The 280,933-nt window shown below is 50.5% G+C and overlaps 7 protein-coding genes across 21 annotated transcripts; 4 read left to right on the forward strand and 3 right to left on the reverse strand.

Annotated features, from left to right (window-relative positions):
* Positions 1–2,069: 2,069 nt before the first annotated feature.
* On the forward strand, positions 2,070–154,969 carry DLGAP4 (DLG associated protein 4). Of its 9 annotated transcripts, none has more exons than XM_084538415.1 (15): positions 2,070–2,148; positions 24,278–24,415; positions 81,096–81,189; positions 90,829–91,870; positions 93,220–93,390; positions 98,145–98,362; positions 101,464–101,578; positions 104,566–104,616; positions 105,426–105,669; positions 146,123–146,484; positions 147,843–147,934; positions 148,389–148,798; positions 150,472–150,563; positions 152,153–152,305; positions 153,125–154,969. In XM_084538415.1, the coding sequence occupies exons 4-15, from the start codon at positions 90,920–90,922 to the stop codon at positions 153,338–153,340; spliced, it is 3,075 nt and encodes a 1,024-aa protein (XP_084394541.1). In that variant the 5' UTR covers positions 2,070–2,148; positions 24,278–24,415; positions 81,096–81,189; positions 90,829–90,919; the 3' UTR covers positions 153,341–154,969. The 9 variants fall into 9 exon arrangements, with proteins under 9 accessions (XP_084394541.1, XP_084394543.1, XP_084394544.1 ...); XM_084538417.1 differs by lacking the exon at positions 93,220–93,390 and adding an exon at positions 92,493–92,546 and having other exon boundaries at positions 2,072–2,148; XM_084538418.1 differs by lacking the exons at positions 93,220–93,390; positions 104,566–104,616 and adding an exon at positions 92,493–92,546 and having other exon boundaries at positions 2,073–2,148.
* An 842-nt stretch (positions 154,970–155,811) lies between these two features.
* TGIF2 (TGFB induced factor homeobox 2) lies at positions 155,812–162,130 on the reverse strand. 3 transcript variants are annotated; one of them, XM_084538425.1, is made up of 3 exons: positions 161,919–162,130; positions 160,879–161,117; positions 155,812–158,435 (listed from the first exon to the last, which is right to left on the reverse strand). In XM_084538425.1, the coding sequence occupies exons 1-3, from the start codon at positions 161,953–161,955 to the stop codon at positions 157,866–157,868; spliced, it is 846 nt and encodes a 281-aa protein (XP_084394551.1). In that variant the 5' UTR covers positions 161,956–162,130; the 3' UTR covers positions 155,812–157,865. The 3 variants fall into 3 exon arrangements, with proteins under 3 accessions (XP_084394551.1, XP_084394552.1, XP_084394553.1); XM_084538426.1 differs by lacking the exon at positions 161,919–162,130 and adding an exon at positions 161,756–161,849; XM_084538427.1 differs by lacking the exon at positions 161,919–162,130 and adding an exon at positions 161,230–161,373.
* Positions 162,131–167,763: 5,633 nt separating this feature from the next.
* Positions 167,764–175,183, reverse strand: MYL9 (myosin light chain 9). The gene is made up of 5 exons (XM_084538428.1): positions 175,093–175,183; positions 174,139–174,212; positions 169,473–169,676; positions 168,646–168,807; positions 167,764–168,473 (listed from the first exon to the last, which is right to left on the reverse strand). The coding sequence occupies exons 3-5, from the start codon at positions 169,654–169,656 to the stop codon at positions 168,301–168,303; spliced, it is 519 nt and encodes a 172-aa protein (XP_084394554.1). The 5' UTR covers positions 169,657–169,676; positions 174,139–174,212; positions 175,093–175,183; the 3' UTR covers positions 167,764–168,300.
* A 2,592-nt stretch (positions 175,184–177,775) lies between these two features.
* RAB5IF (RAB5 interacting factor) lies at positions 177,776–181,699 on the forward strand. Its single transcript, XM_084538429.1, has 4 exons — positions 177,776–177,956; positions 178,642–178,745; positions 180,311–180,440; positions 181,082–181,699. The coding sequence occupies exons 1-4, from the start codon at positions 177,828–177,830 to the stop codon at positions 181,121–181,123; spliced, it is 405 nt and encodes a 134-aa protein (XP_084394555.1). The 5' UTR covers positions 177,776–177,827; the 3' UTR covers positions 181,124–181,699.
* Positions 181,700–184,215: 2,516 nt separating this feature from the next.
* Positions 184,216–205,189, forward strand: GGT7 (gamma-glutamyltransferase 7). The gene is made up of 15 exons (XM_084538424.1): positions 184,216–185,228; positions 189,081–189,307; positions 190,129–190,280; positions 191,070–191,184; positions 191,731–191,798; positions 192,443–192,516; positions 192,931–193,124; positions 195,226–195,313; positions 196,030–196,157; positions 196,587–196,675; positions 197,394–197,546; positions 198,306–198,423; positions 199,677–199,814; positions 200,535–200,634; positions 202,304–205,189. Exons 1-15 carry the CDS (start codon positions 184,781–184,783, stop codon positions 202,465–202,467), a joined length of 2,256 nt encoding a protein of 751 aa, XP_084394550.1. The 5' UTR covers positions 184,216–184,780; the 3' UTR covers positions 202,468–205,189.
* A 3,453-nt stretch (positions 205,190–208,642) lies between these two features.
* Positions 208,643–250,845, forward strand: NCOA6 (nuclear receptor coactivator 6). Of its 4 annotated transcripts, none has more exons than XM_084538431.1 (15): positions 208,643–208,818; positions 218,941–219,093; positions 219,187–219,461; positions 221,902–222,057; positions 222,638–222,760; positions 224,091–224,219; positions 225,233–226,048; positions 228,874–229,020; positions 229,899–231,018; positions 236,493–236,614; positions 237,422–240,397; positions 242,388–242,456; positions 244,161–244,197; positions 246,900–247,048; positions 250,249–250,845. In XM_084538431.1, the coding sequence occupies exons 3-15, from the start codon at positions 219,197–219,199 to the stop codon at positions 250,293–250,295; spliced, it is 6,156 nt and encodes a 2,051-aa protein (XP_084394557.1). In that variant the 5' UTR covers positions 208,643–208,818; positions 218,941–219,093; positions 219,187–219,196; the 3' UTR covers positions 250,296–250,845. The 4 variants fall into 4 exon arrangements, with proteins under 4 accessions (XP_084394557.1, XP_084394558.1, XP_084394559.1 ...); XM_084538432.1 differs by lacking the exon at positions 208,643–208,818 and adding an exon at positions 209,234–209,333; XM_084538433.1 differs by lacking the exons at positions 208,643–208,818; positions 225,233–226,048 and having other exon boundaries at positions 218,960–219,093.
* An 8,788-nt stretch (positions 250,846–259,633) lies between these two features.
* TP53INP2 (tumor protein p53 inducible nuclear protein 2) lies at positions 259,634–272,596 on the reverse strand. 2 transcript variants are annotated; one of them, XM_084538439.1, is made up of 4 exons: positions 272,471–272,596; positions 266,717–267,044; positions 263,428–263,557; positions 259,634–262,000 (listed from the first exon to the last, which is right to left on the reverse strand). In XM_084538439.1, exons 2-4 carry the CDS (start codon positions 266,838–266,840, stop codon positions 261,748–261,750), a joined length of 507 nt encoding a protein of 168 aa, XP_084394565.1. In that variant the 5' UTR covers positions 266,841–267,044; positions 272,471–272,596; the 3' UTR covers positions 259,634–261,747. The 2 variants fall into 2 exon arrangements, with proteins under 2 accessions (XP_084394565.1, XP_084394564.1); XM_084538438.1 differs by having other exon boundaries at positions 263,428–263,734.
* Positions 272,597–280,933: the final 8,337 nt, after the last annotated feature.

The raw sequence follows: 280,933 nt of genomic DNA on the forward strand, positions 1-280,933 counted from the left end.
CTGCATTCCCAACATCCTTCCTTATTTCCCTCCTCCCCATGTTGAAAGCATACAGGTAGCCTTCATTGCTCTGCAAAAGGAGCCAGGCACCCCTGGAACTTGGGAGAGGAGATTGCCTGGGTTAAGAAAGCCTTTAGAGGGTGCAGAGAGCACTGTGGGGCTTGTTGTTCCTCTCTACTTGGTTATTTCCCCTTGGGGATGAACTGAATGGTCAATTCTGTATTCAAGGCTGTGAAAGCAGCTGCACTTTTGCTGAATCTGCTGCAGGAAGGAAAAAAAAAAAATCTTTATATTTCCATTTTCCTTAGAGAATGAAGCTTTTTCCCCAGAAAGCCAAGCTCTCCATTTGGAAAAGGACTAGGGTGAAGTGATGAGAAAATATCTGTGCATCTTGTACCCCTGTTATCCCTCAGGTCTGACTCCAAAGCCTCTGAGCCGCACAGCAGCTGCAGGGTTAGTCTGCAGAGATGACCATGGTTTGGATCCCCAAACGCCTCACTCTCATATGGGGCATCCCTGGTCATCAGGCCTCCCAAACTCCTGAGTTAGCAGCCACCTCCAAAACCACAGCTAACCGAACTGCCCATGGCCAGGCTGTGAATCCATAGCAGGGGAAGTAGCCCAAGAGCCAAAGTCCTGCCCCTGAGCACAAGCAGAGCTGCCCCCTTCTGCCTCAAGCTGTCCCCTTCTGCCTTGGGCCCACTGGTACTTAGGAGCTCCTTGCTTGTGCAGCACACACCAAAGGGGCATCTGGACAGAGGGACCATCTAGGTGCCGGTGCTAGTCCCCAAATAGGATCCTAGGAGGGGGCTGTGCAGGGGCAGGGGGAATTCCTCCCACCTGGCTGAGGATAAAGGGTGCTGGCAGGGATGACCAAAGGACGCTTGAGGAGTGGGGCTCCTGCCGCTGCCCACCGCCGGCTGCCAGGCCGGGCAAGGTCACCCCCAGCCCATGGCAAGCTGGTGCCTGGGAAGACACCAGGCAACGGAGCCATGGGCGAAAGAGGAGAGACAAGTGAACAGTTGATCCTAATTTGTGTAAGGTTGTAAATGAAAATCGCTGCGGCAGATGGTCAGTGGATTAATTTCCAGAGGGTTAAGAAGGCCTCAGATTAGGAAAATCTAAGCAACTTTGATGTGGGGTGCAGGATGTCGTGCTGGGGTCCAAGACCCACAGAGGTCAGTGCTTTCTGAGGGGCTCCCAGATGCGCGTGGGGCTGGAGCCTTGGCTCCGGGATGCAAAGAAGGGGCAGGGGCAGGGGCAGGGGCAGGGGCAGGGGCAGGGGCAGGGGCAGGGGCAGGGGCAGGGGCAGGGGATGGCCCATCATGCAGGCTCCCTGGCAGTCCTCACACTGGCCCAGCTGCACGGAAAGGGTGCCCCTGCACTTGATGCACGTTGGAAGCCAGGCTGCTGGCTGGGGAGGCTGTGCCCTGGCTGGTGCCAGCCCTGTCCTAGGGGGACACGGTCCTGTTTCATGGGGGGGCCCTGATGCCAGCCTGCCCTGACGGCTGCCCACATTCCCCAGGCTTTCTCTTGCCCCTGCCACCGCCACAGCACCCCCGGGCGCAGTGCTCGGCCCGCTGGGGGGGCTCGTGCTGGCCCAGCTCTGCTCCCTGCTCCAATTTCCTTGTGGAAATCCCGGAGTCTTCTCCAGATCCAGCTCTGGTTTTGGGGGCAGCCATCGCCCGCTGTCTCTCCCGCTCCCTCTCTCTCTCTCTCTCTCTCTCTTCCCTCTTCCCTCCTTCTGCTCTCCTTCCTCCTCCTCTCCCTCCCTCCTCTCCGCACTGTGCTCTCCGGGGGCTCCGGGTACCGCTGCAGTATCTCCAGCCACCTCCATCCAGGAGGCTGGGAGCGCGGGGCGGAAGGGGAGGGCTGCGGGGGGGACAAGCTGAATGAATGGGCATCGCCTCGGTGCTGCTGGAGCCTCCGCATAGGGGCGAGGCGGCCGGACCGCGCCGCGGGCAGGGGGGCAGCGGCTGCCGGCCAGCGGCCGGGGCCGGGGCCGGGGCTGGGGCCGGGCCGGGCCGGGCCGAGCCGAGCCGGGCCCCCCGCCTGGCCCTCCGCTGCCGGGGCGCTGCGAGGAGCGGGCGCTGCCCCGCCGCGGGACCGCTCCGGCACGGGCGCTGCGTCCCGGCGCTGCGGATCGAGGTGAGCGGGCGGCGGGGCTGCGGCGGGGCCGCCCGACGGGGCGGGTGCGGCTGCGGCTGCGGCTGCGGGCGCGGGTGCGGGTGCGGGATGGGGCCGGCGCGGCCGGGGAGGGGTAAGGATTCTTAGGGTGCGGGGTGAAGCCGGGCCCCAGAGGGGCTAGACGGGGCGGGCACGGGGCTGGACGGAGCTGGGGCCGGGATGGATGGTGCTGGGGCCGGGCTGGACGGTGCGGGCACGGGGCTGGACGGGGCAGGCACGGGGCTGGGTGATGCTGGGAGCGGGGCTGGACGGTGCGGGCATAGGGCTGGATGGTGCTGGGGCTAGGATGGATGGTGCTGGGGCCGGGCTGGGTGATGCTGGGGCCGGGATGGATGGTGCTAGGGCTCGGCTTTATGGTGCTGAGGCCGGGCTGGGTGATGCTGGGGCTAGGCTTTATGGTGCTGAGGCCGGGATGGATGGTGCTAGGACATGGCTGAGTAGTGCTGGGGCCGGACTGGATGTTACTGGGGCAAGGCTGCAAGGTGCTGGGGCCAGGCTGGATGGTGCTGAGCAGGGCAGGATGGTGCAGGACCAGGCAAAGAAGGAGTTAAGTGTGTGCGGAGCATTCGGTCTCTGTGTATGTGTGATCGGCACCCCCCGGGGGGCGTGGTCCCTCCCACCCCAGGGTGTCGGTGCGCAGGGTGAGCACGAGGCAGTGGGGAGGCCGAGGCATGCAGGTGCTGGGTGCAGCGTGTCAGAGCTCCATGGCTGCACAGGGGTGTGCGACAGCCACGGCGAAGCGTGGCCCTGTCGCTGTGTCCCTGGGAGCCACACTGCACTTGCGTGTGTGAGAACCCCAGGCTGTGTTTGTGTCTGCGTGCATGCGTGTGTGAGCCACTGCGGAGCCGGTGTGCGCGTTTGTGCCGGGGTGTGAGCTCCACAACAAGCCTGTGTGTGAGATGCAGAGCTGAGCGTGTCCTTGTTTCTGCAGGCATGCAAACTGCACCGAGCCTGTGTGTGGGAGCAGCCCCAGCCTGAGCGTGTATGTGCATGTGTGCGCGTGCTGGTACATGCTTGTGCACTGCTCCCCTGGTGTGCAGTGTGTGCATGCGTGTGGGCTGGTGGTGATGTGGGTGTTGGGGTGTGTGTGTGCTGCAGGGTCTGTGTGCGCGTTGGTCTGCGTGTGTTTTGGGGGCTGCGGGTGGGTGCTGGGCAGCACACAGGTGTGGAGAGAGCAGGCGCATGTGGGGAAGGCAGGGGGGTGAGCGTAGTCTGCGAGCACCCATGTGCAGGACTGTCCACTTCCCCCGTGGGCTGGGGATGGTGTCTGAGAGGAGCCCCTAGCCCCAGGCTGTCTCTGGGTTCCTCTGAGTGAGAGGGGCTGGGGGCTCCTCCAGCCAGCTGCCCCCTCTCCGGAGGCTGCTGGCACGGGCTTCAGGTGCCCCAGGGGAGGGAAGCAGGAGCTCAGCCCTCCCTTCCCTGGTGGCCCCCCTCCTTTTCATGTGTGTGTGGGCAGGCAGGGCGGCCAGCCTGCACCTCAGCCTCTGCTGCGCTGCTAAAGGCACTCCTGCTGTGTGCTGGACAAAACTGACCTGGCGGGCCTGCGGGGAAATGAAACCTGCTGGCAGCAAGCAGTGGGGCTGTGCTCTCTGTTCCCATATGGATGCAGCTGCAAGTAGGCCTCCTCTGTGCATCTCTGACAGTAGCAATGGCACGGATGAGCCCTGCAGCAGTGGCAGGGTTGCTACATTTGCATTAGGCTTTTGGGGGGTAGACCATGCCCCTCCAGGAAAGATAACAAGCTCCCTTGTGGGCCTTTGCCGTGACGCAGTTAGGAAACACCAGTCCAGGATGAGGCCCAGGCAGAAGCAGGGTTTAGAGCCTTGTTGCCATCATTTTGATCGGTTTGGCACTGAAATGCCTGTGAGAAGCTGCGTCTTGGTGATCTTCCCACCACCATGCCACCATCATGACGTCGGGCTGGTGTTGGCTGTCCTGTGCACAGATGTGACAGGGGACTGGCAGCCCACAAGACCTGGGCATCTTGCAGCGCCTCCTGCAAAATGGACTCTCAAAGGCTTGCAAATCCACCTCCGACTGCTGCTCCTCCAGTGAAGCACAAGGCAGAGCTCGCCCAGAGGCTTCCTGCAGGAAGCTAATGCCTGGTCTGAGCACCACTCCCGCTCCTGAGACCTGGGGCTGCTTTGCGCACCAGCAGGAATACGGCGCTTTAACAACCTGGGGCTTGGCAGCTGGTGTGTGCGAACCCAGGTCTGATCTCCACGGAAGCTCAGCTCCCTCACTCTTCTTTGTGTACATGACATACCAGTGCAGTTTAAGTGGTGAAGGAATAGAGCAGTTCAAGGGAAATGTGCCACTGTGCAGCGGGAGACCTTCGTGCCTTCTTACACCCTCATGCCAATCAAATGGCATTGGGCTGAATTTCACCCCTGGAGCATAAACATCTGGCAAGACAGAAAAAATGTAAATCAAATAAACATCGGTAGTAACTGGAGACCTGTTTTGAAATTGATTTGATACCTGCATGCCTCCCAGGCAAGCTTTTCTCATGTTAACCATTGTGCATCTTTGCATGAAAAATGAGGCTTTATTTTCAGACTGGGTAATAGCAGCACAGCATGGACAGAAATGAACACGCTGTTTCCCCTCTAATCTGTCCACAATCAGCCTTCACCCAAGCACTGAGCTGATGCTGCAGTCGTCAGAGATGAATAGTCCTGTACCCAGATGGCAGCCTGCTTTCCTTGGTGCCTGCAACATCCCTTCGCCATCCGCAGAGGAGGGGAGCAGCATGCGAGGCAGTGTTCCCGGGAGGACCACGGTGCCTGTAGATGCCCTCGTCCCTGGTTTTGCTGGCCATGTCTCGGGCCAAAGCCGTCAGCTTGTGCTTAGCGGCATAAACCACAGGCGAGGCATCACCTGTTTGCCAGAAGCTGTGCTGACTTCCGATTTGCTTTTGGCCACGATTCAAGGTGCTGATTCTGAGTTCTGAGCTCGGCATGGTTGCTTTTCTCACCGCCTTCCAGCCTGTGTGTCCCGCCAGGGGCTGAAGCTGCAGCTGACAGGTGTGCCCCTGCCGGCCGGCTCCACCAGCCCCTGGCTCAGGCTCTGCCACCCCGGGCAGCCTTTTTGGCCCCCTGGATGTGGGTGAGGAGTGCTGAGTCAGACTGGGCCAGGCCAAGCAGTCACCCTGCCCTGCCCACGGGAGGCTGGCTTGGAGGAGGTGACTCTCAGCCATCTCTACCGAAAGCAAAGGGGCTGCAGGCAGGCCACAGGCCGCAACTGGAGAAAGCTGGGGGGATCATAAAGAGTTATTTTGATCCGGGAGCCAGCTTGATTATGCTAAATTTTGGAGGGTATTTTAGGTGTGTGCAAAATAGATGGACGTGAAGATTCAGCTCTTCTGCTTAGGGCTGGGCTGGGGGTGTGAGGGAGGTCCTCAGCGCAAGCAGCTGTTCCAGGTGCTTTGTGCTGCTGCGATTTGGTTACGTGACAGTGAAGCTTTGCTGAAACCACACTCCCTGAGATTTTTACCAATCTCAGCTTGTACTTGATGGTGTATCCCACTGTCTGTGGCATAAATATGGTGATGCTTTGTAGAATGTATCCACACTTCACATTTCATAACTACTTTCCATGTCTTGTTCGGGAGCTTAGCTAGGTTCCTCTGTGGATGCTGTCTGACAAGAACCTTGCAACTGCTAGCAGTTGTCAGTGGACTCCTTGTGTGAATTTGCATTACAGTTTTGTGTGCTCAAGAAAAAGGGCACCTCTTGGTTGCAAAGGCATTATGCAGGGAAAGTTCCCAGAAGGCTGGGCTCTAACATGCCTGCTCTGCTTTTGCTCAGGCTCTCATGGATGTCATCCTTTCCTGGCTCTAATGGCTGGCTGTTGGGCTTAGATCATGGGCTGTCAGGAAAATTACCTTTCTTGAGAGCTTTCTCTGAATGAGGCCTAGCTCACTGCAGCTCTTTCCAGCAGCTTGAAGGAAGCACATTTCAACTTCCAGAGCTGCTATGGCAATCTCTGTGGTTCCTGAAACTTTATGTCCTCTAAGGACAGAGGGAATGTGTGACAAGCAGCCACAAACCTACACTCTGATGACTGCATGATCATTTAGGCATGTCCCCTGGGTCTGGCTCCTGCACACCCTGGCAGGGCATGGACCCTTCTGCACATCCCTTGGGCAATTCTCACATGGGGGACGCTGCTCCCTCAGGTCCCCATCAACTGCATTCGGGTTTGGTACCCCTTTCTTCTCCAGGGCTGCCTATAGATAAGTCGCTGAGTAGCTGGAGAGCTCTGCTGGGAGGGACCCAGGAGCTTGGAAGAATGGTGTTGACACTTGCGGGTGGGCAGAGATCTACCCTGTGGGCAAGGCAAGTAACTAGCAGCCTGTGTGCGCATAAAATATGTACAAGGCAGATGTATTAAAACTACTCAGCACTGGCTTAACCCTGTGTTGAAGAGGGAGCAGTATGAGACCAATGACAAATGTCATAAAAGTTCCTTTATATAATATCCATAATATTACATGACATATATATATTCATAATATTATATGATATATATATATTCATAATATTATATATTATATGATGCATAATATTCAAATCCCTCAGCCATTTGTTGCAATGTGCCCTGGCAGGACAGGGGCCACCCACATAATTTTCCTTGCAAGATGACAAATGCGTGACAGAGCAGCAGTCCAGCTATTCCCCTCACTGCGCAGCACTCTGGCTGGCTGGCATGGCCAGGTTGCCTGGACCCTGTTCCACCCTCTTCCTTTCCATTTGTCATTCACCTCAGACATGGTATTTTCTTCATCCACATTATCTCAGGGCCTTGGTAGAGGAGTAGACACTGGAGGTGGGTTATTGAATTGTCATGTTTGGTGCCCAGGATGGCCCAGATGATGCCCAGGGCTTTGCAGGGAGCAGCTTCCCTCTGTGCTGTGTATGCTGCAAAAAACTTGTGACAAATGTCACTGGGATATTTGAGGGGACCTGCTTGTACCTGAGGAACCTCAGCTGCTCTTGTGTGAGAAGCCCCTCTGCTACTGGGGAGCATAGGGAAGGGCTGGCTGGGTGTATCAGGCTGGTCTAAGTCAGTCTGAAGTCCTCAGATGCAGAGACAGGGAGCCTCACTGTTTGCTTTGCAAACATCCTTTGAGTGCCAATGCTTTCCATCTTCTTACCTCCATCCCCTTCAACATCTCCAGGGCCTGTACAGCCCATGTCACATCCCTGCCAGCCACAGCTGTCACCCAGCCAGTGGGATGTTCCAGCTGCCCCAGGTGAGCCCGGCCATAAGGCGTCCTTCTGTCCTTGGGTCCCCTCCCCTCGAGGAAGGGCCAGGCAGCTGCCAGCTCTGCCGATGGCTGGGGCTTCCCCGTGAGGCTGCTGGGACTGGCACTGTGGTGGGCAAGGGCCATGTCCTGCTGCTCCATCAGCAGAGCAGCACCCCACGAGATATTTATAGGCTCCATAATGTTATTCCCCTGCCAAACTATTACTGAAATAGGCTCAGTGTGTGTCATAGGAGAGAGGATTTTAATGGCACAGTTTCTTCACTGCAGGAATGAAGTTGATGCTCCCTCACCATTTCCTTCGTCTGATTAATCCTTTTGACACAGAGCAGCTATGAGGGGATGGCTAGTCCCGTGCCTTGGGGGGTGTTCAGCACCTTGTTTGCCACACTGCCCTTCGTGAAGTCCCCGAGACAGGCAGCCCAGGCACATATTCCCCACCAAAGGAGGGCTGGGCAGGAATAGGCCACCTGAGCTCTTCAGCCATTCCCTGGGGCTGGCCAGGCATTGTCGTCTTTACTAGGTAGTCCTGGTCCCAGAAGGTCAGAGAGGTCTGTGGGGTATGAGCCCTGAAGGCAGCATGCTGAGGAGACAGCAGCCCAGCACATGATGTGCAGCAGCACCGGAGCAGAGGTGGCCGTGAGTGCCCTGAGGTTGTGGGCTCTGAGCCATGGGGAGCTGCGTGATGTGGGAATGGGAGGTTTTTGGGCACTGGGGCTCCCTGGGGCTTGTAAATGGTTTTTCCTTGGGACACTGGGAGAAGCAGCTCTCGTGTAGCTGGTGGCCATGAAACCCTTGTTCTTGAGATCCTGCTATACGCTGGGGACAGAAACCTCCCTAACCCATTGCTCCCAGTCCCTGGTGGCCTCTGGCGCTGCCCACGTGTGACACACGCAGCCACCTCTCCTGGGGGTCTGGGGCTGGTGGCCAGCAGCTGCCAAGCACTGGGCCCACTGGCCACGGCCACCCCACAGTGCCGCTGACAGCACAGCAGACAGGCCCTTGCAGAGACAGATTGGAAACTGAGAACCAATGCGACGAAGAAAAATGTCCTTCCCACACAGCCCAGCCTGTCCTCCTCCCTCCCCCAGCAATGCTGCTGGCGAGCTGCAGCCGTGCCAAGCCAGGGCACTGGGGGCCTGGCAAAACACTAGTGCCTGTGGGAAGGAGAGAGCCGAGGGCAAGGGCAGGGAGCGCAGATGGAGCAGGCAGCCTCAAGAAGGCTGCTCCTGTGATGCAGCAGGCACCTCCTAGAAGAAACACCTGGGGCTCTGCAGGCCTCCCTCTGCCTCCTGGCTCAGCAGACTGCCTTTCGGTGGAGGTTGCTTTGGATGGGGCTCTGGAGGTGGCTGTGTGGCTCTGGAGGCTGCCTCCTTTCCCTGCCCTCCTCCTGCCCACCCATCTTTTGCCTCCACCTTTGCTTGCACCTTCGCCAGTGGGCCAGCTGGGCCCCTCATCCTTTCCTCCCCAGTTATTTTCTGGATGGTTGTTCCTCTCCTTCCAGTGGCTGTATATCCTGAGATCAAGCACTGAGTGCTCTCCTCCTCCTCCTTGCTGTGTTGTCCCCTAGGACAGACCCATTCAGCTTGCTCCTCCTCCTCCTTTTCCACTTCATTAATGAGTCTCTGTGCACTAAGAAGTAGCTGCTGGGGGACCTGGGAGGACAGGCTGCACTGGGACAGCAGCGGGGCTGTCAACCAACCCAGCTCCCATCAGGATCTAGGCTTTGGGGCACTGGGCGCTGGCTTGGGATTCTGCTGTGGTTGCCCAGTGCTGGCTGAACATGGCACTGGCTGTGCAGGGCTGGAGGGAGGTGGCAGGCAAGGAGTGCTTTGTGCTTCTCACCTGCAGTTGCAGGAGGTAAATGAGTCAGTGATGGGCAGCTCCCAGCTGCTCCACTGTGATTTTGTACTGTCGCTGTGGAGCGCAGAGCTCCCCACACTGCTTCAGGGCTTCTCCGTCAGGGTTGTCCTGGGCAGAGGGTGTGCAGCCCCTGGGATGCCCTCCCAGCTCTATCCCCACTGCAAAACGTAAGCTCCTGCAAAGGCCCCTGCCTCTCACAGGGGTCTTTCCACCGACTTTGGTGGGCTTTGGAGCCAGTGGGCTCCGTGGGGGTGTGCAGCAGCCTCCAGACCCTCACCCAGCAGCTGGTGCTGCAGCCCAGTATGTGCTTGTCGGCAGCAGGGGGACCTGTCCATCAGCTGTATGTGGTTCAGAGCTTTCTTAATGAAAATTACTTTCAACGCACATTTTGTGGGCAAAACGTTAACTTCACCATGTCTCAACACTCTCCAAAACCTGAGAAACAGAGATGGTTTCTTCTCGGTGGGGAGGGAGGCTCTTGTTGTCACTCTCTTTCATATGCACACACACGCAGACACACACACAGTGGCTCTTCTTTCTCTCCCATCCCACTTTCCTCCTCCAAAAGACTTCGAACACTTTATGGAAATGTTATTTTCTCCCCAAACTGTTGCCTTTCTGCTGCGTTCTCACCAAGCAGCCTGCTTGCTGGCTTTCCCTGGGCTCCGCTCCCAGCGCAGGCAGTTGCAGCCGTCCCACAAGTGCAACGTCAGCGACGTCCCTGTGGTGACAATGCTGAGCCTGTGGAAGGTGAAGGTTCTGGGGTGGCCGTGCGGAGCTGCCAGGGTCCGGGCCACCCCATGAGCTAGCAGCACACCTCCCTTTGCTTCTGCTGGGGCTGATCTGAGACCTCTTAAGTTACTCTAGACACGATTAAGGAAAACCCTCCTTCCACCATCCAGCCATGCTCTTCAGGGTGCCAAGGAGGTCCTGCTCACTAGAAGCACATTTGAAGACATCCACAGCCCTGCCCACAGCTGGCCTTCCCTGGCAGCTGCCTTGCCCCAGGGGTGCTCTGCATGAGCCTGCTCCCCTTGCACATGCCCAAGCGTGGGCTTCATCCAGGGGTCCTGCAGGAAGGGACAGGGCCCAGAGACAGGCTGGAGGTGGGCTGGAGTTAAAAAACCCTTTGTTGTCTTGTATGAAGGGGACTGACTCACTGCTCTCCCGTGCTGTCATAAGCAGATGGATGATTTAATCACCTAGCAACCAAAATAACGTCAGGTGAGGAGCGCTACCCCAGCCGCTCTCGGCCCACAGCCCTTCCATCAGCCTGGTGGCAGGGGCCAGGCAACCTCCAGCCTCTCCCCAGTCCTCGGGCTGCCCTGGGCTGAGGCTGGCAGGAACCCTCTCCTGTCTGCCCCACCATGGCACAGTGCAGGGCTGTGCACATACAACTGGCAGCCCAACAGAAGAGGCTCCCAAAGCCATGGCTGGAGTGGGGTGCACAGGGCTGTGAGAGGAGCCCCCAAGGCCAGCTCCTGGGAAGGCTGAACATCCTGCCAGCATCCACAGAGTGGCCAAACCTCCAGCACTAGTTCAGCAGGTTTCTAACTATCTGGAGCATCCAGAGGTCCCTTATGAGAAGAGGGTGGCTGGTGATGGCTGGGATCCACGAACTTGTCTGGACCCCCTTGTCTGCATGCACTGTTCCAGCGCCAGCCCTGAGCATCTTTGGCTCCTGCCAGGTCCTCTTGCCTGGCACCTTCAAAGGGTGAGAATAACCCTAGGAGCCAGTGTGTTCCTTCATCTTCTTCTGTTAAGGATAGGGAGGTATTTGCCTCCCCTGCATGTGCTCATGGCATAGACCTGATGCTGTCACCCCTGTCCTGAGATGTCAGGTACCCCCTGATGGCTCCAGTCAGGCTCTTGGCATGAGCCATTCACTACAACCCATCCTGGCCCAAGCTGGGGCTGCAGGTGACAAGATCTCATGGAGCAGATTCTGAGCTGAGAGGGATAACCAGTACTGGGCAGGGAGAGGGCTGCCACAGCCTGACCTGGTGAGGCTCAGAGGCGAACACAGACATGTGGCTACTGTCACCATGTGCAAGGTGAGGACGCATCTGCTCAGGCTATGAGCACTATCTTCCTTGTGCATTTCACACTGCAGGACTGCCGAGGACTCTTTCCTTGAGTACCTGATGCTTGGACCTCTGTGTCAATGTGAGATTGCTCCCAGTCCTGGGCTGGAGAGTGGGATGGGGCAAGGCTGCTTGATGAAATGCTGACCTAGTCCCGTGCAACCATCTCCCTCCCTCCAAAACAGCCAGCAAATGTCTGGACTGGGGATTGGGTTGTGCCTCACTGCCTCGTGGATGTGGAGATGTGGGTGGTGGGGAGCAGTTACTCCCCTCCTCCAGATGATAGGCCCGAAGGATGCGGGGCCACCATGGCACCTGGCTTAGGGACAGGCTGGCACCAGCATTGCATCTGCCAGAGGCCACGTAAATAGGGCACCCTGTCTCCCAGATCCTCTTTGTGGGACAGAGCTGATAAAATTAGCCAATACACCCTGTTCTGTGCAGCATACTGAGGAAGTCTCTGTGCCACCATGGCCCAGGGGAACCAGGCAGCCCTACTTCGGTGCCTGCTTGTCCCGGTGAAGGTGAGCCACTTCCAGGCGACGAGTCCCAGCCAGGTTGTTCCCTGTGCTACTCCAAGAAGTTGCAGGTCTAGGCAACCATGTCCTCTCTCCTTTGCTTTGGGGCTTGATGGCTTTGGTAGACTCTGCTGACTTAGGAGGGAGGCTGATGAGGGGATGCTGGCTGGAGCTGAGCACAGATCAGCAACTGAGGCTCTATACAGGCTGATCCAAACCCCTGTGGGTGAACCAGGAAGGGTTCTGTATGTCATTATTTCACATCCCAAACAGCATCTGCCTTGCCCCTGGAGTTCCGTGTCCCTGAAAATATGCATGCAGCCATTCTGGGGTAGCTCAGAAGTGCAGACTCCTGGTAGCATGTGCTCCTGTCCGTCTGATTGGGATCTGTGAGTGCTCCCCATGGAGCTTGGTCTAGGAGCATCTCTTGTGTTACCTCTGCCACAGTCTGCCTCAGAAACAGCTGAAGTCTCTAGAAACCCAGGCAAATTTCAGACAGAGAAAAGGGTTTTGAATCCTGTTTCCACAAGTACATGTTTATCCTGGTCTACTGGTTGACACTGGAGAAGTAAAGCTTCGTTAACCTCCCTGTCTTAGAGGGGTGTAAAGGGTTGTTTACATACATCAGATGAGGTGCTCAGCTCTTCAGGCTGCTCTCCCCAGGAGTCAGGCCCAGTCTCCTGTCTGAGGACAGATTTATTAACTCACTCAGAAGCAGTCTCCACACAGCATCACTGCCTGCTCCTCTAGCAGGTCAGCCATGGCTCCTGGGTCACGCTGGTGGAACAGCTGAGTGACCTCGTGCACAGGGGACAAGCTGTGCACTGACTGCTGCAGTGCTGCCCATCCCGTCCCATCCCATCCCATCCCACCCCCTCTGGGGTGCAGGCGCAGAGCTGTGGGCAGATCCAGAGCAGGAATGAAGACTGACAGGACCCTGGCTGAAAGGTCAGGAGCAGACAGGGGCTGACTCTGCTCATCCTTGCAAGCTTCTGCAGCCTCCCCATGGAGATGTTTCAACTGCACTGGGGAGGATCACAGCAGTCTCTCTCTCTCCAGACATGCTACATACAGCACTGACTGACCACCAAGCCTGGGAGGACATAACCGGTGGGAGAAAAGAGGAGTGAGAAGGGCAGTTGTTTTGATGTTTCCCCCCGGGCAAGGAAATGACCCCATGTGGGGAATAATGGGACTTTTTTTCCATGAGAAGAAGTCACAGCACATTGTAGCCTTCAGGGAACCTCAGGCTGGTGCAAGGAGGGGCCCTCACTCACCTCTGGCCCTGGGGGGTGCGGTGCTGGCAGGGTGCCTTGGGTGAGCCAGGTGCAGGCAGGGCCCTCCTGCCTCGGTGCTGGCACAGGGACATGTGGATCAAGTCCCATCAGGGTCATACTGGGGTGGAGGGGAGGAGTATGTCTGCCTTTGTGCCTTGAGCGTGTGGGTAATGCTTTTGAGGTCTGTCTCTCTCCTATGGCAAGTCTTTGCATGGAGCTTGGAGCCCTTCTGGAGGTAGTTGAGGTGGTGGTTATGTACTTGTCAGTGGTTTGAGTTTTAGAAGGCGTGTGATGCTGGGGAGTGTGAGTCAGCACTGTTGGGCGCACCATCCTTTGGATGGCTTTTGGGAAGGCAAAAGTTGTAGAGCAACTCCTGAGATGGTCCTAGACTCACTCGCCTGATATACTATTTGCCCTGGAGCAAGGAGCCCAGGAGAAAGGAGCCAAGTCCCACAAGGATCTACATAGGAAATAAGGAGTCTAAGACCCCGACTAGGGACAGCAAGGGCTCCTGTAGGGGCAAGACCATCTCCATTGTTTCTCTTTGTGTAAGAGCTGTGTCTGGACTCCAGACACTGTCTAGAGGAAGTCTTTGGAGAAGTCTCCACACACATGATGGGTATCCCCCAAGACACGTGCATGAGTGCAGCTTCAAGCCCTGACTTTGGCCTCGGGGCTGGAGTTGTCTCTCTGGGGTGCAGTCAGGCCTGACACACAAGGACTGTATTGCTCCACGGCCCTCAGGGCATCCCAGCAAAGTGCAGAATGGCCAGGCTGGGCTTTCCTCTTGCAGTCCTTCCCCAGTCAGAGCTGCTACCGCCCTGCAACCTGCAACTATGTGGAGAAGGAGACAAGGGGGGAGCTCCAGGAAAGGTGGGAACAGCCTGCGGCGCTTGCTGTGTCCCTGTGGGACTTGGCAGCAGGAGGGCAGGAGGGTCTGTGTCCTCCTAGGGACAGCACAGGTGGCTCCAGCCTGGCACCAGGCTGCCCTTCTCTCGGAGCAGTGTGAAGATTCAATTTGTCTCCCCTGCCTTAGATTGGCCCCACTAAGCAGGTTTTAATTTTGTTAAGTAAATATAAAGTAATGGCAGCGGGGATAGGAGCCAAATGGCCTGGAGACATCCTGGAGAGCCAGACGAGATCTGCAGCAAGGCAGGGCTCCCTGCAGGAGCTGGGCATCCAGCAGAGCCTCCCAGGGAGAGAGGGAGCGGGACTAGTGGGGCGGGCCTGGGTTTGCTGGCATGGAGCAGATGCAGCTCCATGCTGCCGTGTGCTTGCAGCACCTCCCTGCCTTCAGAGCAATTTCTAAATGGCTGCTAAGCATCACTGTCAGAAGCATGCTCATCTTCCACTCCTAATTAGTGGATCAGGCAGTAATTTGTAATCCTTTTGAATAGGACTATCTTAGCATCTAGCACTGGAGCCTGGGAATGACATGGGGGAGGGCAGAACAGAACAGAGCAGAGGTTGCTCCAGCAGGCAGGACTGAGAGGAGTGGAAAGCAGAAGGGCTTTCTTCAGTTCCCTTGGTGTGCACAAGTATCACTGCCTCCTGCTTCTGTGGTCCAATGCACCTTCCTCTTCTTTCTCTCCTCTCCAGAGTTTTGACATTTTCATTTCTCTCTGTGTGAAGTAATCAGCGTGGCAGCCCTGGCGGGCTCGCCACTCAGCTTCTGCTCCTCATCGAGGCTGGTGGGGCTGCAGAGAGGTGCACCCGGCTGGAGCTGGAGACCCGCACCCATGGCCAGGCAGCGGGTCACAGCCGTGCCAGGGCAAGGAAGGCTCCCCAGTGCAAACCTGCTCCTGTGCAGCTGGGAGCAGGTCTGGCCTTTCCTGTGCTGGTTTGCATTTTGCATTTTCAAGGGTGAGGATAAGATGGCACCTGGGAGAAGAAGAAGCAGCAGCCAACAAGCTGAAAAATAAGATGCAAAGAGTCTGAGCTCACAGGGGCTTGGGAGAAGGTATGAGGGCAGTGTGTGGCTCTGTCGTAGATGGGCAGTGGGTGATGGCCCCGGGCCAGCATGGAGATGGGTTGGACTGGCAGCAAAGTGCAGCAAATGAAGGAGAGGCTTGATGTGATGGGCACAGCCAGTCCCAAGTGTTAACAGCTCCGTGTGGCCTTACTCATGCTCCAGGGGGTCAGAAGAGGTTGGAATGGCAATGGAGGCTCACAAAGGGAGTGCAGCAGTTTCTGTGCATGTGCTAGAGCAGGGGAGGGGAGGGCGGTTGTGCTGGAAATGGGGCTGAGCCAGGGAGGTCTGCAGGCATGGGGTGACAGCTGGTGTAGGGCTTACGGAAAGCTCTGGGTGACAGCGGTGTTAGGCAGGAGTGAGGCTTTGTGTAGGCTGAGGGGGCCAAGTAGTAGTCCTGCTGTGCTGCATGCAGCACTGAGCAACTCCTTGCTGTTGGTTGGTGTCTTTAGCATCAATCCATCTGGTAAAAGCTTATCTGTCCTGAATGCATTAACCTTTATAAATGACTTAATGTAAGGTACAACCACAAAGAAGGGGAAGGGTCATGGGAGTGGTGCAGATGCATTCAAGTTGTTGCCTTGGGCCTCAGTGGCATGAGGGTCCTGGCCCCAGGGGCCACAGCCTTGTGGGGGCAGGTGCCTGGGGGGCAGGCGGGGGAGGGGGAACAGAGGGGGAACAGAACCGTTCCAGGTCATGGAGCAGAGATCTTGCTAGACGAAAACAGCTACTACCAGTGACTTCAAGGAACACCGCTTCCCTACTTTATTTCTTCAGCCTTTAGAAGAAAGTGTTTATAATAGCATCAGTGACTCACTGAGCGCTCTTTACTCACCAGTTAATGACTGAGCAGAGTTCCAGTGCTCTTAGTGATTTTGGCTTAAATAAACTCCATCCTTCTTTCAGATTTCCAATAATATGTGAGAGTGGTCTTGGGCATTCAGAGAGGGCAGGAGATAAGCACACAGAAAAGGAGAGCATCTTCTTACCCCAGTGTCAGCACCCCAGCTATTGTGGTGTTGAGGGTCTGCATCCCAGCTAAAGACAAAAGGAAAAGAAAGTGAGGCCAGGCAGTCTCGTATGTAGAGACTTCAGAAGTCACACGTTCTGGTTTTGGTGTTCATCGTTGCAAATAGGTTTTATTCACCTCCCCAGCCATCCTCCATGCATCTCCACCCAGAGGCAGCTGCCCACATTTGTGGAGAGGGTGCTGAGAGCCACCCCATCCCCAGTCCTTCCATCTTGGCATAGCCTGGCTCCAGAGAGGGACAAGCTCTGGCTTTCTGTGAGGGAATGTGCTTGCCCTGCAGAGATGACCAAGCTCCTTGAGACATGCTGCTGCCCCAGGGAACTGCTGGTGCCATTCAGTGTGTGCTGACTGCAGGGGTCCCAGCTAGTTCCACTGGCACCGGGGGTGCCACAGGGAGCCTGTCCACTGCATGCCAGCCAGCACGGTGCCAGTGACCTTCCTTGTGCCATGACTGCTGGCTGCTCCTGCACCCACCTTGTGCTGCTGGGCTCTCGCCCCCAGCCTGCCACACTGCACTACCAAAGCAGTGAATCACGAAGCCAGGGTGAGCAAGTGCTTGCAGGTAGTCGCAAACCTGTCATCACGGTCGTGGGCTTTGCCCTCCAACCTGCCATGCTTGTCATGCTCTTCGGGTTTGGTGGCCCCCGGCACACCAGAGTCAAACCCTCCCCGGGTCCTCTTGTCTTGGTGCAGCTCTGAATAAAGCCACTCTGCATGAAGTGGCAGCACTGACATCAGCAGTGGCACTGATGAGATAAACCACAGAAATGGTGCAGTCAAAACCCTTGTGTGCCCGCAGCACACACAGATTCAGTTCGTGGGGGGCAGGGCTTGGATGGATGCAAGGGCTGCTCTTCTCTGCCACACGCTCTCCTGGCCTGTTGTGAAGCCAGGATGTGAAGATGAAAATACAACTGATGCTCAAGTGCCTGGGATGGGGAGGGGACTCCTGGGAAAGGAGATGGGGAGGGTGAGCTCTGCACTGAGACCAAGAGCCAAGGAAAGGGCCCAGTGTCTGCGAATAAACTGCGTACTTTGGGCTGCTTATTCTGCTGTAACAGGGTCCTTTGTGGCTGCCCTGCAGCCTCTCTGGGCTGCAAGGTGTCATCTCTTCCATGTGCTGGGATCTGCCCTGCATGTCCCCAGCCTGGGTCCCCCGGGGACATCAGGCTGTCCCATTCACCCCCAGCCCCCAGCCAGGTCACAGAGCTCACCTGAGCCATCAGCCACAGCTCTGCATGCGTGTGAAGGATGGGGAGGTTGTCTCAAACCTTTGCACCAGGAAGGGGACAAACAAATATTTATAGAGGAGATAAGTGGAATGAAGAATTCATTTCAAGATTTTTTTTTTCCCGCTTTTCCTTTTTCTCTCAAAATTACCAAATCTGAGCCAGAGAGCTGGCTGTTTGCATTTGTCACACATACACACGATGTTATATCTATACATTATCTTGACATCAAAGGGAAAGTGTGACATTTTTCTGGCTGTGCAAGAAAGGAAGGACACCGACTGCTTTTGGGAGAGAAGCAGTTATTAACAAAGAGTTAAAAGACAGCTCCTGGAAAGGAGAATGAGAAATAAGGAAGGAGAGCACAGAACTGGGAATGACAGCCAGGAGCTGCAAAAGTAAATTTTCTCCTGGCCTTTTCATCTTCCCTCTCTATTAAAGCAGGGTGACAGAGAGTCTCTCAAGGCACTCACTGAGTTATTATTTTAAAGAAAAGGCAGCTGCAAATGTGGTAACAGCAGAGAGTTGGGGGATTTTGTTCGAGGAGGAGACCAAAGGAAACCTGTCTGCACGCAAGGCATCTCCACAGTGAGGTGTGAGGTTAGGCCGACACAGCCATGTCACGCAGCAGGCCCAGCCCAACGCTGCGCACCTCATGCTGGTGGCAGTTGTGTCACCGGGGCCCAGCCACAGGGATGGTGCAAGGCCCTCATCCTGTGCAGGACACTAATCCTGCCCTGCCAGCAGGCATTGGGCAGGTCCCAGAGGCCAGCTGGTCCCAGGGTGACTTTGGTGTCAGCGTGTGTTGCTGCGTGTCAGGTAGCTGGGCTGGGCAGCTCAGGAACCCAGCGCTTTAGTGCCCGTCTGCTTTCAAACAAGAGAGAATTGCTTAAATCCTTTTCCTTCTTTTGTACAACTTTGACATGAATGTTTTCAACTTCACGAGGCCTGCATGAAACCAGACTTGTGTCAAAGAAGCAGGTCTGGGCGCAGCTCCCCCAGGGCTGGTGAGCCAGTGCATGAGGACAAGGGGTTAATGGCAGACACACACCCAGCTGCAGTGGGGGATGCAGAAAAACCCATCTGAGCACAAACAGTGCATGCATGGGCAGCTGTGTGCCTGGTGCAAGAAATGTGCCTTGCCCCAGCGGATGTTTCCCCAGCCCACCCGTGCTGCACGCTGCCAAAGCAGTGCAGCTGGCAGAAGCAAAGCGCTCTCAAGGCAGAAGGGGCAATTCCTAAAGTTCCCAAAGCTGCCCTGTCAGCTCCGGCCAGCTCCAGCAGTTCTGGGTACTTGACAGGGCAATCACTCCTGATGCGGAGAGCTGCAGAGCCACCATCCTTCTGCTCCGTCTGCCCCAAGGCTGTGGTCTGGGTAGCCAGGAAGAAATGCAGGGCCGTGGCTGCTGCTGCCCAGCTGGTTGTTTCCTAAGGGACCCCACTTTCAGCCCTTGCTCTCCCCTGCTGGTCACTACATCAAAGCAGTGTGGCTGAGCTCCCCTCTTCTCTGTGCACCCGCTGTGGGAATGCAAACAAACCCAGGGATGCAGGGAATCTGGGTATGAAATACAGTCAGGAAGAAAACTTGCAAGCCTGAGGCCAAGGGTAAGCCCTCGCGTTGAGTTTCTGCGGGAGCAGCTGTATCCCACCCGGCACGCAGCACGGTCAGCTTGCAGCATTTCTGTGGAGGCAGTGGCAAATGGAGAGCAGCAAAGCAGGCGGGCAGGGTGTGCTTGTTGTCCCTCCTGCTGGAGCTTCTCATCCGCCTCTGGGGGAACCTGGAAGGTGAAAAGGCTCCTGCTGTCCTTGGAGTGGCCAAGGTCATTCATGGGAGCCGGAGCAGATGCCACATGTCTCATGGCTCATGCCAACGGCACTGCACGGCAATCAGCTGGAAAGATGGTCAAGCAGCATGGGCAAGGAAAGAGGGAAGACTACAGGGCAATGCCCGCACAGGGGCAGAGGAGGAAATCTCTTCATGAGGGGCTTGCACAGTTAGATTTTCAGACCCTGGAGGTATGGGAGGACTAGGTGAGATGAGGACGTGGGCTGTCTGAGCTGCCCAAATGGCATCTTGGTTCTGCACCAGGGTAGCATGGTCTGCCCATGGGGCCTCTGCTGTGCCCCCAGACATCCCTCCCCAGCCCTCCATGGACAGATTGTGTTTGTTTCAGCTCAGCGCGCTCATTAGATTAAAGTGGAAGAGTCGATCTGATCAAACTTGGAAACAAAAATAAACGTGCTGGGTTCAGCAGATGGAGGGAACAGTCTGGCAAGTCGGGCGAGCCCTGGCAGTGCCCCGCAGCAAACACAGCAGCTGTGTCGCAGCAGCCCCCTCAGACACATCTTCCCTGCACCGGTGTGCACAGTTCTGGCCCAGCAGGATCCCAGCTGTGGCCTCAGAAGGGGGCTGTGGGTGATGGGGTGTGCGCTGGGGGATGTCTGGGCCCAGTGCAGGCATGAGGTTTTTCCTCCAGCACTCGCAGCTGCATGCTGTGGAGGGGTTCTGACTCACACCTTTCTTTTCCCTGTTTTGCTGTCCCACCGCTTTGCTTCTCCTGAGCCCCCTTGGCCATGCATGAGCCCAGGGCACTGCTGCCGCTGCCCCCAGATAGCCTGTGCTGGGGATCCCAGGACACCCACCACTCCCACAAGCATTTACCAGGGGCACAGATTTGCTGTGTGCTTCCATCGTAAACTGCAGCAGTGCAAACAATTATTCTTGATCTCAAAGGATTGTGCCTGAAACAGAGATGAATGAACCTATGTGCTATAGTACAGCTGCCAGATGAACATTTTATGGGGTGTTTACTTTGCTATGTGATGCTGAAGTACCTCTGGAGTTCAAGCACTGCTGAAACACATCTCCTCTGTTCATTACACATCTCATCTGCTCATTAACACCCATACCCAGCCAGGCCCACAAAAGAAGCAGCAATGCCTCTCCTCTGGGGACCTGATGCATGCTGTCTTAGCAGAGAAAGCCCCCTCCAGCAGGGCAGAGGAGTCAGGGGGAGTCTTGCCCTCAAGCCATGCCCTCGTCCTTTCCTGGATCTCACCTCCAGGCTGGTGGCACTAAGAGCCCTCCTGGCAGTGTCCTGCCCTGCATTCCTGTGAGCTCCCCAGCACTGAGGGGGTGACTACACAAGCAAGAGCTCAGCCAGCAGAAGGGAAACTGCTTCTGCTGGAGACATCTCTGGTCTGTCTCAGCTGGGATATTCCCATATATTTTGCCCCTTACGTTTGGAGTCGCCTGACCCCCAGTTACTTCCCTCCTCCCCCAGCCCAGTGAGGGCTGCTTGTGCCTAGACCTTCTTAGTTAAATCTCTGATGGGTTTTGCCCGAATGGGGGGGGGATCCCACTGCCTTGTGCCTGGGGGTGACAGGTATATCTCCTCAGGGTGCACAGTGGAGATCTGCCCAGGGTGGAGACACTGGCTGCTCCAGCGTGACTGTCCTAGAAAGTAGGTCCTGCTCTATTTGCATGCTAGAGGACCAGGCTCCAACACTGATACTACAGTATGGATTTTACATCCTTTTTGGTGGATTTGAGCTGTATTTAAGAGATAGCTCCTGACAGTAGTGATCCCAGGAGCTCTACTCAGTGGCTGGATCAGGATCTGGTAGTTCTCTGTTAAGTGCATCTTGCTGCCCAGAGTGTGCTGCTGCTGAACCAGAGTGGTTTTTGGGGAATGGTTCTGCACAGACCATGTACCTTCTTATCCATAACCCCCTTGCCTCTGAGATGGATGCACTTGGGGTCACTCTGGGTTGCAGCCAGCTTGTGTGCTGGATAATGAGGCTAAAAGTGTGGGAGCTGGGAGATGCAAACTATTCCTGGGTCTTCTGTTTGCTCCCTGATATCTCCTGGGCAAGTCATTACTCCTCTGTGCCTTGTGATACCTAATTGCAAGGCAGTTGTAAGGATCATGAGACATACTGGGGATGGTTTTGTGCAGTGGTGGGAGCTGTAGCGTGGTGGAGCATTTACAGCAGAAGCAATACAACCCCTCTCTGTAGAGTGGTGGGACAGCCTGGGCCAGCCTAATGCCATTGGCCCCAACCTACTCGGAAATGATGGGGCTGGGATGAATACCTCTCCCTGAGCTTCTCTGGGAAACCTCCCTACTGGCAAATACTTCTGGGTTTGCAGACCCCCTCATGGGTCTGCAAATACTTGGGGTTATCCAGGACACTGAAGCAAACTGGTTTTTAAAGAAAAGTAAGACTTCAGGTCAAAACTATACTTTGCATTGTAGCAGGTGGCCTGCTTGGGATCAGGCAATCACATCTGCTTGCAATTTCAGCTGCGTTATAGAGTCAATAGAGAATGAAATGACTTGGGAGACAGCTGGACAGGAGGACTCTGATTATTGCTTGGTACTGAGGGAACAAGAATTGAAAGCTCTAGGGAGCTGCCTTGATCCTGACAAAAATGGAGGTGAAGCATGGGGACACTCATCCCTGGGCTGTGCCAGGAGGGTGTGGAGGTGCTGGGGAGGTGATCAGGTGCTAGGCAGGGAGGCTGGTACAGCAGTTTGCATTTTCTAATGGGCCTGGGGGCAAATAACTGCAGCGTTGAAGGTAGGAGGTGGAAAGTCATAATGCTGGGGGAGACGGAGCTGTGACCTCCCCTGTCTGCCCATACCACCACAGGCAGAACCCCCTGCCCCATGGATGGGACTTATCTCCAGGCTGCTGAGCAGTTCGACTGCTGGCCACAGCTCCTCTTTTCAGGGGCGGCCTCTGTCTGCTGTATCCTGGAACAAAGAGGGGAGTTTTGAACTCTCTTCCGTCTTATTAACTCAGTTTGTATTTTTATATACAAATGTCTTTCTCTCCTCTTGCCAAGAAAGCTGTCTGATCAGCAGCAATTAACAAAGCAAACTGCAGTGATGACTTTTATAGCGTGTTCTGTGTGGCCTTGCTGAATGCCCTCAAGAAGAAGATGCCAGAAGTTTGGGAATTTCTGCTGTGCAAAGGCAGGGCCAGGACATGACCATGTGCAGAGGGAGGTGTGCAGGAGGGGCTGTGCTGGGCAGGCAGTCGTGGTCACTGGTCTCTCTTGGCCTCATGCTGCTGAGCTGTGCCTGGGGCAGGCCTCCATAAGCGTAGCATCTGCAGGCATCCTAACGCCAGCTGGAGGATGCAGGACCAACACTGGCTGCAGGGTCTCTCACCAGGACTGGGAAACGTAGAGCTCAGCAGGGACTGGGCCTCCTGAGCTGCATAGGTCCTGCAGGCACCTGTGGCACCCCGGGCGCTTTCAGTGGTTTGATCTCAGCCCTCCCTGTCTTGCTGCTGTCCAGGAGTACATCCAGGAAAATGCTGGACTGCTTTTCCATCCATCAATGATGATTCTCTTTTCATTTGCTTTTTGGGCTTCACCCTCTTAATCCAGCTGTCTCTTGCCTTACAAATGTTCTTTCCTCAATTACTTATACCAAGCTGCGGGGCTGTTTCGGTTGGTCTCAGGAGCACGATGAACCTTTGCTGTCCTGCAGGCACAAGCCTAGTGTGGGAACAGATCGCCCACCTCTGCCTTCATCAGAGGCTTCATCATTATTCCCTCCCTTCCAAGAAGTGCAGATGCAGGGTTATGTCTCAAGGCAAAAGGAAGAAAAGGTGCCTGGCTTTTTCAGAGGAGCAAGACGGAGAGCAAGGGGCTTGTGTCTGTTCTGCTGCAACTGCTGTTGAGCTCCTGTATGGCCCACGGGGCACATGCTGGTGTTAGAAGTCACCTGGGTGATGGTGGCTATGGGTGAATACCAATAAAGGAGGAGCAGGCAGAAGAAGGACTTCCCGGAGGAGGGAATCCAGTCCCAACTTGGAGCTGAACTGCAGCCGGTGCTGGGAGGTGCCAGATGCCCTTACAGAAAGGAGGGACTACGGGGAGAGATCCCTCCCCACTCCAAGATGGGGAGGGATGGTGGGGACTGTGCCATCCTTGTTCCCACTTGGGATTTCAGGATGCTGGTATGAAATATGAGCTTTGTGAGCAATCCTGACTCCTTTGCCTCACCCTCCTTAGAACTCGTCCACCTCTTGCACTGAGGCATGGAAACACAGGTCTTGTCTTTCTAGCCAGCTCTGATGTGCAACTTCCCAGACAGGGGACCAGTTCAGGCCATTCCTGCACCAAGGCTGCTTTATCCCCACTTCATAATGCTCTTATCTTGAAGGCTCTGCTCAGATTAAAGCCCAGGCAGTCAGTCCCCTCCCTAGATGTTTTGCAATGAAGTTTTCTTCCTTTAATCCGATGAGAGTGTAAGCTGCTCTTTTCAAAGTGCACGGGGAGGACAGATGTACATGTCACTGGTATGGTGAACTAGACTGACTGAGGGCAGAGGGAAGGTGCCTTGTGCTTCAGCTTGGTGGCACATGTGGCTGTTGTCACAGCTTGAACCCCATTTCTCCTCCAGGCCTCTGGGAGCAGCTGTGTAATGCCCAAGTACACCAGCAGTCATAAAGGCTAAAGGCTCACGTGGGAGCAGGATGAGTTGTTCAACAGACAAGTCTGTTGACCTTCCTGGACACCTTCAAAAAGCTAAATCCCAATTTTGGTCTCAGACAGCCATGGAGGTCCTAGAATCAGGGGAATGGTGCCAGCCATTTCAGTGAGAACCCAAGGGTGGAAACCTCAGCAGCTGTTTAGGTGGTATCTGAGGACGTGGCCTTAGCTGTGTGACTGTCACCTAGCCACGGTGGGCTGTTTTTTCTCAGTGAGCTCGTGAGTCCATGGCCATGAGTGGGCTGTGGAGAGGCTCGGGAAGATGGTTCTCTTGCAGCGGGGAAGGGACTGGAGTTAATCCATGCCTTCCTGAACTTATAGCTGTCTTTGTCCTCCTCAGCCCAAGGAGCATTGTCAAACAGCTGCCGCCTGGCTCTGCCTGCCCCACAGCCAGTGCATGGACCAGCAACATCCTCCAGCTCATGCATGACAGCAGTACACTGGCAGAAGAGGCACCTCAGACAGCAACGCTCAGACTGTGAGTGCTCTGGGCACCATGGGCGGTGCAGGACCCGGGGGTCATGATTCTGCTCCTGCATGGAGTGTCCCTGGGGTGAAAGGCGAGAGGAGCCTGTGGGTCTGGGGAAGCTGTGGGGTTCTCCTTTCCCATGGGGACGGTCCAGCATGCAGAGCTGATCTGATGTGAGATGCGGGCATGGCCTCAGCAGCCTGGAGTGAGCAGATAACTTGGGCACAGGGTAGCTCAAGGACTGTGTTACTGATGGGCGGGGGGGGGAGAAGGAAGAGCTGTGATCCTCTCCAGCAAGCCAAAGGAGGAGGTTGTTGCAAGGGAAGGCTGAGGTTGCCTTCAAGCCACTGCTTTGCCATGTGGAACAAGCTCAGTACGTCTGTGCGTGGATGCAAAGCCAGGTACCGCTGCATATTTGCTGAGAAAGATTGTCCAGTTCTGCAGCCCTCTCAAACACATGGATAACCTGTATTTCTCCCCCGTGGAGACAGATGAACTTGTGCCAAGGACAGGGCTCTGGATTTAAGGAGTGTTGTCGCAGCTGCTGGGGTCCATTGGGAAGGAACTCTTTCTGGAAGCAGCAGACACTTGAGAGGTGGTAAATAGGCATGGTAAACCTATGGAGGAATTAATTACATACCTCTCCTGCATCAGGAGCAATGTCTTGCCATGTTCTGGGATGTGACACCACCAGCTCAGACAAGCCCAAGTTTTCAAACGGTCTTACTTTGGCCTCCCAAAAGTACATGGCCATAAAATCCAATAATCACCTTGAATATGTTAGGAGTCTGGTTCGATTTTCCTTCACAGCCCTGCAGCCTCAGTCAACAGAGCAACTAAGGGATGCCAAGGGGTGGTCGAATGGAAGACAGTGCATAGGCTGGTGTGGGTGCTCTGTCCTGGCCTTGACACTGTTTGGAAGCAAATAGCTGTTACTCCAAAGATCACATACTACGAGGAAGCTCCTGACCCTCACAGGACATGGCTTTCTCAGCAGTTACAGCAGCTCCTAAAATCCTTCTCTGAGCTGTTGTTGCAGAAAAAAAAAAAAAAAAAAATCCATGACACTTTATAAATCAAGTTGATCTTTTTGCCCGCCATCTAGGTCAATAAAAGAGCATCTTTGTAACCTTCTGGGGTCATTCAGAAAGAAGAGGCATGTGATTTTCTGCAAGCCCAGAGCTGACATATACGGAGATTTCTCTTTGAAATTAAGTCTTTGGCTGGTGGTGCAGACTTCAAGTAGATCTGAGGATGGGGTAGAGGTTGGGTATGTGTGCATTGAGGAAGGAGTCGTGCACCTGGCACGGCTGCTGTGTTGGGTTGTGGTTGTCACACACAACCCTATCCCCTTCTGTACTTCAGGAAAGACCTTCTCAAACCTTCCTACTGAATAACACATGCGCAAACACAACCCAGCCAACAAATTGAGCATGTGGTTTGGTGTTGAGTGAGACTCAGCAAAGTTCTAGGTAGCTCCTGCATGCTGTAGTGCTATGGACAAGGAAAGGCCAGAAGGAACTGAAATCTGATGGGCTTGGGTTCTTCTTGGATGTTACATCCAAAAGAATGGGTGAGAGGGAGTCTGCTGTCTAATTTGGGAAGGAAACTGGCAAACCCACATCTGCACCAACTTGACTTCTGTGCCTGCATACTGGAGTCTTCCCCTGGTCTGCACTGGGTGGTGCCGTGCTGTGTCCCACACCTTTGGGAGGAACATGTGTCTCTTCTGTCTTTTCTGATTTTAAATACTGGGGAAACACCAAGGAAGTAAAAAAGGCACGTCAGTCCCCAGCAGAGACCTGAGAGCAAATGGTCACAGTTCCTATGGGGCACAAAGGTGGATGGGTGTGGGGGGGGGCAATGATGTCTTCAAGGTAGGAGAAACTTCTGGGGTCACTCCTGGGCACTGGGAGGCCTCCTCACTGGGCACACGGCTGGGACTGCCCCTGTCCCACAGGACCCATATGGCAACACTGGCCCTGGTCCCTGGCCAGAAGAACACTGGGCAATGGCAGCAGGGACTTCCCCACTTCCCCCCTCCCTGGTAATCACCCACCTGCCTCTTTATTCTAATTGCAGTTATTTGATCTCTCTCTGGGTTCTCTCTCTCTCTCTCTCTCTCTCTTTTATTTTTTTTAATGTAGGAGACACATGTTTTGTTCCATGCACTTAACTACCTCTTGGGCTGTGTTTCATTTATTCACTAGGATAGAAATTGGAGTTGTCAGGTTTGCTTTTTTTTTTTGCTGTTTTTTTTTTTTTTTTCCCTTCTTTTTGCTCCTTCTCTATTTTGTAATGAAAGCGATAAAAATCCCTGCATACTCCAGCATGCCCAGCCCATCTCCTGGCCCCAGCTCCTCCTATGGCTTCGGAGCAGAGGAGCAGCAGTGGGGAGGAGCAGTCCTCCCTGGCAGGCTGCTGGCTCACATGGCTCCTTGGGAACTGGGAGGTTACTGGTGGTGCCAGTTCAGCTGCCACACTGATGGAAGTTGCTTGGAGGTGAGGGCCAGGTGCCAGGCACTGTAGCACAGGACAGTGCTCACGAGGGTGCTGTTGGCTGAGACCCCTGCCCCCACTCCAGACCTCTGTCAGGCTACAGAATTTGTCTAGGGCTAGAGAGGTGAGTGCCTGTCTCCCTGCCTGCAAAGCAGCACTCCTGCTCTGGGTTTGGTGTCTCTGCCTCATCAACACCGTCCTGTTCAGTAAGCAGCCTGTCCTCCTGCTCGTCAGCCCCTGGCACCTTCCCTTACCAAGAGCCTGCACAAATACTTTGCACCTCCTGTGCTTGAAGTTCAGCAAGGTTGTGAGGCAGTGCTGGATGGCCCAGGGCCGTTCCCCACCTCTGTCGTGCAGCCATGCACACCTCTTCTCCTTGGCTCCATAGGACAGGCGGTGGTGTTTTGGTTTGATTTTCACACTCTGAAGGCCACTGGTGGAGACAACTGTGCTCATTCTGGGAGCTTGCTTGCTTAGAGACTGAATAAAAGCAAATAAAAGACTTTAAGGCTTGGTGACTTAGTCACCAAGCACCCAGACCTCTGCATTTTCTGGCTGGCCCAGAAGTAGAGCACACTTTCTTCCGTGTAGAGAAACACACAGACGCGTATTGGAGCTAATAAATGGAGATCTTACTAGTTGCCTGGCTACCTTGCTTGACAAACAGCAATCCAGACAGCCAATGGATTTGGGATGTGTATAGATAAAAGAAAACTACAAAAAGACTGATGGACAGCCGTGCAGGTGGATGAATGGATGGATGAATAGTTTGTTCTAAAAAGATGAGCTGAATAAATTCTGACATGAAGAAAGCCTATGGCTGTAGTGGGGAGGATGGGACTGGACAGGCAGATCTGCAGGCTAGCTTGAACAAGGGCAGATGGATTGGGCAGCCCCATGAACCTGCACATCCTGATGGTGCTTCTTATCAAAAGTCTTGGTGCACAAAATCCAGGACCTTGTCCTTCTCATGAAAGGGTCCCTGGTCCAAATGTGGCTCTCTGTAGAAAGCCATCTGCACACCTACTGGACCTCAGTTCCATAGTGCTGCTGAACCTCCCCAAAGGCTTGTCACCTGCAAAAAATCTGCAGACACTTTCCCTGGACTTCCAGACTCTCAGTCCCTCAGCACCTGTGTTAGGGAGCACAAAACCAACCTCTCCTTGGCAAACGTTGAGTAAGTTAGCTCCCAAAAACTTGGCAATGGAGGAACTTGTACACCAGTAAACACAAGGATTGTTTTGCTGTGGATTCCCAAAAAAATCTTTGTAGCCAAGTAGTGCTGTGTCTCCAGCTTGAGAACTTGCTGTTCAAAGTGGGAGCTTGCAGTTGCAGATGAGCCCTTCCATGTATTTCTAGGTAAGGACCGTGGGTCTGCTCTTCGTTATTCTCCGTAAACCTCAACAGTTTGCAGCATACGGTCACTCCTCGGGGAGCCCCATGCTCTAGGGGCTCAGGCCACAGTCTCTCATACAGACCAGGCAGAAACAAGCAACTTGCCCAACTTCACATGCCAAAAGGGCAAAAAATCGCACCAGTCCTCATTCTTCCCATCCCGGATCCTCCAATGTGTCGATCAGAGGGACTGCACAGAAGCACAGGGCATACTGATGCATGGCATGGCGCTTCCCAGGAGCTATCTGGGCCTCACTGCTAAGGGGCCGCAGCCCTGCACAATGAGCCCTTGGCTGTGTCGCTCCCACCATTTCTCACAGCTCTTGTTCTGCTGCCAGCCAGCCTCCGCAGACCTGGAAGCCTTCCTCCCTCTGCCTTTTCCTCCTCTCCTCCTGCTTCCTAAGTTTGAAGAAAGAGCCTAGCCAGGGCTATCAGTGCCAGGGACAAACACAGGAAAAAGGGAACGGATGGTTCTCACTCTCAGCCAGGCTCTCTGCTAGGGAAGCTTTAGCTTTATCTATAGAGCTAGGCTCTCCTGGGGTCAGTCCCTGGACTTGCTTTGGGCAGAAGATGCCAGTGCTATTCCGGACCCCTTTCCTCTCCAAAGTGGTTGTTTTCCTTCTAAGCAGCACTGCAGTGCTCAAATAAGAAGGGATTTGCAATGCAGAGAAAAACCTCCCACCCGCCACTCAGCAGCGTGTGGGCTGAGAGCAGAGCTAGGAGCAGCTGTGCCACTTTGCTTTAACTGCTCAGGCTCAACAGTCCTCCTGTCCGTACCCTCAAGCCTCGGCCACTTTACAGCAAGTTCTGGGTCAGCCTGTGGCTCTGGTACCTCCCAGGTAGTGCCCTGGATTGTGGAGTGCTGCCCAGGGACCATGGAGGTGCTGGTTTAGGGCTTACTGCTTCCTTGCAACATTCCTTATTTTCCTGATCTGCTGAGCAGGGACAGTACAGCTGGCTTCACTCTGTGCCTTCCTAGGCATGAAAAATGCTATAGAGGGAATAGAAGCATAGAAGACAGCAAGACTTTTATGTCCACGATCCAGGAGATTACTGTGTTCGCAGAGGAAGTCGGTGGGTGCTTTGGGGCCCCAGGGAGAGGGCCAGGAGGGCCGAGAGGGACTGCAGGTTAATCCTGCACCAGAAGGAAGGACCCTTGATACTCAGGGTCCTCTCAGGTCTGGGTATACTTTGTTTTCTTGCAGGGAAAATGAGGATGAGTGATGGAGGCTGGTTTTGAAGGGTCAGTGTATGTTTTGTCTTGGCTGTCTCCCCCCATGCTGGGCCAGCAGAATTTCAAGCAGGCCAGGTGGGATAGGGCCCCGACCCCAGACTTGGAAATTCAGTGCTGACCATATGTCCTCTCCTGGGAGGACCACCACGCTCTGTTCCCTAGGGAAGCTTCAGTGTTATTTACAGAGAGAAGGAAGCTCCCTGCTGGACACAGGAAAGCTATTTGTGCACTTCCCAGTCTCAGGGGGACAGGAAAGGTTTGGGTGATCCCAAGGTCACCCCCTGACTGGGGCTGTGATGAGGGAGAGCACAGTGGTGATGCTTTGCACTTTGGGCTGCCCACCCTGCTTCCAGCCTGAAAAAATTGGTTGTGGTATCTTACGTTGCTCCACCCTAAAATGAGAGGAACCTGGGGATCAACTGTAGGTAACATGCTGTAATTGCTTGGTTCAAGGGAGCCCCTGAGCCCATGCAGGACAGGCATCGTTTCTCCAGCACTGGCTAATGAGCTCAAGCATGGAGTCCCATCTCTCTTCCACCCTTATTTTCGTCTTACATGGCTGAGTGTGGGGTCTGAATGTTTGCTCTGGGCAGCTGGAACAGAGGGGGAGCACTTCCCTTCCCCAGGGTGTCGTGCTGCTCTGGTTCCTTGAAGAGTCATAGCGTGGCCATGGGTCCCTTGTGGCCCAAGCACCCGCTGACAGTGGCTAGGAGCACTGGAGGCCCAGCTGCTCCTAAAGCCTCTGAAGCTGTACCATGAAAGCCTGGGGTTTACCTTCCAGGAGTTAAAGAAGCTTAGCTTCCACTACTCCCCTCTTGGTTTGCCAGTGGCTGCTAAGTTGCCTTTCCTCACTACCCTGGGGGGAATTTCTGGGGAGCTGGAAAGAGGGCAGCTGATAACCTCTGCGCAGATCTGCAGGGATGTGGTGGCTCAGCACAGGGGGATGCAATGGGCGCAATTCGAGGGATGCTGCACAGACTGGCAGGGACATGGTTCTTCCTTGAGAGACTCCACCACAGACAGGCAGGTGCTGTGAGAGGAGAGGAGTCTGAGTTCAGTGCTTCTTTTCACTGGCGCAAGACAGAGAAGCAAACTCCATCCCCCTCCCAGGTTCTGGTTGCTCTGGCTTGCAAGGGGACACAAAAGACCCCAAGGCTCTTGGGCTAGGACCACCTGGGACCTCACTGGAAGGATGTGTTTTCTTGCTTGGAGCACAACTGTCAATGGAAAAGTCTCAGCACAGACTTCAGTGCTCAGAAACACTGTGGGCTGGGACACTTTGGGGAAGATTTTTAGCTGCAGCAAAGAAATTTGGCAGCTTGGAAGCAATCTAATCATCCTCCTCCCATATGCTTGGTTCTATTTAAAAGGGAGCATGTACCCAATTCCTTCCGACCAGCACGGTGACATTTCCAGAGTGCGTTTGGAAATAAATTTGGCATCCGCTGTCAAAATCTCAGATTGAGCCCAGTGCAGCTAATTTGGGCTCTGAATGCCTTTGCCACTGCAGAGCACCTTTCCCTGCTGACAGATCCTAAAGACGGCAGTGGCAGGGGTTGCTTCCCGCCACCGGGATGGGGCAGGCACTGGCCAGGCTTTAGGGGCGAAGGGGATGACCTCTCTCTCCAGGAAAGAGGACAGCATCGGCAGCACAGTCCTGGTTCAGGAGAAGGCACAGTATCTACAAACTCCAGAATCAGCATCTCTACCACAGGGTTCTTCTGGCTGTGTGCAAAGCAAACCCCAGCGTGAAGCTGTTTGCTCATCCTCAGGTGGATTTAAAGCCTCAGGTGACTTTTGGCAGTATACATCCTGTTTCCAGTGAAGTTTCCATTGACTTCCCAAGTGATTTGGTTACTGAAGGTGGCTCAAGACCCTTTTCAACTACCACTAAAGCTGAGGAGGCCATTCCCAGCTGAGCAGGAGCTGCGTGCCTGGCTTTGCTGAGCCATTCACAGCCCAGCATGGAGGCAGCAGGAGCAGTGGACACAGAGGCTTATCCTGCCAGCCTCCCAGCACAGACAGGGTGGCCTCCTTCCCCTTGCTCGCTAACAGAATCCCAGAATCCCAGACTGGTTGGAGGCACCTTTGGAGAACATCTGGTCCAAACCCCTGCTCAAGCAGGGCCACCCAGAGCAGGTTGCCCAGGACAGACCATGTCCAGATGCCTTTTGACTATCTCCAAGGAGGGAGACTCCACAACCTGTGCAGCCTGCACCGGTGCTCAGTCACCCACCCAGTAAATGAGTGCTTCCAGATGTCCTGTGTTCCAGTTTGTGCCTCTTGCCCTGGCACTGGACAGCACGGAAAAGAGCCCATCTCCAGCTGTCTGCAGCTGAAAACTGGAAGGCAAGTGAGTCACTCTGTGGGTATTTGTGTTGGATACCTGAGCGGGTTGGTGGGCCTGTCCCCTTCCTGCAGATGTGGCTCTGTTCTCCTCAGGAAAGTGAACTTCTCTCTTTACGTCCTGGTCTTTGCCACCTGCCTGCAGCCAAACCTTTGCTCCCTGGGCTCATAGGCTGTGGGTGAGGTAGAGCCCAGATGGTGCTCCTAAGGAAACCTGTGGCTTTGGGGCTGGGATACACAACTCATGGACAGCAGCAGTGGTGACAATAAGACTCAATGCCACATGGGTGCTCCTGGGAACACTGCACACAAGGCACATCACTTGGTTAGATTAGAATTGATGAACTCTATCTAGAAATGAGAGCAGGTACTACATCTCTGACTGGGAGCAGTTCACCCCCCTCACCCAAAATCTCCACTCCCTTACCCGCTTTGTCTCCCTGGTCCTACCAAACCTCTGCTCATTCCGGTCTCTGACACCAGCTGCTGCAGGCTGGTAGTGTACAGAGATGGGAGTGCACATGTCCACCCCTTCAAGGGACACTCTTTCTCCTTTTCTCTTTCTTCCTTACAGGTTTGTTCTCCCCCAGTGCTTCAGAAAACATTGGGGTGGGGGTGGAAGAGTAAAGCAGGTTGAAAGCATATGGCCGGATTAATGCTTTATCTCTGCCTCCTAGCTATACATGTGTTCCTTCTCTGACTATACCATTAGCTTCGTTAGCACCACTGGAGTGATGGATTAAATCCAGTGAGCTGTGCAATGAACCTCATTGCTTGAGTCAGTTTTAAGGATTATGGCAAATTATGTAGATCAGAATCAGACAGCAATCCTAGCATGGCCAGTTGTCTCGAGGGGGTGACAGGGCTGTAGATTTGCCATTCGGGAAGTTTGCTGTAATCTAATCAGATATTCAAATAGAGCCTCCTGGCCACAGCTACGCAAATGCCTGCCTGCACTTACCATTCTCTTTTCTGTGCTCAACTTTGCTCAGTGTCTGTAAACTGCACGGTCTGGGCTAGGCCAGGGGACAGAAAGGGGCAGGATATGTTGTGATTAGTGTCCAGCTGGCAGAGGGTCCTGGAGCCATGGAGGGAGTGAAAGGAAGGAAAGAAAGGTGGGAAATGAACAGATCCCATCTGGCATCAGGTAGGAAGCAGGACTTGATGTCTCCCTCTGCCCAGGCTGAGTAATACAGGACTGAGGGGACGTGCCTGGGTGCGAGGCGCACCCCTGTTCCCCACTGTGCAGGTCTGTGTTGAGACATACATACTGTTTTTTCCTGTCTCTCTCCTTGACCCTGTTTGCTCTGCAGTGATTTGAAGTGACACCGGCAGCAGCCAAAACGCCATGGCCCTGGGGGCAGGGGAGCAGCCTGTGCTGCTGGAGAGGGCACCAGTTGCCAGCATGCCCTTGCCATATCCTTCAGCATGCTCAGCCCCAAGGACTCCAGGAGAAGGGCTGAAAGGCTGGGGCTGCAGCATGTAACCAGTGCCAGTGAGCCAAGGCCAAGGTGTAGTGGAATGGAGAGGTTTCTGATCTTGGCCAGCTCTGGGTTTCCCTGGCTGTTTCAGCCAGGTGAGCATGACAGGCTTGAGGGCCTGAGATCAGGTTTAAACATTACTGACTGGAGAGTACCTGGGCAGACCCCTGTTGTGTTCCTCCAGGCTGATGACTGTACGAACCTCATGACGTTCAACAAGGCCAAGTGTAAGGTCGTGCACATGGGCAGGTGCAATCCCAAGCACAAATACAGGCTGGGTGCAGAATGAATGGAGTGAGAGCAGCCATGAGGAGAGAGACCTGGGGGTGTTGGTTGGTGGGAAGCTCAACAGGAGCTTGCAGCCCAGAAAGCCAACTGTATGCTGGGCTGCATCAGAAGAAGCATGGTCAGCAGGGCAAGGGGTATGATTCTCCCCCTCTGCTCTGCTCTTGTGAGACCCTACCTGGAGTGCTGTGTTCAGCTCTGAGACCTCCGCATCAGGAGCACGTGGAGCTGTTGTAGCAAGTCTAGAGGAGGGCCACAAGGGTAAGGGTGCCCAGAGGGCTGGAGCACCTCTCCTATGAAGACAGGCTGAGAGAGCCGGGGTTGTTCAGCCTGGAGAAGAGAAGGCTACAGGGAGACCTAATAATGGCCTTCCAGGATCAAAGGGGGTCTGCAGGAAAGCTGGTGAGAGACTCTTTGTCAGGGAGTGTAGTGATAGGACAAGGGTAATCGTTTTAAACTAAAAGAGGGTAGGTTTAGATTAGACATTAGGAAGAAATTCTTTACTCCAAGGGTGGTGAGGTACTGAAACAGGTTGCCCAGAGAAGCTGTGGATGCCCCATCCGTGGAAGTGTTCTAGGCCAGGCCAGATGGGGCTTTGGGCAGCCTGGCCTGGTGGGAGCTGTCACTGCCCATGGTGGCTGGAAGTGGAATTAGATAGTCTTTCAGGTCCCTTACAATCTTATTAAATCTGATTTTTTTACAAAAAAAAAAAAAAAAGAAAATCCTTTCTATGACTCTGTGACTCTATGGCTCTCTTCGGGACAGGAAGAGGGCATGCCTTGCAGAAGCACAGCAGTAGCTCTCCCCCAGAGCTCAGACTGAGCAGTGAGGGCAGCCAGTGCCCAGTCCTGGGCATCCTGCTCTGGGTGGCCCTGCTCAAACAGGGGGTCAGACCAGAGGGCCTCCAGAGGTGCCTTCCATCCTAAACCAGTCTGGTTCTCTGGAGTTCTGAACAATAAAACCAAAGGTGTCTGAGGATGGCCGGGGGAAATGTACATGTCTTCACAGCCTGCTCTAGCTGCTGCTTTGCTACAATAGATCCATTAGGATTAAATGAAGAGTGAAACTTGCCCTTGTGTCTCTCTATTGTCACTGTTGTTCTTTGCAGTATGAGGCTATAAATTCTCTGCCTTGACCAGGCATTAAAATGCTCTCCCCCTTCCCTGAATGCTGGAAATAGAGCCAGGCTAAGGCTGCAGTTCAGCTGTACAAAGTGTGCACTACCTCACAGCTCCTCCTTCACCAGGGCTTCGGAGGCTGTGAGCAACGTGAGCGTGGCAGTCCTCCTGTAAGCCAAAGGGGAGCCAAGACATTCTGCAAGAAGTGTGGAGAGCTGAGGCTGACTTAGGTTTGTGCAGCAGGTCAGTGTCCTCTCAGGAAGGTCCACTGTCCTCTCTGCCAGCCATGGCTGGGGGACAACAGCTGTCCTCTGCATTGTGGGGCTGCTGCTCTCAAGATACTCCACAAATGCAACCTCTGCTGTCCCCAGCACCTCCCTGTGAGAGGTGCATGCGTGCACTGCCCACTCCCAGCCTCCCAGACCTGCTGTCTGTGGGACTGTGATGACCCCACTTGCACCCCAGGTGAAGGAGTGCTCTGTGAGCCAGGGAAACCCAATGCCCACCGGTGCTGCCTAACCCTGACTCCTGTCTAAATAACAAGGCCAGGATAGCCAAGAGCCTGTGCAAGTCCTCTAACTGTGTCAGAAAATAAGGAGGCTGAATCCTGCAAGACAGGTGCACAACAAACAGAGAGTTTCTGACTTGCGGGGTGTCCCAAGCTGAGCATTCCTTCTGAGCTCTGCCCATCCTTCCTGCTTCATTCTTCAGCCACCCCTCATCTCACTGAGCCCTACCAAATGTTTGCACCACAGATGAAGCACAGCAGAGAAGGAGCTTGTGGTTTGTATTCATTGAGCCCTAGGCAGAAGTCCTAGGGGCAACCTATACAGAGACCATCGCATGAAGTGTTGGATGCAGAAGGGATTAGTCTAGCCTGAAACATCTTTGGCATCAGTGGTAGCAGTGCTTGTCATGAGTCTGTTCCTGATTTTGTGGATGAAAATATATCTGTTGGTATGAATCAGGATAACCTCAGCAAAATCTCGGATGGGCACACCCCAAAACAGGAAAGGTCTGGCTCGCGTGGGTTATTCACAAGGCCTGTAAACAAATGGGTGACAGATGCAGTCTCCATGACAACCCACAGCTGGCTGGGCAGGCATTAAAGGGCACCGTGCTTCAATGGAGTGCCAGCGTCTCAGATTCATCTACTGCTTGTAACTTGGATAATTACAGAGGCACTTGAAAATGTGCAGATCCAAACATGTTCTCATTTTAAGCCCTTTGGAGATAAGCAAATCCAAGTACAGTCATCCAAAAGGCTTATCTGCTGCTTGAGCTCCTGCCTCCCTGCAGTTTGCCTCCACAGCCGCTTCCCCTGCGCTCAGGATGGCAATGTGAATGGCGAAGCCTCGCCTGTTCTCCAGCAGCTTGCTGGAGGAGGAGAGACACTGGTGCCAGCACACACGACTTTTGTGTTTTGCATTGGGTTGTCTGGTAAACTGGTGGTTTGCAAAGAATCCTCTGTGCTCTGAGCCATGCAAATTAGCTGTAATGGGTAGAGAACAATTAATGGCAGGTTTAACTGAACACCATCTCGCAAAAGCTCTGCCCCATGGCCTGGGCTTCCCTTGCTGTAAGGACACAAATCTGACGGATTCCTGATGCTGGAGAAGTTTGTCACTGAGATGTTGTTCTAAGGAGGGCTGCTGAGAGCAGAACCTGCCCCATTTAAATTTGTGAAGGGACTTCATCAACGTAAAGAAACAAATGGAGACTGGTCCTCTCCTCTGAAAAATCTCTTGCTTGTTATTACTATAATAAGTCCCAAGTCATGTGTCTGAAAGGGCTGAAGGGAAAAATCTATTTTTCTCTGTTTTTTTTTTAGGCTGCTGCCTCTGTGACAGTCGCTCTGCAGTCACTGTGCTGGGTTCTGCGTAGAGGTAGCCAGTTTTTCCTGTTGTTTGTGTGGGTTTTTCACATGGCAACGACAGAGAGAAAATCTTTTTTTCTTTCTTCTGTGTTTTGAAGAAGCAAATGTGATTGCATTTGCAAGGAAGAGAGGGGAAAGGGACAGGAACACAGGCATCAGTGTACTTCAGTCCTTTCTCCATTTTGGGATCAGTGCAGTTATTGTGCGCTTCTCAGACAGCCAGGCTCAGGTGTCATCTCCACCATCTCTCCAGAAAGAGACCCTGACTGAGCTGCCTGTGTATGTTTCCAAATGGCCAAGGCAGAAGGAGCTCAGCCTGATGCTGAAATTTTGCAGGCAGGCTCTGCCACGCAGTGCTAGAAAGCATTAGGGGTCTGGATGCTTTGGTCTTTGGAGACCCTTCAGAAAGCTGACATAGCAAAGGGAGCAGGAGGAGGATGCTGTCAAGGGAGTGGTGCTAAGCCCACAGGAGACACACCAGTGCTAATGCACCCTGTGCTAAGGCAGCTCTGGTGTGCTGGTGTCTGCAGGGGAAGGTGCCACCCTGCTACCCCCATGCAGGGCAGCCTTGACTGTTTATGGGCACCTCCCTTGCTGCTTGTGCCAAGCTGCTCCTTCCCAATCCTCCTTGCTCTGACCGTGGCCACTGCTGGGAACCACGTGCAGGCTCCAGGCACGCTGTGCTGCTCTCTGCCCACCAGGCTGTAACAGCCCGCCATGCTCCCTTGGGAAACTGTACCCTTCTTCAGTCCATCACATCCCTCCCACGGCTGGTGCATGCGTCACTTTTTTTCCCCTTCTTCATACAACTGCCCTTTAGATATTTATATAGTGTTATCATGTTCCCCCTCAGGCATCATCTTTCTAGGCTATACAAATTAAATTCCCTTAGTCTCTGCCCATAAGTCATCCTCACCAGTTCCTGTATCAGTTTGGCTGCTGTTTTCAGAGTGGCTTTTTACTCTTTCTCTATGTGATGTCTCTCTTCCTGTAAAAGCCACACTGGGTATTGTAGGGCACATTTACTACCACAGTGTTAAAAATAGGATTAGGACCTGTTTTGTCCAGTGAAAGATCCATCAGGGCTCAGAACTGCAAACATGCACTGCCTTTCATCAGGCTCCGTGCTGCATTCCCACCCAAGCGCTTCCAAATCTCTGGTCTATGGTTGCTCTGTAGCTGATTGTGTGCCTGCTTTTTCCTCACCAGCAGCTCCTGCCCAGCCTGTCCTCCTTCCCAGCCCAGAGGGTCTCAGTGTGAATCCTCACTATCATTCTTGGTGTGAACCCATGGGAAAATTTTGCCTGCATCTCCCTGGATGCCCCCTGGTTTGTGGTAGCCCCTCATCAAAGCACTCGACCTGCTTGCATGCCTGCTGCCTCCACTGCCGGTAGCTTGGCAGTGCCAAGTGCCCTGTGACATCCCACAAAGAGCAAAGGAAAAGCCTCACCATTCTTCTGGACACACCTGGCTCAGTGACCGAGGAGGCAGTTTGGGAAGTGCGGGGAAAGGTGGCATGGTCCCAGCTCCCAGCTCCTTGCTGCTTGATGCCAATGAAGCATTGGTTTTTCCTTAGCCTGTAAATGAGTCAGTTACCAGAACTGAATGCAATTAAATACTTGCGCTCTCTACCTCAGAAACCTGCAGCTGTGGTGGTAGAACTTGGTGACATTTTGTGCTGCAGCCATGGCTGTGGCAGAACGGACAGGGAAGAAAACATGTTAACATCGCCTACCCTCGCAGTGCAACAGAGGCCATGCCAGCGCAGTAACAAGTGCTTAACAGAGAATAAACTCATTCACACAGCAGCTACATTCTATTTTGCTCATATTTTCCCCCAGAAAATTAGATTTCATCTCCAGCTGTTGCTTCTTTTTTACATTCAGTATAAAGTTAACAGAATGATGTGTGTTAATGGGGTGCCCCAGAGCAATGCTGGCAGGGTTTTCATGCCTACCTAGCAGACAGCCTGGCTCTTACTGCCTTTCCAACTCTGCTGCAGTGAGCATGTGCAGTTGCAGGGAGGCTTCTTGGGGGGAAACTTTGTAATTTTGGGAGTTCCCATCAACCAAAATGCTTTCTGTAATTCCTGCCACCACATTTGGGATCTGTTCTTATATTTTGTCAGGCTCTATATTCAACCAAATCTATTTTTGGGACAAAATATGTGTGTGCGTGTTCACCAATACTCAGTCACAAGGAAACACCTGCAGAGGACGAAGGGAAGCAACACGATGGGCAGAGGCCAAGGGGATGACGTTCAACATGGCCAAGTGCCGGGTCCTGCACTTTGGCCACAACAACCCCATGCAGTGCTAGAGGCTTGGGGCAGAGTGGCTTGAAAGCTGTGACGGTGGTGGTGTCACTGTCCCTGTGGGTGTTTAAGGAAAGGTTGGACCTGGTGCTTAGGGACATGGTTTAGTGGGTGACATTGGTGGTAGGGTGATGGTTGGACCAGATGATCTTGGCAGGCTTTTCCAACCTTAATGATTTTATGATTCTCTGATTCTATGAACAGTGCTTGGCCTGTGCACATCAGTACCAGGGACACAGGGTGCCCACACCTGACCAACAGCATGTGGCCAGCAGGCCTACATGGCGTACACACCCTGACATATGTGTGCTTGTGCTAGTTTTTCTCCTAGACTCTGCCAGCAGGGGTCTCGAGTGTGCTGGGGTGCAGAGAGCTGCCTCAAGGCTCGACACACCACTGCAGAGAGAAGGGGGATGAATCAAAGCATGCCTGTGTCTGGTGGGTGTGCAACCACCAGCCCACTGAGCAGGGGCTTGCACCCCTAAAGGATTTTGTTTTTATCCTGGGACCTCTTGGAGGTTGGCTACTGCCAGACTTGACTTTGCCAAGCTGTTTGCCTCCTGGGCTGTCTCCCCTTTCTCTCCAAGATGTGCAAACACAGCCCAGATGCTGCCCTTCTCCAAACTGCTGCAGCACTGAGCAAAATACAGCTGAAGGACTGGGAAGCAGAGGGATGGCAGCAGGCTTGGACAGTCTCTGACTTCCACATGCCAGGTTAGGTTTTTCTCTTGTTGCACTTGGAATGTCATCTGGGGTGGTACCACCAGAGATCTGCATAACAAATGAATAGAATAGAATAGAATAGAATAGAATAGAATAGAATAGAATAGAATAGAATAGAATAGAATAGAATAGAATAGAATAGAATAGAATAAGGAACGGAACAGAAAGGAACAGAAAAAAAGAAAGAAAAGAAAAGAAAAGAAAAGAAAAGAAAAGAAAAGAAAAGAAAAGAAAAGAAAAGAAAAGAAAAGAAAAGAAAAGAAAAGAAAAGAAAAGAAAAGAAAAGAAAAGAAAAGAAAAGAAAAGAAAAGAAAAGAAGAAAAGAAAAGAAAAGAAAAGAAAAGAAAAGAAAAGAAAAGAAAAGAAAAGAAAAGAAAAGAAAAGAAAAGAAAAGAAAAGAAAAGAAAAGAAAAGAAAAGAAAAGAAAAGAAAAGAAAAGAAAAGAAAAAAAGAAAAAAAAGAAAAGAGCAGCTCATGTGGAAGGGGCCTTCAAAGATCCTCTAGTCCAACTGCCTGACCTCCTCAGGGCTACCTGAAAGTTAAGGCCTGGTAACGAGGGCATTGTCCGAATGCCTCTTGAACACTGACAGGGTTGAACACTTCATTAACCACCTTGCTAGGAAGCCTCGTCCAGTCCTGGCCACCCTCACAGTCCAGACTATTTTCCTGATGCCCGGTCTGACCCTGGCACAGCTCTGTGCCCTTCCCGCACATCCTGCCATCGGTCCCCAGGGGACAGAGACCGGCACCTCCTTGGGAAGCTGCAGAGAGCAGCGAGGTCGCCTCTTGGCCTCCTTTCCTCCAGCCTGGACCACCCAGGTACCTCTGCCTCTCTCACAGGACAGGCCTTCCAGCCCTTTTTCCAGCTTTGTTGTCCTCCTCTGGACGCTTTCAAAGCCCTTAACATCTTTTTCACACTGTGAGGCCCAGAACTGCACACAGTATTCCAGGCGAGGCCCCAGCAACAGAAAAGCATCTCATGAGACATGATGAGAGGATTACAAAGGTAAAGTTAATAACATATTTTACTTTGCAGCTTCCCTTTAAGCTGGGTTGAACTGCCTAGACAGGTGGGGACATGTGAGAGACAACATACAGACTGTCTTGGATGACTTACAGACTGTTATCCAGCAGTCTGGATTCGAGCAGTGAGTGCCTTGCTGGGGGGGCTGTCAGCCACACAGCCCTGCCTCACTCTTGCACTGTGGCAGCCTGCACATTTGGGATTGCTTGAAACCTTCTACTTTCGCCCTCTTTTCCCTTAAAGGGGAAAATCTCCACAGGATTTGTCCTGTTTTTAAATCTGCCGTAACAGCATCCCAAGTCTTTGCTCTGCATCGGTACTGCTCTGACTTCCCCTCACTGGTCACATCAAATTTGACAGGTCCTTTTGATGTCCTGTTTAATTCAGTCGGGTGGCACTGGAGAGGCTTTTTGCCTGCTGGAAAACAAAGAGTTACCTCTTTAATGTCTGTGTAAGCCTTTGGGAAGAGTGGAGCTGGGGAAATTAATCCTGAAATGAAAAACCTGCTCTTTGCATTGACAAGGGTGGCTGAAAAAGGAAACCATTAAATTACTGGAAAAGCAGACACTCTGGGGAAGACAAAGAATTAGGGTAGCATGTGTAGATTTGGAAACATAAGAGCTGGCAGAGGAGCAGAGGACAGCAAGAGGAGATATGATATGTTTTAAAACTCATTGGATGGATTCTGATCTCAGTGACAAGCATTTCTCTTGGAAGTAAGGCTGCTGGGTTGTTCCTGCCGTGCCAGACCTGTCTAGATTTTTTTTTCTCCCCCTACTGCTTCTGACTTTCTGCTCAAGGAATAAGAGCAAAAGGAAATCTTGTTTTCTGAGCTCTTGCAAAGCTGTCAGCATCAGCAGGAAAAGTACAGCATAGCCTGGATAGCTCCTGCCTGTGATCTTGGATAGTTCCTGCCTACCCAGGAGCAGAAGCCTGGGTAGCTCCTGCCTGTGCTGAGGACTAAACTGTGCAAGCAGGGCAAACTGAGCCCAGAACATGGACTCAGAGTACAGCTAGACAAATACAACACTGATAAAACTGCTGCCTGAAGGAAAAAATCCCTGAGCAGGACAATTGGTTTCCATCCCTTTGAATAACACGATTGGACCATCCCTGGGTTTTATTCTGACATAAAGCAGCACTTTAAAAAGCGAATGAGTGAGAGAGCTCATCTTGCTGCGCATGCATGACAGAGAAAGAACAGATTTTCTGCAAGACTGGCAAAGCACAATTAGAAGTTTAGCCATTATAATCTGATATGTGTGTCGTCCCCGTCCCCCCCCCAGCTTCTCCCCTGGTGTGTACAGTTGCTGTGGGTGTGTCTTGCTTGTCTCCTCACCGTGTAGGCATGCACAACATCCTGATGTGCTTTGTTTCCTAGCTGTCTGGAGGATAATCTGAAGGATAGGCAGAAAGGCTCGTACCATGGTATGCTGAGTCCTCTGCATGTCGGAGCCACTACAGAGCACCAAGAGTCTGCAGTCCTTCTGCAGAGCTGTTTTTCCTATCCCCAGCATAGTACACAGTACCTACAGCCTGCTCTAAGCATCTCCTCTGGTTCTCAATGTCTCCTTTCAGCTCACCTCATGACAACAGGCAGCAGGAAAGATGTGGTAGAATAACCTTGGAAACATTATAGGGAGGCATTGCATGAATGAAGCTCATCTACCCTAGGTGTAGACAGTCCCGGGCACTTTGTTCAGGAAGGACACTGCCAAGGCAGGGGCTAAGCAAGTGCCAGACCTGTGTAAAACATGGATCTAAGATGATAATGGGGACTAGAAGTGAACATTTCACTGTTCATCACAAAATGAGGGCTGCAAAGGAAGATGGTGACTCCCTAAATACAGCTGGGTGGGCACAGTGGAGGGAGAGAGCAGCCCAAGGTGAAGAACACTGCTGGCACCAGAGCAAGTGGGTTTTGACAAGTGCTATTGATTATAGCTGTGGAGGAGACCTCCTACTACTGGAAATGTACTGAAGCCAGCCAAATGTCAGGGCAAAGTCTGAACTGCATTTTGTCTGGATCTTGCTAAAAACACTTGGCTGAATGCACAGGACAAGCCCTCCTATCCTGTGTCCATACAGAAACTCAGGGAAGTTAGAGACATCTACTAAGATGAGGCTCCTTCAAAGGCATGTACTGAGCAGCTGTGAGGAGCTCCCATATCCATCAGATGACAGAAGCAGAGCTACAGATGGACTTTGCAGCTGGGCCTGAATCCCAGACCTGCTGAAGACAGGCACCTGACCCAAGCATTACGCATCACTGCCCACCAGTTCCATCTTCTCCCACACTCCATCGTCTCCTCCCTCCGGTGCCCGCCTGTATCACAGAAGCCAAGTTCTTCTAGGATATGGTAAAAGGGCTGCGTCTCCTCTGCCTGCAGCATTGCTTGGCCTAAGGTGGTTGATGCAAGCAGACTGGAATGGGAGCCTGGTGGCACAGGGGCACCAGCCCAGGTTGGTCCCTGGGGAGCACTGAGAACACCAGAAAGGGACAGCTCTCCAGAGCTCAGGCTAACACTGGACAGAAAAGCCTTTTTAGTTTCCAGAGACATAAACTATCCTACACTAATGCCAATTAAATTTTACAGGCATTTAAAAATTTAATCTGAGTGTAATCTCCTTTGCCAAAGCCATGAGTCTCTGATAAATATTTTATTTTCCTCCATTATGAGTCCTTTACCCCACTTTGGCCCAATCACAGGATCCTGCTTTCAGGCAATGCTACCACCTGCCCCACGCTGCCCGGCATGCCAGGCCATAGAGTCAGCAAGCAGGGGCCAGTCAGATGCTTTTTGCACTGTGTACCTCATTGAGCAATTTGTAAAAACTGCCTCTGTAGATAATGAGAGAGTTTTGCTGGTTGCAGCAACATTTGAAGAAGGAAGAAAGAAAGGCAGATGAGAAGGTCACTGCTTTCTCTTTGGAGGCTTCATTTTTCCCTCAATGAAAGAAGCTGCTGTTTTCCTGGTCATTTGGAAATTGTGCTTATAGTACAGTGGCATGCTGTGTTGGCACACTTCATCAACACTCTGCTCTCCTCAGAGCAGGGGAGTTTTAAAAAGCATTTTTTTCAAAACCCATTGTAGGTTATGGGAAATGCAGCAGTAATTAGACTCCAAATGTAGCAGCAATAGACGAGATTTTTGGCAGGGAAAGATCTTCTCAACTTGCTAAGACAGGGAAGAGTTTTCTGTGGATTCATGGACATGGCTTCTTACCTGATGAATGAGCAACAGTAGTTGCAGGAAGATGAATGTGAAAGAAGCAAGCTTTCAAGAGAGGGTGAGTGCAGCTTCATGGTAACATTGGATTGATGGAGCTTGGCTGAGTTATAATGGCTTTGTCATGGAGCAAGTGGCTGCACAGAGCAGAGAAATTATATTATCACAAAATCTCAACAGAAGGAGTCCATGAAAGTCCATTCAGTGCACACACAAGGAAAACCTGTCAGGATAAATCTGCTCCTCAGCAAGAGCAGGAGGACTGTTCTTTCTGCATTGGCAGAAAGCAAGCCAGGAGGGATACGGAGGAAACAAACTGGGCTGTTGTTAGTTTTTCCTGCTGTGAAATATTCATCTGACCTGTGTTTTTGAAGCCTGTGGTAGATGGCTGTTCCCTGGGAGCCTTATAAGAGCCATCTCCATCATCCACTCTGTGTTGGAAACTATCTCCACTGTGGCCCTCCATGGGCCTCCGGGGTCAGCCACAGCTGATCTGGGTTGTAGAGGTGGTGGGACATGGTTCCTGGTGTGACAGGTGACATTCTGCTTGCCCACCCAACATATCAGAGGAAAATTGAGCATCTTCCCCTCAGCCCATTGTCAGCTTGTCAGAGGAGGCAAGAGTAGGCTGTCTTGTGGTCCACCCCGAGCTGGTGCAGTTCTCAGTCTACGGTAATGCTGGTGGCAGACCCATGAGCCGCATTCATGGGCAGACCTTCTCCCAGCACCTCAAACCAGTCCAAAGCACAGTTTTGTAAGTAAATCCATCCACTGGCAAGTGGCAAGCAGGGTGGGTGGCAAGGCTTGCCTGACAGAGGTGTTACACTGGCCCATCAGCTGCAGCCTTGCTCCCCTCTGGGCAGGGAATGAGCCAGCATGTTACACCATGTGGACTGTTGTGGCAGCTTTTTTCCTGTAATTCTTTATTTTTTTGGCTCTCTGAGATAGTGCTTGTAAAAACAGACATAAAGAAGGTAAAAGCAATGTGCTGGCTCAAAGGAGTCATTCAATATCCTTATTAAAGATCTGCACTGCTGGAGCCGTAATAGTTCGTGGCACTCCGAGGACACCTTTCATCTCACAAGTTCAAGTCACTTTACAAGCGCTAATGAATTAAGCTTCATAACAGCTTCCCATGAAGAGCCTAGCAAACAAATTATTCATCTGTTCTCACAATATAAGCATTAAATAATAATAATAAGCTGGTTAATTCTGTCTTTCTTCTGGTCTGGGGATTGCCTCTGAGCTGGTATCAATTCCCTCCCATTTATCCAGGTCAATATTTCTAATGTGCAGGATTGGGTGAGCAGGGTTTTGCTGGCACACTCAGCAGCCAGCCTTTGTGTGGGCACAAGCAGCTGGCTTGGGGTCCTCCCCCAGGCTGGGGATTCACGCTGGCCAGGCTCTGAGCCTCGGACCCTGCCAGGGGCTCTGCCTGGCCCAGCAGAGCTGCCTTAGCTGAAGCACACGAGCAGTTAACATCCAGGAAAGCACTAACCTTCCAGCAAACAATACATGTTCTGTAGGGTTTTCCTAGCTGGAGATGGAGTGCTTCAGAGGGTGAATCCAGAAATATGTGCTTGTTAAGAGTCATTCTGAATTGGTCCAAGTGCTTAAATTAAGCACATTCTGAAGATCCCGTTGCATCAGAGTATGGGTGAATGGTCTGTTGATGGCAGATATTGCCATCAGAAAGTTGAGGTGAGCGCAGGGCTTCCTGGGGCAGTTCTGAAAGTCTGCGAGGGAATCGGTTTGGTTCGGACCAAACCAGGAAGTAGTGACACTTCTCAACCAAGCAAAAATCATAAAATCCACTCTGAAACAACTTGAAGTGTTTCATCTAGTGGAAACTGAAGACTCTTATGCCCCGTGGGACTGTCTAATCTCTGGGGCTATCTGATCCTCCTGCTTTTGCTCTTTCTCTGCTAATTTGTGAGGTTTTGATGTTTAAGCTAAAAAAAAAAAAAACCCTCACAGTTTCAAACTGGCACATATAATGTTGAATAGAATAAAGCAGCCGTTTCTGCACACCTGACACAGAAGTTATCCCTTATATACAATAAAAGGCTCTTCAAAATGCCTTTTAGATTGACACTTCCACCTTCATTTTTGGCCAAAGCTCTTCACCCAATATTTAATTGAAGCAACTAGATTTAGTCTAGATTAGTTTCAGCACCAGATGGTTTCCCTTGGTCAGGGCACATTATAGAAAGATGCCGCGTTGTATTGACGACATTGGTGGCACCCTCCTGGAGACACTTGCAGAAATATTGAGGGGCTGAGACACAGTGGGGACTCTCCTGGTCCCAGTGGGTATCTCTTACAAAGAAATCTCCCCATCTTTTACAAAGAAATAACAAAGCATGTCAGGGGTCCTGACTCAGCTGCCAGGAGTGAGTCACTGGTACAGGCCAGGGTGGCAGCAACAACTGGAAAACTGCCCAGAAATCCCAAGGTGAAGTGACTCCTGCCCCATGTCCATGTCTAGAACCCAGGACTGATAGCCATGGGCTCTGAGGCCGTGGCACTCTCAGTCCTGGCCCCAAGGGCAGTGGTGCTGCGGGCAATGCAGAAGCACAACTAGTCGGTATCTCTCCAGCCCTTGTTCTGTGAAGGTCACTGGTGTTGTTAAATGGGGTCAGTCAGCACTGGGACATGCCAAAAACCCCAGGAGCTTGCCTATGCTGGAAACTGGGACAGTTAGGCCACACAACTGCTCCTGGAGGCTGCTGGGGCCAGCACAAGCTGGCCATGGCAAACTGCAGGCATCTGCCCTTGCAAAGAGGGGCTCATGGACCTGCTGCAGAGAAAGCAGAACAGGCACTGAGCCAGATCCATCTACAAAGTGACCTAGAGCCAAGGCAGACCTCTTGCGTTCTGGGCAAGGCTCCAGCTGTCTCCCCAAGGCATCTCTCACAGCCCCTGGCTATAAAAATTGATATCTGTTTTGTGTCTCAATGTTGCCAGTCTTGTGGTGGCCATAGGGATGTGGCACTGAGGTGTCCCTGCTCTGTCCCTCACACAGCACATCGGTGAGAGCAGGGGAGTGCAGCACTTATGTTGGGCTCTTCCTTTCCCTTCCCAATCCCAAAAGCAGTAACAGCAACAGTGTGGACATGCTTGTCTTCTCCCTGGTCCCTCCCTCTCGTACCAGTCTCCCCCCTTCTGTTGTTTTCCATGGCATATATTTGGGCAGTAATTATAAGGATGCTGCGGATGAACTCACTGCTATATTAATTTGTCTGGGTGCTGAGGTCACTGTCTTCACACTAACAATAATTATAGCTATAAAACACAATAAAATAAATCTCCAGTTGAAGCCCAAGTCTAAAGGAAGAAAAAGTAATCTCGGGGGCTGTTTCTCTTGCAAGGATGTGAGATAAAGGGACGCTCACTAACAGGGATCTGCCATTTTCTCCCTGTGATCTGGAGAACACGAACACATTAATGCGCTCCTGCACAGAATTTGGATGGAATGGTATGGCAGAGCATGAACAAGTCGGGTGTTCGTATCACCATCATGCACTGGGCAGCGTATCCCAGCAGAGGGTGCCGAGCCTCCCCAGCAGTGGGTCCGAAGGATGTCTCAGTCCAAAAAGCTCAGGGGAGTGAGAGCCGCACAGAGCGGGGACACCGGGGCATTGGCCCTTGCTGTCTGCCTCCAGCACCCAAAGCCTCTTGCTAGGGGTTCCAGCACTCACAGAGTCCCACAGACAATCTGTCCTTGACACCTGCTGTGCGTGTACGTGTGTGCAAGGGGCTGCATGTGGCCCTGGGCATGGGTGTGACAGCAGTGCATGGCCTCGTGTTGGCATTGCTGGGTACTGTCACCTGTAGCACCTGGCTCTGCTCCACCCGAGCAAGAGGCGATGTTTGAGGGCTTGGAGAGCAGAGCCCGTGATCACAGCTTGATCTTGCCTGATCATTGCTGTGTCAGTGACCGGAAATCAGAATGATTTCCATGCCTTTCTGAGCATAAAAAACAGTTAGGAACCGGGCGCTGAGTGTCAGCGGAGGGGTATGTGTGCGTGGAAATAGCATAAGATTAATTACAGGAGGAACAACTACAATTGTTGATAAATCAGCTCCCGTTAGGAAAGTACCCATGGTCCTGTATCTACCATTCTCAAGCTGAGATGAATGAACTAGCTAATTGTTTGCTGTGCTGAAAAGCAATCTTCAGGGAGCAGCACATTACATTAAATGAGTCAGCTCCATGCTGGCAGGACTATTATCAAATATTATAATATTTAGCTGGACGATTTCTACTCAAGCTCGGAGTCGACAGAGAAGGGTGTTGTTTTCATCAACGTATAAAGAAAGAAAGACATCAGATACTGTTTGTTTCCTGATGAGCAGAGATCTGGCAAAAAAATGGGATCATTTCACTTGTTAGTGCACTTTTGAAATGAGTCATGCGTATTTCAGCACTGCTTTCAGAAACTTAATTGAAAGTTCTGGTGTCTGTTGTTGTAAGGGGAGAACCATATGCTATGGAAAGACATGACTTGTTTTTTATAGTCCAGAATGATTATAACAGCATCAAAACCCAACTGTTGTGGCAATGAATTCAGAGAGCAGGAATAAATCTAGGAGCTTCTACTGTAAGGAGATCAAAAACTTGACAACAACAAAAAAGGAGAGACTGTGAAAACACAGCTTTGTTGTGCTGTGTGATATATATAGGTATAGGTAGTCATTGATGACTGATCTACTTAAGGGCAAATGGCTGCAGGACTGTCTCACTCTCCATGCAGTGGTGCTTGGCTGTCCTGATTGCTGGCCCATCTTTGATATCCTGGTTAATCATCCCATACCATCCCATTCATCCTTTCTTATTATTATTTGCAAAGCTCTCTTGGCTGGAAAATAAAGTCAGTGAATAACACGCTGAGAAACAAACAAGCCTCATGATGCCAATCCCCAGCAGCATCAGGAACTCAGCCGTGAATCTGAGGAGTGTGGTGGTAAGAACATTGCTCCCGACATCCTCGTGTAACAGCTTCCTTGAGAAGTGCTGGAGTCCCTATGTGACCATCTCATCAAAGACCGCATCCAATTGTAAAACAGAAGGCTTGCTAAGACAGCCTCTGCAAAATGACTGAAAGAAAGCAAAATGCATGAAACAACAAGAGTGATGATGTAAGTTGTTTTGTGTAGGGAGAGCAGTGAGGGTAGCTGAGAGTGTTTATACAGTGCCATCCCAGAGAGACTAAGACCTCATTCATCTATTGGAGATGTGCGGACATAGTTTGCCAAGCACGAGTGTCACAGATTAGAAAAATAAGTTTACTTGGTGATGTCATTGAAGAGTGATAAGAGTTGGGTTATTGACTTTTGCTCCTTTAGTTGGGATTTCTGTTTAGGTAGACTTTGAGCAGCCCTTTCACTTACATGGCAATCCTAGTACAACCCCACACCTCTCCTGTGCCTCCTCTACCCACTGTTTCACATTTAGTCCCTTCTTTCTGCAAGTTGTCTTCAGCAAAGCTTGTAAACCAGTGCGTAGCTTTAAGGATATTCGTAAGCTCCAAAATAAATTGAGCCCCTACTTAAAGTTAGAAACATGCTTAGTGTTTTGTGTGCTGGGGATGAAAGGGACGGTCACCCAAGCAGGGGCGTGTGTCCTGGACTGCTGTATCCCAGTCAAGAACCAGTTGGAGCAGGAATGGCTCCAGACCATGTTTTCATGAGGTGGCGAAGAAGAGAGTCCTTTCAAAGTCATACTGTAGGTGGGACTGCAGTAGATACAGTAATGAAATAATAACAGCCACGTCAGAAGTGGTAACTCAGCCTTTTCCTAATTCTGCATTTCCTTCTTTTATACATATGCCATATGCTACAGTGGCATCTGTCAGAAGATAAATTGCATGTGGCAGAATAGTACATTATGTATAACTTGAACACAGGCTTCCTATCATTGATAGATTTTTCTTCCTTCTTTTTATTTCTTTTCCTCCATTGTTTATCAATTCAGAAAACCTCATTTCCCCCAAAGATGACCTGAGAGCATGCAGAGTGGTTCACTGCAAATTTAGACAAGGGCCTATGAAAATGAGCATAATTAAAGAGCAAAAAGGGGAGAAACTTGACTGAGGTGTATCAACTTAAAAGTAGGGTGATAAAATTGAACTGGGTTTTTCCATGGGTACAGATGATATCCTTGGGTTATTAGCACAAGGAAAAGGTAAGCAAATGCTCAGAGGTGTGATGCTTTGCTGTTGGAAGGAATTTTACGAGGGCCCACCAGACTTGGCTACTGAAGCAAAGGTACTGAGTTCATTTTAGCTAACATCTATTCCTCTCCTTAAAGGGGCCCTGTAGGATATTATGGAACCAAAAAACAACAACAACAACAACAAACCTGCAATTTCTAGTGCTCTAATGAGATACCTGAATAGCTGGGGGGGAGGAGAGGTGTTTTTTTTTTTGTTGTTTGTTTGTTTGTTTTTCTAGTTATTTTGTCTCAGGCACAAGAGTGAAAACTCACTTTGGCAAGGCTGATCCTGCAAGTCTGGGTTGCTATGCTCCATGAATGGGGGAGAATGACCTAGGACCTTCTGGGGCATGTTTAGCAGCTTGAGTGATGATGGGATCAGACTAAAGGTTCAGAAAAGCCCAGTCTGACCTAAAGAGACAGTGCTGGGATCCAACACTGCTGCTGGGATCCAGCAGCAGGCTGCTCTCAAGGCCTTAGAAGTTTGCCGGTCTATGAAACCTTCAGATAAAGCAGCTGCTCTGGAACACATTCATTCACTTGCACCGCAGACAGGATGTGACTATCTCCTAGACACAATTCAGAGCAAAGAGTCAGGAAGAGCATCTCTCAGAGCACTTACAGCCTGGAGTGACACAGATACAACAATCATTTTCAAGTACCACAGCGAACTCCCCACAACTGCAAATGGGAAGCCAGGGCAGGGAGGTGAGGATACAGATGGGCACCTCACTCTGAGGCTGTGCCCTGGGAGGGGGGAGATGCACCCTTCTCTGCTGGGGCCAGAAGTTGCAGAGGGCACAGCAGTGGGGAGGAAGGCACAGAGCCTGCATTTAGGTAGGGGTCTCTGTAGCCTCCTCCCATCTCATCCAAGTCACCTGCAGTAGCCATCCCTTGGAAGCGCCCTGGGTACTGTGCTGTCAGCAGACTGTCAGAGATTTTCAAGAATTTATCATTCGTTTTGGAAATCACCATCTTCCTCCCTCAGTGTTGGCAAAGCAGGGCTGTGGAATGCTTCTTCTCTGCGCTGCATATGAGAACAGCAGGAGCACTCACAAACTCAGGGTCATGCAGGAAAAGCAGATTTTGAATGGCTTGATGGGTCTTTGATTCCAAATTTATATATATATATATAGCATTATGAGTCATGACAGTGCTCTGGAAGAGCATCAGCTTAATAATCCACAGGAGGACAGTAAAAAGTGTGTCTGACCACTAGCTAATTTTAAGAGCTCCCTCTGTGCCAGATGCTCACCAGTACTGAGACACTGCTGACCTAGCAGATCACAGGCCATTTGGGAACTCAGCAGCAACCAGGATCCAGCCTCTCACCGTGTAAATCAAACAGCAGCCTGAAAAAGCCCCTGTGTGCCTATTCTGTGCAAGGCATTGAAGAATATCCTGTTGCCTTTCATTGTGAAGCACCATATTCATTTTAAGCTGCAGATATAGGAAATGGCATTTCTGAAATAACCAAGTGTCTATTCCCTCCATCTCTTCTCTGTAGAGGTAAATTCCATCTTGCAAGGGGCTCACACAAGGACAATGTCCCTCTTGGATCTCTCCTTTGCCCTTCTATGTTACAGATTTTTTGGCAAACAGCAAAGGTTGTAGCAACCATTACTGTAGGCCCGCAAGTTGATATTCCTCCTGTTCCAGTGGCTTAGGAAGTCCAAATGGTCTTGCAAACCCAGGGCTGGCTGTATTGTTTCAGAAACAAATCGCAGAGATGCTAAAGGAAGCAGACAGAAAGAAGACACACCAGTCTGTGCTTTTCTGGAAGCACATAGAGAAGTAGGACCTCTTAAGGAGGAGATGTCTGCAGGTGGCTGAATTTAAATTCCCAGTGATTAGGACACACAAACACACCATGGGAGGCATGTTTTATAGATTCGTGCTGTATGCAGAAGCAAAGCCAATTACAAAACTTGCAAACTGGAAATTTGGCAGCACCAAATAAACCAAATTCTGCCATCAGTCAGAGAAGAGGGGAGCTTTAAACCCAAGCATGAGATGTTGTCCATTTGCCTGCCAAATTTCAGTCCACATCTGACTGCTCTAATGGGCCCAAATGCTGCAACACCCCACAGGGCATGCAGGGATCTTTGTGAGACACAAGCAGTCAGTGCCTTTCCACATCCCTCCCTGTGTCACTTCTCCTCTGCCAACAGCTGAAAAGGCTTGCCAGAGGTTATTGACAGAACGTTTCTTGCCATTAGGAGTGTTGTTTTTGCCCTTCGTAGAGCCCCAGCTGTGGCAGCCCCAGGGCTCAGAGCCACCCAGCAAGCTGAGGGCAGCATGTGGGCAGCCCCAGGGTGCTGGCGCCTCCAGAGCACCCAGTGAGGGGCTGGAGGCCACTTGGCTCCCATCTGAGGGCAAGTCAGCGAAGTGGCCGAGCTCAGTTATTCACAGGCTATGACCAGGCAGTTCTCAGTGTGCTTAGATGAACCAGTTGGGTATGTTTGTTGGAGAACAATAATTTGCCCATGTTGGCAGGTCCCTTCCTCTCACTTCTCACGTAGTACTTCTGTTTTACAGTGCACAGAAAGGGAGAATGAGCTCAAGCCCAGCAAGACACTGCTGAGGAAGGAGATCGTGTGAAGGTCATAGGTGATGGCTTCCTTTACTATTTACAAGTTTTGTCTCCTCAAGAGCTTCCACATGATGCTTTTGTCCTTCATCCTGTTTTGGAGAGAAATACTGTAAGAAAGCACAATCCACAGTAGCTCTTTCCTCCTTAATAATTATTTCCCTTGCTGCAGCTGATGTATACACAGCCCAGGGCAAAGGTTTTGTGGTCTCTTTGCAAGATTGTCTATGGCCAGGATGCTCTCTGGGTCCTGCTGACATGACTGGGTGGAGGGAGGGCAGGGTTGTGTTGTAGGGCTGAGGAGGCAAAGTCACTCGGAGAAATCACCTCGAGTGAAATCCTTACCCATAGGCAGCAAGACAAAAATAGTGTGTTTTCTGAGTTGTTGAAACAGGAGTTGATCAGCTGTGCAATATAATGCTGCTTGGTAATCTACAACAGTAGCACACTCCATTTATTCTAACACAGCTAAATATTGTCCCAGTGGCACAAATGATAAATACAGCACACCACACGTCGTCTTCACCACCTTCATGGAGCAGGCAGACAAGTGTCTTCAGTCACCCAGGAGGACAGGGACCAACCACATCTGGGAGCTGCGTCTGGGGAATAAGCAGCCCCTGGGGACAGCTGACCCCTGCCTCTACCAGAAGACAAGGGAGTGAAAAAGGGGTGGGAGGAGTGGGAGGTTACAAAGAGCCCAAGGGCAGGTCCTGGGGCTCTTAAAAGAAAGATCAAGCCACAGACAGAGCAAAGATCCAGCAGCAGTTAGCCCTGGTGCTGTGCTGGAAGGAGGGCCCTGGCTGAATGGGGGAGGCTCAGGGCATTCACAGGGTGTGGGGGGGATACCCTGCAGTCTCACTGGCTGCTGGGCTGGGCACTGCCAAAGCTTGAAAATCAACTTGCTGGAGCCTGAGCTTTGAGCTCTGTGGCATCTTTTCACAAACACGGGGCAGCACGGGAACTCTGTAAGGGCCTTGAGGCTCCATGGCTTCATCTTCATTACCGGGTGTTTACACCTGTTTGCTGTCTCCTCTTCACAGTGCTTTGATTGTGCAAGCAATTAGCAGGTCTGGCGCTAGGGAAAGGTGTTGTGGCATGTGCTGTGGACAGGAGCAGGAGTTATTTTTAGTTCCGTAGAGCTGCAACCATAGCACCCCTGTGGTGCACCTCTACCCAAGGCAGCACCCTTCTGTCTGTCAAGATTAAGATCTGCCAAAGGGGGCAGAGGGCTTAGCCAATGACCCCAGCACCCCTGAGCTACTGCCTGCTTGCTAACACTTGTGTCGTGCCACACAGCTGACACCCACTGCCACGCTCATGTCTCTTCATATTGAAACAGGCAGGGAGACTGACTCTTAATGGGACAGTCAGGGGTGCATGTTGGACCAGCCAGGTAGGTTAGTGGAAAAAAGGCATCTGCACAGCCAAGGAGAAAAGTGTGTTTATCTGGACCACCAGTGTGAATGTGGAAAGATTATGGCTAAATCAGCTTCTAAATCAGCTTTTTTTTTTTGTTTGCAAAAACTGTCTTGAGTGCCCTGCTGCAAACTGTGCAAATCTCTGTGCACATTTAGACCTCACACATCTGAGCCCTGCTGGAAGGCGGCATATGTTCCTGGAGCTACTCCTGGTACAGGATCAGAAGCCTTTGGCAGCACTCAACCCTGTAATTGCAGAGTGCACACCTTCTTAGCTCAGTCTGGACCAAGAACATCTCAAGAAGGTGACCCTAAACATGCCTTGACCTGTGAGGCTGGCAGGAACAAGGTGGCACCCTGGGGCAGCTGGCCAGGCAGGACCCTCGAGTTGGATACAGTCCCAAAGGCAGCCAAGCAGAGAGCTGAAGCTGACAGCTGCCTGCAGGGGCCAGGGAGCTCTGGTGAAGGAGTCCCTCAACTATCCAGGGGAGCTGTCATCATCCCTGTGGCTTCAGGAAACTCCCAGAGCAGCTTTCTCATGCTGTGGGAATGATTCATTAGCAGCGTATTGGCCTCCCTTCTGGCTGCTACATGGGATGTGACATGCTGCACTCTGTCCCGGGAGATCTGGCTTTGCCCTGAGTGCTGAAACTTAAGGAGTGAAAAACCAAACCAGTTGGAGAACTCTGGAGACCAAAGGCAGAAGTCTCTGTAGGCATGGTGCAAAGCCTTCCAACAGGTAGCTGTGTCATCTGGAAGCTGTCCCTGCCCTGTCCTGCCAGTGGTGTTCATAGAATCGTAGAATATCCCGAGTTGGATGGGACCCATAAGGATCATTGAGTCCAACTCCTGGCACCACACAGGTTGGTGTTGATTTCCTTTTCCTTGTCAGGGGATTGAGTGGAAAAGATACAGATACCAACCAATACTTATTGGAACACCTTTTATTAATGAAGCTGTTATTATTAATAGAATCAAGCTGTTAGTAACAGGTTGGTATTCACACAACAGTAACTAACTCCTACCTGCAGTTCCCTGGCTGGAACCCCAACAGGGAGCTGACCCTGGAGGGTCACAGTGATGTGCCAATGTCTTGTACGCTGAGAAAGTCCTTCAGGTGTCCCTTGCATTCATCAGGTTTATGTATAACCTGTAGCCATAGTCTGCAGGTAGCACACACACCCTTTTGGGTGTGATCCCAGTATGATCCATACACAGCCGGCTGTGTATGGCAGTGATGCTATGCCTTGTAACCTTGAGGTTACTGGTTCTTGTGGAACCAACAGCAGTGCCGAACTCCTGACCATATCCATCTTTGGAAGGCTCCACACATATGCTTTTCTTTTCCTCCTCACAGCCCATGTGCCTGTTGGCACAACCATTCCTGGAGGGTGCCCTGGACTGGAGGCCAGCAGCTCAGGTTGGCTGATAGTTGTCATGTGCCACCCAGTGTGTGCTGTGCTGTCTCTCCTGCCACCTCAGCCTTGCCAGAACCCAGGGCAGGCATGTTCTTGGGCTTTAACCTGGTGGCAGCTTAGCACCATGCAGCCTGCACTGTGTCACTGTCCCAGAAGAAACTCCATGCAAGGTATGATGTGACTCACACGGTAGCTTAGGTTCAGAGTGTGTCATGTGTGCTGTCTTCAGGTCTACAGACCATTCCCCCAGGTTGCTGAAGTCTCCACTTCACTGTGCTATTGCAATGAAGTCCCACTCTGATCCCAGGATACCCACCCCAGACTTCTGGGACAGCTTCTGCCAAATCCAAGGTAGAAGTCTCTGGGTGCACGGGCAAGCACAACACTGCTGAGTTGGAAAGGGAGAAAGGAGGTGGCTGGTGGGAACAGTGGTGCTCCCTGGTCACCCTGTGCCACAGCCAGCCTTGTGCTCCAGCAGGCAAAGGAGCAGTTCTGTCACAGGAAAGAGGATACATGAGGTAGGAGGAGGAGGTGATGCAGCAAATTTTCCTCTTCAAAAGCAGGTCTCCGAGTAAGTAACAGGCTTAGCACTTCATCTCCACCTTGCCTGACCCAATTGCATCGGGGAGTCTCTGTCCTGAAGGCCATCTGTCTTGGCATCTGGAGGATCTTCTTGTTTGCTTCTGCTGTTATTTACTTATTTAGTCTTACATCCCCCAACCTAGAGCCCAAGTAGAAGACCTCTAGGAAAACCATGCATCTCTGTGTGCCTGACAGCTTGATTTTTCTAAGGCAGAAGGTCAAAGAACAGCACCAGCTTACAAGACCTTGGAGACATCATGAGAAAGTAGGCAAAGATGACCAGGAATAGTCAGGAGAAAATGTGACGAAGGTGATGAGAACTGTTTTTAAACATCATGAGATGATTCCTTGTCTCTGGTACACAAAAAACAGGCCCTACAGAACCCCACATGGAGCTCAGCACCGTTGATTTGAAGCAGTGTTGCCCAGTGACGAAGCAAAACAGAGATTATGAGAAGAGGGTGGTCTCAGGACAAGTTGACTGGGACTTTGAAAAAAATCATCATCTCTGGGAAAAATTGTGATGGTGGCCAAACCCCCTGCAGCCTCAGCAGGGTTTTGGATCTGAGGTGGCTGGAGGAGCTTTTGCTGTGACACACTGTGCCACAACACACTGCAAGTCTCTGAGCCACTGAATCCCTCGTGCCCTGCACCCCTCATCCTAAGCTGCAGCGTAAATGATGGCAGAGGAAGGAAACACCGCTTCCTCCTGGCAACTCAGCTCAGCCAGAGAGCTGTCATCTGGGGCCTGCCTGTTCTGACCTGCAAGCTGAGAGCCTTGGTCTGGAGCTGCTGGGGGCTTTCCACTGGCCGCATTCTCTCAGCCTGGGTACCAGGCTCCTGTCCACATTGCTCTGTTTCACCAGCTGGGCTCTAAAATGGATACAGTGACATTTGCTGCCAGAATAATATTTTCTGCAGGAAGATGCTGAAGAAAGCAAATTAGGAGGGGAGTTATTTGTCCCTGGCGATGCCACAAGCTGGTCATGGATATTGTTTATATCCTGTACAAAAGTCCCTTCCCTCCACCCCAGGGCAGAAGCAGCAGGGACAGCACAAGAAGGCTGTACGTGCCCAGGCTGTGCCCTCACATCTCCCCAGCCTCACCACAGCAGCGAGCCCGCTTCCCCAGCCAGACCAAGGGATCCGTGCTGTAAAGGCAGAAGCAGAGTCTGTTGCATCCCCTTGTGCTGCCTGTATGCTCTGGGACACATCCCTCTAATGAGGCCATGAAATCACTTGCATCGCTCACTGACCAGCTGGCCAGCCTGGCCAGGCCCTCAGCCCCTGCTGCTGCTGGCGGGTGGGTGCCTGCGCTGCGCCGTGGCTGTGATGGGACCCGAGGAGCAGACCAAGTCCTGGCCTTTCTCCACACGGCTGCTGCCAGCAGCTCTGCTCAGGCTGAGCTCCACGACCCGCAGTGAGCGGGCACCAGAGACACCCAGACCCGTGGGGGGAAGGGGAAGGTCAGTCAGCGTGAGGCTGGCGGGGCTGTGCCAGGACAAGGGCTCGGGCAGAGCAGGGCAGCCAAGCTCCCTGGCTTACCCACAAAACTGGCCCGGAGGTGCCAGACTTTGTCTGCAGGGAAGTGAAATACCCTGCCTGGCCTGCTCTGCCCATGCTGGAGAGGCTGGCAGCACAGCGACCGGAGCTGGTGGAGGGACCAGGGTTAAAGGCGAGAACGAGGCTGGTGGCAGGGCTGTGGGTTCAGCAGAGAGCTGCATCCTTGTGAGGGAATGTGGGACCCTGTGAGTGCCATCACGCGTGGCTTTGCAAAGGGACACAGCACCGGTGCTGTGCCAGGTCACTGGGGAAGTGACAAGGAGCATGTGTGTTTCTTTGTTGAAGACAAATGAACACATTTGTCAATCCCAGAAAGCAACATCTGCACTGGGCCTTAATGAAAAGTCAGGTAGCAGGTAATATAATTACCATCTGGATTGTCAATAACAAATGAAGCCCTGTTTAGGCTGGATGCTGGCTTTCCTCAGGGGTTATTTTCCACAGATAGAAGATCATGCAGGCGCCTGGGGGTCAGAGCTTTTCTGTTATTTGTGGGGATCTTCTCTCTCATGGACCAGGTCCCCAAGTTTCTCCTGCCCTGGAGCATTCAGCCTCCTGCCTCTTCTGATGCTGCACAGGCACAAGAGGCACCCTGACCCTTGATGCCCTGTCCTGCAGGGACAGATGACACCACCAGGACAGTCAGACCCCTATCTGTAGGGTGCCAGATGTGCTGTTTCAAACTCTGCTCCCAGTCTGGGCAATTGTCGACTGTGGAAGAGAATTCAGGGTATGTCCTGAGGGATGCTGAGCGTTTTCAGCACCCCATGAAGAGAGAGGCTTTGTACACACTACAGCTCTGAGTCCAGTTGCTTACGCAGAAAGTGACTGGTCTGCTACCTCACTCCTGTGCCCTGAAGAAAGACCTCAGAGCAAAGGAAGGTTGAATGTACTAAACTGGGTTGCAGTAGCTTTCTGGGCGCAAAGTTCTCCTGGGTCCCAGTTCAGCAAGATAAAGCTGGTGCCAGCGTCACCCCAGAGCAGGGATGAGCCTGAGCAGATCTTCAGCACCCAGCCAGAGGGTGGGCCCTACACAGGACCATGCGGAACTGGGATCACAGAGAGATGCAGTGATCCCTGTCTAGAAAAGACGCTTATGGATTTCCACTGGGCTTGGGCTCCTTGGCCCTGTCACTTCACTGTTGCCATTTCCAGTACCAGTGTCTGTTAAAAAAAAAAAAAAAAAAAAAAAGAAAAAAAAATTTGCTTGGCAGCCTCCAGCAGAGGTCATTAAAACTGGGAGGGACATACTAGGACATGAGTGGCAGAGCTGCCACTACCCCAGGCAGTGAGTGACAGCACATCTTTTTCCCTTTGCCTCTTCCACACTCCTTGTGCTTCCAACTCCCTTTTTTGACCATGCATGACATTAGCAGCTGTTCTTAGATAATCACAGATGTACGGGAAGCCAAGACAGCTGACGGAACAAACATCCCGTCTCTTTTCCTTCCCCTGTCTGATTCTGCTCTTGGTTCCTCTGGCGTGGAGGAGACCAGGGCATGTCACCAGGCAGCTCTGATGAGCACGTGGCCTCCCTGCACAGCAGATTTCTCTGAAAGCCCCAGTGCCAGGAGCCAGGTGAGGATTTCAGTTGTCCCTTTCCCTAAAGGAGGATTTTGTCCTGTTGGTGGCAAAAAATGTGCTTCCAAACATGCCTTCCAGTGGGTTGACAGCCAAAATAACTGCCTTTGCCTGCATCTCCCATCAGCCCCAGTCCTCTAAGTGCAGCCTGAGAATTTCCATCAGGGGCCCGGGCTACAGGAGGCCAAAAGAGAGTGAAGCATCCTGTCCCAGTGTCCATTTGGGAGGGCTCACAAGCACTTTTGGGATCTGTGGGTCAGAAAGGCTTGTATAGACAGGCTGGTCCAGTCTGCTGCTGCAGAGCAGGTGAGGGCTGAAGCCACACCTGTAATGTGCAGTCTATTCCCCTTCATTCTCTTGCTTCACATTTAGGCAAAATCTCCTCTCCTGGCCCTTTGAGTACGAGTGCTGGCTATTGTGCCAGCCCAGACCCAGGCAGCCTCCTCGGCAGCAACCCTCAGAAGTGCTGAGGGTTCACAAGCGCTTTGGCTTCTTGTGCCATATGCACAAACAGCTGTTGGGAGGATGGCTTTAAATCCCACTCTCTGAGCAGCTGGCAAATGCAAGCTGGCACACACAGGCAGACCAGGACCCTATGGAAGTGCTGGAGCATGCAGATCAGCGCTGAGCTGTGCTGCCAGTTTCCACCCTCCTGGCCTCCCCGGGCACCACAAGGCAGGCAGGGGTGTAAGCAGGCTATGCCAGCCTCTGGGGGACACTGTCCCTGGGACAGGGCAGCCCCACAGGCGGATGAAGGGATGGGCTTGGGCATAAGGGCATGTTTTTGCCATCCTGGGTAGTGGAGGATGCTCCATAGCATCCTGATGAGGTCTTGTCTCTTGAGGTGCTTCTGATGATAAATCAGCTCATCCTGCCTGGCAGTACATCACACTTACCAGGCAGCACAAGATGCCCTGATAATAAATAGTTTCAAAGACAAGACTAGGTAGGGCCCAATATATTATCTTACTATTAACACAGAGCTTCAGGTGCCAAAAAAAAGCAGCTTTCCTGGCATGTTTTCAGGGCCATTATGCCAGACCTGTATCCCAGCTGTAACTTTGACAATGACAGTCTTGAGCTGTACTTATTCAGGTGCAGCAGGCAAACAAACCACAGAGCAACCAAGCAATTAATAGGCTTCTCAGCCTGGCCTGGCCCAGATGTTATTTCTGAGCATGTCCTTGGCCAGGACTGCTCAGGGTATTTCAATACCATGGACTGAAGGTCCCAGGGATCCCTCCCCTCTGGGGCTGATCGAGATGAGGAGCTGCCTCCTGTCCCTGTTGGTAGGTCCAGCCAGCAGCAGGGCTGAGCCAGATGCCCACGCAGCTTGCAGGACTGCTGAGCACAGAGGGACTCTCAGGCATGAGGGCAGCACTGTGTGGCTACCCATGGGGATACAGGGTACACAAACAACCCCATCCTCCTTGTGAGGCTCAGTGAAAAACCCTTTCATGAGCATCCTCGGTACGCAGCTCCCAGGCCCTCCATCTCTCCAGGATTTGACTCCAGTACTGCCTTTTGCACTCACTGGCTCATCTGTCTCAAATTCACTGCTGGGTCTGGATCACACAAGGATGATCCACACACATGTGAGGATGCACAACAGGAAAATCAGAAACGAGGACAGACTGCATGCTTGTTCTTCTGTGATCACCTGGATCCCTCCCTTCTTCCACCAGGAAGCCTTCCCTTAAACCTTCCCATAACAAGCCTTGTGCAATCCCAAAATTGTCCTGTTCAGTCCCCAGACTTCCCCTACATGTCCCACAGGAGGCTCCTGGGCACTTTAGCTTGCACAGCTTTCCAGAGGGTTTCTTCTGCTATGTCCCTTCCACAGCAGCAAAGATGTGACTTCACCTCTGTGATGGTTTAGGGGTACCTGTGTGGAGAGGCCAGGTTAGCTGAGGTCAGCACTGCCTTATTCCCACTGGTCACTTTCTACTTGAATCATCCTTCTACAGCCACCTTGAAGGAAAAGCACTGGGAAGCAGCAGGGAAAGTGTGAAAGAAGGATGTTTATCACAGCTCTAGGTGAGCATAACTCTCATTTAAGGTGTTGCACTTCTGTATCATGTAAATATGTGTGAACACACAAGCACCATAGCAGCCCTGTCTTCGAAGAGTATTTGTGACCCCTTATCAAAGTCTGCAGTGAAAGAGAAAAAAAAAAAAAAGATAAACTAGTGTTTGTGAATGCTGAAGCTGAGGCCACCATACTTGTTACGTGGAAGTGCAATTTGCTAAATTCCTGTCAGCATTGTATTTCTCCTCACTAGATGCAACACAAATGATCACATTAGCCCCAAGAGAGCCCAAAGCCCCAGTGTGCAAGTCAGACACAAATTCATATTCAGTCCCAAATGGCTTATGAGTTTTCCTGGTAAGACAGACAGATGAAATATAATAAGCTTTGCTTTCCAGATGGGAAATTGAAATACCAAAAGGTTGAAGTGATTTAACTGGGTTTTGGAAAGGAGGCTTGCTGCAGCCCAAGCACTGGAGCTTCCCTTGACCACTCAGCGTCCACCTCATCTAAAATACTGGCTGGCACAAAAAGGGAGGTGCCAGCACCTACGGCAGCATTCATGCTGCCAGCCAGCTCCTCCTCACTGCAGGGAGCTGGTGGGATGGAGGGAGCCCTGGCAGAAAGCTGTGCCCCTTCCTATTCCAATCCTGTGGGCAGGGGCTGCCCCCTCCTCCGGACAGCATGCACAGAGGGCACACGGAGCAGCACACAGGACACGAATGATGCTTGCACAGAACTGATGCCATGGTTAGAAAAGCAGCTAATCTATAGATGTGAATGAGGTTCATCAGCAGCCTATATTGCTGGAAGCCTCCAGTGCACACTGGCACATGTGAGGAGAGCTCTGGGGCTGGGTGGGAGCTTGCTTGCAGGTCCCAGGGAGCCCTCCAGGTCCTGCTGAGGTTGTGCAACTCAGTTTCTCCCCTGCCAGCTGCTGTCACCTAGACACTCCTAGGGTTTTCTCAACTGATTAGTCTCCTACTGCTTTGCTTCTCCTTCTCTTGGGTACTTGCAGTGTCTCTAGTGTGTTTTGTTGTTGCCTAGGGAATTGTGTCAGCACCTACCTTGTCCCTGCTCATGTGTATGTGTGTGCATCAGCATGTGTCTGTACACACGTGTGAACGTACAGACATGCCTGAAAGGGGAGGGAGAACCCCACAGTGTAAATAATCTAGCTCGGTATCTTGCTAGTGCTGCTATTGAGAATGACTGGGTTTCGGCAGAGGCCTCGGTGAGAGCTGGAATGTAGTGCTCCCGGGTGGGGGCTGTATGCAGTGAGCAGGATCAGTCCCTGAGGACATTCAAGTCAAGGCTGATCCACCTACTGCGCACAAGCCCTCAAGGCCTGTGGCTCCCTCCATCTTCAGTACTGATCTGGAAAGTGTTGGGGGAGGAGGAGGATATGTGTAAGTCCCCTGGCACCCTTGGGGGCTGGGGTTCCCCAAAGATTGGTCACCCAGGCACCTGAGGTGGGATTACAGAGTCAGTCCTGGCTTTCTCCTTTCTCTCCAGCACAGACAGGTTTGGTCAGCACGGGGTGACAAAGCTTTCCTGCACTTTGTAAGACTTCAGGAGGAGGCCTGCAGAAAAATTAATATTCTTAGAAACAACTCGGGTTTCCATACATGGGAGATCAGGATACTCAAAGCTGGATGCTGGGATGTCACATTTGGCTTTCTAGACAGTCAGAGATTGAAGATTTTGAAAATGCTACATGCTGAGACTTTTTTGGTTCTTCCTGATTTTACAAGCTCTTTGCCATGCTGTCATCTCACTGCAATCAGAAGACCATAGCTTTGTTACTTAAAATACAGAAAATCAAGCTCAGATTTGGCATAGTCCCACAACTCCAGGAGCAGCACCGCTTGAAGACCACACCAAATACTGTGAGCTGAGAAGTTCACACGAGTCGGCCAGGGGCTGCGCATGTTTGTGAATGAATAAATCACCGGATGGACTCCGAGCAGGGGGGGAAAGAGCTTTAGAAATTTCCCGCAGAAGTGCAAAGTGACAGAAAGGCACTGCAGCATTTGCAGCCTTGGCACGGAGGCTCCTGGCTTCAGCCAGGGAGGGACATGTCTCAGAGGGGCTCCTGAAGGCTCAGGTGTGAGTTGCTGTGCAGCCAAACTGCCCCACGCTGCTTCACACCCTCAGCAGGCGGTCTGGGAGCTTGGCCAGGCTGCAGTGGGCGCATGGACCCTGCGTGCTGGCAGCACCGTGCAGCCCTAGAGGTTACCCAATCACCCCAAGCCCCAGCAGCAGTCTTTATTTGCAAACCAGTACTTTGGAGGGTTAAAAAAAAAAAAAAGTAATTTGCTGCTGTTCTTTTTCCCTTGCCTTGCCTTAAGATGTAAAGTGCTTTAGCAATAGTGGTGGATTAAGGTGCTGAGATGGCACAGGACTTGAGGAATTGCTTAAGAGAGCAGGTGTGTGGCAGTGTAATTGGAGGTGTGAACGCCGTGCTGCAGGCAGTGTTGGGGGGGGGGGGGGCGGGGAACAGGGATTTGCAACACAGCTGCTACAAATTTTGAGCAAAAGGACCTTGGTGGTTTTTAATCTCCTCACCTGATGAGGAGTTCCTGTTTCAGAGCATGAATTGCCCCTTCCCTGTTTGCAGGGAACCCAGGATTGCTTCTGATAAGCCCTTTCTGCCTTGTTTGATCCCTGTGTTTCTTTGGGACTGAGTGTTTGTCATTGTGGCTTTCTATAAATATTAAATTATTCTGAAGCTATTCTATGCTTACATGAGGGTCTCAGTTAATACCTGGCTGATCTCCTGGTCCTTGTGAAGGAAAGCCGGCCACCACAGCCTGCCCGTGGCTCTCAGCTGGCTGCAGTTCCCAAGGGCTTGTCAGGGCTGTTCCTCCCGGGGAGCTGCTATGGGAAGATGCGGTGCTCCTGGGGGGACTCAGCTGGTGGTAACTCTGCTGGCCCTGCTCATGGGTGTCTGCGGGGCACACAAGCCCAGCAGAACTGCCCGTCCTGTCCTGTCTCGTTTTGTGTCTCAGAAACAAGGCAATAACTGACCAAGAATGAGATTTTTGAAGTTGAAGGGCGACTGTGTCAGATGTGGTGCTGTCCTTTTTGAGGCATTCAGGACATCTGCAGCCCAAAGGGACAGCTTTCCTGCGGGCCCTGCCCCTGCCATGCCTGCAGGGCAGGCTGTGCTCAGCCTCCCCACAGCTGTGCTGCCCCCAGCCAGCACGGGGCCCACGGCCCCAGCCCCAAGCAGCGTGCTGTGTCCTGGTGTAGGCAGTGCTCAATTTCTTTTCTGTTCTAAAACCCAGCAGGACTTTCCTCAGTCTCCCAGATTTGCACACACCTCTGGCCCACCATGATCTGCAGATACACACAGCTCTCCAGGGACTGCCAGGAGCCAACAAGAAAGCTTGCGGACCTAATTTTGGTGGACCCTACCACTGCATGTTAGAGTTAGCATCCTGGCAGACCTGGTTTTGCCTGTTTCCTGGCTTACAAAAAGAGTGAAGCAAAGCTTTCTGGCCTCCTTGGGAGACAACTGAATTCCTCAACCAAACCGTGGTGAGAGACCTGGGAAGCTAGGAACCTGACTGCAGCCTGCAAAGCACTCCTGGGTGTCCTGCTAGGCCTCAGTCTCCTCCTTTGTGACAGGGGGTGGCTGCTCAGAGCCGCGGGCATGCGGTACTGCTGCCAGCAGGCACCCAGGGCAGGGTGCTGGGCAGAGGAGGTTAAACGATGACTTCAGCCACCCAGAGCCCTACGGCTGCAGTGTGCCCCACTCACTGATGGAGATGTGTGTGCTTCATATGAGTAAATAGTAAGAATGGGATCAAGATGCTAAAAAGTGAAATGTTAAAGAGAAAGCAAGTCCACAAAAAGGCATCAGATGGCTGGAGTCTGTTTAGTAGCAGTTGGTGACAGATCTCCTTTCTGCTTGGGTTTTTCTGTAGGAACAGTAAAGATTTCAGTTTTATTCATGCTGCTTCAGCAAGAAACCTCTTTGCCTGTCAAAAATTTAGGGTGCAGTGGTTTTTACCTGGCAACTGGCCACTGTTGGCTACCCACCTAGGGCAGTCCTGCACTGCAGGAGACCAGAGAGTTAAGGTCTAACTCATGGATAAAACACAGCACTTTCTGCTACCCAGGGCTGCAGTGGGTGCCAGCACAGGAGCAGCAGCAGCCTGGCTCAGCTACACCGACCTCCCTCACCCTGCCCCTGTCCTCCCAGGCCAGGATCTCTCCCAAAGGGCTTTTTCTCTGCCACATTTGCCAGCCATGAAGGCAGGTCCTTGAAGGCTGGTCCATGAAGGCAGCACAGCCACACAGAGACAAACAGCCTGCAGAGTTTTTCTTCTCTCTTCTTGGGCTCCTCCTGTTACTTGTTATGGGTTGTTTCCCATAGGGAAAATGGGTGATTAGGGCATTCTAACAGGGACAGAACAGCAGGAAAGCCACATCTTCATAACAGTGTGACTCAGGAGCAACAGCTTGTCAGAGCAAGGAAAGTGCTTTCATGAAGAGGGGCTTCTTGGCAGCTTCAGCATCACTGAATTAAGACAAGAGTTTTGGTGGGCCAGTAGAAACCTATCTGCGCAAAACAGAGCCTCGCAAGGCAACTGTGAGACCTGGTCCAATTTTGGCAAGGGAAGTGCCACACAACTGCTGTTGCTGAGCTGGCCTGAGCGTTTTTCCTGATGATTGAGGGACCACAGTGAGGAGGGACGGCAGAGCAGGTGCTTGGCTTCATACCCACCCAGCACAGGGCTCGCCCTGTCACTGTCCTTGTCCAATGCCAAGCACTGCAGTGCGTGCTCCTCACAGGAGGCTCCCATGATAGCAGCTCCTGGCAGAAGCAGCTCCTGGGGCTCCCTGCCTGCCCATCTCTACCACCGCACCTCCTGGCAACAGCCCTTCCCTTCCCTTCCCTTCCCTTCCCTTCCCTTCCCTTCCCTTCCCTTCCCTTCCCTTCCCTTCCCTTCCCTTCCCTTCCCTTCCCTTCCCTTCCCTTCCCTTCCCTTCCCTTCCCTTCCCTTCCCCTGAGCCCCATTTCCTAGTGCAGGAGCATTGAGCACTCCCCACCTGCCTCTTGCTAAGGCTTATCCCTTCAGGGTGGGTCCTCCTCAGCCCTTGGCCTATTTTGTTTCTCTGATTGAGTGTGAGTCACAGAACGAATGTCTCTGTGACTTGTCTCTGCCCTTGTTATTTTTTTATTTTTTTTTTTTACTGCTGACCTATTTTAATGTGCTTTGCTTTGCACTCTTCATTACCTCACCTTTGTCTTAGCAGTGGCTGAACGTTTTGAATGCAGACTAGTGCACTCCACAATAGTAGTTTAAGCTCAGCCTTTTGGTGTTCCCCGGTCTCTCCAAAACCATCCCTGTGCACATCCTATCTACACCATGCCCCTAGGTGGGGGCATCTCTTGAGCTGAGGCCATTCTGCTCACTGGAAGCAGGGGCTGGGCACCAACATCTGACTAAAGTTCAAGTGCTGGGCTATAGCGTGGAGGGGGTGGAGAAGTGGTAAGCCTTGTGCACAGCCAGGCAAACCCATCCGTGCTGTTGGGGGGAATTTTGTGCCCCTCTGCAGACCACAGGGCTCACACATAGGATAGAGAGCCCTGCAGCTGCTTGCACTAGGGCATAACATCATCCTGTAGCACCAACCCAAAGGTTTGTTTTAGAAGGTATCTCTTCATTAGGTGTGTGCTCCCCACCATTTCTGCCACCGCCACTCTACTTTCTCAAACCCTGGCAGCAGTGCTGTGCCTGCAGAGCACAGGAGTGTGCCCCATGGGGCTGCAGGCTCAGGCAGCCACTGCCCCAGCTCAAGCCGCAGCCAGCTGAATGTGGACTGCAAGCAAGAAGGAGAGCTGCAGCTTGCACCGACACAGGCAGCTGGTATGCCTCTGAGGCAGATAGCACGCAGGCCCCTGCAGTAGTCATCATAGCCAGAAATACTGCTTTATTTCTTGAACAAAAAATGGTATTCAAGTGCAGTGTGCAAATCAGGCACTTGGAGTATCAGAGCCAGAGAGTGCAGGTGCAGGACATGGGGAGAAAGCAGAGCTGGGGGTGATCCACCTGCAGGAGGGCAGGCGGGGGGAGGCATTCAGATGCAGCAGGCTCCTGCAAGCACCAGGCAGCGCCGGGCTGAGCTCTGGTGGGAGAGCAGGGCTGAGTCTGCTCACCCCCTGCTCTCCCACCCCTGATTACATGGAAAGCCCCATGGAGCAGAGGTAGATTGATCAAGTGATGAAGGGCAGCCAGTGCAAAGAAGCAGAAAGTGATGTCTAACAGTCCCTCGGTGTTGCTCTAGGCCCATTGCATAGCTGGCCAGCATCTCTGACCAGAGGACTCCTGCACTGACTCTTGATGCTTTGTACCATTGCTTAGGGACAACAAGCCTTACCTTCCCCTGGGCCCTGCAGATTCCTGCTCATGTGTGGGACATTCATCAGACAGAGCAAGAAACAAGAGACCCAAAACCTAAGTCCACGTACTCTTGCAATGGAGAGTTTCTTGTCAGTTCTGGTGTCATCCCCGAATGACATGTTTGGTCACACTCTCCAATCTGGAGATCCCCATCTGAAGATTTCAAACCCCAAATATGACTTCCAGGACCCCTCAGATTTCTTCAAGCTCCCTGCCCATCCCAGATGAACAGAATCCTTGTGACCCATCACTTTGGTCTTTGAAGTTTGGGTCAGCTCTGCCTGAAGCAAGGAGAGCAGTCACCTCAGCTTGGAAGTCACCCCATCCATTTGGGGTGACTTCCCTCCTTTTCTCATCCTCTGACTCTCCGAGTCTGAGTGACGAAGAGCTAATCTCTGCCTCAGCAGAGGTGAAGGCAAGACAGGGCAATAAGGTCCCATGCCCATAGGTCTCCTCTCCATTGCTGAGTGTTTGCACAGTCCTCTACTGGGAAACAGCTCAAAAGGCAGGGCTGGATGCATTATGAGCTGGGACCCATCCCATAAGAAGGGCTGTTGTAGGAAAGACAGCAGAGGAAATAGCAAGGTATCTCTGGGCTAGTGCCAGCTGACCTGACACCTCAAATTAGTGTGTGATCGGTGCAGGGCCCCTTAGAGGAACAGGAACTAAATGTACTGGAACCCATCCCTGTATGCAGAAGGGCCAGAAAAAAACAGTCTTCTACCAAGTGCATGTGTCTGTATGAGATGGGTCAAGGTCTACTTCAAAAGCACAGCCTGTTCTGTAGCAGGTTTTCTCCAGCCTTAACCAAGTGAAGCTCCCAGAACTAGACATAGCCATCTCCAGAAAAATTCTGTGAAAGGACTGTAAGATCTTATGCAAATGGACTGTGTCTTTCCAGACCTGTGGGCAGATGAGTGAGAAGAACCTCTGATCTCTATTTTTGGCCTTTGTACGCTGCTGTGTTTAAAAAAATATTAGGTATAATTTCGGGCACAGCAGGCAAGTCTCTCTGTGATGCAATGGACTGGTCCAATTGAACTCAACCTCCATGAAATCAGCAGGACCTTGGCTTGACTTTGGGTTTCCTAGATCCGTGGGGATTCCCTGAAATTGTAAGCCTGGAGGAGTCCAGGAGGTGAGACACAAAGAGAGGGAACAGCACCAGCTGTCAGCAGGGACCCCTGTCTCCTGCCAGCCTCAGTGGCAAGCACAGCACAGTCTCACAGATGGACATGCATCACCTGGCAAGGGGGTTTGTAGCCAAAATCCTTCCTAACAGCCGGCTGCAAGGAGGCTGAATGCAGGTCACATCTTACAGGACAGGGAGTGATATCCTAGTATGCAGTGATCCTGAAAAGGAATTAGGGGTTGAGATAGAGGAAGCATTGAATACAAGCTCCCACTCAGGCAAGTCCTAAGTGAGTACAGTCAACCTGCAAATCCCAAGGATGATAAGCTTGTTCAGGCTGTTGAAAAAAAAAAAAAACAAAAACGTGATGCAGCAGCTCTCTAGTGATGCATAATGGGGTAAACACTAGAGAAGAAAGAGTTCAGCAAGAAAGGTCACAAGAAATGGTGCAATGTTTGGAGATGTTTAAGCTGGGAAGTCATACGAAAGCACAAGCAAGCACTGCAGGGAGGTGCTGCAGCAGCCCCGGCCCCAGCTCCGTCTGGTTGTACATCAATAGTGGGTGAGTTCCGGCTTTGTCTGGGCTGGGGAATACATGTTGCAGCTAGTGATGCTAATTAAATGGTAACTAGACTAATGGAGATTCATTTTCAGGCTTCTTGATAGAAACTTGTTATACACAGCTGGGAAATTGAAATCTGACCTCCTGCTCATTTCCTCTCTTCTCCAGAACAGCAGTTAATTACTGCAGTAGCCTGCAGAAGCTATGGGACAGGCTCATCCACACTGTGTTCCCTTGGGGACACCCAGCCAGGCCTGGCAGGAAGCATCTCCCCAGCCTGGCTCCAAAGGCTGGGCCTCATCTTCCTGCATCCCAGACCTAGATCCAGGTGATCAGCCGTGGAGGCGGCTGGGGGTGGCCTGGGGTGGTCTCCCAATGCCCCTGCCTTGCCTTCCTGCAGCTCCCCAGGGAGAGACAGGCTGTTCACAAGTATAGAGATCTCAAAGCCGTGATCTGCTCCTTGACGTGTTTTCCTCCATCTGACTTTGCACACATTTCTATCTGTGCATTGCACAGCAGTCTGGAGTGTGGAGCTGCTGGAGCCCTGAGATCTTCTTGTCTACGTGGAGCTAACGGGGCACTGCTGGACCACCCCAGGTACCTCCCTGTCTCCTGGGCTGGGTGGGCTGTGAGTCCCCTACTGTGGGGCCAGCTCCACACCCCACATCTCCTTCAGTCCGCAAAGGAGAGATGGTACCAAAGGGATGCAGGCAGAGGGAAAAGCAGCAGCTGCCTGAAATAGGCCTAAAGGGCTTTGCAGCACATCTGGCTTAGCGCTGGGGGCCGTGGGTCCATCTGCTCCCCATCACAGCCAGCAGCCTCAGCCAGCAGCAGAGTGGAGGCCTGCTTGAGGAGGGGCACAGTAAGTGGCACTCAGACTTTTGGGTACCTTTAACCCTTGCATTTCAGGTGGCGTGCAAACAAAGCCCACTGCCTACACACAATCTCCTGGTTAGCACCAAGAAACGACACAGCAGTCACCCACAATGCTTTTATAATCTGCTTTCTGCAAGATGACTGTTCCCACAAGAAAAGAGGAGGAGACATGATTAATTTTCATTAGCCTTGTAAATAATAAGCTAGTTTCCGCTAGTCTTGCCCTGTAATTAGGGCTCTGGTTCCAGGGACCTGCAGAATGAAGCAGGTGACTCATAGGAAGGCAGGACAGCCTGGCCATCTCCCATCCACCCACACTCCCCAGGAAAAGGGAAGCAGCTGAGGCACCGCTCAGAAGGGGATGGGGTTAGGGTTGGGGTTGATGTTAAGGTTAGGGGAGGTTAGAGGGCAAAGCCCACCCAAAGGAAGTGCAGGCTGAGGCTGGCAAATCTTAATTATTCAAACAAACAAACAAAAAAATAATGCAAAACTTCTGGTCCAGGACTGGCAGCGTCTGACCTGAACATCTGGATGTTGTGTAGATGTAAGGTGATCTCAGGAGGAGCCAGTTACACGGAGGTGAGGTGCAGAATGGGCGCCTGGGTGCCTGCAAATAGTCCAGGACTAAATAACCAGCAGCCATCAGCACCCAAGCACACATCTTGTGTCCAAGGTAACAGTGGAAGTCACACTCAGGAACCGGAGTAAACAAACCTCTACAGCTGAGGACACCACTGTGCCTCTGTGAGAGACACCACACAATGGAGATGGGTGATCTTTTGGGTAGATATGTGACTTGAGGGAGCTCAAAAACTTTCATGAACAAGAGAGGAGTTTTTGGAACCTCCATTTCCATTTTGGTGCCTGCTAAACTAAAAAAAAAAATAAATCTGTTTTTAATATGAAAATATAATTCTGATATATTTTAAAAAGTGTTATTTTACAACAAAAAGACTGAATGGTTTAATAAACCCAATCCAAATGAAAGTATTTTATTATAGACCAAAGAAAATGGTCGTTCTCATCCCCAAACATTTTTCTTATGCCAATTCCTTAAGAAAAAAAAAAAAAAAAAAGTAATTGAAGAAGAACCTTCAAAAAATAAGCACTTTTTTTCCTAAATTTAGCCAGAAACTGAATAGTTTCTGTGCATGCAGATTCCCCTGGCCCAGTCTCCAGGAGCTGTACATATGTGGTTTGACCTTCCCTACTCGGAGTTGCTCTGGACAAGGTGGAACTCACCAGAGGAAGAAAGGACCTGGCTTACGCTCATCCAAGGGAATTGTATGAGAGGTAGACCTCGAACCCAGCTCATCTGTGCCCAACATATGAAGAGCAGGGCTTGGCACTACCTTACCATACACCCTGTGCAAAGCAGGGGTGCCATGCTCACCACAAACTCTTCTGTTTTTCCCCACAAGGAACATGCATTTCACTGCCTCTCTGATTTTATTTTTCCATAGTTTTACTGAGGCTGCATCATACCCTCCCTTGCTGGAGGCTGGATCCTATGACTCTGTGTGCCGCAGAACACCTTTCCAGCAAGACATGTTTGGACACAGGGCTTTGGCTTGGCTGGAGACAGAGGTGGCCAGGGAATGCAGTATTTGGCCATTCACTTCACCCAGTGTAGCCCTATTGCTTGGAACCAAACCTGTGTCTGAGCACTGTGTTTGCCAGGTCAACAGCTCCCCCAGGGGTAGAAGATGCAGGATATTAGGCCAGAGCAGAGGTGACACAGCCACTGTAATAGATGTCTGCAGAAAAGTGTAGTCAGAAAATGTAGTGCCTTTAGGAGATCTGACGGATAACTTCCTGCTGGGAAACAGCATTCAGGCAGCGTGTAGGTGGCAGAGGGCAGCAGTGCTGGAGGCAGGAGTGCCTTTAGCTGGTCCTGCCCTGCAGTGCGGGCTGCCGTTCAGGGAATGCTGCCCAGCCTGCCTGCCCCAGAGCAGCCACACAGCAGCAGGAGGCTCGTGGCTGAGCAGCACAACTTGTCCTGACCCAAAAAAATCACCTGGGGAGAAATACAAGGGAACTCATGGGGCTGAGATCTGTGAAACAGAGCATGTTCCAAAGCAGGGAACTCTGCTGCTTTGGTGAAGCTTTTCCCTAACACAGGGACAAGGTGAGGTCCTTTTTCACAAGCAAAATTTACCTCTGTCACTCACTGCCATGAGATAGGTATCAGAAGCACAAAGCTAAAAACATTTCAAAAGGGAAAAAAAACAAAAAAGAGAGAGAGAGAGAGAGAGAGGTGAATAAGAATGTCTCTGCCTGAATGAAGGAAAAACACTCATTGGGCCCCCTGAAAAATGCCAGGGCACTACTACCTGCACAGATCACCTCCAGGACTGCCCCCATCCTGGAAGCATGCACGTGATCCCTTCTTGGGCCTGCAGGGCTCTGTGTGCAGCTCAGGTGGTGTGAAAGTCTCTCTGTGCACCTCAGGCAGCCTGTGAGCTGAGCTGCCTCTGACATACCACAAAGCCAGCCAGGAGCCACCGAGGCAGGGCAGACCTCCAATATCTGGATGCAAGGGGATGCAGTCCTTCATCAAGGCAACAGCCTGTCACAGCTAAACACTACAGCAGTCAGGGAAGTCATCCCTTGTTGAGGTGACCTTTTATTTTACAGCCACCCCAAAAGTCAGAGAACAGCAAGTGGCTCCTCTGCTGGGCACTCATCCCTGGTGTGAGCCATGGGCTGGCAGGACACAAGCCCTGTCCTGCAGCCTCCTTGGCAGGAGCCTCCTGCTGAAAAACACAACCCATTCTGGGAACAGACTCTACCCAAAACAGCAGATGCAGTACAAACCCATCTTGAAAGAACAGTTCACTAAGGAAAAACAATTGGCACATTAATTAGAAGTGACTGATTAAAGAACTGAAAGGGAATTACTCATCTTGTTAGAGACAGGCACCTGCAGAGTTCTTGCTATCAGAGCAACAGCATCCTCCACACCACTGATAGGACACTGCTGCTCAGCAGCACAGCACATCCTCTCATCCAGCACAAACACACAGCCACCAGCCCAGTGCATTCCAAAGCCCCACAAATCGATCCACCACAAGGCAGTGCTAGCCGTGGCCATCAGGACGACAGCACAAAACAGAGAGTGTGATGGGCCAGGCTGCCCAAACAGTGCAATTCACACCCAGACACACAACACAAGCAGAGATACATACAGAGGGGAGCACACATGCATGCATGCTCCCTCTTCTGGGTAGGCTGTTCTCTTCTAACACCAGCCTGGTCTGCCCTTATTTTGCTTTTCCACATACAGCTTCTCCATGTGCTTTGTCTCTTCCATCCTTTGCAAAGGTGCAGCTGGTGGCTGTGTCAGAGCAGGATTCGGGCAAGAAGCACAGAGTAGAGACCTGTTCCAGGCAGCCCAAGTGTTTCTGTATCACTGGCACTCTCTTAGGTGATACAGGTTATCCCAGGTGTTGTGCCAGGAGCTTTGCATAAAAGCTCCTCTATAAACTCTCCATAACACCTCACTGGAGCAGGGAAGTTCACCAGTGCTTTTCCTGGCCCAATAGAGGGTCTGGCATTTGGGCCAACCCATCCATGGGACTAAACAGTACTGAGATGGTATGTCCATTTGATGCTGTTCTGCAACTGTGGTACTCACAGTGCTATTTTAAGGGGAAAAAAAAAATGCTTTAAGTCTGGTCTGTCTTCTGGAAGACGTAAACATGAAATCAGAGGTCCTGAACTTGTGTGACTGTCCCATTTATCACAGTGTCCTAACACTGAAGTACAGCCACTTCTGGAAAGGTAAGAGCAACTGAGGAAGAAATAGCTGAAATCATCTATCCTTCAGATCTCTGAACTGTGTTTGAACTAAACATCTTGGGAAAAACCTCCCAGGTAACTTGAACTTTTGCCCAGGATGGAGAATGCACTGCTGCACTCAGTGGAGAGTAATCTTTTTAATGGCTGATTGCTCTTTTTAAAAAATACCTTACCTTTCCTGTGGTCTGGACTGGCATACACTTTGCACTGCCTGTCCCTGGATGTTGTTGGTGTTCTGGAGCCTCTGTTGTCAAGCTTTTATGGACTTTTTTTTGTGTTCTGCAGTTAAGGCCCTTCTGTTCCTGGTATCTCCCTGTGTGAAGCCACATCATGCACTCACTCCCTGTGGCTCTTCTCTAAACTATCTCTAATTTATCAACACCCTTCCAGACACCACCTGCTATAAAAGGACCCTCTTTTCCCGTAAGATACCATCTTTGCCACGCACAGGTCCTGCTACTACAGTGTCCTTCACGCATCAAGGCAGAGTGCATTTTAATGATCATTTTGTACAGATGTCTTGAGTCCAGCTGCTGAGTCACCGTGGCCTTCAAGTCCATCTCGGAGGGTCATACTAGGACACAGTTCTCAGCACAGGTCACTCCAGTTAAGTTCCTTATACCAAGGCAACCTGCTTTCCATGTGTATCTGTGGTGATTTTACTCAGGAGCAAAATGCTCCAGCACAAGTCCCCCATGGACGGCAGCTCCTCCCAGACCCCTGCTCCTGCGGGGGCTCTCCATGGGCCACAGCCTCCTCCAGGCCACATCCACCTGCTCCACCGGTGGCTCCTCCACGGGCTGCAGCATGGAGATCTGCTCCATGTGGGACCCATGCGTGCAGGGGGACAGCCTGCTCCACCAGGGGCCTCTCCACAGGCCACAGGGGAACTGCTGCTGTGTTCCTGGAGCACCTCCTGCCCCACTTGTGCACTGACCTTGGCATCTGCAAGGCTGTTTCTCACTTCTCGCTCCCCAGGTGCTGTTCCCCAGCAGCTTTTTTCCCTTGGAATATTCTCTCACAGAGGCACTAACAACATCACTTATTGACTCAGCTCTGGTCAGCAGTGGGGCCCTTATCTAACATGGGGCAGCTTCTGGATTCTTCTTTCAGAAGTCAGCCCTATGGCCCCCTGCTACCAAAACCTTGCCACGTAAACCCACTACAACATCACAAAGATGCCTACAAAGCAGGCTGCTAGGCTCACTTAGACAAGCTCGGGGGGTTGGAACTAGATGATATTTGAGTCCCTTCCAACCCAAGCCATTCTAAGGTGATGAGTTGTGAAAGGCTCTGTACATCTTCTGATTTCTCTGATAGAAAACAGAACTGTGACCATTCGTTATCATGTGCTTTACAGGTAGGTATGACTCAAAAAGCTGCCCTTGCCCCTTACCAGCATCATGACATTCAGTGTCCCTCTTTGGACCCTCATTCCTCCCTAAAGGCATTGATTTTAACATTTGTTGATTTTAACATTCCAATTATATTTCTCTCCTAGCTGGATTCATGCTCGTATGTGAGCAGAGTTTATTATTCAGGCTCCTTCTCCTCAGTGTGAAGGCAATTAAAGAACTTCTTCTCTTCAAGTCCTCTTCAAGAACTCTTCAAGTTCTTTCTTAAAGTCTGGAATGACTTTATGCTCAATACCATGATGTCAGACTAAATGAGGTCCTTCCTACTTGTCCTTCTCCTTCATTGTTTCATATCCTGTTGGGTACTGGATGCCCTGTGCCCTCCTTGCTCCCCATCCCCTCGGAGGAAGGTCTACCATCATGAGCAACATCTCGTAGTCTGCTGCCATACCAGACCCACCTCATGCCCTCAGGCTGCCTGTGGGGCACTGCCACAGGAACCTTCATCATGCAGAGACATAAAGGCTCCCCAGGGCAGCTGTTGCCTGTGAGAAGAGGCATTAGTGCAGATTAATGAAACTCTCCTCACCAAGTACAGGCTGCCCAGTCTTTAGTATCAGGGCCCCAGGGAGGGAATGCACCACCTGTCTGGGGACACCTCAGTAGGAGTATCCCTCTTCCCTGCTGGGTGTCATGATTATCCTACTGCATGGACTGGACAGGATTCAGTCTTGTTCCATCTCTTGTTCCTCCACCAGAAAACTCAGAGCTGGTTTCTGCTGTTTGCACGCTAAGAACTGGTGACCTCCACTCACAGGGAATTGCGTCCTCTGCTCTTCTCTCCAGTGCTGCTGGCCTCTCTCTAGTCAGGCAGAGCAGAACCCAATTGTCTCTGTGCTAATTTAGTAAATTAATGAAATAAAATTTAATAAAGAACATTACTGGAAGGGAAGATGGTATTTCTTTCAAATAAAACAGATTTCAGTCACTCAGACTTATTCTCTTCTAAGTCTTAGTCATGATCTCACAAGCTCCAAGACTTGTTTCCTGGTGGTCTTGCTAGTATCATCTGTAAACAAGAAGGAAGAAAATGAATGCTGCTGTTGAGTCCCCACTACATCTCTTGGTTCTTCTTGATGTGGATTTTGGGTCACCCTTTAAGAGTTAATGGCTGCTATGGGTGGATTTTGCCACAGCTTCTTGCTTACTTCAATTTCCATAAATCTTGTGCAAGAATAGTGCGCATTGTCTTTGTGTCCTTGTTCACCATATCTTCCTGTCAGGAAAGTAGGAAAAGAAACAGCATATGCAGTGTTCTATAACCTCATTTTCCTCCTCCCATGACCCAAACACAACTCTTCTGCTGACAAATCATCTGTGCAGGGACCTTCACACAGCACAGCCCTTATGGACCCAGAGCAGGGAACACGGTTTAGCAGGACTTTGTCACTCTTCCCACCCTTGATTTATTGTTTCCTCTGATGCTTTCATACACAGATTTTCACATTCATACCTCCTTCAAACCAATCTCAACACTGACTACAGATCTCTTTGTTTATGAACAGACATATCTCATCTGTGCTCTCCACTCTATACACAGCATCTTTTTTTTTTTCTTTCTTGAATGTGAGGCAGCGATAGCTCTCAAATCAGGCCACAAGCATCCTTCAAATGAAATTTAATTCTTTCTAGGAGACACAAAGGAGTTCAATCTATTTGTTTTAACCAGATAAATGGTTATAGGATTAAAAGTACAAGAACACAAATATATTTATTTTCATTATTTCTGTTCCTGGTATTGCACAGAGAGATGTTATGGTCTATTATATAAAGGAGAGCAGACCAGATATTTGTAATGACTATAGCTGAACTTTCAGCCTGTAAATCTAGATATTAGGGGGAACTTGAGTTATGGATGATAGCAGGAAGAGGGGAACATTGCATTTTCAGCAGTCCCTGCCATTACTGGCAGCTGGCATGCCTCACTGTGCTCTTCACCCATTTCTTATCGCCCCTGTGTTGGAGCTGCTAGTTGTGGTCATCTCTGAAGTGGAAACACCAGGGATTACAAATCTCAGATCAGTGTCTCCTCAAAGTCTTTCCCAATCACATTTTAAAGCCAACAGGACCATGTGGGTACAGATCAGCAGGCTGTGGCCCACCTCTCCTAGACCAATGCTCAGAGGAACCAAAATCATGAGCTGATTTTATTTACGTCCCTTTTAAGGCCTTACTACTAAGGTCATTCCATATGCTGGTTACTCACAGCAGCTGAAATGATGAGGAGACCCCTCTGGAAAGGGTGCTGCTCTCCCACTCCTTCTTCCTTTGGTGAATAGGAAAACTTCCAAGTGCTAACATGGGTGATTTGCAGTACCAGGCAAAGGAAAGGCTGGGCACGTGTTAGCCTCAGACTGCAGACGGACAAGAGGAAGCAGGCTGCAGTGGTCAGTCCTGACAGCCTAAGAGGACAGAGCCTCAGCAACAGGTCTTGATAGAGAAATGGTCTCAAACATCATGCTGCAGGTGACATGCAGCCTGAAATATGAGCAGATCAGTTCCTCCAGTCTTGGAGGAACCAGGTTCAGGGCAATTTGGCATCCTAAACCACACATACAGACTCAGAAGGACTATACCTGCACCGAGGAGACACTTATGGCTCTAGACAGCAACACCAGGCTTATTTGCTCTGTCTTGGTGCAGGCACTGCTGTGAGGGTGACACTGGATGGGACAAAGTTAGGGCAGCCTTGGAAGTGGGTGGCAGGAGGACTGGAGTCCAGCAAAGCCCAGGAGATGACCAGGTTTCACCAGTGAGGTTTGGCTGCAGAACATCTGAGGCCCTAGGTCACCAAAAGTGTCTCAAACCACGTGGCAGAGAAAGATCAGTTTATCAACAGGGCAGTTCTGAGAAAACAACGTGGGAGCATACAGACCATGTTGGCAGCCTCCTGTGCCTTCACTGCCTGGAAGCTCAAGGGCCCCAACGTGCCCCCAGCTCCCCACCTTCCCCCTCACTCTGCAAACCACTTGCCTGAGGTCACACCACCTCTCATAGGTGTCTTTCCACACACGTCTCCAACCTCACCCTCTCCATGCAGCAGCCAGGAGGTGGTGATCGAGCTGCTCCTGAGAATAAGAGAAAGATGGGGATGATCGACATGGATGTCCGGTGGTTAACATAATGTAATTGTGCTGGTGGCACAGGGGTTCATTTGCATTTCCTTGGGGCGTTTATGTTGATATTAATTAAAGGTAATCATAGCACTGCTTGCTCAGTGCAACACTAACATACAAAGACAAAAGCAGTATTATAGAAAAAAAAAAAATACTACTTCCTCCAGAGTTTCACCTTTTGTTTTGAGAAACCTGCAAGGTGAGTGGAGGCCTGGAGCTCAGGCACTGCTCTTCCCACACATCACAGCCACTCTGTGGCAAGGGGCTGCAGGATCATCACCATCTCCAGAAGTACCCCGGGATACGCTGACAGTGCTGGTGGCAGACACAGAGGTGGTGGGTGATGGTGTTATGGTGTTACTGGGAGCAGATACTTGCAGCACAAGGAGCTACTGGTGGTGATACAGGATGCTGGGCAGTAGGAGTGAATACCTGGGCACGCTGGAGGGATGCTGAGAGCATTGCTAGCAGACACTGGTGACTTTCATAATGGACACTGGTGGTTCTAGTGACATATAGTGCTACCCTTTGTAACAGCACTGGTGGCATTAGAGCAGGAGGGCAAGATGCTGGTGCTGTGGGTATCTATGAGTGGCACTAGGCACAGATTCTGTCTGTGCTAATGGCTGCTGCAGTCCCTGCATGTCTGGGTTACTGCCTCAAAGGTAACCCAACTTGTCATGTGGGGAGAGCTGTGAAAGTGCTAGGTGGTGTCAATGCAATTACTGCTGCATGGCCATCTGCAGCAACCAGGCTTGTCATACCTAGTCTTATCACATGCACAGAGTGCTATATTTAGTGATGGGAGCAGTGGCCTGTGAGCAGCAACTTGCAGCCTCATTCATGTCTCTGAGCTCGGAAATGTCTGAGCTTGCAATGCGTAATTGTCCCTTGTCTTCAAGAGCTGATGCCTCCACAATGAAGGCCTCCTTGGTTAGGGAAAGCATGTTTGCTGAGGCTGCTGGATAGAGTTTCTGTCTCTAGATTTCACAGCTGAGTACATACTCAGCAGCAAGAAACTCAAAACAAACAAACAAAAAAAAGTGTTTTGGTGTAGACAAAGACAGGTGACTTCTGGGGAAGGACACAACTGCCTTGTCTAAACAACAGCTGTCTCTTGCTTGGCTCTCCCAGGGCATTTGGTTTTCCTTTAGCCACTTCCTCTGCAGCATTGGAGTTCAATTGGTACAGAACCAGTGGGAAGCAGAAGAGGGCTTGTACCAGACTTAGGAGGGCAGCCTTCTGATCTTTCCAGGCTTTCCATTCTTCTGTCTGTTGGGATATCCATTGAGAGTCTCTAAACACCTCTTGAACACCAAATACTTCTACCTGTGCTGTATCTGTCTGTGTATCTTATCTAGCCTTTCAAGACCCAAGTGGCTCTTTGGTCCAATGAACAGAACTACCAGCAGAGGAAGGCTGACTCCTCAGGCTGTTACTGTGCTGTTCCCGTCCCTCGCTTCTCAGCAGTGAAAAGCTGAATGCCCCAGATTGTCCTAGCAGAAAACACACACGCACACACCCACCTTGGAAATTAATTGACATGAAACCCAAATAATATTTAATCTCGCTAATAAAATAATGCAAGCTGTGCTCTATGTTGTGATGCATAGGCTTTAGAGAACATTAAGAAATGTTATTTTTAACCTGTATTTACTTTTTCTTTTATTTACTTTCCTAACAGGGAGTATTTTTTTCTGTTGGTTGCAGTGTGGTTGATGGTGAGTGACAATAAGGGAAGAACCACAACATTTTAGCTGAAATATAGTAGCACCTAGTGACCAGTTACAATGTGGTCTGCTCAAGCAGAAGTTCAATGAGTACTGATAAATGAAAGGAAGCTGCAGATTTTGGCAGGGGTATAGCTAAACACACCAAAGGTGGCTGGCCACTACAGGGAAGGTGTTTATCCCCAGGACCAACTTACTTCTGTTCCAGACTCTTCTCCCAGGACTCAGAGCAAAGTGAAGAGCCCAAAGGATGAGGCACAGAGGGCTGCAGAACCGTCTCTGCTCAGGACAGTAAGATCCTGGCATGGCTAAGAAACAAAGACAGAGCCATGGGCAGCAAGGGGAGTCCTTGAGGGATTATTTCAAGACAGAGAAACAAGGGAAGGAAAGTCAAAGAGCACCATCCCCCAGCCCTGTGCCCCCAGGCTTGCACAGTTTCCTCCCCACCCAGCTGGTTTCCAGTCCATCCTTTCACTCCATGTGTGATGCAGAGGAACATGGGACTCACTTCCACATCTTCCCACCACAGGCATCACCTTTGCCTTTCTGTGTAGGATGCTTTATAGCATTTTCCTTGTGCCTTTGCTGAAACTTAATGAAGACAACCTGTGTATCAATCAGAGTTGCAGCAATTTTACATCTGGGACATTTGGCAGGGAAGCACTGTTGTGCTCTGTGACCTGAGGACATTTTCCCTTTTCTCTTTGCCTGACAGGTCTTCATGAGGGACAACTCTGGAGCCCAGAGAGGAACACGGTGCACAGGATGCTGAATCTGGCCTAGTCCTGAAACCCAGCAAGCTGTGAGAGGTACGGCATGGCCCAGGGCTGGCTGCGGGGCTCTTCAAAAATGGTTGGGAAGGAGTGGGGGTAGCTCTGTGCATGTGATTTAAGAAGCGGTGGTGGGGAGGGAGAAGGAGGCTGGGGAAGGGAAGCTGAAGAGGGCGTTTCAGTAACAACCCTCCCTCCATCTAGTAGTGAATCCTGCAACACACCCATCGCCAGTTATGAAAGTTATGAAATCTAATATTGATTGCTATAGTAACATCACGCCTCCACGCTGACCTAGTTTGAGACAAAGGAAGTACTCCCGCAGCTTTGAGCATGCAGGATGCTGCAGATGAGTTTCATTGTGTTCTCTGGGAAGAATGGCAGACGGAGCTGCTGAGTTTTCCACCTGCTCCCCCTTGCCCCAGGACCCTCAGGCACCATGAGCTGCTTTGTCTCGGGCACGGAGCAAACCCAGTGCCAGGGAGCATCTCCATCCTGCCTCCCTCATGCAGGCATTAGGGCCCACCTAGCTTCATCCAGGCATTCAGGTAGCAGGAACGTCTGCCCTGGAACCAAGCAACGTCCTTGCAAGCTGCAGAGATCCAGTGGTACAGCAATAACAGCCAGTGCCATTCAGAGCACCCTGTTACTGTGTCACAAATTTTCACTGCAAGCATAGAAAGCCTCCATCCCCAGGAGCAGCAGCATACTCTGTAAGGTAAAAAGCAGATGTGTAAACTGCTCTTCATCCTCTGCCTGCTCCATGGAGGGCTTTGCAAACACACACACACACCTCCAGGCCTCTTGAACAGCACTGAACAGAAAAAAATCATATTTTTTTTCCCAAGCTGTCTTATTAGCTGCTCTTCCAGAGAAGCCACAACATGCACCACCATGTGCCCAGGGTGCCTTGTAAGAGAGGACATACATGTACCTGCAGCTAGGCTTCAAACCACAATGACCCTCACTGACTTCCTTGGTCCTTCTGCTCCATCTCATCAGCTCTCCTGCCTTCTTCCTAAAAACTCTCCCTTTCTTATCTTATTCGCCCTACTTAGTGTTTTGCATCTCCTTCTTCAGAGCAGATCCCATCTCCTGGAGAATTTTGAGAAACTTCTATGTAGGGACAGTCAAATAGGTTGTAAAGTTTCTGGGTTTTTGTTCCCTTGAGAGTTGATTATATTACCAGTGACATTTGCATGAAAATAAGTTCTCTCTCTCTGGGGCTCATCTGCTCCTCCAGATTAGTCAACATCTGAAGTCAAAATTCTTTGTCATATTGCAGTTACTGATTTTCACTGAAATTGGTTGTGCTGATACCAAAAAAAAATATGTGTCTAGCATACAAGGAAAAAAGTTATGTTCTGTCTGTTTTGGGTGTTTTGGGATGTCTCCAGCCACATCCTGTCCCTCCCCATCACCACAGTGGGCATCAGTCAGTCCCAGAAGACCCTTCCCTTTGCCCAGAGAACAAGAAGGATATGGCAGCTCCCAGGGCTGCTGGAGCACACTGTTTATCTACCACGAGACCCTGGGAGCTGTATGCAGATTCTTTTTTTACATGGACACAAAATACTCATTCCAGTGTGAAGTCGGATGTGAGTCGGTCCCTCCAGTGGTGATACGGGACTCAGTAGTTTTGAGAGGTCAGTGCTGCATGCTTTTTTTGGTCTCAAACACCAGCATAGCCATGCTGGGATTAGCTTCATCTATCTGTAGCTGCCTGGAAGGTGGATGAGTAGATGGGCTGGGTAAGCCCAGCGGGACACCTTCAAGTGGTGGGACAGACTGGCCCTTCTAAAGCAGGTAACCCACCTTCCAAGGAGGTATCTCAGGCAGATGGGCCAAATCACTTGCAGGAACCCCCTGTCCTGCTCCCGTGCTGTACAGAGTGAGGGGGAAGGGTGGGCGAGCCTCAGCTCCTGGTGATGCTGTCACACGTCTCAGTGTGACGTTAGCCCTGGGGGGGCTCCCTGGGGGACCCTGGCTTAAGCTCTCAGTAGTGGTCCACAGCATGCAGCACTTCTTGGCCCTCAGTCCACTGGAAGGAAGCTCCCTGGCAGCACTGGCAGACTGCCACGGGAGGAACAAGAGGTAGAAGGAGCCTGGAGGAAGGTCTGATGTATAATGAATAGCACTAAGCAGAAACTGGTTATTTTTATCCCCTGCGATTAGATTCTGAACTCTTTGAATCATCATTAATGCAACGCCCTGGAAGCTGGCGGCCCCCCTCGCTGAATGCCACATGAAGTGTTCCTGCTAATTCAGGGAACATTTGAAATCATGCGTGTAGGCAGACCAACGTCACCCACACCACAGTATACAATTTTAAGCTTCTTGAGGTAGGGTGTGAGGAGTCATTTTTCTTGTGCAGGTTGCAAATCATTTATTCCATATCTAGCTAGTTATTAGCATGCTGCTAGGTTGCTATATATAAAAGCCACCCATGTGTTTGCAGCCAGCTTGGATGGCTGGGCCAAGGTTTACGTGGGCGGTGATGGTACACGGAGCCCTGGCAGAGCTGATCAGCAGAGGGCACAACTAGTCGACTCCCAAGGGTGTCTGCAGCCCCATCAGGGTTGGGGCTGGTCCCTGTGGAGGGCTTACGTCCTGAGTAGCCTCGTGTTATGGGCTGCCAGCACCTGAATGGCCTCCTGGCCCTTCATGGACAGCCCTGCCTCAGGACACGTCCCTCCCCAAACACTCCTGCTCAGGCAAACCCTTCTTCGAAGGTTGTGATCTCAAGAGGTCTCTTCTACAGATGAGCCCATGATTTTTATCTGTATGCCAGCCAAGAAGGCGCTCTGACTTCTCACTGGCACCACTTGGGCCAAAGGCTGGTGTCTGGTGCATTGATTTTGTGGTACGTTATGTTTTAACAGGGGATATGTCAGAGGTTAGGATGAGAGAGCTGAGCTGTCCCAGGAGATATCCACCATAATAAGGTCCTCCTTCTGCTTAGCAAGGACAGAGGCCCCTGGGCTGGCATGTGGGTGGAGGCACAGCTTTGGTGTTTCCACAGGGAGCAGACTTAGAAGCTGGTGGAAAGCTCTGCTGCTGTAATTCACTATGACTGTGAACTGACCTGGAAGAGAGATGGGAACTGCAGGAAAAGCATGGCTAAGCTGTGAGGGGGAGGCAGAAAAGAGAGGGAAGCAAGGAAGGAGAGGAATTATGCTTTCAGTTGTGATTATGTAGCTCTTCAAGTGCCTCTTCGAGGCACCTCTCAGGCAGGGCAGCCACAGCTGTGTTTGCAGATGAGGGTGGCCAGGGGGAGGACATTAACTTCTTGCATGGAGGATGTGTGCCAAGGGCATGGTAAAAGGGAGGGAGGCAACACAGAGCCTACACCTACTGCTGGCAGGCAGGAGGTGAAACACGTCCATCCCTGCAGCTCTACAGCTTCTACAGGAGCAGAAGCATCCTCATGCATATTGCAGTCCCTCATGCTGTAGGAGCTGCAGAGGTACAGCTGGCCTCCTTCTAGGCTACCTCTAGCCCAAGCCCTGCCCATGGGTCTCCACCAGACACACACACAAAATCCGCAGCCCCACAGATGTGTTTGTCCTCATGGTCCACTCCCAACATGCATGCACAAGCAGCAGAAGTCTGTAACTTGCTCATGCAGTTCCTCCAAACAGGCATTACAAAGTGTTATGCTCCAAACATCCCAGGTAACACACACCATGTTTAGTTTTTAAACACATACATATCTCAACAACCCTGCTCTACTGCAGGGGGCACACTGCAGTATTCACTGTCCACTCTTAAGGTGAGTTTGTAGAATTCAAGTTGGGAATTTGGCCAGCAGGAATCCAAAGACATGAGAAAAATTGTAGTTTCTCCTGGCTTCCCCCTCGAAGTTACAATGCAGGCATGGTGGGAAGTGACAGCTGGTCTGCCCAAGCCCCTCACAGTGCAGAGTCCCAGTGCAGAAGGGGGTCAGAGCGCAGAGGGGTCTCCCAGACTTTGTTGCTCCAAGTCTTAGGGCTCAAGCCTGTTCAGAATGGGCAAGTAGCAGCCTCCTTGGAGCCTCCAGTGGTCCTCTGGCAGGACAAGCACCTTGTGCTGCCCTCACCATGTTAGGGCAATGCAGGAGGAATTTCTGTGGAGAGATGGAAATGAAACTGGCCAGCATCTCCTGGGCAGCTGTCCTCTTGAGGACATAGTGCACAGTCTGGTGGGGGCACCTCCCAAAGGACATGCAGTTAGTCTCCAAGGATGGGAGGGAGAAAAGAGGTCTGTTCTCCACGTGGAAAGGGGACAGGACAAGACATCACAGGCTGGAGCTGCCACTAGAGAGATCCTGGCTAAACAGAAGTAACTTCAGAGTGCTTACAGGATTGCACGGAGAGACAGACATCTTGAGAACAGCTCATTGGACTTCTGTCCTGGGTGACGTTTTGACAGATCTCTCTCACACTTTCTGCCAGGAGTTACAAACCATAATTGCAAGGACTTTTGTCAGAGTAATTCAGAGGCTGCCAGGCTGCTGGGCTGGGTGACTGGGTGGATGGACAGACAGAAGCTGAGCAGGCATGTGAGAGTGAGGACAAGACAGACAGCTGGGAAAACTGTGCCTCACTAGTATATGCACTGCGTTGCAGCTGGCTCCTCTTCTCCATCCAGTTCCTTTTGGATCTCCTGCTCTGTCCAGAGTTCAGGCCAGCCTAATCTCTTTGCTTTTAAAAAGAGACTGAAAAGCAAATATTTGCACTCAGTGAAGTATCTCTTACAACAATGGAAGATTTTCAGCTCACAATGAAGACATGATTCAGTCTTCCTGGAGTGGAGTGAACCATCTCCCAACAGCTTCAGCAGACTCTGGACCAGCCCCGTCTCCCACACAGCATGCAGCAGCTGTGGGCCCTACAGGAGGGAGAGGTTGGCAGCTCCCTGCCAGGGGAGGAGAGGACTCCCTGCTAAGCAGGAAGCTTCTTCAGGCAAAGCTATCATCTGCCTTGTTTGAGATCTCATATGCTATTCAGTCTTGGGAGCTGCAGATGTATTTTGCAGGATGTGCTGCTGCAGGTGATTCAGGCCTGAGCCTGCAAGCAGCAGCCCCCGTGCTGCTGTCGTAAACTGTGCCCAAGAGGAGGATGACTCCAGCTGGGGTTTGGAGTGGCTTGGGGCATATAAAACTGCCATAAATCAGCTCAGGCCATTTGCTGCACCTCAGGGACCTCCAAGCATCAGCAGAGCTAGTGGGAAGAGGGACCCAGAGAATGGAGTCAAGCTGTGACAGGGGAAGTTCAGGCTGGATATCAGGAAAAGGTTCTTTGCCAAGAGGGTGGTTGCACACTGGGACAGTCTACCCAGGGATGTAGTCACAGCACCAAGCCTGAGAGTTCAAGAAACATTTGGACTATGCTCTTGGTCATATGGTCTGAATTTCTGGGTAGACCTGTGTGGAGCCAGGAGTTGGACTCAATGATCCTTGTGGGTCCTTTCCAGCTCAGGATATTCTGTGATTCTATGAGAACCCAGGCTGAGGGGAAGGAAGGTGAAGGGGCCACACAGCAAAAGCTGCCCCTTCTCCTGGGCTCAGGGATGCATCCACTCCATGCTCTGGCAAACCCCTGCTATGAGCATCTCCTAAACAGGGCTCTCCCCTGCTAGGCTGTGGCTTGGCATGGGGGTGAAATGGCAGGGCACCGGACAGCTGGCAGGGGACACCACTCTTGCCAGATCTAATTCTAAATGGCCCTTGGCCTTCCTTGTCACATCCCTGCATACTCTGACAGTGTCCCCACATTCCTTCCTCTTGCTCAATTTGTGAGCTTCAGAGTCATGGATTTGGGAGATTTATTGTCAAAATGCCAAGATCTTTCATCTCTCCAAACTAAAAAAATAAATAAAAGTGTGGAAGAGGCTTGGTTTTGTTCCTTCCCCAACACCATCTCTTGAGGAACTGCCAAGGGATGCAGAAGGGAACTGTAATGAAAAGAGTTTAATTAATCATAAAGAGAAACCAGCTCACAGAGGATGCAGCAGCCACCGTGAGGTGGGTGCCAGCAGCTGGAAAGCCACGACCACCCCACCAGCCCCACCAGCCTTGACCCACATATGCCCAGCATTGAGGCTGCATCCCACATAGCAGCTGGCAATCAAGTGAGGGGATACCCACAGCAAGCAGGACAGGATCAGGACTGGTTGGCATCCTTGCAGGAGGCCAAAGGAGGGAAAGGGAATTATAAACTGCCATACAGAAGCAAGTGTTCACCCTTGGCAAGAGCACAGCAGCCTGGGAGAGAGCGTGCCCCCTTTCCTCCCCTGCTCCATGCCCACCCACCTCCTTTCCCTTTCTGCTTCCATCCTCCCAGCCCCTTGCACAAACTTCACTCTTCCTCCCTGCCCACTTGTTCCAATAGCCCCTCAGTCTTACCTCCCCGCCCCTCTGCTTCTTGAGCCTTCCCCAAGCCAGGCCGGACCCTGGCCCCACTTTTTTTTCCCTTACAAGTCAGGCTTTCATTTTATTTCATTTATTTTCATGTAATTTATTTAATTTCATTTCTCTATTTATTTTTAATCCTAGGGGCATTTTTACTTTATTTGTGGCCCAGTGCCCAGGGAATACTAAAGCAGTGATGCTGATGTGCTTTATGCAGGCACTGGGCTGAAGTCTTTCTCAAGACTGCCTGGGAGATTTCTTCTTCAAATATTGACTGCCCTTTGTAGGAAAAGACATATTTATTATCAATATCCAGGGACATCCCATTATAATCAAATCGGCAGCTGTGTTGTCTCCTGAGGGAGTGTCTGACTCCCACAGAGTAATGTGGCACAGTAGCCACCAGAGCTGGGATGTCCACATGTGGCTGTACCAGAGTGAAAAACCTTGCCAGGAGTCTGGACCTGCAGAACAGAAGGAAGAAAAAAAGAAGAGAAAGAGGCCATAGTGGGCAGAACTAAGCTCGGGCAGGTCTTCTGGCATTCCAGGAGGATTTGGGCTCCCTGCTGCCTGCAGGGCTTCCCCTCCAAGTCAGGCAGTGTTGAGCCTGTCCATTCACAGCCAACTGAAATTCTTCTGAATTTTCTAAACCTGGCAGCTGGCTTTGGCTAGAGCCAGCTATACCTTGTCCTTCTCTTCTGTCCAGAGACCAAATGCGTGGCTTCTCAGAAACAGTGAGCGTTTCCTCTGGGAACATCTCCCATGGCTTTGTCACATCCTGTTTGTCACTGCACTGATGCCAGCTTGCACAAAGTGGGAGCTGGGCTACTTGGCACATGAGTGTCTCTTGTAGGGCACTCCTCCAGACAGCCCCTCTGCTGCTCCACTGGCTCACTGTGTTGTCCCATGGGCAAGGGACTCCAGAGAGGCTGCTGCACCCAGCTGCCAAGGAGCACAACAGGGAAGAAAGAGGATGGTCCCCAAAGATGGCCCGTGAGCAGCAGGACACCAGCTGAGGCTGATGTTTCATGTTGTGCTTTGGTGAGAAGGATGGGTTTGGTGTCAAAGTTCCCCTAGGTCAGCCCAGGATAACAGCCATGTCCTCAAACCCAAGGCACATGGCCACCAAATCCCCTGGGGACACAAGTAGTGCAGGCCACAAGTTCACATTGACCAGTGCTGCATTGCCTAGAAGTGGACACTGCTGAATTCCCAGTGAGGGGCTGGCAGGACCCCAAGAAGCAGCATTTACCGAGCCTGTCTGAATTTAAGAAGAGATTGGACTGTGAACTTAGGCACATGGTCTGAACTTTTGGGTAGACCTGTGCGGTGTCAAGAGTTGGACTTGATGATCCTTAAGGGTCCCTTCCAACTCAGGATATTCTATGATTCTATGATTTGTGGGACAAAGGATGGTGGTCTCCACATCAGAGCAGAGCCCAGGCTGCTGTCCACAAACCACTGCTATTTAAAAAGACGCAGCCCTTGCCAGCCCAATGGGAGTGATAGAGTTGGGCAGACTTTTCAATCATGTTTTCAAATCCAGCATGCTACAGAATACATGACACTTCTTTTTTTTTCTTTTTTCAAATAATTTTTAAAGCCTCATCTGCTTTTCATCATTAATACATTTTTCTGTGTGAGGAAGGAAAACAAGACTGTCAATTCCTATGATCCGTCAGTGTTTGCTGACTGTTCCCCACACCAGCTCAATCCTAGCTGGGAGGCCAGGTTCCTCCGGGAGACTTGAGCACAGTTTGCAGCTCAAGAGGGAGAAGCCACCACTGTGCTTCTCGCAGGGACACACCATTATCTGACTGGCTTCTTGAGGAATAAGCAAACAATGCTTTTTCCTCCCACAAGCTCCCTGGGGCCTCTGAGGGTCCAAGCATGATTTCCCCTTCCAGGTGCATGTTGAGGAACATTGGCTCAACTTAGGGTTGGCAAATGGCTCATCTGCACAGACCCCCATCATCCCAGCCCCCAGGGCAGCCAGTTCATCTCACCAAGGAAGAGCCATTCAGCTACATTTAGATGTTTTGGCACCCTGGATTTTGCAAAAGTAAGCTAGGATCCCATTTCTCAGAATTTTTACACCCATAGTATGCTTCAGTGTTTGCTAGTTATCTTCAAACTGCATTCAGTCGAAAACAAGAAACTAAACTAAAATGTCTAAGGGAATAAGAATTAGCTTATACGCTACATGATTTCAAAGCAGTTTTAAATACAGGAAATCAACTAATTGATTGATCACCTTGGCTTATCCATATGTTCATTGACTCTCTTTAAACTGAAAGTTTAAAAGTTTGTCTTTTCTCACTGTATAAACCAGCACAGATGGGGATTCCTCTGAGTAGAGCAGGACAGTCAGTGCACCTCGGTGCTCCCCTCCCCACACAAATTAGTCTGTCCCCTCCACCACACTGCAGGGATGCCTGTACCTGCTGCATGGCCCATGGAGAACCAGCCTCAGCCCCTTGCTGTGGCAGAGCAAGAGTGGCACAGCTCCCCCAGGAGCAACGCAGCAGGGCAGAAAAGATCAACTGAGCAGCAAACAGCTTCTCAGGTCAGGCTCGGAGAGTTCAAAAACACCTCTGCTCTCATCATAGCTACTGAAACATTTTCCTCTGGGGTAAAACATGCCATAAACACCAGCGCTTGTTGGAGAGGAGACGTTTGACATCATATCACATTAGTGCAGCTGCAAGCAGCACGGAGCAGGACAGCCAGCTCCCTTCAGAAATCCAGTAACCACCGAAACACAAAACATAATGCAGCAGACCGGATGCTCAGCTCCTAGCTTCCCTTGGCTCAGGCAAGGCCTATGTGCAGTGTTTGACAGCAGATTTTTCTCCAGCCCCTGCAAACCAATGGGACAGGAGCAGTGATTTGCTGTCAGTAGCCCTGCTATCTTTTGTTATGCTGGCCAGGGAAGAGACTTTATTAAATAAACATGTGCAGAGACCAGAAAAATAGCAGCGGCATTATTTAAGCTGGCTCTTTATGTGGATGAGCCCTGGGACCCACAAGCACTCAAAATGCAACTAAAAAGAAATAATCCTTCCTGTGCTCCAATTCTGTACCCTGTTCTCTCCAGTCCCTGGTTCTCATGCCCCTTCTCCTTCCCTCCTGCTGCGTGATCTCTCTCCTATCCTGCTTCTCTCCTTCATCCCTTAACCTTGAGGCATTTGCTTTTAGAGCTGGTACAGCCCTGGTAAGGTTGCCCCAGTGAGCAGTGGGCTGCAGAGCTTCTCAGCACCCTCTGAGCATCTCTCTTCTTCCTCCAGGTGCAGAGGATTCTGCGGGGAGCAGGGTCAGCACTTGTGCACGGGCTCTGCTGCACCATCCCTGAGCAATGCTCTAGAAAACACTGGGATCATGAAGGGCTTAGGAGATAATAGAAGCCGCCACCTCTCTGATAACCTGGACTCCCCTCAAGACTCTCTTTATGCCCCTCAGGACAGGAACCCTTATCTCCTCAGCCCCACTGACTCCTTCACCATGGACCCCCGGTTCCCAGCCCAGAATACCCTCCATGGAGACTGTCTCCTTCCACTCAACAACCAGATCTCCAACAGCAGCACTTTCCCCCGCATCCATTACAACTCCCACTTTGAGGTCCCAGATGAGAACCCTTTTCCGAGCCATGCCCAAGCCACTAAAATCAACCGCCTGCCTGCAAACCTCCTCGACCAGTTTGAGAAGCAGTTGCCCATCCACAGAGATGGCTTCAGCACCCTCCAGTTTCAGAGGAGCGATGCAAAACACCGGAGTGAAAGCCCCGGGCGGATCCGGCACCTTGTCCACTCTGTCCAGAAACTGTTTGCCAAGTCCCAGTCTCTGGAGGGCCCCACCAAAGGCAATGTGAATGGCAAGAAAGGGGCTGATGACCCCAAGCAAAACCGGAGGAGCAAGAGCAAAGACCGAGCGAAGACATCTGAGCCCAAGCGCAGGACCAGATCCAACATATCAGGCTGGTGGAGCTCAGATGACAACTTAGACAGTGACACCTGCAGCTATCGCAACCCCATGGGCCTCATGACACTGGGCCGGCAGCCGGACCACAGCCAGCCTAAGTATTTCATGCATGCTTACAATACCATCAGCGAGCACATGCTGAAATCCTCCAAGAGCAATAATGACCTCAAGGTCACCCCTTGCACCAATATCCCCATCAACAACGACTCCAACTACATTAAGAGGGGCTCCTGGTCCACGCTGACACTCAGCCATGCCCGGGAAGTGTGCCAGAAGGCCTCAGCCACGATTGACAAAGCCTTGCTGAAATCCAAGTCCTGCCATCAAGACTTGGCCTACCACTACCTGCAGGTGGGTGCAGCGGCGGGTTATGGCATGCTCCATGAGGGGACAGTGCAGGAGAGCAGGGGACACCCTCTCAGTGGGCGCCCTATTGCCTGGCAGAACTTATCAAACAATTCCAGATGTTTCAGCGGCCACTTCAGGTCGCATTGCCAGGAGAGGGCTAGGGGGACATGGAAAGGGTAAAGTCACCCAGCTCCCAGCTATGCCCAGGGACAGCCCACCACATCTTCCGTGGGGACACGGCGCTGTCAGGGTCGGGCTGCTCCAGGCTTCCACCAGCCCCTGTGCTGGGCCACAGCAGTGTGGTCAGGAGATGTAGTGCCCACAACACGGGTGACCTGCCAGCCCCCTGCTCCCCACCCCGCAGCAGCCTCAGTGCCCTCTGCTGTGACACCAGTTTGCCAGGAGACCCCCTCGCACCACGCGTGCCCTGCTGCCCACTCAGACCCTGCAGCCATCGTGGCCGGGGCAAGCCCAATGCTCAGGCAACTGCTTCTGTGGGATGCCCAGACAGCCAGGCACACCGAGGGGCCACTGCACTGCATGGCCTCCAGCCAAGCATTGCCACCATCCCATGAAGGATTCCAGTAATAACTGATGTTAACCCCTTATATCCATGTGTCGCAAGGACGTGCCAGCGTGTCCCATCAGTCCCGCTCCACAGAGTTTCCCTGGAGTGCTGGTAGGACCTGCAGCGCAGCGGGGCTCAGCTCCCTTTGCTGCTTATCCCAGGGCTGTGGGGTGAAGAGGGCAGCACCAGCCACCCGGCTTGCATGGCAGGGCCTGCATGGCTAACGCTGGGGGTCACAGGAGCCCCATGGTCACTGGGTGGTCCAAAAAGCTGCACCTGAAGAACCCAGGCCTGGGAGATAGGAATGAAGATAAATAAGCCAGGCCTGGATGGGGGAAGGCAGGGGACAGGATGATTGAATGGGCTACCTAATGTCAATCTCCAGCATACTTTTCTAATGCAAAGGTGTCGTCAGCTCCCCTGGCTGTGGCCAGCAGGCTTAGGGGCTTTAAAGAGCCGTGAATTATTGAAGCACATACTGCTTCTGATATCTTGCTGGCCACTGCTGCACATCAAATTGTGGCGGGAGTTATTGCATCAGGTATGTTGTCAGAGACATGTCCTCGGCCTGGTTTCTTTTTCTTTGCTCCCTCCTTTCACTGAGGAGTTTAAAAAGCCGCAGACCCCTTCTGTGTGAGCCCAGCACAGGTGGCCCCAGGTGCCAAGACCCCGCAGCCCTTGCCCAGTGCTCACTCACTCCCCAGGCTCTGGCCAGGCCCAGGTATGAGAGACCACCCTGATGGTTTGTTCCCCACCCATGTAATGAGCCTCCGTTTCTTGACAGCCTGACGGAGGGCTGTGGGCACAGCTGGGTGGCGTGAGCCCAGCCAGCAGCTGGGCAGCCCCACCGCTCGGCTGGGAGGACACGGGTGCTGCCCCGCTGCCACCGAGCGAGCCCCCGCGGAGGTGGGACCAGCCCCTCAGCCCCGGGCCAACCGACGCAGGCAGCGGCCAGGTAGGGATCTTGTTTTGAGGGGAAGATTTGCCCAGCTCCCTCCACTCCCTGACCCTCCTGGGGCTATTGGATGAGGCCGGCAGCCCCCCACCACAACTCTGGGTAGGGCACAGAGCCAGCACCGTGGGCACTGAGTCCAGGAGACACGATGCACATAACGTACCCCTGCCCCCAAAAGCCAATAGAACATGGGTGCTCATGGCCAGCCCAGGCCAGCCTGCATCCATCCCTTAGCTTAAGAAGAGACCTAAGGCGGAGGTGGAGAAGTCACCTCCGATGTGGGAAATGTCCCTCCAGAGTAGCACAGGCCCTCTGCCAGCATCCGCTCCTGCAGTGCCTCTGCCTTCTTGCAGAGTCCGGTGTGTGGGGCCCGGCCCCAAGGTGCAGAAATGCCATTTTGAGCCAAGGGAGGGCAGGAGAAGCAAAATGGGGACAGGTCCCCCAGTCTCCAGGCTGGAGTAAGACCCTAAGGCTTTTCACCTCCCCTGCTCCATTCGCAAGCCCTGGGAAGGCTCCAGACTCATCAGAGACTATTGGGGCTCTCATTATATCTTCAGGCCCATTCCCAGAACCAGTCGGTCACGGGAGCTGAGAGCAGCTGATCACCCAGCTCCGCTCAGGTGCAGCCCTGTCCCTCAGTTTGGGGCTTTCTCTGGAGCAGCCCTCAGGGCAATGGCCTGGAAGAAAGTCTGGAGCACAGCTCCCAAGAGATGGAGGCCGAGCTTCCCCATGCCCATGTCTTCCCCTCCTGGTGGGCCCCACGCACGGCCAGCAGCCAGGCAGCCTGTGCCCAAGGGGATCGCTGGAGCAAGAGATACCCTGGGCCGGCAGAGATCAGGAGCAGGCAGGGCCCAGCAGCCTCTGCCCCACAGGCACTCAGGCCCCCATCTGGGCAGTGCTGTCCATTTTGGGCAGCCCACCCTATTTACACACAGTGTGTGCAAGGGAGGGACACCTCCATGCTGCCCAGGCACCACAGCATCCTTCAGAATTTTCAGGGGACGCTCTGGTTCAGCCTAGCTCATGCCCTGGGTGTTTCTCTCTCATAACCATCTCCCAAAATAAGCAGTGAGACAGTTGGGGTTGTGGCTGTTCTGGGCTGTGGGGAGGGGGATGTAGGGCCCCAGCTCCAGCGACACAGCCCCCTGCCTCCCTGTGCTCCTGGGGTACAGGGTCACACCACTGTCCATTAGCTTGGAGCTTCATTCAGGTTAGCCTCCCTGACCACACCAAAGCTTCCTCACCACCCCAGAAGCACCAAACATGAATTCATAAGCCAGGGCAAGCAGCCTATTAAGTGTCAGACATGCTGCTGATTGCTCCCATGGAGCAGGAAACCCAGCCCTGGTCCTTCCCAGAGTCCCCCCTGCCAAAAGGTCAGGTCAGGCACGTAGGCAGCCTGGGCTCCAGCTTTCTTTCTTGGGGACACACCTGAGACCACAAGGAACCCTCAGGACACCACAAGGGATCAGCTCTGGAGGGAGCGGCAGTGTGCCCCCATCAAGCTCATTCTTATGTTGCAGCCTGGCTGCATGGCACAGGCATCCCTGAGTGCTGAGGCCAGCTCCGTGGGTGCCTCAGCGTGGGTGTCACGCTCATGTGTGCTGCATGTCCGCATGTGCCAGGCTGGGCTGCATGTTGGAGCTGTCACATATGCAAACTGGAACCCTGCTTGCTCTGCAAGTCTCTCTGCCCCGTGCCCTCAGATGTGATGTGAACAGCAGGGCTCTTCTGTCCCTGCCAGTGCCCAGGAGGTGAATTTTCCCTTTCACTGCTCCCTCACTTCTGGTAATGCTCCGTTTGTTTTGGTGACTGGGGAATGCTCCATACTTAAGGAGGGGAGAAACCCCCATGTGGCCCCTTCTTTCCTGTCCCTTCTGTGCTTAGCTCATGATAACAGGATCAGAAGAGCAGTATTGCACAGAATGGTGCCAGTGGAGCCCAGCTCCAAGGGACAGTCGAGTGTCTGTGCCAAGGGACACCATGCAGCACCAAGACCAGGCAGAGAGGAATCTGCATCCCAAGCCATGGCAAGTCCTCTGCTGTCTACTTCTCCCCAGTGCAGCCCCCTGGGCAGGGTGGATCCTGAGCTTTCTGTGGCCACTGGCCACCTGTAAGAGTAGTGGACCTGGGCATCCTCTTGCTCCCACTCCTTTCACACCAAAAAAAAACAAAACAAAACAAAACACCATGGGTGAGACCAAGCCTACATCTCAGAAAAAAAGTGCACAAGGACTCCCCACAGCCTATGCAGAGCCTCCCCATGCCAGGCCTACAAATAACACATTGCAGCTCTCGTTTCATTTTTGTCCTTGTTTTAAAACACGGGCAGTGTGCAGAGCTCAGGGTTCCAGCTTCCACGAGAGATTCTACCAGGGAGGTGCTGCGTCAGTCACTATGCTCTGGGTTCTTCATCCCCTATTTCAGAGCTTCAGAGTCTGTTGGGCAGGCTCTTCTGGGCCTTGGGTACCTGAAGATGCAGAGAAGCAGCCAGCAGGATCCTGAACAGCACCTCAAATACCTGCACTACTTTAGAAGTTCCCTGGGGGCACCTACATGAAACGCGTATCCTGCACTCTGGTCCATGGGCAGCAAAAGCTGTGGGAATCCCTGTGGACTTTGCGTGCTGTACATGGGACACACTCCAGACTGGGTCACTGGATTCAAAGGGTATCCTGGCAAGCATCATCCTTACCCTTGCTGCTGCTAAACTGAAATGTGGAGCACACTGAGAGCAGCTTTGTTTCTGGCACCAGGTGTGCTGCCCTGCAGCTAACTCTCCCACAAAATACAGCATATGTCTCTATATAGGGGATGGCTGTGTGGTCTTCTGGCCCCTGCTTGGCATGCCTGGCCGCTGAGGAAATGCCACTCTTAGCCAGGGCTGCAGACTCCAACCCTCTCTGACCCCCCTCTCCAGCTGCTTGCTGGCCCAGGAGCTGTGTGGGTAGGAGGCTGCAATTCATCCTCAGGAGAAGGCAGGCAGCAAAATCCAGCCTCAAGCCAGTCCTGACACCAGGGCCCATACAGTAGGTATAACAGTGACTCCCAGGGCTCCTGCCTCCTTTAGGAAAGGTCAGAGCCAGCTACCCTGTGACCCAGGGGCATGGAGAGCTCTCCTGCAGCAGATACTCAGCTGGAGCCAGCAGGATCCCTCCTGGCTGGCCTCAGGGCCACTCCATTCGGGTTGCTGGCTGGGGCAGCTGTGAACAAGGTGGGGAACAGGAACCAAGTGGTGCTTAGCAGCTCTGGCTCATCACAGTTAGCTGCAACTCAGCTCTCTGCATTCCCAAAGCACTATATAAACACTGGCTGATTAGTCCCACAGCCCCCCAGGGAGCTGAGTAAATCCAACAGCTCCATCAGCACAGTAAATGCGGATGCTCTCAACAGCATGAGCTGATGCAGCACATGGCCCTTTGTTGTTCCCCATGGCACTCTCCAGCCAGCCTGCTTCCCACAGCAGACTGGGCAGCCTTGGGCTGTCCTGGTCTGTGTGTGTTTGTAAGAGGATATCTCCTCCAGACCCACTTTCTATGGCTTTCCCTCACCATCACCTCTATTTGGTACTGTTGTGGCTGCAGTCAGTGCTGCAGGTGATACTGCAGGGTGCTGGACGTCCCAACCAGCCACAGCAGACCCTGTCTCGGGGAATACCCTTGCTGTCCCCAGGCTCGCCTGCCTTCCCACGCTGTTGCACACTGGATATGCAAACACAGCAGGGCAGACTGCTGAAGATGAAATCCCTTGGGAACCATTGCAGCAAATTGTTTCAGTCCTCACCTCAACCCCCACTTCTTGACCATGCTTCCTCGTTCCAAGAACTGGCTGTGGCGCTTCCTTGCTCCTGACAACTCAGGTAGCACAATCTTTCTTCTGGACTGTCCCACACCACGTGTGGCTCCTGTTTTGATCAGTCCTAGGCTGACATCTGACTCTGCTGCTGGCCCAGTGCCTTGGCCATGCCCCCAGTCACCTACCTAAACCCTTTGCAGGGCAGACAGGCAATGGTGTTAGTTCCTTGAGATTCTCAGCACTTCAGGCCTCATGGAAAGCATTAGCTTGCCCATCTCTACTGAGAGAATGAAAGATGGTGTTAAATTAATGGCAGAGTTGTCACACTAGTGAAGATAGAAATGCTTTTTTTTGCACAAGTTACTCATCTCTGTGCAGGCACCACTACAAAGTCTATGTAACCAAGCTGCTCTAGGATTTGTGAGGGCCTGGCTTGGCTTTTGAAATGAATTTCAGACACTAGGAGTCCCATTCAACTCAGAAACCTTAGAAGGGGGGCAGGGCTCTGATCCGTAGGTCCTGTCTATGACAGCGCTTACAGACTTTGACCTGAACAATGTGTGCAATTACTTTAATAAGCATGGGCTTTGTGTTAAATGAATGTGTGCCGCTCCTGTCCCAGTGTGCAGTGCAAATCTGGTGAGGCTCTTCCCTCCTTATTATGTCTGATGTTGTGCAGCTTATATCAACTGTGTAAGCATGGTCCAGTGTGAAGTTGGTCTGCAGTGGTCATTGGGTGAATGCGTGTGGGTAGATGCTGAAACGGAGGCAATCAAATGCAAGGCTGCCTGGCTCAAGCTGTCAAGGGAGGGCTGGAAAAGAATTGCATTTCCCATTTCCCCTGTGCTCCATCTGAGGGTCCAAAAGTTGGCCTTGCTGCCAATTCCCAAAATCCCCGTGGTCCCCTTGGTCCCAGAGATGCTCTCTCACAAATGCTCATGCTCCCCTTACTCTTGCAGGTGCCTCAGGGGGAGTGGAACAACACGCTGTCTCGGGACAAAGACAGTGAGATCCCGTGCCGACGCATGCGAAGCGGGAGTTACATCAAAGCCATGGGGGATGATGATAGTGAAGACTCAGAAACCAGCCCCAAACCATCCCCGAAAACTGCAGCTCGGAGGCAGAGTTACCTCAAGGCCACCCAACAGTCCCTGAGTGAGCAGAGCACTACCCAAAGGTAACTCTGGGGCTCCCCTAGGAGCTCTGTACGGGTTCCCAGGGACCACCCCAGAAGCAGTCCTTGGGGTTTGGTCATCAACACCCACATGGAAACCCCACATGGGGATCAGAGCCCAGCAGAGCTCCCACACACCAGCTCAACTGGCCATGGGACAGGCTGATGAGGAGACGAGCATGACAGAAGAAGATGTGGCAGGGGACTGAAGAGACCTGGTGACTCCAAATAGCTCTGGTGCTAGGAGTCTGCCCCAGGTCCCTGTCCTCTTGGTGATGGGGGGAATCCTTTGGTGGAGCTGTGTGGGTTTTCTCTGGCTAAGGATCTGCTCCTCTAAGAGATTGTGGAGAACCCAACCCAGTGATGCTATTTAGATGCTCAGCCAGTGTGGCTGGGACCATGTGGCACACAGGCCACAGGCTACTGCAACTGTGCCATCTGCTTTGCTCCACAGGTGTCCCAAGGTGTCTGGGACCAGCCAGAGAGTGCCCCCTTCACACACTAGGCTGGGTGGTCCCCTGAAGACAGGAGAGATGAACTAAGAGGCCTGGGACCCAGTGTGGAGGGAGGAAGACTCACAGCGTCTTGAGCTAGCCAGCCTGCAGAGCAAGGGGAACACAGCAAATGTGCTGGGCAAGGGGCTAGCTCCCTGGACGGGGTCTGTGTGAACCACCTGAACAGAGGTTGTGCTTCCCAGGACAAAGCACCCAGCGACTGTGGCAGGCTGTGGGCAGTTCAGATGCTGTAGTCAGCACCAGACATGAGTGGCACAGGAGCAGAAGGAGGCAGGAGCAGCTGCAGGTGAACTGCTCACAGTTCGGCAGATAGAGCCAGAGAAGCGAGGAAAAAGCAGGCAGTGTGGAGACCCCTCACGGTGTCATCAGACTGTGGAGCAGATGCTGTTTTCTAGTGGGAGATGGGGACAAAGCTAACTGCAGGGAGCCCTGGAAATCCCTGCTCTGAATCCATCCCTGCTCCATGGCCTCACACGTACTTAAGGGGAAGCAGAACTGGGTCCAGGGGTCTCTGGTGTAAAATACCCAAGTTGAGACATTTGGGTTCTTCCTGTCTTGGGCTAATTAACCACTCAGGTCACGTCCATCAGAGTGTGAAACTTCACCTGGGCTGCTGGGGCCCAGCACCAGGCGAGCCTGGAGCACGGGCACGGCTGCCATCTGCTGACCACCCCCTCGGCTCTGCCCCCACCAGGGAGCCTTCTGGAGCTGTGGCCACTCTGTTTTTTGCAGGGTCTGGCCACTTCCCCCACCAGCCTGGCATGCCGGTGGGACAGCAGCTAGAGCAGAGCCATGGCCCCATGCCCTGGCATGGCTGTACACCCACCCACGTTGCAGGCCTCAGTCTCCTCAGCCAGGGCTGCTGGGCCTCATCCTGGCGAGGGGGTCATGGACAAAGCCCTGTCATGCTGAGGGGAACAACAAGCTGAACAGATAGCCCAGGGCTTAGAGTGCCAAGGGACCCTTGGTGGGTGGCCAAGCTCCACAGTGAGTCCTCTGGGGGCTGGGTGTCTCCATCACCCCTGGCAGAAGAGGCCCCTCTCCATGCTCATCAGCTCTGGGATGGAGACTCAGGAGGTGCCACCATCCTTCCTGGAGGTCTGCCTGGCCAGGACACTCCCTGCACTCCGTCCTGCTGGGGTACAGCCAGACTGACCTCCTGCACACCACAGCCCCCCCAGGTGAGGCAAGAGCTTCACCCCCATGCTGCTCTGCAGGGCCCACAGGTGGTTTAAGAGGCAGATCCTCTGCAGCTCACCCCTCACCATGCCTGTCTGTCCCCTGCGACATGCCCAGAGCCCCAGCAGTCCGCACGGAGACCACACCAGAGAAGTGCATGCGTAAAAGATGGCACTGAGCTAATGTGCAGGGCTGTCACACACCTGCCTGGTCTGACAAGGACCTCTCCTCTTCCTCCACATCCCTCCCATCCTCCCGCCTGCCTCCTGGCTGCTGTGCACCCAGCTTTCAGCAGGGACAGTTGCTCTGGTTTTGGCTGTGTCAGGCTCACTGACAGCCCTGCTCTTCTACTGCTGCTGTATAGGCTCCTGCTGAGCCCTGGGTATGGGACAGAGTTCTTCCCTCAGAGCCTGCAGCAGAAGCTGCTCTGGAAAAAACAAACCCCCCTGCTCCTGAAGCAGTGCCATCCAGGCTTGGCTCACCTTGAGCTTCTTCCAGATAAACTCTGGGGTTCCTCTATACAGACAGAATCTCAGAATCACAGAATGAGGTTGAAAGGGACCTCTAAAGATCATCCAATCCAACCCCCCTGCCAGGCAGGATCACCTAGAGCACATTGCACAGGATGGCATCCAGGCAGTGTTTGAATATCTCCAGAGAAGGAGACTCCACAACCTCTCTGGACAACCTGTCCCAGTGCTCTGTCACCCTCCCAGTCAAGAATTGTCCCCTCATATTGAGCCGGAACCTCCTGTCCTTCAGTTTGTGCCTGTTGCCTCTTGTCCTGTCGCTGGGCACAACTGAAAAGAGACCAGTTCTGTTGTCTCGACACCCTCCCCTCAGATATTTATACACATTGATGAGGTCTCCCTCAGAAGCCATCAAAAAGTTTTGAAGATGTTTCTAATTGTGAAGTCAATAACAATATCATTGAAAAATCATTCCCCCTACCACCTTCCACCCCCTGCCCGCCAGTCCGGGCAGGGAAGAGCAGGATTCCCCCAGCATCAGCCTGTGCAGGAGCAGGTCTGTAGCCAAGGCTGTGACTCTGGGGGCTGGCACAGATACCATGTGCTCCCTGGGCTTGGGTTGGACAAACCTGGCATCTGCATTGCATTCCTGGGGGCTGGGGGACACAAGGTTTTGTCCCCTCTCCTTCTTCTGCACCCCACAAAACCTTCGCCCATGTACCAACTTAAGCCAGTGGCCAGCAAGGTGAGAAAGTGTTTCCAGCTTCTCCAGCAGCTGCAGCAAGGGCTGAGCTGTGGAGGACCTGGTGTACAGCATCAGCTCAGTGCTGCCGTGCATACCCGTGCCTGGCAGAGGGTGCCAGAGCAGTGTGGTCTAGCTGTCCCAGCAGCTCCAGCACAGCCCCAGCTCTGCCCCTCACACCCTCTCTCTCTGCTGCAGGAGCCTGGACCGCCTGGACTCTGTCGAGATCCTCCTACCTCCAAAGTTCCCAACCTGGGAGGAAGAATACAACCAGATCTCCGACAGCGTCAATGAGTCCAGTTGCATCAACCAGGTGAGATGCCAGGAAGGCAAACCCCACTGCACACCCAGCCCAAAAGAGAATGGAGGCTGGCTGATGGGAAGAGGAATATCCTTTTGCCCCCTAAAAATAAGGCACCAGTTGCATTCCAGTAACAGGTGTGCTGTTCTCTGGCAGTGTTATTAAACTCTCAGGGACAGCTCCTTAATTCACGTTAGACCTCTCTTGCTTTAGCTTTTGCCTCCTCTCAGCACTGCTGGTGCAGTTGCAGTCCCTGCAGCCGTGACCATGGGTATGGCAGCCCAGAGCTCCCCCATGCTTCACAGCAAGAGGCAAAGCTCGCTCAGGGCTGCTCCGTGTGCAGGCTCACGCTGTGCACCACCTAGCAGCTGCCTGCACGGCCGCCCACTCCTGCTGCAAGCTCCGTTCGCTTGCGGAGTGGGCACAGAGCCTGGGCCAGCCTCACTGGTGCAGAAGGCAGCACGCAGCCTGAGGCCAGCTGCCAGGGACCCTGCAGAGGTTCACAGGGGACAGAAATCCTGCTCTGCTCTGAGGGCCCCGTACTCAGGAAGCAAGTTGGACCGAGGCACAAGGTGCCTGGAATTCAGGAGGCTGTCCTGCCAGCTAACTGGGGGTGTCTCTTGTGTATTCCTGGTTCTCATGCCACAGGGAAGACCAGACAAAGCCAAGGGGGCCAGTGGAGGTGCTAATGGTGGGTAGCAAACCCTGACCATGGCCTCTGGGTTTAACTCCTGGTCCCATGCTATGTCCCATCCTCCCCTTGTATGAAACCAGAGTGGCTAAGGACCTGTGGCCGTAAGCCAGCTGCCAGCAGCCAGGAAATAACCCACGCTGGCATAAGACTGTTGCACAGTTCCCATGTGCTCATCTCCACCCCAGGACGGGGACCCCTCCTTTCGGAGGAGGTGTCTGGGGCATCAGTGGCTCCATGAGCTTTGCCCAGCTGTGCCACTGTCACCCTGGGCCTCTGTTATGTCCCTTCTCTGTCCCTGTGTGCCTACGTGGGAACATAACACACACATGCCCCCCTTCCATGCTGCTCCAGTCTGCCTCCCCACACGCTGCCAGTGCTCCCTGGTCAAGGGAGGCAGCACAAGGTTAACAAAGTGGGCTGAACACCAGGAAGCACAGCATGGAGGAGGGCAAGAAGTGTGTGCTGGCACTGCCCTCCAGGTGCACAGGGCTCTGAACCCACATCCATCCCCACCCAGCTGCTCCAGCCACACACTTTTGGCTTCTGCTGCTGCTACCTGCAGCTGGAGCCATTTGTGGAGAGCTCTGGGGAAAGGCACAGAGCATTGCTTGTGGGCATACATGTTCCTTGTGGTCAGTCTCGTTACTTGTACATTGATAAAAGTGTTCTGGATGTTTTGTCGCACAGAGAAAGAGGTCAGGCCCATTGCATTCCTGTCCTTTGCATGTAAACCTGTGTCTAAAGCCAGGCCTTTGCAGGGAAGGGGAAACCACGGGCAAGCTGAGTCTGTGCTCTCCCCCACCCCATGTTTGCCATTTAGCAGACAAGTGCAGCATCCTCACGAAGGCATCAGAAGTGTCTCGAGGGGCTGAGCAGCCTGCACTGTGCCAGGAAGTGCCCTGCAGATGCTCCTTTCCAGACCCAGACCTGCAGCTCTGTCATACTGACTGCCACGGCACCAGCTCAGCCATGGGGCTGGTGTCATCATTTGTGCTTTGCCTGCCTTCCTCCAAACCAAAGACAGTCCAGTTGCAGCTGAACTGGGATTTAGAGGCCTCTCACAAACTGCATAACTCTTGAGTCAGGGTGGAGCTAGTACAGCCACCTCGCCTGTGCTGGCCTGATCCTCTGCCAGGCCTGACCTGCCTTTTCATAAGTGCTGCAGGCAGCTCCTCCTCTGCCCTCCTTTTTGGGTGACCCCCAACATCTTCTTTGTTTGTCCAGCAAGACTTAGCATCCTCCCATACAGAAACACATCTGTCTCTCAAAGACAAGTCCACTGTACCTGGCTTTGTGCAAGCTGAACTCCACCTTGCAAACCTCTGGAAGTCCGGGGTTCATCTGATGTGTGTCAGCATCCACCTCTCACAGGAAGGGACCTGCTGCCAGACAGAGCCAGCTGCTGACCCCCAACACTGCTGAGACACAATTTGAGCTGTGCTTTATGTAGGATGGCCAGACCCGGCCCCCAGAGCCAAGCCTCTTCCCTGAGGTACATTTTGAACCTGGATTCTTCCCAAGATGTGTCATCTTGAGCAGCTCGTGAAGGGAGGAGCTCCTGGGGTGGTTTTGCTCTGCAGAGTGGGGATGGAGGGAACAGCCAGGAGATGGGGAGAAAGGATTCCTCCTGGCAGGCAGTGCAGTGTCAGTCAGGCAGCTGTCCATATGCCAAGTGTGTGCCATGGCTTTGCTGTGGAGAGAAGGGAGCATTGCTTCCATGGGGCCTCTTCCTGGTGCAGGGGCAGAGGAGATAGCAGCAAGGTGTCCAGCCCAAGTCCCAGCAGGGCAAAGGATGGTTTCCCTGATGCGCAGTGCTCAGCCTGCCCGTGCACCCAGCTCTGCAGCCACAGGGCCATCGCCACTCCTGGCCATGCCACAAGCACTGGCCAGTGCTGGGGCTTTGCAGGGTGCTAACCAGGAGCCACACACCTCATCCCACAGCCACAGGCACCCTGTGTGCGCCCAGGGGTGCCCCAGTCAGGGCATTGTGTTTCTGCTGTCAGAGTGCCAGTATGCCCCGTGTGTGTATATATTAATACACAGTGCATACAACGTGCTGAATGCATCAGCAGCTTATCTCCATCTCAGAGGCGTCCCGTGGAGCTTTGCTGTGCCTTGTTTGTGGGGCCTGTGAGGCATTTTGTTTGGCATCTTATGGGCTCTGAAGTTTGTACTGAAGTGTCAGCAGTGGTGGCCCAAAGGAAAGGGCTGTGTGCTCCCCTCGTCCTTGGTCCCTGTGCAATGGCTGTCTCTGTGAGGGCTGCCCCTTTCCTGGCCTTTAACCTTCTCCAACTCTTTCTTCCAGATCTTTGGACCCCCCTCACTTATCCCTCAGATATTTACCCATGGAGAGCAGGTACCGTCCCGCTGCCATTCCCTCTTCCTTCCTCATGGAGTTTCCTTAGGTCTCCCTGGACCCCCACTGCAGGGTGCGAGGCAGCTGTGGGGCACCCTTGCCCAGGGCCACAGGAGGAGGAGAACGATGCACTCCCCAGCCCAGAGCACTGCAGAGCGACTGGACAGTTTGGTCCCCCCAGCCTCAGCAGAGGGTTCAGGGATGTTTTTGGGGATCGTGATGAGTTTTTTCAGCCAAACCCTGTGGAGCTCGGGGAAAGGCTACAGATGCCAGCACTGGTCATAAATCCTATCCTTGAAGCCAAAGAAAGGGCCAGGAGAGGTGGAAGTGGCTGACAGGGCAAACCTCAGCATCTCTCATCATCGGTATTTCAAAACACTTGCTGTTCCAGGCTGGCTCTGGTTTGATCTGGGTGAGTCTCCTGAGCTGAAGCTGGATCAGCTACTGCCCCTCAAGGACAGGGCTGGGCCAGGGGAGGTGGAGGCAGCAGGGGAGCAGGGAGTGGAGCTTCCCTGCTCAGGTCTCAGCCTGCACCGAGCTCTCTCCTGCTCCCCATCTCAGGGAGTGCTTTACTGGCACCGTGGTGCTAAGCGCCTCCTGCTCCCGCAGGGATCCTCTGGCCTGGAAGGAGGAGCCCCTCTCCCCTGGCCGGGACCCCCATGCCAGCGCTGCTCCTCCAGCTCTGCCTGTGTCTGGCTGAGATCGCTTGGGAGCCACCACACGGAGGGGAGCGGAGAAAGCTGCAGGAGGGAAGGGAAGGGGCCCAGCCCTGGGCAGGGGGTGACTGCTCTGCCCCTCTTCCTGTGCAGGCGAGAGAGCCGGAGCTGGGGGAGCAGTATGAGGCGGTCTGTGACTCTACCTACAGCGAGGCCGAGTCGGCTGCCGCCGAGGTGCTGGACTTGCCTCTGCCCAGCTACTTCCGCTCCCGGAGCCACAGCTACCTCCGAGCCATCCAGGCGGGCTGCTCCCAGGACGAGGACACCGGCTCCATCCGCTCCATCTCCCCCCCACCAGCGGGCAGCCTCAGCGGCAGCAGGACCCTGCCCACCAACAGTGAGTGTCAGCGAGGCCACGGCAGTCGTGGGGATGGGGTGTGAGTGCCCAAGGTGCTGGGGGTGCAGGGCGCTGCCCTCAGACACCTTGCAGGGTGTCTCCAGCCTCGGTTGTCCAAGATTTCCACGGGGACTGCGTCTCTGAGTTTGCTGTGTGCTGGCAGAGCACGGCAGGGATGCTGCCAGGACGGCCGTGTCCAAGTCCCTGGATGTGGTGCCGAAATGGCAGACAGGCTCTGCTTGCACAGTTGTTGCAGGCTGCAGAGGTCGGACTCAGCGCCTTCGCTCAGTGAAGGCAAACCCGGCTGGGAGCACTGCGGCTGGGAGCGCCCCATGGGATGCCCACCTCACCCTGCTGCGTGTGGGGAGCACTGCCTGCCCTCCTCACCCCAAGTCCCACGGGGCTGTGGGTGCAGTCCTGCTGCCCTGCAGTGCTGATAGCTTCCCTCCTCCTCCTCTCCATTATGCACCTGACCATAATTCCTCCAGTCTGGGCTGCGCTTGGCAGCTTTGGCCTCTCCCTGAAATTCCTGAAAGCAAAAATTGAGGTCAGGGACTCAGCATTCATTTCCCCAGAGTCTGAGTGAATCCTGATCTCTTCAGCCCCTTCTGCCAGAGGTAGAAATTGGGGCTGACAGAAGGAGGGAAGGCAGAAGATATCTGCCTCCATCCCTCAGTGGCAGAGAAGTGACAAGGCTTTGGGGTTCACCCAAAGTCTTTTCCAACAGAATCATAGAATTGTTTAGGTTGGAAAAGACCCATAAGACCATCAAGTTCAACCATCACCTAATGGTACCAAGTCCACCACTAAACCATGTCCCTCACTGCCATGACCACACATTCCTTAAATACCTCCAGGGATGGCATCTCTGTCTTCCGTGGGCAGCCTCTTCCAATGCCTAACCACTCCCTGTGAATAAATTCTTCCTGACGTCCAATCTAAACCTTCCCTGGCACAACTTGAGGCCATTTCCTTGTGTCCTATCACTTGTCCCCTGAGAAAAGAGACCCACACCCTCCTTACTGCAGCCTCCTTTCAGGTAGTTGTAGGGAGAGACAAGGTGCCTTTTCTGCAGACTGAACAACCCCAGTCTCCTCAGTCGCTCCTGGTAAGTCTTGTTTCTTTGCAGACTCCCGTACAGGGCAAGACTCCAAAAACAGGTCTGGGGTGCCAAGTCTGGGGAAAAAGGTGAACAGTGCAAGTTTGCCCCCTCTGGACCCTCAGGGTTTGTGCTTTTGCCCAGCAGTCGCAGGCAGATCAGACCATGCCCAGCTAGGAGAGGAGTGTACACGGCCAGAGGTGCTCCTGCGCAGCCCAAGCATTGGCCCAGTCCGTGCAGCAACCAGGGCAGAAGAGGTGACAGTGACAGTGTCACCTGGCCACCCCCAGCCCACAGGCTGCTGCTGGCATTATAGCCTGGAGGAGAGTCTTCCAAAACCTTCTGACAAGGAGGTGCTGGGAGTTTATCCTTTGGCTGGACTGGCTCCAATTGCTTTCTTTCCTGGAGACATGCTGGGTGGCAGCAGCCACACAGATGTCTGAGGCATCTAGTCGTGTATGTCCCTCACCCCTCAAACGTACTAACCTAGAGACCCCCATCTGACATGTCTGGTGTGAGGTACAAATAGGTCTTGCTCTGAATTTCAAGGCATTAAGGAGCCTTTCTGAGCTCCAGTGCCTAGCACCTGTAGCCTGTGTTCTTGTCCCTGAGTGGTTAACACTGTATGCCCACCTCTAGATGCCTCTTCTGGCATTACTCACTCCGGGCAGGCCCTTCTCTTTTGATTAGTAACTACAGTATTGGACAAAAGCCCGGCCTCTTCCTCAGAGGTGACTCCAGGGCAACTCCTTCCCCTTGGGCAGGGCAGAGGCTGGAGGCAGCACTCTTCAGATGTTCCTGACCCTTGGGCTGTCTCTCCCAGCACCGCAGCAGAGCCGGTAATTTTGCAGAATGGTTGCAGGAGCCAGCTCTGCCCCACTGAGCACCGCTGCTGGGGTGAATCACTTTGCCAGGGTGCTGGGGTCACCAGCCCAACACAGCAAGGTACAGCGAGGGCAGCTCAGACCCTGTGGACCTGGCATCAGGGAAGCCTCAGAGGGCAGAGCTGGTGCACTGTTGCTCCCAGCTCCTTGACAGGTGCCAGTGCCCCAGATGACACTCACCTGTAACACAGAGGAGCAGAGGTCTCCCCTCTTGCCTGCCCAGCACACCCGCTGCATCCTGTCAGTGGTGTCACCATGAGCCTGGGACAGCAGCGGCAGCGCTCTGTCCTCAGCCAGGCTGCACAGAGCACATGGTTTCCATCCACAGATCCAACTTGCTGCTTCAGCCCCGTGATGAGCTGAAAGGAGGCTGTGTGACTCTCAGGAATGCTTTTAGGAACACAGATGAAAAGATGATGCTCTGGATATGGTAATACTAGGCAGACCGCAGAGTAGGCATGAGTGAAAGACAGCATCTCAAGCAGCAAGCCCTGTCAGCCACAGGGACACCCAGACAGGTCCAGCCAGGCAGGGTGATCCCAGCATGGAGGCACTGGAGAGCACGCGACCCAGCGCTGGGTTGGCACCCTGTGCCAGCAGTAGGGATGGGGAGCAGGAAGGGGAGCACGGGCAACCCACAAGCACAGCCCACTCCCACCCTGCTCCTCCTGACAGCGCAGATGTTGCTGAGCTCAGCACTGCTGCAAGCCCCCACCAGTGCTGGGAAACAACAGCAGGTGGAGCACAGGAAGGGGCTTTCAAGGCTTTCAAAATGACTCGTTGCCACCGTTCAAGAGTCACCTCTCTGTGACATGACCCAGCGGAGATTTGCTGATTTTCAGAACACCTTCCATCCCTTTACTTTTGCTGCAGGGGCTGCGGGAGGGAAACAGATTTGATGGGGGGTGGGGTAGGGGGGGAGGAGGAGGAGGAGCAGAGAAGAGCATCTGTGTTTGTGTGCATGCACAATGGGGAGGGCAGGAGACATATCCGGACAGCAGTCACACCTTTAATCAGCCACATGGTCCCAGTTCCTCCTACAAATGCATGTGTTCATCCCTGAGGCTGTAACTGCTGGCTGCGGTGCTGCACAGCCTGAGCAGCACGTGGGTACCTTGCAGCTTGACAGCATCAAGCTAGAGCAACAGAGGGAAGTGGACGTCCCACCGCTTGCAGGACTAATTGTTTGTGGCCCCTGCTCCACGCTGGGCTCTGGGAAGAAACAACCGGGAGTCCTCCCCCTGTCCCCTTCCCATGGGCACCTTCCTTATCACCATCCACACACTGGCCCAAGGGAACTGCTCCCATCATGTTCCCGGTCACCAAGGGGAGGACTGGGTTTCTTGTCTGTACAGACACATCCTACAGAGGCACCAGCTGCAGGAGTGCTGTGCCTCAACACAGGTTTCTTGATCTTCGAAGGGCCAAATGGTAAAGCTAAGCAGTACTGTGGGGGTTCAGCCCCCAGCTGAGGAGAAGAGGACATGCAGCAGGCTGTATTTCCTGGAGGACTGCAAGCCTCAGGGTCTGCGGTGTGCGCAGACAAACTCCTGTGTCACTAGCATATTACAGGGCAATTAACTCCCATTTGACAGCCAGCTAGACAGATGATGAGCTGCCCTTGATCAGCCTTAAACAAAGCTTTGTGCTTTGCAAAGCGGGAGACTGAAAGCCCCAGTGAAACCTATTCATCTAATTGCCAGGCGTTCTGCTGACAGCCACAGAGACTCCTGTGTATTACAAAGGGCTCCCCAGCCCCAGTTCCTTCTTATTAGAGGCATTACTGGGAATTGCTTGCTTAATAGACTGCGTGAGGATACAGAGCTGCACTCAAAGGGCCTTGAATATTTGATGTCCAGGGTAAGAGGGAAAGCAGAGAGGTGAGCAAAGCACAGAAAAATAAGGGGAGACCCCAGCCCAGCCTCCAACCTATGCCCCAGTGACAGCAGAGAAAGCTTACACCAAACCAGTCCCTGCTCAAGCTCTTCTGATGCTTTTTGGTAATGTCAGTCTTGCTCATGGCAGCACCCTGCCCTGGGATTCAGCAGCCTGTTCCCAGAAGCCCAGGTGCCCATCTCCTTACTCTGTGCCCAGATCTCTTCCAGGGAGGCCAGGAGATCCAGCTCTGCCTCCTCCTTCAAGGCCTGGGCTCTGTTGACCTGTTTTCCCTATGGGTCGCTGAAACAAAAGACATCTGGAGGCGCCCTCCAGTTCTCCCTCTCTGCTGGCCCCGTGGCGGCAGGACCGGTGGAGCAGAGGCTGCAGCCCCTGAGCCCGGCCTGGCAAGGGAGTCACAGAACCTGGTGCAGAAGGAGCCCAAAGAAGCCCAGTCCTTGGCTCCAAGCAGCAGCAGGCACGAGGCCTGTGCCTACAGCGGCCAGGGTTGCACACACTTTGTGCCCATCCACAGGCCGTGGCTTTGCCAAGCCCAAGCGGGTATGAGGCTCTCTACCTGGAATAGATACTCCTCAAAGGCATGACAGAATAGCTCCTCTTCTGCCTCTAGCCGGTTTTGTGTCTCCTTTATATTTTTTTTTTCCACAACACTGCTAGTGAGATGGTTCCCAGGACCGGTGCCGTGCCAGGAACCCTGCCCTGCCCTGGGGGAAGGCAGATCCCAGCCCTGGCACTGACAGCCCCGTGCAGGGCTCTTGCAGGAAGGGGCACGGCGAGACAAAGCACCTGCACACCTCCACGCTGTGTCACAGGACAGCAGCACCGTGCAGCCGCCCAAACCCCCAAAGGCTGCTTTGCTGTGGAACGAGTTTCCATGGCTTCCAGAAAAGTGATGTAGCAACAGCTTTTGAGGGAAGACTCCCTTCCTCCTCCTCTGCAGGTCCCAAATAGACAAATTGTGCTCTTCTCCTTCCTCAGCCGAGCAGCCATGGAGGCCACGGGCACACCTGGAGCTGGAGCAGAGCGTTCCCTTGGTGGGGAAGAGCCAGAGGTTTGAATGCAGAGGAAAGCAAGGCACAGGCCAGGACACACTGCTCAGCCAGGGTGTGAGGGGCTGCAGCTGAGCAGTAAGGTACCGGAGTGGCCCCTTGCTAACCGTATCAACCAGGGCTGACCCCATATGGCCTTTGAAGGGAGAGACTGTTATCGTTTCCTTCAGATTTTCTCCTTCTTTTTGACCTAGATTTCACGTTCCAGAAATAGCTTTCTCTGACATAGCAGCAGGAAAGAGATTAAAGAGAGAGAGAGAGAGTTGTCTGTGTGTGCACACCAGAGAAAGATTTATGGTGTGTGCTCCTTGAGCACTTGTAAGGGAAAAGGGTGGGTATGTATGTTCCATGATCTGTTCTGCAGGACACAAAGAAATTCATGACATCTGTTTCTCTCCATACTAATCTGCTCATTTCTCATCTCTAACCTTTTCCTTGTTATTACGGAAACTCCGCTACCAAACCCTGAGCCCCAGCCTGTTCCCTTTTCCCCAGGAACCCCCTAACGCTGCTCCAGGGCTGTAACCCTGCCATTAAACTCCATCACCAAAACAATACCTCCGTCCTGCAGCAGCGAGGCCGCACTGGGTGCTCTCTGCTGCCACGTTTTAGCCCTACTCCAGGCAGCACCCAGTGCAGCAACCTTTCCTTCAGCTGCCTGCACCCTCCGTGGCACTGCAGGAGCTGGGCTACCACCAGCTTGGGGCAGATGCTCAGAAAGGGGGAGCTGCAGCACAGTCAGGAAGCCAAGTCTGTCTCGTAGCTTGCTCTTAGCCGTGCTGGCTGCAAGGAGCCAGCAGTAACACGGGAAAACCCAGAGCACCCAGGGGTGCCCCCCCCCCTCCCCTCCCCTCCCCTCCCCTCCCCTCCCCACCGGCCCCGCGCCCCCCGCCCGGAGCCGAACCCGCGCCCGGCGGGGCGGGGCGGGGCAGGGGGCGGGGCAGGGAGGAGGGGGCGGGGCCAATGCCGCTCCCGCCGCGCCTGCGCGGTGACGCGCGGGGCGTGGCGGCGGCTTTAAAGGCTCGGCCCCGCCCGCAGCGCGCAGGCGGAGCGGCGGGCGGGCGCGGTGAGTGCGGCGGCTCCGCGCGTCTCCTCCTTTCTCTCGCCGGCCGCGGCCGCAGGAGCACCGAGCGCGGCCCCAGCCCCGGCACCCGCCCTTCTACCGCCGGGCCCGACCTCCCCGCCGCGGCCGAGCGGCCCGCAGCGCCCCCCCCAACCCACCCATCCACCCACCCACCCACCCCCATAATTAATTCAGCCTAGGGGGCGAGGCCGAGCAGCGCCCCCCGCGCCGCGCCTCTCCCGTGTTCTCCGGTCCCCTCCGCCCCTCCTTTGTGTCTCCCCATGGCTTTGTGTCTGGAGCTCCTCAAGCAATGTGAGTGAGTGCCCGGGGGCGCGGCGGGCGGGCGGGCGGGGGGCCGGGCCGGGCCCTGCATGGCTCCGCGGCGGGGGATGCCGCGCCCCCGCCTGCCTGCGCCGCTCCGCTCCGCTTGCTGCTCCCCCCCCACACACACACCCAGCGGCCCGGGCCCTGCTTCCTTCCCCCCGCTTCTTGCCGTGGCTGCCGCCGTGGGGTCGGGGCCCCCGTGCTTCGCTCCGCCCGGCCGGGGACGCTCTGCCGCCGGCCGGCGCCGCCCCGAGAGGCGGGAGGGCTCCGGGAGGTGGCCCCGGGCCCTCGCTCGCTTTTGTGCCTCGGCTGAGGGAGCCGGGAGCGGGGGGAGCTTGGGGAGCTCCGTTCCCGGCCGGCCCGCGCCCCGCTGCTGTCCCCAGGCTGTGCTGAGCGAGGCGGGGTCACGGCAGGTCAGCGCCCGGGGGCCCCAGCCCGGTGCTTAAGGGCTTTAAAGAGTCCCTGGGGGCTGTAGGGAAGGAAATAGTGTTCAGATCGCACGCTTCCCGGAGTGACACCCGCCCCTTGTCAAGGTGCTGTTGGGATCCGGCCTCCCCTTGAGGAAGGGTGTCTGGGTGCTGAGTGAATGCCGAGGCTTGCAGGGGCTGGTGCTCAGCAGCACCCCACACTGCTGTGTGCTGGCTGCAGGGCTCCAGTCTCTGTGGCCTGGGATGAGATCAGATCGTAGCTGAGGCTATCTGGTATTCCATGGCAATGGTGAGCTGCCCTGCCCTCTTTTATTTAATTAAATGCCTCTGGATTTAATAGCAGGAACAGTTCTGGTAGTGGTGTGAGCTGTCAGAGGGAAGGGTGTTTGACAGTTGCTTTAAGCACTGAGTAACTGCAAACTCTTAATTTCTACTGGAGTCTTTATTAAGAGGTTCAAAGAGATTATTTCTAGGATGATGTTGGTAGGAGAAATATTACTTATTCCGAGAAAGTATGGACCTTGACCTCAGGTCATACCGGAAATGTGTGTTTGAGATGGGAATGGAACTGGGATCTCTGGCTCCTGGGCTTTAACTTGTGAGTTGGAGGAGGGCAAAAAAAAAAAAACACAGCATGTGGCACTGGATCCTAAAAATAAATTCCAATCATGTGGGATGATAACAAGCCAGATTGCCAACTCGTGTAAGTTGGCAGACTTGACTCTGAAGGGTCCAAATTGCTTAGCTGGTGCTTGTTGTTCAGGAGAAATTTGGTGCTGTGAAGTTAGTGCTTTGTGTTTGTGGGGAAGAGCACGCATAACTAGTGATCAGATCTAGCCTGCTTGTCTTTCAGATAAATGTGTGCTTACTCTGCAGCAGTACGTGGGTTTCAGGAAAAGGTTACTTGTGGCAGACAGATGTTGTAGCTAAGGAAAACCTGGAAGCTTGTCCTTTATTAAGATGCAGGTGCTAAATGGCTGTAAGGAGTTCTGCATCTGTAGCCTGTTACTTCTGTAGTGTCTGTACAAGACTTTTCTCTGTAGCTGAAATAGGTGTCAGGAGGCCCCTGGATCTGTAATGTGGCCCTTAAGTACTGGGGCACAGGCACTGCGTGGCATGGCAGTTCTGAAAGGACAAGAAGGCCCTGTGCATCCCCACCAGATCCTTGTCAGCAAGGGCAATAATGGCAGAACTTAATTTTCTTTACTTGTGGGTTGGCTGTATGGAGAAGAGTGAAAATAGTGTGAGTTGGTAAATCATGCAGCCCTCAGCACCTCTGAGGTCAACAGGTATCTTTGTGGAACTTGATCAGCTGTAGCTTGTGCTCTGCTTCTCTGGCTGAAGGGGCAAATGTTGTCAGCTGCTGGGGAGAGCTTGCATTTTGCTTTGCAGCTGTGGGTGAGTCAGTAGTTGGATTCCTAATCTGCATGTGCGGTTCAGATTTGTGGACACTTCTGGCTACTTAGCTCAAGGTTATGTCTGCTGGTCTAACGTACTGTGTAATGCATGGGAGACCTGCTGCTCTGTGAGCTCGCTCTGAGCTGTGCATGCTGCCAGAGCAATGTAATTTTAAAAGCTTTTAATGCATAACTAATAACTGCCAAGCACTTACAAATAACTGTATGTCAGTTCTGGTCTCCTCTGTAGAGTTGAGTCCAGCCTCCGTTACTTTGGAGTGAACTATTCAGTGGTCCCTGTAAAAGTCTCTGATGCTAATTCTCTTAATGCTGTAGGTGTCTCTGCAGAAATAAGGTTGCAAAGCCATGCTGCAGCGGGGCCTGTTTTGTCTCCTCAGCTGATATTTCTGCTCCGTGCAACCTGTGTGACAGCCTCAAATATTTTTTTAATGGATTGAGGAGGCATAATTGGATTCAGTGCAGTGCAAGTTACAGTAACATATGTGAGCTGCAAGGATTAAGGCTGTGCAGGCGGGTGGCCTTGTTCAAGAAAAATCTACTTTAATTTCTTCAGTGAAAAGTTGTCAGTGTGTTTCCTGTCAGAGCAGATTTTAAAAGGGACGGGAGAAATACTAAGTATAATTGCAGTTGCTTGGAAAGGAGATTAGAGTTCAGGCTATTGGATCAAGTTCTGTGCTGGCTGTATTTGGGGCTTGAGGGATGAGAATGGTTGAACGAGGTCCCCCTGGAGAGCTCACAAAGAATGTGTTTATCCTTCCCTTCTCTCCTGGTCTGCAGCCTGTAACCTCTTGCTAGCTACCACCTGGACAGAGGGAGAAGCGGAGGGACAGGATGATACCAGGGTGTTTGAAGTAAACTGTATTTAAACAAGTGAAAGGTAAACTATTCACAGGTGTGCTGCTTAATGAGGAGAGCAGGAATTGTCTGCTTCAGTTCCTCTTGTGGTATTAATGAATTATTGGCCACTTGGTGCAGATGAGCACCCTGTGAGCCTTCTGTCCTCTGGAGAAGCCGTAGGCAAGGGAAGTAACTACCCTGTGACTGAAGTCCTGGCTTCAGTTTAGCCCTCTGCTTCACTTCTCTGCCCTGCCAGGATATGGCCTATGAGCCTGAAATGTGCTGTTTCAGAAGCATTTGGAATTTCTGCTGAAGATAGTTAAGTGTTCAAATACATAAATGTGTGAATCCATTCCTTAGTTCTTATGGGGACTGAGCATAACAGACAACGTGAGGTAGGGCAGTAATAGCATTTACATACTGCAGTGTGGGCAGTCCGCTGGCCAGGTAGGTGACAAGCAGTCCTGGGGGAAGTGACAGTCCTTGCCTGCAGGTGATAATGAAGCAGAAAGGTTGTAGGGAGGTCTCTTGGGCCATGCTGCTATAGTGACCTGGAAACTGTAAGCAGGTAAACAGACAGATTCACCCAGCAGTGTGTAACAATAAGGTTATACAGGAAAGAAGTAGGAGGCCTGAAGGCAGCACTTGTTGCTGAGATGCTGGGGTCTGCTGAAGGTCTGAAACCTGAGCAAGTGATTTGTTGAACAGGGCTGTGAGGAGAAGTTGCGCTTGATTAGGGGCTTCAGAAGCTGCCTTTCTCTGTCAAGGAGAGGAAACTGGAATTCCCCTGGAGGAACTGTTCCTGAATTTTTGCTTGCAGCATTTAAATACTCTGGAGAAAACAGCAGCAGAGTTGTGATTCTTTTACCTTGCCAGGGCTGGTGGCTGGGTCTTGTGAAATTACTGCTGAAGGGGCATGTACATATACTGGATGCAAGAAGGATGCATATGATACCTATCTGATACATACCTGATACCTATGTGAGTTGAAGTACTACAGCCTGCCTGCTGCTGCTCCCTTGTAGCAGACAGCGTGTGCAGGAACTTGATCATCCTCATTGCCATATGGGATGTCTGGGGGTTACAGTTGTCATCTCTTCTCTCAACACTGAGAGAACAAAAAGTCTCTTTACACTGGACTTGCCAGAAACAGGCTGCATCGAATGGCAGCACTCATAAGAGAAGCAGTACAAGGATGCATAAATTTAACTTACCACTAGTATTTACATTAAGGACATGTTGACTCTCAGTTTTGTATGTGCTATTCAGTACTCTTTGTTAAGAAGTGCAGGTTTGACTGCAGCGATCTCCTCTTTTAAGCCTAATTCTAAGATCAAAGCTTAAGCTACTGTGTTGTCTCTCCAGTTTGAAACTGATGGAAAAACTCAAGTAGTGAATGTCTAAAGTAAGTTCTTATGTGATGTCTAAAAAGTAAATTCTGATGTGTAGTGTGAGCTGTCAGAGTGTAAAATTAAAGCAAAGATTAGAAGCCGAATGTGACTTTCTACTGATGCTGTCATAGTGCAAGGTAGCATTTGATGAAAGCTGAAAGGTATTTAAGAGTTGATAAAAGGGAATTTTTAATGGAAGTTCTTGTCATAAGATTAGTCAAACTTCTAAGAATTACTTGCATTTTTGTTATATTTGGGGAATGTTCAAACTGAACATAGTCCCAGCAGGGCATTTGCTGTGCTCAAGAGGGATCTCAAACTTCATAGCCGGGGTAGGGATACCTACAGTTGCAATAAACTGAAATTCAAAACTGGGAAGTTAACCCATATCCCTAGGGCCTTTTGTGCAAGGCAGCATGGATGTCTGATGCTAGAAAGTGCCCCAGGCCACAATGGAAATGTCCCCACGAGGATTCTTGAGCCTTCCTCTAAAGGTGCTGGTTAGGAGCTGCAGCACTGCCTGTTTGGCTGCCAGACTGGTTGGTGCTGCTCTTACAGAGAGCAGCATGTGTCAGAGCAGCTTGACTGCCAGCATGCTATTGTACAGCCAGACTCCCCTTGCCTCTTGTAAGGTCATTTCAGTAACTGTTTTGTTAAGAAGCCTTCTCTTCCTTCTTTGAACCCTGAGGCTTTTCCCAGTCTCTCAGTGTGGCCCAAACATGAGGTCCTGAGTCACAACTCTTCTGTCCAGGAACTCTTCCAGGTTTTCGTGCTCTCTATTGAAAGGCTACCAGTGTTTTCTTGTCTGACCTGCCAGTTGAGTAACAATCCTGGGCCAAGGATTTTGGCCTCTTAGTGCTGCTCCTCTGAGCAAAGCAAGCTCCTTGGCAGTGTGGAGCTGGTGGCATGCCCAGCCGTGTATGGTGTGCAGGGGGACTCCCCTGGGGAGAAGATGGGTTTGGGAAGATGGCAGTAGTGGAACAGGGATGGAGATCTTCCACCCCCAAGTGCCTGAACAGCTGCTTATTCTCCTCCATTGGAAGGAGAAGGAAGTTAGACAGTGTTTGCACAACCTTGAGCTCTGGTGCTGCTTGGATTCAGAAGTGCTGGATTCAGTGACCCTCCAGGTTGCCGTGTGCCAAGGGCAAGGCCTTGAGCAGGGAAATCCTGGGTTCCAGGAAATGCAGCTCTGTAACCTGCAGCCTGTTGCCTTGGCCACCGTGCTTCTGCTGCTTGGGCTTGGCTGTGCACTTGGCACCTGGCTCCAATGTCTGCATCTCACTGTCACCCTGCAATCTCCTAGGGTGTTCTGGAGGCTGCTGCTGCTAATAGTTATATTATGCCTCACATTAGCTTTTATCACTGCTCTGTTAACTTGCTTACTAGAGATGAGTACTGTAAAATGCTCCGGGTTGCTGAGGGGAGGCTGCCAACGCAGGCTCTGATGTTTCTGCTATTGTGGGAGCTGCTCGTGCTTCTCAAGCCAAATGACGGGGAGGAACCAGAGGCCTTTCGGGAAAGGAAACAAAAGGCCTGTGTGGATCTGTCCCCAGTCCTGAGCAAATGCTGTCCCTGTCTGCTATACACATTGTGCATGCCTTGTGTGTGCTTTCAGTGGACATCTTTGTCCCTCAAGAAGAGGCCAGTGTTTAAACTGACCTGCTTGGTGGCTGTGTGGCTGTGGACTGGTATCTGCAGTTTCAGTACATTGGCTCTCTTGGCTTTTCATCTTTGTGATGCTTTAATTCCTTTTCAGAGCGCTTCAGGGAGTTGATGTCAAAGAGCCATCAGATCTGAAGAAACATATATAAACGTTAGAAATAATGTAAATAGGAGTCAGGCCACTTTAGCTCTGAACATCTGGCCTGCAGGAGATGTAAGGGGCATGAAGGATGGCAGCTGGGTGCAGAGGAGCTGCTCTGCGGTTCTGGCTGCTGCTCTTTGCTGTAGGGTGAGGTGAGTGTTTGGGCATGGTGGTGCCATCCTCCCTGGGAGGCCCGCAGCTGACAGGATCCAGGCACGCTGGCCCCTGCTGCTGTCCAGTTGTTTGAGAGGAGCGTTAGGTCTCCGTGTTGCCAAGTTCTGGGTCCTATGCTTTGGCTGCAATAACCCCATGCAGTGCTGTAGGATTTGGGCAGAGTGGCTAGAAGACTGAGGAGGAAAGGGACCTGGGAGTGTTGATTGATACTCTGCTGGATGTGAGCTGGCAGGGTGCTCAGGTAGCCAACGAGGCCAACAGCATCCTGGCTTGTATCAGGAATAGTGCAGCCAGCAGGAGCAGGGAGGTGACTGTCCCCCTGTACTCAGCTCTGGTGAGGCCGCACCTTGAGTGCTGGGTTCAGTTTTGGGCCCCTCAGGACAAGAAGGGCATTGAGGCCCTGGAGTGTGTCCAGAGAAGGGCTACAAAGCTGGTGAAGGGCCTGGGACACAAGTCCTGTGAGGAGCGGCTGAGGGAGCTGGGGGTGTTTGGTCTGGAGAAGAGGAGGCTCAGGGGAGACCTCATTGCTCTCTACAACTCCCTGAATGGAGGTTGCGATGAGGAGGGGGTTGGCCTCTTCTCCCAGATAATGAATGATAGGACTTGAGGAAATGGCCACAAGGTGTGTCTGGGGAGATTTAGACTAGATACCAGGAAATTTTTTCTCTCAGGCACTGAAACTGCCCCCCCAGGGAGGTGGTGGAGTCACCGTCCCTTGCAGTGTTTAAGAAGTGCCTGGACGAGGTGCTATGAGATGCGATTTAGTAGCTTAGTGTGTAGAATTGGTGATAGGAGGATGGTTGGACCAGATGATCTTGGTGGTCCTTTCCAACCTCAGGTTTCTATGATCCTGTGTGTTGCTGTGACCCTCTGTGGAGCTGTGCAGTGACAAAAGGGGGCCAGCACAGGGCGCACCGAAGGCTCCCAGCAGGCATGAGCCTCGCCTTGTCTTCCAGCCCCGAAGCAGTGGCTCCAATGCTGTTCAGGGCTGGAGGAACAAATGCTCAGCAGTGAGCTACTGGCACCACGTGTGGGTGAGGTCTGTACCCCTCCTCCTGTTGGGGCCTGCCCTGGGGAGGTGGCTCACCGGAGGGCTATTGAACATGCGGAGGAAACTTCCTCACCTGTCATCTTGGGTGTTAAATAGAGAGCTTTAAAGAGCAAAGATGAAAGTGTCTGTCATCTTGCCTCTTTGAAGTGCTGTGCTTTGTCCTGTCAGACTGACATTCTGCTGCGCTCTCCAGGCCTGCTGCAGCTCTCATCAGCTGCCCCAGCATACACGTGGCAGCTCTCCAGAAGAGTTGGTGGAGTTGCTGTGTGCTTGCTCCGCAGAGCAAAGCAGGACTCGGGCTAATGAGGCCTCCTTGAATCAAAGGACAGAATTGGGCCAGCCATTTAGGCTGCTGGTATTGTGACAGCAGTAGACTTTGAAGCACTGTCTTCTGGCATACTATTTGTGTGCTTACCTTTGATTTTTTTCTGATTTTTTTTTAAAGTGTCTGAGTATTCAGGGTGCTGGGAGAGGTAGCTCTAAAAATAACTTTAGAGGCTGGTTGCTTCTGAAGTTGTTGTTTCTGCTTCTCTGATTTCTTTCCCTTCTGTTGATAATGTGTTTTTTTCCCTCTGCTTCAAGGTCTGGTTCACACTTAATCATGTGTTCTGCTTTCTTCTAGTTCTTGCTATGTTAACAAACATGCTTTGGGTATGTGTTCAGATAGCTGGTGGATGTGATTGCGGTTCTGGGTGAACTAGGTTGTGTGCCAGGAACACTGAAGAATGAATTAACTTTTTTGAAAGGGTGAAACAATATTTTTTGAAATGTGGTGCTCCTCAGGTACTGTATTGCAGATGGAAGCACTCAGGTGTGTTCTTCAGCTCTAATCAGTGGTGTTCACAGGTGGTGGGGGCTGCAGGAAGACCTGTTATGCCATTTCTCAGAAGTGCCATAGGATGGCTTGTTTTTAGTGGCTGGATGAATCCCAGCAGTAACTCTAGTTGCTGTTAATGCTTTAAATCAGGTCCTGCTGTTACATGTGAAATAACTTCATAAAACTGAGGCGAGAGATGGTGGAAGTATTGTGTACAGTGACTCTCACTTGGATGGATTTATGGCTAAGAACTGCTTCTGCTGTAGTTGTTAAGGGTACCTGTTAAATGTGTTTTATGCTATTTCTTATGGTGCAATGATTTTCAGCATCACTTTTTAAGCAACTCAATTACAGTTCTTGCCATCTGTGCCTCTTACTATAAAACAGCTTCTTTCCTGATTACTGCCTGGCCTCCACTTGACACAAGGCAGCCAGGGCTAGGACCTGTGCTCTGTTTCCCCTGCCAAGAGTGACAGGCCTCTTCTTCCCATCAAATTGTATGAGAAGCACAAAATTGTTCTGCTCATTGCAGGTCTGGTAAGTGGTGTTATCCTCGAAGGCTTAATGCCACAGCTCATGAGCATGATCAGTATTGCTGTGCTTAAGCTGCTCTGCTGGGTGCAGCTGTTCTCACTCCAGCCTGACTTCATCCTGTGGCTTACACCTTCACGTTTGCTTTCTCAGAAAGTAACCCCAAGTATATTCATATCCTGCTGTTGTGTTTAGGCTACCTGAGAAGAGTGCTGTAAAATGTATTCTTGAATGTAGCTGTCTGAATCCAGAGATGAGAAGTATCTGAGGCTTAAAGCCTGACTGTGGTATGCTCCAAGCAGCTGCTCTGCCCCAGGGACTTCCTAGTAGCTTTGTGGTGCTCCAGGCCACTCAGCAGCAGTGCAGCTAGCAGTCACCTCGTCTCTGGGACTAGAGCAAGTTTTTCATGATTAACACGTGCAGTAGGATGGAATGTGGGGAGCGGTCAGGGAATTTGGCTGAAATCATTTGGGTATTATTAGGGGCAAGTTACCTTCCCATAGCATAGATTGGTTCTTTCGTACTGCTTTGGGTGTTGAAAACAACATGGTGTAGATACCTAGAACGTGCAGATCTTGTTCATGTAATCCATTTCAAATCCCAAGTTTGTTCTGTCTTTGAAGGTAGTTTTAGCTGGCATGATTCATTGTGTGGATTGGCAGCCTTGGGTTGGTTTCTTTTGTGTTCTCTTGTATGTGTGTGCTAATTGTAGCATGCTGAAAGGCACTTGCGAAGATTTGCTTAAGAGTGATGGGCTGAGAAGCCTCTGAAGCATGTGGGCAGGCTACAATGGAAGGGAAAACCTGATATGAGAGAAGAAAAATGGTATCTCTGATCCAAGCTGTGCTCTGTCTTCTCAGAGCTAGGAAAGAGGCTAATAATCGGATGACTATTCCAGTGTTAGAAGGGCTTTTTATGCATAGACATGGTTCAGGAGCTTTAGGTTCACCTGGCAAACTCAAAGCAAGGTTTTTGTTGTTGTAATGGTATACTTTCTCTAACAGCTTCTCTTATTTTTATCAATTACTATGGTTCAAACAACAAAAGAGCTTTCATTTTCTAACTGGCCTGTTCTGATTCAGTTGTATTGCTCTGTCCCTGTGTTGGCAATCATGATGTCCCATGCTGTGGCATCACTCGGAAGTAGCTGTGAGGCAGTTGCAAATATTCCCCTGCACTCCTCCACCCCAGTAGCCAACACCTGGGAGGAGAAGGCAGAACAGCTCAGATGTCTGGGATGATGCAGAGCCCTTAACTGAGGCTGAATGTGGTGGAAGAGGTGTAATACAACCACTTTCCTGAAACTGTTCATTGCTGTGTGTTGAGCTCACTTGAGGGAGAAAAAAAAAAATGGCAGGAAGCCCAAAATCTCCAGCTATCACAGCGCTGCTTCACTTGAGCCCTGTTAACAAATGTTTGATGCCAAAAACCCAAGTGCCTACTCGGCTGCATTCCAGTCGCCTTGTAGTGGGCTGGGTGCTTTCTGTGGCTGGATCCCAGGTACACTGAGCTTGTCACAGAAGCTCTCGTACCAGCCTAGAAAGCTGGTACATCACCTCTGTGGCCATTTGAGTGAGCTCTGGGGGTCTCTTGCTACCTTTCTAACTTCTGAAACAACTGTTTCCATTGTGGGAGCACTTAACCACATAATGGGGTGGCAGGGCTGTTGAGAGCTGTGCAATGAGATCATGAAGGCCAACAGGATTTGACATGTATCCCCTCATCTGTGAGCTCAGTGAGGATGGGAATGTAGCGGAGAACTGGGCTTCTTTCATGGCTTAATTCTGTTCCTTGCCAAAGTGCTGGGAACTTGCCTTATTTCCTGGAATGCCATGACTCACCATTGCTAAGACAATGTGTGAGAAATGTGTTCTGGTGTGTGCAGTCTCTTCCATGCATTTATCCTCAGCTTTGGCTGTTTTTTGTAGGGTGGCTGAGTGCATGGCACAGCGTGCTGCAAGCTGTAGCAACCTCTCAAATAGTCTCCTCTTGGTCAGTGCAAAGCCGGACTCTGGTCTTCAGTGCTTCGCCTAGCAAACACATTGAAAAGGGGGCTTTGTCATAGCTATCACAGAAGCACATTGACTGTAACTCTTCTGTTTGCATTTTTCTGATATTATGGAGGGGGAATGTAGTTACCCCCTGCACAGGAGGGGTAGCTGGAGCTCTGGGATGAGATTGGGGTGCTCAGTGTGCTGGCTCCACTGTTCAGCAAGAACCCACTGCACTGCACTTGCATCAGTTGGCTTGGGCTGTTCTGGCTGTGATCTGTCTGGACTGGTGCTTTTTTTAAGCGGCCTTGTGTTCAGACAAAAGGGATAAAATATCATGTAAGATGGAAGCTGAAACATTCTTTTTAGTGAGAAATTTCTGGCTGTATTCCTGAAGGGATCAAAACTGTTTTCCAACAGTTCTGCTGACAGACGCCTCTTCTTGTTTTAATTTACTTTGTGAATTGCTGGGTTTTCAAGCTGAAGGGCTAGAGCAGCTCATAGCATGAAGACAGTGGTGTTCGTGTCATTTGGAGCTGTTTGAGTGTCCTGTGGAAGGAAAAACATGACCAAGGTCAATTGCATTTGAATCCATGTTAATTGGTAATGATGTTGATCTTAATACAGCTAGCTGTCTGGCCAGCTTGGTTAAGAACTGAAGGGTGTAGAAAATGTTTAGTTTTCACCTGGCATAGGTCACATCTATCCTGATCCCTACAAGGGGTGTGGAGCTGCCTGTACTGAGGCTACTTGACTCTTCAGACTCCTAATGTAATAGTTGCTTAAGAGAAGAAAAGGGATGCTAAAAAGTCTGACTAAAATTGCTTTAGACTGTAGGTTGCAGACAGAAGTAATTCAGGAAAAAAGTTAATGGCTCATCTGTAATTATACATGGTCTAAGTTTATATGTATTTAGCATGCTTTGAGTTCTCAGTATGTGTAGAAAACTACCTCATCTCTGGGAAGGATAAGACAGTGTTTCCCTTACATACAGCAAAATAGCCAATTCCGGAGTATTTGGAGATTTCCATTAAAGGCTAGGAATAGATTGCTTACTAGGAAAAAATCTAGTCCCTTCATTATACATGGGCTTGTCTAGCCAGCTGTCCCCAACAGATTTCTTTATTTAACAGAACAAGTGGCTGTGAAATGGCTTATTCTTTCAGAATGAGACTGCATGGAGCTCCATATCCCCAAACCTATGCCCTCTAGGGAGTTAACTGGGGGTAGTTCTGTGGATGAGTCTGTGATCGAATATTCGCAGTTGCTTTGTTCTTATGCCAGTGATGGCTTTTGGCACACTTGAATACCAGCTATACATCAGATAATCTGATGACCAGATAATTTCTACTACTAAGTTCTGAATAACTCATTATATGTAATGCGTTCAATGGAAGATCCTATGTAGGTTGTCTTTTGTATTCCTGTCTTTCAAAAAATATGAAGTACCTGAGTGAATTCATGGGGCAGCTTGGAAGCTCTTCTCCTTTCTCCACTGTTTCAGCAGGTAACCTCTGCCAGTGAGAAATGGGCTCATCCAGCTCTAGAATGGGCAGAACAGGAGTGGCTCTCACAAGTGACAGATCTCTGGGTGTTGCTTTTTGATCGGTTCTCCCATGGTTGCTATTAGACAGATAAAGGAAAACTAGGTCAGCATTGTGCTGCTTTGGGGAGCAAGAGGTTGGCAATAGACAGAGACCTCTTCTGTTGCAGCTATGTGAATGCCAGTGTTCTGGGCTTCCTTGCAGGTCATCTGCAGCCTCTGAACTGTTTCCAGCAGCAGGTCTATGCTGACCACCTTGCACTGTAGCGTAGATGCTTTAACTTGTGTTTGCATGGTAAGATATCCTTTCCCCCATGCTAACCCCTTTTTCTACTTGCAGATTTCTTGAATTAATGCAATCCCTCAGACTGACTTGGCTGGCATTTATAACGGTTGCACTGCAGAAGGAAAAAGAGGCCAGCCAAAGTAGACTGAGCACTTGAGGATAGGAGCAGAACCAAATCGATATACTGAAAATCAGTGTATTCCACTGTGTTCTCTGAAATGTAGACAGAGGGGCATGTATCTGTCTCTCAAACAAGCTTAAAGATTTGGCTGTAGATGGTCACCTACAGGATAAAAAGCAGTTTCAAAGTTAGTAGCCCACTCTTCCCTTTTAAACTTTTTTTTTTCTTTGCAGAATAGCCCTCTGAAATGTATTTAAGTTGTTAAGGAAAATAGCATTTCTGTCTGAAAGATAAGGTAGTGAAAATCATTACAAGTTTGTCTGGGCATCTTTCCATTGCTGAAGTTGGAGACATTCTTTCAGCACCAGTTAGCTAAGGGTTGTGACACCAAGTGCTTGTTCAGATTGCAAGTCATCAGGTTGCGTGCTGCAAGCCAGGACCTGGAGATAAAAATCAAGTTGTCTTGTGATTTCTGATAGACTTGGAAACTGGAGCTGCCTGATCGTGTAGCAGCAATGGCCATGCATACTTGTTCAAAGGTAAACAGCTCCTGCAAACATCGTGCAGAAATCATCCAAGATACAGATTTGTCCTCAAAGCAAACTTGCAGAGAAAAGTAGGTGGTGTAAAGCTGTCAGGTGCTCTTAAGATAACTAGAAGTGAAGTCACTTAAGTGTATCTGGAAGCCTCAGGCTCCCATCTAGCAAGCTACCATGCTTCAGAGTGGTAGAGTAGGACTCTGGATTTTAAGTCTCTCTACTTCTGATCAGTGAGTGGCAAGAGATAATGGAACCCTTCTCTCTTTCCAGAAAAATGCAGTTGTTCTTTGTATTGTACATTCTTTTCCAGTCCCTCACCAGAAGGAAGATAACGTACTGAACCAAGGTCTGCGCTTGTCTGGGCTCTTTCCAGTCATGCTGAGCACTGCTTACTAATACAGTGTCACATACAGGGCAAGCATAAAGACAACAGTAGCACTTCACTGTTTCTGTGTCCAAGATCTCCTGGCCTAGCCAGTAGTGACATACTTCCAGGATGTGAATCAGTTCTGTGTCAGTGGTACTTGCTTTTTTCAGACAGACTTTGTGCACTGTAGTTTGGGCAATGCTGAGTAAGGATAGAGTAGAAACATAGGTGGATAACACTGCTGCACTGCTTCATCCGAACTCCTCACAGCTGAAAGTGGAGCTGCTGGTTTACCTCTGGTGCTGAAGCCTGTTTGCAGGATTTGAAGGCCGGGCCTCAGAGGCAGCATAACCTCCTCCTGCAGTGCGCTTCACCAGAAACTGCAGGCTTCCAAAATCCTTTGAGGTTTTCATGTAGAAAATGTATGCAGGAGGAAGCTGGTTTGGGAGATACCTGTGCATGCTCTGCTGTGACACTGACAGAATTGTAGACCTGTTTTGTCTGCCTGCTGCATATGGTTGGCTTTGAATTATTAGCAGTCTGTCTCACTTGAAGGGGGAGCTGATGCTGTTCAGCTGGCCTCCTGTTCGAGGTTCTCCCTGCCTGTCCATGTGTACTGTACCTGATCCATGCCATGCTCAGCACTGCTTGTGGTTGACGGTGACAGTTCACGGCTGCATTGGCACAGGGTTTGTTGTGTGTAATGCACAGCAGCCCAGCAAGCAGGGGCAGTAGGCTGCCACCAGTGTCCCTTGCAGGAGCGCTGATTGCAGTTCTCAGCTCCATGGGCTGGTCCTCTGGTTACTCTTATCCTGTACCACGAAGTGGTGAAGGTCGGAGCTAAGGCTTCTACACAGCCATGATCATGAGTGTAGGAAGTAGTCTAGCAGTATCTACCAAAGGGGGAACTCTGCATGTTCAGCAGTGGAGTTCATGCATATGTGAGCTTCTGTCCCTGCAGCTTGTACCTGTTCCAATATCTAATTAAAAACTAAAGTTCCTTTTTCTTTCTGTGGATGATATTTATGAATAACTTTCTTAGCTGGCTTTATGGTAAAATCTCTTTGACAGAGGAAAGGAGTGAGTTTCCGCAACACGGAGTCTGAATAGGTCTACTTTTTTTCTGATATTAACTACTTCCAGAAAGCAGAATGCTCATTACCCCAAGTGGTACTTCGTAGTGTGTCTGGCACCGAAGTGTGAAAACCTGGGATGCTGTTCTCAAAGTAACCATCTGTTTCAAATGCTGTGATTCCAGCTGTGCTCATCCAGCTGTGTTCATGCTCCTCAGTGTGGTAGCTCTGCTGCTCACATCCCCATGAGTGGGACATCACAGGATAGTTTGTTTGTCCTAGGTGGTAAGTCATACTGCAAGCTAGCTTTAAAATTTCAGAAGTAATTATTCCATGTTATTGCACTGTTGCTCATGTACATATCTAATAGAAACTAATGAATGTTCTGGTAGTAATGTGCAAAATATATATTCTATGTATCTAAAAATCAAACATTTCCTTTAGATTTAGATAACTTAAAACTTAATGTTTTGAAGCTTCTTGCATCTCGTGCAGGAGCCAAAGCCCAAGGCAAACTTGTTCATCCTGGCAGGGACTGCTGAGTTAAACCACAAAACAGTTTTCTAGTTAGTCGGGCTCCTGAGAGTTTTCTCTAATAACATCCTGGATTTGAGAGCAGCAATATCATTTGCTTACTTGAACCCACTTCTAGCTTTAAGTGTTGCCATCTTCCGTGTTTTTTCTCTGCTTGGAGTGCTGCATGTACCAGAAGAGGTGGCTTCTCCTGGAATCTGGGTGGGCAGGCAAAGGACAGAACATCCTGGAATGTAACTTCCTAATGAAAAAAGCAGTGTGGTAAAGCCAGACATCCAGTGACTGCAGATTCATACTGTGTTAAAATTTGCTTTAAATCATGCTCTTGCTTCAAGATCACTGCTGACGCAAGCCAAGAGGAAGAACAGGTCAGAGTCCTTAGTCTTGAATTTATTAAAGAATTTTCTTAGCTTGCTGGATGGTGGTACTGGACATTCCAGTGAATTTGACTAAGTGTTGTCCTGAAATTGTGTATGTGCCTGGATAACAAAGTATCTGCAGAACTTAGGTGAAATGGCTTTGTGCAAAACTTCCCTGCTCATTCAAAATGCATGATGAAGCTGAACCTGGGTGTTTTCCTTCTGTATTGCTGCAGAGTGTGAACTGTCCTTTAATTGCAAACAGGGAGTGCTTCTAAAACTGTCCCTGACAGAACAGTCCTGGGGTAGAGGCTGAGCTGCCCCAGAGGCAGGTGTCCAGTAGGGCAGGAGTTGGGAGGCTGTGTCCTATTTCAATTAGATATGACCCTGGCCCCGAGCAAAGTGGTACTTTAACAGAATACTGTTAATAATACTGTTAATAATGTTAGTGTTAATTGTACTGCAAATTGCCATATGCTTGGTTTCCTGGCCTAGAGAAACCACAAATCATATGGATCCTCTGTTCTGTGTGGTCAGCGGGATGCTGCTGAGCCTTGCAGCCTTCATCTCCCTGGCTCCCTCCCTCATGTGCTGTGTGGCCACACGGGGTCTGGTCCATGCCAAGTGGTAACTGGGGCTGTGGTGAGTGTGGTGGGGGACAGGTAACAGCTGCAAGGAGAAAGAAAAGGGTTTGAGTCTCTGGGTTGCTTTCATAGCCTTGCTTTTTTTGCCTGGCCCCTAGGTCTGCTCCTGTTGTGCAGAGCGCGTGGTGCGTGGCTTGGCTGAGCTCTGTGCTGCCCATCCAATGCAGTGCTTCTGTGCAAAGTGTTCCCTCTGGTCTCACAGGTGTAGATCGAGGTCTGCTCATGGATCTCATACATACTAATGTGAGCTTGAGCAATGTTAAGGATAGTCTTTCACACAAATACCTTGTTTTCATGCCTTGCTTTCTTGGTGTCTGAGCTGTTTACATCTTTTTTTAAGCACTCATTAATGACTTCCTGGTGTGAGGCCTGCTGAGGTATGCAAATCAAGTTGAAATCAGACTGGATCCTTGTGTAAATCCCCACACCATGGTGGCCTCCTGTGTGCCCAGTGTGACTCACTTGGGTTGTTACACCCTTTCCCTGGGGACAAGGCCCCCATGCTGGGAGGGTGGGGGATAGCAGAGGGTGCTGGCCTAGGTTGCACGGGGCTTGGTAGCAATTCTGTCAGGTGTCCTGACAATTAACTATTAATTAAGCTTGATGTAGAGGTGCCTCCTTTAACTGTCCTCGTGGTTGTTTGCAGTAGTGGTTGGAGCAGGAGGGGGAAGCCCTGCAGGACCAAGGGAGGTGGCACTTCACAAACTGTTCCAGGTGTCTTGCAGCACAGGCTGCTGATGTTGCAGCTGCATGGGAATTTACTGCTGAAGGTGATGCAAGCTGCTGAAAGCTTGCTGTTACATGGCCCTATAAGCGCTCTGCTGTTCTGTCAGAGCCTCCTTGTCCTAATGTTCCTGTGATTAGATAACTGGCCATGCATCTATTTACAAAACAGTATCCAAAATAACTTGTTGCTATTGTTTCCTCAGCTGAGCAGTGCATGCTGGTTACAGATAGAGAAACAGAAGAACTAGATGTCTACTGCTGAACGGGAGGTTGGACTTTTTTCCCATCAGTGCTTCAATGCATTGTTGTTGTTTTCACGATCTCAGAATTCAGCCTTGTTGGTACGTAGTGTGTCTGCTATCACCTCCCAGGTGTCTTGGCTTCTGGAAGTCTGGGCCAGTAACAGAAACGGTTTCACATTGCTGCCTGAAGTTTGGATTCCCTCTTGGTGTGACTGCCGAAGACACCAGCCCTAGCAAGTAGGGAATAGTCACTGGTGCAGGAAGGGCTCTCCTTGCTACTTGTTGCATCCCTGTGAATCAGTAAGCACCACTCCGCTGCTGCTGGGGGCTCAGAGCCCCTTGGAGCAGGCAGAGCAGCAACTCCAGGTTTTTAACTTACGTTGTAATGGGAACAGTTTCAGCATTCCAGTTTTTTATCTACTTGACAGCACTTCTTTCCCTGTGTCATTCTCATGTTGATGGCATGTTCACACTGCATCTGCTGCCTGGCAGGAGCCATGCAGAGGAGGTTCTGGTAGTGTTATTCCATTCTTACCCAGCTTTAGCTAAACCCTGGCTGAGACTTGGTAGGAGACTCAATAGCTGTCTTGTAAGGGATGGAGATCTGGTGCTTAGTTGCTTACTGAGCATCTTTAGTCAGCATGTGGTAACTGTTTCAACTCTTCTGGCAGCTTGTCTAGTCTCTCCCACTGGAAGTATGGCTTGAGTATCTGAAGCTGAATGCTTTCTTGAAGGTACTTCACAGGAAAATGCAGAAAGCGTTGGTTAGTTTGCTTCCCAGTCCAATATCACAGGCATCAGGACTGCCTCTGAGGCACTTGAGTGCACTGTCCCCTTACTGGGGACAGACCAGCTGCAGCACGTGGTGGGGCAGAGCAGCTCCCTCGGCCTTGGTGGTCATGGTAGTTCCTACTTGTAAGGACGCGAAATGAAAGCACTTGCTGACCCCAGAGTACCTGACATGGTATGAATCTATACTGGGGCTTACCTTGTAGTAGCTACTCATGTATCAGTGTGCTAAAGGCAAAGGCTGAGCTGGTGAAAAGCACTTCATCAGAAGATGGGCATTTTGTTGGGAAAAGTCAGCTGCTCTTACTGTGAATTTCATCCTACCGCCAGTCTTGGTGTTTGATAATTGGCATGAAGAAGATTGGATGCCTGAATGCAGTGATTCATTCCAATTCAGTAATTGTTCCTGGTCCAAGTGTGGGGAAATGGCCAAGTGGAGAAATAACTCCAGCCTTGGGCAGTCTTTAAAGTGTCTGGGTTAGCTGGACTTTTCAGAGAAATACAGGGGGTTGTTTTTGCGTTGTTTTTTTTTTTTTTTTTTCCACTAAGAGGTGGTAAAAGTGTGCTCCCCTTGGTGTTGGTGTGGGAGCAGGATCAGGCCAATGCTCAATGCTTTGGCTCCTTGTCCAGGAAAATCCAAATTCATTTTTTCTCCAAAGCCTTTTTCATCCTTGTTGGTGTGAGGAAATCTCCACAAGGAGCAGTTTCAGTTTGTTCATTCCATTCCACCCTTGCAGGAGGAGTTTTCTTGGCACGTGGACTTTTGAGTTGTCTCTACCATCATGCTGTAGCAGCTGTCTGAACACTCAAATTTTGGGCAAGGGGAAACTGGGAAGAGATAGGGTTGTGGTTAACAACTGCCTGGCACCTGCTTGCTGAAATTTCTGATCATGTTCTCCAGAAGGGTTGGTAGCACAGCTGCATGGTAGGATTGTGACTCCAAAGACCCTTGCAAGAAGACACACAACTTCCCTTCCAGAACTTCAGACAGGGTAAGCCCCTGATGTGAGAGGCAGGGCTGTTCCTCCTGTAGCTGCTATGTCAGTTCCAGTGTTGGACTTGCATACTGCTGTACCAACGGAACAACAGATCCTGCATTTTTGCTGTGGTACCACTTCTTACTGTTGAGGTTTCTCTGTAATGGAGAAAAGGCTTGTGTATGTTTGGAGTGGGGGATTTGCAGCTGAAGAAAACAGTTTGTGGTGTTTGTGCTGCCTGGTACAGGTGTAGATGTCTGACATAGCCTTATGAAACTGTTGGATGTGCTAAAGAGAAAGCTGAAAATGAACAGGAGAAAGCAACATTTTAGGCTTCTGAGGCTGTTCTGTGCTTCTAAAAACTGTTGTGGAAAGGTTGCTTGTGACATCTTTGTACAACTTTTTTGACTACAGAAAGCCAGAGCAGTGTCTTTCAGCAGGCTTCCCTGGAGGCTCCTCTAGCTTTGGGCAATCAAGTGAGTGCTGTTCCTCAGGGTTAGACAGCTGTGGTTGAGCAAGGAGTGACTTCTTCCAAAAAACATCCCTGGTAAGCTGTTTTCTACTGGAGTAACTTTAAAACAGTCTGGCTTGCAGTCATTCTCAGCGCTTTCCTCAAGCCACTGTAAGTCAGTTTGCTACCTTCTTCCAACTTGGTCAGACTAACCTTTTCTGTCTAGTGTGGTGGAACACATTCGGAAAAGCAAAAGTGCCAATGCTGGAAGCTCTGCTTGATCTGCTTGTTGGTATTTAGCTTTTACAAGTGGAGTCCTGGGAGTAAGTGTTTTGGAGTATCCTACACAACCCGAAGACTCCTGGGAGCCTGAGCTAGATGATGTTTGTTACTGAGGAGGTTATGCAAGTAGAAAGCTGAAAGGTGTGCAGGGAAATTAATGATCTGTCAATAGCAATAAATCCCATGTTGAAAACAGAGCCCAGGCTGGGATAAGCAACAGGGGAGGTGAAGCCCAGAAGTCTTACAGCACAGAACCTTCAAGGCAGGAATATAAGCTGCTATGGCTGTGCAGGTTCCTGACAGCAGCAGGCTATGCTCTAGTGACATACAGTGCTTTTCCTTGAGAGTGGAGTTCAGTGGTAACCCTGCCTAGAAGGTCAGGGAGTTGTCATGTACAATACCGAGCTCCAGACAGCTGAAGACAAAGGAGTAGATCCTGAGCCTACCATGGTGGGCAAAATGGCAAGAGAAGCAGCAGAGCTAAGACAGTGCCTTCCAGGCTTGTTGCCTAGTGACTGGATCTGTGAAATTGATGCAGTAGGAGTCTTCGCCTCTCCTCGTGTTCCATTTCTAGGTAATAGTCTTAAATCTTTAAAGACTCCATATGGCAGGTTGGAGGACCAGGTTAACGTGGTTGTGGGTGAGCAGCTCCTGCACGTGAATCCGCATCTCCTTGATTCCTGAAATAGAGTAACCCAGCACTCTCTGGAATTACTCTAGGACCCCCCTCAGTCCAAAGGCTGAGAGAAGGGACCATTGTTAGGGGAGTGTTTGTGGTCTTTGAAATTCCTCAGAAATCAAAGTTGAGGCCTCTGGGTGAGCAGTGTAGGTTAAGTAACTGCGGATATACCCTATGGTACCAGCGTACCCCCTCTGTGCACAGCAGTGTGGAAGGAGGGGTATTACAGAGTAGTCAGCTCAGCTTTGTAATGTGGGTTAGTTCATATATGCAGAAACCCCAAGCAATGATAACAGCTATACTTTCAAAAGCCTTCTAATACCTCATCCAAAAGGATTAGAAAGCTGGTGTATTTGCTTAATTGCATGCCCTGACTCTCGAGCACTGATTTTCTTTCTTTAGATCAGATGAGAGGTTTGCAGCACTGCCTGCTCTGATTGGTGCAGCAGCTCACCGCTGTCAAATTTAATGCTAACGAAGGAGAGAGGGAGCAACCTGATGATAGGAGCCTACTACAGCCCTTTGCATCCATGTTTTTAATCTTATAACTAATGCCATATTAGATTAGGAATTAGAATGTGGAATCGTTTCCTGTAACTTGGAAAGCTCACACTGTCAGCAAACAGAAGTTTCCCAGCAACTTTGACTTTGATTCTCCGGTATTAGCATAATGTTGCCACATCTTGGTTTGTACATACTTAAGGGAGGAAATAGCTTCAATTGAATCTAAATATTAAAACTTGTTGATGACTGCAGCTTTGAAGATGTAAGCCATGGTTGCTTGCTGCCTGAAAACAAATGTCCAAGTGGAAAAAGGCCATCCTGATTAATGTGTAGATTTTTTCATAGAGTGGGTAAGTGCAGGGAGAAGTATATCTAAGCCTGATGGTTTTCCCCATCTCCATTGCACAGAGACTGTTCTATTGTTGTCTTGTCTGCTGACACATGTGCTTTCCCTGGCCCTGTGGGTACAGGGTGTGGTTTGTTTTTAGCTTACAAAGAATTTCTAGTCATCTGGGTGTGGGGAGCATTTTTCATAATGTTCTGGCAAAACCACCTCTGCTGCTCTTGGTGGCATCACTGAATATTTGCTGCAACCTAAAACAGCTGGAATCTCATCCTGTGAGCGCAGATGCCAGCAATTCCCTGTTTGGGTAAAAACTGGAACATAGTAAGCAAATACTGTGGTGAAAATGTTGAGACTGAATAAAGTAATGGGGGATTTAATTCTCTTGCCTTGAGGCTTTTCTGCAGCAATGGTGGCAACTTCTAGATATTCTGTCCGAGGTAGGTTGGCGAATTGCTGCTCCTTCTGTTCTTGGGAGTGAAGCAATCTTCCAGGAGCCCTGTTTGTACCAGGGGAGTGCTAACAAGAGCTTGGTTGTTGCTGACACCAGTGCAGCCCTGTTACTGTTATCACGGTATCTGACAAGCTGCTGACTGCCATCAGCACTTTCAGCACCCTCTTGGCCAGCTCTTCTATGAACAGTGTTTAAATGGCCCACTTAAAATAATAGCAACCCATCCACGATGCTTCCAGGACTGTTGGTGGGACCAAGCCACTACTGCAAGAACTCTTCATCTGTCGAAGCAGAAGCTTCCTGCAGGACCTCCATCTCCCTGGCCAGGCTGGTGTTGGTGCAATTTCACCATGCTGCAGTACGTGTTCCTGCAGCTGCCCAAAGACCTGGACCAAAAGTGAGATTGGTGGGATTGGAGGATGGTCACTGAGCTGAAAGGGACATGTGGGGAAGTACTGCAGAGTAAAGTTGCTATTGGCAGCATGGTAGGTAGACAAATTCTTTCCTAGAAGGCAAGAAGTTGGGTTGTTGCACGCTGCAGGGTTTCAAAGTGCAGGCAATAAGCTGCATTTGAGTACCATGTGTCTCCTTTCATGTGAACAAGTGCTTGAGAATGACTTCGTGCTTTAGAGGTCATCAACTGCTAAAATAAGTCTGGGCTGCTGTTCTTTGGCATGGACGAGAACAGACTTGGGTTATCGAGCAGTCCTGCATGGGTTTCTAGCCATGTGTTTTTTGACTGGGTGTAACTTTAAGAAAGTGTTAAGATTCCCTGGATTTCCACAGTGACACAAGTAGAAAGCATCTGCAATGCCATCCTCTGAATGAGAGTAGTGTGGCATTGCCTGAAGTGAAGTGATGGCAAGCAGGAAGGAGTGTTTCGTGTGATGCATAATTAGCGTGTAGAACCTACCTCTGCAGGATATACTAGAAACTCACAGAAAAACTAATAAGAGCTGCTTAATTATACTAGCTTTCCTAAATACTTTAATGCTAATACTCTAGGTGCACTTAGAAGTGGCTGTAGTAGTGGATGAAGAGAGGATTCTCAGTCACTTGTTATTAGAGCAGTGTCTCCTCTAAATACCTATCCCTGGTTGCTGCAGCTTGCTACTTCACGTAGCATCAATTGCTTCTGACAGCGATGGATTAATGTCCCCAGTGGAGAAGGGAAGCAGCCTGCAACACGGTGGCACTGGCTAATTCATACCTGGTTCGTGTATGTGCTACATCCACCTGTATGCTGCCTCTGTCCTTCTGAACAAAGCTCCAAGTGGTGTTGGAACAGGGAAGACTGCTCAGTGCTCTGTGTGACAGCAGTGCCGCAGTAGCCAGCTTGGGCAAGTGCTCCTTCAGTGCTTCTCTGCATATGTTGGCTGTGGTCTTGGATGTCCTGCACAGTTCTTGCTCTTCGTGAGGCCTTTCTAATACAGCCAGGGCTGCTGAGCCAAAACTGGCCCAGATACAAGCTTCAGTGTGCGGCCTGCTGTAACAGGCTCCTCCAGCCCCTCAGTGAAGGCATCATTGTTTCTAGTCACCACAGTTGGCCTTTAAAAGGAAGGAGAAATGAGGTCTGCAATAAGTGCTGTTCGTGGAAGTGTTCTTTATGGAAAGCAAGAATCTATATGCATCTTAAAGCACTTTCTCTCTCCCTTTTAGCTAGCAGATCAGTCTAGTCTCTCCGCTCTATCTGCAGGACTCTCGGGAAAGGACTCGCTGCAGTGCTTTCTTCCCTCTGCCCACGATGGCTCTCAGCTGGGGCAGAGCCACTGTGTTGCTGCTGTGATGGGAAGGATCCTGTTCACGTGGATATGAGAGGGGGTGGGAGTGACACATTCAAAGCCAAGCTGAGCTTCTGTTGCTACAAGCTTTCTATGCTTGTAAAAAAAAAAAAAAATACTGTGGGGTTCGGATTGTGCTGGCACTGCTCTAGCTGCTGCTGTCTGCTCTGCTTGTTGAGCTGTCCTGCACAGCTGGGGACTTGGTTGGGAAGTGGTTGTGCTGTGGTTGTGGGGGAAGGCAACTCTTTGCAAGCCTGCAGGGTCATCTTTTTAGGCTTGTGGGGTCCAGGCAAGACAGGCAGTGGAAGGAATCAGCTGGTGTCTCCATTGCTGCCCAACCCATGCAGGACAAGCTGGCAGGACAGATGCTTGGTCACCCCTTTGCTGCTGCCTGGGAGCCTGCTGAGGCTCTGGTGACTTCTGCTGTGCTGGCTGAATTTGTAGAGGAGGACCCTGGCCCAAGAGGATAGAATCCTTGGTAGAGCTTGTGGGGATGTGATGGGTGAGCAGAGCCCAGGAGAGGCAATGGGGATGTGGGGACTGGGCATCTGGTCCTGCCTGAGCTGGAGTTCTGCCTCTTTGACACCATGCATGTGGCATTTCACTTCTTAGTGATGTCTCAAGGCAGGGCTGTGGCTTTTTCCCAGATTCTTTGTGCTTATTAATGAATTAACAGCTTGGGGGTTTTAAAAAAAAAAAAAAAAAGCTCCCTTACAATGCTGCCCTGTGCTAGTTGGATTGGAGGCTGCCTGACTGCACAGTCCAGATGGAGAGCCTTCTGCATGTGCATCTGCAGAGCAGGGTGGAGTTGTGTATTGCTGCTCTTACTTGCTTCAGAAACCTGTCCCGAAAATTACTTTGGGGAGGGTGGGGAGAAATTACAATGACACTTCTGACACAAATAGAAGCCCCAGTAATAGTTACTGCAGATGGGTTTGGGAGTGTCTGTGGCTGGCGTTCTCTGCAGCATGTGTTGTCCTGACAGTAAACTGCTGTAGCAGTCGGTGGCCAAAATCAGTCCGAAGTCCAACTGTGCAAGATGCAGTATTTTTAAACCCCCAGTGTTCCTGGATGGTGTCATCTAATGCTTTATACCTCTTCTTAAATTTGTGACCTTCTATAAGTGGCTGCCTTTTTCTTAAAAGGGAAGGGGAAAAAAAACCTGCCTTCCCAGTGAGGCAGTTCTTGGTGTACAAGTACTTATTGTAACTTCTCTGCTTCAGTATTGATGTCAGTTCCTAATAAGAGCATCTTCAAGGTGCTCAGACCTCTGGTACACTGAAAAATCCAGAGTCCCTAAGGTAGAGATCACAGCCCTCTTAGCGTTCCCTTCACTGACTGAACATCTGCTCCTCCTGCAAAATAGCAGGGACTACTCATCTCACCAGAGGTCTGAAAATGTATTGCAGTACTGTGTGGTGACTTGTGCCATCCTGCCTGCCCTCCTTTAGCTGCCTCACCCTGTGCCTGCTGTGCCAGCACAGCTGCTCCTTGCTGTTAACTAATGCCCCTCTTCACCCTGGAGGCATCTCCGTCATGGCTGGGCAAAACACAAGTGGTTGTACAGAGCATTCTGTGGTGGTTCTGGATAGAAGCGGTACCTTTAGTCCAGAAATAAGCGGCTGATATCAAATAAATACCTGCCAGAAATGCTATCCAGTCAGCTTAGCACTAGAGATTTGCAAGGATGCTGTGACCAAGGTGGGTACTGAACCAGGTGCTGAGTCTCTGCAATGTCTGAGCTTGCTTGGCCAGAAAGTATTGTCCCAGCTAGGAAGCAGAGACCTCTTTGTCTGACTTTATTATTGTAGCTCTAGCAAATGTGGTGGTGTTTGCTGCTTAGTGGTGAGGAGACAACTGCTAGCTTCTTGGGCTGACCTGTGGTTGGGTTCAAAGGAAGTATTTCTCATGCCTTAAAGCTCAAAAGTTATTTTTCTTTCTGCAAAAAAAAAAAAAAAAGCCAAGTAGCAGAAATTCTACAGGCCTCTGGCAGCAGTGAGCTGGGATATGCATCAGGTGTGTCCACGGTGTGATGGTGAGTGCTCCTGCAGGAAAGCACCATCTGTGTGGAAAGAACAGTGCTGTTAGGGCACATCTGGTTGATGCACGTTCATCTCACGGGTGAGGTAAGGCTTGTGTGAGTGGAAATAGCCAGTTTCTGCTGCTGTTTGGGTCAGGAAGAGTGACTTGGGCACAAACTGAACTGAGGTCTGGTTGTCTCCCAAAGCTGCTGCTGGTAACAGTTGCTGTGTGATGGAGCAGGGAGCTGGGGTGTGACCTTCAGCTGATTCTTCCTCAGGATGAGGTGCAAGGGATGAGCCTACTGCCCTTCACCTCTCCTTGACCTCAGATGCAGATACAGCTTCACTCCCCATGGCCTTTTTGGTTGTGTTCCCTGGTGTTGCAGTAATGTTGCATCTGTCTGGGTGTCCCAGCAGTGCTGGTGCTCTGCTCCGGGGCTGGCTTGAGGGGGTGCCCGCTGCCTGGGAAGAGATGGGGCAGTGCACAGCAGCCCCAGACTTCACTGCATCTGTCCTGGAAGCAAGTGTGGTGGTGGAAGAAGCAGTGGTGTGGTGGCAGCCACCTTGCCCTGGCTGCAGTTCAGATGCATGCAAGCACTCTGTGGGGCTCGGTGCTCTATCTGCAGAGCTGTGTCATGGCCAAGGCCTGAGGATGAAGGAGGTGATGGGGGGGTGGAACATGAGCTTGGGTTTCTCTAACCTCCTCCAGAGCAGCATTCTGGGTATGTGCAGGCTGTTGTGTGCATGGCATTAAGCAGGGGCTATAATTTTATGCCTGGTGGTGCTTCCTCCCAGATGTCTGCACACAGCTTCTGGTGGTCACCAAGCATCACCTGGTGCATGTGCTGTCAGCTGAGTGGAGACCACAGCCAGGGTTATCTGCATGATTACACAGTGACAGCAGCTACAACAAAGGCTGGGTGGAGCTGGTTGGGTGCCGAAGGAGTTGCTCCTGATGATCTGAGAACTTCCAAAGGGCCTGCCGTGGATGTAGTGGCTGCTGGGGAGCCTGAGCAAGAACTCTGCTTCCCACACTGCTCTTCTGGCCTGGTCACTGTCAGCTGCTTGTTTCCTTCTCAGGCGCTTATTTTATTCTATGTAGTGTGGAGATTTTCTTTTTTCAAAGATTGCTACTGCTAAAATGGACAAATGGGAAGCACTGAAGGAGGAGGCATTTACAGCCTTTCCACAAACAACATATTTAAACAAGCATAGTCGCTTAAGTTTGCTTTCCAGGAGTGTGGCTTTGTTTAAGTAGTGTAAGTCTTCTGTAAAGGCAGTCACGTGTTCATTTGAGGAAATGGGAATCATCATGTGAAGGTGCCCATCTTGTCTAGATGGAAATATTTTCCTGTTGATTAATAAAGGTACCTAGATTTCTCTTCGTGCCAATTTAAGTATCTTCATCAGTTGGCAAATCTTCACCTGTCTCAATGGGGGAAATGTTTCATGACCCATAATCTGGTGAGATGGATGGAGAGGGCTTTAAACTGGGATTGGGGGAGGAGGGGTATGCCATTAGGAGCACTGAGGTTAAGCCAAGGGATCGGGTGGCACCATCTGAGGTGGAGGCTCATGGAGCATCTGTGCTGCTCTGGGGAGCAGTGAGGCTTCAGGAGCACATCTGAAGTGCTTGTATATCCATGCACACAGTATGAGAACAGACATGATGAACTGGAAGCTCTGGTCCTCTCCCAGATGATATCACTGATAGTAGTGGGATTTGGTGGGATGAGCCCCATGGCTGGATACTTGGTAAAGATGGTCACCCAACAAGTAGGGATGAGGAAAGGGAGGCATTTAATGCCTTTTTTTCCCCTCTGTTTTTAATATTGTTAATACTAGTAATAGATCCTGTGGTGCCTGGTCTCCAAAGCTGGAGGACCATGAGTGGGGGAGCAGTGCTTTCCATCCAAGATGTTAAGGGCCTTGAAAGCATCTGAAGGAGGGCAACAAAGCTGGAAAAAGGGCTGGAAGGCCTGTCCTGTGAGAGAGGCAGAGGTACCTGGGTGGTCCAGGCTGGAGGAAAGGAGGCCAAGAGGCGACCTCGCTGCTCTCTGCAGCTTCCCAAGGAGGTGCCGGTCTTTGCCCTGGGGGACCGATGGCAGGATGTGTGGGAAGAGCACAGAGCTGTGCCAGGGTCAGACCGGGCATCAGGAAAATATTCTGGACTGTGAGGGTGGCCAAGACTGGAAGAGGCTTCCTAGCAAGGTGGTTAATGAAGTGTTCAACCCTGTCAGTGTTCAAGAGGCATTCGGACAATGCCCTCGTTACCAGGCCTTAACTTTCAGGTAGCCCTGAGGAGGTCAGACAGTTGGACTAGAGGATCTTTGAAGGCCCCTTCCACATGAGCTGTTCTAAAACAGACCAGTTTCTGGTCAGCTTCTATATGGTCCAAATACAGTTTCAGGTAGGCCTGTGTGCTGTGGCCACTGTCTCAAGGGCTAGAAAGACTTTGCTTAAGCACAAGAATAAGGTCTGAAGAGATCGCTGTGAACCATAAAATCAATAAAAATCTGTATTGTGTTCAGTAGCAATTGTTAGTGGGAATCATTTTTACTTGGACTTCCTACAAATAAAACATCCTGCAGTTCATTATAGTTTTAGCTTTGAAGTATTGTGCAAGTTCATGAAAGTAGAGGTCAGACTGTTTGGAATGTGCCTGTTCTGGTTCTATTTGCTATTGAAAACCACCTCTAAATGTATGTGCTCCTTAAGTCCAGAGACGTGACTAAAACCTATGGGCTTAATGCAGCTGAGGATTCTTGTTTGCTGTAATATTATTAAGATGTTTCATTTAAATGGCAAATGAACTTGTAGTGGGAGAGATTTGGGAACACACTGCCTCAGGCATGGGGAAATGAGGTCATTTCTTCAGATCTTCCCATGGAGAAAGGGGATGATGCACAGGGCAGGAAAGTGATAGCAATCTGAGCCCTGCTACAATTGAGGGAGCTCTAACTTGTCATCACAACTGACTGTGGCTTGCAGCTTTTGAGATGATTTAATAAAAATGAGGATGGCTTGAATGGGTCTTCAAAGCCATGGGAATGATTATAAATACCACCTGGCTGTATTGAATCAGCAATAGCAACAAAAGAACTGCACTTCATGCCAGACACACACTTGACAGCAATTTCAATGTTTAAATCTAAAACCAAATACCTTGGCTAAGATCTTGGCAGTGCTGCAGGTACTAAACAGGTAAGCACTGCCTCGTGGTATTTAAACAGGGGCCTCTTAAAGCAGTGCTGGATTTAATATTTTATGACTCCTGTGCCTTAGTCTCTCAAGATGCAGTTCCCTGATTGTGCAGGAGAAGGAGAGGATCATGGCATGCTCAACTGTTCTTGAGGGTCAGAAATGCCTGTTCAGGCTCTGAAAGTGCATCTCTTCTGCCTGAGGTGAAGTCAGTGGGTATTGCCCAAGCCTTCAAGAGCAGCAGGTAATGTCGTGAGGAAGATGTTAACTTTCATACATAATGCTTTCTAAAAACAGCTACACAAGGAAGACTATAAAAAGACTGCTCCCCCAACAAATCAATCATCCACATCAGCTATGAATTCAAACAACTTACTTAGGAGTTCCTATGGGCAGGATATTTAACTGGAAGCTTAAGCAAAACTTCAACATTTCTGGTTCTTCTGTGCCTTTTTGTGGTGTGGGCTGATGTTCACAAGCAAATTTAGCTGATGGTGCTGTACACAATGGGCAAACAGAGTGAAATGTATACCTGACCAACTGCCTGTATGGATTGCAGCTCCACATAACATCACAAATCTCTGGAGGGTTTTTAAATACCATAGGTTATGACCTCCAGCAGCTCAAGAACTGATACCTGGTGGGATTGATCTCTAGGAGTCCATGTGGGCGTGCTGCCTGCTCTTGGTGCAGCAGTATCTCCCTTACAGAAGCAGCAGGTGGCACTTGGTTTCCTCACGGCATCCTTTCGGCTTCTCATCTCTTCCCATGGACTGAAGAAATGTTGAAATGTGGTTCAGAATTGCATTGAAGGAGAAGGGAGCTGCTTTAGGTGTTTACCCAACTTCGGCTTTTGAAACCCATTTTAGCTAAGGTGTGGTTTCTGGGTTTGCAATCAAAAGTCTGTGCTTTAGGGTTGCAGAGGGCTTCAGTGGGATTTATTTCCAACTGTGCTCATCAAGGCATTCTGAGGAAGATCAGGAGACTTGAAGAACTGTGTTCCTTTCATTTGCATGAGGTCTTAAGAGCCATAAACTCCTCTAAGTTGCAATCAATTCTCACTACACTTATATTAACGGGGCATTTTGTGGCTGGTGTGATGGGATTCCCTTCTAACACTGTGCCCGTCAGCTGGCCAGGACAGTGCAAAACCATCCCCTGGAACAAAAGTTGCTTCTTTGTTCCATATATACAGCACCACAAACAGTATTCTTACTGCCTGTAGGTAGATGGAAGGCTGAATTTATATTCCTGACCCTGAACACCACCCGTCTTTCTCAGGAAACTCTACTGCCGCCTTCTGTCTGACGTGCTCCCCTCCCCTTGTTTTTCCTAGCTGCACTATTCAATACCAGATAATTGATTAACTTTCCTAAGTGTTACATACAGCCCTGTGGGCATAAACTGCAGCTGAGAAATTCAAGCTGTGCTAATCCATAAACACGGCAGCAAACCACCAAACCACTCCCTTGGGTTCTGCCCCTGCCCGCTGGTGTCACAGAGGCTCTCTGTGAGGTGACACGGGGCACGCTGTGGCTGAGTGCCATGTGCAGAATGGTGAGGATGTGTCAGGTGGGTATTTTTAATTGGAGGGTCATGCGGGCGGGCTTTCTCCTCTTCCCCTTGGGGTGGTTTTTGCTTGTCTTAGCTGCTACAGCCTCCAGGTACATGCGGCAGCATAAGCTTCCTGCATTTTGGTGGCATAGAGTCACAGAAGGGCTTGAGGTGGAAAGGACCTCAAAGACATCCAGTACCAACCCCCTGCCACCCACTAGATCAGGTTGCTCAGGGCCTCATCCAGCCTGGTCTTGAACACCTCCAGGGATGGGGCATCCACAGCCTCTCTGGGCAACCTGTGCCAGTGCCTCACCACCCTCTGAGTGAAGAACTTCTTCCTAACATCCAATCTAATTCTTCCCTCTTTCAGTTTAAAACCATTCCCCCTTGTCCTATCGTTATCTACATGAGTAGAGCCCTTTTCTGTCCTTTTTATAAGAACCCTTTAAGTGCTGAAAGGTCATAAGGAGGTCTCCCGGAGCCTCCTCTTCTCCAGGCTGACCAGCCCCAGCTCTCTCAGCCTTTCTCCCTAGGAGAGGTGCTCCAGCCCTCTGACCATCTTAGTCGCCCTCCTTTGGACCCGCTCTAATAGCCCCACATCTTTCTTGTGATGGGGGCCCCAAAAGTGGACACAATGCTCCAGGTGGGGCCTCACCAGGGCAGAGCAGACACAATCCCCTCCCTCCCCTGCTGTGCTCCAGCAGGCAGCAGTGAGCTCAGCACCTGAGCAGACACACAGGCTGCTTTCACACTCCCTAGCGCATGTCTGGAGCTGAACTTTCTTCCTCTGCTTGCCAGGGCAGTCACCAGAGAGTCATCCTGCGTGAGCAGGTGTATGTGCAGATGAGCTATTTCACCACGCACCCAAGAGGCCGTTCAGGTGTACAGCTGGGGGGGAATGCTCTCCTGGCTGTGCTGACATGAGCACTGCACCAATCTGACCTCGTGGCTGTGTAGGTGCAGCCAAGAGTTTGTCCTGAGAGAGCAGAGCAGGCAAACATCTGTAACAGTCAAGTTTTAACTTGACCAGGTTTACAGCATACTGAAGGAGGTGTTGGGATGTCCAGCAGGGATCATGGGGAAAGAGGAGGCAGTCCTGCAGTAGCTGGTGCTCTAGCATCCCCCTGCCTCCTGCTGAGCTGGCAATTCAAACGCATGACAAAAAACATGCAGAAAAGCAGCGCTGTGTGCAGAGGTCGGCTCTGTGCTGCCCTTCAGCCTGTACAAGTGGTGCCATCTGATCTAGGGTTTCTGCTGAACTGAGCATCCCAGGGGTGAGACTGATTGAAGACAGTTCTGACCTAGCATTGCTTGAGCATCTGCAAGTCCCGCTGCCGCCCTGCTGTATGAGTTTGCACCCTGCTGAGGAAGGAGGTGGTGTGGGAAGGGAATGCCAATACTGCTGGAGCCATCAGTTAGCAGGGACCTTGCAGTGCAGGGGCACGCTGTTTACATGACTGACCCATTGGCTCGAAGATGCATGTAGCTATGTTTTGGCCCATAAATTTAACAAGTTGCAGCGTTTGTATCTGACCTTCTAGGAAATGACTGTGGGTGGTTCTTAAAGTGCATAATAAGTTCCTGTCCCAGCTGGACACACAGCAGCTGTGGGCTCAGGCTGCCCTGGGCAGTTTCTGTGGCTTGTGCCAACACAAGGAATAGTACCAGGAACAGGTCAGGCTGAATTGTCCTGGATATATTTCAGCTGCCTGGCTCCCTGTTGCATGGCCCACAAGGCTGCAAGAGGGACTCATGTCAGAAGGTGGTGTGGGGGCTGGGATGAGCAGTTAGGAGAGGTCCTGCTCTTGTGGCCATCAGGATGCTGCTCAATTTGTTCTGGACTTCTGTGTATTAAGGGCAGGAGGGAGCAGCTATTAGCTCTGTCGTTCTGAGTTCCTGTTTGGATTCACGCTGAAAGGCAGCCTGTTTGGCAGCCTCACGGGCTCCCTAGTTCTCCTGTAACAGCAGGACCATTACAGGGCTTCTCAGCATCTTCAGGCACATAAATACTTCTGGAAACATAGATCTCCTTCTCTGTAACCCCTTCCTTTTAGCTCCCTTTGGAATGGAGCTTGCAGCTATTAATGTGGTAGATGTGGGGATGTGTAACAAGTCAGCAGTGCACAATGTGTAGCTGTGCAATTTTGCTGCAGAGGATGTGGCTGTGCTACTGGGGGTGCTTGGGAGGGGCTCTGGCCCCATCAGAGATTGATGCGGGCCCCGGGGCACCCTGCAAGTGCTTGCAGCAGCAGTTGACTACACAGGGACATTTCTGCAGAGAAAAAGGAGTTGTGAGGCTCAGGTCACCCGAAACATCACTTCCCACACCTGTACGCAGTTCTGATCAGGTTCATTCATTGCTTCTCACTTATTAGTGCTGAAACTACTCAAGAAACAGAGAGCATCCTGTGATGGGCTGAGCCAGAATTGTTCATGGCTGTGTCCAATTGCCCTAAAAAAAAAAAAATATATCTCTCTCAAATGTGCTATTGTGAGCTCCCTGGGGCATGCAGGCCGTGCGGTTTGTTGGAAGGTGACGTTGGGAAGAAGCAGCAGGACCTGCCCTCACAGTCCCCAGGTGGATGGAGGACTCCTGACCTGCTTCTGATCTGGTACTTGATTTATTAATGTGCCAGTGGCTACTTTGAGGGTGGAAATGATGCAGTTGTCATCAGTATTGTATAACGACAGCGATCTGTGAGGTATCTCTATCTGTGAATTGATGGCTGGGATTGCCATGCGAGGACAAAGGATGGTGTGGGCCTCTCTCATTATTAAGAGGAAGATTGTTAGCTTATTTGACAAGCTGCTCAGCCCGCAAAGGGGCTCGGAGGCAATGGCAGGAGGGGGAGTCCATGTAAAACCCTGCTGGGCTACTGCTAGGCTCATTCCAGGGGCCACCAGCCCATCGCAGCTCCATCCATGTGAGCTCAAGGAGTGTGGGGGCACACAACAGCGGGGGGAATCCAAAGCGAGGTCTCCTGGGGACGGGGCTCTCCTAGAAGAGCCACCAGCCCGGTAGCCAGGCCCAGCACCATGAGCTCTCTGGGTCTTGTGGGCCAAGGGGGTTGCTGCCAAGGGGTCCGACGCGTTCTGGGGGCACAGAGGTTTGCCGTGACATAGGACTTGCTAGACCAAAGGTGGGATAAGGGCAGGGATTTGGGAGATCTGATCGAGAGTGAGATCTGATCCCCAGGGCTGTGTGCTCGCTGGGGAAGGCCAGCCCAGGTGAGCCAGGGAGTTGGCGACGAAGCCTTGGGAACAAGGGGATGAGGCAGGCCTGGAGCGAGAGCACGCGGTCCTGTATAGGTGTGATGGACTGTGCTGCAGCTGGGGTGATACCTCAGCATCAGGCTCAGATCCGGGGATCCAGAGGCCATCCAGTGGGCAGATAAAGTGAGCCCAGCTGCTGGAGGGTCCACCTTGATAAGGCCACTGCTGCTGCCACCTGTTTGTTTAGTTGCTCCTGTCTGATGTGTGGCCGTGTATATATACGTATGTAGTCGATGTGTTTTCTGTGTGTGCTCACACTGGGAGCACATCTTCAGCCTCGATACTGGTTGGACCTGGGGATGTGGAGCAACACTGCCTGGCCTGTCTCAGGCTGTAGGATCCAGCACGATGTATTTTGCTGTAAATGCATAGCAGATAGTGTTTGTTTTTTGTTTTTTTTTTAAGGTACTTCACAAATGTTCATTCCTACCATCAACATCTAATACACTTTATGGCTTCTTTCCATTTTTATAGGAAAAACCACCACCCTGATCCAGACACTGAAATTTGTCAACTGATGGGACAAAGAGCTGAGACACTTGGCTGTACTAGGACACTAAAACATAGTGCTTAGCCAAACAGAATTCCCCCACCGTGGAGGCTTATATTTGCTAAACCTTGTAGCATCCTTGGGAGGCTTCTCTGTACTTCTTCTCTGCTTCTAGCCTTTCACCCATCATGGAATTTCTTTTGACTTCTTTTGCAAGCTAGCTCTGGCTCTGCCTTTTGCTTCCCAGTATGCTTTGGTGTGGGTTACCCGGTGTGAGTTGCTGGCTGTAGGCTGTTGCTGCATTTTTGCCTCCAGCTTCTACTTGGAGGCTCTTCTTGGATGTTGTGACTGACCTGCTTTTTCTTTCTCTTTTACTGTGTTTCTCCCTCTCTATCTCCCTCTCCCTCTCTCTCCAATCTGTCTCTTGCATTCTCCATTCTTCCCACCTCCGTCCCTGCAGGTTCATCATGCCTAGTGGCATATAAAAAGACTCCACCTCCTGTCCCACCTCGGACCACATCAAAGCCGTTCATCTCTGTCACTGTGCAGAGCAGCACTGAATCAGCGCAGGACACCTACCTGGACAGCCAGGACCACAAGAGCGAGGTGACCAGCCAGTCAGGGCTGAGCAATTCTTCAGACAGCTTGGACAGCACCAGGACACCCAGCGTGACACGGGGCAGTGTTGTGACTCCAGCAAGAGACACTCCAGAATTACCACAGAAAAATGCAACCTTGAAAAGTGACAAAGGGACTCTGACTAACGAAGAGCCTAAAGTGGAAAACGTCCCCAAGAGAAAGCTGTCGTCTATAGGAATACAAGTATGGAACAGTTTTGTTTTCCTCTGTGTCCTAAGGAATGTCCTTAGCCCATCCATTTAGCGTGTGCATTATGTGTGACCAGGTGCGCATCTGAACTCACCTCAAATAGCAAGAGAATAGCTTGTCAGACTAACTTCCCATGCTCCTGGGGTGAAATACAGCAGAAGCTGTTCATAGCAGACCAGAAAGGAATAAATTATTTTAGTACAAAATTAAAACACTTCATAAAGCAGTGGGGCCCTGTTAACCAAGTGTCTCTCTAAAGAGGCCTTGTACTGCTAGTACACCTGCGGGTGACCCTGTGCTCTGTATTGTATTACATAGTGTCAGTCTGCTCCTTGTCCCTCATGTTTTTTGGGACAACTTTGAGTGGTGGGCTGTCCTACTTGCTGTCTGTGTGGTGTGGGCTGCTGCAGTGTGAGTTGGTCCCAGGGCTGTAGGCGTGCCAGGAGCACTTCCTTGGTGGCTGGCTGCGCCAGTGGGTTGCTACTGCTCCTGCTGGAAGCACTTAACTCTGTGGAAACTGGTGGTAATGAGCTGTAGGTTATACAGTCAAATGAGATCCCACCGAGTAGCATAAACCCATGCTTTTATCCAGCAAGGGTTATCATCTGCGATTGTCAACCTTTTCTTGAGAACAGATTTCCCAGGTACAGGTGACTGGTCCCTGCAAGCAGTGTTTCTGTCCCAAAGTGCTGGCTCCGTGCTGTGGGTTATAACCTGCAGGTGGGACCTGGGGCACTCGGGCAAGTCCGAATGTAGGAGCTGGGCCAGGCTTCTTTGTGTGGCTAGCAGGGCAAAACGTGTTAAAGAGCAGTAAGCAAGAGAAGTTGCATTGGAGATGCTGACTTCTCTCCTCTTCGTTTTCTGAGATGGTTCCTAGCCTACCTGCCCTGCAGCCGGATTTCCTTTCTAAAACCTTCTAAGCCTCTTATCCAGGGCTGTGGAAGGTGTCAGTCCCTGGGAGAGAGGAAGCTGGGTTTTGCTGTCAGCCTTAATCAGATCACTGCCTTCTCAGGAAGCTCCCTGGTCTCGGCCAGTCTCTCACCCACCACATGCAGATGCTGCTCCCTTGGGCACACACAGCCCTTCCCCAGCCACCGCTGGGCAAACAGCAGCAGATGTTAGAGCCAGGTGCCCTCAGAGCAGCCACCTAGCAGCAGTCCTGGTGCTCAAGTGGAGGCAAACACGAGCAGCAGCCTCGCACCTCTCCTAGCACAGCCCTCCAGTTGACGTGTGGTGTCTGCATGCTGTGTGTGTGTGTGTGTGTGTGTGCAGCAGCCCTCCCGGTCTACTACTGTGAATTCCAGCAGCAAGTTCTTGTGTCTGTTTTTGTCTGTATTTTTTTGTTCAATAAGGTTGACTGCCTTCAGCCAGTGGCAAAAGAGGAGCCTCCTCCACCAGCCACCAAATTCCAGTCCATCGGGGTACAGGTAGAGGACGAGTGGCGGTAAGTGAAAGACGCAGGCTTTTGCAATTCTTACTCTTTTCTTTTAAATTGCTCTTCCCTCTAGTTTTGCTTAGGCCTTCTCCTTCTCCCGTTCTTTGTTCTAATGCAAGTGGGGTAGAATGGGGGCCCGTGGAGAGCTCTTCCTCTGCAGCACACACCGCTGAAAACAGCACTTGTTCTGTAAACAGCCAAATCAATGGGGGTTCGAAATAAAATAAAAAGTCCAAGATGTAATTATAGATGTTCATCAGTCCTCTCATCTGAATGGCCTATTGCAGTAAGCAGGCAACCTTATAATTCTGTCTGTCTGAATGTGTGGTGTGTGTTTGTGTGTGAGGAGGGGCAGGGGAAAGCTCAGCTGCAGCCTTAATAAACAAATGCATTTCATTGTTGATGTGTGCAGCCAGCCCCGTTGTGTTCTGCTATTTAATACGTTTGCTTCTGATCTCTCTAGAAACAGTCACTCTCGCAGTATGTCCTCCAAACAGGACACAGACTCTGACACGCAGGAACCTAATAACTCTATCTGTAAATCATCTGAGAGAAGTGTTGCTGAGTGCCCCCAACACAACAACTCCGTTAGTGTTGATACTAGTACCAGGCAACCAGCCAAGCCCTCACAGATGAAGAGAAACCTCTCCTATGGAGATAACAGTGACCCAGCCCTGGAACCTTCCTCTCTCCCTCCTCCTGACCCTTGGCTTGAGACATCCTCCACCTCGCCATCAGAACCCATACAGCCAGGAGCCTGCCGGCGGGATGGGTACTGGTTTCTGAAGCTGCTTCAGGCAGAAACAGAACGTTTAGAAGGCTGGTGCCGCCAGATGGACCAGGAGACCAAAGAGAACAATCTCTCTGAAGAAGGTAGGTGCTGCCAGCCTCTGGATGCTAACCTGGAGCAGCCTAGCAGCTCTTCCTTTGAGAAAGAATTCAAGCCAAGTATTGGTTTAGCTTTCTGTGGTTAGCTGGCTGATTGCCACAGGGTAATGGCGAAACCTGGAGGTGAGGGTGGGACAAGAAGCAGTCTGTCCTTGGAAAGGATAGGATAGGAAAGGATAAGGCAACTTTCTCTAGCAGATTGGGTAAGAAATAATACTAAGATGCAGTAGAGAAGACTTCAGAAGCTGCCATCATCCACTGACAAGTCAAAACAGCTGAAAGCTTGACTAAATTGCTTTTAGGGAGGCTGTGAGGTCTTTGTCCCTGCCTAACCCATTGTAGCTGAGTAGACAGGTGAAAATCTACTTGGTGGTGGGGCAGAAGGAACTGTGACTGCTGAGCCTGCCTAATTGGGCTTGTCTTAACAGCCAAGAGGAGGGTTCTTCATACAGGAACACTGTAATGAATTCACACTAAATACGCCAAAAGTATGTATACAGGAAACGTAAGGCCACTTGACTTTATTGGGTTCAGCCCAGTTGGGCTTGTTTCATTATTTTAAAATGAGAGAGCAAAAATTGTATTGTTTACAATTAAAATCATGCACAGATGCGTACAGAGTGACAAAAGCGGCTACCTAGGCTGCAGGGGGCACGATCTTTGGGGCCTGTAAGTATCTGAGAAAGTTGAAACGATGATGAGACTTGGGTATAGCTCACTGTCACTGCTGGGGGTGGGGGCAACTAATCTCTAATCCTGTTGCATGGCGATGCTGTGCTGGCTGCCAAGCTGGGCAGGCAGAGCCAGGGTTCTGGTGGCCTCCAGGGGGTGGGGTCTATCAGGTCTCCCTGCCAAGAAAAGACAGGGAGACTGACCTTAAGAGCAATCTCCTAGCAGATTCTGTAACAGAGAACATAGTGCGTTTAAAGAAAGCCCAGCTTATGGCTGTCTGGCCAAGCACTGATCTATAAACGTTCAAAACCAATTCAGTAAATGCTGCAGCAGGCCAGGGAGGAGAAAACACGTTTCAACCCTTTTCACGATGTATTTGCATACACTGTGGGCCTCTCAACCCTGCCTTTGGAATGGAAAAGCCCGTATTCAGTGTTCTTCCATTACTGAGCAGAAGAATGTTGCTATACTCAAAGGTTTCTTGGAGATTCACTAAGAGCAGCATAAAGTCCTGGATTTTAAAAACATCCTGATTAAAATCCCTTGCCAGTCAGTATTTGAATTCCTTCTGGTAAATGGAGATCAGAGGCAGTTTTCCTGCCCCTTGCCATCTTTGCCTTGTTTGTGACCAGAAGAGCAGGTTATGGTCTGTGAGCAGGTGCCAACAGATCTACTCACTGAGGTGGTGCTTGTGGCTTGTTTGGTGGGCTGAAGCCTGCTTAAGGAACTTCCTGCGAGCTCTGATATCACGATCTCGGTCTGTTGGCCTGCTTTTGGCCTGCTCTAGAAGGAGCAATAACAGATTGCAAAGCCAATCACAGACTGCAGTTTCAGTGCAGCTTCTTTATCAGAGAACAGGTAGTTCCTTGGGGAATCTCTGGAACTCCTAATGACTCAAGAGTGTTCCTTGCTCCAAACACTTGAATTTGTGGCTCTATTTGATGGTCTGTTCAACTGAGGTCCTTTTTTCTCCCCCACTACTGCAGTCTTAGGAAAAGTCCTGAGTGCAGTGGGCAGTGCGCAGCTACTAATGTCACAGAAGTTCCAGCAATTCCACGGCCTCTGTGAACAAAACTTGGTGAGTCTGGCTCTTTTTCCTGTTTGTTTGTTTGTTTTTGGGAGGGTAACGCATCTGTTTCAACAGCAAAACAGGAAGGCTATCAGGTATTAACTAACAGGCTGCTGTCAGTGGAACAGGGTTGCAGGGCAAAGCCAAAGCAGCTGTACACCGTGCCACAATGGATGAATGCTGTTTTTAAATAGCAGGTGAGCAGTAGGAGGCTGTTTGGGCAGTTCTTAGGCTGTGCTCTGTTCAGGGATGAGTGTTTGCAGTTCCTTTTGGTGCTCATGCTATCGCAGGAATTTTCTTGAACTGCTAATCAGGGTACACCAAATACATTGATGCTCTCTGTAGCTCTCGTATGTCAGCTAGCCATTCTGCTGCGTGTCCTGGAAACCAGCTCTCCTTTGTTACTTCCAAAGGACTTTTTGAGGTGAACCACAGATTTTGCCAAATGGGGGCAGTGTTTGTAAAGGCTACTGTTCCTCTCCAAATATGCTTGCTTTGCATGTAGTTTATGTGGATGGTTACTGTCCCAGTATGACTGTCCCTGGTTGGTCACAAAGCACTGTTTGAATTGGATCTCTCTGAATGTAATGCAAAGGCTTGCCCTTGCTGAGATCTAAATGGAGATAACTTAGGGATGAGTGAGAATCTGGGTTTGGGGTTTTTGTTTTTCTTTTTTTTTTTTTTTTTTTTTTTTTAACCCCTCAAGCTTTATCATGGCATGGATTTTGCAGAATTCTTGAGGTACATTCTCCTTTATTTGCAAGAAACTTGAGAAGGAAGGGGTTGAAGCGCTGGGCATCTCCATGCTAATCTCTGGCTGAACATGGCTGAGAGATGAGCAGCAACACCACCAGCAGCCAGGCTTTCAGCAGGGTTCTGTGCTGAAGCTTTCCTTTAACGCTTTGTGCTGTGCTGCTCAGATTTGATCCCGTGCTTCCCTAAGGAAATGCAGGCTTATGATGGCAGTTCATATACCTGAAAATTGGGGAAATTCTGTTTATAATGGGGAAAGACTTACTTTAGCTACTTAGTTTTTCAACCTAGCCTGAGAAATACTGATACTCTCTCAGGGGCATGTAGCAAAGTGATCTGAGTAAGACAATTTTGAATTTTGCTTATGAGAAGGCCAGCATGCAATTTCTCCAGGTGTCAGAGCTGTGTTTTGCATTGTGCTGTATCAATTTCCATTGTTACGCACTTCAAAGTTATGATCTGAGTACAAAACTGTGTTCTAGCTTAATCACATGCTGGGGAGCTTCAGCTGGGTGTTACTGCTGTGGGGCTGGACTCACTGCGGGTGCTTTGGGGAGAAGAGTCCGATTGCTTTTTACTACAGTGCCTTTTCAGGATTACATTTCAGGCTCCTAAAGGAGAAATGTCATCAGGATTTCTGCCTCCTGTTCGCTACAAAAATATTTTTGACTGTAAATGATGGTCATGTGCCTCTGTCCTCTTCGGGCTGGTGTCTCTTATGTGTTCTTGAAGTTTCAGTCATTGGGCAGCTGTAAGGTTTAAAAGGGGTGTATATGTACCCTGTGCAGACTGCTCTACTTGTCAGGAAGGTGTATTCTAACATGCTTTTATGCTTTCCCTGGTAGAATCCTAACGCCAATCCCAGACCCACAGCCCAGGACCTAGCTGGGTTTTGGGATCTCCTGCAGTTGTCCATTGAAGACATCAGCATGAAATTTGATGAGCTGTACCACCTGAAAGCTAATAGCTGGCAATTGGCAGAGACACCAGAGAGAAAGGTGAGTGTGGGGCAGTTTGGAGTGGCCAGAGCACCTTGCATCAACTCCTCCTGTAATCAGAAGGTCTGTAGGACCTTTACCACCTTCTAGTTACGCAGTGTAATCTCTCCATATACTACAGCTGCCTCTGATAATGCTTTTAGCACTTGTACTATAAGATTGCATTGTCTGTCAGCCATCTTCCCCGAGCATGCAGTCACAGCCTTGCAATGCATTGAGAACATTCCTCTTGAGTAACAGTGGAAACAATTTTGTACAAGAGGAAGAATATTAAGATGGGGAGAGAGGAGTGGTGCTTTTAAAGCGGTGATGCAGAGGAGGCCTCTAGTGTTAAAAGCACTGCATAAGTAGGTTGCAACTATTCCTGGTATCTGGGTGGTATAAAAAGCATCTGCTGGAGCCTTTTCAAAATTCAGGGTGGGCTGTGTACCAGGGCCAGGCTGCTTTACCAGATATAAGGGGAGGAAAGATTCTATGGCTGCAAGCAGGACAGCGTATTAAAATTTTGCAGTTCCAGATGCTGTCTGCTGTACCCTGACCCACAGCTGGGCTACAGACATAGCCAGAAAGCTCCAGTCTGGGCCACAGAACACCTCTCTGTACAAATTTGAAGTACAAAATGTTCCATTTCTAGAAGTTGGGAAAGCTGAATTTATGATGAGTGTCTCACTTGGGAAGCGCTCCTGCTTCTTTCTCCTGACGCTCCATAATCTCATTACTTAGTCCCTCAGGACGTGAGTCCCCACCATAGCAGAGAGCAAGCTTCTGTATGTGCATTTTTATTTTATGTTTGGGTTTTTCCTTACTGTCTCCCTAAAGGAAGAGAAGAAACCACCCCCTCCAGTGCCAAAGAAGCCAGCCAAGTCCAAATCCCAACTGAACCGGGACAGAGCCTCTGATTCAGACAAGCAGCGCCAGGAAGCTCGCAAGCGTCTCATGGCAGCCAAGCGGGCTGCTTCTGTCCGGCAGAACTCGGCCACGGAGAGCGCAGACAGCATCGAGATCTACGTCCCTGAGGCACAGACCCGCCTTTGAGCAAAGGGGCAGAGGAAGGAACCGCGTGGTTTTTATAAGTCATTAAAAAGGAAAAAAAAAGGTTCTCTCTAAACTAGTGTGATTTATTCAGTCTAGAGACAATGAGCCATCCTTGAAAAGGGCTCCTGAGTTGGCTTTTTTTTCTCTCAGCTTTAAGTAATGAAGATTTTAAAAAAAGAAAAAAAAAAAAAAAGGAAAAAAAAAAAAGAAAAACATACCCCTCGTTTTCTCACTGGCTGTGGTGTTGCTGAATGGATTGAACATACTCCTGGAAATTCCAGCCCCTCAACTTGGAACTTCAATATTTTTACTTGTTCTATCTAATGAGAATTATTAGCTTGTTTACAAGAAGAGGACAACAAAAAACATGAAGCCTTGAGCACTTGCCATCCTATGTTCTTCCTCCTCCTTAGTTCTGTTCTTTCATCCTTTATTTTCCCCCCTTCTGCTCCTTTTCTCCTACCCTCTGCATGGCTTTGTTTACTGTGTTAGAAATAACCTCTCTTCCACAGAGCTCCTGAAGAGAACACCTATTCAGTGTGTACTACTGTTGCACTCTGCTAGCAAGCAGCCTTTCTTGGGTTTTGTTTTCCTTTTGATGGGGATATTGGGGTGGGGGGAGAAGGGGTGGGAAGGGACAGGGCCATGGGTTTGTATTCCTGTGTTAATGAAGTGAGAGGATGACAGGACCTGTGGAATGTAATGCAGAGTTGCTGAAATGCAGTACAGAAGCAAATGTGCAATAAGCTGGCAAAGAGGGGCAGGGATGGTGGTTGGCTGGCTGATCCCGAGAGCAGTACCCTACCCCAGGCGCAGGAGGGGAACAGAAGGACCACAGAGCAACTACGGACATGATCCCCACATGCTTCACTTTGATTTTTTTTTTCCTCTTCCCTGCCCTTCACAAAATTATTTTCCCTGAATTGCTTGTTGAGAAAGAAGCTGCTACACTATGGGACCTGTTTCAAAGTGGGCTGGGGCAGGGGAGGGCTGGGTTGAGTATGCTGGTATTTCAGGGTGGGAGGACTGGGTTTTGTACAAAGAGGAAGGCAGGGGTAGCTGAGAGTAGGCTGCCCGCCTGTACGTATGTGTACATATGCACATATACAGTTAGTAGTACCTGTACATTTAATTCATACACACGTATACATGCCCACACACACAGTGCAGACGGTGTAGTAAAGGCACCTTGGTGAGAATGGGCATATGTATAGCATATATTTTTACATGTACTATATCTAGATGTGTGTAAAAGTGTGTGTAAAAATATATACCCTGTGTGTAATCAGATGACTATTTTTTCCTTATCTTCCTGCTCTTTGGGTAGAGGAAGGATTGCTAAATATTTTTTAGCCCATTTTTCCCCTTTGTAGGCCTCCTTTTCAGTCTGACTTCTTGAAGCCAGGACTGCCACCACCCAGTTCTCTGCCACCCCCTCAAAATAAGCATCTGGTCCCATCCTGAGCGATCTTGCTGGGGATTTTTTGTTGTTGTTCACTTGTTCGGCTGAGCTGGGAGATAGCGTGCTACGTTCACGGGGGTGGGGGTGGAATCCCAAAGAAGTTTCAGCGAGGGTGTTGGTGATCCAGAAGGCAAAAAAAAATAAATAAAAGTGAAATCTTGAACGATGCCAGAGTGCGCCTTGTCTGTTGTCCTGTCCTGTGAGTGCACGGTACTGGGGGTGCTCCCGCTGCCATCTGGCAGCAAAGGGGATCCCACCAGACCCTGACCGTGATGTGACCCACGTTTAATGTTGGGCTCGGGGTGCGGACTAACAGGGTGTGGGTATTTTATTTTTTTATTTTATTTGGAGGGGGGGGGAAGGGGTCGAGGTGTGCGCGTGGGGCGGAGGACCCCTGAGGAGCCCCGTGACGTTTAACAAAATGGCCGCTCCCGCCATAAAATGGCGGCCGAGACAAAATGGCCGCCCCCGCTGCGCAGCGGGGAAGGGCCTTGTGGGGCCGGTGTGCTTCCGGGGAAAGCGCAGGGGGCGGGGCGCGCCCGTCCGCCTAGCCAATGGTCGCGGGCTGTGCACTGAAGAGGGGGAGGAGCCACAGAGGGGGTGGGCGGGGCTCTGACAGGGGCGGGGCTCTGAGGGGGGTGGGGCTTTGACGGGGGCGGGGCTCCTCCCCTTGGCGCTGTGGCGAGGCGCAGAGCGGCGGCCGCCCCCCGGCGGCTCGGTGCTGAGGGGGGAGCGCTCCGCGGCCGGCACCGGCACCGGGCCCTGCGCTGCCCTGCCCCTCCACAGAGCTGCCCGGGAGCTTCCCCGGAGCTGCAGCGGTGAGGCTCGGCTGTCCACAGGTGTCCCCAGGTGTCTCCATCCTTCCACAGCCCCTGCCCAGGCCATTGGGTCAGGCAGCAGCGTGCCCGTGAGGAGGCACCAGCACATGAGGTGTCTGTGAGCCACACAAGAATGGCATAACCTAGCCTGGCTCAGATCTCGTGTTTTTTTAAAAAAAAAGAACAAAACCAAAAAAAAACTTTTATTTGACAACAGAAGAACAAAGAAAAATATATTTACAGTAGTTTTTTGCTCCATTCAGAACATCACCCCCCAGTCCATCCTCAGGGCAGCGACACCAACCCCACCCCACGGGGACAGCGGCAGTGCTCCTGCCCCCAGTGCAGCAGCACTGCCCCTTCCCGCTTTGGTTTGACTGAGGCAAAAACAAGAGAGGGTGAATGAAAAGTTTCCCCCTCCCCTGGGAGGGAGAGAGTGCTGTAGGGAAGGGCTACCTAGAAATAAGGGAGGCTGTCCCAAAATAAGGGACGTGCTCCAGAAAGGAGGCAGAGGGCAAAGGCTGGACAGAAATTGGAGCAGGGGGAGCTGAGGAAGGCAATGCTTGTAGCCACATGGTGAGCCTCAGCCCCAGCAGTACTGTGCTGGTGCCCCTGCCCAGCTGGGAACCACCAGCGTTGAAGCCATCCCTGCACTGCATGGGAGCGCTCGGCAAAGTGAGGCACCACCGGTAAACCTTCCCCGGCCCCTGAAGCACTTGGTAACGCCCCCTCCTTTCCTCTGAACAAGAAAAGGGGAAAAAACAGACCCCCAAATCACTGCCTTCTTCTGGCACTGCTGGCTCCAGCTGCTGCAGAGCACCAGATCCTGTGGACCTCATTATCTCTATTCATGCAACTTAACAATCAGGCTAATAACCTAGGATTAGTGTTTCTCAGGATTGGTTACATATGTGTGTACGTATCACTATTTAACTTAAATTTACAGTGAAACAATAGTCCCAGGACCTCTGCAGTGCCCGGGCTCCTGCTCCCCACAGACGCTGGCTGTCACTAGAGGTCACCAGCACCACAGCACCGGCCCCACCACGCTCCCCCGAGCACGAGGGGAGCAGGGAGCGAAGGGACTCGACACTCCCACACCCCCCCGGCCTTCCATGCGGCTCATCGCGCCTGGCTGATGAGACAACTGCATTCCGGGGGCTGCGCCTGCAGAGGGACACACAGGTAGCCCATGCCCACAACATGCTTCTTTCCAAATATTTTTTAAAAATAAAAGCGTTGGATACAAAAAAAATTCACAGTCTCAGCTTCGCGTCCGCCCCCAGCAGCAGCAGCCTGCAGTCGGCGTTTCTCAGGCTCTGCGACGCGCTCTCTGTTCCAGGAGACAACGTGCACATCTTCAGCAGGAACGTGAGAGAAATACAGGGAAGTCGCGGAAATGTTTGTAGAAGAAATAAAAAAAAATAAAAAATAGAATAAATCACAATTAGAGGGAAAATGTTTCAACAAAAAACTGCTAAACAGCACCATGGAGTTTTCTACTGGCAGCATCTGTAACACCCTAAGGCAGAAGAGGAGACTCCCAGGTTTTCTGTGCAAGAAAATCCCACAGATTTCAGGTTTCCAGTTCATCTGTCCTTTGCGCCTCCCCAGGCAAGGCACGGCTCCTGGCCAGCACGAGGTACCAGAAAGGTCCTCCATAAAAACAGGAGAAGGTAGAAAAAAAGGAAATCAGAGAAAAAGCTTTTCATCTGTGGTCCTTAAAACAGACACAAACTTTTTTTTTTTTTTTTTAAACGGAAAGAGAGAAAGAACTCTCTCTCCCCCTGAAGAAGTGGTGTTGGCTGGACCCTTGTTTACAGGACAGGGCAGTCAGCAGGTTTTCCGAGGGAGCTCCGTAGCCTCGCACAGTGAGTGCCGGTCGTGGCAAGGAGACATCGCTCAGCTGCAGAGGTTTTTTCCACACTGGCCAGGCTGCAGCAGCCACATCCTCCTGCCTACCCGGCGTCCTGTCCCTGCCAGGAGTGCAGACGGCGAGGGCTCTGAAGGATGGTGAGCGTTTCCCCAGGACAGGACGAGGACAGCCCTTCCTCTCCTCTCCCCCATGTCCAGCGGAGGTACCGGAGCCCCTTGGGACACACGAGTCCGCTTCTGAGATGAGCTGTTTGGGGGTGCAGGCAGACAGGGGATCCTGCGGACCGGAGAGAAGGGACCCTGTGGGTGGCACGAGGCTGGAGGCTGGGTGCCCCCGAGGAAGGGCACCCCGTGGGACCTGGCCCGGGGGCTATTTGGCAACGGAGGCCCCTGGGGGCTCAGGCTGGGGTGAGAGGGGCAGCTGCCCGCCCTGGCGCTGCGACTCCAGCTCGGCCGCCTTCTGCAGCGCCACCTCCACCAGCAGCTGGAAGCTGCTGAAGTCGTCGCCGAAAAGCTCCGGGGGCGTGGGGGGCGGCGTGTTGAACAGTCCGCTGGTGGGGCTGGCAGCCTCAGCCCGTGCCAGCAGGGCCATGGTGCTGCCGGCGGCACCCAGCGGCGCTTTGGGGTGAGGGTCTGGCTCCGTTTGCTTCTCCCGCTCGGGGCTGCGGGCACCCGCCACCGTCAGGTTGCTGCCCAGCGCCTGGGCGGGGTGGCACAGTACCTGTGGGCACACGGACATGGGCAGCACCTTGGTGGCCCCCGCCGCGGTCATGGGAGGAACCACCAGCACCCCAGAGCCAGCAGCAGCCCCCCGGGGCAGGGCCACGTCGCCAGCCTTGCCACCCCGGCGGGAGATGGTGAACTGGTTGGGGTCCTTGCCATCCTTGCGCAGCATGTCGGGGAGCAGCCGCCGCCGGGCGTTGATGAACCAGTTGCAGATCTGGGAGGAGAGAGGCGTGCAGCGCTGTCAGCAAGCAGCTCCTGAGCCCCCCACAGCTCTCCCCCGCCTCGCACCTCCTTCTCCCACGGCTCACAGAGGCAGAGCTGCCCCAGCAGGGGCTGCACATGGAAACCTCAGCGCCGGCTGCTTCCTGCCTGCCTGGGCAGCCCCTTCCTCCCAGCACCTTCGCTGTGGTTGCCCATGGGCAGGCAGAGCAGGGCACAGCTCCCACACCCTCCCTCGACATCTCTGATACCAAACTGCCCGCTCACGGAGCTCCCCATCCCCTGAAGGACAGCAGGGATGGCGGCAATTCACTGACGTGTTTCCGTGCCTTCTGCTAACTAGCAAAGCTGGCTTTGAAGGCATTTCCAAACAGCTGGATGCAAAAGAGGCAGACCTCTGCAGCTACACCTCTGGAAGCCCCTCAGAAACGCAACAACCATATACAAAAAGCTAGGTTAAAAAAACTGCCTTCTTCCTAGAAAACAACTAGAAGAGAATAAATCAGGAAAAAAAAAAAAATCTTTCCTAAATCATTGTCACTGTAAAATATTTCCCCTGGGTAGAAAGAACTTACCACAACTTCAATCACAGCAAGATCTCAGTTGTCCTTTTTTTGTCTTTCAGACAATATTTGGCATTTAACGCTCTCAAATATGTGAGACTCACCCCCTTTTTCCTTGTGAACACGCTCCCTTGCAACCCCTTTGCCAAGAGCCCTTGACGTGCTCCAGCGCTCCCATGGCCATCAGCAGCTGTAAATCCCCAAGCAGAGGGCTGTACCCTGGCACCCACAAAAAGCCCAACTGGCTCTGCAGTGCCCAGGAGCCCCCACGAAATCCCAGCTCCTGCTCCTTCCACGCAGCGAGCGCGGCAGACGGGCACGCTCAACCACCCAGCCAGGACGCAGGCTGCCACATGGCATTCGCTTGCGGGGGGGAGCTAGACAAGCCTCAGCAGTTCCCCTTCCAAGCAAGCAGGCTTATTTTTAATGTTTCACGTTTTTAAACACCGCTGTGATGAGAGCAGCATCCTCTGCGGTCTTGGGGAAGAAAAGCCTGGCCCTGCTGCGTACCCCTCTCCCTCTGAGGATGAGGCCAGGGAGGCCGGTAGCCGCGGGGCTGGCCCGGGAGCCTGCACAGCTTCCTGACCCCGGCTTTCTGCGTGGGGCTCGAGGCTGCCCGGTCGCCCTGGAGACCTGGGGCCACCGCGCTGCCGCCGCCTCGTCACTGGCAGCCAGGCAGGGGCACGCATAAACAAACTGCAGGGCGCAGGGCCCGGCTCGGCCACTGCGCTCAGGAGGCGCCCGGGGGAGTGGGATCGGCCCTGCTGGTTCAAGCACCCCTCCCGAGGCTGGCCCCCGAGGCCTCTCCGGCCTTGCCTTGCCATGGGGTGTCCCACCCCACCACCCCATCAGGCAGAAGATGGCCAAGCAGTGCCCCGTGTGTCACCTCGGAGCAAGGGAGGGTACGGAGCTCCCACAGCAGGAGAAACCTCACTCACACCTCCTGCCAAGGGCCAGCACCTTCTCACAGCTGCCCCCCACAGAATGAGGATGCCCCACTCCATCCCAGGGGTGGCTGCGTGGTGCTGGCCGGTCCCAGCACACGGGCTGGGTACAGCCATCGGGCCCAGTAGCACCAGTACCATCCTGGGCCGGTCACCGCTTCACAGCCAATCCGCCTGACAGCGCCCCAGCACCACCAGCCTGCCCTGCAGCAGCAGCCCAGCTGCTGGCTGGACACAAATCTGTTGCTCAGCCAGCATTTCAATAGATAAGTAAAACATTAAAAAAGAAGGTTTGCTGTGCCGGTCAGGGAGAGAGAAACCAGACAGACTGTCACGGCCCACACACCAGTGTCTGGGCCAGCTGGCCAGGACTGTGCTGAGAGCAGGGCAAGGAGACAAGAGGTGCAGAGGAAGCCCCATGGAGGTGAGCTCGGCTGGGCTGGGCTCCCCTTTACATTGCCAGTGTGACCAGGGCAAGCAGGCAAGCCAGCACCCAGTGCTACCTGTGGTCCACCCAAGGCCAGAGCCCAGCCCTGCATGGCGCACTCTCTCCTGGGACACTTGTCCCCTGCCCAGCTCTGACCTGGAAGGTGGCCTGGCCCCTTTGCTGAGGGGTGCCCAGGGAAACAGGATAAAGCAGCCCAAACCCCTGGAAACCCCCACTCGTGGCAGCATTTACTAACAGAGTGGTATCTCTTCCTTTTTCCCAATCTGAATCCATCTTCTGGCCAGCCAAAAACGCCTGCTCCATTGCTCCCTGGGCCACAGACCTCTCCCAGTTAGAGGCTGCCTACACACAGTACTTCTGCCTCCCTGCCGTTCCCTCTCTGCCTCCTTACTGCCCCATGGTTCAAGCATGCCAAGTCCTCTGGGGTCTTCAGAGGACTGCCCCAGTCCATCCCTTCCCCAGCGCACGGGGACCGGGTCATACCTGCAGCACGGAGAGGCTGGTCTGCCCTGAGAGGCTGAGCTTCTCCTGCTCGGAGGGGTAGGCATTGAAGCGGTGCTCATACAGCCAGTCCCGGAGGATCTTTACAGACTCCTTGGGCAGGTTGCCCCTTCTTTTCCTCTTGTTCAACTGAGACGGTTCCAGGCATGTGGTGCCGTCGTCCTCCCCGGGGTCGCTATCCGACATGGTGGAGCTGCCTGCGGACCTCTCCTGGTGAAAGCCTGGCGAGGTGGAAACCAAACAGCGCACATCACCTGGTGCCCCGGCCGGGGACACGGGGCCGATGGGGGCACGCAGCCCGAGCTTGGGGGGCAGCTCCCCCCCAGCACCCACCCCCCAGCACTGCAGCCTTCCCGAGCACAGCCCCTGGAGCTCTGCAGGGACTTCACAGGCTGGGTCCACGAGGAGCTGCCCCCTCAAAGCAGCGAGAGGAGCCGGGAGGGGGCAGAGCCGGGGGGGCTCCGCTCATTGTTCGGCGGGGCTCGGGGCGGCTCCGGGCGGCCGCTGTCAGCTCCGGGCACCCCCCCCCCCCCCATCCCCGCCGCAACAGGTAGCGGGGCGCTCGGCCCACACAAAGCCGGGAGCCCGCCCCGCACGGGGAGCTCGGGAAACGGGAAAGAAACCCGAAACCGCGGCGAGAGCGAAGAAAAAAAAAAAAAAAAAAAAAAAAAAAAGGCCAGAAACCAAACGCAGCCCCCCCACACACACCCCCCCACACACACCCCCCGGCCGCTAAGAAAACCCCCAAAGCCACCAAAAAGCCTCCCCCGGCCCCGAAGCAACTCTCCCAAACTCAACACCCCGCGACAACAAAGAGGGGAACGGCGCCGAGCGCCAACAAAACCCCCCCCGGGCGCACCGAGACGGCACTCGCGAAAACTTTTCACGCCGCCCCGGCCGCACAAAGACAGCGGGGGCCGCCCCGCACGGGGAAGCCGAGCCCCGCAGCGCCCCGCCGCAGCCCGGCCCGGCCCCAGGCAGCCCGCGGGGGCTCCCCCGTCGTGCCGTGTGCCCGCTCTTACCCCCGGGCCGCCGCCGCCGCCTCCTGGGGCCTTGCATGGGCCGTACCGGGGGGGGGGTCGCGCCGCAGCCGCCGCCGCCGCCGCCGCCACCGCGCCGGGGCCGGGGTGCGGCGGGGCCCTCCCGCAGCGGCGGGGCCGGCGGCGAAAAGTTTTCGGGCCGCGGCGGTGACAGATGCCGAGACAGAGTTCCCTTTGTTCCCAAGGAGGCAGGAACTTGGGCCGGGCCCCCCGCCCCCGGCCCGCCCGCCCGCCCCCGGCTGTCACCGCCGCGGCCCACGGGGCAGCCGCCCGGCCCCCGCCCCCGCCGCGCCTTTGTGCGGCCGGTGCCTGGCGGCGCCCCGGGACCCCCCCCCGGACCCGGACCCGGACCCGGACCCGTCTTCACCGTCCCCGTCCCCGGAGCCCCGCTGCCGGCGGGGAAGGGGCACGGTGGGCACGGGCTGCAGGGCCCGGCCGGACGCGTGCCCGGGGACGGGGGCTGCAGACCCCGGGGCACCGCCAGGGCTTCGTTTGGGGGCTTTGTAACTTAGGGCAGGGGAAATCAGAAACTCGGCAAGCACTGCCGTGCTGCTGGAAAGCGTTTCAAAGCAAGCGTGGTGATTGGGAAAGCACCAGAGGGTGTTTGCTCAGAGGACAGCATGTCTTCTCCTTCCCTGACCTGCCCGCTGCCCTGTCCCTGTCCCTGTCCCACCACCATGGTGGCATCACCCATAGGTGCAGGGCAGCATCACCCGTAGGAGTGGGGCCAGCCAACGCGGCGAGGTCTTTGGAGGCCTTACCGTGCTGCCACCGTTCTCCCTGCAACCACAGCGACCCTTTTGGGTTTTGGAGACCAAGCTGCTCTGCTTACCCCCAGGCACACTGCCAGACCCAGATGAGGCTTCCCATAGGATGTCCCCGTCGCGTGCTCTGCGCCTTTCTGCAACGCACAAAGGTCACTCCTCACTCTCAGCTGGCCAGAGCCCACGCCACAGCTGGCCAGGTCACGCACGTGAGCAGCGCCGAGCCCAGCTGGGGCCATGCCCGGTATGGTGGCACATTTTGTCAGGGTGAGCCACGGGAAGGAACCACAGGGAGAGCCGCTCCGAGCAGCAGTGCCACATCCCGTGTGTCAGGCACTGATGGGTATTGAGAAGGGCTGCCAATAAACTTCTGTCACTGCAGGCTTTTTTTCATACCGATACAAGCCTGAAGCAGGAGAAAAAGTTCAGCTTGGCAGCACCGTGAGAGCCCAGGAGGCCAGGCTGAAGATCTTTCCTTCCCCAGCCCCATGCCCAGGAGGGTACAGGTCTGTTTCGGAGCAGCAGCGCATTTGCCGGCATTTTCAGGCAGCCCTGATTCAAACCCCTTCACTTGGCTTTCAATAGGAGCAGGCGCCAGGCTCTTAGCCCTGAATTGTCCATCCCAAATGTGTGAACTGAGCTGATTATGGTGATTAGGGGGCCTGGGCGTGGGAGAGGGGCTTGAGTCTGAGAGGGAAAGGAGCTGGAGAGAGCTGCCATATACAGAGGCTGTTTGTCATGGCCAGCACCTGCATCACTCTGGTTTGCAACGAGAGAGGGGCCGGAGCAGCCGCGTTTCCATGTGGTGGCTGCTGGCAGCAAAGATGCAGATCTGCACAGAGCGGCTTTCGTGATGCAGGAGAGGATTAAATAACGAAAAAAGAAGAGAACTGCTTAAAGCCTTTCTTTAGATGCTGCTAAATCTGCAATGTCCTGAGTGAAACAGTACCCCGAATCGCTATTGCTCAACCAATGGAAGCGCCATGAGGGACAGTGAACCACAGATGAGGCATGGAGCCCGTGCAGGTTGCAGAGCCCCCCTGCTGCCCCTGCCCGCAGCACCCTGCAGCCACCGCTGCGGCCCCAGTGAGCCCATGGCCCTGCCCCGGCTCCTGCCCAGCGGGGCCGGGCTGGGCCCCGAGCCCCCCGAGACCCCCGGCGCCGCAGGAAAGCCCAGCGGGCCACAGGGGCCGGGGAAGGCGGCAGCAGCCCCCAGCTGAGGGCTGGTCCGGGCTGAGCGTCCTGGCCCAGCTGGGCCACCTCCCGGGCAGCGCCATTGACATGATAGCGCTATTAAACTTCTGCAATTTGGAAAACAATCAGGCAGCCAAGGCCTGAAAGGGGCTGCTGGAAACCTCGGGCAGCCTTCGACAGGGCTGCAGGCTCTGCCCAAACAGGACTCCTTCTTTGCCCACCCTCTGCTGATCTGTATTATTTATTTATTTATTTATTTTGCTAGGGAAGGGCTTCCATTCCAACTGTGGGGTTCTGCTGGGGTGCCAGTTGTCCCACGTTCAGGGGGCCACTGGCTGGGCTTGCCCCACTGGGACGTCTCATGTGCTGGCGTTTTGCTGGTAGCAGCTTGCCTTCTCTGCAAAGGCATTTGCCAAGGCTGCTGGGGTCATGCTAGTATTAATTAGGAGGGAAATGAAAGCGTTCCCAGGGCTGGCCTGGCTGGCTTCATCATTTCCCTGCTCACGGGCTGGTGTGCTCCTTTTGCCCAGCTCCAGCAGAGCTTTAAGGACTAATTTTAAAATATTCAGTGCCTGTGTGGAGATGAGACTGGTGGCTGCCTCAGGGCGCCTGTAAATGCCTGGGACCAGCACTGTGAGAGCAGTGTGCAGCCCAGTCCAACACCCTGGCCTCCCACCTTCAGGTGCCCTGCTCTGGCCTCCTGTGGTCTCCCACCTCCCCTCATTCCGCCCACTCTCAAATAACCCTGAGCTGGGCTCCCCAAAGCTTTTTTTAATTTTATTTTATTTTATTTTATTTTATTTTATTTTATTTTATTTTATTTTATTTTATTTTATTTTATGTTATTTTATTTTATTTTATTTAAGCTGGAAAGCAGCAAGGCAGAAGAAGACCTGGCTTTGAACAACCTGGTCTGGTGGAGGTGTCCCTGCCCATGGCAGGGGGTTGGAACTGGGTAGGCTTTAAGGTCCCTTCCAACCCAAACTATTCTGTGACTCTGTGATCTGAGCTGACCAGGAACCACCAATGTGCCCTTGCTGCAGAGAAGGTCAGCAGTGTCCTGGGCTGCATTAGGCCAGGAATAGCCAGCAGGTCGAGGTGCTCTTGTCCCTCTGCTCAGCACTGGTGAGGCCACGTGTAGCGTGCTGGGTCCAGTTCTGGGCTCCCCAGTGCAAGAGACATGGAGCTACCTGCTCTAGGTGGCCCTGCCTGAGCAGGGGTTTGGAGCAGATGAACCACAGCGGACTCTGCTCACCACAACCATCCTGTGATTAAGTGGATGGCTTGGTGGCAGCGTGCACTGGCCACTGAGGAGAAGCCAGGAAAGAAAGTATTTCAGGGTTCTGTGCTGACTTGAAGCTTCTTGGAGCTCTGAATGCAGGAAAGGCAGCAAACAGGTGGGGGAGGAAGGAGGGGTGGTTTGCCAGATCGCTCTGGGTGTAGGCAGAGAATCAACTCCTCTCAGCAGAAACAAGCCACAGCCACTGGTGAGCCTCGTGAGCCAAAATCCAGGCAAGGCAAAGCTGCTGGCATCGGGAATCAGTGGACTTGATGACTGTGCACCTCGGAAAATGATCAAAATCCTTCAATGTTACGGGAGGAGGCTGGGTAAGTCAGCAAGGAGAAGGGAAAGAAGCTGCGACAGGTTGACCCCCAGAAATGTATTCTTAAGTGTCCCTGCCCCAAGCAAACATTTCTGAAATTAAATGTCTAGTTTTGTTTTGGGGATGTTTAATATGTTTGAATAAACTGTTTGTTTATTTTATTTTTCATTTATTTTTTATTTTTATTTTTAAAGAGAACATCCCCTAGAAGTAAAGCCTGGGAACCTTTCACAAGAAAATAGTTTGGAGGTTTGCTGATGTTTCTTTCTCCCTCTGTGGATGAAGTGGCTTTGACCAAAGTGGATGAAAAACATTTGGGGCATGCACAGCTGACAGCACAGAAGGCAAACAGCCCCAGCTGCTTGTGTTGGTGACAAAGCACAGAAAAGGCTCTGAGCATTGCTGATAGAAGCCCAAACACAAGCTCAGGAGGTAGCACAGGAGATGCAGTCAAAGGGGAAAGGGCTGAAGGAGCCAGTACCCAGAAGCTACTTCTGCACCACTCTGTGTAGCCAGCACAGCCCCATTACATGTGTGCCCTTAGTTCCTTTTTCACCTGGTTTAAGTCAATCTGCTTTAGTAAACTAAGTTCCTTGATGTCAAACCTCCCTGGTGCTCTCCTCTGCATGCTCCTAGCGTGGCGAGATCTTTTTTATACTCAAGGTGTGGGGGACATAGAGACTGAGACAATGGCCATACAGCACTCCCTCTTGGAATCCTTTCTTTTCCTAGTAATTCCTAGTATGTGATTGGTGTTTTTGTTGTTGTTGTTGTTTTGTTTTTTCTTCAACAGCTGTTGAGCTCTTCCCTTTCCTTGGGGCTGCCCCTCACCTGCTGCTGCTCAGTGTGACACGCTGAGATGGGGCATTGCAGCTGTGAAGCTGGAGCTGATCTTCCCCATGTGCTTCACTTCACATCAACCCACCCAGAGCAGCACCTGCCTTTTGGTGCCTCCCTGAAGTCTCATAAGGCCCTCTGCAGCCCTTTACGGCAGCCCCATCTCCGTGTGCTCCACCTGCAAGGAGCTCCAGCAGCCAGGGGAGGTGGGATGGCACCTTGCAAAGCACAGATTTATTCTTCCCACACACACCCCTGTGTCCACTAACAAGATTTCTCTACTTTGCTGGCATCAGGGTTGAGGGATATCTTCTGAGAATCAGCTCTGAGATCAGATCTGTGAGTGGATGGAGCCATTGGCCCCGTGATGTTTGTGAGATGTTCGCTTTGCCATAAAGCTCAGTGAAGAAGCTTTTTAAGAAATCATCCTGCCTTTCAGCAGCCTTCAGGCCTGGGACTTTGCTTTGGAAGTGGGAGGACTGCATGTTTTTCCCCAGTATACAAAGCAGTAGGGAATAAACAGTGCCCGGCTTTGCTCTGTGAGCCTGGAGGTGGGCTTGTACCTGGCTGCTGCTGCAGACCACAAGCCCCCCTGGGAGAGCTTGGCCTCCCCTCTCCCCTCTCTGTGCCCCGATAATACAACTTGTGCTTCCTTGCGTTGGCAGTGCCTGGAAAGCAGAAGCACCAGGAACCGAGGACAAGCTCTCAGACCATGGGCCATGTCCCAGGCGAGGATATGGCCCCAGGCCTGGCAGGTCTGGGACAGGGGGGGTGCCAACCCCAGCTCCACATGCTCCTGGGGTGCTGGCAGCCCCATCTGAGCTCTTCTGGCAGCTGTGCCCTGGGCACCACCTCGCCAGGCTCTCTGGGTTTGTCATCACATTTCCCTCCTCATCCTTTGAAGGGATGGAGGTGGTCTGACCTCCAGCAATGTGGGAACCCCCTTATCTCCTCCCACTGTGTCAGGATGGTGTTAATTAATCAAACCACTGGGACAAACAGCACAACAAAGCTGACTGCTGAGGAAGGGCTGGCAGTGCAGGGACCGTGCTGCCTCAGCAGTCCTGGCTTAAACAGGGGTGTTGGCAGCGGGCATGGGATGATGCTGAGCGCTTGAGGAGAGGGGAGGAGAGGAGAGGAGCAGAGCAAAGAGGAGAGGGGAGGATTCCACCCTTGTATCTCAGTCCCTTTCCTCTGCGTGTCCCAAAGCACAACTATCAGCAAAGGCAGAAAATGATGCTTAAGCCAATTTTGCACAGACAGGTTGGGAATGATTCGGTTTGAAACAGGGTGTCGTCAGGAGAAGACCCCAGAGGGCAAGGGCAGAGGCAGGGGGATGTGGTGTGAGGCGAGTGGCCCTCAGCCCCAAATCTGAGTGGCACAGCACCAGGACTGTGCTGGTCAGGGAGGGAGCCACACAGCACCGCGTTGTGTTACACCATCAGACTTTATAGGCTGCTTCAGCTTTCTGACCCCCTCGAATTACAGGCTCTAAAGCCATAAAACAGACATAGAAGGGGAAACAAAAGTGTTTTTCTTTTTCTTTCCTAAAGGAAGGGAGTGTGGGAGGTAAAGGGAGAGCTTCATCCTGCATCAGGTCCCCTGGACTGCACTGGTTTGAGCCAGCCAAAATCCCCACCGGCCGGTGCTCACCTGGGCTGCTCGCCCCTGCCCTAGGACCCCCCTTGCTCCACGGGGAGAGCAGCTGCTTGGTGGGGATGGAGCCTGGCTGGGTCCCGGGGGCTGAGCCTGCAGGCAATGAGAGGCGTTGGGGGAGGACGGATGCGCACGCAATGGCACGGTGAGGGGAGTGTTCCTCCAGCAAGGGCACGGTGCCACGCGCCAGCATCGGCATGACATGGAGCAGGGTGACGTCCTGGGTGAGGGGAAGCCTGCTGTGGGGCTGGGCAGCAAGGGGGCAGGGGCTGGGCAGCGTGCACAGAAGGCAGGGAGCGGCTCTCGGCACTAATCGTCTTTGTCCTTGGCCCCGTGCTTCAGAATGCGGGTGAACTCCACGTAGTTGAAGTTGCCCTTCTTGTCGATGGGCGCCTCCCGGTACATCTCATCCACCTCCTCGTCGGTGAACCTGTCCCCCATGGTGGTCAGCAGCTCACGCAGATGGTCCTCATGAATGAACCCTGCGGGGACGGCAGGGACTACGTCAGCACGGGAGGCCAGAGGGGTGGCCGGGGACCTTCACTGCCTCCCCTGGAGGCTCCCTGCTGTCCCGCTCCCAGCCCTGCACCAGAGGCCATGGCCCACGCTGTTCCAGAGCTGCCTGGGGGCTCTCCCCAGAGCTTTGACCCGTACCTGATGCCTCCTCGTCGAAGCAGGCGAAGGCGTTGCGGATGACATCCTCCGGGTCGGTGCCGTTCAGCTTCTCCCCGAACATGGTGAGGAACATGGTGAAGTTGATGGGCCCTGGTGCCTCGCTCATCATGCCTTCCAGGTACTCGTCGGTGGGGTTCTTCCCTGCCGGGCACAGGTCGGGGGGTGGGTGTGGGGCCCACCCTCCCTGCAGCCCCCATCCCATCCCCAAAGTCAGCCCCCCTCCCCCAAACACCTTTTCATTCACCCACGCCACAAGCAATGGTTTCTGCAGCGCCCACGACTGCTGCCTCAGCACCTCTCCCCACGCCGTCCCCGGCCCCTCTGGGATGTCCCAGGCACAGTTTGGGCTCCACTGAGTGCAGCCTTAACGCCCACGGGCCCCTCAGTGCACATCCCCTCTGCTCTGGGATCTTTCTCTCCCAGGCAGTACCTTCAGAAGGGGTCTGGCCACCATGCCAACAGGTGCCAGACCTCGCAGTGTGGTGCTGAGGCAGCAGGGAGCTTTTCCTGACCGGTGAACACGGCTCTAAGGGCAACAGAACTAGGCTGCTGTCCTTAGATGCCTCCACAAACACACTTTCTAAGGTCAGCTAGCACCAGCAGAGCAAGTTGCCCATTTTTACAGCATCAAACAGACCCAAAGCAGGAGGGCTGTGCCCCAACACCACCCCAACAGTGGCTCCTCAACGCAGGCAGTGACCAGGGCTCCTCACAAGGCACCGTGTGCCCCCAGCAGCAGTCCCTGCTGGCTGTTACAAGCAAAGGGGCCGAGGGGTCGGCAGGGGACCAGGACAGGGTCTCCTCACCCATGGAAGCCAGCATGTCGTGCAGATCCTCCTTGTCGATGAACCCGTCGCGATTCTGGTCGATCATGTTGAAGGCTTCCTTGAACTCCTGGATCTGGGACTGATCAAACATGGCGAAGACATTGGAGGTGGCGCGCTGCGGGCGCTTCTTGGTGGTCTTGGCTTTGGCACGTTTGCTGGACATCTTGGTGGCTGGGGGGGTACCTGCAGGCAGGACAGGGGCATCAGGGGGCTGAGGGTAAGCAGAGCCCATGGAACGGACACAACTCCCCCTTCTGGCTGCTCACCAGGTCTGTGCCTCAGTTTCCCCAGCTGCCACACAGTTTGGCTATCTCCAGTGAGATAACATGGTCACAGATCAGGGCACAGGGACAGGTGAGACTCAAGCTCTGTTTAATCCCCTGGGAAGTCCCACGAGCAGGCAGCTCTCCCTGTCCCCCTTCCCAGCACGTCCCAGAGCTCCCCACACCCTCAGCCCCCACCCCCACGTGCTGCCTGTCCCCTTCACCCCGGTTGCAGGGAACGATGGTGAACCCAACGCCGCATTGGGTTCGGTCTGCGAGGGCACCCAAGGGTGCTTTCTAGGTACTGCCTTGGGTTTTGGGGCAACCCCCCCCTTCCTGGAGGCTGCCCTGGGGTGAGCAGACACAGCTGCCCTCGCCCCGTGCCAGAGCAGCCGGTGCCTTGCTGGGCTGGGGGCTGAGCCAGAGCCAGGGGTTATCGGCTGCGGGCGCATTCCTCGCGTGCCGCCGCTTCCCTGCCCTCCCCCCTCACCCCTGCTCCTCGAGGAACCCCGAAATGCGGGGAGGGGAACACCCAGGGGGGTCGCAAGGAAGCAGCTGAGGGCAGGAGGGTTCAGAGGAGCGGTGAGGTTGTTGCAGGCGATGAGCGGCACGAGAAGGGAGCGGGCTGGGGGGGCAGGAAGGGAACAGTGGATCCACAGGATGAAAAGACAGACCCGGGGGGAACTCAGACAGGGAAATACGTTGCCCAGAGGGGATGGCAAAGGGGACAGCCACCACCTTCCCAGCAGGAATAGTGTCAGGGTGAAGCAAAGAGCCATTTCCCAGCAGCGAGGACGATCAGAGATAGAACCTGAGCCCCTGAGCAATGGTTTGGTGTCACCGTCCACACTGCCAGGCTCAGCATTTAAGACCTTGCACCATGGTGCTGGGGACCCAGCCCTGATTCCCACAGGTTGTGGCTGCCTCTGGCGTTACCCAGGACGAGGATGCTCAAACCTCTCCCAGCCAAATCCCGTTAAGTGAAACTCAGCAAGCAGCTGTCAGGGACAAGCCTGGCACAAGGACACTTCCAGTTGCTGCCAGCTCAGCGTGGCCCTGGGAGAAAGCCCGGGGTGACAACAGAGACAGTGGCCACAACAGAGATGCTGCTCAGATCCTCGAATTTCTCCCGTGGTCAATTCTAACTCACAGAAAGCCCCGTGCCTCAGTTTCCCCATCTGGGGCAGGGAGCCCATGCCTGCTGCAGGGTGAGGAATCAGAGTTAATAGACTGTGAATGAAGTTCCTCAGGTGAAGGGCAGAGTATTCCTGTAACCGTTGTGTGTTACAGAGGTTACAGGGAGCATCCTGCCTGGCGGGACCAGAGCGAGCAGCCTTTTCTCACAGCTGCACAGCTCCTGCGAGCCCTTCCCAGGCTGTGCCTGCCTTCCAGCCATTTCCCTGCTTCACTCTGTCATCTCTTCACTCCCTGCTACCCCTCCTTTGTTGGGGTATGAGCACACAGCCCCCCCAGCCTGCCCTTTCCCCCCCCCAGCTGCAGCCCCCAGGTTCCCCTGGCTGGGCTCTGTGGGAAGGAGCCCCAGTGGCTGCAGGCACTGTGATGGAAATGCCACTGCCCTCATCTCCCTCCCCACCACCGCCTTTGCCTGCTCTGGCTGGCACCCAGCACCTAACGCCACTCGTGAAATCACCCCAGATCGCCCCAAAACCTTCGATCCTTTCCCAGGCATTTGCCACCAGCCTGCTGAGGAAAGCAGCACCACCAAAGAGCCAGGGCATGCCCACAGCTGTGTGGGCAGACGACAGCCCCGTAGCCCTCCTGCCCACTGCTTCCCCCACCCCACTGCACCACAAAGCTCCTTGCAGTGGCACAGCCCTTGCCCGTGTACCCTGCCAAACACCAGCAAGTGTGGGCATCAGCCCATGCAGGGAAATTCAGCTGAGCAGCGTGATTCACCTTAACCTGCTGCACCGGCCAGAGCCAGCAATAAAAGCTCTGGTGCCAGTACACGGTGCTGTGCTGCAGCCAGCGCTGAGCTTCCAAAACACAGGGAGTTATTAGCAGAATTATTAGCAGAAGACTCGAGAAATAAACAGGAGCTTTGCTCTCACCGCAGGAGCTAGCATTATCAGGATATTTACCCTGCCCCAGCTGTGACCAGTGAGCATGAGCACAGCTTGGCACGCTCCCCTGAGAGATGGTTCTTGTTAGGGGGATTAAGCGCGATTTGGGCAGCCCGTGGTTTTGCTGTTCGGTTCTGCTGTTTGATCCTAAACATTCCCTGGGAAGATGCTTGGTCCGAAGAACAAGCTCAGCTCCTCATTTTATTTCACACTCGTTTTATTTCCACATTTTATTTCACTCTGCAGCCAGGCCCGATGTGCCGCGGGCTATCTATGCCCTGCCGGAGGCTCGATGGCTCTGCACACAGCTCCAGGGCCCGGCTGCAGGGCTCTGGCTGGCCAAAAAACCCCACGGCCAGACTGTTTGGTGGCCCAGCCACAATGCCCTGCATGCCTCGGTGGCCTCAGGCAGGCTCAGCCAGTCTGAGCACCCAGCTTTTCCTCAGCAAGAAGAAAAAACGCAGGATGGGTCCTGCTCCTCCAGCCCCCTGCCCTTGCCCCCGTGTCCTTCTGCAGCCAAGCGCCATCCCTGCAGCCACGGGGCTGCCTTGAAAAGTTATTAAATAGTTGCAGGTTTAAAGAGGAAGAGTCACGGCTCGCTGTTACCGGTAAAACAAGCCACCATACATTTCCTCGCTGGGAAACTGCAAGCAGCTTCACCCTGCTGCCGTTTCCTGACCATGCTGGGGAGGGCAGGACAAGCCAAAGGCACATCTCGGTGCTGCCAGGAGGGATCTCCACCTCGCAGCTGCAGCACAGCCCAGCTGCTTGTGATGCCTTCAGGCCGTGTGGTACAAACACGACGTTGTCTACGTGTGTGCTGGGTGCCCCGTTTCCCAAGGGTGGCTCCTCCAAGGCTGGGCAGACAGCTGCAGGAGCTCTCTCTGGAAGTGCTGACAAGGCTCCCGCTCTGCACGGGGCTGCTGCAAGATCTCCAGCATAGCTAGAGAGGGAAGGACATCATCTCCGTGACATCCCGGCACCCAGATGCACGATGTACATCTGCTGGATGCTTTTGGTCAGGCTTCATCGGATAGGGGGAAGGGCAATTCAAACAGCCCGAACTGTTCCACAGGACATCCCTGCGGGGATAGATTATGGGCCCTTTGAAAGACCGTGGTTAAATCTCTGCCCCAAGACTCTTCCTAAGGTTAGCTGCAAGTAGCAGCAAGCCAGAACAAGTTTACCAAAAGGTAAGTATGCTGGGGGAATGAGCAGTGAGCAGCCCATCTTCCCTGCTGTTAAAACAGCCTTATTCTCCCTCTAGCCCTGGGATTTAGCATTGCTCAGCTCTGTCCTCACTGCAGAGCTGCCTGGGGGGGCAGTGCCAGGGTGAGCCCAGGAGCTGCAGCAGGATCCTCCTGCACCACTTGGCGTGGCTGGAACAGAGACGGGCTCTTCTCCTTTATGGCCTTAGAATCATTGAATCATTCAGGTTGGAAAAGCCCTCCAAAATCACCTGGTCCAACCACCCCCCTACCACCAATGTCACCCCCTGAACCATGTCCCTCAGCACCACGTCCAACCTCTCCTTGAACACCCCCAGGGACGGTGACTCCACCACCTCCCTGGGCAACCCAGCCCAGTGCCTGACTGCTCTTTCTGAGCAGAAATGTCTCCTCATTTCCAACCTGGCACAACTTGAGGCCATTCCCTCTGGTCCTATCACTGGTTACTTGTGAAAAGAGGCCGACCCCCAGCTCCCCACACCTTCCTTTCAGGCAGTTGTAGAGAGCAATAAGGGAGATCGTAACACAGATGGGTGGGAAAAAGGGAGCTTGGAGCATGGGGAAAGCAGAACCTGAGCCCCAGGCTGTGTCCCCCAGACCAATTGCAGCCACCAGCACTAATGCCAGTGAGCAGGATGTAAGTGCGAATGGAGCAGGCAGGTGTTGAAGAGACAGAGCCAAGGGCACAGGGACAAGGTCCCCACAGTGACCCAGCATGACACAGAGGCTCCAGGGCTGGGTAGCAGCAGGGGAAGAGCCCTGAAGCCCTGTCCCTCTCTGCCAGCCTGGCAGCACCAGGCACTGCTTGGCTCCTCTGGCAGAGCACGAAGGGCTGGAGGCTTCTGTAGCTCTGATGATTTTGGGGTAGGAGAGAACAGCATGGTTTCTGAGCCAGCTCCTTCCCACCACGTTTAGGGGGCAAGGGCATCACCATGCCTGTGAGCATCAGGAGGGTGATGCAGAGGGCGTCGTGGGAGCACAGGGCTGGAAGCCTTTGTGGCCTTTGGCCACCAGCATCACGTGCCCTGGGCTGGCTTTGACATTCTCCTAGGAGAATGAAGGGGCTCACCTTGGTGGGAGAATCTGGCCTCAGGACGTCAGAGGGGGAGGCGACCGCAAACTCCTCCTACAGCAACCCAGAGCCTGCCAGTGACGAGAGGAAAAAATTCAAGTGACCGAAGAAACCAACCATCTTTGGTAAGCAGCGGTGGTTGTTGACACTTGGGGATGTTCCATTCCAAAGAATGCTGCTGCAGCCACTGCTTTCTTTTACACGTCGATGCTTAAGAACCTCCCTGGCTTTTATCACCTTCATAACACTTTGTACCGAAAAGGCATGCACGGAGGGAAGCAGCTGAGTGGAAGAAGCCAAGAGGACCTCAAGTTTTCACAGGCAAAACTACATAAGACACAAAGTTCCTCTGCATCTGAGGGAAAAGAGCTAAATAAAGCTTTTCTGCCTCCCAACAGTTCATTGCCTCAAGTCGCTCCCGGGTCACTTGGGACATCCCCGGAGTGTCATGCATGCATCTGGATCCTGCCCCTGGCCCTGGGTGAAGACTTGCGGAGGGGAAAGCAGCTGATCGAGCCAGCAACAGCTCCCACTCAAAGGAGGCAGGGGGAGCCTCGGTCAGGCTGCACGGATCAGCTCCTGCAGCTCTGCCATCCCGGGCAGGTCACCGCAGTGCCCGGGAGCTTTGCTCAGCGCCGTCCCTCGCCTCCCCCGGCCGGGACACCCCGGGCAGAGACCCCGGGGCGAGTGGCTCCCCGCCTGCCGGCCCCCGGGGCTTCTCCTGCAGCCTCCTCGCCCCCCATCCCCCGGCTGCCCCCTCCCCAGCCCTCCGCGTCCCTCCCGAGCCGCCTCCGGCCCCGTCGGGGCTGCAGCATCGAGGGCAGCCCCGGATCCCTCCCGGTCCCTCCCGCCCCGTCGGGGCTGCCCAAAGCTCTCCGGAGCTCGGAGCCGGGGCCAGGGGGAAGCCGCCCCCCGACGGCCGCCCCCCGACGGGCGATGCCCGAGCCTCACCTGGGCAGGAGCGGGGCACTGCGGGGCGGGCGGCGCTGCTCTGCCCGGGACCGGCCGGCGGCTCGGCCCTAGGTGCTGGAGGGCGACCGGGGCGGTGCCGGGCCCCTCGTCCCGCCCCGGCCGGCCCGGCTCGGGCCATACAAGGCAGAAAAATGCGGCGGGGCCGGGGCGGAGGGGCCGCGCTGCCGGCCTTGTACGGGCGGGCGGCCGGCCCACGGGTGCCGCAGGTCCGCGGGAGGCTCCTGGGGGGGGGGGCACCCCGGGGAGCAGGAGGCTGTGGGGGACCAAATCCACGCGGTGCCGTGCTGCCGGGGCCGGGGCATCGCCCTACCGCCCTCCCGGGGGTCGCAGGTCTCGGTCCTGCTCAGCTCCGGGGGCACGGAGCGGCCGCCGGTGCCGTGGGCTCCCCGACGGCGAGCCGGGGGGATTCGCGCATGGTGGGGGGCAGAGCTCTGCCCGCAGGGGAGCGGTGGCACAGGGGGGATTTGGGAGCCTTTCCGAGGGGGATTCGCCCACCCCGGCCCCCAGCTGGGAGAGGGTTTGGGCGACACCGCCCGCAGCGGGGTCCGTGCCCCGCCGCGCACCTCGGGGGCTGCCCAGCGTGGCAAGGGACAGCCCGGGGCCACGCACGAGGATCGCTGCCACGAGCAGTGGTGTAAAAGTTCACCCCGATGTGGGGCATCCATCTGCAGGGAGCCCAGCAGAGCGCAGGGCTGCGCGGAGCCTGCGCTGAGCCTGAGCTCCAGCTGGGGCTTTCCCACGGAGTTTGCCTTTTAAAGAAAAGGAAGGAAAGGAAAAAAAAAAAAAAAAAAAAAGGAAGAGAGAAAGAGAGAACACGGTCTCAGGAGGCAGAGAGCCTGAGCTGCCGCCCCATGGCTGCTGCTCCCGGGTTTTTCTGTGCATCCACCTCAAACTCATCAGTGTGTGTGCAGCACCCGGGAGCGTGGTGGGGAAGGAGCCGCCCCCGGCCATGCACCAGCTCCCTGCAAGTCCGCGGGCACTGCACGGGGGCTGGGGGCAGCGATGGAGCAGGATACTGGACGTGGCAGCTCCTCGCACGCTTTGCAGCCTCTGCAGCTGCGTGCACATAGGGAACTGCTGCTGAACACCTGCAGGACTCTCCTTCATCCCTTTCAACCCTTCCCACCTTCCCCCTACTCCTCTCAGTGCTCCCTGTGTACTCTTCCTCTGCCAACACATGTCCCTTAGCAGGGAGCGTGTTTGTTCCTCCACACTTTCTTGTGTCACCTCTCTTCTGCACCCTCCTTGTTCTTTCAAGCCATAATTTCACTTGGTTTTCTCCCTGAGCAGCAGGTCAGGCAATGGAGATGGGGTAAAAATACAGTTTTTTAGCCTGTCAGTTTAGATCTGTGCCCTGATCCAGGCATTTCATCATCATGCAAATGCTTCTGCACTGGCAAAGCGGCATGGGGCAGGAGCATGAAGCTGGGGATGCTGAGACTCAGCACACAGGACGCAGCCTGAAGTCCTGGAAGAGATCAGCTGTGGTGTCCCTCATCGCTCCCGCTGTGCTCCGTGACCATCTCCATCACAGGAGGGCACAGAGCAGGCTGCCATGTCCCAAACACCTGAGGAACCCCAAGGGCAGCAAGGACGGGGTGGGGTGTGGCCCTGTGAGTCCTGGCCCCTCAACAAAGGACTGCCATAGTGGGGATCGGATACAAAAGCTCCTGTGGGAGATACAGCAATGACCCCCTCCCACTGGGTGTCACCTCCCTGCTAATGTGACAAGGGTCACAGAATACAGAATTGTCTAGGTTGGAAGAGACCTCTAGATCACCTACTCCAACCTCTGACCTAACGCTAGCAGTCCCCACTAAACCATATCCCTAAGCTCTACATCTAAACGTCTTTTAAAGACCTCCAGGGATGGTGACTCCACCACTTCCCTGGGCAGCCCATTCCAATGCCTCACAACCCTTTTGGTAAAGAAGTTCTTCCTAATATCCAACCTAAACCTCCCCTGGCTCAACTTAAGCCCATTCCCCCTCGTCCTGTCACCAGGCACGTGGGAGAACAAACCAACCCCCACCTCGCTACAGCCTCCCTTGAGGTACCCATAGAGAGCGATAAGGTCGCCCCTGAGCCTCCTCTTCTCCAGGCTGAACAAGCCCAGCTCCCTCAGCCGCTCCTCGTAGGACTTGTTCTCCAGGCCCCTCACCAGCTTCGTCGCCCTTCTCTGGGCTCACTCGAGCACCTCGATGTCCTTCTTGTAGCGAGGGGCCCAAAACTGAACACAGTACTCGAGGTGCGGCCTCACCAGAACCGAGTACAGGGGGATGATCACCTCCCTAGCCCTACTGGCCACACTGTTCCTGATACCAGCCAGGATGCCGTTGGCCTTCTTGGCCAGCTGAGCACACTGCTGGCCCATACCCAGCCCACTCTCCACCATCACTCCCAGCTCCTGGCAGCTCTCCAGCCACCCCTCCCCCACCCTGTGGCTCTCCTTGGGGTTATTGCGCCCCAGCTGCAGGGCCCCGCCCCCCCACAAGCCCCGCCCCCTTTCACCACGCCCCCTTTAGCCCCGCCCCGCGCCCAGCGAGCTCCGCGCTGCGCCCTGACCTCCTTCCCGCGCCGTACAGCGGGGGGCGTGTCCCGCACCGTCACGTGCCTCTCCCTCCGCTCCCCGATTGGCGGCTGAGGGGCCGCGCGGCGGCCGCTTCCGGGCCGTGCCGTGTGGTGCCGGTGGCGGCGGCGGTGCCCGGTGTGCGATGAGCGGCGCGCGGCGCAGGGAGGAGCCGCCGCACGCGCAGCAGCACGCGGTGCCCGACGGCGGCGCGGGGCCGCGCGGCTCGGCCTGGGGCAGGGCGCTGCGCAGCGACTCCGCCTGGCACGACAAGGTGAGGGGGTACGGGGGGGGGGCACGGCCACCGGGCTCTGCCTCAGGGGTGAGGGGGAGCCGGGCCCGCTCGGTCCGTGAGGGGGTTGAGGGAAGGGCTGAGGCAGCGCTGTGCGGCCCCGGGTTTGTGTTAGGGCTGCGGGCGGGCGGCAGTGACCGGTGCTGCTGCTGGGAAGGAGCCCAGGGAGGTTATAGCAACGCCCTGGCCTGGGGTTGGCAGCAGTAGGAGAGGGCCTGGGGCACCCAGAGCGGCTCCAACAGGCTGGAAGGTTCACACGACATTTTACGCGTTATTTTTGATGGATTTTTACAGAATGGAGTCTTCAGCAAACAATGACCTTAGGTGCTGCTTCGTTGCTGCTGCTAGAGTGTTAGAGGGCAACACCATGCGTTTAATCTGCAAGCAGAAATGTCCAGGGTGCACGATACCATAAACTGCTTTATGTGCTCTGAATACAGAACCACAGAATCACAGAATTTCTAGGTTGGAAGAGATCTCAAGATCATCGAGTCCAACCTCTGACCTGACGCTAACAAGTCCTCCACTAAGTCATATCTTACATACAGCTTCTAATGGAGGGGTGTTTGGTGTTAAAATTTCACTTGTCAGTCATATGGTGACTTTAAAAAAGAAAAAAAAAAAACATAATCAATGCCAAAATATTTATTTTGCTTTATCTCCTCAGGATGAGTTTTTAGATGTCATCTACTGGTTCCGGCAGATCATTGCAGTTATTTTGGGAATCATCTGGGGAGTAGTTCCTCTGAAAGGCTTCGTGGGAATAGCAATGTAAGGTTTATTCCCTTTTCTGCCTCGTGTACTTTTCCCACATTTGGACTTTACTTCTTGTCTGTTTTAAGCTTGTGTTATAAACAGTGGAGTGGCCAAATGCAGTGTCTGTGTCTGTCACATGCCTTAAATCCAGCATCGCATTCCAGACTGTTATTTGTCATGAATTTCATACTAATTACAACACGTTGTCATCAGCCCCTTTTCCTATCCCTGACCTAACTATTGCTTTTTTTTTCCTCCCATTTTCTAATATATTTGCTTATTCTTGTTAAAGGGAGGGGGGCGGAGGTGGAAGAAGGGAATAAGAAGCTCAGTTGACTTGTGAAGTGGCCTGTTCCCGTAAATGCTTCTAAGGGCTTTAAGAAATAAGGCACACGGGGGAAAGGGGAGGTAGTCCTTCTCTTCGAGTCAGGAGCCATCCTTGGAGAGGAGGCTCTGTTAGTAGACAAGAGGGGCAGTTTCTCTTCGAAAAGCAGTCTAGAAAGGTGCGTGCACATCCCACCAAGACATGGGATTTGTGTCACCTTCCACCAGGCTGCAGTGAGCACTCTGAGATATGAAATAAAAGTGTGCTTGGCACTGGCATGCACCGGTAAGCCTTTGGAGGGACACCAGAGGTGGAAAAGCACAGCCCTTCTCTCCAAACTTTGTGGGGGGGAAAAAGTTCTGTTTGCTTTTGGGTGTATTGGTTTGCAAATGTCTCTGCCTAGTCAAGGTCCTGTATGCCCTAGCTATGGCAAGGAAGTGGAAGGAGCGTCTCTAAGGAAAAAAAAAAATGAATTTGAAACTCATGGACAAGTGCTGTAAAGCTGTGGTGCTTTAACAGGAGCTCAGTAGCTATGTGCAAACAGTTAAATCTGAATTGCTCCTGGTAATAGATGTGGAGTGGTTGGGAAGCGTTGTCCTTACTTAGTCATCCATTAATTCACAAGACCCCTTCCGGCACATCAGCCAATTCCTGGGCTAAATGTTAGAAATAAAAGCGATGTGGTGTCAGATGGGAAGCTCAAAGCTTCTAGAACCGTGTCCGCGGTTTCTCTGTGCTGTACAGGTGAACAGCTGCTCACAGCTTGCTGCCAGTCTTTAAACCTGTGAGTCTTCCAGTATTGCCTTTCCTACACAGTTTTCTTTCCAGGAAATGTACTCGCTTCTTCCCAGGTTGTCTCAGCCCTAAGCTGGGGTGGTATAATTCCAGACTGTTCTAAGAAAAAACAGGAGGCCCCATTTTTTTTGTTTCCATTGCAGCAGAACTGTTGGTGCAGACTACAGAGTGCTCAGACTTGCCTTAAGTTGAACCCCAGTGCTATGGCTCTGAGGGTGGTACTGAACCTTCAGTTCTCATCTCTGGCACGTGGTCGTGAGACACTAACACAAGGGTTTAACACAGAGCAGAGAGCCTAACGCTCTTCCCTTCTGGCAGCCTCAAGATCGAGGAGCGCATGAAAGGAAATCGGATTCTGTGTTGCTGTGCACGAAGTATGCTTTGTATGTGGCTGTGTGGTATGTTGGGTATCTGCGTTCTGGGTCCTGGAAAATGACGGTTCCTAATCTCTTTCTTCCAGATTCTGTCTGATCAATGCTGGTGTTCTGTATCTCTACTTCAGTAGTTTCCAGCAGATAGATGAGGAGGAGTATGGTGGGACATGGGAGCTGACAAAGGAAGGATTCATGACATCTTTTGCCCTATTTCTGGTAACGTGTCTCACTTTGACTTGATTTGTGAATTGTGTTGATAAACTTTATGGGGGAAAAGGCCTGGAAGAAAAGTAGGTGAGCTGGGGCACTAGTAGAAAGATGTGTTAGTGTCCACTAATAAGGGAGATTTGATGGGAAAGAGAAGCCTGAAATCTGTTGTTTGCTGGTTATGAAATAATACAGTATTAATGCACAGGATTTCAGTGTCAGAAAGGAAATGAGAATGGGCTGCCTTGTTTCTGCATCTACCACTTTTATGCCATCCCTTCCTTTGTCCCAGAAACACTGCTACCTCATCTTAGCAGTTTCATCTAGGTATACCCAAACTGGTCTAGGTAATACCAGCTGATGTTTGGGACTCTTTATGTTTTCCCCTGTTACTGCCTTTCCACAAGTCCCTGAATATGCTCATGACTTGATTTGCTGATTTACTGTAGATAGGTTAGTCACTCTGGAAGCCAATCAAATGGAATGCCACCGTTTGTGCTGTACGGTGACCCTCATATATCTGATACAATCTCAAAAGCTAGAATTCAGTCCCCAGTGCTCAGCTAAGGGCAAGGCCTAAGGCTTGTTTTCTGTGTTTTAACCCTTTTCGGAGGCATGAAAACAACTTTCCCTTCCTTTCCTCTCCACAGGTTGTTTGGATAATCTTCTACACTGCCATCCACTATGATTGACACAGTCTGCAGCTTTTGTCTGTTAAATCAGTTGTCAGTAAATCAAGAAGATTTTTAATAAATCATAATCTCTGGCAGACTGGTGGGAAGGTTGGGGATGTCAAATCAACTCCCTTCTGTACCAGCGGTCTGATTAGAATGGAAGAGCCCCAACTCTTCTGCTGGAGAAGCCAGTCCATCTCCGTTTTATATACCTGTTAATTACTGGAACTATTAAAAAGCCATTGGAATTTTTGGAAGCAGTTCAAGACTGTTCAGATTTTGAACTTTCTGCAACTCTAGCCAGTAACTGTATTGTTGTCCGTTGGGACTGCAGTATCAAACGCCTGTATGCTGAAGGTTGTATCTGTTAATTTAATGTATGTATGCTCCTTCGTTTGAAATCTGTCATTACATCCTGACTTGTCTTCCATTTGTTGTCCTTCAGACAGACAGTTTTTAAAAAGTGATTGTAGGGTACGTGGGAGGAAGGCACTGCAGCATCCAGGATATGAGTTCAGTGGCTGTCCTCAGCATGTTCTGTAGTAATCAAACCTGATTTGATTAAACAGACTGTGTCGTTACCATTTCTAATAAGTTTTGTTTTACTTGTGGATGATTTGTTCACCAGAATTTTCAAATGCTGAAATGTCGTCTTTGCTAAAGACAAATTTTTAAGCAACTTAACTAGAATGAGTTGTGATTAATTTGGTTAATGAATGTTTAACTTGTGAGATGTGTTTGGGAGGGTTGGAAACACCTCTGCATTCTGCTGGCCTATGAAGTTGCCAGCATTTACCTCAGAGCTCAGCAGTCTTGAAGAACAGTCATTCTGGAGGTACACTTTTAATGTTATGTATGTAAATTCTAATTTTTTTATTTTTTTTAATTCTTGATTTCAGCTGGCTTCAGATGCTCAGTGCTAATTAATGCAAGAGACTAACACACAGTTGAGGCAGCTAATATCTTAAAAGCAGAATTACTAGCTTGCAAATCAGGCGCATTCAATACGTAGTGCATTATCTCTGGTTAAAGGGGTGCTCTTTGCGTTGGTCGCATCATAGCGCAATTCTTCCCTAGTCTGTGGGAATTTGTGCATCAGTGGGGGAGTAGTCTCTGCTCTAAAATATTTGTAAGGACCTGTATTTCAGAAATAGATCTCGGGAAGCATGCACAGTCCTTGTTTTTGTCAGAGGACCTTGCAGTCTAGCTGCCACGTAGTCCTTGTTTTTCTAAACAGCACATGCTGTACCCAAAAAGAGTACTGACCTAGAGGTGCCTTATAGTAAGGAGTTGATAGTTTTGGTGTGCTGTTGTTGAAAGTCTGTGTTACTTCCTTGTTGGCGGAAGTCCAACAGCTCAGTTCCCACATGTGACTATGCAAAGTCAGGGATCTAATTCTCCAAGTGCTGAGCTGGGGCTCCAGAATCACCCACCTATGCAGGCCTCCATTCTTACCGGGGAAAATGCTGTCTGCTTTTGGTGAAAAAGACGCACCTGGCTATCTTAAATCCTTGGCATGCAGAGGGAAGAGTGCAATAGCAGACAGCTTCTGCTACGTGAAAGTTGCCAATTTAAATGATCTCAAAGAAAAACTTACATATTTGATGTCCCGATCCCCAAACTTGCTCAACCATTCAGTCTGATGCTTTCAGCTGAAATAAGAGGAAAAGAAAGCATCAATCTCCCACGAGAATTACATAGCCTGCTAGTTCTAGGTCACCCTTTGCTACTGGCATCGTTTGCATCTTAGCTGTTCTCAGCCACCCGTAACATCACTGTATACTTGAAATGCTGTAATAAATGTGGCCTGAATAATCCACTCTGGTCTTTGAAGTTCTGCAAAATGTTGGGAGCGTGGGATTCTGTTAGGAGTTTTAATTTTGGTAAATACTTTAGCTAGCATATCTCTGGGATTCTCAGGTCTCTTGTATTGTAGGCTTGACTGCAATGCTTTCAAAAGTGGTTAGAAACATTTCTTGTGTAAGTAGGTAGCTAATGCTTATATCCATGCTTTAATGGGTGATTAAGAAGGTTAAGCCACGTGTTGCCTCTGTATAAGCTGTTCTGCCTCTTCAGCCCCTGCATGGTGATGCACAAGCATGGCAGAGCTGCCCCTGTCAGGTCCAGGGCATGACTTCAAGCACTGTTGTAAAACCTGCAGAGTGAAAGAGTGGAAAACAGGAGAGTTGCTTATCTGCCTTTTCCTCAGTTGCTCACAGCCCCACCAGCTAAGTTTCTTGGTCTTTGCAGTTCTCTACTATTATGTTGGACAGAAGCTGCCAGCCTGAGCTGAGGAGGATCCTCTGTTGAGGACTGACCACATGGAAAAGACATTGGCTTTTGGATCTCCTCGAAGCTCCTGGTAACTTATGTTGGTGACTGCAGTTGCTAAATGGCAAGTTTTTAACCTCTTAAAGTTTCTGCTTTAAGGAGTGCCTCAGTGGCTGGAAGCAAGTTCCTCTAGTGCTGGTCTCTAAGAGAACTAAAATCATAGCATCTCTCCTGAAAGAAAGGAGGTCAACTTTGAGAAGTCCAAGGGGAAGGGGAATCCTACAGAGTGGAGCTGAGCATCTTTCAATGACGAGCCCTGTAAAAACAAGGTATTTTTGCAGAGCCTCAGGTGACTGACAGAGGAATGGTCTAGGAGAAAACACGAAGGTGACAGTATGAAAAGCAGCAACAGCTGGGATGAGGCAGTGCGGTGGGTTTGGGCAGCACCGTTGTGCTCAGCAATTTTGGTACTGGCACCATGAGCATGCTTGCTTTGCTCTCCCTGCTTTTTGAAGAGTTGGTGACTGAGCTGATGGCTGGTGGGAGTCTGCTGCCGTGGAGCTGTGACCAGTGGAGAAAAGGAGTCGGAGAGCTAAGTTGTGCAAGCTGCAGCTGTTGGGACACAGTTCCATCAGGAGGCCACATCCTTCAGGGTCCACATGATGGTGCAGAGAGGAGGCCGTACTCTCTGCAGGCTCTGTGAAACTCACTGCTGGATGCAGCCCTGTAGGAATATCATTTTGGCTCTCAGCAAAAAGCTGTGGGTCCCTGGCAGGAAGGAGCATGAGGAAGATATTCCCTGACTTTATTGTGAGGCAAGGATCTCATGTGGAATTGGCAGAGAAGTTTTCTGTGGTCTTTCTAGAGCTGTCTGACCCTAGCTATAGGGTCAGCTTTTTGTTGTGAAAACAAAGCAGGCTGAGAGTGGCTTCCAAAAGCCAAACAATCCTCCCATCAGCCTTTAGCTGGTTGTGCCCATCATCCCCTCTGGCTGCTGGAGAGCATGAGCAAAACCCCTTCCCCAGCAATGGTTGGGTGTGCATCTGTCTGCATGAAGGAGTGTTGAGCAAGCCAGGAGAGATCCTCGTGTGCTTGAGCTTGAGAAGGGCAGGGGGCATTAGCTAGCTCCTTGGAGGCAAGTAGGGCACATACCCCGGGGGACTTCCCAGAGCCAAGCAGCCCGTCATCACGCAACATGTTCCGCTTACAAAAGCAGCAGATGTCCAGGATTAACCAGGGCAAAGGATGAATTCTGCAGATTCAGCAGCTAAGCAGCACGCATCAAGCTGAGAGAGACAGCCCCGCGTCCGCATGGGGGCACAGGGAACTCATTAGCACAGTGCTTTGATCAGCCCAGAGCGAAACGACCTCTTCCATCTCCAATGGAAGACTTATTTATTATTTATGGTCAATTTATCGCTGTTTTTTAGGTCAGCCCCTGAAGCAGCACCCCTCTCTGAACCCTGGCCCGGCCTCGCTCCCTCGCCGGGGGGCGCACGGAGGCCGCTCCGGGCCCTTCCCGGAGCCTTCCCGGGGCTCGTCAGGCGGGGCCCGGGGGCTGGGGGCGCTGCGGAGCCGCCTCTGAGCGGATCCCGGCGGGGCCCGGCCCTTTCCGGCAGCGCGGAGCCGGGCGGGATGGCGGCACCGGGGGCCGCGGCGGGGCCCGCGGCTGAGGCGGAGGCGGCGGCGGGGCCGGGGGGCCGGCAGCGCGCCCTGGGCGCCTACTCCCCCGTGGACTACATGAGCATCACCAGCTTCCCCCGCCTGCCCGAGGAGGAGGCGGGCGGAGCGGCCGAGGGCGGCCTCCGAGCCCGGAAGGAGGAGGACGCGTTCCTGGGCGAGCAGGACACGGGTGAGGGGCGGCGGCCCGGCCCCGCATGCTCCCGGCCCCCGCGGCGCCCCCCGCCCCCGCGCCGCGCCAGGGCCGCCAGGTCAACCCGGCACCGCCACCCCCCGCCCGGTCCCTCGCGGCCTCCCCGGGGTCGCTGCCGTCTCCCCCCGCGTTCCCCTCCGGCGGAGCCGTGGCAGCGAGCTGCGGGCGGCACGGCCGAGACACGGCGACCCCACGGCTCTGGGGGCTGCCGCACGTTGTCGCCTCGCTGCCCGGGCAGAGCGTATGGGCGTGGGGGGTCCCATCAAATCACGGCTCCGTGTCATTCATTTCACAGCTCGCATCCACATTTCAGCCTTTCCCACTGCAAACATCTGGTGTTGCTCGTCCTGTCTGCCTCGGCCACGTGCTCCAGGGGGGCTGAGTGGTACCTTCCTGGCCTTGATGCTGTACACAGCACGCAGGAGCTTGCTGGGCTCCCACGTCCTTATTTTTCCCAGTCCTTGCAGAGCCCCTCATTGGTCTTGCTGGGACGTGCCTAGAGTAGCGGGCACTGGGACTGACCTGGAAGTTGGTATTAGCAGCAGATACAAGGACTTTGGCAAAGAGCTAGCACTCCTTCCTGCCAGATGCATGATTTTAATAAAGCCAGGTGTACCTTTCATCCTTGAGAAAACCTTTTGCCTGTTTTTATTTTATTGCTTTCTTGTAAATAGTCCAGAGTATTCTTTTTTCTCTTCCATGTCATGCTTCCACAAGCAACATAAGCCTTCGCTGCATAAGATTCCCCGATAACTACCACAAGCCCTAAGCTCTTCCCTGTGTAGCACCACTGACTGCAGTTCACCGCCCCTGGTTTCATTAGTCCCAGGGCCTGCTCCTGCTCTGACCCATTTGCTGAGGGAGCAGGATTTGGGGTCTGAGGAGTGACAACAACTGGTCACAAATTGCTCCACAGCCAAGTGCATGCAGCTCCTGGACTGCTCGATAACCCGCAGGTGGATGTCAGCGCCACTCGCACCGTGTCCTAGGCCTCATCTCACTGTGTCCAAGTGGTTTTCATTGTCCTCATCCCATTCCTCCCAGCACTCCCCTGTGACTGGACCCTGCAAGGTGAAGTTGCTGTGGGCAGTATGGCAGGAGTAGCACGAGATCTCTTGTTTTGTGTGTGGGGCACAGGCAGAGGTTTTTGTGGTTTGGGCTATGCAGGGGTCCTGCCAGGTGCAAGTCTCCACTCTGAGCACTTGGTGTCCCCAGGTGCCACCTGGAAGAACTGCGTTTCCTGTGCTGCCACGTGGAGCCTCGCATTCATCTGACATCGTGTATGTGTTGCAAAAGCCATCCATGCTTCTTCATGCCACATCATGTGCCAAACCCATAGGGGAGGTAATCCAGACCTTTGGTTTCTGCCACACAGATGGTCTCACTAACAGGGGTGTCCACTGTTGTGCTGTTGGTGATGGGGAGAACCAGCCCAAAGGACTACAGAGTGCCATGTTGCAGCGCCCACTGGGGCATGCAAACAGCTCTGGCCTCTGCTGTCCCCACTGCAGCATGTCCTGAGCCAAGGTGGTCCTGTGTCCCCACAGCACCGGTTCCCACAAGAAAACAGGCCTCCTCCACAGCTCCTGTGGAAGCCAAGTAGGGTTTGGTGGCTTCTCTTGCAAGGAAGAAGGGGGAACACTGGTGCTGGGACAGGTATCTGCACATTGGCCGCACAGGATGCGTCTTGCCCTCTGTGCTCCAGACCAGCCCCCTCCTGCCGAATCATGGCCACGCTGTCCACATGTGTGGTGGTTTTACCTTGCTAGGCAGCTGAACTCCACCACAACCATCCTCTCACCCCCGCAGAAGAGGAGGGGAAGAAGAAAAGGAAAGAAACAAACAACTCACGGTCTGAAATAAGGATAATTTAATTATAGGAAAAATAATCATTAAGGGGAAATTATTATTAATTAAATAATTTAACTAAAGGGAAAGGGAAAAGGGAAAGGGAAAAAACAAAAACAACAAACACGAGCAAAGGCTGTGTGGAAGTGCAGAAGAAAGAAATTACTCTCTGCTTCCCACCAACGAGCGATGCTTGACCACATCCTTGCAGCAGGGCCTCAATGCATGTAGCCGGTGTTTGGGAGGACAGATGTTTTCACAACAGGAGCCCACCCCTCCCCTCTTCTTCCTCTTTCCACCTTTTATTGCTGAGTGTGACCCCACATGGTATGGAACATCCCTTGGGTTGGTTTAGGTCAGCTGCCCTGGTGATGTTCCTTCCTCACCTCGCCCACCCCCAGCCTGCTGGCTCTGGGGGTTAGAGGGAGTCCCGATGCTGTGCCAGCACTGCTCAGCAGCAGGCGCAGCACTGGGGTGATCCCACTGCTGTTCTAGCTACGAGTGCAGAGCACAGCGCTGTGTGGGCTGCTGCAAGGAAAGTTAACGCCATCCCAGCCAGACCCAGTACACCATGCAGCACCTGTGGGCACACAGAGCGAGCTGCCCAAGGCCCTGTGGGATGCCTGAGGCTGTGCATGACACCCCTTGCCAGGGCATCTCTGCCACCCCCACCAGGGACACCCCAGCCCTTTGCCCTCAGCTGGGGCAAATTAGAGCTGCCACCCCCCTGCCTGGTCGCAGGGACCTGCCTGGGGCTGAGCATGGCCCTGGGGTACTGTCACAGGACAGGGTGGCAGCCCCCAGGGAGGTGCTTCTGACAGAGGAGGCAGAGGTGCAGCAGGGCTGTGGGGCTTTCTGCTTGCTTGTCACCAAATCCAGAAATGTCCCCAGAACAGAACGGCCCCAGGACAGGCACACAACCCTGCCACTACCATCACCACCCCTTGGATGTCTGCTGAGCGAGTGACGAGCTGGGCTGTAGGAACCCCTCAGCCTTCACCTCCCCAGCCAAAGTTCCAGGTTTGTGCCCCAAACTCCTGCTGGGCCCCAGCAGCTCACGGTCCCCCAGTCCAGGCCAGCCCCGCTGCAGACTGGTGGGGAGCAGTCCTGAGCACCTCGCCCTTGCTGCTGCGTGCTCCTCTTCCTGCCCTGCTTGTTTTTGGGGAGCCCCAGGACCTCCTGGCTGCCCTGAGCCGATCGGGGCCAGGTGGTGACCATCAGGGACAGCCCAAACGGTGCTGTCTGGGTGTGCTCAGCAGGCCTCCTGCCCACCTCAAAGGCAGCAGCTGATCTGGGCAGAGTCAAGGTATGTTTTGGATCTTTTTGGTCACCCTGAGACTTGCTTTCTGCCTGGCCAAAACTCTCTCCCATTGCATTCACCACCTGGGCATTCAGCACGCAGCTGGATCTCGTAGGGGATCTCATCAGCCAGAGGAAGGAATTCAAGCAAAGCCTGTCCTGCAGCCAGGCCTGGAGGACCCGCTGAGGTCCAATTTGCAGGTTTGTTCTTCTCTGCCCCCACTTCGTCATGCTTCAGTGGATGTTTCCTGTGCCTGGGCCTCTGTTTTGCTCAGATGCTCAAGCATAGCTCCAAATAAGGCTGCTGCTCGTTCAAATCTGAATTTCCTTTTCTTCAGTCTTGATGCATTTATGAGACCTGTTTGCAAGTCAGCCATCCAAATGGGTCCGTCCCTGGAAGCTTGTGAACAGACTAAAATGGAGAAAAAATCCATCTTTTTTTTTTTTTTTCCTCTTAATCTCCATGGAAGTCGTCTTGGAATATGTAGAGCTAAAGGAAGGAAACAATAAAACAGCCCAGAGCAGCATCTGAGCCAGAAAGTCTATTGAGAGCTGGTATCAATAGGGAAGGTAATATCCTTGCTGGACACAGCTCCATGTAATGTTAGTGCTGGGTAAACACTGCAACAGGAGCCCTGTGTTGCTCAATACCTAACCCTTGTTTTCTCCCTGCTGCTCACAAAGACCCAGACTCCTTCCTGAAGTCTGCACGTCTCCAGCGCCTGCCCTCGTCCTCCTCGGAGATGGGCAGCCAGGACGTGTCCCCTCTGCGGGAGACCAGCAAGGACCCGTTCTCCGGAGACTGCAGCTGCCGGCAGGACGGGCTGACTGTCATCATCACTGCCTGCCTCACCTTCGCCACAGGGGTCACGGTGGCCTTGATCATGCAGATCTATTTCGGGGACCCTCAGGTAAGATGAAACTGGCTTTAGAGCATGCTGTGGGCTTTGGCTCTGAAAACAGAAGAGGTTCCCTCATCTGCCTCCTTGCCAGTGGTTTAGCCCTGGTAGGTGTCAGTGAGACCCTGGGTGCTGAGTCCCTCTCTCAGCAATTGTCCTAAATTCATAGAATCATAGAATAACCTGAGTTGCCTGAAAGCTTTATCATGTTGCTTTTTTAGGAGCTGGGGGCGATTGGTGATGTCAGACTGAGGTCTGAGCTCCTGCACTGTGCTGGGGCAGCTGTGCCCAGCAGGTCTGGGGATGATGTGGAGGCAGCAGGCAGCCCCACTGGTGTCTCTCCAGCCATAGTCAGAGCCAGCTGTGAATGCTTTTCAAGAGCTGCTCTTAGAACAGCAGGAGGTAATGTCTGTGCATCTCCACTTGCAGAGTTTTAGGGATCCATATGTCAGGGCCCATCTCTGGAAGGATCTGTGCAGGGGAATTGCTGAAATCAGAGTTGACCCCTCTGCAGAACCCTCCCATGGAGCAGTGCTCCTCTGCAGAGCAAAGGCAGCGTGGCCATGGGGTCATGCCATCCTCAGGAAAAATACACTGCAGAACATTTTCAGCTGTAGCCTGAGGGGCATACAATCATCATGGTCATCTTCTCCACCTCGTGCCCAGCCGGGCAGACCTGGCTGCAAATCCAGAATGGGAGCTTTGCATATTTTTGATTATTTGCTTTCTTACCGGAATTCAAAACATGGCTGTTGGGAGTGGAGCAGCTTGGCCATGCGGCTACCTGGCCAAAGCGGGTTGTGATCCTGGTACAACCATCTCCTCTCTGGCAGATCTTCCAGCACGGTGCCGTGGTGACGGACGCTGCCCACTGCACAGCCCTGGGCATCAAGGTGCTCAACAAGCAGGGCTCCTCGGTGGATGCAGCCATCGCCTCAGCCCTCTGCGCAGGAATAGTGAACCCCCACGTGTCGGGCATCGGCGGGTAGGTGGTGACCCCTGCCCTCTGCGGGTGGGCTCAAGCATGTTGGTTCCTGTCCTGCCAAGCTACAGCATGCAGGACCAGGACTCTGGCCTCAGGCAGTGGATGTGTCCATGTCTGCACAGGGACATTGACCTTCCCACAGGCTGCAGCCACTGAAAGGGCCCAACATGGCAGCAAGGAACAGAGCCCCCTGTGAGGGAAATTCTGTGCCTGTGGTAGCAGCTGCCAGGACAGTCCCAGCCGCAGGCTTGAGAGAGTTGAAAAGTGACTGTGGGTGACTGAGCCCCCGTGCGGGGTGCCAGCAGCTCACAGCACCCAGGGTCAATCCCAGCACCTGCAGAGATCGAGCACTTCCCTCTGTAAACTCTGCTTCTCATTAGCAGGAGCCCAGGGCCCGATTCCAGCCGGCCCTGACTCCAGCTGGCCCCGACTCCCCTCCGGTACATCCCTGGGCTGGTGCCTGTGTGGGCCCAGTGCACTTGGCTTCACAGGAGATCCCGGGAACATTGCATAAAACCACCCGATAGCTCCTCCAAGCTGGGCAGGAGGTTGCTCTGTTGTAAGCAAAGCACCTGCTTTGTTGCAAAACAGCTAGTATTAGAAAGAAAATCCCACTCTGTCCTAGCCCAGCAGTGGAACAGAGCCAGTGGCTCTCTGGGCAGGCTGTCAGGGGCTGACCCAGCCTTGCTGCAGGCTCAGTCAACTCAAACCCACGCTTTGTGCTGGCATTATGGCAGTGGCTGCATCTGGGACAGACGGTGCCGTGCCATGACCCCACTTTTGCCACAGGGGTGGGGTGATGCTGGTCCATGACATCCGGAAGAACCGGAGCCAGGTGATCGACTTCCGTGAGGTGGCTCCCCTGGGCATCCCGCTGGAAGGGGACCTGCAGAAGGACACCAAGGTGAGGAGCCTTCCCTCAGGGCCAGAGCTGGCTGGTGTCCCCAGCTGTCCTCTCCCAACAGCTCTTGGGCCCAGTGGAAGATGCCCAGGGAAGTGGCTGGAGACCTCTTCCACCATGGGATGTCGATGCCCTGTAGACATGGGGAGCCTGTGGGAAACACTCCTTCATCATCCCTGGAATGCCTGGAGTGTGCAGGGCTTGGGGAGCAAGGAGGTCCACTGGGGTGAGGGCAGGGAATAAGGCATCTTCCTCCAGCAGGGGGTAGCTGGGAGAACAGAAGTTCCAGGAGGGAGCAAGGTCCTGTGTCATTCTGCTGGGTTATTTCTCCTGACCAAGTTGGGCTGACACTGGTATTGAAAATCCTCTTTCCTTCCAACAACTTGTTCCCTAATTTAGTGTCTTGCTACAGACCCCTTCCCATCTCCTAAAAATGATGCAAACACCTTCCTTATGAGCATGAATTGCAGCTCCTTGACTTGCAGCTGGGGACCATGTCCTCACAGGAAGGAGACTCTACTCTTCTTTTTCATCCTTCCTTTTCTACAGCCAGGTCTGCTGGTGGGGGTGCCAGGCATGATACAAGGCATGCACCAGGTGCACCAGTTGCATGGGAGGTAAGCTCTCTGCCCTGCACAGGCTGTGCCCCATGGTCCCCGGGGAGCTGGGAGTATGCAGCCCCTCACCATCAGACTGTGCTCTCAGCCACTAGTCAAAAACATTAGTAAGCGGGTAGTTGTGGGCTTGTGTTGAAAAGTACCTTCATCTTTTGGCGCTATATTTAACAAAAGAAATAAATCAGCTTGGTCAGATTTTCTGCAAAGTGAAATTCTGGCAAATGTTTTCTAACAGGACAGACAGTTAATGTTATCTTAGAAATATGTGCAGAATATTTTCACGCATTTTCATACATTTTTCAGCTCTCTCTTTAGCTAGACACTGAGAAATGTGGTTGTCCTTGTTGCCCTACTGGGACAGCAAAAGGGAGAGTCTGAATAACTGCTCAGGAATGTGAGGTTTTGCTCCAAAGATGCCCATTTCCCCATCTTTGCATTGTCATTTCCGCTGGGGCACAACACGGATCACTGTGATGATCCTGCTGAAAAGAAATGACAAAGCTCAGTGCTCATTTTGGCCACAACTGGCCCTGCAGCCTGGTGTGCCGAGAGCCCCCAGGTGCAGAGGCCAGCCTCTGCCCGCTCCCCTGGCTGTGCCACGCACCTCCAAGGCACGCGGCTCCTCCTCTGCTCTCCTTTGGCAGGCTCTCCTGGTCAAAGCTGCTGGGCCTCGTGGCTGCTGTTGCTCAGGACGGGTTTAATGTCACACATGACTTGGGTGAGCACATGCTGGGGAGTCAAGGTGGCTGCTCCGTGCAGAGGAAGCCACCACAAGGGTACCAGGCTGTAGGCAGGGCTTGAGAGGGGGTAGGTGGTTGTACATGGGGTATCAGAATGCTTTGGAATTGGAAATGGGTGGTGGTGGGAGGTGAGCGAGTCAAAGCAGGGGTCTACAAGAGGGGAGCGTGGTGACAGCTAGCCTGGAGCCCTTCCCCCGGGCTGGTGGGGAGGTGGTGGGGTTTCTTTGGGTTTCCTTCCTAGCTGCAGTGGGGATGCAATCTACCCACCTGCAGTCTGGCTCGCTGGTTTGGAAATGGCAAGAGGCAGCAGCAAGTCCCCAGGTCCCCTGCATGTCCATGCATCCTGGGGTTTCTGGATGTCCTTCCCCTGCCCCTCCCCTTCTCACCAACAGCCAAAGCTCTGACTGAACTGAAGGACCTGAACTACTCTGACAAATTCCGGGAGATCTTCCTGCCAGATGGCCAGCCTTTGCTGCCTGGCATGTTTGTGAAGCGCCTGGACCTCGCAGCCGTCTTGGAGCTGGTGGGAGCAGAAGGGCCATCAGCCTTCTACAGCGGCAACTTGACCCAGGAGATCATCTCTGAGGTGAGACACATCTGTCCTTGTCTCTGCCCAAGGCCACGGGCACAGTACAGCCTGGGATGGGAATGCCACCTGTCACATCACCTCGTTAAGCTGGGACAACACCTGGAGATAAGCTCCTCACTCCTTATTGGAGAGGTGCATTACTGGTGAGAAGAAAATTGTTGTCGTTAATGGGACTGTCTGAGTTACAGGCTCTGTGAGGATGATTTGAAAACAAAACTGTGAGCTTTGTGGGTGGATGATCAGACAGTCTTGGTTCCACTTAGGTTTGCCCAAGTTTAACTCCTGTTGCTGGAGGTGCTCTAGAAAAGAAGGCAACAACAAGGAATTATTCCAGTAAAAAACAAACAAACAAACAAAAACCAAAAACTACTGTGGCCAGAGTGGGAGAGGTGATGAATATTTATGAGCACACTAAGACAATTTTTATGGAAGTTATACTGGAAATCTACTTTATACCTGTGTAGCTGCAGTCAGGGTGGTTAGTGGGACCATTTTCCCCTGCCATCATGGTTCAGGTGATGCTCCTTCAACATGTAATCAGGAATCTGGGCTGGGCTTATTCAGCTCCAGCCTTAGACATGTGAGTTCTGTGTTAGGAAACCTTCTATGGTTCACATGGACCACAGCGGAGGTGGAGAACAATGAACAGAAGTCCCAAGCCTGTGGTACATCTCCACAGCCTAACCCTGCTTTATCACTCCTTTCCCCTGATCTGAGGGCTGCTGCAGGGAAACACAGGCTCTCCATGGAGGAGCAAGGCCCAGGGTTGCAACACAAAGGACCTCACCAGGCTCTGGATCAAGTGTGCTAGTCCAACTTCAGCTGCAGTGCGAAGTGCTGGCTTCCCACATCAGCTTCACAATGTTTATTGTTTCAGCAAAGGAAGGGTTGGTAAAACTCCAAAACACCCTACCCTTTGTTTCTATCATGAGCTGGGAAGGCACTGGTGCAGAAGTGTTATCCAGGGAATTTGAGACAGTGTCTGCAGTATGTGGCTGAATGGGTTTTCTGTATTTTCTGCGCCCTCTGACTCCACCTGCCCCATGTCCTGCAGCTTCGCCCCAGCTCTCCTTTGGCCGAGCTCCAGGAGCTTATGGCACAGGCAAGTGCCTGCTGATCTCAGCCACTGAGAGCAATGTGGCTGGCTCTCTAGGATTGCCTTAGGAAGGGAACAGGCACTCCACAGAGGAGCTACAATTTCTTTTGCAGTTTTGGGGTGGTTTGACATGCTAACCCCTCTAGATACACACTACTTTAGCTTTCCTGCTTCGGTGACTCCACCACTTCTGCTGGAGTTTTCCTGCCAAGTTAGGTGTTCTGGATGGAAATCCAGAGGACACACCCTAGCAGAACCTCTTAACAGCCTGCATGGCTTCTCCTGGGAGAAAGACAAGAGGTGGCCCATGAGCACAGTACCACCTGTGTACTGACTGTGGCACTTGTGTCAGGGGATTTTAAGGCCAGCAGAGTGATGGTCTATTTCCATCATGATTCAACCATAGAGGACCTGCAGTGGAGGGAATTACCCACCTTTACTGCATACATGAGAATTACTGAACCCAATACGTTCTACCTCTGGGAAAGTATTACAGAAAGACCAAGGGTACATCAACATTTCTATCACCTGAAATAATTAAAAATAGGGCGGGAATTGAGGCCTAAAGGTTTCTTATGATAGGCATCTGCTGCACCCAGGGTCCTTCCTGGAAGTAGTCAAATGCTTCATAACCATTAGCATACGCATCCTTGCCACTGGGGGGGTGAAGGGGGGGGAAGAAGGCTGCAAGGCAATGCAAGTCCCCATCCTCATGGGTTGGCAGAACTTCCAGCACAGCTAGAGTGAGCTCAGTGGGTGAGCTTTTGAAGGTGAGCTGCAGAGCTTCCAGAGGTAGTGAGTGGTGAGCCAGGCCACCAAGGCCATGAAAACACAGATTATTCAAGGGATCCTGAAAAAACTAGCGCCTGGATTGCACTGGAAGTGGTCGGAAATCTCACAGGTATTTAACAACATGGTGATTGCTCACCCAGGCCAGCATGAGGAATGCAGAAAGCCTTGACCCAGCTTTTTCAGCATGCACTGCCTTGTTCTCCCACTCAGGTGCACAACTATGGAGGAGTCTTGGTGGAGGAAGACTTCAGCAATTACAGCGTCATAGTGGAGGATCCTGTCCACACGGTATATCGAGGTAAATGCTGCTGCCTGACCCACTGCCACACAACTGCAGTTAAAAGTTTGCTTCATCTGGCAGGAGGTGACAGTGTCTGTAACAGCATCTGCAGAAAAGCCCTCCTGGGAGATTCCTTCTGTCGCCTACTGAGCCTGATGCATCAGAGGAGGTTCAGAAGGTTTCTAGAACTTTCAAATGGGCCTGTTTTTTTCCTTGGTAGTGACCCATTGTGTTTTGATAGAATTTTACTATGTAAAGATGCAACATGGTCACATATTGATGCAATATCTAGATGTACATGCAGCTGGACCACACACTACTGCCTACATCTGAAGATGACTCCCAAAGTTGATCTACAAAGGAGAAAAGCTTGTTTTATGCAAAAAAGTTTTTAAAATATCATATTCTTATAGAAATCCCTGTATTCACTCTCCTTACATCTGTAACATTACAAACCCATTTCATCTCCATTCAGCCATACTGAAGACCAGAAACCACACAGCCAACCAACAAGAATTGAATTTCAGATGTAAAGAAACATCCCTCTCTGGACTTCCTTTATGCATCTTAAAGAAACAAAAGACACAGCAGGAATATTTTAGGAAACACTTTTTAATTATCTCCCCAAATCTGGAAAGGCTTCCCTGTCCTCAAGAATACTACCTTATGGGAAAGAATTATCACTGAACAGTATCTAAAAATGGAACTTCATTTCTCTCTTCTTCCCTTCACAGGTCATCTTGTTTTGACTCCCCCACCTCCACATGCAGGTCCTGCACTGATCACAGCACTGAACATCCTTGAGGGCTTTAACATCTCAAGTCAAGCATCCAGGGGGAATATCTTGCACTGGATGGCAGAGGTAAGAGGAGATTCGACATTTGTCTGAATTTGTTAGGCTGCTGGAGAATAATTCATTTATTCCTTGGTTGTACAAAAGTGTTTGTAGGTAATTCCCAGAGGAGAATGAGCAAATAAACTTCTAAAGTGTAAATCTGAGCTGTGCTGCTGCCTCAGGTAGTTGCAGATCCTGAAGCCTCCTGCTCCCTCATATACAAAATATCGCCTGATACACTCAGCTCCCTCAACATACAGTTTGCCATGAAAATCTGATGCCCCTTGATCCCCATACCCATGTTTCACTGAAGTGGACATTTGAGTTCATAGGGTTTAGCCAACATGCTGGAAGAGCAGGTACCTCCTCTTTGGGGTATCAAAGATGGTATTTCCAGGTCCACCTAAATGATGCTATATGTCTTTCTTTCTTTCTTTGTGTGTGTGTTCAACTTAGACCTTAAAAGTAGCCCTGAGTCAAGCTAGCAACTTGGGAGACCCATCCGATGATGTGTCTGTCACTCATGCTGCAGAAGGCATGTTGAGGTAGGTCTGAGGCTGATGGGCACATTGGTAGTTGCAAGATGTCTGATCTGGATATCATTTGGGGATTTGCTCTTTTCAGTGCACAGGGAGACCTGAGGTTTTTCTGCCTCTCTTTTACTGAGGAAAGGTCAGTCTTTGAGTGTCCAGCCTAGTGATCACTTTCCCACAAGGATCACAGCTGGTACCACAGGTTTCTGTAGATGAATCATCAAATGTCCTTGCACAGAGGTTTCCTGGAGCCAGTTCGATCTTGAGGGTTTCTCCCACTTTCTGAGGCTTCTAACTATTCCTTCTCAGGAGGTCAGACAAACTCTCTCTGCAGTACATCCAATGATGCAGGAGAGGCCAGCCTCAGGACTTCAGCCCAGCCTGCTACCTCTGAGCCAGGTTTAGCCATGGTTGGTGACCAGTGCTGGATCTGTCTCACCCTCCTCTGCACTCAGAGGACCAGCACTCAGCCAGTGGTGACACCTCATGACTATCAGTGGGTGAGTTTGTGCCCACAGATGGAGCCTGGGAGGTTCATGGTGTTCCCTTGTTTTGTGGGCTGAGCCTACTCATTTCCTTCCATCAGATGAACCAGAGGAGCTCCCTGTCCTTAGGACCAGCCTCCTCAGAGAAGCACAGCCCTTAGCTATGTAGATGTACTCCCACCAAGAGATGTCAAGCATTCTAAGCTCATTGCCTTCTTATCCCTTTCACTCCCTCATTGCTGAAGCAAATCAGAAGCTCACTCCTTGCGCCAGCTGATTAACGACTCCCAGTCCTTCTCATCTGATTTCCGCCTGCCGCACTTCTCTGTGGAGAGCGGACCTGCTGCCAGCCAGGTTCTTGTCATGGGGCCTGACGACTTCATTGTTGTGGCCGTAAGGTAAAGGAGTTGCTTCTCTCCACAATATGCTCAGAGGGTGGGAGCGGCGAGAATAAAGCAGGTTCAGCAGGACAGGATGGAGCCATATCTGAAGCTCTGTCACAGGGGGCGGCAGGCTTCCCCCCCAAAACAAACCTAGCCTAGAGCTGCTGCTTCAAGCCTACTGGGTCAGCCCATGGTCTGCCCCTCAGAGAGCCTCAAAAGGTAAAGTTTAGTGAGAGAGGTTGTGCTTTTCTAGACAAGATTTGTGGTCACAGAATAAATTTTGAATTGATCCTTAAAGTAAAAACAGCATTCCCAAGCTCCCCAGCCCTCATGGGGCTGCTCTGTCCCAGTTAGTCCTGCAACAAGAAGAATGGGGAAGATGGGATGGAGACATGTGGGCTGTGAAGGCTTTGAGGTACTGCTCTGCCCTATGCAACCCTACTAACTCTGCCCACAGCCCTTGTGTTCCTGGTTTGGCCAGAGTCTGCTCCCTAGAGAGGTGATGAATTCAGCAGCATGGAGACAGACTCATCATCTAGAGGAGAATCCTTCAGTACAACGAGGGTCTGGCCCACCATTACCCATGTGGTCACTGTGCCTGCTCCCAAATACATGGAGACTCCTGCTCTGTACATCTTACCGGCTGTAAAAAAAAACATAGAATATTCTCTGTCAAACCAAGATGGTAGAAAAAAAATGGAGGACTGAAGGCCTCAAGGTGTACAATAAATCACTGAGAGGAATATTATGAGATTTCTTCTTGTTTCTTTTCAGTTCTTTGAATCGTCCCTTTGGTAGTGGAATAATAACACCTTCTGGAATCCTTCTGAACAGCCAGATGTTGGACTTCTCCTGGCAAAACAAAACAATGAACCAGTCCATTCCCAAGCCGGTAATGAACAATGTGACAATTTTTTTTGAGTTGTGTCTGCACAACTTTTTTTTTCTTTTTTATTTTCTCCACAACGGTGAGGCTGTTTGTTGTCTTATTAATAACTTAGTAGCTTTCTATAGACAGTTCTTTGTATCTTTTTATTATACAAGCCACTGAAACAGAGTAAGCAGAAGGCTTTTTGTGTACCAGTTATCACTATAATGCAATGTTATCAAATAGCATAGTGCAGCTGCATGTCTCAGGCACCTATTTTTGTGCCTGAAGACTGGAGGATAGCCAATGTCACTCCAGTCTCCAAAAAGGGCAAGAAGGAGGATCTGGGAAACTACAGGCCAGTCAGTCTCACCTCTGTCCCTGGAAAGGGAACAGCTTGTTCTGGAGGCCATCTTCAAGCATTGGGTCTGTTCAGCCTTGAGAAGAGAAGACTGAGCGGGGATCTTATTGATGTTCATAAATATCTGAAGTGTGCGAGACAGAGGGATTTGCCCAACCTCTTTTCAGTGGTCTGTGGGGACAGGACAAGGGGCAAGGGCCACAGAATGGATCACAGGAAGTTCTGCACCAACATGTGAAAGAACTTCTTCTCGGTGAGGGTGACGGAGCACTGGGACAGGCTGCCCAGGGAGGTTGTGGAGTCTCCTTCTCTGGGGATATTCAAGACCTGTCTGGATGCCTACCTGGGCAGCCTGCTCTAGGGAACCTGCTTTGGCAGGGGGGTTGGACCTGATGGTCTCCCGAGGTTCCTTCCAGCCCCTACAGTTCTTTGATTCTGTGATTTTTCCTGAAGCCCAAATGCACTTTAGAGCAACTGTCCTTTGGGAACTTGAATTAAGAATTCTTTTCATTAATTATTGCTCTACAGGTTTAACAGTAATAGACAGAAGAAGAAAAATCATAATTTCTTGGAAACATAAAATTACAGATCAGTACTGGTATCTTCCAGTGCTGCCTTGTTGATTCTTCTTGCCATGTATCGCAAAACAGTTTGAGTTGATACTTCAGGAGTGGGTGAATGGCTCTGTGTTTCCTCTGTAAAACTTCCATGAGAGCCATGGCAAGAAATGGGCTGGATCCTGTTAACATCAGAGAACATTGTCATAGTAGCGACAACGGCAGCCTTATCAAACTACAGAGGTGTAATTGCCGGCTCAGACAGAGAGAGTAAGAAGTTAACTTGCACAACTTGAACACCAGCAAAGCCTTTGTCCACTTGCTGAATTTTTTTTGGTGTGTCTTTTCCTCATCTGCAGCAAAACCTCATTCAGCCTCGGAAACGGCCCCTGTCTTTCTTGTTGCCCACCATCGTGAGACCATCTGAGGGGATGTGCGGGACATACCTGTGTCTGGGAGCTAACAATGGGGACAAAGCCTTGAGCGGCATCGTTCAGGTCAGTGCTGTGTCAGGGTGCCCACTCCCTCAAGCAGCTGCTGGGCTCAACACCAAGGGAGGGTCTCCTCCTGCAGTGCACATTTTCCATCCTAATGTCCTAGTCTGTGTAGCTCTGGTAGCTCTTTACCCTATGGAAAGGTCTTTTTAGTGCACTTTAGACTAAATTCCTCCCTGCTCAGCACTCACTACAATTTGAGGATCTGCTTGTAATTTATTATTTGTAATTGGGTGAAGTACTTGCCAGTAGCATGACTGTATGCACAACAACACTGGATTATTAAAAAGAAGGTTGGCTCCCATTTTCCTTACCCTTGAAAAGCATCATTCAGGGTAAAATTAAAACCAATCATTGTTTCCTATTGTTTTGTGAGGAGAAGTAACATACTGATCTTCTGGCTGTAACAAATACAGTTTTGGAGATTATGTCAAGTTCCAGATTTATAACTCTTCTAATTTAGCAGTAACTATGTGACAAAATGCCCATGCAATCCTTAAGAGCTACCATGTTTCTATCAATGATACATGGGATGCATTTCAAGGTTCTCTTCGTGTGTTTGAAAACCTGCATTAGTTCATGCAGTTTGGCAAGCAATTCAAATTCTTCTTTGCCTGCTGCAACTGCAGATGTTGGAGCCACCTATTAGGGAGATGCTCAGGAAGTTCACTTCTCCTACTCTCATTACTTTTTTACTATTGAGGATCTTTCATTCTCTCACAGGTTTTGGTAAATGTTTTAGCACTTAACAAGAATCTGAGTGAAAGTTTGTCACTTGGTCGACTTCACCCACAGCTTCAGTCCAACACCTTGCAGGTTGACAGTGAGTATGGATGCTGGGTGTGGTACAGTCTAGAGGTCTGGCATGTTCAGGAGAGTAGCACCATTTCCATAGCACACTGCTGTGAAAGTGCAATAGCCCAGTGTACAGCTCCCCATGTGGTAGGATCCCTGTTGGGTGCAGCAGGTTTGGGGTCAGACAAAAGTAGTAATCTAGCTTCATCAAAATTTGGAGCCCTTGCTGAGCCATGCTGTTGACTTGTGAACAGTCCCTGGCCCCTCCATCACTACCTCTTCCAACTCTTTTGGATGCTTCTCACCAACCCTCCCTCTGTCCCAACCCACCTCCAAGCAGCAGCCTTGTCCTTTCCTGAAAACCTTTTGTGTGATCTGATATTATGTCACTGCGTATATCCAGATAAACAAGATTGTAAACACATCTTCACCCAGACAGGTTATGAAAGCTAGCAGATCTTCACACACTTTATTACCACTGCCATAAATGCTTTTCTGTCACTTCCCAGTTTGTCTCTCTAACTCCGGGAGCTGCAGAGAAGACAAGGCTTAGGACAAGGCTTTTAGGCTGACGGTACTGGAAATTCAGCATCAACGCTGACACGCTGGAGACTGTACTGCCAGCTCTTGTCCTTGTTATTGCAAGTCTTGGTCTATTTGGTGTTTTTCATAAAGCCCCACATCTTAGCACAGAGGGCCATAAATGATATTTTGTTCTTATTTCACACAAAATAGACAAATTTTCTAGGCCTTCCCATTTCAGAGGAAAACCTAACAATGCCTGTCAGGTGTGACCCACAGGCTTGAAAACTAGAACATAATTAAAACAAATCCAAAACTTCAAAAGGCCCTAATTTGTAGTTTTGGACATTTGGAATCAACAAGGTATATGTATGAGATTTTTGTGTGCCTGCTGGATTTCTCCAGCTGCATCCCCTATTTTGTATCCTCAGGCACTTCTATTCATATGAAAATTACAAAACACCAAATAAAAAAAATAAAAGCAGAAGAGTGAACAGCCTAAGTTAGGCTGGAAGATTAAGAATTACACAAAGGGGAGGTTGGAAAGCTTATCACGTTCTAATTTACATTTGGCAACTTGGTTTACTGTCATTTGTTTTGAGTTGCTTTGTATCTTACTTTGATTAATGCCATTAGTATTATTTTGAATTGAGCTCTTCAGAGCAGGGACTGCCCTTAGTTCTGTAAACAGAATAATTAGGATCATAGAAACATAGAACGGTTTGTTGGGTTGGAAGGGACCTTAAAGACCATCCAGTTCCAACTCCCCTGCCATGGGCAGGGACATCTCCCTCTAGATCAGGTTGCTCAGGGCCTTGTCCAACCTAGTCTTGAACACCCCCAAGGATGGGACATCCACAACTTCCCTGATCTATCTGTGCCAACGACGTATTTTTCCCCTTTTCTAAAGAAGAGGGTCTTCCATGTGTCTGACTGATCTTCAGGATCTTCTCATTTCCTCCCCTACGCAGAACACTGTCCAACTCTTTGCTGCTGAGAGCATGCTCAGGGCGGTGAATGCTGGTCCTCTTCGGCCACTCAAGTCTGTCTGGGACACCTGAAAACACCACAGGCAGTTTTGTAAACACTGGAGATCCCAACAGGATTAAGACAGAGCTTTGTATCAAAGGCAACAGTGGCTTCAGTTACAAACCCCTCTTTTAAAATCCCTACAGGTGAACTTCCTGAAGAAGATATTGAATGTCTTGTAGCCAGGGGCCATGAAGTGGATAAAGTCAAGGTGATCTCCCTAGTTCATGGGGCCAGGAGAACCAACAGCTTCATCATTGGCCTGAAGGATCCCAGGAGCGTGGATGCTGCTGGAGCCACAATATCATAGCACCTCCCAAACAACATACTCACTGAACAAGGCTTTAGAGAGATCAACCCAAGTGATGTGCATGTTCTGAAATGGCTGCCTCCTTCTCTCCAGAGTGAGACCACTGCATTCACACACATGTATCTACACTGCTGAGTAAACTTTCTGTATTCCCTACCCAGGATGACACAGGGGGGTTAGTGGTGCCAACATACATCTGTTTTTTTCTTAAAAAAAAAATATTTGAAATGTAAGCAGCCCAGTCATTGTTATAGGAATGAAGGGAGGACACTTTTCTTTTGGCAGCATCTTATCATTAATTTCAGTCTTTTCAAAAGCCCAATTCTAACCAACATCTTAATTTTAATGAGCAGGAACGTTAGCAAAGAAAACAATGACAGGAAAAAACAGCTGCTGATAATACTGTAAACTTTATCTCCTTTTTTTTTTTTTCCCAAGTTCATTCTTTGCCTGTTGTGTAAGTCAATAATTAATGCAGCCTAATGTAGTATTTGTAGGTGCCTGTATCTGGAATATCAGGGAATCCTTTAATGTTCTGTATGGGCCAGCTGACTTTTACCAGCATGCAGCCTCCCGTGTTAGTTCCTTTTCTCACATCACTGCATACCTTGATTTTTTTGAGTAAATATTTTGAATCAAGTAGCTGTGCATACTCACTGGAAGACCAATTTTGAACCAGTCTGCCTCTTTATTAGCGTAGACCAGCAATTCACTGCTTTTGTTCCCAGAACAGCTGCCCCACCACACGTTTTGTAACCAGAACAATGGTTTTCAACTTTTTACAACTTATGGACCCCCCAGTAGTTTTCTTACATTAGTCCAGCCTCCTCCATAGTGAATTTACGCTTAGTGGTAATGGACTTACTTTGCTTAGATACTCTCTGGAGATATCTTTGAAATACTACACATACACATAAAAATGCACAGACCATGGACTGAAAACCACATGGAAACAGATTAGGTGGATTCAGAGCTTTCCTTACACTGCCTTATCTCAGTCTGCTTTGAAAGCCTGAGTTGTATAATCCCTACAGAGAGGCTTGGGATTTTCTGCTTTCTAAATTCAGGCCTGTACTTCAGCTCAGGTGGCTATTAGAAAAGCTGAAGAGAATGAGAGAAAAGGTACAATATGAAGCAAAAACTACTGAGATATTTTTCTGTCCACAGCACAAAATACAGAATATACGAATAGTTCTGCATTTCTTGACTTAAAAAAATGAAAAAAGCACCACGTCTGTTCACTGCACCATTTCATTCAATCTATGCTTGCACATTTCCTCCTATTTTATTTTATTTTATTTTATTTTATTTTATTTTATTTTATTTTATTTTATTTTATTTTATTTTATTTTATTTTATTTTATTTTATTTTATTTTATTTGTTGTTTATTTTTACTAGAAAGTTAGATAGAGCCACCTGGCACTGAAAAATCTGGAATTTGATCCTTTCTGAGGTCTAAATTGTGATGATTTCCTTCATGGTGCAAACATGTCTATGGCCATTGTACTTATTACATATGTATGTCTGTTTGTTGTTGCCTTGGTCTGTCATCTGATGCACGTTAGCCCAACTGTCTTTCTGAGGGAGCCTCTCAGACACCGATTTGGTTGAAATGCGCCTCCCTCACACAAGCTGCCATTTAGCACAGGGCATGCATGGGTTGGTTGGAGGTGGTCAGGAAGCTACCATAGATAATTGGACTAATTGTTCCTGACACCAACCAGCTGAGCATCTCAAAGCACCTTATGCTAATTCTTGCAGGTTGTGCTGAGGAGGGAGAGAGATGTTTTTAAGCTCCACTGAAAGGCAGCCACCCATGAGGCAGCTACTTAGCAAATGGGAACATCTACAGTATTTTCTGTTACAAAAGCATTAGTGGCCTCAGCCAAGAGACGGGGCAATTACGGTGTTATCTTTGGGAAGTTATACACTGTGTCACCAAACTGCCCGTATGGCAAGAACAGGCTTTCCTCATGAGAGGGACCTCGAATCTATTTGTTTTTCTGTTATAGGCGATAGAACTCATGACTGCCCGAAGTTGGAACATTCACAAAACATAACATATCTTGCAACAGACCTCCTTGGGTTTAACAGGAAGGGGAGGATGCATTTTTGTGTGTTGAATCATACTGGTGGAAATTTGGGACTTTCTGGTAGAGGACAGCAATGATGTGTCCCTCAGACATGGAGGTTTACTGGGCACAACTGCAAAATAAATAGTCAGGTAACTGCTGCTACAGTACTTTGCATGAAATATTACAGAACACTTTGAAAGATAACATTCCTATTTATTCATTCAATTATCTTTCCTAATTCACTTTTGATGCTGCAAACTGTATACATTTGTAAGATAAAGACTCTGGTCTTGACTCAAAACGGCACTTGAAATCCCGAAGGTACAATTTCACAGCAATTAATTGCAAAAAAAAGATAAAATTTAGAATAATTGGAAGATGGGTCTTAGTCCCCTAAGTAATGGCTAAGAGAAATAAGGATATTTTGAATTATTTCCCATTTTCTCTGTTTAAAATGGCATCAGTGTAGCACAGATATATTCAGTACTGAAACCTTTCATCAGGTAATTGGCCCAGCATCTCTGGTACTTTGACTCAATTTGTTGTGAGGAGATCTGATCAAATTAATTTGTGGTACCACGAAGTTCCTGACACTTCATTTTGTACGGGTAAGACAGACATTGTAAAATAAAGGGCCATATCTGGAGATGTGGGTGTGCAGCATCTGCATTGATTTCAACCCAACTATTGCAGATATCTAACAACTCTGAAGCAGAATTTGTCCTGAAACTTGTACATCAAAGTGTCTGAGGAGCTCAGAACACAAAATACAGGATGGCTGAGAAAAACAATAAATAAAATAAAATATTTTAAAAAAGAACAAAATAAAACTAAAAAAAAATAAACAGATGCCTTTGTCAAATGTAACTATTATGGTCTCGAAAGCAATCTACTTGTTTCGGTTCACATTCATGTTGCTTCCCATCGACATATGCAGTTTTTTCATTGGGATAAGCTGATAACAGGATCTGGCACTAAGTGTTGGCTCAATCAGTGGTTTCTCACAAAGGTTCAATGCCATTAATGAGTGCAGTTAACAAGCAGTGCTTTGCTAGCTCTAGATACCACTGTTGACCTCTGTATGTAAAGCCCAGAACACTGCATATAAAAGCCGAAAGGAGGAACAAGGCCAAGGCTGACATCCAGGGGGAATAAGGATGGTCTGGCTTCTCTGCTGTGCCGTTCTGTTCCCATTGTTTTCCTGTTTGGTGCATGGACATGGGGACAGGCTGGAGCCTGCACTGCTCCCACCAGCCTGGGCTGGGTGAAACGCTGCTGATCTCATTGGGGTTATTAGAGCCACGTTGCTGGTGGTTCCTGGGATGAGGAAAGGCTGGAGGCCCCTGCTGCCACTCAGCAGGGCTGTGGGAGCAGCTCCCCAGGTGTCTCTGCACAGTTGCCCGTACCCTGCCACCGCTCCCTGCCAGCCTTACTCCTGCTCCCCACACCACTTCATGTCTCGGGCCTGGGGGCCACCAGGGGCCCACAAAGGCAAACTCAGGTCCCCTGTCTGCCCTTAGATCTTGCCCTGCCCTGTGCAGCCATGCCAGCATCTTGTCAGAGGGTGTCCCAGCTGAGGTGGTGGGTTTCTTCTCATGAACGTTCTTCTCTTTCATGATCAACAAAACTGTATCTATCATGCATCAAAGATGCTGCAGATTTTGGAGTTTGAGGACAGATCAGGTGGAGTGGGAATTGCTCCTGCAGCACACAGGTGTTTTCATAACAGCCTGGGAAAGATCTTTCCTGCTTCTGTGATGGACTTCTGCATGTTGGTCAGAGAAAGGAGAGCTCTAGCAGGCAGAGAGAGCTTCCAGATAGGCAAGGTACCACATGGAAATGAAACAGGCTGGAGCAGAGGGCAGAAGGCATTACACAGCTGTAGCTCTCAAGCACCAAATTGCGCTGCCCACAAAGGGCCCTCCAGTGGCCAGAACATTTTTAGATGCAGATTGTCTTCTGGAACTGAGCCTGTCATAAAGTCCTGTGTGACCACAGCTACTTGTCATGGCTCTTCCTGCTGGCTACAGGCTGTCTGTCCACCACGACTGTCCCCCAGCACCTCCACGAAGGCAGGGGGATGCTAACACCAGGGCATCCCCAGCCTAGCCCTCAGGTTTGTAGCCAGCTGACCACCTCTCTCATTCTCACCATGCTCACTCACAGATTAACATCTAAAAAAAAATCTAATTTACACTAAAAACATTTAAATCATAAAACATTTTAATTTACATCTAAAAACATCTAAATTAACATCTAAAATCCTACATAGCTACGGTCCGGGATCAAAAGTGATTACAATCACAACACAACACGTCTTCTCCCTTCTCTCTCTATAAGTGAGTGCTATACCGGTATTAGAGGAGAAATCATTCTGTTCAAGTCGGTATGAGCCACGAGTCTACCTTCTTTTTCCTTACAGTATCTTTCCTTCTAAAATACTGCCATATAAAAATGCATGTAAGTATAACTGGAATCTTAATTACCCTGATATCAAATGCATTTCTCTGTTCTGTTTGTGGACAAGGACAAAGCTCAAATACAGCTGTCTTTACACGCTGTAAATAGCTCTCATTCCTCACTGTGACCGCTCAGCAGGTGACATTGTATTAGTAGGCATCACTCACTTTGCAGCAAAGCTTTGAAATCCAAACCAAAAGTAGGGGCTCCTTGGGGAGAAACTCTACAAACATGAAATGACAAGCCAGATCTGGCCTGATAAATCTGTGGTCTCAGTTGCAGTGTACCGAGGCCAGGCAAGAGCTAGAAATATTCAGGCTACACAGGGTGGATCCAGGCTGTGTACAAAGCTCAGCTGAGCTGTGGTATATCCTGGAGATTGGCCTACAGCTCACATTGCTGCAGAGATGAGGCTGCACATGCAGACAGCAGGGTACCAGGGCAACGGTGCTTGAGATGCACTCTGTCGCTCCGCCCCAGCTTCCTTGGACTGCAAAGTCAAGCTGGGGAAAGTCCCCCTCCTTTCCTCTCACAGTCCTGCACATCATGTTATTCCCTTCTCACCATCAGGTGCCTCTCAGGCTCCTGCTCCACACATTGGCAGCCAGAGCCAAGGGTCTTCCACCAGCTGCAATGTACCGGGCAGCCAACCCCCTTTGGGGTCCTCCAGCTACTGGCCTTAAGCAAAGATGTCTCATGAGGGTCCTCTGTCGTGTCCTTTCACCCTGGTGTCTGTACAGCTCTATCTTAGAGCTACATAGTAAGAGCCACATGCTACTTTTGTTTACCACAAGCAGATAATCATTTTCCGATTGAAGCAGTGACTGTCAGTAAGAAAATCAGACATTTCTACAATGCCACCGGTTCTTTATGAGACTTTATTTTTCCCGTGCTAATAAAGGTTTGCCAGATATGATGTGCATTCCTGGATGGACTCCGTGCCCTGCAAGCTGCTACGTGCTAGATCCCTGCTGTAAACCCCCGGTGTGCTAATGCATGTTTTTAGGCAGTAAGCACCATCATTTTAGGAAGAGCTTCTTTACCGAAGGGGTGGTTAGACATTGGAACGGGCTGCCCAGGGAGGTGGTGGAGTCACCATCCCTGGAGGTCTTTAAAAGACATTTAGATGTAGAGCTTAGGGATATGGTTTAGTGGAGGGCTGGTTAGTGTTAGGTCAGAGGTTGGACTCGATGATCTTGAGGTCTCTTCCAGCCTAGAAATTCTGTGATTCTGTGATTCTGCGATCTGCATTAAAAATATTGTATCCTAGTAATCTTCTATAAAGTTCTTACACTTTTATTTTTTATTTTTTTTAAGCTTCATGCAGGAAACACCTTTTATTATTTTATTTTACCAAACGGGACACTAAGCCCACAGGGCTGCCCCAGGCGAAGGGTCGCTCACCGGGCTGCCGGTGCACAGAACCCCACTTGGGCTCCCCCCGCAAGCCGCGGGCACCCCCCGTTCCCCGCCTGCCGCCCCCTGCTGCAGGACGCGGCCCTCGGGGACAGCACCGGGACCTCGGCGGGGACCGGGACCCTGACGACCGGCCCCGCTCCGGCTGTGGCGGCGCCGGGGCCGCGCTCGGACGCAGGCGCGCGGTGCGGGCGGTCACGTGGCGGCGGCGGGAGGCGGAGCGGCGGCGGCGGCGGCCTGCGGAGGGTGTCCGGGCGCCCCGAGGGCCGACCGCCACCTCCCGCCCCCGCCGGCACGGGGCGCGGGCCCCGCGCGCCCCCGCTCGCCCACGGCGGCCCCCGCCCCTCCCGCGCTCGGCGGAGTCGGGCACGGAGGCGGCGGCGGCGGCACCGGCGCCAGGTGAGGGCGGGGCGGGCCCGCGGCGGGGCCTCTCCGCGGCCCCCCGGCGGAGCGGAGCGGGGCGGGGGAGAGGGCGGCGGGGAGCGTGACAGGGCCGGCGGGGCGGAAGCGGCCGCGCCGCGGTGTCAGGGCTGGTGGGGCCCGGTGCAGGCCGCGGAGGGCCCGGGGCCGGGCCGAGCCGAGCCGGGCCGCTCCCCCCCCCCCCCCCCGGCCTCGCTCGGCCCCCGGGAGGCCGGAGCGTGTCAGCGGGGCCGCGGCCTGGGCCCCGCCTGTGGTGGGGGAGCCCCGGGCCGCTCGGGAGCTGCCCCGCGCCGGGAGGCGGCTCCGGGGCCCTGCGCCGGGCCCGTGCCTGAACCCGAGCCTGGCCGGGGCCCCGGAGACGCTCTCCTGGCTGAGGCCGGTGCTGGTTTTAGTTTCCCTGCCGCCGGGCCCGCACCGCCGGCCTCTGGAGGTGTCAGCGGAGGTGCCTGGGAGCCCCAGCTTTTGTTTGGAGTTCCCCGTAACTCTTCAAGGCGGTAACAGAAAGGCTTCTCGGCTTATTCCTGTAGTTTTCTGCATCCCCATAAATTTAATCATTGTAGATTTAAACATCTTAGAAAACTCGGGGTTCTGATTCCTTCTAATTTCTATTTATTTATTTTTTTTTGGTATGGGAATGGGGGAAACAGGAAGCAGCAGGCTTTGCTGTTGCTCTCCTTGGCTTGGTTTTGAAAGCTGACGGCAAGCTGTAGCTTTCTGAGCTTTGTTGCTAAGACTTCCTAACCCCTCGCCTTCCAGACCTCATGCGTGTCATTACCTTAACCAAATCGTGAGTAAACTGTGGAAAGCTAACAGAAAACTGTAATAAAATCTTTCTCAATTGAACGTTATTGTAGGAAAGGTAGCGTTTCCCATCGGTGTTGATAGTTAGTGTTCTTTATAGTCTGTCTGTTTCTCTACATATATACAACTAAAGCATCTTTCAGTATTTCACATATGAGAAAGCAACCACAAAAAACAAATTTGGTGTTCTCAAAAAAGAGTCACCACGTGAGATAACCACAACTTTTGGATTTATTGGCTCTTTTTCGGTCACAGCAAGTATTCCCAGCTTCTGTGGGTGTCTTGTGGAGCGAGAAATGAGCACCTCAAGATAGGTGTCTGTAACGTCTGGGTCTGCAAACCTCTGGACTAAACACACTGCATGCAGTGAGGCACCAAGGTGCTTGCTAGGAATTAATGTGCTTTTGAAATACCTGTATTCACTGAGCCACATGGCTTCTTTTTCAAGTTAACCGGCTTTACCAGGAATTATTTCACAGTTGTACTGGATCCTGACTCTCCTGTTAGAAGTCATAAATCAAAAGGGGAGGGAGGGCTGCACACAGACCTGATCTTTTATTGAGAAGTGACATTTTTCAGTATTTTATAAGTACAGAAAAAAGTACAGAAGGGTATTCCATTAGACTTCACATTTTGGTTGGAAAAATTCCCAGGCAGCGCTCTGCAGCCATTCTCTATAGAAAGGCTGTTCAGCTATAGAACTTGCAGGGAGGAGTTGTTAACAGCAGGCTTCCAAGCGATGCAGTAATTTTATGCTATTCTACTAAAAAATAGCTGCTCTCTTTTTTTAAAATTAAAAAAAAAAAAAGAAAAGGAAAAAGGAAAGAAAGAAAATGTAAAGGGAAACCTGAGAAATCCAGATCCCCACCTGCATTTGTAAACTAAGTGTTTTCATTCTTTAGATGCTTAAAATATTAGAACTTGAAAAATATTGGGGTATAGAGTTAAATTCTGATGAACAATTGTAATATCCCTCAGTTCTTCTTAGGTATGATGCTGTCAAAGATTGCATGCATCTGTAGTAGATATTAAATATTTTAAATTTATACAGTAAACCTGTTTAACAGTTTAGTTATATTTTTATTTTCTAATACTGTATTTTTTGTTCTTGGTTGGAAGCTGGAGTTGCAGTTGAGTTACATACATGTAGATATACTAAATGTAAAAGATTTGCAGAGGCAAAAGATTTGCTACTGAATATATCAACAGGTTAAAGTATCTGTCACAGTTCAATTGCATTTGGAATAGTGAAATTTTATAGATCATTAGCGTCCGCCTGAAGGACAGAAGGTGTGATGTTGATACCTGTTTCAAAATCATGTTGTCTCTATTGAGAAATACAACTGCCGTGGTGTGCAGAGAACACTAGTGCGTGGAGCGCCTGCCAGTGTGTAGCACGTGCAGTGCCCGCTGTATGAACAGCAGCACTTACCCCTGGCAGTGTGTTGACCTGAGGCAGGGAAGATGCATCGTCAGATTCCAGGTGAGAGATGTTCCAACTGTTTGCAGATGACTGAGGTTTTTTTCTTCACGTTTGTTTATTGAGACAATGGTGATGGTGTATTCTGTCTAACGCTTGCTCTGTCCTGTTTTCAAACTCTTCCGTCACTTCCAGAGCAGATCACTCGTGATCTTCAGCAAGAGCTACCTCGTGTGGATAACATTTCAACCACGTAGCCGGTGCATTTCTTAGTTTGTACACCTTGATAGCTGAAGGTTTGGCTCAAGATGGTATGAGAAACTCTTGATTCTCTACTGACCTGACTGATTAGAAGGAAGAGAATTAATAATAATATCAATAAAGGCTTTCCAATGATGCAACTGGCATTGACAGTTCAGCTAGGCTTTGGATTGCACAGGAGCGGTAGTAGTGGAAGTGTTCCATAGTCCAAGGAGCATGGGATTTTCATCAGTCCGGGGCTCATTTCCTTTCCATTGTGTCCGCTGCTGCTGCTGCTAATAGCAGCCCATCTGTGTTCTGAATAGCCCTTCCAAAATTGTTGTTGACATACTTACAAATAGGAACAAGAAGTGAATTCTGGTGGGTGCCTGTGTGTAGTGACTTTCGTGCTGTGTCACAATAAATAACTGTTCTTCACGTATTTGGGGAAAAGAAAGATGAACAGTCAGGCTTACACAGACTGTAACTGGTGTGAGAGCTTGTATAAAGAAGGGAGGTGCTCTGTAGACTCGGCAGCATGCACGAACCATCCTCTTTTTGCAACTGGGAGGACTGTTGCTGCCTTCTCCAGCTTGAGTGAGTAGTCCTGAAGGATAGTCCTACATAAGGCTTTGGATCAGACTTGTACAGTAATTGAGAAGTGCAGCAGAAGAATGATACCTTGTCTAAGTTCGTTTGTCCTTATATAAGCTGATAATTTGGGGACAGGAAGTTGCCTGTATTGAGTTGTGTATTTGGGAGTCTGAATTTTCAGTTTGTAATCTATGAAAGGGAATCGTGTATTTATTCCCAGTAGAAGTTGCATGCTGTTATCTTCTCCAAGTCCTATGTTTATCATTTTAATTTTATAATTATTACTCTTTCAATAACCAAGTAAGTGACATTCCAGATGCCTGAGCTGCTTTCTGGGTAGTACTTACAGAGGCTGAATTAAACATAAGCCTCTGTTTCGCATACATGTGCACGGGCACACTCTGATAAGTCTCTTGGATGATACAAGGAAATCATGAAGATTTTTTCTGCCTTGCTTCCTGCTAAATTAGCAGTTTTGGCTTGTGTAATACATTACTTTTCAAGCAGTGGGTGGAGAGAACGTGAGAGATGAGAGAGAGGGCTCAATCTGACAGTTCTGATGGGTCTCTGCCAGCTGCTCCAGAGAAATGGAGGAGTTAGCGGCTGCAGATTTGGGACTGCGGCTGCAGGAGCTGAACCTCCCTAGGCAAAAATATTACCAGTTTTTTTAGTGAGGCTCAGTGAAGAATAACACGGGACAAGAAAAAGTGTCTCATTTTCTGGTTGTGATGTGGAAGGTGTTCCTTCTGAGGTTTTCTTGGGGTATTTTTCCCATCCCCACAACAAAACATTGCCATCTACTTCAGTTGTGTCCTAGTTTTACCATCCTAGGGATTATGTGGCCCATAATAGCAGTAGTGGCAATAAATAGAAAAAAAAAAAAAAAAAAGAAAAAGCCTGGGAGAATGCCAAGTATGCTGCAAGTTTTTATACAATCAGGAAAATCTCAGAATAATCTTGATTTTTAACAAAAGCCACACCTACATAATGTGTGTTTATGATGGTTTTGGTTGGCTTGTGTTCTAGTTAGGGAGAACATTCTCCTTACCGAGTGCTTCATATCAAAAGAATTACTTTTAAGCCATTTATATGAGCTTAATTTTTTTCTTCAAACTTTATAATGTTTCAGGATTTTGTGTGCTTTAGTGAAATTTCATAGACTTTTATTACTGGGAGGAAGAGTCTAATGAAGAATATATAATCAGAAGAATAATAATGAATTCTTCAGTTTTCAGTCAAATTCAGTTCAGGACTAGTAATCACAAGAATACCCACTGTTGTTATACTGACAGTTAGGAGCCTCTGGAAGAATGTGGGGATAAGGGAGTTACCTTGTGGGGTACATCAGCCCAGACTGGTTCACCTGCTGCTAAATTCGGCTTCAAATAAAAAGCTTGTTACAACAGACGCAATGGATAGGTTGCTACTTGAAAAGGTGTTTTCCCATAGCCTTCAGAAGATGAGATAAAATAATTTCTTGTCCAGATGCATCTAATTTTAAATAGCTTTTCTTTTTACTTATTTGCCAATTGCGTTGATGGGTCTTAATGAAAAGTTTCATACTGCAGGACTCTGTCACAGTATTCATCTGTTACAGGCTATGGTATCTTTCTTCCGAATAGGAATAGCCTTAGTATGTGAAATTAACAATTCAGCTAATGAGAAGTATTTGATCAGATGCTATACCATGTAGACTGTAGCTTCCACGAGTGATGCTGAAACCGGTTAGCTCATGGCAGAGAGAGAGGGCTGGGAGCCTGCAAATGGGAATCCTTCTACATGGCTGACTTAGCTGCAGTTAAAACTTGTTCTGGAGTTATCATCTTGCCTTCTTATTTTTAAAGCAGTCTTGGTGATCAAGTCGATCAACTTCCATTGGTATAAAAATGAATTGCTCGGATGGAGACGTGTCTGCTGCAGCATGGCATGCATTGCGGAGTTTCGGCCAAGTTCATAAATTGTAGTTTCATAAAACTTTAACAAGTCTGTGTTCCACTAAACAGCCTGCTATCAAAATGCATCATGATAACAAAAGGTCAGATGTGCTATAACAAGCGGTAGTTTTCTACTTTGCAGAAACATTGAGGTTTTAGGCATTTTATGCGTGAGAGCTATGGGAGTTTAGCAGAAAATTATGAAATCAGTGAGTAGTTGTGCATCAGAATGAATGTAGCCTGCCGTCCTGTGCGCTTACTTATTTAGTTTTCTTGACATCTGGGGAATGCCCCATCCCTGGAGGTGTTCAAGACCAGGTTGGAGAGGCTTTGAGCAATCTGATCTAGTGGGAGACATCGCTACGGCAGCGGGGTTGGTACTGGATGGTCTTTGGGGTCCTCTCCAGCCCAGGCCATTTGATGATTCTATGCCAGTTGAGCTGCTTTCATGGAGTTACCTGTCTGTAATGCCAGAGTCTGAACTTCCGTGTTGTTGGAACTCCCCCAATCTGCAGTGTTTTTAAAGGAAATGTACTGCATGTTTAAGTTTATTTTTAGGTATTCCTTTCATGTTGTAACAGTGATTCTTAGCTGTATCTAATCTCTTTCTGTAATGATATGGCACTTGCCTACTATCTACATGAAAGTCTTTTTGCCAAAAGCAATTATGTAATTGTAGTCTTTGTATCATAGACACGCTGTGTGTGAATAGATGTGGTCACTGCTCGGATTTAACAAGCTCCGAGGTCACTGTGTTAGACAATAAAAACCGTGTACATGGTTGTAGGAGGATAATAAGTTGTTAACAAGTCTGCAGTAAGGACGGTGTTGTGATCAGGCTGTTCTTGGGATTTTCAGGTGCTGTGTTTTGAAAGTATGCCTGGGGAGTGTGTGTCTGATTTATTAAAAGAAAGCCATCTTCCCGACAGTACTCTGGCAATGCTAAACATCCTTCATTTCCATCCTGAAAAAATTGGTACCATTATGTATTTTCTCACTGACACCTAAACCAAAGGAAACAATAAAACTTTCACTTGCATTATCCAAGGCATGTTTTTTTTTTTTTTTCTTTTGATTTCCTTTTATTCCTATTAGGCTGTTTGAACAACATTTTTTTTCAATGAAGGCAAAGGCAAGGAGGGTTCTGTGTCCTTTGGAAGTCATTTCACTGTTTGCTGCTATCAGAGGCATTTTCTTCTCCTTCTCAATTCTGGACTCACTGAAGGACTTGGTTGTAGTTTTGTTTCGGGATTGATTTTTCTGCTTGTTTCCAGCTTCAGCAGCTGTAAATAATAGCCGCTGTGGGGCTAAGGACCCTGCTTGGTGTTGGCTTCTGGCATCAGCTAAGGAATAACATCTGTCCATCCTTCCCTCTGGTTCTTCTGTGTTTGTGAAGAAACTGCTGTCACCCTTTCCAATCCTTTGTGTAGCTCTGAGGAGTACTGTTTGAAACATACAGCAGGATTTTAGTACCTTTATTTAATTGGGCTCCCTGCATATTTGTTTGAGAGGGTGCATGTTCTGTTGTGACATCAGTTGTGAAAGTGTTTATTCTGAGTTGTCCGAAATACATAAACAGCTTGTAAATCAATAGACTGTGTCACAGCAAGGGCTGTGTTCAGTATCTCCGCCAAGGTTATTCTGTTTTACTTCATTTTGTGCATTTGCAATGAGGGGGGAAAAAAGCAACACAAGAGGGTTCAAGTTCTGTTTAACAAACAGCTGGGCATAACCCTCAGTTTGAATCAGTCGAGCTCATCTGGGTGTGAGAATACCAGGACATCAGCTTATTTTTTCCCCAGACACCAGCACTTCCAGCTGGCAGTGCTGGTGCTCCAGAGCCTGCTGTGCCCCTTGCTGGGGATGCTCCAGTCTTTGTGTGCCATCCCCTGCCACCTGCACCGTGCTGTGGGTGCGTGGGCATTGGCCAGAAAACTGACACACTGCTGATGCTTTGGCTATTAGTCTGTAACCTTGCTACGTATCCTCACCTCTCTTAATTCAGCAGCACTTTTTTTTTTTTTTTTTTTTTTAGTAATCAGCAAATCCTATCTAAGGCCAACCCTGTTTTAAACAGGTATAAGGCACTTTTCATGCTGTTGTAGCTTGCTGCAGTCTGGGGTGGCAGGTTTTTTTTCCCAAAAAAGATACTGCTTATTTTACACTGGATGCTCATTCAGGGCACAGAATGGTTGTGCTTTGTCCTTAAAAGATTGTTATTTGTGTAGGACTCCAAGTTCATTTCTTCTGCAAGTCAGTATATGTGTAATGAATAATGCAAGGATGCAGGAAGAGAAGGAACTACCTCCGGGGTAGGGTAACCAACCTGGTGAGGAGCTTCTGTGAGACCATTAGTTAAATCGGCTTTTCACAGAGGTTTATCAATTGTCATTCCCATTTTCTGGGCACCTGATGTGAAACTGGAATTTGACTTAATGGAGCTGCTGAATGCTCAGACCTGTAAGTTAGATACAGAGGAGCCCAAGGAGAAAATAAAAGATGTAATTGTCTCAGCGTTCAGTTTGTCTCTGGTATTTTTTAAAAATTTTTATATCAGTTCCCCATTTTTAAAATTTCTGTGTTTACAATAACTAATTTATGAAAGCACGGTGTAAACAGATCAGTGACTCTGCAATATTTTTACTTCAGTGCACGACCGTAGAAGAGTTTGGATTTACAAAATCAGAATTCCTGTTAATCCCAGATTTGAGTAGTGTTCAAGAATGGGGGTCTGGTGCTGCACAGTGCAAAGAGAGCAACTGTACGTAAACTAGATTATTACTCATTAATGTGAATAACGTAAATTCATTTAGTCTGCGTGGTGTGGTGTAGGGCTGTAAGGGAGAATTAAAAATTGAGTGTTGTAACATCGCTGCCCAGTGAACGTGTGTGCAGAGCTGCCCTGGGGCTGTGCATCCTGACTTTTGGGTGCTTGTTTCTTCACGTGTGGTGCTGTCCCTTCAGCAATGGTAGGAGAGCATGCAAATAATGCAAAGCTGAATCTAAGCTTTTCTAGCACAGTTACCCTTTTGTATTATTTTTTTTTCCCAGCCTCTCTCTGCAATTCACCTTGCATCTCCGACTTGTGGTTTTAATTTGTGTTGGGAACTTGAACCTCTGCCAAAAATCCCAATCTGTATCCCATTTGATGGCATCTTGTCCTGAGGTAACAGTTTGTGGTGCATCATATTTAATACTGACAGCGTTGGAGTTACGAGGTCTTGACAGCCTTGCCTGTTGATTTGATTTGACAGTGGTGGTCAGGAGCAGGTCCCTTTTTTAGCTTTGACATCAGCTTTGGCTCGTGATGGAGATGGTTTTAATTCCTTAAGAAATACTCCTGAAGCATCGAGTGTGAGAGCAGAGGTAGGAGGCTGAGCTGCCTTGCATGGAGTTCATCGTGGAGCCCTTGTCACAGTCTGCAGTGACGTGGAGCAACGTGCGACCTGCCTGTACGTTGGCATTGCTCACCGTGCTTGTAGGGATGACCTCTACCTCAGGTTGTACTTTTGTGTGGATAACTCTCATAACGTAACTAAACTCACAGCTAAACCGAGGATGTGTGGTCTGGAAGATCAGGTGGTGAAATGGGCTGTGAACTGGCTGAAGGGAAGAAGCCAGAGGGTTGTGGTCAATGGGATGGAGCCGAGCTGGAGGCCTGTGTCTAGTGGAGTCCATCAGGGGTTGGTACTGGGACCAGTGTTGTTTGATATATTCATGGATGACCTGGGTGAGGGAAAGGAGTGTGCTGTCAGCAAGTTTGACACTGAACTGGGAGGAGTGGCTGACACGCCACTGTGCTGTGCTGCATCCAGCAGGACCTGGACAGGTTGGAGAGTTGGGTGGGGAGAAACTCCATGAAATATAAAGAGGGCAAGTGTAGAGTCCTGCACCTGGGCAAGAACAGCCCCGGACACCAGTATAAGCTGGGGACTGCCCTGTTGGAGAACAGCGAAGTGGAGAGGGACCTGGGGATCCTGGTGGACAGCTGGATGACCACGAGCCAGCACTGTGCCCCTGTGGCCAAGAAGGCCGGTGGCATCCTGGGGTGTATCAGGGCTGTGGGTAGTAGGGCGAGAGAGGTTCTCCTCCCCCTCTACTCTGCCCTGGTGAGACCACATCTGAAATATTGTGCCCAGTTCTGGGCCCCTCAGTTCAAGGACAGGGAAATGCTTGAGAGAGCCCAGCGAAGAGCCACGAGGATGATTAAGGGAGTGAAACATCTGCCTTATGGGGAGAGGCTGAGGGAGATGGGTCTCTTTAGCTTGGAGAAGGGGAGACTGAGGGGTGACATTATTGATGTTTATAAATGTGTAAAGGGTGAGTGTCAGGAAGGAGGCAGGCTCTTCTTGGTGACATCCAATGATAAGGCAAGGGGCAGTGGGTGCAAGCTGGAACATTGGAGGTTCCGCTTAAATATGAGGTGAAACCTCTTCATGGTGAGGGTGACAGAGCACTGGGACAGGCTGCCCAGGGGGAGTCTTCTTCTCTGGAGACTTTCAAAACCTTCCTGGACGCATTCCTGTGTGACCTGATCTAGGTGTTCCTGCTCTGGCAGGGGACTGGACTAGATGATCTGTCAAGGTCCCTTCCAAACCCAAACATTCGGTGATTCTGTAAAAATTTATTGCAAAATCTGGATCTTTCATAAAGTGAAAAACATCAGGAATGTGACATGATTGACTGAATTCATTCTTATCTATGCTCAGCAGGGAGATGGGGGGGAAGTTGTGGGCTGGCACAGGAAGAGTATATTTCAGGTAATAATATGCATAAGCATCTGAGAAACACCTACATTTTCACAAGTTTTTACAAAGCAAGAATAGCGTGCTTAAGATTTCCTTGGACATGAATAAAATAGTTATCTAATGCTAAATATCTCCTGGTAAGAATGGTCTGTGGCTTTCCTTCGGCTTTGTTGTACAAAGTATCTGCAGTCCCTAAAGTTAAATTTGGTGTTTCCCCACCTGTCTTTGTGTAATTGTATTACTGTGTGTTCCTCAATTTCCTGGCAGTTGGGCATTGTAGCATTGATACTGGGTGCTTTTTGTCCTCTGTGTAATTGATTTTAATTTTTTTTATTCACCCCCCATCTACCCAACTATCATTTAGATCAGCTGGAATACTGCTCAAGGCATGCGTGGAAGGATTCCGTCCGGAACACACTTCTGTTTGTTCTAGTGGACAAACAACTTGGCTACTGCAATGGCCACGGTTTTCAGAGTCACACAGTTTGTCTCACAGACCCTCGCACTGGGTCACCTGGTAGGTTTTCTGTCAGTGTTCTTTGCGAGCTGTTGAATGCCATAGTTAGTGTCTTTACACACTGTACTTATTATTTTTTTTCCCCCTTCAAAGCATCTTCTTAATGTCTGATTGGCTCCCGTTGTTGGACACAATGGTTTTGGATGACTTACCAAACCTGGAAGATACATATGCCTCCTTGTACTCCTCAGCTATGGAAGACTTAGAGGTGGAGTTTGATTCAGGACTGGAGGAAGATGAACAGAAACAGGAGGCTACTCCTGAAGATTCCACAATCTTTGTAGCTTTTAAAGGAGATATAGGGGACAAAGACTTTGAGCAGAAACTAAGTGTCATATTGGAGAATGTGCCTGGCCTTTTACACATGGGTAATGTATTTTTTTTTAATCATTTTTCAATTGTCCTTAAAATGCTTAATTACATAATTGGGGTGCTTGTAAAAAGAAGCTGATTATATTGTTTTTGAGGTACTTAGTTGGTGGTAAGATTTGTGGAGGTTGTTATTAGTGAGTTTGGGAGCTATCTTAGGCACAGAGAACAAGTTTTTGAAGTTAATTTGTTGTTTTAAACTGATTTCATTAGTGAGTTCATTTATTCCTATTCAGTTCCAATGTTTTACTTGTTTTTTTTTTTTTTCTCTTTCGTTTCCTTGCATTACATAATGGTTTGTAGTGTGAAAGTGAAACCAGACGTCCAAACAGGACATGTTTTTTAATAGTGAAACAACTCAACTACTGCAGTTGAGAAGAGATTTGCTCTGAAATAACTGTGCTAGTTCAAGTCACTGCTGCTGCTTTGCTGCTGCACTGACTTATGTGACTTTTTCAGAAGGGGGGGCTATGGAGTGTTCTCATATAGCCCTGTGTGTCCACCGAGGTCTTGTGACAGGCAACTCTAGCTAGTAAGTGACACGGGCTTTTAGGACAGCGTCTTTTACCAGCACAGATAGATTTGGAAAAAGGTATCTGTCCACTGTACCTTATAACTAGTTGGAAGTAGATATGACTGACAGTGGTATAAAAGGGAACGTGTTGATACCATAGCTGAGTGCTGCAGTATTTGAATGGAAACAAATTCAGTCTGTCTCTGTATGATGCTGCCTTTGTTACACAGAGACATCTGCATACTGGGTTTGTAACGAGTATTAATGACAGGATCAGTGGATATGATTCAGACTTCAGTTGAGAAAGCAAGAAGCAAATTTTTTAAATCAATGTCAGATTAGTTTGAAGATGATCAACGTGACAAGTTATTTAAGGCGATTCAGAGTAAAACATGATATATAGAATTAATAAAGGTTAGTAAGTAACTTTAGACTTAGCAGATTCAATGTTTGAAAAATGAGAGATCGTTTACTAACATCTAGAAATAATGAAACTGGTAATGCGTTTCTTTATATGTAAAATGTTGGAATGTTAATAAGATTCAATATAGGACTGTTCAAACCTCTGCAAAATGGGATTTTAAAACCTCCTGTCATGTGTCCAGCTAAAGAAGTTTGGTAGAAAGTGGAAGTTAATACTGCAATTACTGTAGCAGCAGAAGGGACTTAGTGAACTAGTTAAGGACAGGCCTTTCAGTACTCAGAGGGTACCTATAAAAAAGGTGGAAAGTGACTTTTTGCTTGGGCAGGTAGTGACAGGATGAGAGGGGAATGGCTTTAAACTAAAAGGGGGGAGATTAGATTAGATGTAAGGAGCAAATTCTTCACTCAGAGGGTGGTGAGGCACTGGCACAGGTTGCCCAGAGAAGCTGTGGATGCCCCATCCCTGGCTGTGTTCAAGACCAGGCTGGATGGGGTTCTGAGCAACCTGATTTAGTGGGTGGTGTCCCTGCCCATGGCAGTGGGGTTGGTACTGGATGGTCTTTGAGGTCCCTTCCAACACAGGCCATTCTGTGATGCTGTGAAGTTAGGAGTGAGTTACTGACACTCTTAAATGGCACGTTCTTCCGAAACAAAAACTTAGCACGCTTTTTGTAAGTCTGCTGTTGTAGTGGAAAACATAGCTGACTAAAATTTTAGCAAATGCTTACTGTTTTCAAAAGGACTTCCTGTTCAAAAAGCTTGAAACTGGAAGCTTATAAATCTGTATTAGGAATGTATATTTTAATGACCCTAAAAAGCATTTTGTAGCTATATTTTAGCTAGGTATCACTTAGAATAAATATATCCAACATCACTTGCCTACCTTTTTTCTAATTCTCACGTGTTACTCTTAAAACAATTGATCAGCATAGAAACACTCGTTTATAGAACAGGTTTACAAAAAATGTACAGCTAAATATTTTGCACAACTTTAATATGTTTTTTGCAGGGGGTTGAACATCCCTATTCAGAAAAGTTAAATAATATGGTATAAATTAATGAAATACAACTAGGTCTCTGGCACCTGCCTTCTGCAAAGAAGTTTCACAAGCATCTTGCAGAGTGAAATCGGTGATTTCATTCTTGTATTCACTTATCTATGTGGTATGCTAACAGATGTATTTTATCTGATTTATTAGGTATTCTGTCTTTCCAAAGTAGTTTATTCACAGAAGATTTCAAATCTTGAGTAATGTTGTCAAGTATTTATGTTGCCCGTTTTATTGTTTATAATTTGGGAAATTCTTATTTTGCTAATTTTTGGAAAGTATTTCAGTGGTTTGGCAGTATGAGTCACTTTACATCTGTTCTGGAGAACTCTCCAGTATTTGAGACTATCCTGGAATAGTTGTTCCAGATTTTTTTCAGCTGTGCTTTTTTAACAAGTTATTTCACTATACTTGTTTGAAAACTGACTTTGCAGTGACCTTTTCTCTTTTAAGAATCCAACCAGTTAAAACTGCAGAAGATAGAGCCTTGGAACAGTGTACGTGTTACCTTCAATATACCACGTGAAGCTGCAGAGCGACTGCGGATTCTGGCTCAGAATAATAACCAACAACTTCGTGACCTGGGAATTCTCTCAGTTCAGATTGAAGGTATTTCACACCTAAGTTATTTTCAAAGGCATTAAGCTGCAAATGCACTAGAATTTAATTATAGTCAACAAGTGACTTTGTGTACTTGGTTAATGTTGCAAAACTTTTAATTCAATAATTTGGAGAATAACTTAAAAAAAAATGAAGAGGTAACTCAAGGCTTTTATTCTTCTGAGAATAAATGTAACAGTAGAAACAATGGCTGAAAATCCTCTAAGTGTTGGGAAGCCCCCTGAAAAACGTTTTTGTGAGTGCTACTAGCAAAATGTGCCCTATTTTTTTTCCAGGTTGTTTCATATGAGACTTTCTTAAAAACAAGTTTTACATGGGTTTCACAACTGAAATATCTGTGTTGCTCAAGATGAAACTGAGGGCATTTAATGTTTGTTGCAGTGTTGTTTTTTCTTAAAATTGAAGCACTAATAATAAAAGTAGTCTGCATAACTGTTCTTCTAAAGTGCATATTATTGGTAAAGTTTGTCCTTCCTTCCTTTAAATCTTTTAAATGTCCTTCTGAAATTGTCTCCATTCTGCTTTCGTGTATATCATTCAGTTCCCCAAAACTGTGTATTACTTCTAGGGGAAGGTGCTATCAATTTAGCTTTAGCTCAAAACAGAAGCCAAGATGTCCGAATCAATGGGCCCCTGGGAGCAAACAACTCAGTACGAATGGAAACAGGATTTCCCATGCAAGGGGGACAAGGTAAATTTTTAATTACTTAGTTTTATACAGTTTGAAATTTAATAAGCTTATTGTGAAATTTCACTAGTTACAGCAATTATGATTCACAGAATTATAATTGCCATTAAATTATCCGATGTTCTTGTTTCCATACTGTCAAACTATGTCTGATATGTAAACGGTTGGCTGAATTGTGCCCCATAAATGTTGGAGTGACTTGGATGTGTTTTTTTATTTTTTTTTTCTATAGAGGCTGTAAAATCACTTTAATATAGTCAATTCACTTCATGCACAAATTATCATGCTTTCCTGTCTTATGAAAATGAGCATAAGTCTTTATTCAATGCACAAAAATGAGCTATTTTAGATTAAATCTTATAGGGGGAGGACAGGACACTCATTACTGTTAGTCTCTCTTTATTTTCACATAAACTTTTGAGATCTGATAATAGAGAATTAGATTTCTTGGAGAATTGTAGTTTTGTTGAATGGTAAATTTTTATATGGATAAGTAATTTCTAATTACAATAGTCAGATTTCATGAAGAGTTAAAAGAAAAACACGATATTTTATTTCAACAGCTGAGTAAAAGGCAAGATAAATTAGTTAGCACCTTAGTAAATAGGATTTAATGCAGTTAAAATACTGAGACCATTTTTGACAGTTTAAGATACGCGTGTGGCTGGTGGTGGAATGAATGGAAATAACATTTTACCTGATTACAGTAGTTTAAATCATTGTGCTTAGCAAAGAACATAAAATATTTAAAGGAAGTTTGACTTTGAAGGCAGTTGCTCTGATCTTCCTTGTGATGATCATGAGCTTCATTTCCTGCATACAGGTAAACAATACAAATAAAACAATTTAACCAGCAGGTCAACTATATAAACCATTTTACAAGATAGCAGCCTTTGTAAAAGAAACAATGAAACTGTTTATTCTTACAATGAATCAGCTACTTTCTACTATCAGATTTTGCAGTAACCTACTATAGACGTAACTTTGACAGTGTTACCACTTGGTGGCAAGTGACTTTAGTGGCTAGTCAGGAAACTGAAGTCTCAAATAATTCACAAGTAGGCAGGGTTTTTTTCTATAGCCTTGAAAAGGCTTGGTGCTAAAGGAACAGCTTCAGTATGATGTTCACTTCTTCTATTACAGACAATCTGAATTTTGAGGCAGAAATCTGTGTCCTCAGGTTATTTTGGAGGAACAACTCGTCTAAACTGACTTCTTTATAAAGACACGTTTTATTAACAAATCAAAAATCTTAAAACTCTTTTGATGTAAAACTGCAATACTTGATAATATGTATTGTGTTTTTGTTGTTGTTGTTTGTTGTTTTTTTAAGGTTTAATAAGAATGAGCAATGCCGCAGCTGTCATGATGTCCCAGAGTGGGAATGTGCCCTCCTCTATGGTGGCAAGTGGTGCTAGTACTGAGCTGCAGCCAAGAACACCTAGACCTTCCTCACAGCCAGGTGGTAACAGTTAGTTGTAACACTGACCTTTACCTGAAAATATTCTTTCTTTATCTTTTCTTCAGCATACGCACTAGTAAATGAACTACAGAGTTACCCTGCATTATTTCCTTTACCTTTTCTGAGAGTTGCTCTTTCTGGGGAACCCTCCCTGCCCCTATTAATACGGTAACATTTGTCAGATAATTTGGGTATCTAAAAGTCACCGGGTTGCTTGTTATTTTGTTCAAATACGTTGCACAGTGGCAGTACCTTTTGCTAGGAGAGCACTAGAGCTGTTATGATTGAGTTTTTTTTTAAGGAAGGGATTGGTTGAATGCGAGGCAGGTAGGAGGCAAATGCATTAGACAGAGGACAAAATGCTTTTGCAGGAGTAGATAAACTAGAAGCTTAAAGTGTGGGGATTTTGTGGGGGTGTAGGCGCTGGGGGTTGTATGTTCAGTTTTGTTTTGTTTTTTCTTCATAATTTTGGTAGTATAAGCTAATTGCATTTTGGGACTATAGAAAAAGAGGAGGTTATTACTTCTCACTCAGTAAAATGGTGGTAATACTTGCCAGCTTCTATAGACGTTTGCAGTATTTATTTTTACAGTGTTTTGTGGTAAATGTTTTAAATACTCTATGAATGCTAGCTTATGATACTGTCTTAATTCATTGTTATGCCACATTTTTAGTTGGTAGAAATAATGCTGCTAATAAGTTGTATTATTCTACCAATACGTATGTAGAAGGCTTATGTTTGTAGGAACAAGTGCAGTGGAGTTACCGTGTTGTTTTATTGGAAAGGTTATAAATTCATGAGACCTTCTCAGGATTCCCAGAGACTTTGAAAACTTTCAGAGCATTGCCTGCTCTGTCTATTGGAGAAATTGAAACACTGGAGCATTTTGTTAGACCCTAACTTCAGCAGAGTGAGCATATGCAAGCAAACAATCTATCCTTTCTTGTTTTTGTGGTGTTTTTTGCCTACAGTAGGTTATTTACTTTTTTACTTTTCTTTGCTATTTTAATAGATGCAATGGACCCACTTTTATCTGGGCTAAATATCCAGCAGCAAAATCATCCATCTGGATCTTTAGCTCCGCAACTCCATCCAATGCAGTCAGTTCCTGTAAACAGGCAAATGAACTCAGCCAACTTTCAGCAATTGCAGCAACAAACACAGTTGCAGACACGTCCTCCGCAGCCACATCAGCAGCCCCAGCAGGGTATTCGACCTTCATTTACTTCACCAGCACAGGTTCCGGTTCCCCCTGGCTGGAACCAGCTTCCTTCAGGAGCACTTCAGCCTCCTCCAACCCAGGGAGCACTGGGTACATTGACAGTAAACCAGGGTTGGAAAAAGGCCCCATTGTCTGGACAAATGCAGCAGCAACTTCAAGCAAGACCATCTCTAGCCACAGTACAAACTCCTACTCATCCTCCACCTCCATACCCTTTTGGAAGCCAGCAAGCTTCCCAGGCTCACTCAAACTTTCCCCAAATGAGCAATCCTGGCCAGTTTACTGCTCCTCAAATGAAAAGCCTTCAGGGAGGGCCCTCACGGGTTCCTACACCACTACAGCAACCCCACCTGACCAACAAATCTCCTGCTTCCTCACCCTCCTCCTTCCAGCAGGGATCTCCTGCATCATCTCCAACAGTTAACCAGACGCAGCAGCAGATGGGACCAAGGCCTCCCCAGAGTAGCACACTTTCCCAGGGATTTCAGCAGCCTGTCAGTTCTCCCAGTCGTAATCCTATGGTGCAACAGGGGAACGTACCCCCCAACTTCATGGTGATGCAGCAGCAAAACCAAGGTCCACAAGGTTTGCACCCTGGCTTAGGAGGTAAGAAGTACTGAGACAGTCTTTTATTTTAAAAGGAAAAACATAAAATGTCTAGGTTACTGTTCCTTTTGAAAAGATCCTCGAAGAGACAAAATAAAGACATAGTCTATGGATAAAGTGGGTGTGGGTGAACTAGCATCAGTGTTACTTCAGTTCTACTACCTAGCTTTCTGTTAATAATCTAGAAGTAAACTCTTGGCCAGTGCAGAAAGAAATTGCTGTATGCAATTGCTAGTTACGACTCCCAGTCATCCTCTTGACAGTTCTTTCACTGCCTTACAGCAAGTTCAGGATATTCAGAGGTGTTTTGGGTTGGTTGTTTTGATGTTGCTTTTTTGTTCCTTTTGAGAAAGGGAGAAAGTGACAAAAACAAACGAACCTTTTCTTTTTCTCTTCAGCTTCCTCTGTCACCACTTAAATTTCTGCTATAGAAGTGAGGCTTTTATTTTTCTTTGAATTTTCCCTTCTAAGTTGTGTGTACATCCTGTCTTTATTTGTCATCAGTTTCTTCCCATACAAAAGAGGAAAGAGCTATTACTGCTACGGTAATTTACTCCCTGCACTAAAACGAGGAGGTCAAAGCATGTTTTCACTTCCTCTTTGGTTGTGTGGTATTTAGTTTTCTCCTTGGACCTCTGCACTCACATCTTTGCCTTATTGCTCTTCGAAGGCTTCTGTAACAGTGAAAGAATTTCATTTGTCCATCCAAAGATCTTTTGTGTCCTTGTTTTTCTTTTTCTCTCGTGAGCCTTTTCTAGTACTTTGCCTGACTTCTTCTAGCACTTCTCTCTCCTTCTCTCTCTCTTTCTCTCTCTCTTTCACTCTCTCAAAATATTCATTTATTCATCTTTCTCTTGAATGGCTGCTCTCAGATACCTGTACACAAGCTCTTGGTTAAGTCTTTAATTTTTTTTTCTTTCCATACGTGTAGAATATAAGCAGTATTCTTTGTTCACAAATACACACAGTACTGTATGGATTTTAGTTTCCTTTATTTTCACACTGCACATCTGAAATCTGTAAGGAATACCTACTTTTTGGTCCACTGATTTAGGCAAGTGTCCTGTGTCTTCACTGTCTGCATTGTGGATCTCATTCGAATTTGGATGAGTTTGTTTTACGTGAATTGTCTTAGTTTCAGGGTTTTCCTCTTCCAAACTGTTCTTAGGGCCTGCCAGCACCCTGTACTTGCTATATCTTCTCTCGTCTCCATCTTCAAACTGTTATTATTAGAAATGTCACATTTCTTTACAATTTTGTCTCACTAACTACATATCCCCAGTCAGAAATCACTATCCTCTAGGTAGGGTAACCCTGACCTCTAGATAGCATATAATCTGTGTTCTCTTTGTTTTCTACGTAAACCTGCTATAGACAAAATCCTGCTTCTGCTTTATTCAAAAATAATATTCCAAATAAGCTATCAAAATATGTTCTTTGGGACTCACTCTAGAACTTAATTGTTAAAATCAGTAATCCTCAACTGATTTAAAAAGACAGGATTCTGTTGATTTCAGTAAAGGTATCTTCCACTTGTGGAGGTTTTTGCCTGGCTTCTGTCCATGCTAATGTCCATGCTTAAGCTGTGTTTAGGGATCTTTCAATTTTTTTAGCTATCTTGCCTTTGAGCACTTTCATTTCACATAGTTAACTTTGCAAATCAGAATTTTTATTAGATTGCGAATAGGCCAAATTAACATTTTTTTTTTCTCATTTCAAGCATTTCTGTATGCAGAACTTGCCTAAAAGGTCAGAACTAAAATTATAGTCCTGTGAGGTGATGCCTGAAGAAGTATTTGTTCCCTGTTTGCAGATGTACCTCACGTTTGACCTGTAAACTTGATTATCTTAAAGTTTTAATTGTAGAACTAAGACCAGCTCACTTTACATAAGCAATACAGTAAAGTGTATAAGGAGGTTGTAACCACAGAACCAAGGTTAAATTCTGTCTGTGGATAAGAAAAATGCAGGAGGACAAGGTTCCTTCTAGGTCCGTGGCACTATATATATGATGGTGAATTAAAAGAAGTGGGTTCTGTTAAAGTTGTGTTAAAGTGGGTCTTTTTTAAGCTGCTGCTCATGTTGGTAGGCACAGTGATGTTTTTGCTCTCTGTCCTAGAGCAGCAGTGGTGTTTTGATGTGTCAAGGTGTGGACATTGTGCCAGATAGAGAGCTGTCATGTCTCTCTCTGGCTATTGGAATAGCAGGGTTACTTGTGTAAAGCTGGGACTTGCTGCAGCCTTTCTAAACTCTTTGTATGTAGCCCTGCCCCATTCTCTCTCATTACCCTGGACATTTCTCAACCCGTTTTGGATGGAAGAGTTATTCTGATCGTGCGTACACACACCAGTAGTGCAAACGAGTGCTAAAAAGTGTGTACCTGTTGTGTTATGGTGAGAGTTCCTGTTCAAAAAATAAAAAAATGTAATAAAAATACAAGATGTTTGTGTACATGGATGCAGTTAAGGGTCTGATCAGAGATGAGATACAATAGAGAAAACAGTGAACTATCTTACATGAATTTCTAAAAAGTCAGAGTTTTCCCTTTTCCATGGGTCTAATTTTCTGCTTAATCTAGGAGCAGAATTACATTTTGAACTGAGTAATAGTGGTTTGTTAGACAGAGCTATTGCACAGATAAGAACTGTAAGCACGCCTTCAGTGTGTTTCGTATTGTGGCAAAAAACTTTCTGCCTAAACCAGTAATGTGACAGTACAAATTCAAAGGTATTTTTCCTATTGTAATCCAGTTGTAGATTTTTTTCCCTTTTTTCTTCTTTCTTCCTTCTTTTCACACTTACTAATAAGAAAATTCTTGTATCAAGGAATGCCCAAGCGCCTCCCTCCTGGGTTCTCTTCAGGCCAGTCTAACCAGAGCTTCATGCAAGGTCAGGTGCCTTCCACCGCACCAGGAACACCGGTGAACAGCGGAGCTCCGCAACTACAAACTAGCCAAAGTGTGCAGCACACAGGTCTGTTTGGAACTAGTTTTTCCGCCTTTTTTTTTTTTTTTTTTTTTTTTTGTAGAAAACTGTGCTTATACTTGTGTAACACAATAACTAAAACATTAAATTATTGCCAGTAATAGAGAGTTTTTAGCTACCTGGGGCTGAAAGTGCTGCAGTAGTGTGCTGTGCATATTGTTAAATGAGGAAAATTAAAATGGGAGGCTGTTTGTGGTTTTCAAACAACGCAAGTATTATTGCTTAGGACTGCTATACTAGGATCCAGAAGTATCTGTTTAGAAATTAAATAGAAGTAGTGTTGACAATTGAAGACTAAGGGTAATAAGATGAAACATAAAAGGAACTTCTTGTCCAGAAAAAAAAAAAAAAGATGATGTTATCTTAGAAACAGAAATAAAAATATAATAAATAAAAAGCTCTTGTGATTTGAAAAGATAATTATTTAATTCAAAAGCTTTGGAAGTCTGCTTACAGACAGTCCTGTAAAAATTAAATCCTTAGTTCACAAATGCCTCCATTTAACAATTCTGTTATTAGCATTTCATCTGGATTATGGATACCCTGATAATGTGATGTCATCACTATTGTGTGTGTATTTTGCAATCCATTCTAAAACAGCCTCAGTTTTGAAGTTTAGTTTAGTTGGAAATTGTTCCATTGAGTTGGGTGCTATTGTGGAATATTTTTAAACTTATGTGCAGATAAGGCTTACCAGGAATTTCAGTCATTCTGCAGCGTCGTATGTACATGAAGTGCCAGGCTAAGTGTTTGTTTTGAAGTGCCAGTATGATTTCCTCTTACAACATGTATCTCTTTTGAAGTGCCAGATGTGAAAACTTTTTATACCACTCCAATTGTTTCCTAATTGGCCTTTTTTATTAAAGGTGGCCAAGGATCTGGACCTCCTCAGAATCAGATGCAAGCACCACATGGCCCACCAAATATGATGCAGACCAATTTAATGGGACTTCATGGAAATATGAACAACCAGCAGGCTGGTGCTAGTGGGGTGCCACAAGTTAACATGGGCAACATACAGGGCCAGCCACAACAAGGACCACAGTCTCAGCTTATGGGAATGCATCAGCAAATCGTATCCTCCCAAGGACAGATGGTAAACATTCAGGCTCAGGGATCGATGAACCCTCAAAACCAGATGATACTTTCTCGAACTCAGCTCATGCCACAAGGCCAAATGATGGTAACACCACAAAACCAAAATCTTGGCCCTTCACCCCAAAGGATGACCCCGCCCAAACAGATGATTCCCCAGCAGGGACAACAGATGATGTCTACACACAATCAGATGATGGGACCTCAAGGCCAGGTCTTGTTACAGCAAAACTCATTGATGGAACAGATGATGACCGCTCAGATGCAAGGAAATAAACAGCCTTTTAATACTCAAAACCAGTCCAACGTTATGACGGGGCCAGCTCAAATGATGAGAGGACCAACCCCAAACATGCAGGGTAACATGGTGCAGTTCACTGGGCAGATGATGGCACAGCAAGGCCCTGTGAACGGTAACCCTTCTCAGGTTATGGGGATTCAAGGGCAAGTTTTAAGACCTACTGGACCTGGCACCCACATATCTCAGCAGCTTGGGGATACTACCACAACAACGAATAACGATGTGAACTTGACACAGATGTTACCTGATGTTCCCGTGCAGCAGCCAAACATGGTGCCTTCCCATATGCAAGCAATGCAAGGAAACAACAATGCTTCGGGGAGTCATTTTTCTGGCCACGGACTGCCTTTCAGTACTGGGTTTAGTGGAACGCCAAATGGGAATCAGATTTCCTGTGGACAGAATCCTGGTTTTCCTGTCAATAAAGATGTCACGCTCACAAGTCCGCTCTTGGTTAACCTTCTACAAAGTGACATATCGGCAGGACACTTCGGTGTGAACAACAAACAAAATAATCAGAATGCCAATAAGCCAAAAAAGAAGAAACCTCCAAGGAAGAAGAAAAACAATCAACAACTGGAACAGACAAAGTAGGTTTAATATCGCATTGGTTTTATATGGGACCTGGGAAAGTCCTGCTGGCAACTTGTCAGTATTTTTTTCAGCAAGCATGCAGTGAGCCCTGTATTATTTCATATGTTAGCAATTTCTCTTAAGCGTTAAATGATAGTGCCATGGCAAGTCTGCCCCTGGAAAGTTCATTCAGGATAAAGAAAAAGATGGAAACATCCTAGTTCAGTTATAAATCTATTCAAAACAGCAATGTTCACTACATTTACTGGGTAGAGGAGGTATAGAAGTTGTTTTTAAATGTCAGTGGACACATGGGGCCATGGCCTTTGGAGAGGAAGCTGCCATTCTTGGGCAGTCTGGCAGCCACCATCAAAGGTTGGGAAGTACTTTCAGCTTTCAGAAGAGTTATAAACCTCTGTATTACGATGTGCTGTATAGACTGGGGCTAGGGGGGGGTGGCTGTTTTCTGAGATGTGTGTATATCTGTGTGTTTCTGCTTGGGACTGAGTTAGACTTCTCTTTTAGTTGAAGCTGCAGCTAGGAGTTTGAGTGTGGTGCTCTCTGGTATGGGGATAACAAGCCCAAGCAATGCTGGCCTTCCTGCCCTAGGATAGGCTAAGAGGAAAAAGAAAGCCACAAGCCTTGAGAAAGAACCTGCAAATGCAACAGTATTTGAGAAAAAATGAACATATTAATGTAGTAGAAATACAAGATTGCTGAATCTTCTGATTCCTCTTTGACTGGTATAGTTTGTTGGCCAGCTGTTCTGTGATCTTTTGTTGGTGGCAGTGTATTAATGCCAGCACAGGGTGGTTGACTACTGCTGCTGTGTCTTTAATCAGCTAAAATGAATATGTAGGCAGATCTGCTATATCTAATTATGTGCTGTATATAACTTTTGGCTGCAGGTGAGCCACAGGGAAATTGACAGGAATCCATGTCATGAAATGTCTTTTTTTGTCTTTTTTTTTTTTTTTCTCCCAGTTCACTTTAGGAAAGAATGGAAGAACTTTGCACAAATTTACAACACAAGAATATCCAAATTTGCATAACCTGTTGCAAGGGATCTTTTGTGACAGTCCTTAACTATCTTAATTCCGTAGTACTGTAAAATGCAGGAGCTGTTACTTGTATTTTGGTGATCTAGAAATGCTGCACAGAGAAGGTAAAGCAAAGCAAAGTAAAATATGCAGTCCTTGTGTCTTTATTCATCATCTGCGTCTTTCATGGAAAGCCAGTTCTTTTTGCCCCAAATTAGATGCAGAAACGTCCATGTATTTCTAGGAGGGAAGGTCTGGTGCTATGTGTAGAAATAAACTGCTTCAATTCTAAATAGATTTCAATAAAATAATAGCAATCACTGCTGTATTGCCGTGGGTTCAGAGGGAGCAGAAGAGTTGGCACTCTATTCTGAAAAGAAAGTCCATTAATCATTAAAGAAAAGCCTTATTATGTTTCTGTTCTCATTGATCTTGCTGATGATCACCCAGCTTCCGTGTGGCCTGGGAATATCAATAAAGGGATAGATAAAGTTTCCCCGAGCTTACCAAGCCCCAGAAGACTATTTGCTTGTTATAAAGTTTTCAAAATAAAAGAAGCCTAAATTAAAGATTTTCCTATTGAGATGTAAAAATTTAAAATAATTTCTAGCTCATAAATGATGCTTTTAATGAGATTTCTGTTTACTTAACAAAAGAAATACTACTTTCTACTTCTATCACTTGGATTTTCAGTGAACTTTCTCCTAGCATTGTTATTTGCAGAATAATGTGTTTGTCGCCTGATACGGATTAGCATTTTGTTTCTTAACTGGCTGTGTGTTGATCCCTTGTCCTCACAGGAGCATGCAGAAGGGTGTTATCCTCATAAAGGGGTTAGAGTGAAAAGTTGAGACTGCTCTCCAGCAGAAGAAGGGAGACTGCAGTGCAGACAAAGTCAAAGCTGGTCATGATTCCTTCCTGCCTCACTCACTGTCTGCATCCTTGGCATAGTTCGCCAAGCTCAGTGCTTACTTGCCTCGGAATTGCGGATTCTTTTGTGTCTGACTTGGATCAATACCTTTTGTATCAGAAATAAATAGGTGCTTCTCATCACGGCTTCTCTGTAGTTATTCTTCAGAACTGTAGAATTCAAAGCAGCAAACCTTGTTTGGAAATGCAGCGAACTTGATAATAACACTAAAAATGATTCCGTTTTTGTTGTTGTTAGAAATTGTTGTGGAGTTGTAATAATGCAGCAGTACCATTAATAAAACGGTTTGTAGGCTGGGCCGCATGGGATTGTTAAATGGGATAAGTGTACTATTGAAAAACTTTATTCAACTGAATCTAAAAATAGCTTTCAGGATTTGCCTAACTGAGCAATTCAAACACTGGAATAAAAACCGAGACATTTTGAATAAATAGGTGGTTTAAAAGTGATTCTGTCTGTTTGTGGAAAAACATAGGTAACAGGATGGAAAACAAGGAAAAAGATGCTATATGAAAGGTGATGGTGGAGAAAAATGTGTTGTTAATGGTATTAAACATCAGCACAAGCACGTTGCCCTGTTGGCAGCCCTCGGCCACATGTGCTGGTGGAAGTAAGGTGCGTGGTAAAACGCTGCTGCTGCTGGCACCAGGACGGGTGGTGCCTGGCACTGCACCACGTCGGCAGGGCTGGTCCTGCCCACCTCTTCTCTGTAGCTTTATTCTTGCGTGGCTTATTTCACCATCTGCAGCCCTGGTTTTTGTTGGTTTGCTTTCTCTCTTCTGGAGTTCTCTTCCACTCCGACTGGGATTTTACATCTGAACGCTGTGCTTGGCAATGCGGCTGGTAGAGCTGGGGGTGCGCTTAGGAAACTGATAATCCATGCTGTGCAGCTGGTGCCTTCTTACGCCGAGAGCAGTAAGAGGGAAGAACAAATAAGGAATGTTTATCCCTCCCACACAGCCTTATTGTCGTGCTAGTTATTTGTGTTTAGAATTTGATGGGTTTTTAGATATCTGGTGGTTGTTAAATGTGTTCAATGAATTTCAACTCCATTTGAAATTCAATTTATATTGAATTTTTCCAGTAACTATAGTAGCAGGTGTTCCCACGGTCACTATTATTCTTTGTTACCGTATAATAAAACTCAAGGTTTGTTCTGCAAGGATTTGTTTGTAGCTCGCCTGGTGGAACCCATCAGGCAGGAGGTGTTTTTTAAGAATTGATTTTACACAAAGATTGTTTTCTAGGTAAACCTGTTTACGTGGTAATGCTCGCACACCAGCTTTTTGTCTAATCTTTAGCTGTTGCGTTTTTATTCCCCACTCCCGTTTTAAAGAATCACCAGTGGCAAAATTACAAATTTAAGGTGGTATTCACAATTTTAGGCAGTTCATGTTGCCTGCACCACGTGGCCTACAGCAAAGGCTGAGCTGCTGTGGGAGATCTTGTTGTCGGAAATTTTTCCCACTCATGTCCACTACATGCTGCTGGGACATGTGGCTGCGTGTTTGTGGGCTGCATTAGCAGACACCCCGGGCTCGTGCCCTTGCTGCAGTGCTTGCCGGAGGCTGTGTACACTCTGGGGTTTCATGCCAAGTGGCCATTTTGAAGGAAGAGGTTGGGGTTTGTCAGTTTTCATCACATTTATTAGCAGGGGCGGATAAGCCTGTAACAACTGCATCATAAAACTTAATGGTGTGCTGGATTAGACAAAAGATTTAACTCCAAATACTTTCCTTGGCAATACTTGCCTACTCAGTAGTAATGCTTGGAGCTGTTCTGTTTCTTAGCTTTCTTCTCTCTTGATTTATGTTTTCCCTTCTTTTGACCTGTGAAAGTTCAGGGGCCTTCATGTCACACTCTGCTCTTTAAACATGTTTTAGGTAGTTAATAGGACATTAGGACAGGCCTGGGTTTCTCCCCATCAGCTGTGCAGATGCCAGAAACTTTCACTGTCAAGCAAACTTAAATAGCAGAGATCTCTCCACCTTTAAATACTTCAAGTTCTTGTTTTGCTGAAAATTTCTTTTGTCCTTGGCATTCCTGCATAATTCTGCCTCTCCTTGTAGGCAGTGGACCTATTTTGATATCTTTAATTTTAACTTTGAGCTTTTATCACGTAGATCTCCCTACAGCCTTGGTGTAGTCGTGAAGCCAATAAGCAGTTATGGTCTTCTACTCTTCATCCCTCTTTATCTTGCATTCTCTGACCATATGTATTGATAGTTATAAAAAGGTGGTTTATTCCCAAGTCTGCAAAAGCTGTCCTGATTGGTAGTATTGAGCACTGAATCTCAACAATTTTAAATGCTCCTGCAGTCTCCTGGAGCATCAGTTCTAGAGCCTCAGCATCTTAGAAAGCTCTGCCAGCTGACCTTGAACATCTGATATGTCAATGCATTTGTGCTGTGGCATTAATAGAGGTCTCCAACACCCTGAGCTAGTCACCTCTGGGTATGTGGTGATACCAGTGAAATAAAACGCTGTGCATCTACTCCTTTTATTTGTTAATAGAGATGTGATGGCAGTATGTGAGGGAAGCCTATTTATATATAATTTGGAGTATCCCTTGCCTATTTAATTTTTTTCTACCTTGAATTTGAGTTTTTTAACTAAGTAAAGAAGCAAATAGAATCATAGAATATCCCAAGTTGGAAGGGACCCATAAGGATCATTGAGTCCAACTCCTGGCACCACACAGGTCTGCCCAGAATTTTAGACCATGTGACTAAGTGCACAGTCCAATCGCTTCTGAAATTCGGATAGGCTTGGTGCAGTGACCACTTCCCTGGGGAGCCTGTTCCAGTGTGTGACCACCCTCTCGGTGAAGAACCTCTTCCTGATGTCCAGCCTGAACCTCCCCTGCCTCAGCTTAACACCATTCCCGCGGGTCCTATCCCTGGTGCTTACAGAGAACAGGTCACCTGCCTCCCCACTCCCCCTCGCGAGGAAGCTGTAGGCTGTGATGAGGCCTCCCCTCAGCCTCCTCTTCTCCAGGCTGAACAGGCCCAGTGCCCTCAGCCGCTCCTCATACGTCTTCCCCCCTAGGCCCTTCACCATCTTCATGGCCCTCGTCTGGACACTCCCCAACAGTTTCACGTCCTGTTTGTACTGTGGTGCCCAGCACTGCACACAGTGCTCGAGGTGAGGCCGCACCAGCGCAGAGTAGAGCGGGACAATCACCTCCCTTGACTGACTAGCGATGCTTGATGCACCCCAGCATATGGTTGGCCCTCCTGGCTGCCAGGGCACACTGCTGGCTCATATTCTACTTGCTGTCAAATGCTTAGATGAATAGAGCAACAGGCATCTTGCTGCTGCTTGAGTAGTATGTAAGGCACGGGAACGATTGTCAGCAGACCTCAAACAAGTGTTCATGTTTGTCATGTTATACCTGAAGCATTGATGTATTTCCATGAGTTGCTTGCAGGTCTGTTCAGAAGTGCTGAGACAATAGTAAAAGCGGAATTCAAACAGTGGTGTTAAGGCTGTATCTAAATTGCAGTTATTTTTCTTTCAGCTCTTCAGAACCTCGTCCAGGTGGTCTGGAGGAGAGTGATCAGTCATCAATGTCTGGAGATCAAGGAATGAATGTAGATAACTCAGGCCCTAAACTTTCAGACTTTGCAAGTAGGCCACCAGGTAGTAGGATTTTTATGTGGATTATTTGAATGTATTTGAATATTTGAATGAACTACAATAGATATTTTTACTGATCTTTGTGACAGTACTTTTTTTTTTTTTTTTTTTTTTGCATTCTCACATGTCCAAAGCTTTTTTTTTTTTCTCCTAGTAAATAAATGATGCCATTGTTTAAGTGTGTTATTTGAATTAGCTCAGTATGAATAGATGGCCATGTTCTCATGTATCATTCTGCAGGTATCATGATGAACTCTGCAGAATTATTTAGCAGTATCGTAATTGATAAAGATTCCTGTGCATCCAGCAGTAGTACAAACTGGTGCTGTAAAATCTGAGCATTAGCCAATAGGTGATTTTTCAGAATTAAGAAATGAAGGTTACAGTTGGAATTACCCTTTATACATAAGAAGGATTACATCCAAAGTCCTCAGGAATTTAATGTTATAAGCCACGTGGGTTATTTTTAGCACTATTTTTGGCTCAGTGAAATATTGTAGAATCTACTTTGTATGCTAGGAGCAGTCAGATCTGTATCAAGCTTGCTAGTTCATGTTCCATAGTGGCTGTCAAACTTTTAGGTTTGCTTTAAGGATAACTAATTTGTGGAAGTCCAACTCTGCATTTTTAAGTAAAAACAAGCCTGGGGACAGTTGTAGAGACTATTTGAGGTGGCAGGAATCCAGAGTAATAGCTAGTAGCTGCTAAAAGTTGGGAGTTCTCCAATTCAGTGTTGTGCAGGTCATTCATAAATTAAGTAAAAATGTTTTCAGTCTCTGTGTTTTGATGAATGTCACCATGTCTTCTTAGGTTATCCTTCTCAGCCAGTGGAACAAAGACCACTTCAGCAGATGCCACCTCAACTCATGCCACATACACAGCAGCCACAGCCGCAGCAGCAGCAGCCACCACAGCCACCACCACAGCAAGCCCAGGCACAACCACAAACACCGCAGCAACAGCAGCAAATGATGATGATGCTTATGATGCAGCAGGATCCCAAATCAGTCAGGCTTCCTGTGCCACAAGGAGTTCACCCACCTCGAGGACCGCTGAATCCAGATGCTCAGCGAATGCCAATGCAGCAGAGTGGTAACATGCCAGTAATGGTTAATCTACAAGGTCCTGGATCAGTGCCTCCATCTCCTGATAAACAGAGAATTTCCTTGCCAGGCAATCCTTCTCTGGGAAACAATGCAAGAAAAATGGTTTATCAAGATAATGTACAGAATCCTTCCAGCTCACCTCTAGGGGAGGTTTCATCAGTGCCTTCCATTCCAGAAGGAGGTGGAACTGAAGTCCCCCCAGCATCGGGAGCTCAGAATAATTTGACATCTCATTTAGTAGTTTCACAGAACCAGTTAATGATGACAGGACCCAAACCTGGACCATCCACACTTTCAACTGCCCAAGGTGCAAGTCCTCAACAGCAGTCTAATTCTCTGCCTGGCACTCTCACACACCATTTTCCAAATGTTGCCACCCCATCACAAACTTCAAGGCCTAAAACCCCAAACAGGGCTAGCCCAAGGCCATATTATCCTCAGACTCCTAATAACCGTCCACCTAGCACAGAACCCTCTGAAATAAGCCTGTCTCCAGAGAGACTCAATGCTTCTATAGCTGGTCTTTTCCCTCCTCAGATAAATATTCCTTTACCTCCCAGGCCTAATCTCAACAGAGGATTTGATCAGCAAGGTCTTAATCCAACTACTTTGAAGGCCATTGGACAAGCCCCATCAAATCTCACAATTAACAATCAGTCTAATTTTGCTGCTCCACAGTCACACAAATTGGAAGGTGTGGTCATGAATTCAGGAAAACAAACCAACACTGGAGGAACAAAGAGAGCAAGTCCAAGCAGTAGTCGAAGGTCCAGTCCTGGATCCAGTAGGAAAACAACACCAAGCCCTGGCAGACAAAACTCAAAAGCAGCTAAATTATCATTGAATACTCAGCAGAATCCATCTCTCTTGCAGAACATAGATATGCAAAGAAATATGATGGTTGGTCCCACTTCTTTGCCAACACCGGTGACAAGTTTTCAAAATAATAACATGCTAAATAATCAGAATCCCACAGTTTCTGTACCTGCTGTTGCTGAAGACAGTAAAGAGAGCCTTAGTGTTCCTCAAGATAATGAGTGCCAGAGCACACAAGGTGTCCAAGGTAACAAAGACCAACCCAATATTGAACTAAAAGCTATCCCTACTCCGGAAATAAAAACACTGGTTCCAGAGGAACAGTCAAAAAAAGATGGGCAGGCCTTAGACACAGGTAAGCTTCCAGTTCTGGAGGAGAGTAAACCCATGGTATCTCCAGCTATGAAGGAAGCACCCACTTCTTTAAGTCAACTTCTTGATAATTCTGGAGCTCCTAATGTAACCATTAAGCCCCCTGGGCTGACTGGTCTTGAAATGGCACCAATAGTCACCACTGTGGAGGACCTAAAAAAGATAGCTGTCATTCCTCCACTGCAAGATACATCCTCTAGCAAAGAGCCATCTAATTCACTTAGCTTGCCTCAAAATAATGAGTCCTGTTCAAATCCAGGGCATCAGGAACTGGGAGAAATAAACTCAAATGTTACACAGAGCATTCCTCCAGTAATGCAAAGGCCTGTCAGCTCTTCTTCTGTTTCAGGTCCTTTACCACCCAACCAGATAACAGTTTTTGTAACTTCAAACCCTATTACATCTTCTGCTAATACGTCGGCACAATTGCCATCTCACCTGCAACCTGCGTTGGTGTCTACTGTTGTCACAATGCCTAATGTAGGCAGCAAAGTTATGGTTTCTGAGGGACAGTCAGCAGCTCAGTCTAACGCCCGGCCACAGTTCATTACACCTGTTTTTATAAACTCATCATCAATAATTCAGGTTATGAAAGGGTCTCAGCCAAGCACGATTCCCGCAGCACCGATGACATCTAACTCTAGCCTAATGCCTCAGTCAGTCGCTGTTGTGGGTCCCTTACATATACCACAGAATATAAAGTTCTCCTCTGCCCCTGCACCTCCTAGCACGTCCTCTAGCAGCCCTGCTCCTAGTATTCCCACGAGCAGGCCCCTGGTTCTAAATCCCTTGGCACCTCCTGTGCAGCTGCCTTCTCCTGCTACCACGACTTCAAATGTTTCTTCACATCTTCCTGCCCAGCCAGCGAAGGACTTCAGCCTCGAGGAGGCAGCTTCTCAAAGCAATGGATCGAGTGACCAGTGCTCTGTTACAGTGACACAGTCTGGACCTGTTGTTTCACCTCTTCTTACCAGCAGTCCAGGATCTGGGAACAGACGAAGTCCTGTTTCATCAAGTAAGGGAAAGGGAAAAGTAGACAAGATTGGTCAACTCTTACTTACAAAAGCATGTAAGAAAGTCACGGGCTCCCTCGAGAAGGGGGAAGAGCAGTATGCTTTGGATGGAGAAGCAGAAGGTCAGGGACCAGAAATGTCAGTCCCAAACAGTTTGGCAACAGAACAATCACCAGCAGAACTAGACAATAAAACTGTGACACCTCCAGCACCCAGTCTTACAAAACAGAGCACTTCTGGGCCTGGCAATGTGAGTGTTAGCACTGCTGCTGCTGTTTCTGCTTCTGTGTCTCCAAGCTTATCAACAAGCACTCCTACAAGTGCACTGTCAGCTGTAACCACTCCAGTAGTCCCAGAGCTTGCACCTGCAACACCATGCACTAATGGTAGCAACCACAGCAGCTTACCAGCTGAGCAAACTGGGGTTGGTTTGGTGGAGGAGAAAACAGGATCACATCAGGAACTGCTGCAAAATACAGGTAAGTTCACTGTTGACCTGCTTAAATGGAAGACATCAGATTGCTTTCGTAACTTTCTTGCGTGCCTTTTTCCGTGAATGCAATAATACAGATGCTATAAGCAGACCACTGCTTTTTGTTTTAATATCTGAGCAATACACAGGCTTGTATTTCAACAAGATTTGCATTTCAGATGTTTTATCTTAATTTTCATTTACTGCTTAGATGTGGTGTTTGATGTGAACGTATGATGCAATAACAGAAGAGTGACTTCATATAACTTTTAGAAGTGGGGAGGCAAAACTGGATGTATCGGCAATGACAGAAGCAATGCTTAAGGCATCTTTTAAACTGGTAGATGGCTTTTTCTGCTTTAGCCTTCCCAGAGAGCTTTTATAAATGTAATATTTAAATACATTGACTTAATTGTGATACTGTGTGTTAATTTTAATAATTCTAGTGTGGGGACCTTAACCTTCTAGGGAAATAGCTGAGCTACTCCAGGGAAAACAAAAAAAAAGTCCCACACCTTATGTCGAGGGAAAAAATTAAAATGTTAATTTCAGAGAGACAGTTGAAAATGGAATTATGAGTAAGTCACATCCAGTGACATAAAATATCCTCATACCTGACCTGTTTCCTTACGGCTTTAATTCAAGCATCTGGCAAACTTTATTTATGACATCGCTGCTATTTATTGAGGCTGGTTTTAATCTTTTGAAAATGGTATGGAAATAAGCCATCACTATTGAATCAAGATATTTGAATATCCATTGTGCTTCATATCTTGAATTTAGGCATGAATTTTATCTTTGAGAAGATAAAATCATAGAAGATAAAATCCACCTAAATCAGTAGAATTGAGAGCTTCAGCTTGAGTGTGAATTTCCATTTCCTTGTGGATAGATGTCTTAGATGTGGATACATACATCTTAGCTGTATGCTATTAGATGTTGTTATTAAATGTTTACTTTGAGTTTCACAGAAGGAGTCCTCTTTTGTTAGGAGAAAAAGTCGTTGACAGGAGAATCACGACATAAAACTGTAAAGCAGTCTTAAAACAGCAAGCAGCGATAGCACTTCTCAAATGCTCTTGCTGCTGCTCAACTTAGTGTGTAAGAAAAAAATCAGGAAATGTATCTAGCTTCAACTTCAAGAGTATGGATACAGTTATTCTTAAGTGTGAAGCAATCTGTGTTTCCAGTCTGGAATATTCTGATTGCAAAGTAACGGTGTGTACATTCTCTCTAGATTTGGGAGGTGGTATCAACTAGTGAAGGACAACGATGTAAGCATCTGAATGTACCTGTGTTTTTACAAATGGAAGTTAATATTCTTTATTTAAATGGGAACCTTTAACTTTACATCTCCATGCTCTTCATTAAGTTCATTATCACACCTAAGGGAAAACTGAAAGGCATTTGTCTAACAGGAATTGTTTTTTAATCTTATTTTTAACTTGGCAACCTAAGGAAAAAAAAAAAAAAAACACATTAAAAGTCACTTTATCTTATTGACAGAGCTCATCATGGGAGCCTCTGAAGCACGTTTTGCTCTTTTGCAGTTTGAGTGAGGGAGGGTATGAATTCAGATTAACAAAGATGCTATTTTTCTTTTGAAATGAGCATTAAGCTGAGAGAGAGAGAAAACTATTTAGTTTCTAGGTCTGTCTTTAGTTTCTTTGTCTAGTGAAAAGAACATTACCTTTAAAAATGCGCTTTATTTCATACTTAACTTCATCACTTATTCTAGTTTGGGAAAACTTGCTTGGAGTAGCTTTGCTAAAGGGTTTTTGTGTGTGTGTTTTGTTTTCATTATTTCTTTTTTAAAAGGGAGAGGTATTAGGGTGGGAGGGAGTAGTGGATGGGTTAAAAAAATTGCATCTATAAATGTAAAAATGCAGTAAATTGGAAGATTCAGAATTTTGCAAAAGCAGCCCAATTGCATGATAAAAAAAATAAATTGAAATTCTCTTTGAAAATAATGCTTTTTCCCTCCACTTCTATTCTAGCATCCTCTCAACATTTAACGCAGAAAAAAAGTTCAGTTGCAACATCAGAAAGTACTGTTCAAAGAACAGGTAAATCTTACTTTGGAAAAGCAGAATTTAGGTGAACTAAGCTCATTGTGTTTTTGCCTCAAAATGGTAAATCATGAATATTTTTATCAATCATGAATATACTTCGTAGATTGGTGGTGGTTTTTTATTATTATTGTTGTTGATGGGTTTATTTTTCTGTTAGATATGTTGTGCTTTAGAAATCTCCAAAGCCTTGCTGGAGCTTCAGTTAGGGGAATGAATAAAATGAAAGAAAAAATCCCCAAAGCAGTTTTTATAAGTTCAAGTTGTAAGCATGGAGGACTGGATTTGTAATGATGCATTTGGTGTGTTTGAGTTTTGAAGTTTTTAAGAGCAAATAGGAGTTTTCTCTGATATGGGACACTTCTGAAAATATTTCCCAAAGCCATGGTAGGAACATAATTTTTGGAGTTCTAATCCTTTTTTTTTCCCCCGCTCTGTTCAAAGCTTTTAATGAACTCTCTGCAGTGTTTCAAGGATTGAGTCATGACAGATGACTTTCTGTTGTTGCCATCTATTATCATGCACATCAATTCTGTGGTGTTTTTAAAAAGCAGCTTCTAAGATGAGTAAGGAAAGTGGATAGATGTGGACGTGAAGATGAAAAGTGGCACTTCCATCAATTTGCTTTATGTAGTACAATGAGAATTCAAGCTTGAAGAAAGTAAAAGTTGTACTACGTTACTTTCATAAAACTTAATTTTGAAGATGTTTGTGCACCCTGTCAGGGTTACATCTGTCTCTGCACTAGGGCTTATGTAGTCGTATTAGGGAGTTCCTGCTCAGGGAAAAAAGCACTGGTGTTACTGATTTTTGTTATGGGGTGTTCTGTCCATTCAAGTTTTAGGTAGGAAGAAAAATAACTCTTCCTGTATGTTACTTAGTCTGGTTTTTTCTTTTGTCACCGAGACAGTTTATTGGACATGGTAATATATACACTTACAATGAAGAGTCTGATGTTCCAACAGTACAAATCATAAGGAGTTGTTTATCATAACAGGACTAGCATTATGCCTTCTTACTCTTTTTACAGTTTTGTTCCTTCTGTGCATTATAGCAAACTTTGAGTACTAAATTGCTCCTAAAGGCAAAGCCACAGTTTTGTGCATCACTGTCCTGAACAATATGGGGTGTTCAAGGGTGAGGTGAAGTCCAGTATAGGTGAAGTGATAAACTAACAGTGCATTAAGATGTTACATTTCAATGATAATCCCTAAATCAGTGGCAGTTTCTCACATCAGGTACTGTGTTTAGATACAGGTACTCCATTTGAACAAAGTGTCTGGTACATATGGGGATAACTAAAAGTACAATTTTACACGTATGATAGATTCCAATCAGTATTTTTAAGGTGTAAAGCTGATTACATGTAGAAGCTCTAGAAGGAATAAACTGACTAAAATAGAAATTTTAAAAGGGAGAGGACTGTAGCCCTTCTTGAAAAGTTTCTCTGTAGTTTCCTTCTGCAGGGTTTCTTTTAATTTTTCTTTATCATAGCTGATGCAGGCCAAAATCAGAGAGAGCACTGCCTGATGTCGCACTTCATTTGATATGTGAGTTTGATTTGCTTTGAGAGTAACAGTAGATGAGGGAAGCTTATTCATCAGATGTTAACACATAATGAGACAACTGTGATATAGTCATGCCTTGTCAGCAAGTATGTAATTCTACAGCAGACCTAAAAATTATCTTTTTCTCTTGTAGAACTTGAAACAAATGCTCCCGTAGTTGCTGGTCAAAGGTAAGGAGATAGTTTATATAGATTCAGAATAGATACAGCTTTCATGCAAGGAAGTCCTTTTCTCTTTGCTTCAATTACGCAACTTAAAAAATTCTTCTATGTTGTCTTGTCACTTTCTTGGCCATACCCTTTCTTTCATGCTGAAGAATTGGGCTAGATGACTGTTTCAAAATGTTACTGAAATACAGAATGTAAGGTAACTTTTTCCCAAATCTGTCTTCATGATTTGAGCAGTATTTCCTTATATCCTTTCAGACCTGAGTGTTTCACATCCTGGAAGGGTCTTGATGGTTCTGGCATTTGATATTTTCTAAAAACAAATCTAAAGTGCAATCCCAAAAGCCTTCAGAGTAGCTGTCATGTAAATTTTTGTTTTCTGAAAGTAGGTCTTTCCAAAGTTTTTTTTTTATTATTTTATTTTTTATTTTTTCTTCTTCTTATAATTTATATGTGCTTTAGTTATCGTTTTCTCCGGAGTTCCTCTGTGTTTGATTTTTGACACTTTGTTGAAACCCGGTAGGAAAGCGTGGTAGAATCTTCATCTTGTCCTTTTCAAGACATTCACTGATTAAAAGAATAAATTTCAAATGGCTGTGTTCTGTCTAAAGAAAATACTGTTTTCAAGATCTATTTCTGTTATATGTCTGTTATTCTGTTCTAAAACTACCAAGCTCTTACACTCACTCTAGGCAACTAGACAGACCTTTGTAAGGTGTTTGATAACTGCTGGCACAACTGGCCATGTTTTTGATGGTACCTTTATCAGACTGAAATGATCCCATAAGTCAGGGTAAATGGATTAATTTACTTGATTGGTTCATCAGGAAATAAGGCAGTGTCTTCTTTTGGAAAGGAGGTAATGCAATTTACTTTCTCAGATCAGGAAAGACTCTGAATTGAATATGTAAATATATTTACCTTCAGATGGGTTGGGATCTTTCTGTAGTTGTATCAAAGATGAACTAAAATTCTGACAAGTTTTATTTAGGGTAGAATTCTTCTAAAAAGCTGAAGGTGAGACTCTTGACAGATGAGGGGATTGTCCAAATGAAGTGTCATTGAGCACATCAAATCAAGTACCTTTCTGTTTGGATTTTTTTTTGGATTGGTGTCTTTCTGAGCAACACTGGAAAAGAAGGAACGTTTTCAGGCAAACTAAAAATGTAGTGATGTCTGATATTCACAGCAGTCAGCTTTAAGTTCCCAGGGTGAAATGGTGAACAATACAAACCTCAGAGCAATCTTGTAGCATACAAAACACCAGAAATATTTTTACTTGGGCCAACTTCAGTTCTTTCTATAAAATCAAAGTAGAGTTCTATTGGTCCCTATGAAACAATCCAAACTTAAGGACACTCATTTTAACTCTTCAACAATTATCCCTAATAATTGAACTTTAGCTGATGATGCCCGTTTGCTTATTCAGTCCTCCAGATCTCCTCTGAAGTAGGTGTCTGTTGTTTCTGCTGTCCAGGTTACTTACTGGAAGACCAGTTTGTCACCTGGTTGGTTCAGTTTATAGACTACCCATAGTACTGACTACTGGGGAAATTGATTTCAGTATTTGTTTTGTGTCTGAGACAATTAATGTGCTTCCATATTCTGCTTTACTCTGTGTTCCCTTGCTTTTGAGAATGCGTGACTATCTTTCCTTATTATTGACAAAGTGTGTTTTATTTCAGATAACTGTTGCTTAAAACTGCAAGTATTTGTAGTAGTTTCTTTTCTCTTAAAGCAGGACTTCCTCTCAAATACTGACACTGTAGTAGAATCTCTAATGCACAGGTCTGCTTTGTGTGTTTTCCCATCAGTTCTCTGATTAAGGCATCCTTTAATGAAATCTTGCAGGTTTCAGACAAAGGTCATAGAATGAGTTTTCTTTCTCCTTTTCCATTTTCAGTGGAATATTTTATTTGATTAATTATCTTTGAATTCACAGGAGATAAGTTTAGCTTCATGTTCAGAAACTACTTAGTCATCAGTTTGTCTGGCATAAGCGCATTAAATAGAAAACCCCCAAACCTCAGGGTGAGTTTACAGGGCTAATAGTAACAAAATAAGAGGAGTTTGATTACAACATGTAACACTCCATTTATTGTATTGGTGACAAGAAACCTAATTTCCACACTACCTAAAACTATTTTTTTTTATAACAGAAGTTCGCTGTAAAGCTTGAAGAAAGTTTTAAGTAAACCATAAGCTTTTTATTGTGTGAAGAAATCATATAGATCAGTTAACTGAGTCTCTGTAGTGAAAACAAGAGCTGGCATACTTGCTTAAGCGTTCATAATTCCTCCTTATGTTCATCTGCAATTTCAATTCTGTATTCCCATATCATAGCAGTCTCTAATGTAACTTGTTTGCTTTTCCTAGACTTCAGTAATGGTGGCACCTGTGGAAAACAGAGCAGACAATTTATAATGCATCTAATTTCTTGGTCTTCTAATGTTGAAAATATTCTCTTTGAGGACTTCTCAATTCTGTATCCTCTGATAATTTTTAATAGAAATGGACTATACTCTGGCTTACTCAGGTCATTCTTCATCTGATAAAACTTCTGGTATCTCTAGCATTTCATATCTTCAGTGCTAATAGTCCGGAACTGGTACCTGTGTCGGTCCATCCTTCAGCTTGTCTGAGTTGCATAGAAAAACATAATCCTTCTTACACTTCATCAGAAATATTTTGTCCCACTTTATTAGTAATGAGACAAAAGAGAATTGTGAAAAGTCTAAAACTCCAAGTAGAAGAAATTCAAGAACAGAGGATTCTGCCGCTTCACAGGAAACTGTAGAGAATGGACAGCGCAAGAGGTCCTCCAGACCAGCATCTGCATCCAGCACTGCAAAAGGTAAAATGCACAGCCATCATTTCTGTGGAGAGGGCAGGAAGTAAAATACTTCCCAGAATATAATCCTTTCAGTAACTGGGTCATAACTATGGTTTACAGTTTGTAAATGTTGTGTGCTTTTAACTCTAGTTTCAATGATTTTAGACACAGGTTGGGTTAAAAGTGTTTACCAAAATCTGTACTGGCAGTAAATCTTGTATGGATTTCCTATTGTTAAATTTGTGGAACTTGTTTTCTGCAGTACTAATCAACGTAGTATTCAGCAAGCTTGCCTAGTTGAATTCTCTTGGCAGATGTTGTTAAAAGGACTGTACTCGGGTTTAAAAGCGTTTTTTTATTTTTTTCATCAAGTCTGAAAGACATGAGAAAAATGCTTAAGTCTTCCCAAATGCATGGTCAGCTTTTGCAAGCCAAATGCTCGTGCTCAGGCACACTCAGAATGCTGCCTGGGTGGCAGCCTGCAACCATCAAGGAGCGCTGTGTGCTTGTGCACAGCTCCTCAGTTGTTTTTTCCACAAACACATGAAATCGTAAAGTTCAAGATACTAACCCATGGCATTGGCAGATGCTGACGTGCCTTACTTCTATACGGGTTACAATCTTTAACAAAGTATGCAGCATTTGTGTGATTGACACGTTTGTTACCAGAATGCATGGTCCATGGTGCCATTTTGCATTTCTGAAGCTAACTGTGTCAGCTCCTTATGTTTAAGGGTCAGAAAAATTCTGATGGACGAAAGTTGTGCAAGAGGGTAGAGAGACCACCAAGAGGAAACCTATATTTTAAAGATAACATACAGAACTAAGAGGTATTAATATAAAATTATTATAAAAGTCAAGTTGAATTCAGCAACCATTTTCCGTATTAAAGATGCTAAAGTTTGCTGGTAAGAGCATTTGCATTTATAAGAGTTTGAGAGATTTCCAGCTATACGTAATTGTCTAATGACTCTCAAAGATTATATGAAGAGCCCTATATGTTCTGCAGTTTTATGGCTGCTGAATTTAATTAAATTTTAGTGCTGCTTACTTCTTGTGGCAGGATTGTGCAGAATGCAGAAGAATCAGTCTGTATTGTAAAAATAAATTATATTTCATGATTGTGAAAAAAAAGTTTGAAAAATGTGAAGCAAATGTAAAATGGATTCAGTGATGCTTCGTGAGTCTGAGGCTATCTGAAACGTGTGACCTGCCCCACGTACTGTAATGAATAAACCTAAAGATGACAACCAGTGGCATGTCAAATTCTGAAAATGTGGGAACGTAAAAGTATATTAAATTTAAATAATAGCAGAACTGACTTAGGGGTTTTGTACTGAATTACTTGTTTACCTCTGTAACTAAAATAATTGTTTTTAAAACATGTATCTGAAACTGCTGTGGTGTCTTAAGGGTTTTGCTTGAAAGCATAGGTTCAGTTTATCATGTAGTACCCTGGGCTTTGATTACCTTATCTCTGTGCAAGCAACTGCCTACTTCAAAACTGTAGACAAAATAAGTAAACCCGAACACTTCTGTGGAAGAGTTCAGCATGAAGACTTAGTGAGGTGTAACGTGAGAAGCGTAAAGAGGTTTGCCACTTGTGCCTACTCTGTTCTTTGTATTTATTAGTGAAACATAGCTTAAGAAAATGTATATTTTGTATGATCCTGGCCTCCTTCTAGATGTCTATGGTTATATTATCTATGTCCTGACAAACTTGCTAATTTGTGTTAAAGAGAATGCAGGGTTGGGAGAAAATACCTTTTGAAATAGAGACTGATTATAAAAATGGCCTTTAGAAAAAACTTAGGTATAGCAGGGAGAGAAAATCAGATTTTGACCAGTTCATGTATGTCTAACCCTTGGAAAGTATCATGAGGGAAGGAACAGAAGGATAGCTGTAAAAGAATAGGGCAAACAGAAAATCAGCCCTCATCGTTACCTGCGTCAGGGTGCAGGTTTGGGGCAGAAGCAGATGAGGGATGGCTGGTGGTGCTTACAAAGGAGCGGGGGCTTCAGGACTGCAAGGCTGCACAGCCTCTGAAGGCTGCTGAGAGCTGACCCATTTATTCTGTCAAGCACAGACTTGGGCAGCAATGGGGATGACTAGAGCTAATGCTGCAGGTGAGCAAGCTACTTAAAGGTAGTGTTACTGCTCGAAGGGAACTCCAGTAACTGTAAGTCATGCCTGTTAAGATGTTTCACTTCTGAAAACTGGTACTGTACTGGTATTTTTAGTCATTAGAGTACCTTTCCAGCAAGGGCTGTTTCAGTGTTTACTGTAGCTTTGGGGTTGTTAAATTTTGAAAAGTTTATCTATTTATTTATTTTTAATGCAGCATGTAATAGCAATGGAGTTGTATCATTGCTCTTCTAATTTTAGAAGTTCTGGGATTTTTTTCCCTTTTAACTCTGAAATACACACAGCTCTACTAGCTATCAAAAAATATTGCGAAGAGCCAAAGATTCATTGCCAACATTTAAAATCACATTAAAAAAAAAATCTAAAGATGCAAATTCCTAATTCTCTTTTTTTCTGTTTTGAAATGGAAACGTAGTGCCTTGGTAAGTGCACTGAAAACGTCATCTGGTTTCACTGTAGCTTCTGCAAGTGCTTCTAGTTGTTTTGCTGAAGTACTAAATAATATTCTGTATCTTCTGCATAAGCTATTTTTTGTGAATCATGTACACCGAAGACACTTGTTTACTAATGATCTGACTTTCCAAGGAGTCAAACAACTAGATTTTTTGTGGCAGAGTCCAAAACATTTTTCTAAGTTTTCAAACAACACCATCTCCAACTTCTGTGCTTGGATATAATTTATGCACTTTGTGTCCAAAGCTGCACAGGATGTTTCAGGGAGACTTACTTCCACGTTATGTCTGAGCAAGTTGTGGCATGTGGGGAACTAAAGTTAAAAGAACAGTTTAAAATACAGAACATCTACTTTTAAGGCCATTACGTTAAGACTTCATACTCACAGAACTCTGAAATTGCATCTGCGTGTTTGTAACAGAAGCTAGTGGGGACTTTTCATTATTGTGTGGCTGCTGATGGCTGTGATCAGGATGAAGGGTCCCTTGGTGTTGTGTTGTGAGAAGTCGGTTGCTGTTTCCACTCTGGTGTGATTTTAGGAACATAAAAGGGCAATCTGTGCAGCTCTCATGAATGGATTACCAACTTAGTATCCATGCTTTTTTTCTTCTCTTAATTTCAGAAACGAGTGCCAGTGCAATGCAGTCAAAAAGAAGAAAATCCAAGTAAATTACTGCATGGAAACATGAAACTTGTAAATGAGTGTGAATTTATCAATAGCAATTTTGAGCTGTGATTTTTCTTTTTTAAATAAAATTCTGTACAGTAAGTCATTTTAATATTATTCTGTTCCCAATAAATGATTTTTTCTAAAAAAAACGATAAATAGATATTAAAAATGGGTTCTTTTAAAACCCTCTGGATTTACAAAGTGAAGTCCAGGGTTAGCACATTAGGTTAACGTGTTTGTAAGAAATGGAAGGGGAGGGGAAGACAACTGTAAATTTATTTGTTTCCACTTTTCATAAACAAATTAGAATACAGGGTTGTCATTTTTAGGTATTAAAATAATGTATTGTGCTGTTGTTTAAGTACTGTATGTGAATAGCAGTAAGAGGGTTATAAACAAACCCAATCTTGTTTGGAAGTGTAAATAATTTTATTATATAGTAGATCTGATGTATTTGTTGTAGAAATGGACCAGTGAAACAAAAATAAATTTAAGGGTTTGTATAATGTGGAATCCCTCATGCTCTAAATAAATGTTATTGTCCTATAATTTGGGTTGTATTATTATTAGCAGCAACAACAACAGCATCATTCCAAACAGAAAGATTGAACGGATTATTTAGAGCTCTAGGCCTGCAAGCTCCTTATATGGAGCTTTAGAAAGGAATTTGTTTAACCACAAATGAATTAACTAATGCAGCTGTTCTTGCAAAGCAACAAGAAAAAAATCAAATGCTACCCTCCAGCCCTCAGGATATGTGCAATTAATACATATTGAGGACACCCAGAAGACAGCTCTCCCCACAAATAATGCTTCTCAGCAGGAAACACAGCTGAGAAAAATACTGTATTAAATGGTTTGAAGACTTTCTGAAATGTGGTAGCCTGAAGCATGTTTATCTGGGTAGCTATACTGCCATCAGTGGTGACTTGTTTGTAGCAGCACATACAGAAAGTAGGTCAGCCTTTTTGTTCCCTGGAGTTCTCATGGTGAGAAACTGAGAAGCGAGTCTTTCTAGCTTGCTTCTTGCCTTCTGCATAAATAGGTATTTACACTTTTTTTCTTAGGGATTTTTTTACATACTCATATTCAGGCAGCCTTTTAATATATATAAATTGTCAGGTGCTGCCTCTTACAATGGCAGAAATTGCCTATTTGTGCGCAAGGTAATGGACACGAAGCAAAGCTAACTTTTCCCCTTCCTCCCTGTCAGAGTTTGGATGCTCTGTGGCTGTTGTATGGTAAAGTCAGATTTTGGTGTCTGTCTCGGCTGTCCCTGAAACCCCAGCTGTCCCCTGGGTGCTTAAGCTTCTCATCCTTAGCAGGGGGTGGGCTGAAGTTGGTTTCCAGAGAAAGTATCTACACCTGTAGGATTTCATATATATTTTTATATTATTTATATATAATATACATGCATTTCACACTCCCATATGCAGTCAGTAGGAAGCCATTTGCGTTTCTGAAGTGCCCATTTTACTGCTTCCAGCCTCCACCATGTTTCTTAACCTTGCCTTTAGTTGGCCGGCTCACATAGTTGATTTTATTCTACAGGTGAGCTTGTGCTAAGGACATGGCAGAATTACTGCAAGCCCGTCAGAAATCCTGGTGACTTTGCTGGAGGTGGAAAGGCCATGCTGTGGTGTTACTGTCCCATGTTCTACCCCTGAGTCTGCCTGAAATGTCAGGGGTGAGGGTTAAGTGTGCGGCAGCCTGGGGTCTGCCTCATCCTGTGCCTGGCCTCGGTGCTGCTATTGCCTGTCAGGTCAGGGCAGGGGGGATGAGGAGCTGGACAAAGGCCACGAAACTGAAGGGTCCTGTTCACAACCTGAGGTCTATGTTCTGTAGGCTGGGAAAGGGCACACAGAGCCCAAAGCTCTTAGCGTTTGTGCGACACGTGCTGAAAGTGAGATCCTGCTTTCAAGCTTAGCTGCACTTGTGCTTAGTGCAGCACTGTAGTCTGGACAACTTGTCAGTGGCTGGCTCAGGAGCAGCTCCGCAGGAGGAGCCCTGTCCTTGGGCAGCAAGGAGGCTTAAGCTGATGCTCCTAATGGAGGTGTAGCCAGTGCCCCTTCCCTTGGCACTTGTTAGACCAGATGTGGGGTATTACCACCCAATCATAAAGTCCAACTCCTGGCACCACACAGGTCTGCCCAGAATTTTAGACCATGTGACTAAGTGCACAGTCCAAACACTTCTTAAATTCAGACAGGCTCGGTGCAGTGACCACTTCCCTGGGGAGCCTGTTCCAGTGTGTGACCACCCTCTCGGTGAAGAACCTCTTCCTGATGTCCAGCCTGAACCTCCCCTGCCTCAGCTTAACACCATTCCCGCGGGTCCTATCCCTGGTGCTTACAGAGAACAGGTCACCTGCCTCCCCACTCCCCCTCGCGAGGAAGCTGTAGGCTGTGATGAGGCCTCCCCTCAGCCTCCTCTTCTCCAGGCTGAACAGGCCCAGTGCCCTCAGCCGCTCCTCATACATCTTCCCCCCTAGGCCCTTCACCATCTTCATGGCCCTCGTCTGGACACTCCCCAACAGTTTCACATCCTTTTTGTACTGTGGTGCCCAGAACTGCACACAGTACTCGAGGTGAGGCCGCACCAGCTCAGAGTAGAGCGGGACAATCACCTCCCTCGACCGACTAGCGATGCTGTGCTTGATGTACCCCAGGATATGGTTGGGCCTCCTGGCTGCCAGGGCACACTGCTGGCTCATATTTAACTTGCTGTCAACCACAACCCCCAGATCCGTCTCTGCAGGGCTGCTCTCCAGCGTCCCATTGCCCAATCTGTACGTACAGCCAGGGTTGCCCCTTCCCAGGTGCAGGACCCGGCACTCGCTCTTGTTAAACTTCCTGTGGTTGGTGATCACCCAGCTCTCCAACCTGTCCAGATCTCTCTGCAAGGCCTTTCCACCCTCAGCTGAGTCTACAACTCCTCCAAGTTCGGTGTTGTCGGCAAATTTGCTCAAAACACCTTCTAGTCCTGCATCCAAATCATTTATAAAAACATTGAAGAGGACTGGCCCTAAGATGGAGCCTTGAGGGATCCCACTGATGACCATCCACCAGCCTGATGTGGCCCCATTTACCACAACCCTCCACAACCCTTTGAGCCCTGCCCATCAGCCAATTGCTCACCCATCGTATGATGGTTGGAGACCACAGCCTCTGGGCAACCTGCTTCTGGGCAACCACCTGCACCGTTTTTAGTGTGCTTTTTTTCATGTTTAAGTGATTTTTATTTTTTAATTTCTATTTGTGCTTCCCATCTTGTCACTGGGCTGAGAAGACTGGCTCTATCTCTACTACTCCTCCCGTCGGGTATTTATACATTGATGAGACCCCTCCACAGCCTTCTCCAGGCTGAGCAACCTCTCAGCCCCTCACCTGTCAGACCCTCCAAGCCCTTACTTGTCTTAGAGACATGTCTCTGCCTCTCAGTTTTCAGGAGGGTGGCACGAGCACACGAGGCTGTTGTGTATTTTTGTTTGAAGGAACAGCTGATGCTGTAGGGATGGTTGGGCACCAACACTGACAAATGTTAGCTCAGAGAAGTGGTCTTTTAGGACCAGCTGATGCAGGACTCGCTTTTTTTCCAGGCAGCTACCACCTGCTTTAGTCCTTGCACTCATCTACCAAGTTTTAGGGTTTGTTAATGAGGAAAAAAATGTTCTCAAATGACTCAGCCTGTACCATCCTCTCCCCTGTGCATCCTTATCTCCAAGGGTTTTTTATTCTATTGACTTGTCTCCAATAGTTATGGTATTGACTTCTAAAAGCTTATTTTGAAAGCAAAAACTTTCTGCATCTTGCATACAGTTTGTAAAAAAGTTTTCTTTCAGGCTTCAGAGCAATACACATAAAATAGACTTTAAATATATTTTTTTTATTTCTTGTGTTTTTTCTTTATATATATATTTTTTTTTTTTTCAGTCAAAAGACAGCATTACAATCTAACAACCAAAACCAGGTTACACACACACAGGCACACTATGCAACATATTCCAGGCAGTCATGTCCTTCAGTCTGTTGACAAATGGCAAATTTTTGAACAATGTCCTACAAGAAGTAAACACCCTTTCTCTAGTAACCTTGCTTACATCGATTTAACACGTAACACACAAAAAAAGGACGCATTTTGTTAGCTTTGAGTTTTGAACTAGTTTTCAGTTCTACAGCATAAGTGATGTAGAAAATGTGGGGCATTTTCTCCCTTCTTAAAATCGCGTGGTCAGAGTTGTCCCACTGTTGTAAGGCATTCAACAGAGCCCCTTGGGCAGGACACAGCTGTGTGTTCATCTGCTGGAACGCGTGGGCTCGTGGCTTCCCTACAACGCGACCAGGCCAGCACAGGCCCTGCCGGCCATGGGGCTGGGCAAGGAGCAGAGCCAGCAGACATACTCCAGTGCATTTGAGGGAAGGCTTAAGGTGACCTTTTAGCCCAAATAGCACTTTCACTTCAGATGAGCCTTTGGAAGGAAAAGCTGGATGTTGAGCGTGCCACCTGTCCTGGCAAAGCGCTGGGGGCCGTTCAGCCACTGCTGCTCAGCCTCCATGCACAAACCGGTGAGGAACTGGGCTGGGGGATGAGCTTTTCAAAGCTGCCTAAGAGATTTAGCAGCTGAAATGGTGGGCTTTTTAGGGCATTAATTCTGTTAGGCTTCTCTGAAAAGCCTAGCATCTAGTTTTAAAACATAGAAATGCAGAAATATCAAAAAAGTAATTCCCAGTCATCTCTTGCATAGGACTTTTAACTATAGTTCACAAATTCAAGTTCTACAGTTGTTTAAAAAAAAAAAAAAAAAGATGGCATACCATGAAAAAGGGTGAAAGGCACATATACAGACATACAGCATGGAGATGTACAACGTGTGTAGATGAGCTTTACAAGCAGAATACCTAGTTGTAGGGTTGATACAGATAAATAAAATATTGCAATACTTAACTGCTCCATACAGATACATTTATGATACAAGATAAAAGACTATTACTATTTTACCATTACGTCTTGTGCTGTTCTCCCATCCCTAGATTTCCCAAAGCATAACCGTGATGAAACAGAGCTGAAGATGAGCTTTAGCAAGGTGGGCATAGCTGCTTCCAACTTCCCTGACAAGGACAAATGGGTGGACATGAAGGAGCAAAGAACCACTGGGCTCCCCTGGGCTGTGCAGCCCATTTTTGAGCTACAGCCTGGAATTTGCTGTGCTGGTTTCCCTCTGTTTGCAAGGAATAAAATCTTCTCACCCCCCGCAGAGGTGATGGATTACAAAGGTGGGGGGGGGAGGCAGCAGGAGTTCTGCCCTTAGCTGCCGTGGAGCCGAAGCGTCACATTGGTGTTTCTACGCTCCAAGTTCACATGTTGTGGCTGGAAGGGGCTACACGGCAAATCCCCCCTAAAAGAGCATTTTGGTCACTCTGGGCACAGGGCTGGGAGAGCAGCACCCTTAGTGCAGCCCGGTGGGTGTTAAGATGTGAGAGTGGAGTGGGTACCCCGCACATCGCCTCCCCGTGAGAAAGAATGAAAGGACTGTCATCAAGGGACAACTTTGTTATTAAATGGAGCTGCTCGCCTTTTCCATCTTCATATTTAAAAAAAAAAAAAAAAAAAGGAGTATTAGCTGTCATTAATGGCACAGATCTCTTCTCAGAAGCGGGAAAGCTGTTTGCTGGTGCGTGGACAAATGGCACAAAGCTCCAGGCCACAGAAGATGCCGCACACAAGCTGAGTCCGACCACCAGGGCTGGGAGCACTTCCACCGCGCCAGTCAGGCGACCCGACCTGTCACAGCCTCTGCGGTCACATTGATGGGACAAGGACAGAGCCCTTGAAGACACCAGGGAATTATTCATGATCCTGAACGGTACTGAACAGATCTGAGAGGAGCGGGTGGAGGAGGAAAGCTTTCCCCAGATGACAAGCTCTGGGTCGATCAGCCCCAGCTAAGGCCCTTGGGTGTCCCAGATGGCTCCGGGTGCAGGTCTCTGGGGGCAGCAGAGAGGGAAGAGGAGGCCTGGGAGGGCTCGAGGGGATGAGGTCTAGGAGGGGGCATCTCCCTCCCACTGCCAATAGCTGCTTCTGAGTGCTAAAATCAAGGTACATCTGTGCTGTCCGTGGAAACAGTGGCAGGGTTGTATTTGACAGGCATAGATGAAGGGGCACAGTGGCCCTGGCCACACAAGGGTGCTGGCCTCTTGCTGTAAATCCAGGTGTCTGGGGGAGGCTCAGGTGCTGCCATCGACCCCGAGCTGCCTGGGGGGCAGCAGCAGGTGGAAGGCTGAGCACCACATTCTCCAGCCACCTCCACGGGGGTTTCCTGCTACTTCTTACTGTATTCAGTTTCTAGCTATTAAATAGTTTAATATTTGGGACTTGTTTTCAATAAATTTACCCCAAACCTAATTTCCACTTTATGCAGGGCACTGGAATTGATGTTTAGCCTCCATGGGAGCAATTGCAAAGCTGTGTGGTTGGAGTGTGAAATCTCATTGGAGTATCTTTTTCTTCATTTTTTTTGCTCCGATGACAGGACGTCTGGCTTTTCCTGCCCAGTGGGGCTGAATGGAGGTGATATCAGTGAAATGTAAAGGTAAAAATTATGTATTCATTAGATATGTGCCTAGAGGTGACGTGAATATTCCCATGGTGGTGATCTTTGGGATGAGCTACGTGTTTAACATTTTCCATTACAGAAAAGAAAAGCTGGCTGTCATGGAAAGAACTGTTTTCTTCCCAGACCGAGCTTTCACAACAGTTTTTTGAAAAGCATATTTGTGGGCACGTGCTTCAGCAAGCCAGGTGACCGGGGCCTTCTGCCCCACCACCTCACAGCCTTCCAGTGCTGACGAGAGCCAAAATTCAGTAGCGGGACTTTGTCACAGCTGCCACGAGCTGCCGGTGAGGAATCCTGCTTGGGTGATGCCAGAGCTACTGGGCTGCCAGTGCAGGGTTGGGAAGCGGGGCTGCCCCGGCGCTGCCAGGGGGGACACACGGGTTCAGATGCATCCTGCTGCAACCCGACTTTCATATCAAGCGGTGGCACTTCTCCAGGGGACTGCCCCTGCTCTTCTGGCGTTTGTGGGAGCCTTGCCACTTCCTTCCAGGGTGAAACAAGAAGTGCAGTCCTGCCTGTCCCCAGCACCAGCATTCCTCTGTGACTGCCCCGCTGCCTCACCCGCTCCAGCCGCCTCATCCCAGTGCCCAGTGGGAGCCAGGTGAGCTGGGGCCGATTCAGAACTCACAGTGCTGCTTGACTCCCGAATCCCTGGGGGCTCTTACACGCTGCTTAAAGTCGCATCTAGTTGCTCACAGCCAAAACGCCTAAGAAGGGACTAGCTACATCCTAGCGGTACAATTTGAATTGTGGGGACATACACAAGGGAATTGGGGGTGATGCTCAGGGACGCTTGCACCACAAGGAAGCGGCTGCAGCTCCTCCGCCCGGGCCGCTCAGTCCCTGCGTCTTCAGCGGGTGGCAGCTGGCCAAATCCCCCCTCCACCGGGGCCACAGCACACATCCTCACAGCTTCAACATGCTCTGTCAGGACCACGCAGATGAGTAACCAACAGCCTCACAGGCAGAAACAAACCCCACATCTGAACAGCAGAGTCCAGAAAAAACACACTTCTAAAGACCCCAGCCAATTTGTTAGTCCCTGAGTCCACGCTGTAGTTTCCTCCAACACAAGTAACAGACAAAAAGAAACCAAGAGCTCATCCTCGCCGTGTAAGCAGGACACAACCCAACACCTCCCTGCCAGCCCTCAGCATGTTTGCTTCAACTTCCCATTGGGAGCATTGCACAACTAGTCACAAATTGAAAATACTGGATGCAAAAAAACTAAAAACCCCAAACCCCAAAACAACCTACCAAACATCCACAGTGTTTTAAAATATTTACACATGTACACATGTGCACAAGCAAAAAAAAAAAGTGTGTGTTTTTTTTTTTTTTAAGCACCTTTCATTTGTTTTAAGATTCGAGGAGACTCATAACCTCAGTGTAAAGGATTTTCCTTGATCTTACAATACTAGGGCAGGAGATTTGGTATCAGGCCAGCTGTAGTGATCACCACTGTACAGGACAGGAGCATTGCAGGCCTTCTGCAAAGCACAGTTCAAACATGTCTCTGCCACAGCATAAGACGTGTCGGTCACAATGTGTGATAGGTACATCAGTACTCACTTTTTGTATGGGGTTAATACATGATTAGTAGATAGATTAACCTCTTCATTAAAACATTATTAATAATTTATTAACCCTTTATAAAGATACTCTTGATATCAAGTGTGATAATAGTTCTGCTTTTTTTTTTTTTTTCCCAGTGTTGGCTGGGAGTAGCATGGTGAAAGGTGTCTCAGACTGGCACAGAAAGATGAAAGGAAACCAAAATATTTTGCAGTCACTTCCCCAAAACAGGACATAGTAATAGCATTAGCTGTTTGAAACAGATGATGGGCACTAGCAGGGCACAGCCAGCACTGCTGAGCCAGCGGGGGCTTTGCCAGGGGCTGCACAAGCAGGAGGCCGAGGATGGTGTCGGCACGGGGCTCTCTTACCAGAGCAATGCTTGCGAGCACCTGGGGTAATTCACCACCCGGCATGGTGGCCCCAGCACATTTGCACCTCTCAGCTGAGGAAGGGGCAAAGGTATCGCAGCCAGCCCTAGTTTCAGGAGCTCTCTGCAGCAGCATCTCAGATGTGCAGAACTTGCAGCAGGTTAATATGAGCCGGGAGGCAGAAATTGCTATGGTTGTCCACTTCTTGATGTATATTTGGGCTAGAGAGAAAATTCTTCCTCTGAAGGCATTGCGTGGGCAGGGAACAGCCTGGTGGCCACAGAGGACACAATGCAGAGCCATGGGAAAGAGTGAGATGAGGGGTGCGGCTCCAGGATTCAGCCCCAGCCCTCCTTTGCCACTCTGAACCTTCCGGGCAGAGGCACCCGAATGCTCAGAACATCTTCTTTTGCCTTCAGCAGCACTTGTGGCAGCGTTTGTTTGCAATGCTCCCAGTTTCTCTCAGGGATCACTTTAGAAATAAGAAGGCATTTAATGTGAAGCCAAGGAAGCCAAAGGATGTAAACTTTCCCCTCGAGTCAAGGTGTCATCGGTCTCTGGTGGAGAACTGAAATGGCGCGTCCTGTTTGCCAGGCGATGGTGTGCTCAGCACAGCCTCACGGCTCTGCTGCGACGGTGCCCAGCGAGAGGCAGGGGGATGAGGAAGGCCCGAGGGAGCACCGGGCTCCCCAGCTCGTTCATCTCGGCTGTGAAAATAAGCTCTGCTACCTCCGAATTTATCAGAAAGGCTGAAAGAGCAGCGGAACAGAACAGCCCATTTTCTGCCTGGGAAGCTTTTACTGTGCCTTTTATTGAAATTAGAAAGCAGAATTTGAAATGGGGGGTTCTGTTAGAAATGGGACTGTGGTGCAGGCACCAGTCCCGGAGCAGGTACTGGCTGCAGGTGCAGGATGCGGCCGGTGTTGTGCCTGGCACAGGGCTTGTCAGCCGCTGTTGCTGCCCGCACCGTTTCTCAGCAGCATGGTAGCTGGTGCCGTGCGCATGTGATGAGCGTCGCAGGCCTCTGCACCATCCCAGCAGGAGTTGAACAAGAAACTGGCCTGGAAGAATTGAAACCGAGAGGCTCTGACGTGTGGCTTAAAATAGATATTTGAAATAAATTTTCATTCTTTCTGTGCTTTTGGGAACACTGTGTCATCAGAGCTAAAAATACACTCTGCAGGCAAACAGTATCAGCCACTTCCCATGAGGTCCAGGTTTCTCAGTCACAGATCCAGGAGGCTGGTAGTTACGGAAGGACTTGTGGGTGTTTTTTTTCCTCTCATTAGAAAAAAAAATATATAATAATAATAATAAAAAATCAACAGTCCAAGGTTTGACCTACCACAGTGACTTAAAACCAGTTCAGACACTGATGTTATGGGTGTTAGCAATGCTGAAGGGCAGACTCTCCAGTGGGGTGCTTGCTCTCTGGAGCAGCCTGGGTGCAGCAGCATTAAAAATCAGCATTGCTCACGACTGAATTTGGCCCATCTTGTGAAATATGCGAGTGTTGGTGGGGCCAGATGGGGAGTTCCCTGCGTGACTGCAGTCCAGTGGCAGTGCCAGCCCTGGTCTTGCTCCCACCACAGCCAGGGCCACGGTACCAACTCCGCATGGGCTCGCGCATCACAGCCGCTCTGTTTCCATCCTCACCCTCAGTTCAGCCTCTTCCCTGGCCTCGTGCTCACACCCGACCTCCTCGCCACTCTCATTTCACATCCTCTTGCCACTAGCTCCAACGTGCTTCCACCACCTCAGGGAGGCTGCGCGAGTCCCCTTCTCTGCTCTCCTCCAGGGAGTGATGCAGGGCAGGCAATGCTCCTTGGCTCAAACAGTGCCTCATCCAAGTGCATATAAACAGACAGACATGTGCAGATCCGTATGTACATCTAAATGTGTTATGTGGGTACAGCCAGTGCAGGCGAGTGGCTCCAGGAGGAGCACACAACCTTGAGGCTTGCTCGTGGCCAGCAGCTTGGTGGGACCAACACTTGCTGGAGGTTGTGGTGACCCCACCAACGTCCCCATGCTGACGCCACTTCCCTGCAGACCATGCTCTCCTCAGTGGTGCTCAAACAGCTCCTGGGTCAGTGCTTTGTTTCCTGAGATTTCTTGTAATGTTGTCTTTAAAAACACAAAACACCGAGACCTGCCTGGCTTTCTTTTGGGAACGGCAGTGGGGTTTTTCTATTATTGTGGTAAAAGTACAATTAAGAAATTTTGGCTGGGATGGGTTTTGCTGGTTTTACCTGTGCTGGAGCCACCAAGGCCACCTGCTGAGAGCATCACAGGCACTGCCAGGCCTGGGGCTGGAGCAGGGCAGTGCTGTGCCATGGGGCCACGCTAAGAAGGGACAAGATCAGGCCCTAGCAGCAGTGTCACCAGCATGCAGTGACAGCAGGGTCCCATCTCTGCTCAGGTCTGAGACACTAGGAGGGGAGGAGGTGTGGGGGAGGAAGCATAATTTAGTGTCGTTGACGATATTTTCCTAAAAACACCAAATCTCGTTGCTTTGTTCCTCTTTGCACTTCCACTTGGTATCCGCTTGTGACATCACAGTCTGTTTACACGGAGGAGTACGATGTCATAAAGAAAGGCACTGATGTCACAGGCTCTTCAGGACACAGAAGAACAGGCTTCTCCATGAATTTTGGAAAAGGGGCGACTTCACAGGGGGCACCGCCACCCTGCCCAGACGCTGGTGGACGGATGGGCAGGGGGCGGAGGACGGCACCGCTCTCCCGGCCCGCGCTGCGTGAGGCAATGCCAGCATGGGCCTGGAGACGGTGAGGGGTGAGGGGAGGCGGAGTGGCGGCACTGGGGCTGGTGTCGAAGGGAGGCCGAGCCCCGCCGGGAGGTGCCGTGGTGGCGGGGCGGCTGCTGGCGAGGTCAGTAGTTGCAGTGGCGCTGGCAGGGCTGGTGGAGGAAGCTCCCCGCACGCTGTCGGGCTCGGCGGGCCGGGCGCTGTCGGGCCCGGTCCTGCCGCTGCAGCGCCTTCTGGCTGAGCCATGGCTTTTCTGCCAGCTGCTTGGCCCGCTGCACCCGCCGTGCCTGGCTGACCTTCTCCAGGATGGCAGCCTTCACCGACAGGGACGTGGTGTGGTGCGGTGTGTGCCGCTCCAGCCGGGGCTCTGGCACCTCCCTGCGGAGAGACGGGACCGTCAGCGGCCAGCGGTGCCTGGTCCCCCCCAGCCACGAGGCCATCGTGCCCACGCACCAGCACCCCACGCTCACCCACCCTCCAGCCTCGTGGTGGCCGTATTGCCACCAGTACCCTCAAAGCCAGTGGGTAGGAGCCAAGCACAGCCCACACCCCCCTCATGTCCATCCCGCTCCTAATAAGATTTGTTCCCTTGCCTGTTCCTAGCTCTCTTTGGCCCCTTTCTTCACCCTCCAGCACTGAGGTTTCTCTTCAGCTCTCGAGATGGCACCGAGACCCTCAGGACAACTTTGCAAAGGGAAAGGTCCAAGAGGGATAATGTGCCCTGGCCAAAAAAAGGATCACCCCAAATTCTGCCTTGTGAGGCTGGGTAAATAAGCAGGCTGCAATGCCAGGGGACACTTCCCTCCCCATCAGGGGGCTCACAGAGGAGGTGCTGGAGGGCCAGTGTGAGGGTAGCAGCAACCCACAGCATAGTGGTACTGGGACTCACCGGTGGGTCAGGGCTTTGCCGGGTGCTGTGGGAAGAAGGCAGAGCTCCTCACGCTGCAGAGAGGATGCGGCCCCAGGAAGGGGCAGGGGGGGAGAAGGAGGGGAGTAGCTGGGAAAGGAGATGGCACTGGGGTCAGATTTTCCTTGCATCTGTTAGGTGGCAGGATGGGGCATCTCTGTTTAATGCCCCTGTTACACTGGACTGTGGGGCAGGGAGAAAGGTCTCACAGCCCAGGCCAGCAGAGAGCCAGGAAGGAGAGCTGGGGGCAGGGGTCTGCAGCACCCACCTGTGTGGGGAAACCAGGAACTCAGGTGCACCAGTGCCCAGGGGCTATCCTCTTCCAGTGGGGCTGCTTTGCCCCAGACCGGTGGTGGGGTAACACACAGCATCCTCAGTGGACTGCCATGTGTCTGTGCCAGCAGTAACCACCCGACAAGGGCTTCACGTGGCTGGTCCCACACCCACAGCTGTCTTAATGTGGACCCAGTGCACATCAAGGTCACTTTTCCAGAGTATTTTGGGGCACAGAGGCTGCTGTCCTTGCACAGCGCTGGCTGGGACACCCTGCCAGGTGGGACAAGGGGACACTGACGTCACAGAATCCCAGGATGGTTTGGGTTGGAAGTGACCTTCAGAGATCACCCAGACCAAGCCCTGCTATGGGCAGGGACATCTTTCACCAGATCAGGTTGCTCAAAGCCCTGTACAACCTGACCTTCAGTACCTCCAGCAATGGGGCATCCATAGCTTCTCTGGGCAACCTGCACCAGTGCCTCAGCAAGAAAAACTTCTTCCTAATAACAAACCTGAATCCACCCTCCTTCAGTTTAAAACCACCGTGACTGGGTCCCCTGGGCAGCACGGGTGAAATGCTGCGGTCACGCGCAGCCGCCCTAGTCCTTGGCCCCAAACTCACCCAGCAGCGGAGTCCTGCGGCTCCTCCGCGTCCAGCTCGAGGGTGCTGGTGACATAGACAGACATGCTGGGGTGCTCGATGAGCAGGTCCTCCATGGGGCTGCTGCCCACGCCGTCGGGGCCGGGCTCCTCTGCAGTAAAACATGGGGGAGGGGTGACAAACCAACTCTCGTCCATCAAGCAGGGGCCGGGCAGGGTGGGCACGGGGCTGCGGGCGTGGGCCGGGGCGGGTGGCGGCACCAGGCAGGGCCTCACCGAGCACCCGCAGGCCCCGGCCCGCCGCTGTGCGCCGGGGCGGGCAGCACCGCCTGGGGAGTGAGCGGGGTGCGGAGCCATGCGGGGCGCAGCGGGGACACACACACACCATGTACAGTGGGGAGGGGGGGGGGAGAGAAAGGGGCATCGTTAGTGCGAGAGGCACCCCACGGCGTCGCCGCCACTGCCGCGGTCCAGGGGAGTCTTGGCAGGGCAGCCATGCCCCTCGCGCTGACCCAGCGCGCAGGTTGACAGTTTTGGTCTGGGTGGATTTACCAAGCATCGGGGTTTACAGTAGACATTTTTTTTTTCCTTCTTGAAGTAGAGAAAGAAATTTGGCCAGAAGAACACATTGATTTTGTCTGCAAGCTTTCTTAGGTCACCTGAACTGCGGTGCTCACACACAGCTGCACCACAACGTGCACCTCCACGCGCACGGCACTGTGCACGTGTGGAACCAAGCAGACACACATGCACACACACGTGGTGCGCACCTTTTTCCTGGAAAAGACTTTTCTCTCGGGGAGTAAACTCTTCACTGAAAGCTTTCACTTTGGCTTTGACTTCAGTCCACCAGGGCCAATTTTCAGCTGGCTGAGCACGAGCTGCCCCCACGTGCTCTGGCCTCCGGCCACACGGGCCAGGGCTTTTCCCATGCCGGGAGCCACAGCTGTGCCCAGCAGGACACTGCGCTCACCACAAAACCCAGACCCGCTTCAGGCTCATCCCGGGGTCAGAGGAACCATTCTCTTCAGGGTGGGTTCAGTGCAGGTCTGTATGGACATGTCTGACTCTGCTGCTGGGTGAGGGTGCAGGAGAAATCAGAGGTGAATGTGAGCTTGCAGTGCCCAAACAGGCTAGAAAAAATATGAAGCATGAAGTATGGGGCAGGCATTCACCACCTAACATGTTCCAGCTCCTCCAGCCTAGGGCTTAGGGCCGGCCACAATTAGCCTTGCAGACAGGAGAGCATCTTTCTTCAGGTCAGTGGATACGAGGCTATGAATAGCTGCTGACATGCCAGGCTGCAGATTATTTGTCAGCCTGCAGCCAGACAGAGCCTGGCTCGAACACTTCTACCCCTGGGGTCAGGTGTGCTCCCATGACATGGAGCCATGTCTGCTTATCTGACCCATCCACCCCAAAGGTGGCTTCTAATGTCACAAGTGCTGTTACAGGGTTCCCCCATTGCTGGGGGACTTGCAGCCTGAACCCTAAGCCCTGAGAAATGCACCCAGAATGCTCCCAGGAGGGTGGGCGCATTCTGCAATGCACGGGTCAAAGATCTGCCGGGGGTGCAAGGATCTGGAGGCTGCTGGGGGAGTGCCAGACTGCGACGCGCTCGCCTGCCACCACCATAACGTGGAGGATCAGGGCTGGAGCCAAGAGGCTGAGGTTTTGAAGTGCTTTGCATAACTCAGGGCTCCGAAAAAGGGCTGAAATAAATCGATCCCTTGCTGGCTGGGGAATGCTTAGGCAGCCGTGGTGCCTGTGGGGATTAGCAGTGGGGTGCCGGGTCCATGCAGACACCCTTCCAAAGGCTGGGTCTGCAGTGAGGGCCTGGCTGTTTAATTAAAAAAAAAAAAAAAAACAAAAGACAACCAGAAATACAGGAGCCTTTAGTAACAAAGTCAGCCCTGGATCCCCACCGAGCCAGCTGTGGGCTCTCACACAAGGATTCATGGCACAGCCCAGCATTTCTCTGCTGGAGAAAACTTGTGGGTTTTGTGGCATGTTCTGGGCACGCTGTGGCCACTGCTGGCAATAGGACTGAGGCCAGCTGGCCCTGATGTGTGGCAACAGCATGCCCTGTGCTGCAGGGAACTCCTTGCAGCCCATCTCCTCCTGCATCACTGCTATGACCCCCAGGACAGCCACCAGGGAGCCCAGAGAACTGGGACTCCTCCATGGCTGCCTACACCACCCTCCTGCCTCCACCAGCTCTCCACAGGGCTCCCAGGCTGGCACCAGGGTGTCCCTGTCCCCTGCCCCAGGCATGTTTGAGTTCCCGTGCCCTTTCCAGCTCACTGCATGGGGCACAGATCCCTAATGAATGACACACATCAGCTCTGCTCAGTGCATGTGGCAGGGGCATCCCTGTGAGGGAGACGAGCCCCAGCCCCTGCAGGACCACCAGTGTCTCCTGGGCTGGGCTCTGTGACTCACCAGAGGCTGTAAAAGCAGCTGGAAGCCACCAAGGAGCAGCAACCCAAAGGCTGCAGTGCAGACAGGCTTGTTTGTGTAAGTTCGCTGTGCAATTTGCAAGCAAAAGGTCACAAAACGATCATTGCAATTGGTTGAGTCATAGGCCCTACAATAGCAACACAGAGATCTTAATGGAGCTTGAGAAGCTCTCGTGGCACAAGGAATGTGACCTGTCTGGCTGCTGTCGAAGGGCCTGGGATGGTCCCAGCCACCCCTGGGAGCGGGGAGCCCCAGCAGGGAAGGGGCTCCACGGGTACATTACAACTGTGGACCTTGCCCGAGTGCTCCTGGCAAGGGCGCTGGGAATGCTTTGGGAAGAGAAACCTTTACAAAAACTTTTGGAGCGGAGATTGGCTCCCCTGGGTGGCCTCAGATGACCCCAGTATGGCACAGAGCTGGAGATGGCTGCAAGGGGACGGGCACCCGGCTGAGCCGCGTGGCTGATGGCACCAGGCACAGCACCAGCCACAGTGGAGGGGACGTGCCCGTCACCCCCACCCACCTGTGGCTCAGCTAAGGCCACAGTGCTCTGTCCCCAGCCCCGTGAGCCTCCAGCAGATGGGACTGCACCGAAACTCAGGGGCACCTCCTGACCTGGGGCTGTGTGAGGATCCTGTTCTAGTGCTGGGGGCTCAGGAGCTGGGGGGCAGCATCACCTGCCAGCCCAGAGTGCCACCACTGCTGGTGTCAAGGCAGGAACCTCCCCTGAGAGAGCAAAAGGAAGGCTCCCAGGCAAGGTCTGCTATTGCCTGACAGGGCTTGTCCAGTGCTGGGAAGACAAGACCCTTCAGCAGCTACGTGAAACCAGGGTGAAACCTTGCTTTTCTCACCTCCAAGATCGATTACAAGCCATCCATCCTCCTCCTCCTCCTCCGAGACAAAGGGCTTGGGCTCCTCCAGGCCCTCAGGCAGGCTGCTGTCGCTGAAGAAGAGACTGGTGAGACGCTGGAACATGGTGGGAAGTGGTCAGATGGGGCAGGACAGGAAGAAAGCTACTGCTGAGTGCCTGCTTCAAAGCAGGGAGAGGCAGAGGGGCACGGAGCTTGACGGCGTTGGAGGTCCTTCCTTGGGGCAGGGGTGCTTTGCTGCTAACAAAGTCCCAGTTAAAGGGTGTGCAGTGCAGTTATGAGGTTCTTCTCTTGGCTTCAGTGCAAAGGCCTGCCAAAGAAAACAAAGAGAAACGCATTCAGACTGGACGTGTAGGATGTGTGGTGCTGGAGGGGACAGGAAGGCGTTCCAGCCCCACTCCCTGCTGTGTCCTGGAGCATTGTGCTACACGTGGATGTGCCAGGACAGGTGCCCACAGCCCCAGCCCCACATGGCAAGCACCACCGCCGCATCCCCTCCCTGGCCAGCCGCACATCCCAGGGGCAGCACCAAGCACTGTCCTGCAGTCAGGCTGGGACCTGCTCCCCTCTCTGTAAACCTGTTCCTCCATCACCGCACGCAGGCTGTGGCATGAATCTCTGTGGGACAGGCAAGGAACAGGGTGATGATGATGCTGTGTCTGAAGACCTGGCATGAGCCAGGGCGATTGCTGCAGTGCAAGAGGGGTTGGGCCCTAAGATCCACTCTTAGCAGGGTGCTAAACGCACACCTCACAAGAGGACAGAGGCACCAGCACCCCTGCCTGCCCCAAGCTGCTCTCCAAGAAGCTGTTCAGGATGGGCCACAGACCAAAACTGCAGCTGGAGGCTGGGAAGCAGCAGGGGAGCCTTTCGTTTGATTTTTCTTTCTATTAGTAATGCGTGCTGATTGGAGTCAGGCTCGAGAACTCTGTGCTGATGCCTCTTTTACATTGGTGTCATTCCGAAAGCTGTCACTGTTATTTTCTCTGTGTGCACTTGTAAAGCAGCCACACACAGTTCCAGCTTTGGTAGGTGACACCGTCACATGTGGCATTGCTGGTACTTTTCAGCAGTGCCCCAAGACCAAGCAATGTTTCCGTACAAGCGAGGTTCTCCAGGATCACAGCCCAGCACTATGGGGCAGAAACACAACTAAGTGCAAGGGGGACAGGGACAGCTGTCTTGTGCCTGTCCCCTTCCTGACAGGGGCGATGGGGCATTTCCAGCACAGCCACTGCTGTCCCTCTCGGCAGACCTAGGGGCTTGGGCAGGTGTCATGGGCAAGGCTCTTCTCCAACCAGGCTACATTACTGTGCCAGTTTTACCACTAGGGAAAAATTCCCTGCAGCTGGGGGGAGGTCAGGACTCCAATTTCAGCCGTGTCTGCAAAGCTTTCAGAAAGCCACGCACAGATGGCAGACACAAGGCACCGAGTATTAATCGTGCAGAGAAAATGCATTTGGTCCAGAGACATAAAAGGGCATTAAAATGCCACCAAGGGCGGGATGTGGGGGAAAGGCAGAGTCCCTCACCAGGCTAACTGCATGCGGTCCTGCCCGGCACACTGAGGGTAAAGCCCAGCTGGCAGCTCCAGGAGGAAGGTGGTGAATCCACGGGATCTGCAGAGCTGCCAGTCTGGGGACAGGACATCCTCAGTGCACCTGGCTTCAGAGGTGAACGGGGGTCCCCTTGTTGGCTACAAGCTGGTTGGTGAGAGCAGGGACCCAGTGCAAGCCCTGGGCAGCTCTGGGGTAATTGAGGGGGGCTCGGTACCACCAGGCAGCCGGTGCAAGCCAGCCCCTGCAGCCGCAGCCAGGCTCACAGTGGGTATGTGCAGTGAGTCCAGGTGCTTGCTCCTGCTCCCGAGCTCTGGCACACTTGTATTTATTTATTTATTTGTTCTGGGATTGCTGTGCATTTTGCCTTCTTGCTCACAGATGTACAGGAGATCTAATGCCTGCTCCACAAGGCCAAAAAAAAAAAAAGAAGAAAAAAAAAAAAAAAAAGAGGGATCTTTGAGGATGATGGGATCCCCCTAGCCTCCAGGGCTCATCCTGCATCTCTGCTGCCACAATTCGCCCCTTCACCAGCACCCGAGAAGTGGCAGTGGCTGAGCGAGCCAGGTCCAGGCAGGACGCCTTGCTCACAGCATGCTCAAGCCATCTCTTGGCATAAAGTCAAGAAGGATTCCCCACTACTTCTAGGAGTAGGCACTGCCCCCCGCCCGCCTCGAGGTCTGCTGGAAGTGCTCCTAGCTTGAGGGGGGCTGCCTGCCTCTTTTCCCCAGGCACACGCACCACAGCTTGGCAGGGGGATGCCGGTGGCTGGGAGAGGCCCTGGACAAGGAACTCCTCTCCAGCAGGCTCAAAGCTGAGCTCAGGATAAGTTACAGTCATAACAGAGGGCAGAAAGTCTTGGCTTTTATTTGTATTGTTTAAACCCGAGAGCTGCCTTCACTGGACGACAGCAGACTTCAGGAAATGCGCTCCTCCTTCCGTCCCTCCAGGCCTCTCAGGAAACCAGTCCCAAAGCACTGCGGCTGCCACCAGGAGAGCAAGGGAGAGAACGTCTGGGCTCCACAGATCCTTACCCTAATTCATGGATAAATTCCCTTTCCTAAAGGCACAAGGCACGGTGGATGCTATTAGTTCGAATTGACGCCCCACCCCAAATTTAGCTTCTTTTTCTAAAAACCCTGAGGTAACACTTCCATAGGCAGATCCCACCCCCACAACAAGGCAGGACCCCCACCCACCTCCCACTGCACTGGGCAGTGGGGAAGGGGCTCACGAGCAGCTGCCAGAGCAGCAGGAAAGAGGGAAAGCTCCCCCAGGAGCAAAAGGTGGATCACTTCAAGGGTCCTGCCCCAGGCAGCGTACACACACCACCAGCTACCCCAGCTGCCTCACAAGAACTCCCTGCTGCTGGGGGGGGCTTTCCATGCTTGGGCAAACTCATTGCTGAGAGCAGCCAGGGTCCCCACAGTGAGCTTTAGGGGGGGGGGGGGGGGGGGGGCAGCCCCCAGCTTCGGGGCCTCCACAAGAGGAGCATCCTTCAGCAACGGCCAGGGCTGGGATCCCCAGGCAGGATCAGCCTTGGGGGTGAAGCAAGTTTGCCTTGCCCGCACCACAGCAGGAATATGGCCAAATCCACCAGCTCAACAAGAGGCAGCGTGACGCTTCTCAGAGAGTCCACCCTGTGCAGGAGGCAGGTTCTCTGCCCTGGGGATCTTTAATCCTCGCGCTCAGGTCAGTCTGCCAGCCAGTGGGGAATGCCTGCAAGGGCCACACACTTGGGGACAGAGATGTTTCCCAAGCAGCCCAGCCCTCCCAGAAAGCCCAACAGCCACAGCATTTAGAACTTGCTGGAGGGTATTAAATAATACACATTAAAGTAGGAGTATGGAAATTATAATGCATTTAGTTATCCCCCCCCAAAACCTCTACACAATAATTAGCTTCCTGAGTCACCGTCCCTGCGAATAACTCCAGGAACTAAGAATAGGCGAGAGGAATGGCAGCACGGCCCCGAGGTGCGCGAGGAGCCCGCGGCAGCCTCAGCCTCACAAGGGCTGGCAGCTCCAGGCTGCAACACCAGCAGCTGCTCCGCCTGGAAACACCACCGGGCTCCTGGAAACTTCCCACAAACACCCCACAGCACAGCAGGAGGGATGCTGATGACAAATGGCAGAGACGGGTCCTTCCTCAGCAGGGCTAAGAATACTCTGAGCTCTCATGGTGGTGGAAGGATAAATCAGGTGTGTGCCTCCAGCACAAGCGGGAAGTGTTATTTTCAGTTCACTTCACCTAAATTAGTCAAGCACATCCCAGGCTGCTGTCTCCGTGCAGCGTGTACCAAAACCCTAAAGCCAGCACTGAGACAGAGAGAAGGGAGTGGGGATGCCCCCACTTAGCGCCCCAGGAGGGGTTGATGAGGCATCCCCGCTCTGCCCCCCATCCCTCCCATCCCTGGCAGGACCCGACCTGCCACAGGCTTGCCCTCTGCAGGGCTGTCCCTGTGTCCCTGTGTCACACCCGCGTTGCCTCAAATGGAGCAACAGCAAAGGGAGGGGGAAAAGAAGGCAGGGAGCAACAAGAAAAGCCCGGAGAAAGAAAACTCTAACGTGAAACTTTCTTTACTGGTGGGAGACGACCCTTTTGGCTTGGATCACACCAACCAAGTCATTTCAGCATCCAAACCAAGCAAGACTCCAGAGACAACAAAACCCCAATGCTGAGGCAATCCCTGCAAGTGCCAAGACATCCACTCCAGTGCCAGCTGCGCAGGGTCCCTGTGCTGCTACTGCAGGGAAGGTCACTGCCCCAAGAACAAACCTCATCTGCTGCCATCTAATGCCATTGCACACAGAGCCCTGGCAAGCCTGCCAGCAGCCAAGCCGGCAGGAATTTTTAGATTTGCTGCAAGCAGACCTAGGAAATGCAATGAACCCAGATGTTTCCTCTCTGGGATACGCTGTGTAAAACATCCCTGGGAGCACAGGTTGGGAGGCAAGCAGTCCCAGCATCACAGCCTTGGGACATCACAGGAGGCCCAGCGCTGACGGGAAGGGTGGACTTTGGCACCCCAGGCTCACCTTGGCATCTGTCCTGAGCCTGCCTGGGGCCATGTGGGGCCAGGCAAGCCCTGCTGAGCAATTCACCCTAAAAAGCTCTGCGACAAGAGTTCACACCCCAGGTTTTCCCAGCCTTGCTCCGAGCAGGTGATACTGGTTTATTCCTGACAGAAAAGCTTCCCCTGCATTTTTTCCTTTTTACATCCGGCCAGACAAGCTCGGGTTGATGCAACAGATTCCTAACGGTGACAGTGAGGTAGAACAGAAATATCGGCGTTCTTTTGGGGGGAATTAAAAAAGGAGAGGAAATATTTATTCCAGAGGGAAAAAAAAAAAAAAAAAAAAGAAGTTCTTGGCACTGCATGGCCCCAGCCCGGTGGGAACAAAGCTGCAGCACCGTCCTACACCCAGTGCCTGTTCCCGCAGGGGCTCGGTGTCCCAGCAAGGCGTTGGCCATGCCCGTGGCCACCCCTGGCACCCGCCCAGCCCTCGCTGCCGCCCGCTGCCGGCACCGGGCGCTGCCGCCTCGCACCCGGGGCACCCTCAGCGCTGCGAGGGCTTCGCAACCCCGCGCCCCCAACGCCCCCCCCCGAGGGCGCTGCGCCACGGGCCCGGGGGAGCCGCTGCCACGGCTCGGGCTCACCCGGGGAGCCCCGCAGCGGGGCCGGGAGCGGCCGCACGGCCCCGGGCACCCCCCCCGCATCCCGGGGCCGGGGTCACGGGGGGACAGCGCTGGAGGGGGGGGTGCTCGTGACGTCCCAATGTCATATGCAAATGAGGTGACGTCACAGCGGCCTTCCAGCGCGCCGCAGCCAATGGGGGCCGCGGGCGGCCCGGCTCCGAGAGCGGCGGTGCAGAAACAAACAACAGGCGGGGGGGGGTGGGGGGGGAAGGGGGGGGCGCGCTGCCCGGCCCGGCCCCGCCGCGCTGACCTGACCCGGCCCGGCACGGGAGGACAAAGGCTCCCCCCCCCCGACTCCGCCGCCACCGCCACCCGGCTCCGTGCCCAGCCGAACCGCAGCCCCCCGCCCGCAGCCGGGATAAGGGTCCCGCTGCCGGTTAGCTCGCACCGAGCCCTGCCCCAGCCCCGCCGCCCCCCCCCCACCACCCCAGGACACCGCGAGCCGCCCCCCGGAGCCCCCCGATCCTTGTCCCGCACTCACCTCGCCCGGTGCGGCCGTGGGAAGCGGTGGCGGAGGCCGGAGGGAAGGAGGCGGCGGGGGCGGGGGCGCGCACCGCGCGGTTCTGCGCCGCGCCCGCCGTTGCCCCGCACAAATCGGGACCTCCCGACAGCTGATCGTGACGTCACAAAGCGGCCCGCCCGCCCCCGCCCGCCGGCCAATGGGAGGCGGGGCCGCGCGGAGCCCCGCCCCCTCCCCGGGGGGTCCCGCGCCCGCGCCCGCGCCCGCGGCGGGTCCCGGTACCGGGGGGGTCGGCACCGGTCATGGACGGGGCGGCTCCGGAGCCCGAGCCCCGCGTGGGTCGGCTGCGGGCAGAGCTCCTCCGGGCCGAGCCGGGCGTTTCCAGCCCGGTGCCCCCGGTGCAGCTCGAGGGGTTCCCGGGGGTCTCGTCCGTGCCCGAGGAGGAGCCCCCCGGGGCTCGCCAACGCGGGTCTCACCGGAGGGTGCGGCCCCCGCCGGCCGCAGCCGAGTGTAGAAATCCCCCTTTAACGGGAGTGGGTGTGAAGGAGTGCACCGGGGCAAATCCCGCTAGGCTTGAGCTTACCCCAGGACAAACCCTCCCGTCCCGTCCCGTCCCCACGATGTAAACCCGCGTGGGCCGCTCCTGCCCGTCCCCACCGGGCCCGGAGGTGTTCCCAGCCCCGCTGCCCGGCTCCAGTCTGCACCGTGCTGCACCGAAACCCGGTGTGGCAGCCGGGAGCTACGAGGCACGGATCCCCCCCCCCGGCAGCGGGGTGACCGGGCTGTGCCCCTCCCGGTCCCGCTGCCGCGGGCACGGGGCCGGTGGCAGCGCCCAGCAAGGTGCCCGCAGGTCTCCTGCCGGCGGGGAGCGGCCGCTCGGCGGCACGTGGCGGCACGGGACCGGGCGCTGCTGAGCTCTGTGTAACCCGGTGGCACCCCGTGCACTCGGGTGACTGCTGAAAATAGGATGATGAGCACGTTGGTTTCTGCTTCACCGGAGGGGTTTGGAGAAGCAGCACCAAAAGCTCCCGGCAAGGTGCAGAGCCAGCGTGTAATGCAGGTGCTTTGTTTCAGCGCTGACACGCAGCCATTGGCATGCAAAGCAGCCAGGGCTCTCATTAGTTCCCTGTCCTTTACTGAAAACAGGATGCTGCGCCCAGCTACACAAAACTCGAAGAAACAACAGACTGGGAAAGGGTAACGCGACTGGATCTTTGCAAAGCCCTCCAGGAACGTGTCAGCAGCAGCGGGGTGGGCTGAGCACAGGCGTCCCTCCAGCAGCCCCGTGTCCCTACAGCATCCTGAGGCCACCTCGCTGCAACCTGGCCAGGTGCTTGTGCTGGCATCTGGGACGTGGGGCTCCCTTCATCCCCGTGAGCGTTGCCCCAGTCATTTCCCTGGCTGATGACAGGGTCACACAGGCAACTGCTGAGCACTGTGAAGAAACATTTCATAACCGTGCCCCCTGGCCTGGGGTTATAGGTCAAAAGTAAGCCTGAGACCTGGCAGCTCCGATATGCCTGTGGATCAGTTTGAGTCACATGGCTTGCTGCCTTTTTGTGAGTTGCCTGCTCATCATTTTGGGGCTGGGAGGAATTCTTAATGAAGCCATGCACAGAAACAATGCTTAAAACACACAGTTTGTGCAACAGAACAGAGAAAAGGAAAAGGAAAAGGAAAAGGAACTGAGCTGAAGTTGCTCTTCCTCCCTTTCCAGAAGGAGCCCCCAGCCACAGGTCACCCCTGGGCTGCAAGCATGACCCATGGGTGTGCCCAGGAAGCATGGCCCCCATCCATCCCTCCTGCCACTTGGGGTCAGGCTAAAGGAAAAGCTTCTGCTTTGACCACTGATCCATTCCCTATCCCCCTCTGAAATGGTCTAGGAGGTGCCACTGTCACCCACACCTCAGGCATCAGGGTGTCTTCTGCTTCAGCTCCTCATTGTTTTCATGCTGCTGTCTCTTGAGATGGGGATTCTTGGAAGACCTTGGGAAAAGCTGTTTTTCTGTCTCCTGGATCAAGGAAAGACAGAACACACTGCTTTACATCATTAAGAGTCCTCCTTGTTTTCTTCACTTTTGCTCTGGCCCTTCAAGCCACAGCCCCAGAACGGGAGGTGTGCTGGCTGTGGGTGGGAGCTCTGCCTCTGCTCACTCTTATTTCAAGACTGGGGATGAATCCTTCCCTGGGGACACCTCAAGCTGTTCCTGGGGCTGGACACGAGACCTCAGCCTGAACAAGGGGCTGAGGGGTGGAGGGGACAGATGCCACCTCCCAGTGATCACAGCCATGGGACACCCACAGCACTGCAGCACCAAGAAGCCTACCTATTTCATTTATATGCCTACGGCCCATGAGGCACCTGAGGATGTGGGAAAGCTCTGCCCTGGGTGCAGCAGCAGGCAGGCAGGCTTCAGACTGCACATTTGTCCCCAGGGAGCTGCCTGTCACCTGGGATGGGAATGGTCCAGGGTGTTCAGAGCTGCAGCCCAGGGCCTGGGGCTGCTGCAGGCTCTAAGAATGGGTTTCCAGTAGTGAAGAAGTTTGCCTACAGCAAATAATTGTGAGAGTGCTCAGAAAATGTGCAACATCAGCTGGTGAACTCAGCTGAAATAAATCTGGGTGTTATATTTACACTTCTCTGGGAAAGAAAAAAAAAATAAAAAAAAAGACTTGCTCTGTATTTGGAGTTTGGTTCAATTGTCCCCATATTCATTCGTGTGAGAGGTCATCAGCTTTCTGCCAGGCAGTGACAAAACATCTTTTGAAACAAGGATTGCAAAAGATTTGGGCCCTGGGAGGTGGCCCAGAGAGGCAGGTGCTCTGAGGCAGCCAAGGGGGGATGTGCTGGCCACCTTCTGCACCCGCATGGCCCATGGTGGGGTTTCAATCCCAGGCAGGGAGGCTGCAGGGCACCCAGAACACCCCCTGCCAGGACATCCCCGCAAGCATCCCCGCCTGACCCTGGCCGGGAGTTCTCTGACTCAGTGCCTTTTGATTGACGTCTTGTTTTCTACTGGCTTCTTGCTTGGCTTTGGGACAGGAGGAAACGGGAGCTGTCACGATGAGCCCAGCAATTCTCCTCGGGGCAGTTTTGGGGTGTGTGCCTCAGCCAGGGGCGCTGCCTGCACGGATGAGGCGTCCGATGGCTGCACTGGCGCTCGTCCAGGGAAGGTGGGTTGGTAACAGCAGCAGCCCGGAGGGGAAGCGAGCAATATTTTCCCTCCAGCCTTGGTAAAATCATTTTGGGTGGTAGGAAAGTAGCTGGGAAATTTTGCCTTCCCAGGTCCTTGCTCCTGGGGAGGACTGAGAGGACAAGGTCGAGGGGGAACTCTCAGGCCACCCAGCTCTGTGTCACAAAGTAGCTTCAGAAGTGATGAGGGACAGAGCTGCCTGCAAACAGAGCCATGCTGCTGACATCTCCCAGCCTGGAAGGTGACACTGGAGCTGCAGGCTGCTGTCCCTGTGGGAAAGGGAGCCATGCCCCCCGTGCCCACAGCCTGAGTGCAGGAGGTGGCCATCCCCTTCCTAAGGAGACACCTGGTGAAGTGCAGCAGCTCCAGGACGTGCTGTACTCGGGGACAGGAGCCCCGCATCCCGCCCTCCTGGGTGCCAGGCCCCTGCCCGCCCTGCTGGGCCTCGTTAATGTCAGGGCAGGCAGGGGAGGACACCTCTTGGCAGCAGCACCCGCATGCTTGTGGTGGGCACCGAGAGCTTGCTGGCCCATCCGTCAGCTCAGCCTGCTCACTGGTGTGCATCGGTTTATTTTAAATCTCTTGCTGTCACAGGAGGCAGGAGCTACCGACACTCAAATGCAAGCCAGGACAGTTAAGAGCAAATAAAATGAAGCCTCAGTCTTCCATTCCTAGGGCTGGGAGAATTAAAGGTGAGGAAATCGCTCTTCTGTGCATGCCCAGCCTTGCCTGCTCAGCGAGGGCTGAGCGTGGGCCGAGCGGTATGTCCCACAGCAGCAGTTCACTTTGCTGCTGTGATCCAGGCTTGCCCCTTCCCTTTGGCCCTCCACCCCTCGGCACAGAGCCACACCGTGCCTTCCCCCAGCTGCTGGCCACAGGGGACACTGCTCTGGCCACCGCCGTGGCACCATGGTGCTGTGGTGCCATGGCCCAGCTCTGGCATGGACACAAAGCTGTTCCTTTGGGCATTCTGGATCACCTGCTCCTCTTCCTCAGTGGTGACTTTCCAGGGCTGGTGCTGCAGCAGGTCCCTGGGACAGGGGATGTTTATCCAGCACTCAGATCAACCCTGATCTTTAAATAACAAACTGGGAGGATCTGTTCCAGGCAGTGCTCAAGCTCCTCAGCCGTGCTGATGTCTGTCCTTGCAGTGACTTCACCTTCACTATTTCCGTACCATCTTCAGCCTGCAACATGCAGGGCAGCTGCTGTCTGTGGGCAACAAGTGAAGGACAGAGCAGACATGGGGCAATTTTTCCATGTTCTGCCCACGAGTTGGTCAGTGAGGTTCTCTTTGTGCAGAGTGCTTTGGTCTGGGGACCCTGTTTAGCAGCTCTTTACATGCTTCTTGATCAAGATTGTGCAGCCAGGTGTGAAAAGTGGGGGACGGACCTGGGGAGCTAATGGTGAGCCTGGAGCAAGCTCCCCTTGTTGGGATTTTCCTCCTTGATGAGCTCCTGTGGCTGCAGTAAAGGCCTTATGCTAGCACTGAGCAAAGTCTTTGGAGCCTAACAGCACAGCTACCCACAGAGACAGAGGGACACCAGGACAGGAGATCTCTGCCTGCTGCTCACAGAGAAATGTGGCTGTGCTCCTGGTGCCACCCAGGGCTTAAAGCCAAGAGAGCTCCCAGTACAGGAGGGCAGCTATAGATGCCCCATCCTCCCCACGCCCACCTCAGCAGCTCAACCATGGTGAGAAAGTTGGGGCCACATCCCAGATGGGGCTGGCACCCACAGAGCAGCACAGCCACATGCTGCAGTGCCAGGGGGTGCAGCTGCCTGCGGCACGGCCACTCTGCTTCATCCTCTGTGCTCCCAGGGCCATTTGTGCTTCCAGGGTTGTCCCCAAGGCCACGTGAAGGCACTGGGGCAGTAGCACCGCGGGTCACGGCCACACCAGGGCCTCCATGGAAAAATGTCCCACCCCAGCACGGTGCAGCTTGTGCCTGACAAGAGCTGACAGTCTCAGGGCTGCGACACCCACAGGTCACAGAGGGGTTGGGACAAATGAAGGACGCTCAGCAGGAGGGCTGAGTCCCAGTCTTGTCTCTCACCTTTGTCCTGTCTGGGGACAGTGCTGGCCTTTCCTGGGTGCCTGGGTGCTGCCAGCCCTGGGCCGGCCCTGCCAGGCACAGCTTGTGTTACTGCAGGGATGGGGAGGGAATTGACACCATGGAGCTTGCTGGCAGAGGAGGAAAAGCCTTGGCGGCCTCCCAGGCCTTTCAAAAACCCTCCCCCAGACGAGTGAGGCCAGGCAGAACCTCAGCACCTCTCTGCGGGGAGCTGGGAGGGGAGGCAGGGTCACAGTGACATTGGTGATGGGGCTCCAGACTGGAGGGTAACCAGAGGACAGGGGCGAGTCTTTGCTGTCTGGGCACCATCCCAAAACCTTTCACACATACAGGAGTTTTTAAACAAATACATGCAGCCCCTGATCGCGGTGTGGGTCGCTGACTGTCACAGTCCATTCGCATCCTGGCTGCAGATCGAGCACAAGGCACGGCTGAAGCACATGAGCAGTGTTTGCTTGGCCTGGATCTGCCTGGGTTCATCATCCCAGGGCTCAGTGCTGGGTTGAACCCACAGTGCTCATGCCTGGGACATGTCTGTTTCTGCTTGCAGCAGCACTGCACCATCCCCCAGCGACGCTGGGCGCCTGCTCCCCACAGCCTTACATGCCACAGATGCTGTTGGAGACCTCAGAGAGGTCTGGCTTGGCAGCGAGCTTTAATGGCCCCAAGAGGGTGACCCAGCATCTGTGCCTGTCAGTTTGCACCTGGGGCTGTGGTCTGCCCCAGCACAGAGCTTTCCGAGGCGCTGACCTTAAAAAGTGTACATCACGGGCTGCTTGGAAGGGTTCTGCTCCCAGGCTTTTCCACTGGGCCTTGGCAGACACCACTGCCCTGCCAGCCGAGAGCTCCCACCCAGCGTGGCTGTCACCCAGCCCAGCCCAAGCAGCTTTCAAAGGCTGCCCCCACAGGGACCAAGCCCCAGTGCGGCCCTCAGAGCCCTCTCTATGATGAATGTGGAGGAAAAGCTTAATTCAAAGCCCACCCAAGCAGCAGATGTACTGCTATCCCACACCCTGAAGCCCAGGTTTCTGCTGCTCCTACTGAAAGTCTCCTTGGAAGGAGGGAAAGCAGCAAAGGCCTTTCATGGCATTTTGGAAGAAAGGTTTTTGCTTCACCTTTAGCAAAGATTTACCTTGGTTGCACTGGTATTAAATGCAATAAGCATACAAAGCCATGCCACAATGCATTTTAAGCGACTGTGGTGAAGACAGTACTTCTGTCTGTTGGATGGGGCACTGCTGCAGAGCTGCCTCCAGTGCACCAGACCCTAGCCCCACCAACAGCCCTGGGGACAGTGCAGCCAGGCAGGCTTTGAATTTCTACTGAAAAACCCTAGGAAGGAAAGGGGGCTTAAAACATTCTTCTCTCTCTCTCTCTCTCTCTTTTTTTTTTTTTTTTTTTTTTTTTTTTTTTTTTGTGAATATTAATAGAAAGACCCAAAATCCATTTGCCTTCTCTTCAACCCCCTTCCAAACATTTGGGTATTGGACAATGCTGAAAACTCGGAACCTGTGATGCATCAGAGCACGAGAGCGAGCAGGGGCCATAAGTCAGCACACAGCCCAAAAATAGCACAAGAGGGTTATCTGAAAAATGCACTAAATATAGACAAAACCAGTCCAGGCCCCCAGCTGCAGTGCGGGCAGCCTGGCATGCAGCTGAGCACCCCTCTCAGACAGACGTGCCCCGAGGGGGCCTGGTCACCCCAGCTCAGCATGGAGCAAGCTGGCAGGTCACCACCCGCAGAGCCCGCAGGCAGGGCTCCTCTCCAGGGCAGGGCGTTCAGCTCCATTCACAGCAGTGACTGGGAAACCCTGCAGTTTTCCAGCACTTTACAGCACTGTAAAAACTCTACCCGGCAGTGGTACCTCAGGGGCAGGAGCCTCGCCCCGCACTGCTCAACATGGTGACCCGGGGCTGCAGCTCTTGGGGTAGGGGATGGGCAGCCCTGTGCTTGGGCCTGCGGCTCCGTCTGGGCACCGGCATCCCACAGCTCTGCCTCTTCCTGAGATTTGGTGATTTCTGGTTATTAGCTCCTCGGATTAAGAAATAAAACGTCTCCCTAAGGATGAGGACTGAGACAATGGCAGAAAATGTGTCTGACAGGTCTTGGTGTGGAGGCTTTGAAATGTGGTAGGCAAGTCTCCTTGAAATAAACCCAAGAGCCCTCGAGGTCCCCAGGGCTCACGAGTGAGCGGCCCTGGAGCCAGGCACGTGCTGCGGGTCCCAGCCTGCCTGCTGCCGTCGGGTCGGTCTTGTGAGCGGGTCACACCTGTAGCACGAGGCTGGCCCCGTCAGCTGGGGTTGTCAGCGTGCTTTATTCACAGATCCGAGGTAAATACTTTGCCAGGCATCTCTGACACAGAGTGCACAGGGGTTGTGAAGAGGTGCTTCACCTGACAGCGAGCACCCCTCCCCAGCACCACTGCCCTCGATTTCTTCCTCATCTCCAGTTGCAGTTTCGGCCACCGAGGAAGCTGGTTTTGCAAGGTCAGCGACACAAACACGCCCGGTGACCAGACCTTCCTTGATCCGCTGGGCCGCGGGGCTCGGCCCACACGGTTAATCACTTCTTTCATAAACACCGTGTCATGGTGCTGTAGATTAGCTCTCACAAACAGCACCAGCCCCCCCCCCCCTGCCCTTACCCATGCATAGCACCATGAGAAGGGGCTGGAGAGGTGAGGTCGGGAGCAGGAGGGGACGCACTATGCCAGGGGCAAGGGTTCGCAGAGCTCGTGCCCCCTGCAAGCCCACCCAAGCAAGGAGAGCAAGCAAGGAGGTTGTCAGGGGCTGATCCATAGCAGGGGGATGGAGTCAGGCACGGGGGGCTCTTGGGAAGGGTCACAGCCATATCATATCCTTCACCTAGCCCTGCATCAGCATTCCCAGGTCCAAGCGATAGCCTCCCAAGCAGCTCTGCAATCTCTCTTCCCAGGTGGACCAAACACAGAAGTTTCATTTCAGTGAGCTTTCCTGGTCTCATCTGAAGGAAGGCAATGACACCAGAAAGGGCATGTTTTGGAGAACTTGTGGTTTTCTGCCTACAAACCTCTTCACCTCTGAACCCTCACACACTTAGATAAAAAGCTCTTGCAGAATTGCTTCTCCTGCAAAACCCATGTTGCTCCAGTTTGAATGTTTGTGTGTGTGTAACTCAGGTTGAAAAAAAAAAAAACACCACACAAAAACAAACCACCTTTTTACTTCCTGCTC

The sequence above is a fragment of the Aythya ferina genome (genome assembly GCF_964211825.1).
Source record: "Aythya ferina genome assembly, chromosome: 16".
NCBI lineage: Eukaryota > Metazoa > Chordata > Aves > Anseriformes > Anatidae > Aythya > Aythya ferina.

Coding starts and splice junctions, on each gene's coding strand:
- TGIF2 (XM_084538425.1), bottom strand. CDS start 161,955: ATGCAAGGCCCCAGGAGGCGGCGGCGGCGGCCCGGGG. Junction 161,118..161,918: donor GCGGCGGCGGCGGCCCGGGG/GTAAGAGCGGGC, acceptor CCACCTCGCCAG/GCTTTCACCAGGAGAGGTCC. Junction 158,436..160,878: donor CCAGCCTCTCCGTGCTGCAG/GTATGACCCGGT, acceptor CTCTCCTCCCAG/ATCTGCAACTGGTTCATCAA.
- TP53INP2 (XM_084538438.1), bottom strand. CDS start 266,840: ATGTTCCAGCGTCTCACCAGTCTCTTCTTCAGCGACAGCAGCCTGCCT. Junction 263,735..266,716: donor GCTTGTAATCGATCTTGGAG/GTGAGAAAAGCA, acceptor CTCACTCCCCAG/GCGGTGCTGCCCGCCCCGGC. Junction 262,001..263,427: donor CCGCAGGACTCCGCTGCTGG/GTGAGTTTGGGG, acceptor GTCTCTCCGCAG/GGAGGTGCCAGAGCCCCGGC.
- RAB5IF (XM_084538429.1), top strand. CDS start 177,828: ATGAGCGGCGCGCGGCGCAGGGAGGAGCCGCCGCACGCGCAGCAGCAC. Junction 178,746..180,310: donor GGCTTCGTGGGAATAGCAAT/GTAAGGTTTATT, acceptor TCTTTCTTCCAG/ATTCTGTCTGATCAATGCTG. Junction 180,441..181,081: donor CATCTTTTGCCCTATTTCTG/GTAACGTGTCTC, acceptor TCCTCTCCACAG/GTTGTTTGGATAATCTTCTA.
- GGT7 (XM_084538424.1), top strand. CDS start 184,781: ATGGTCAATTTATCGCTGTTTTTTAGGTCAGCCCCTGAAGCAGCACCC. Junction 189,308..190,128: donor TCTATTTCGGGGACCCTCAG/GTAAGATGAAAC, acceptor CCTCTCTGGCAG/ATCTTCCAGCACGGTGCCGT. Junction 191,799..192,442: donor GTGCACCAGTTGCATGGGAG/GTAAGCTCTCTG, acceptor CTCCTTTGGCAG/GCTCTCCTGGTCAAAGCTGC.
- MYL9 (XM_084538428.1), bottom strand. CDS start 169,656: ATGTCCAGCAAACGTGCCAAAGCCAAGACCACCAAGAAGCGCCCGCAG. Junction 168,808..169,472: donor CGACATGCTGGCTTCCATGG/GTGAGGAGACCC, acceptor TGTGCCCGGCAG/GGAAGAACCCCACCGACGAG. Junction 168,474..168,645: donor CTTCGACGAGGAGGCATCAG/GTACGGGTCAAA, acceptor CCGTCCCCGCAG/GGTTCATTCATGAGGACCAT.
- DLGAP4 (XM_084538415.1), top strand. CDS start 90,920: ATGAAGGGCTTAGGAGATAATAGAAGCCGCCACCTCTCTGATAACCTG. Junction 98,363..101,463: donor GAGCAGAGCACTACCCAAAG/GTAACTCTGGGG, acceptor TCTCTGCTGCAG/GAGCCTGGACCGCCTGGACT. Junction 104,617..105,425: donor TATTTACCCATGGAGAGCAG/GTACCGTCCCGC, acceptor CTTCCTGTGCAG/GCGAGAGAGCCGGAGCTGGG.
- NCOA6 (XM_084538431.1), top strand. CDS start 219,197: ATGTCTGATTGGCTCCCGTTGTTGGACACAATGGTTTTGGATGACTTA. Junction 226,049..228,873: donor TTTGCACCCTGGCTTAGGAG/GTAAGAAGTACT, acceptor TCTTGTATCAAG/GAATGCCCAAGCGCCTCCCT. Junction 244,198..246,899: donor CCCGTAGTTGCTGGTCAAAG/GTAAGGAGATAG, acceptor CCACTTTATTAG/TAATGAGACAAAAGAGAATT.